The 288,358-nt window shown below is 42.4% G+C and overlaps 12 protein-coding genes, 2 long non-coding RNA genes and 1 other non-coding gene across 26 annotated transcripts; 7 read left to right on the top strand and 8 right to left on the bottom strand.

Moving 5' to 3' along the window:
• Window positions 1-2,667: 2,667 nt before the first annotated feature.
• Window positions 2,668-22,959, bottom strand: pola2 (DNA polymerase alpha 2, accessory subunit). The gene is made up of 18 exons (XM_062965310.1): window positions 22,800-22,959; window positions 21,942-22,066; window positions 20,904-20,989; window positions 20,440-20,497; window positions 20,189-20,295; window positions 19,143-19,336; window positions 17,542-17,630; window positions 15,188-15,343; window positions 13,519-13,581; window positions 10,721-10,763; window positions 10,482-10,606; window positions 9,202-9,240; window positions 8,844-8,917; window positions 7,654-7,762; window positions 5,027-5,133; window positions 4,227-4,286; window positions 3,810-3,936; window positions 2,668-2,954 (listed from the first exon to the last, which is right to left on the bottom strand). Exons 1-18 carry the CDS (start codon window positions 22,894-22,896, stop codon window positions 2,808-2,810), a joined length of 1,806 nt encoding a protein of 601 aa, XP_062821380.1. The 5' UTR covers window positions 22,897-22,959; the 3' UTR covers window positions 2,668-2,807.
• A 2,300-nt stretch (window positions 22,960-25,259) lies between these two features.
• capn1 (calpain 1) lies at window positions 25,260-69,638 on the bottom strand. The gene is made up of 22 exons (XM_003229570.4): window positions 69,104-69,638; window positions 55,829-56,117; window positions 52,736-52,805; window positions 49,785-49,903; window positions 37,071-37,204; window positions 36,745-36,913; window positions 35,591-35,674; window positions 35,426-35,511; window positions 35,266-35,340; window positions 34,876-35,036; window positions 34,296-34,471; window positions 34,159-34,170; window positions 32,799-33,010; window positions 32,511-32,550; window positions 32,292-32,357; window positions 31,463-31,520; window positions 31,263-31,327; window positions 30,604-30,672; window positions 28,775-28,853; window positions 28,508-28,624; window positions 27,837-27,895; window positions 25,260-26,919 (listed from the first exon to the last, which is right to left on the bottom strand). Exons 2-22 carry the CDS (start codon window positions 56,093-56,095, stop codon window positions 26,893-26,895), a joined length of 2,145 nt encoding a protein of 714 aa, XP_003229618.2. The 5' UTR covers window positions 56,096-56,117; window positions 69,104-69,638; the 3' UTR covers window positions 25,260-26,892.
• A 3,855-nt stretch (window positions 69,639-73,493) lies between these two features.
• On the bottom strand, window positions 73,494-85,256 carry LOC100560212 (speedy protein 1-B). Of its 4 annotated transcripts, none has more exons than XM_062965305.1 (7): window positions 85,166-85,256; window positions 83,311-83,564; window positions 79,153-79,211; window positions 77,176-77,261; window positions 75,983-76,154; window positions 74,577-74,853; window positions 73,494-73,773 (listed from the first exon to the last, which is right to left on the bottom strand). In XM_062965305.1, the coding sequence occupies exons 2-7, from the start codon at window positions 83,507-83,509 to the stop codon at window positions 73,727-73,729; spliced, it is 840 nt and encodes a 279-aa protein (XP_062821375.1). In that variant the 5' UTR covers window positions 83,510-83,564; window positions 85,166-85,256; the 3' UTR covers window positions 73,494-73,726. The 4 variants fall into 4 exon arrangements, with proteins under 4 accessions (XP_062821375.1, XP_062821377.1, XP_062821376.1 ...); XM_062965307.1 differs by having other exon boundaries at window positions 85,187-85,241; XM_062965306.1 differs by lacking the exon at window positions 85,166-85,256 and adding an exon at window positions 85,033-85,156.
• A 1,538-nt stretch (window positions 85,257-86,794) lies between these two features.
• pklr (pyruvate kinase L/R) lies at window positions 86,795-105,388 on the bottom strand. Of its 2 annotated transcripts, none has more exons than XM_062964887.1 (11): window positions 104,945-105,388; window positions 100,107-100,289; window positions 97,853-97,944; window positions 96,625-96,756; window positions 95,788-95,974; window positions 95,398-95,668; window positions 93,774-93,924; window positions 93,503-93,655; window positions 93,130-93,296; window positions 88,309-88,490; window positions 86,795-87,142 (listed from the first exon to the last, which is right to left on the bottom strand). In XM_062964887.1, exons 1-11 carry the CDS (start codon window positions 105,156-105,158, stop codon window positions 87,036-87,038), a joined length of 1,839 nt encoding a protein of 612 aa, XP_062820957.1. In that variant the 5' UTR covers window positions 105,159-105,388; the 3' UTR covers window positions 86,795-87,035. The 2 variants fall into 2 exon arrangements, with proteins under 2 accessions (XP_062820957.1, XP_062820958.1); XM_062964888.1 differs by lacking the exon at window positions 104,945-105,388 and adding an exon at window positions 100,387-100,567.
• A 13,551-nt stretch (window positions 105,389-118,939) lies between these two features.
• hcn3 (hyperpolarization activated cyclic nucleotide gated potassium channel 3) lies at window positions 118,940-146,369 on the bottom strand. 2 transcript variants are annotated; one of them, XM_062964886.1, is made up of 9 exons: window positions 145,867-145,929; window positions 137,702-137,742; window positions 134,395-134,824; window positions 132,007-132,168; window positions 131,528-131,746; window positions 130,378-130,524; window positions 130,023-130,263; window positions 129,746-129,910; window positions 118,940-126,314 (listed from the first exon to the last, which is right to left on the bottom strand). In XM_062964886.1, the coding sequence occupies exons 3-9, from the start codon at window positions 134,803-134,805 to the stop codon at window positions 125,245-125,247; spliced, it is 2,415 nt and encodes an 804-aa protein (XP_062820956.1). In that variant the 5' UTR covers window positions 134,806-134,824; window positions 137,702-137,742; window positions 145,867-145,929; the 3' UTR covers window positions 118,940-125,244. The 2 variants fall into 2 exon arrangements, with proteins under 2 accessions (XP_062820956.1, XP_062820954.1); XM_062964884.1 differs by lacking the exon at window positions 137,702-137,742 and having other exon boundaries at window positions 145,867-146,369.
• A 2,792-nt stretch (window positions 146,370-149,161) lies between these two features.
• clk2 (CDC like kinase 2) lies at window positions 149,162-172,971 on the top strand. Of its 4 annotated transcripts, none has more exons than XM_062964880.1 (13): window positions 149,162-149,391; window positions 150,772-150,935; window positions 153,014-153,242; window positions 155,826-155,916; window positions 156,274-156,340; window positions 157,136-157,252; window positions 164,726-164,892; window positions 167,180-167,274; window positions 167,526-167,655; window positions 167,783-167,865; window positions 169,478-169,557; window positions 170,803-170,893; window positions 172,355-172,971. In XM_062964880.1, exons 2-13 carry the CDS (start codon window positions 150,772-150,774, stop codon window positions 172,541-172,543), a joined length of 1,503 nt encoding a protein of 500 aa, XP_062820950.1. In that variant the 5' UTR covers window positions 149,162-149,391; the 3' UTR covers window positions 172,544-172,971. The 4 variants fall into 4 exon arrangements, with proteins under 4 accessions (XP_062820950.1, XP_062820949.1, XP_062820947.1 ...); XM_062964879.1 differs by having other exon boundaries at window positions 155,823-155,916; window positions 167,529-167,655; XM_062964877.1 differs by having other exon boundaries at window positions 155,823-155,916.
• LOC134294289 (uncharacterized) lies at window positions 157,259-164,257 on the top strand. Its single transcript, XM_062964875.1, has 2 exons — window positions 157,259-160,665; window positions 163,881-164,257. The coding sequence occupies exons 1-2, from the start codon at window positions 159,037-159,039 to the stop codon at window positions 163,986-163,988; spliced, it is 1,737 nt and encodes a 578-aa protein (XP_062820945.1). The 5' UTR covers window positions 157,259-159,036; the 3' UTR covers window positions 163,989-164,257.
• Window positions 172,972-178,865: 5,894 nt separating the features above from the next.
• LOC103280827 (complexin-3) lies at window positions 178,866-184,532 on the top strand. Its single transcript, XM_016997549.2, has 4 exons — window positions 178,866-179,838; window positions 180,008-180,160; window positions 181,882-181,969; window positions 183,841-184,532. The coding sequence occupies exons 2-4, from the start codon at window positions 180,021-180,023 to the stop codon at window positions 184,045-184,047; spliced, it is 435 nt and encodes a 144-aa protein (XP_016853038.1). The 5' UTR covers window positions 178,866-179,838; window positions 180,008-180,020; the 3' UTR covers window positions 184,048-184,532.
• Window positions 184,533-192,469: 7,937 nt separating this feature from the next.
• Window positions 192,470-211,770, top strand: scamp3 (secretory carrier membrane protein 3). 2 transcript variants are annotated; one of them, XM_062964883.1, is made up of 9 exons: window positions 192,470-192,623; window positions 196,256-196,333; window positions 199,819-199,950; window positions 200,674-200,794; window positions 205,123-205,251; window positions 205,378-205,537; window positions 208,367-208,468; window positions 209,688-209,805; window positions 211,490-211,770. In XM_062964883.1, exons 1-9 carry the CDS (start codon window positions 192,567-192,569, stop codon window positions 211,634-211,636), a joined length of 1,044 nt encoding a protein of 347 aa, XP_062820953.1. In that variant the 5' UTR covers window positions 192,470-192,566; the 3' UTR covers window positions 211,637-211,770. The 2 variants fall into 2 exon arrangements, with proteins under 2 accessions (XP_062820953.1, XP_016853037.2); XM_016997548.2 differs by having other exon boundaries at window positions 199,816-199,950.
• Window positions 211,771-216,615: 4,845 nt separating this feature from the next.
• khdc4 (KH domain containing 4, pre-mRNA splicing factor) lies at window positions 216,616-246,729 on the top strand. 2 transcript variants are annotated; one of them, XR_507500.3, is made up of 14 exons: window positions 216,616-216,777; window positions 219,695-219,935; window positions 220,035-220,163; window positions 220,325-220,404; window positions 221,504-221,556; window positions 221,646-221,809; window positions 229,917-230,128; window positions 231,737-231,797; window positions 232,659-232,716; window positions 232,844-233,094; window positions 234,890-235,042; window positions 236,784-236,868; window positions 240,250-240,332; window positions 245,468-245,534. XR_507500.3 is itself a non-coding variant. In XM_003227736.4 (14 exons), the coding sequence occupies exons 1-14, from the start codon at window positions 216,731-216,733 to the stop codon at window positions 245,665-245,667; spliced, it is 1,845 nt and encodes a 614-aa protein (XP_003227784.2). In that variant the 5' UTR covers window positions 216,616-216,730; the 3' UTR covers window positions 245,668-246,729. The 2 variants fall into 2 exon arrangements, 1 of the variants encoding a protein (XP_003227784.2); XM_003227736.4 differs by having other exon boundaries at window positions 236,756-236,868; window positions 245,468-246,729.
• On the top strand, window positions 221,918-222,045 carry LOC134294435 (small Cajal body-specific RNA 4). The gene has a single exon (XR_010001344.1). It is a non-coding gene; the product is annotated as a small Cajal body-specific RNA 4 (non-coding RNA).
• Window positions 227,763-228,559, bottom strand: LOC134294291 (uncharacterized). Its single transcript, XR_010001237.1, has 2 exons — window positions 228,028-228,559; window positions 227,763-227,944 (listed from the first exon to the last, which is right to left on the bottom strand). It is a non-coding gene; the product is annotated as an uncharacterized LOC134294291 (long non-coding RNA).
• Window positions 246,730-252,820: 6,091 nt separating the features above from the next.
• Window positions 252,821-256,948, bottom strand: LOC134294290 (uncharacterized). The gene is made up of 2 exons (XR_010001236.1): window positions 256,341-256,948; window positions 252,821-256,249 (listed from the first exon to the last, which is right to left on the bottom strand). It is a non-coding gene; the product is annotated as an uncharacterized LOC134294290 (long non-coding RNA).
• A 43-nt stretch (window positions 256,949-256,991) lies between these two features.
• Window positions 256,992-267,449, top strand: rit1 (Ras like without CAAX 1). The gene is made up of 5 exons (XM_003227735.4): window positions 256,992-257,203; window positions 260,031-260,087; window positions 261,702-261,775; window positions 263,051-263,242; window positions 264,235-267,449. The coding sequence occupies exons 1-5, from the start codon at window positions 257,083-257,085 to the stop codon at window positions 264,463-264,465; spliced, it is 675 nt and encodes a 224-aa protein (XP_003227783.1). The 5' UTR covers window positions 256,992-257,082; the 3' UTR covers window positions 264,466-267,449.
• Window positions 267,450-271,935: 4,486 nt separating this feature from the next.
• On the bottom strand, window positions 271,936-285,734 carry syt11 (synaptotagmin 11). 2 transcript variants are annotated; one of them, XM_062964881.1, is made up of 4 exons: window positions 285,564-285,734; window positions 278,955-279,778; window positions 276,482-276,605; window positions 271,936-274,801 (listed from the first exon to the last, which is right to left on the bottom strand). In XM_062964881.1, exons 1-4 carry the CDS (start codon window positions 285,598-285,600, stop codon window positions 274,491-274,493), a joined length of 1,296 nt encoding a protein of 431 aa, XP_062820951.1. In that variant the 5' UTR covers window positions 285,601-285,734; the 3' UTR covers window positions 271,936-274,490. The 2 variants fall into 2 exon arrangements, with proteins under 2 accessions (XP_062820951.1, XP_062820952.1); XM_062964882.1 differs by having other exon boundaries at window positions 276,485-276,605.
• Window positions 285,735-288,358: the final 2,624 nt, after the last annotated feature.

The raw sequence follows: 288,358 nt of genomic DNA, 5'->3' as shown, positions 1-288,358 counted from the left end.
GACATAAAAAAGGATTCGAATTAAGGAATCCCGAGCACCTTTCCTGCCTGCGGGCCTCCAACAAAGCGTCCTTTAACATAAATTCAGCTTTAACATGAGCAAGCGCAGGCTTGAATGCAAGCTTGGAAACGCGTTATGGCTTCCCTGCCATAAATACCAGAAACATTGGAAGAAGCAAGGTCCAAGGCTAATCTCTTGGGCCCCGGCTGAAGGCTACGGGCATGTAAACACACTAGGCTCCAGGGTGAAATTCCCTGCCATAGGTGCAGCAAAGGCTGCACATATGGCCATCTGTTGGGAAGGTTTAGACTGTGTCCTCCTGCCCAGCAGAAGGGGTTGAACTGGATGGCCTTTGGAGTCCCTTCCAAATATAGTATTCTATAATCATCATCATCATCATCTGATGACTGTATGGCTATCTGTCAGGAGGGCTTTGATTGTGTCTTCTTGCCTAGCAGAATGAGGTTGGAATGGATGGCCCTTGGAGTCCCTTCTAACTCTAATTCTATAATAATGATAATAATAATAATAATAATAATAATAATAATAATAATAATAATAATAATAAAGGGTCAGAAAAATCCTCAAAAGCAAGCTCAATGGAGGCAACACCATCAAGGCCATAAACACCTGGGCCATACCTGTCATAAGATATACTGCTGGCATCATAAACTAGACACAGATGGAACTGGACAATTTGGACAGAAAAACAAGAAAACTCATGACCATTCATCATTCACTGCACCCTCGCAGTGATGTTGACCGGCTATATCTGCCTAGAAGATCAGGGGGCAGAGGACTCTTACAAGTCAAACAAGCAGTCAAAGAAGAAGAACATGCCCTGGCAGAAGATGGAAAGTAAAGGGAAGAACCTGCTTTGATTGAAGTCCAAAATCAGAAACTCCTCAAAGCACAGCAGACAAAAAACCAGTACAAGAAAACCGCACTACAAACTAGAGCTGACAGCTGGCACAACAAAACATTGCATGGAAAGTTCCTTGACAAATGAATGGGACCCTGAAGAAGGAGACAGAAGGCCTGATCCTTGCAGCCCAGGAGCAAGCCATCAGAACAAAGGCCATTAAGGCCAAGATTGAAAAATCAGCTGATGACCCAAAATGCAGACTGTGCAAGGAAATTGACAAAACCATTGATCATATCCTCAGCTGCTATAAGGAAATCGCACAGACAGACTACAGAGGCACAAATATGTGGACCAAATGATTCATTGGAACGTATGCCTCAAGTACCATCTCCCAGCAGCAAAGAACTGGTGGGATCACAAACCTGCAAAAGTATTGGAAAATGAGCACGCAAAGATACTGTGGGACTTCCGAATCCAGACTGACAAAGTTCTGGAACACAACATACCAGACATCACAGTTGTGGAAAAGAAAAAGGTTTGGATCATTGAAGTCGCCATCCCAGGTGAGAGTCGCAGTGACGAAAAACAACAGGAAAAACTCAGCCGCTATCAGGACCTCAAGATTGAACTTCAAAGACTCTGGCAGAAACCAGTGCAGGTGGTCCCGGTGGTGATGGACACACTGGGTGCCGTGCCAAAAGATCTCAGCCGGCATTTGGAAACAATAGACATTGACAAAATTACGATCTGTCAACTGCAAAAGGCCACCTTGCTGGGATCTGCATGCATCATCCGAAAATACATCACACAGTCCTTGGGAAGTGTTTGACTTGTGATTTTGTGATATGAAATCCAGCATATCTATTTTGTTTGCTGTGTCATACAATACAATATATATATATATATATATATATATATATATATATATATATAAAAATATCATTATATTGTATTATTAGTATTATATTGTATTACAAAATAATACTATTAATATTAAATGCATTTAATATAACATTTTAATTAATTTAATTTAATTAAGTTTTATTAATTAAATTAATTACATTTAATTAATTTACTTAATTTTAAAAATTGACTTATTCAAACAACCCGGGCAACACCTTGTACCCAAGCTACCAATAATACTAGTAATAATAATCTTTTATAATAATGATGATATAATAATTGCTTCTCTGGAGTTTTTTAATCCGAGGCTGGGTGGCCATCGGATTTTATTGTGTGATGGTGTCTTTGTGCTTGGCAGAATGGGGTTGGAATGGATGGCCCTTGGAGTAGATTCTAACTCTAGGATTCTATAAAAATAATAATAATAATAATAATAATAATAATGATCATCTGATAGCTGGATGGCCATCTGTTGGGAGGGCTTTGATTGTGTCTTCTTGTCTAGCAGAATGGGGTTGGCCTGGATGGCCCTTGGGGTCTCTTCCAACTCTAGGATTCTATCATCATCATTATCAATAATAATAATGATCATGTGATGGCTGGATGGCCATCTGTTAGGAGGGCTTTGATTTTGTCCTCCTGCCCGGCAAATTGTGTTGGGACTGGATGGCCTTTGGGGGTCCCTTCCAACTCTAGGAGTCTATCACCATCGATAATAATAATAATGATCATGTGATGGCTGGATGGCCATCTGCCGGGAGGGCTTTGATTATGTCTTCCTGCCTCGCAGAATGGGGTTGGACTAGATGGCCATTGGGATCCCTTCTAACTTTATTAATCATCGTCACCACTATCATTAATAATAATAATAATAATAATAATAATAATAATAATAATAATAGGCTGAGAATAACAATTATAATGGCAGGGCTGAAATTAAGATCCCCAAACAATTGCAAAACCGAAAGTCCTTCCATCGCTTTTCATCTCGGCTCCGAGATGTATTTGGCTTGACCTCTCCGAAGGGCAACGGCCGTGGCTAGATCTTGACCACCTGAGCGGAGAGGCAGGGGCTCCGGGGCCCTTCCTGGGAGACCTTCCTCTGGACATACAAGCGCCCGTACGTGCCCCCAACGTGGCCTTTGGTCAGGCGGCCGGGATTCATGCAGACGCACCCGAGGACCTCCTGCCGGGGCACAAAACCAAGGGAAGCGCTGAACACAAACGCAGTGTTTACAACGGAAAAACTCTACCAAACATCACTTAGTCCAGTGGTTCCCTAACTTATTTGGCCTGCCGCCCCCTTTCCAGAAAAAATATCACACAGTGCCACCTGGAAAGGGGGGCGTGGCTTAGAGGGGTGGGCGTGGCTCCTGCTCAAGAGGGCGGGGCTGAGCCTCTCCCCTAGTCCAAGATGCAGGGCTGGGAGGGGGAGGTGGGCGGGGCCACAAAGGGGCAGCCAGGACTGGGATGGGCGGAGTTACCAGCTCTGAGGCAGGGCTGAGCTTCTATCCTTGTCCTGCGGCACCTGCCAGGACACAGGGGGCGGGGCTAGAGGAGGGGGCGGGGCCTCTTCCCAAGTGCCTGAATCTCTATACCCCGTCACCGTGTTCTTGGGCTCTTGGGAAGAGGCCACGCCCCCACCCCAGCCCCACCCTTTAGTCCTAAAAGGCCTCTCAGGAGAGGTATAGAGGCTCAGCCCTGTCTCAGGCTCTTGGGAGGAGGCCACACCCACTCCTCTAGCTCCACCCCGTGTGTTCTAACAGGCGACTCAGGTGCTCAGCCCTGTCTCCGGCACTTGGGAAGAGGCCCCGCCCCCGTGTCCTAATAGGTGCCACCACCGCCCCCCTGGATCGCTCCAGCACCCACTTTGGGAATCACTGCCCTACGGCATCATCTGGTCACAAAGGGGTTAAGGGCCAACAAATATTTTGGAACCGCTGCTCTAGGACTTATTTTGCTTTTTCCCAGTCCTTTCCAGTGATCGGACTGAGCAGAACGCCACTGATATCCCGACGGTCCCCAAAAAACAGAGCCACACCTTGATGAAAAACTTCAAGTCGGACGGGGTGATGAGGACGTCTGGCGAGACGGGCAGAGAGGCGTACGGGTAGAAATGCTCGTAGTCCACGTTCATCTCTTCCGCGGGAGGGTAGAGCGGATAGTAGCTACCCGGGATGGCAAGGGGGCGGGGGGGGGGGGAAGAGAGAGGATCCCGTTACTTCCACATGCGGAGACTCTCGTTGCAGCTGCCGCTTCTCCTCTCTCCCCCCGGGGACTAACCTGATGCCAAGCTGGGCTTCCAGGCGTGCCTGCGGTCTCGGCATTCAAGGCCAAAAAAAGGCACCATGCACGTTTCTGTCGCCGGAATATATCCAGAGAAGGGCAGCCAAAAATCCCTATCAAAGGCAGATTGGGGAACGGAGAGAGAGAGGCATGCTGTGGCCACAGATCTTACCTGCGCTGAGTCAGGATGTGCTTGAGAATGCGAGAGAAGCGATCCAACCCGCTGGAAGACCTGGGCAAGGAAACAGGAGGCAGAAAATATTGCGAAAGGTTGGAAAATCATGTTAGGTTTGCAACCAGCCAACACTGATGTCACCGGACTACAATTCCCATCATGTCCCCTACTGCATCCTTTGGCCTTAAGAGACCTGAATCCATTTAGAGTAGCCAGATATTCCTATACTACCTCTTTACCTTCATTGTGCTGCCTTTGTTAGTGTTTTTGTGATATGAAGTGAAATGTTTAATCTATTGTTTCTGTGGAATTGCGTGCACTCATTCCGGCAAACATTCCAGCAGTCAAGATGTTAATTGCAGCAAGCCCTGATCGATTGCTGGAAGGGCAAATGACAGACTTCCGTTTGTGCTACCTGACAGGAAGATGGCTGTGGAATGCAGTGGAGGTGCTTCAGTATACAGAGAACGAACTCTGAGACGAAAAAGTTGCCTTTTGATCTTGCAGAGGCAAGATGTGTCCTGACAGCTTTGGTCAATTAGCACTGTATATATTAGCATAAATAAAGCATCAGTGCCGCTGGGATCAGCAGATAAAATCAGTGAAGTTGTCGTTCTTTGTCGGTGCCACTTTCGCCCGTTTGCAAGGTGAACTGAGGTGGGACCTGGCTCATCAATCAGTCAGGGTGGCCAATTCCCTGACAGCCTTTTCCCTAGTGCATCCTCTGGCCTTAAGAGACTCGAATCCATTTCAAGAAGCCAGACATCCCAGTGCCTCCTCCAAATTACACCACGTACCTGCTAATCTCTTCGGAGCCCATATGGAACAGCAGGTCCACCGAGGTCAGGCCCACAACCACCCCATTGATTTCCAGCGTGCAGGGGTCCGAGACAAAGAGCACCCTCTGAACAGAGACAAAACAGGCAAGGGGAGAGAGTTTGCTTGTTTGTAAAACAGCGGAGCCTTCAAGGCAGACTTCTAATACAATCAGCTTTTAAAAGACATACAAGAGGAACACAAGCCAAGTGTCGCACCTCAGGTTAGCTTCACCTTGTTAAAGACACCAGGCTGTATACAGATCATAGTCTTTTGTGGTTTATTAGGAATTAGGGAAAAGATAGTTCATAAAAGGCAAAAGTTCAGTTACAAAAGATAGTTACAAAAGAAAGGCTATAGAATAAATCCATGGGAACATTAGGCATGAAACAAGGTCCTTAAAACGAATCCAAAATCCCAGAAATGAGAATACATCCAGGATACAAGATAATACAGGAGAGCAGACTTGGTTCTTGATTCAAGTGAGGAAATTGCTTTGACAAAGATTTCTCTCTTAGCAGACTGTTTTAATAGCATAACATGAAGGCATTTCTTTGCCCTTTGACCTCCCTTTTATTTGCTATTCTGAGACTTCTGCGCAACCCCCGAAATTCCAGACAACTAGCCCGATCTAGAGAAGCAGCCTCATCGTTTTTGCTTTCAAGGCCACAGAGCTCATTAGTGTTATCAAACTGAGGCTGGGAACCGCTCTCCCTTTCTGCTTCTTGCACCTGAAAACCATCATCATTAACAACATCATTTCTTCCCATGGGAAAGCCTCCCTGTTCCTCATCTCCCACAGCAGGAACACTCAGCATCTGAATCCCATAATTCCCATCAGAGTCATATTGAACCTGAATCCCATCATCCTGAAACTGCATCCCAGAATCCTCATCAGAGTCACACAAAGTCTGAGTCACAACACCAAGAGTGTGATGCAGCAACCAAAAAAGCCGATGCGATTCTAGGCCACATCATTAGAAGCCATATATCTCCCCATCAATGGAGACCTGTTCTCACATTGGTTATGGGCCCAGCTCCACAGCATCAATCCACATTATTTTCGGATAAGGGACAATGCAAACAGAAGTTAAGATCAAGCTTGGACTGTGCATCCCAGCATTCCTAATGCAAGACAGGGGATTATCTGGTGGGAAATTCAAGGGTCGGGTTGAGGTAAGGTTTCTCTTGAGGGAGTTGCCTGAAAACGAAGAGGAAAGGACTGGCTGAGATTATGCAAACCGAGCAAGGGAAGTCCCCGTTTCCTTTCTCAGGATGACACACGTTTCCTGGCAGATTGGAAATGCAATCTCCTCCACCCTCAGAAGGAACTTGGACAAGAACTTTTCAAAAATCCCCACCAAATTGTACTTTCGTTTCACTTTCCCCAATCCAGGCATGGGATATTAAGTATACATGTATGTTTGTTCTGCAAAACTTCTACATGGCTTGATAGATCGGGACCAAACATGGCACATAGATCCTTCATAGTGCAACTTAAAATACTGATGGGGTCCTTCCCCACTTTTAGGCTGCGAGCCTGGCTGGGAGGGTCTGGAAGTCGGGGTCCCCAGGAGGAATGTTGCCAAATGTTGCCCTTTGTTTACAGGCCGCCTCTCTTTAACCACCAGCACCACCTAGTGGTGGCTCAGTTATTAGCAATGCCTTAGGGCAAAGGGAAGCAAGTAAAGTCCGTTCATGTTTTCATCTCTTTCTCCCATGAGAAAGTCCTGGTTGGCTTATATTTAGGTCAGCTTATACTCAAGAATATATGGTACATTTATTATTTTTCTCTATTATTATTGGTATTATTACATTTATTATTTTTCTCTATTATTGTTGCTACTATTACAATTATTTTACTCTATTTTTATTATTATTAATAATACCTCTATTATTCCACTCTGATCTTATTATTATTGCATTTATTATTTTACTCTATTATTACATGTATTTTTCCTGTATTTATTATTATTATTACATGTACAGTAGAGTCTCACTTATCCAACACTCGCTTATCCAATGTTCTGGATTATCCAACGCATTTTTGTAGTCAAGGTTTTCAATATATCATGATATTTTGGTGCTAAATTCATAAATACAGTAATTACTACATAGCATTACTGTGTATTGAACTACTCTTACTGTCAAATTTGTTGTATAACATGATGTTTTGGTGCTTAATTTATAAAATCATAACTTAATTTGGTGTTTAATAGGCTTCTCCTTAATCTCTCCTTGTTATCCAACATATTCGCTTATCCAACGTTCTGCTGGCCCATTTATGTTGGATAAGTGAGACTCTACTGTATTATTTTACTCTATTATTATTATTAAAAGGATAATGAGCACATTTACATTGAAGAAGATAATAATGATTTGATCAGAGTTGGACAGTCTTCTCTTAAATTTGAGCTTCATGTAAATATTCAAAAACATTTAACCTACTGATGCCTCAATTAATGTAATTTTATTGGTATCTATTTTTATTTCTGAAATTTACCACCCTCGGCTTATACTGGTGTCAATGTTTTCCCAGTTTTTTTGTGGTAAAATTAGGTGCCTTGGCTTATATTCGGGTCGGCTTATACTCAAGTATACATGGTACCTTCTCGTCGTCTTTCGACAGATCGGAGCCGGAGAATGGAGGCTGGGGGTAAACATAGACATGGTGGACATCTCTCAGAGACGGGACGATGACCAGGCGTGATCCAGCACTACGGTTTGGGGGAGGAAAGAGAAATATATAAACACACACAATAATAATAATAATAATAATAATAATAACAATAATAACAACAACAATTCTGTGATGTGAAATCCAGCGTATATGTCTCGTCTACTGTGTCATGCTCTGTCTTGTGTCAATGGTAATAATAGATTTTGTTTTTCCTCCACCACAGACATCCCAGTGTTTCTTACTATAGCTCCCACTACTCAGGAGCCACCAATGGCCCTCCCTCCAATGACATTGCAGGTTATGGCGAGCGCCGTGAACATGTCCAAAAGCCCTGCCAAGATACTCCAAGCACACCATCCTGCCCACCACCTAAGGGAAGGCTTTCTTACAGGGACAATTTCACCTTAGATTTTCTGTTTTTCCTCCACTACAGACATCCCAGTTATAGAGTACATTGTACATGTCCAAGAGCCCTGCCAACGTCCTCCACAAACACCATCCTGCCCACCACTCAAGGGAAGGCTTTCCAACGGGGACAATTCATCCTAGATTTTATGTATTTCCTCCACCACAGACACCCCAGTTATAGAGTGTATCCAAGAGCCCTGCCAAGGTCTTCCATAAACACCATCCTCCTAGATTTTGTTTTTCCTCCACCACAGACATCCCAGTCTTCCTGACTCTCCATTGGTGTGGGATTTGCATGACCCCCCCCACTGCCTCTCCCTTAACCCGTTCCTCTTCTTTTCTATGCCACACAGCAAGCAGAGGAATTGATCAGCAACTGAACATACTGGAGAGAGAGGTTTGGGGAGAATTCACCATGACTTATAGGAGTTCTAGGTTCTGGGATGTATAGTTCACCTGCAATCTAAGAGCACTCTGAACTCCACTGAAGATGGAATTGAACCAAACTCAGCACGCAGAGCCCGCATGACCAGCACAAAATACTGGAGGTCTTTGGGGGAAATTCACCCTGATTTGTGGGAGTTGTAGTTCACCTCCATCCAGAGAGCACTGTGAGCCGAAATGCCACTCAAACTAGACCTGGCTTGCAGTGTTAGCAACAGAGAACGCAAAGAAATCCGATCAATGCAAGGGCCGGGCCGAGTCCTTACCTCCTCGTCCCTTCAATGATGGTTTTCAGGCAGACCTTGAAGACGTCCTCAAAGGAGCTGGTGAACTGACAAGCCTAAAAGTAACACGAGAGTCTTCAGCGGGAGGGAGCCCAGTGGCCCAACACATACAAGTTCAAAATGTTATGTCCCAAAAGGATCCAGGAGTCTTAGGAACATGGGCTAACAATGTGGTGCTGCAGCGAAAAAGCCCAATGCGATTCCAGACTGTATCAATAGGAGCCAAGGGAAATTGAGTATAATGCTAAGTTTTTAACTTTGTTTGTGGTTTTTTTATACACTATAGCCATATTCTCAATTCACTTCCGACACGGTAAATAAATAAACACCCCGAACTCACCTCCACTTGCTTGTGCTTTGCATCAAGGAAGGGCCCCAGCTGCAAACAATCGGAGGAAACCAAGTTATCCAAAGGGGGAAAAACAGAAGTTAAGCAACGCTATGCTTTTAAAAAAGGGGGTAAAGGATGTGCTTTGCTGCCAAGCTTGGAAAACACTGCAAAGCTTAGACAAAAATCCAAGTCTCTGCCAGGAAAGTGAAAAAATGTAGTGTAGGGGTAAGCAAAGTGACTTATAGATGTACTACAACTTCCATAATCCCCAGGCACTGGCCATGCTTTCGCCAACTCTGAGCTGTGAGGTTTACAAGCTGAGTCTGGATGGCCATCTGTCAGGAGGGTTTTGATTGTCTCACCCTGCATAGCAGAATAAGGTTGGGCTGGATGGCCTCTGGGGCTGCTTTCCAACTTTAATGTAATATCAATTGCCTGGGAGTCTCCTGGTGGTGCCTCCTTTTAATCAGAGTCTGGATGGCCATCTGTTGGGAGGGCTTTGATTGTGTCGCCCTGCATAGCAGAATAAGGTTGGGCTGGATGGCCTCTGGGGCTGCTTTCCAACTTTAATGTAATATCGATTGCCTGGGAGTCTCCTGATGGTGCCTCCTTTTAATCAGAGTCTGGATGGCCATCTGTTGGGAGGGCTTTGATTGTCTCGCCTTGCATAGCAGAATAAGGTTGGGCTGGATGGCCTCTGGGGCTGCTTTCCAACTTTAATGTAATATCGATTGCCTGGGAGTCTCCTGATGGTGCCTCCTTTTAATCAGAGTCTGGATGGCCATCTGTTGGGAGGGCTTTGATTGTCTCGCCTTGCATAGCAGAATAAGGTTGGGCTGGATGGCCTCTGGGGCTGCTTTCCAACTTTAATGTAATATCGATTGCCTGGGAGTCTCCTGGTGGTGCCTCCTTTTAATCAGAGTCTGAATGGCCATCTGTCGGGAGGGCTTTGATTGTGTCGCCCTGCATAGGAGAACAGGGTTGGGCTGGATGGCCTCTGGGGCTCCTTTCTAACTCTAATGTAATATCGATTGCCTGGGAGTCTCCAGGTGGCGTCTCCTTTTAATCAGAGTCTGGATGGCCATCTGTCAGGAGGGTTTTGATTGTGTCGCCCTACATAGCAGAACAGGGTTGGGCTGGATGGCCTCTGGGGGTCCTTTCTAACTCTAATGTAATATCGATTGCCTGGGAGTCTCCTGGTGATGCCTCCTTTTAAGCAGAGTCTGTTATAGAACTCCAATATGCCGATGATACTGTAACCAGTGCGCATTCGGAAGCTTCTGCCTTACCAGGATGCAAACATCAGGCTTGTCTTTATTGATAACGTCGATCAGGTCCAACAAAGGGTCGTAGGTGATGCTGTCGGACGTGGTGTAAGGGCCGCAGGCAACCAGGACCATCTGGGGCTCTACGCCTGAAAGCAAGGACAAGGCTGGAGAAATTCACAGCTGCAGGGCTTTGACGTGGGTCTGCGCCACCATATAACAAAGCCTAGACCCACAAGATGCGACCCCAGGATCCGACTCACCTTCAAGCAAATCCGTAGCTTTATGAAACGGAAGGGGAACTCCCTGGAGAGAGAAGGAATCCAAAGTATTTGTGGGATCAATATCTATTTATTTATTTACTACATTTATATCCCGCTTTTCTCACCCCGGAGGAGCGGCTTACAAATCAAATGAATATACAATATATTATTAGCATAGCACAATATAAGCATTAAATTACCATTTTGTACTATATCATTATATGGTAATATTACTAATAATATTACATTTAATATATATTACATAATTCATATTATTATATTGTATTATTATTATTATAATATTGCAAAATGGACTCGATGAAATCTGACATGATTACAGATGACATTCAAAAGACCAACATCTTGCAGTTTGCCTGGAAATTTATTGTCAGCCAGCGGAACAGTTTGAATATTAGTGTATTATTCACGTCATTGAACTTGGTACAGAGGTTGTCCAATGTATTATTAATATAAGTACAGTAGAGTCTCACTTATCCAACATAAACGGGCCAGCAGGACGTTGGATAAGCGAATATGTTGGATAATAAGGAGAGATTAAGGAAAAGCAAGGAGAAGATGGGGTGATGGCGACAGGAGATAGGGAAAAGGCAGAACTGCTTAATGCCTTCTTTGCCTCGGTCTTCTCACAAAAAGAAAGCCATCTTCAACCTCAGCAACATGGAATGGACGAAGGATTGGGGGAAATCCAACCCCAAATAGGGAAACAAGTTGTCCAGGAACACCTGGCCGCTCTAAACGAATTCAAGTCCCCAGGGCCAGATCAGCTACATCCAAGAGTATTGAAGGAACTAGCGGAAGTTATTTCAGAACCACTGGCAATTATCTTCGAGAGTTCTTGGAGAACGGGAGAAGTCCCAGCAGATTGGAGGAGGGCGAATGTGGTCCCTATCTTCAAGAAGGGAAAAAAGAACGACCCAAACAATCACCGTCCGGTCAGCCTCACATCGATACCAGGCAAAATTCTGGAAAAGATCATTAAGGAAGTGGTCTGCGAACACTTAGAAACAAATGCGGTCATTACTAATAGTCAACACGGATTTACCAAAAACAAGTCATGCCAGACTAATCTGATCTCTTTTTTCGATAGAGTTACGAGTTGGGTCAATACAGGGAATGCCGTGGATGTAGCGTACCTGGATTTCAGTAAGGCCTTCGACAAAGTCCCCCACGACCTTCTGGCAAACAAACTAGTAAAATGTGGGCTAGACAAAACTACGGTTAGGTGGATCTGCAATTGGCTAAGCGAACGAACCCAAAGGGTGCTCACCAATGCGTCGTCTTCATCATGGAAAGAAGTCACGAGTGGAGTGCCGCAGGGCTCCGTCCTGGGCCCGGTTCTGTTCAGAATCTTTATTAACGACTTAGACGAAGGGTTAGAAGGCACAATCATCAAGTTTGCAGACGACACAAAACTGGGAGGGATAGCTAACACTCCAGAAGACAGGAGCAGAATTCAAAACGATCTTGACAGACTAGAGAGATGGGCCAAAACTAACAAAATGAAGTCCAACAGGGACAAATGCAAGATACTTCACTTCGGCAGAAAAAAAGGAAATCAAAGATACAGAATGGGGGACTCCTGGCTAGACAGCAGTACATGTGAAAAAGATCTTGGAGTCCTTGTGGACAACAAGTTAAACATGAGCCAGCAATGTGATGCAGCTGCTAAGAAAGCCAATGGGATTTTGGCCTGCATCAATAGGGGAATAGCGTCTAGATCCAGGGAAGTCATGCTCCCCTCTATTCTGCCTTGGTCAGACCACACCTGGAATACTGTGTCTAATTTTGGGCACCGCAGTTGAAGGGAGATGTTGACAAGCTGGAAAGCGTCCAGAGGAGGGCGACTAAAATGATTAAGGGTCTGGAGAACAAGCCCTATGAGGAGCGGCTTAAAGAGCTGGGCATGTTTAGCCTGCAGAAGAGAAGGCTAAGAGGAGACATGATAGCCATGTACAAATATGTGAGGGGAAGTCATAGGGAGGAGGGAGCAAGCTTGTTTTCTGCTGCCCTGCAGACTAGGACGTGATGGAACAATGGCTTCAAACTACAGGAAAGGAGATTCCACCTGAACATCAGGAAGAACTTCCTCACCGTGAGAGCTGTTCAGCAGTGGAACTCTCTGCCCCGGACTGTGGTGGGGGCTCCTTCTTTGAAGGCTTTTAAGCAGAGGCTGGATGGCCATCTGTCGGGGGTGCTTTGAATGCGATTTCCTGCTTCTTGGCAGGGGGTTGGACTGGATGGCCCATGAGTTCTCTTCCAACTCTACTATTCTATGATTCTATGATTAAGCCTATTAAACATCAAATTGGGTTATGATTTTACAAATTAAGCACCAAAACATCATGTTATACAACAAATTTGACAGAAAAAATCATTCAATACGCAGTAATGCTATGTAGTAATTACTGTATTTACGAATTTAGCACCAAAATATCACAATATGTTGAAAACATTGACTACAAAAATGCATTGGATAATCCAGAACCTTGGATAAGCGAAGCTTGGATAAGTGAGACTCTATTGTATTTATATAAAACTGTAATTTAAGATGATAATGAGACTGTAATAAGATGAGACTGTCCAACTCTGATTACCTATCTATTTGAGTATAAGCTGACCCAAACATATGCCGGCCAGGGCCCTCACTCGAATATAAGCCGAGGGGAGCTTTTTCAGCCCTGAAAAAGGGCTCAAAAACTAGGCTTATACAGTAATATTTAAATTGGTAGCATAATATATTATTATTATTAGTAGCAGTACTACTTCAACTGTCTCACCTCATACAGCTTGGATGCAAAAAACTGCTTCCCGGTGCTGTTGATGCCTTCCATGACCACCACCTGAAAATAGGAAAAATGAGAGTTAATTCCAGAATTTCTAATTTTCCCGTCAAGCCTGAACTTTCCTAGAAGTCCAGGCGCGTAAATAAAGTCTCTTGCCCACATCGGAAGAAGAGATAACTCACTAGAAGGGTCAGTGATGCTTGGGGACTCAGAAAGAAATAGGAAAAGCGTACACACCAGCACATTTGCAAATACTGTAATGAAATTCACAAACAGAGGTTCTGCAAGGCAAGGAAGGCTTCCGAAACACTTCCAACCGCTCTGTCCCTCCAGAGCAGGGGTCCTCAAACTTTTTAAGCAGAGGGCTGTTCCACAATCCTTCAGACTGTTGAGGGGCTGAATTATTATTTGAAAAAAATATAAACAAATTCCTATGCACACTGCACATGTCTTATTTGTAGTGCAAAACATCAACAATTGAAAATTACCGTATTTAAAAATAAAAGCATTTTTAACCAACATAAATCTATCAGGATTTCAATAGGAATTATGGGCCAGCTTCTGGCCAATGAGATAGTCAAGTTAATTAGGATTGTTGTTGTTGTGTGCCTTCAAGTCATTTCAGACTTTGGGCAAGCCTAAGTCTAAAAATTATTTATTTATTATTTATTTATTTAATACATTTATTTACTACATTTATATCTCACCCTTCTCACCCCGAAGGGGACTCAGAGTGGCTTACAAATTATATGTACATACAATATACTATATTATTAACATAATAATAATAATAATAATAATAATAATTTTATTTTTATACCCCGCCCTATCTCCCCGAAAGGACTCGGGGCGGCTTACATGGGGCCAAGCCCAGGTCACAAACAATATAAAAACTTAACAATGAAACAGTCAATCAACAATAAAACAAGTCATGAAACAAATGAGGTCAACATACAATAAATATACTATGATGAAATTCTGGCATAGCATAATATTAGCATTATATATTACTACTAGCTGTGCCCAGCCATGCGTTGCTGTGGCGTTGTCTGGTGGTGTTGGTGAGAAATTGTTGAGGTGGTGGTGGTATTGAATGTCTGTTGTATGGTTGTCTTTATGTTTAGTATGCACACTGAAGTGGAGTATATGGCAGTGTGGAGTCAAGATAATCCAGTTCAAAGCAGATAATATAAGATTCTAAATGGGTTATATAGCTGTGTGGAAGGGCCTTGAGTCTACACTGCCATATAATCCAGTTAAAATCTGATAATCTGTGGAAGAGGCCTAAGTGAAGCCTAACTCTGCCTGTCCCCTGGGCTGAGTAGGTTGCTAGGAGACCAAGTGGGCGGAGCTTAGCTTTCAAACTAGCAGTAAATGGATAAAAAGTATTATTCCTCTCCCTGTAATTAGGATTTTATTTTTATTTTCTTTTTGTTGTATCAACCTAGAGCCGTGAATGATGGGTTGTGTTGTCAAATTTCGAGGTTGGGGGGGCTGTAGTTTTCTTGTTTTGTCCGCTGCCCTGATGCCATCACTCTTTTATATATATAGATATTAAAATATACCGCTATACTGTAATATTATTAGTAAAATTATATGTAATATATAATATATAATTAATGTTATTACATGGTATTATTAGTATAGACTGTATGTATCTCACCTGTCCGGGGAAGAGGGAATACTCCGGGAGCTCCGAGACGTCCACCGGGACGAGGCCGCCTGAGGAATGTTCCTGGTCGCCTTCCAGGACGACGGACTTGGCGTTGAGCTTGCCGTTGGCATCGCAGCCCACCTGGCCCACAACGATCACGCGGTCCTTAGAATCAGGAAATCGTAACATAGGGGTCATTGTTGACATTCAAGGTATGGTGCACAATGAGTTTTTCTTCCTCCCAGGACTAGGATTAACTTTAATACTGCGATTAAAGAAGGAATCAGACTTATCAATGTAACGGAACCAAATCTATACACACTTAAAATCTTAACAATCAAAACCTATAGCACATAAATATATTATCGTATAAACAGTAGTCTCACTTATCCAACATAAACGGGCCGGCAGAACGTTGGATAAGCAAATATGTTGGATAATAAGGAGGGATGAAGGAAAAGCCTATTAAACATCAAATTAGGTTATGATTTTACAAATTAAGCACCAAAACATGTTTTACAACAAATTTGACAGAGAATTAGTTCAATACGCAGTAATGCTATGTAGTAATAATTGTATTTACGAATTTAGCACCAAAATATCACGATATATTGAAAACATTGACTACAAAAATGTGTTGGATAATCCAGAACGTTGGATAAGCAAGTGTTGGATAAGTGAGACTCTACTGTACTTGAGTATAAGTCAACCCAAATATAAGCTGAGGCACCTAATTTTACCACAAAAAACTGGGAAAACATTGACTCCTGTATAAGCCGAGATACCAATAAAATTACATTAACCGAGGCCTCAGTAGTTTAAATGTTTTTGAATCTTTACATCAAACTGTAATTTATGACTGTTCAACTCTGATTAAATCATTATTTTCATCTTCAATGTAAATGTGCTTATGTATACTTTTAATAATAATAGTGAAATAATAAATGTAATAATAATAATAAATGCAGTAAAATAATAAATGTAATAATAGAGTGAAATAATAAATGTAATAATAATAAATGCAGTAAAATAATAAATGTAATAGTAGAGTAAAATAATTAATGTATTACTGTATATACTCGAGTATAAGCCTAGTTTTTCAGCCCTTTTTTAAAGACTGAGAAAGCCCCCCTCAGCTTATACTCAGGTGAGGGTCCTGGTTGGCTTATATTTGGGTCAGCTTCCCTGGGCAGGAAGGCAGGGAACTCCCCTGGGCAGGAGGCAGCCAGACTCTGAACCTGCAAGGCTATTCAATGCTAATCAAGGTGGCCAATTACAACATTCACAGAGAAGAGTTCTTTTATTCTCCCACTTTGGACATTATTCCACAGATATATAAACACCACTTGTCTAGTTTCCAACAAACCTCGCAACCTCTGAGGATGCCTGCCATAGATGTGAATGGTGGACACCGGCAAAACCCTCCCGACAGATGGCCATCCCCAGAGATGAATCTCCAAAATCATTACTATCAAATATTACTATAGTATTACTAAATAGAATCCTAGGGAAAGGAGGGAACCCAAAGGCCATCCAATGCAATCAAATTCAATGTAAAGGAAGGCTCCATCAAAACCCTCCTGACAGATGGCCATCCAGCCTCACAAAGAAACTCACAACCTCTGAGGATGCCTGCCATAGATGTGGGTGAAAAATCAGGAATAAATGCTTCTGGAACATGGCCAGGCAGCCTGGAAATACTCACAGCAACCCAGGAACAGACAATTTTTTAAAATTTTGTTCACATACTGATATAAGATGATATTTACAGGCAGCGTCTACATCTCATCTCAATAACGATATACCGTGTGTGTGTGTGTAATAATGTCCAGGATGGGAGAAAGAACTCTTTAGTATGTTTTTACTGCATTTTATATGCTTTTTTTTATATGCTTATATGTTTTAAATGCATTTTGCTGTTGTATTTTATGCTGTTTTTTGGGCTTGGTCCCCATATGATAAAAATAACAACTTATGTCCCTTCAAGATATAAGAATAAAGTTATTATTAACATTATTGTTATTATTACTGTCTGCTGGAGGCAGGTCTGAATGTTGCAAATGGCCAGCTTGATTGGCAGGAAGCAGTCAGGCTTTGAAGCTGCAAGGCCATTCAGTGCTAATCAAGGTAGCCAATTGCAACATTCACAGACAAGAGTTCTTTCTTCCACCCTAGACATTATTCCACAGATAGATAGATAGATAGATAGATAGATAGATAGATAGATAGATAGATAGATAGATAGATAAAAAACCCACTTGCCTAGTTTCCAACAGACCTCAAAGCGTCTGAGGCAGCCAGGCTTTGAAACTGCAAGGCCATTCACAACACAGTAACAATATAATCTTAGGCCCAGAGCTCACCTGCACAGGGATGATCAGGGAGGAAAATTCCTCAATGCCGTAATGGGCCTTTAGTGCCTCGCCTAATTCTTCAATTTTATACGAGAGGACTGTTGGGAAAACACATAAACAATAACAATATGGAAGATGGGAGCCAATATCAAAACACAGGAAGCAAGGAGAGAACAAAAACTATTTCGAAACCCTTCACAAAACACCCAACATGTCATCTTTCTCAAACACAGGCCCCTCTCTGAGCATGTACAAAGTACCTTCCTGATCACCAAGTGATCACAACCCATATAATAACGATAATACATAACACAGTCCAAAACACTTGGGAAGTGCTCGACTTGTGATTTCGTGATACAAAACCCAGCATATATGTGTCGTTGGCTGTGTCATACTGTGTCTTTGTGTCAATAATATTAATAATAATAATAAAACTTTATTTATATCCCGCCACCATCTCCCAGTGGGACTTGGGGCGGCTCACAACAACAATAATAAATTTATTTACATCCCACCACCATCTCCCAGAGGGACTTGGGATGGCCCACAACAACAACATTAATAATAAATTTATTTACATCCCGCCACCATCTCCCAGAGGGACTTGGGACGGCTCACAACAGCAACAACAATAAATTTATTTACATCTCGCCACCATCTCCCAGAGGGACTTGGGATGGCTCACAACAACAACAATACTAATAGATTTATTTACATCCCGCCACCATCTCCCAGAGGGACTTCGGATGGCCCACAACAACAACATTAATAATAAATTTATTTACATCCCGCCATCATCTCCCAGAGGGACTTGGGACGGCTCACAACAGCAACAACAACAATAAATTTATTTACATCTCGCCACCATCTCCCAGAGGGACATGGGATGGCTCACAACAACAACAACAATACTAATAGATTTATTTACATCCCGCCACCATCTCCCAGAGGGACTTGGGATGGCTCACAACAGCAACAATAATAATAATAAATTTATTTACATTCCGCCACCATCTCCCAGAGGGACTTGGGATGGCCCACAACAGCAACAATAATAATTTATTTACATCCCACCACCATCTCCCAGAGGGACTTGGGATGGCCCACAACAACAACATTAATAATAATAAATTTATTTACATCCCGCCACCATCTCCCAGAGGGACATGGGATGGCTCACAACAGCAACAAGAATAATAAATTTATTTACATCCCGCCACCATCTCCCAGAGGGACTTGGGATGGCTCACAACAACAACATTAATAATAATAAATTTATTTAAATCCCACCACCACCTCCCAGAGGGACTTGGGGTGGCTCACAACAGCAACAATAATAATAAATTTATTTACATCCCACCACCATCTTCCATAGGGACTCGGGGCGGCTCACAACAACAACAATAATAATAATACATTTATTTACATCCTGCCACCATCTCCCAGAGGAACTCGAGGCAGCTCACAAAACACTCGAGGTGTGACATACAAAATACAACAACTGCTAAACAAAACATAGGCAATAAACAGTCAACACATGCATAGGTATATGTATGCATGTAGTTCAGGTCAGAGCTACATACCTATATACATACATATGCACAAATTACCTTCTCGGTTTTCCCGTAGGTCCTGGAACATGTATTTATAGGGCTTGCGAAGGGAATCCTTGTCGGAACTGAACAGCTTCAGGGAAGTCTCCGAACCCCCGTTCCCGCTCCAGGATGCGCCCAAAACGGATCCGAACGAGGTGGCCACTTCGCCACGCTGGCTCCGAGAGGCGTATTTCTGGGACGGAGTAGCGCTTTGGAGGCAGGGAAAGAGAAATATAGAGTTTCATCTATGCTGACGATCGTGCCATCACCGCCCAAGCAGGGAGCTTTGGAAGGGCTGAACAAAAGCTCCCCGAAGCTTGAGGTGCTCTTACTGCCTATAACATCTACACAAATGACCTGTCTGTGTGAGTGGAGACCCATGCCACATACATACACTTTAATTATGTGTATAGACACTGTATATATTCGAGTATAAGACAAATTTTTTCAGCCCTTTTTTAAGACTGAAAAAGCCCCCCTCGGCTTATACTCAGGTGAGGGTCCTGGTTGGCTTATATTTGGGTCAGCTTATACTTGAGAATATATGGTACATTTATTATTTTCCTCTATTATTATTGGCATTATTACATTTATTATTTTTCTCTATTATTATTGGCATTACTACATTTATTATTTTACTCTATTTTTATTATTAATACATTTTATTTCACTCTGATCTTATTATTGCATTTACTATTTTACTCTATTACATGTATTATTTTTCTGTATTTATTATTACCTATATTATCTTACTCTATTATTATTAAAAGTATACATAAGCATATTTACATTGAAGATGAGAATAATGATTAGATCAGAGTTGGACAGTCTTATCTTAAATTTGAGCTTGATGTAAATATTTAAAAACAATTAACCTACTGATGCCTCAATTAATGTAATTTTATTGGTATCTATTTTTATTTCTGTAATTTATTGCCCTCGGCTTATACGGGAGTCAATGTTTTCCCAGTTTTTTGTGGTAAAAATTTGTGCCTTGGCTTATATTCAGGTTGGCTTATACTCGAGTATATAGGGTAGATATGCTGCTATGGGGTCCTGACCTGGGGGAGAAGCTATTGGGGGAAAAGGCCAAACGTGGGCTGCGCCCGGAGAGGGTCCGCTTCGGGTGTGGGTTCTCAGGCGTCGTGATCTCCCGCTTCTGGGAAGTCTGCAAGACAGTTCAAGATAGCAAAGCGTGAGGATCCAACCTAGGGCCAAAAGCTTTCACATCAAACATTACAGAAGCGGCAGAAAACAGTGCAATATTTCTCGGTAGGGAGTACTGTAGGTCTTTGTATCTAGGCAGACTTACTTTCGATGGTGAAGTGTAGGCATCCAAGAGGTCCTCGTCCTCTTCATCGAGGTCGGGACTGAGCAGAGCTAAGGATCAGGTTCAGGTGAACTATAAATCTCAGCAACTACAACTCCCAAATGCCAAGGTCTATTTCCCCCAACCACCACGCCGAAACCACTCAGGAAAGGGAATGGGAAGCAATACGCTTGGATCTAATTGCACAGCCAATTTAGAACCCAAAAATTCTGCCATTTATTTATTATTATTATTTATTTACTACATTTATATCCCGCTCTTCTCATCCCAAAGGGGACTCAGAGCGGCTTACAAATCAAATGAACGTGCAATATATTAGTAGCATAGCAAAATATAAGCATTACATTACTATATTGTACTATATTATTATATGGTAATATTATTAGTATAATAATGATACTCCATTGCCCCATTAGCCCTCTCCAATTGCATGTTATTGAAGATACGGCCCAGGAATGGCGTTGGTCTCTTCGGCAGCGGAAGGACGAGTCTCTTTCTTCGCCGGAGGTTTCGCAACTCGCTTATTAAGCACCTGGAAGATACAGACATATATATAATAAATACATAATAACAAATATAATATATATATATTATAATATATAATACTGTAACAAATATATAATAATAAATATTATATTATAGTACATAATAATAAAATATAATAATAAGCAGAATATATATAGAGTCTCACTTATCCAACATAAACAGGCCGGCAGAACGTTGGATAAGCGAAAATGTTGGATAATAAGGAGGGATTAAGGAAAAGCCTATTAAATGTCAAATTACATTATGGTTTTACAAATTAAGCATCAAAAACATCATGTTTTAAAACAAATCAACAGAAAAAGCAGTTCAATACACTGTAACGTTATGTAGCAATTACTGTATTTATGAATTTAGCACCAAAATATTGCAATGTATTGAAAACATTGACTACCAAACATTGACTACTAAAAGGCAAACTGCGTTGGATAATCCAGAACGTTGGATAAGCGAAGGTTGGATAAGCGAGACTCTATTATAATATACGGTAGAGTCTCACTTATCCAACATTCGCTTATCCAACATTCTGGATTATCCAACACATTTTTGTAGTCAATGTTTTCAATATATCATGATATTTTGGTGCTAAATTCGTAAATACAGTAATTACTATGTAGCATTACTGAGTAATGAACTACTTTTTCTGTCAAATTTGTTGTCTAACATGATGTTTTGGTGCTTCATTTGTAAAATCATAACCTAATTTAATGTTTAATAGGCTTCTCCTTAATCTCTCCGTATTATCCAACATATTCGCTTATCCAACGTTCTGCTGGCCCGTTTATGTTGGATAAGTGAGACTCTACTGTATTATAATTCATATAACAGCAATAATAAATATAATAACAATAAAATATATAATAATAATGAACACATAATAATAATAATGAACGAATAATAATAATAATAATATCTATATAATAATGCATTAAATCCCTTACGTTATGCTGAAAATCAAGCAGGACATTAACTGTAAGATGAAGGATTCCCTTTGTGGCAAAGAAGGCAACCAATTCCTCCGCCAATTCAGTTTCTTCCACCCGGTGCAGCAAGCAAAGTTCCTCCACTGTGACGGAAAGAGAGGAACACAACATAATTATTTTCTTACTATATATATAATATACAATTAAATTAGTGTGTTATTATATTGTATTACATTATAATATTATCATCAATATTATATTTAATATAATAGTACTGTACCTCCAATGTACCATAATATATTATATTATAAAATAGTTCCATCTTGTCTCCTGTGCCATCTTGTCTCCTCTGCTATGCTAATTTTACATACATAGATTATATATATATATAAATATATATAATATACAATAATTTATAAATATATAATATATTGTATATACTTATATTAATAACATTATAATGTAATACAATATTATACTAATAATATACTAATATTAATTATAAATTATATATTAAATTTAATATTACTAATAATATTACCATATAATGATATAGTACAATATAGTAATTTAATGCTTAAATTGTGCTATGCTAATAAACTGTATGCACATTTGATTTGTAAACTGCTCTGAGTCCCCTCCGGGGTCAGAAGAGCGGGATATAAATATAGTAAATAAATAAAATAAATATTTATATACAATATATTATATTATTAGTATAGCATCATTATTTGTATTATTTATATATATGTATATAGCGTCCAAAGGAAGTCATAGGCTAACGCTTGGGCCAGGCCTCAGCTGGAATACCAAACTACAACAATTAAAGCGGTATCAAAGTGCGGTAACTTCACAGTGTGGATGCCAGGCACTTACACTTCTGGGCCAAAGCGTCTTCGTCCTCGCCTTCAGCCACGTCCAGCCCGAAGAGCGTCAGCTCGGCCTCCACGGCTTCCAGGGCCGAAGACGCCATTGCTTCTGAGGGCCTTGTTTTTCCCGCCACAGACCGTAGGAAAGGAGGAACCGGAAAAGAAGGAAAACCCCGCCCCCTTTACGCCTTATATGGAAAAGGAGGCTTGTGATTGGCTGCCTGCGTCTTAAGTGGGCGTGCCAACGCTCCAATGGGAGGTCCTCTATCCAAAGTGTCTTCCGGGTTCTTTTTTGGACTTCAATTCCCAGAATTCCTAGCCATTGACAAGACTAACTGGGGCTTCTGGGCGTTGAAGTCCAAAAAAAGCTAGACGGCCAGTGTTTTTAGATACTGGGAATATAGCAGCTTGACACCACAGCCCAAGCCTATGGAGTGATGGGATTTGTAGTTTGGTTTGGCATTTATCCTTCTAAGGAGTCTACAAAGCTCAGAATGGAGCCAAGTGGTAGTTAAAAGTGGTCTCAAACTGCTATAATTCTTCAATGTGGATGATCTCTTAAGGCTGAATCTACTTTTTTGTCTTGGATTTCAGATCCCTATAACCCAATATCTGATCCCAGATGATCTGATTTAATTCTATGTTTTTAATAAGTGTTTATTAATTTTCTGGTTAATGTGTACATGCTACTACTGGTGCATGCTATTGTTTGTTGATGTATTGTACATTTTTTTTGTTTCGTATCTGATATTTCTGTGCGCCGCCCCGAGTCCCCTTTGGGGGAGATGGAGGCGGGATACAAATAAAATTATTATTATTATTATTATTATTATTATTATTATTATTATTATATTATTTTATTATGACACAGCAAACAAGATAGATATGCTGGATTTCGTATCACAAAATCACAAGTCGAACACTTCCCAAGGGTCTAGGACTGTGTGATGTATTTTCGGGTGATGCGCGCAGATCCCAGTAGGGTGGCCTTTTGCAGTTGGCAGATCGTAATTTTGTCAATGTCTATTGTTTCCAAATGCCGGCTAAGATCTTTTGGCACGGCACCCAATGTGCCCATCACCACCGGGACCACCTGCACTGGTTTCTGCCAGAGTCTTTGAAGTTCAATCTTGAGGTCCTGATAGCGGCTGAGTTTTCCCTGTTGTTTTTCGTCAATGTGATTGTCACCTGGGATGGCGACATCAATGATCCAAACCTTTTTCTTTTCCACAACTGTGATGTCTGGTGTGTTGTGTTCCAGAACTTTGTCAGTCTGGATCTGGAAGTCCCACAGTATCTTTGCGTGCTCATTTTCCAATACTTTTGCAGGTTTGTGATCCCACCAGTTCTTTGCTGCTGGGAGGTGGTACTTGAGGCATAAGTTCCAATGGATCATTTGGGCCACGTAGTTGTGCCTCTGTTTGTAGTCTGTCTGTGCGATTTTCTTACAGCAGCTGAGGAGATGATCCATGGTTTCGTCAGCTTCCTTGCAGTGTCTGCATTTTGGGTCATCAGCTGATTTTTCGATCTTGGCCTTAATGGCCTTTGTCCTGATGTCTTGCTCCTGGGCTGCAAGGATCAGGCCTTCTGTCTCCTTCTTCAGGGTCCCATTCGTGAGCCAGAGCCTGGTCTTCTCATCATTGGAGTGGTTAAGCCCCCCCACCACGTCAAGGTGGCACCTGCGGGGGGGATTATTATTATTATTATTATTATTATTATTATCTGCTTGGAACTGGATTATATGGACAGTGATGGATCTGGACCCAACTTGGAGTGAAGATCCGATATACCGAAATGTGGATACTGGTGCGTTTTGAGGGGAATTGGCCTAGATATTTGGGAGTTGTAGGTACCGGCATGTATAGTTCACCTGCAATCGGCGAGCAGTCTGAACTCCACCAAAGATGGAATTGGACCAAACTTGGCACACAGAGCCCCCATGACCAGCGGAATATACGAGTTGATCTTGAATATTAGGAGTTGTAGTTCACCTACATCCAGAAAGCACTGTGGGCCCAAACACTGAGGAATCTGGACCCAACTTAGTACACAGATCCGATAGGCTGAAATTTGACAACTGGAGGGGTCTGGGTTAGGGTTAGGGAACGTACCTTCCTTTCTGGGAGTTGTAGTTCACCCACAACCAGGGAAACTGTGACTTCCACCGATGTTGGACCTGGACCAAACTTGGCACAGAGATCCCCCATGACTTGCTCAACCTACTGGAGGGGTTTGAGGGGACTGACTTACCATAGTGGGAGTTGTAGTTCACCCGACAGCCAGAGAGCACACTGAACCCCACCCATGATGCCTCCAGAGCAAACTTGCCCAACATGATAAACTTTAAGGACTGATGGAGTTTCTGGGGGGTTAACCTGGCATGATGGGAGTTGTAGTTCACCCACAACCTCATGTATTTGGGACAATTTAAAATGCAAGTCATCAACACCAATAAGGATTCAAATCCTTTCACTTTTCGCCGTAGCAACTTTATTTTCTCTATTTACTTTGGCAATAAAATATGTTTGTTTACTATAATATATATAAAACGGAGGGGACAACCAAAAGGAAGGAGATAGAACAGTAGTACCCAGCGTGAGGATGTCCAAATGCATCTCAAGACAAAAAAGTGTCTCGTTTTGGCATCCTAAAACCAACCCATAACAAGCAGAGAGAGAGAGAGAGAGAGAGAGACGTAGTATGCTTTTAGGTTCCAGATTCCTCGGTCAGAAGAGGACACAAAGTATTAGCAAGCACTCAAATGCTTCCAGGGGGAAAAAATAAAGTGTATATTGATACATATTTGCACGCACACATATACAGGAAATGAGATATTTTTATATTTGCACCATTTACTTTTATAGTAATGGGAGGGTATAAGAGTCTCGATCAGGCATAAGCTTCGGTCCTCCGGGCGTTTTGGACTTCAACTCCCACAATTCCTAACAGCCTACCAACCACAACTTTAGCTCTCTTATCTGTCTCTCTTTGCTAGCCCTTTGATAGGCAAAACAAAAGCTTCTTATCTGTCTGTAAATGGCGCAAATATAAAAATAACGGGAGGGCATGGGTAAGCATGATCAGGCATGGGTAAGCTTCGGCCCTCCGGGCATTTTGGACTCCAACTCCCACAATTCCTAATTCGTCTTTGGAAGCGGAGGAGCCAGAGCGGTCAGGCTTTTGTTTTGCCTATCAAAGGGCTAGCAAAGACAGACAGATAAGAGAGCTAAAGTTGTGGTTGGTACGCTGTTAGGAATTGTGGGAGTTGGAGTCCAAAATGTCCAGAGGGCAAAAGTTTACCCAGGCCTGATTGAGACCAATTCGTTCCCGGGTTGAGCTCTGCATAAGACGGGAAGTATATCGCTCAAAGTTTGGAGGTAAGCGGTTACGAGCGACAGGAAAAATCCAAGACAATTGGGAAATTCCCTGCAATTTTGGCAAAGCATGAGAAAGGGTTTCGAGGGTCCGACTTGGCGTGGAATATTTTAAACTCATCTCGTGCTCAAAAGGAGACACAAATGGGTGAACCAATTGCAAAGTGGTCTTCCGAAATACGGAGTGGACCATGCCTTCGGTCCCAATATTGTGGCACACGGCGGACAATCGAGAAAAACGTTGACGTTGCGTGATTCCTGCAAGCTCATCTCGTGCTTAAGGGCAGGAGAAAGCCCCAAAACGAGACCCAAATTGACAAAACAATTGTAAATCTGTCTTTTCCGAAATACAAAATAGGAAATATCGTGGCACATGATGGTCAACGAAGACATCGACGTTGTGTGATTCCTTGGCGTCGGAGAGCGAGAAGCGGTTCCGTGAAGCAGGGTTCTGCAAACCCACGAGAGGCTCCCAAAGTCACGCGTGTTCAGGCACAGTGGTGGGCGTTGCGAAGGCGATGCGTGCGGCGTGTGTTTGCGTGTAAGCGAGGGCTCTCCCTCCTTTCCCAGAAGGAGCGGCAGCAAAATGGAGAGAGGAACAAAAGGCAACAAGCCATCCCGTTGTGACGCAAAGGCACTTGCAGGTACAAAAAACAAGAATAAGAAAAGGTGTCCGAAGAGAAGGGAGGCCAGGCAGCCATGCAGGGTCGGCTCCGTCCTCTTCTTTCAGGCAAACATGGTGAGCTGGATCCACTGGAGGAGACAAAACAAGGAGGAAAGACATGTCAATTCCCTTGAATGGTCAGATATTTCTCCAAAAAATTCCAACGATACTTAATTCTGTTTTTATTTATACCAGTGATTCCCAAAGTGGGCGCTGGAGCGATCCAGGGGGGCAGTGATGGCACCTATTAGGAAATGGGGGCGGGGCCAGAGGAGGGGCGGGGCCTCTTCCCAAGTGCCAGAGACAGGGCTGAGCACTTGAGGCGCCTGTTAGGACACAGAGGGTAGAGCTAGAGGAGTGGCCGCCACGTGGCTTCTTCCTAAGAACCCGAGACAGGGCTGAGAATCTATACCTTTCCTGAGGCACTTGTTGGGAGACAGAGGGCGGAGCTAGGGAAGGGGGCGGGACCTCCTTCCAAGAGCCCGAGACAGGGCTGAGCCTCTATACCTCTCCTGAGAGGCCTTTTAGGACTAAAGGGCTAGGCTCGGGGTGGGGGTGGGGCCTCTTCCCAAGAGTGTGAAGCCTCTGTATCTTCCCTGAGGCGCTTCTTAGAACACGGGGGCGAGGTATAGAGGCCCCGCCCCCTCCTCTAGCCCCACCTCCTGTGTCCTGGCAGGCGCCGAAGGACCGGGATAGAAGCTCAGCCCTGCCTCAGAGCTTGTAACTCCGCCCATCCCAGTCCTGGCCACCCATTTGTGGCCCCGCCCACCTCCCCCTCGCAGCCCTGCCTCTTGGACTAGGGGAGAGGCTCAGCCCCGCCCCCTTGAGCAGGAGCCACGCCCACCCCTCTAAGCCACACACCCCTTTCCAGGGGGCGCTGAGTCATATTTTTTCTGGAAAGGGGGCGGCAGGCCAAATAAGTTTGGGAACCATTGATTTATACAAATAATGATAGTGAAAATATTCACTCCGCCCCAGCAAGGCGTGATGGTTCCAGGGAGATTACCTTAACCAAGTCAAAGGTGACGATACCATCTTTGTCAGAGTCCAGGGCCTGGAAAAACCCTGGGGGGAAAAAGGAAGAAAAATAAGAGGATTTTTATATTCCATCCCCAACTGATGGACCCTTAAGAAAATGGATACAGCAAATAATAATAATAATAATAATAATAATAATAATAATAATAATAATAATAATATGAAATCCAGCATCTATATCTCGTTTGCTGCATCATACTCTGTCTTTGTGTCAATAATAATAATAACGGCAAAGACTCTGGCAGAAATCAGTGCAGGTGGTCCCGGTGGTGATGGGCACATTGGGTGCCGTGCCAAAAGATCTCAGCAGGCATTTGGAAACAATGGGCATTGACAAAATTACGATCTGCCAACTGCAAAAGGCCACCCTGCTGGGATCTGCACGCATCATCCGAAAATACATCACAGAGTCCTAGACACTTGGGAAGTGTTCGACTTGTGATTTTGTGATACGAAATCCAGCATCTCTATCTTGTTTGCTGTGTCATACAACGTCGTTGTGTCAATAATAATAATAAATAATTAAAATCCTGTGGAGGCCGGATAAATGGCTCCGATGGGCCAAATGTGGAATCGTAGTTTGGAGACCCCTGCTGTAGGCTTTGCTACCGAGCCCCCCATTAATGAAACAGCGCTTACGGAACATGGTTTCCAGTCGCACTAAACAGCAGACGAAGTTGTCAAAGTCGATCGCCAAGTCAGGCTCGGCGTAGCGGGTGATGATCAACTCGTAGAGCTTCTTGTTCAGCTTGAAACCTGCCAAGATAGTTCCCGTCATCCACTACTCACACAATCTAAATTTATTACAATTTACGCTTGCATTCGTTGGACTCATTCGCCAACGACTTTGGATCGGGAGCAGCCTCGGCTCCGTCCACACTGACTATTTAACGCAGTTTGCCTCACCTGCAGATTCCAGAGCCATCCGCATCTCATAGGCACTCATGGTTCCCGACTTGTCCAAATCGAACTTCCTAAAGACCGCCTTCAAATCAGAAGGGGGGGGGGGAAATGTGGGAGAGAGAAAAATATTTACCGTACATACTAGAGCAGGGGTCCTCAAACTTTTAAAGCAGAGGGCCGATCCACAATCCTTCAGACTGTGGAGGGGCCAAATTATAATTTGGAAAAAAAAACGAACAAATTCCTATGCACACTGCACATGTCTTATTTGTAGTGGAAAAGAACAACAATGAAAGAACAATACAATATTTAAACATGAAAACAATTGTAACCAACATAAACCTATCAGAAGTGTGGGCCTGCTTCTGGCCAATGAGATAGTCAAGTTAATTAGGATTGTTGTTGTGTGCCTTCAAGTCATTTCAGACTTTGGGTGAGCCTAAGTCTAAAATTATTTATTTATTCATTTACTACATTTATTTATTACATTTATATCCCTCCCTTCTCACCCCGAAGGGGACTCAGAGCAGCTGTATGTACATACAATATATTATATTATTAGCATAGCACAATATTAGCATTATATATTACTATATTGAACTATACCACTATACTGTAATATTATATGTAATATATAACATATAATTAATATTATTATATGGTATTATTATTAGTATTATATTGTATAACATTATAATATTATTATAAATATTATATGTATATACAATATATTATATTATTAAAATGATATAAAATATATTATAAAACTGAGGGCGGGGGCCAGGTAAATGACCTTGGAGGGCCGCATCCGGCCCCCGGGCCTTAGTTTGGGGACCCCTGTACTAGAGTATAAGCCGAGTTTTTCAGCCCGTCTTTAGAGCTGAAAAAGCCCCCCTCGAGTTATACCCGAGTGAGGGTCCTGGCCGGCTTATATTCGGGTCGGCTTATACTCGAGTATGTACGGGAAGTAAAATGCTGACAAAAGAACATACCGTATATACTCATATACGGTATGTTCTTTTGTCAGCATCTTACTTACCGTACATACTCGAGTATAAGCCGACCCGAATATAAGCCAGCCACCTAATTTTACAACAAAAAACCTGGGAAAACATTGACTCCAGTAGAAGCCGAGGGTGGTAAATTTCAGAAATAAAAATAGATACCAATAACATGACATTAATTGAGGCATTGGTAGGTTAAATGTTTTTGAATATTTACATAAAGCTCAAATTTAAGATAAAACTGTCCAACTCTGATCAAATAATTATTCTCATCTTCTTCAATATAAATGTGCTTATGTATCCTTTTAAGAATAATAGAGTAAAATAATACATGTAATAGTAATAATAATAAATACAGGAAAATAATACATGTAATAATAAATAGAGTAAAATAATAAATGCAATAATAATAATAAGATCAGAGTGAAATAATAAATGTATTAATAATAATAAAAATAGAGTAAAATAAATGTAATAGTAGCAACAATAAAAGAGAAAAATAGTAAATGTAATAATACCAATAATAATAGAGAAAAATAATAAATGTACCATATATTCTCGAGTATAAGCTGACCCAAATATAAGCCAACCAGGACCCTCACCCGAGTATAAACCGAGGGGGCTTTTTCAGTCTTAAAAAAAGGGCTGAAAAACTAGGCTTATACTCGAGTATATACAGTAAACCCAATGGATGAGCTCAAGGCATCGTAATAGGCAAAAATATCATATACAAATGTTGTCCTAATTATCACATTCTGCAGAGGCGCCAATCTTCCCGCTCCCATTATGGAATTCTTTTGTATACAAGGGGATGGGATGCAAACGTACCAAATAGCCTCTGATTTTGGTCCAAAGGATGTTGAACTCCACCAAACCGAGTTTCCCATTTCCATCCCTCTAAGCGAGGAGAGGGCGGTTAAGGAAACATTCGTACAGGGATATCACGCTGTGCTTTTCCAACATCACGACACTTCCCTGAATGTAGACACTGTGATTTAATCTGAGCATTGCATACATACCTACATGCCGGTAGCTAATCCTTTCTATCTATGTACTGCCCTCTTGTGGCTTTATATAAATACTGCATATATACATACCTAAAGGACAACAGCTAATCCTATCTGTATACTGCCCTCCTGTGGTTGCATCTGAGCACTGCGTACATACCTAAAGGCCAGTAGCTAATCCTTTCTATCTGTATACTGCCCTCCTGTGGTTGCATCTGAGCACTGCGTACATACCTAAAGGCCAGTAGCTAATCCTTTCTATCTGTATACTGCCCTCCTGTGGCTGCACCTAAGCATTGTGTATTTACCTAGAGCCAGCAGCTAATCCTTTCTATCCATGTACTGTCCTCTTGTGGCTGTATATGAATGCCACCTACATACATACATACATACATACATACCTAAAGGGCAGCAGCTAATCCTTTCTAGCTCTGTAGTGCTTAATTAATCTTTGACATGCCTTGATAATCATAAGGATACGTCCATGAGGTTCACCATGCTGCGGCAGGACTCCAAGCTGAAACCTTTGGTTCGGAGGTCTTTGTCTGTCGAACAGAGCCAAGAAAGGGAAGGTTAGGACTTCGTTTTGCCATGAATGAAAACATCACACAGGCAAAAAGGAGGGTTGTGCAGGGTGATCATTCCACACAAACACCAGCGGGAGGAATCTCGGTGCTTACGTTTTCCGATGATCCTGTTGAGGATTGTCTGCAGTTCGGTAACGCTGATCTCCATATCCTGGAAGGAAAAGGGAAAGAAAGCTCACTGTCTTGTCACTCAATTTTACTCGGTTTGCTTTTGACACGACAAATAAATAAATAGTTCAGTGAGTCCAACTGAATGCCTGTGTCGTGAAACGATGCCTTTCTTAAAAAGCGTGCCCCCAATGTGAAAGGTTTTCCAATTAGACTCAGACCCACCTAAGCTGCTCAAAAAACACTTGCATCTGTCAAGCAGAAAATTCTAGGTACTGTTTTATGTGGGGAGGCTAATTTAACTAATTTGCGACTCCACAAAAACTTCCACCAGCGTGCGAAAAGGAATGAGGAAGTCCTCCACCAAAAGGACTCAGTGTCACAGTAGACGATGAAGCAGCAGCTCCCCCTTGTGGCCAGAATCGAGCATAGCCTCCTGAAGCTGGAAAATGTTAAATTGCCTCTGTGTCTGTCATGTTCCACTGATAATGTAGTTTACTTAAAACAATGCCCCTGTGAACTGTTATATATTGGAATGACCACCAGACCCCTGAAAACCAGGATAAATAGACTTTTGTTACTCTGGAAGTAATTTCTTTATAAAAAATATAGTTTGAGATTACTTACTCTCAGGCAGAGATGTAGTAAAGAGATCAGTGTTACATTACTTGTAACTTTAACAAGAGTGTATATGCACATACATTGTTATTCTTTATAAAGTCCAAAGCGCCTGGAGGGAGGGCTGAAGTTGGCCCATGCCTTGGTTCCTGCCTTTGGACCTCATCCTTTATTACTGCTGCCATAATATACTCACCGCTCCAGCCAACTGCCTGAAGAGTTGCTTGAAGCCCTCGTCGATCTCGCCCTCGGAAAGCACTTTCTGGGGAGGAAGGAGAACGTCAAACCACGTTGGATTTCCTACTGTAGGCGTGCTTGATTCTCTCTCTCTTTATTGCCCTTAGCAAGGGCTATTTCCAACCGAAGCATAGGATATATATAATATAGATTTACACAAGGCAGATATATCACGTACCTCATCTGGGAGATTGGCCTGGATGTCGTCGTCCATCTCCCTGCAAAGGGAATCACAAAGGAAAAAGAGCGGAGTGCACGTTAGAAGTGGAGCAGCAGAAAGAAGAGGAAAGGCCTGGGCAAACGTTGACCCTCCCCTCCAGGTGTTTTGGACTTCAACTCCCGCAATTACTAACAGCCTACCAACCACAACTTTAGCTCTTATACGTATGTCTCTCGTTGCTAGCCTTTCGATAGGCAAAACAAAAGCCTGAGGGCTCCAGCTCCTCCATTTCCGAAAACAACTTACACGGTCCCTGCTTTGTTCTCAGAGAAGACCCTCAGCACAAAGTCCCCTTCCTTGTTGGGCTCAAAGGTGGAAGGCACCACGATATACTCTCCGGGAGGCAGCTTGAAGCGGGTGCTGACCTCGCGCAGGTTGATGAACTGCTCAGAACGGGCCCGCGAGGAGTTGGAGAGGAAGAAGTCGCGCTTCAGGTGGACCGAGGGTTGCCCTACGTACTGTCCGGCGGGGAGAGAGAGAGAGAGAGAAGGAGTTTTGGCTAAGAGCCGTGGTTCTCAACCTTCCTAATGGACCTTCCAGCCCAACCATATGTAAACTTGACTTGGAACTGGGCAGATCGATGGGGTAAGTTGCTCAGTGGTGGGTTAATAATATTGTAGCCAAGCTTGCTGGTAAAAACTGCAGGACAATAAGATGCAATACATACATTCAACGTCCTGGTTTTGCATTGTAAGTGTTGTGACTCAGCAGCAGAACCAGAGTGAAGATGAGGAAGGGGATTTTGGGTTTCAGATGCAGAGGAACCAGAGGATGGGATGTAAGATGAATTCCAGGATGATGTCATGGGGGTGAGAAATCATGGAGTTATACAGGCTGGTTCAGAAGGGTAAGAAGTGCAGCCTGTGAATGAACTCCTGAACCAGCCTGTCATAGATAGCAGCCAGGGAGACATTCCCACGGGAAATAATGAGCTGGATTTGTCTCAGGCTCCTATTCAGGTACAAGATAATGAATTGGTTGACCTTGACATTGCTATCTAGAGCAGATTGTTTGTAATGGAAAGGAATGCCTAGGTGCAACCTGAGATTACCTGGAAAACGGGAGGCTTCTGAAGGGAAGAGAAATGCATTTTTGGGTTGCTTTTTAAAGTGTGTGTTTAGAGACAATTCTTTGTCAAAGCAAATTCTCACTTCATCAGAGTGGATGTGTCTTCATGCCTCAAAAATTCTCCTGTTCTTGAATCCTTGCAACCAGTGGACTTATGTTTCTTTGGAAATTGACTCATGCTTTTTGACTAAAGACCCTTGGACTTACTGACTCTTTTTTGCAACTACTTTGGGATCTTTATTTCTGCCTGCTTTGATTATATATATATTCTGCTTTAGCTTAACAAAATTACAAAAGACTATCTTTGTGTGTGACTTGGTGTCAACAGCAAGGTGAACTATTCTGAGGTGCGACAGTAAGGGACTCTTTGGGATGGAACACATTGCAACTTGCCTTGGAGAATAGGCAGCGATATTTGGCCACAGCCAGGTGCTTAAGATCCTTGTCTTCATGAAAAGGCCCACCGTAATAATGTATGCTCAGGGCGCTCGGGGATCAAGAAACATATGAGCAAGAAACATAGGTTTGGGGTACATACCTCCGGTGGTACCTGTGGAGAGACAACAAAGGAGGGGTGTTAGGGCTTCCCCAAGGCGAGAGGGGCAGGATCAACCCAAAGCCAAGCACAACGGCCTGGGTCAGGGCAGGACGGACCCTCGGACCCCAAAGTGTCACCTCATAGACAGCAAAGCCAATGGTCTCCATGTCCTTGCCGAGGCGCCTCTCTCGGCGCCGGTGCTTCTGCATCAGCGCCATGACAAAACTGCAGCCAGGCTCCCGGCTGTCTTCCTCGTCATCGTGGTCGACCTCCTCGAGACGGACTTTGAATTGGGGATTGATCCAGAATGTGGCTGAAAAAGGAAAAATCATAAGGGCACAAGGATGCGGTGAGTGTTCCGGGATGCACGGCCATGCTCCAAAAGCATTCCCTCAGGGCCGGCCCAAGGTTATTTTCAAGTATAGGCAGCCCAGAGACCTGGCCTCGAGGAAGGGGTGAGAAGGAAGGGGTTCGCCGCTTTGGGGAGCAGGGAAGCGGAGTTTCTCTGCTCCGCAAAGCGGCGAACGGCTTCCTTGCGGAGGCAAGCGCGGTGGCAGAGGCAGGAGTTGCCTCAACGGCGCCCCCTACAGGATGGCGCCACAGACAACTGCCTAGTTTGCCTCGCGGTTGAACCGCCCCTGCATTCCTTCCTCACGTTTCGCCTACACCTATGGTGGGCATTCTCCACCTTCCCCTGGCGAAAGAGGCCTTTCCTACCTGGGTAGTTCCTGCAGCCGCCTGCCGTGCTCCCTCTCCGCCAGGTGCCGTCGTAAAGCGTCGTGTTCCACTTCCGGAACTTGCGCGACTTCAGCGCATCCGGCGTGAGGTTGCAGATCTCAAGGCGAGAGAACTCCCGGAGGAAGTCTTGGAAGGACATCCTGGAAGGGAAAGGGAGAGATGCAGCTCGCACTTGCCTTTGTGTCTAGGTCTGGAATCCGGTACTTTTCGGCGACTAATAACCCAACTCTGCCCTTCCCCTGGGTCCATTCTAGCTCAGATAAGACATTGGATTGCTGATCTGGAACATCTTGCTAAACATGTATTCCAAAATGCTTTGGGGGGGGGGGGGGGTTGATGGCACGATCGTCAGCATAGAATGAAACCTACCAGAATTCTCCATCTTCCATTTTAATCCTCAGTTGCTGCCCCACCGATGGGTCCACCGTGTTCCACTCCGCGGAACTGGAATAAATCAAGAAGTAGACAGATGGAACAGGAAATTCATGGAAATTTTAAGGAGAGTGGCCGAAAGATCGTGGTCGCTTACTTGTCGCTCCAAGCGCCGGTCCATTCCACTTCCCCCCAGGGGTTTCGTATCCGTATCAGGCTCACCCTCTGCCCGCGGTAGGTGATCTGATAAGAAAAGAGCCTGGTTCAGAAGAGATACTCAAGGTGGTGCTTATCACTGGCACCGAAGGCAGCGGAGAGTTACCTGCTCGCCGCCGGTGACCGAATACGCGTGGCCTTTCACCAGCTTCTTGAAAGTGACCGCTTCCATGTCGAAAGCGCTTGTGATCTGGAAGAGAAGAGGAAAATAATAAGGTTTCAAAGTGTTGGGAATCTATTGTGCTGTTAAGACTCAAAAATAACCTTCTCTTGGGGTGATTCCACCAAAAATATAGCAGAGCGCCAGGGGCGGTTCAACCATTAGGCGAGCTAGGTGGTTGCCTGAGGCGCCATCCTCTTGGGGGCGCCGTTGAGGCAACTCCGCCCAGGCGTGGCCTCCACCCAGGTCTCTGGGCTGCCTGGCCATGTTCCAGAAGCATTCTCTCCTGACGTTTCACCCACATCTATGGCAGGCAACCTCGAAGGTTCTGAGGTCTGTTAGAAGCTAAGTAAGTGGGGTTTATATATCTGTGGAAAGTCCAGGGTGAGAGAAAGAGCTCTTGTCTGTTTGAGGCTAGTGTGAATGTTGCAATTGGCCAGCTTGATTAGCATTTAATGGCCTTGCAGATTCAAAGCCTGGCTACTTCCTCCCTGGGGGCATCCTTGGTTGGGAGGTGTTAGCTGGCCCTGATTGTTTCCTGTCTGGATTTCCCCTGTTTTCAGAGTATTGTTCTTTATTTAGGCTTTTCCTTATTCCCTCCTTATTATCCAACATTTTCACTTATCCAACACTTTTATTTTTCAGTGATTGGTTTGGGGGCGCCAAAATTCTGTTCGCCTACACTTGAAAATTACCTTGGGCCGGCCCTGATCACAACCAGCTTAAACTTACCCATGGTGAACTGGGATAAGCCTCTGTTGCTTAGGACGGCACGGGTTTGCAGGGCCAAAATACATAAGTTCAAAAGTATTTATTGAAGTAAGTTCTTGGAGATAACTAACTTTCTAAATCTCAAAAAGTAAAGATATCAAAAAATATGCATGCAGCTACATCTTGCGATTCTCCAAGCAAGATGTAGCTGCACACACATTATTGGAGAATGGCAAGATACGTCCTCAAAGGAGGAGACAAAAGGCGGAAGAGAAGGCTCCCTCATTCCAATCCTGATTTCTTAGTCTATTTACTCATTGGGGACTGGAGACTTATGGAGTCCAAGATGACACCCAAGTATGGAGTCTCCAAACTATGGGGATACTCACGTCAATGGAGCAACCCATGAGAGATCCCCTCTCCAGGGCCTTCAGGATGATCTGGAAGAGGTCGCTGGGTGGCTTCCGGAGATCGTACCACTCCGTCACACCTCCAGTGAAGTCTTCAAAGCCTTCAGAGGTGCTTCCCCCGGAAAGAGCCTCGTAGCAGCCATTCAGCCTAAGGCAAGAGCAGAAGAGTGATTGGCACTTCCATCTAGGGAAAAGTGAGGACAGGGCTCCTCGTCGGTGTGGCAAACCCAAATCTTCCTGCAACCAGGGCCGACCACTATTATATCATCCACCCTATTGAAGAGAGATCACACCAAGACACTTACTTGGCATAGGCCTTCTCAAGCAGAGCGCTCCAAAACTCATTGCCTTCTGCGGAATGCACAAACACCAGCTTGCCGTCTTTTGTTGGCAGCAGGTCATCCACCACCACGTCCACCCACTCGCCGAACTGCCAGATCTGCGTTGAGAAACGTTCCGGTAGATCCATTAGAACAGTGATTCCCAAAGTGGGTGCTACCGCCCCCTGGTGGGCGCTGCAGCGATCCAGGGGGGCGGTGATGGCACCTATTAGGACACGGGGGCGGGACCAGGGGAGGGGCGGGGCCTCTTTCCAAATGCCGGAGACAGGGCTGAGCACCTGAGGTGCCTGTTAGGACACAGGGGGCGGAGCTAGAGGAGTGGGTGTGGCTACTTCCCAAGTGTCTGAGATAGGGCTGAACCTCTATACCTCTCCTGAGGTGCTTCTTGGGACACAGAGGGCGGAGCTAGGGAGGGGGGCGGGGCCTCCTTCCAAGAGCCTGAGACAGGGCTGAGCCTCTATACCTCTCTTGAGAGGCCTTTTAGGACTAAAGGGCGGGGCTAGGGAAGGGGGCGGGGCCTCTTCCCAAGAGCCCGAGACAGGGCTGAGCCTCTATATCTCTCCTGAGAGGCCTTTTAGAACTAAAGGGTGGAGCTAGGGGTGGGGGTGGGGCCTCTTCCCAAGAGCATATAGGGCTGAGCCTCTATATACCTCCCCTGAGGCGCTTGTTAGAACACGGGGGCGAGGTATAGAGGTTGAGCCCCGTCAGGCACTTGGGAAGAGGCCCCGCCCCCTCCTCTAGCCCTGCCCCCTGTGCACAGGACAGGGATAGAAGCTTAGCCCTACCTCAGAGCTCGTAACTCCGCCCATCCCAGTCCTGGCCGCCCATTTGTGGCCCCGCCCACCTCCCCACCCTGCATCTTGGACTAGGAGAGCCTCAGCCCCGCCCTCTTGAGCAGGAGCCACGCCCACCCCTCTAAGCCACACCCCCTTTTCCAGGGGGCGCTGAGTAATATTTTTTCTGGAAAGGGGTCGGCAGGCCAAATAAGTTTGGGAACCACTACATTAGAAACTTTGCATCTCACTTGGTCATCTAAAACTCTTGTTAGGATGACACAGTTACTGTCACATTTGTTGCCCGACCAAGAAGCCATGAGATCATGCCTCGTACACCTGGGTTTCAAAGACTTCCCTCACCTAATTCATCTCTCCTTTACTCCCTCCATGAGGAGACCTAATCTGATATCACGGGAAAACTCCCCATCAGCTGAAGGCCGGTTCCCAGACAAATTGACTTTTCCCCTCTTGCTAAGGAACGGACATTGGAATCCAAAACATCCTCGGTCTCATCTCCAACTTCCTGCACTTATCTCTGATCTAAGGCCTGTAATCCACCCTGATCACACACAGACTCCTCAGTTGGAAACCCATCATCCCCCTCATCCTCTGAGAAATCCCCAGCCTTATTCTGCATGGACTGGATGGACCAGCTCTAGGATTCTCACATCACCATCATCTTTGATAATAATTATGATAATGATCAATTTCTAAGCAGAGGTTGCATGACTATCTGTTGGGAGGGCTTTGAGAAGGTCTTGTTTTATGGCAGAATGGGGTCGGACTGGGTGGCCTTTGGGGCCTTTTCCAATAGGATCATAGAGTTTGGAAAGGGCCACAAGGGCCACTCTGATTCAAAATCACCAGAGATGATAACTCTACCAGGCTGTTGCTGTTGATGGAGCTGATAACTGCCTGATCAACTATCCGTTGATATGAATTCACGGCTGTGTCTTCAGAGCTTGGTGTTGTGACTCAGCCTTTGTGTGACTCTGATGAGGATTCTGGGATGCAGTTTCAGGATGATGGGATTCAGGTTCAGAATGAGTTTCAAGATGACTCTGATGGGAATTATGAGATTCAGGTGCAGAGTGCTGAGATGTGGAGGAGGGAGGCTTTCCCATGGAAAGAAATGATGTTGTTAATGATGATGGTTTTCAGGTGCAAGAAGCTGAAAGGGAGAGCGGTTCCCAGCCTCAGTTTGATACACTAAGGAGCCCTGTGGCCTTGAAAGCGAAAGCAATGAGACCGCTTCTCTAGATCAGGCTAGAATTCAGGGGGTTGCGCAAAAGTCTCAGCGAATAAAAGGGAGGTCAAAGGGCAAAGAAATGCCTTCATGTTATGCTATTAAAACAGTCTGCTGAGAGGAAAATCTTCGTCAATACAATTTCCTCGCTTGAATCAAGAACCAAGTCTGCTTTCCTGTATTATCTCGTAGCCTGGATGTTTCCTCGTTTCTGGGACTTTGGCTTCGTTTTAAGGACCTTGTTTCATGCCTAATGTTTCCATGGATTTATTCTTACAGCCTTGTTGTTGTAACTATTTTTTGGAACTAAACTTTTACCTTTTATGAACTATCTTTCCCCCTATTCCTTAATAAACTACCAAAAGACTACATCTGGTGTGCAGTCTGGTGTCTTTAGCAAGGTGAAGCTAGCCTGAGCACTTGGTTATGGGAGGGGTGACAAAGGTTACAATATATTTATTGCCATATTGCTGCTCAGGAACAACCTCAATTATCAGCCAAAGCTAGTAACTTTTTAATACAGGTTTCCTGGTCCCACCCAGCTCAGCGCTTCTTTGTCTTCGCATGCGAGACAAAGTCAACGAAAGGGTGTATTTTGCTTGGCAACCCTTGGTGGTTTCCCTGTGGTCACAAGCCAACAGGCACAGCGAGCAACAGGCGTTGTGCCAAGTGGGGAGGCTCTGGGTGGTTTCTTTCTCACCAGGTACCACACCTGCATCCCTGCTGCCCCTCCACCCCAAAGAAAGGTCAGATTCCAGAGTAGGGCGGAGGCTCAGCAGTTGGATTCGCACAGAAAGCAAGGCGGTCCCTGCTTGCCAAAAGGCATTGGGCTGGATGGGGGGGGTGATGCAAAAAAGGAGAGGAAAGACGTTAAACCCTGCTCAGGAATAGGCTTCGGGATAATCATTTGACTGAGAGCAACAGCTATGAAGACGGAAGCAATTTGTCCTGCAAACTGCTAGGGTGTCAGGACCCTGGCTGCAGAGCACCAATAACCTTACACAGAGGCCAGTCTCTATCTAATATCTTTATTAAAGAAATATATAAAATCAATAAAAACAAGTGAAGAATATAGTTCAGAAGGAGACCTTTCAGATAAGGTCAAATATAGTCCAGAAATGTATTGTCCAATATAAGATATTAGAGTTCAAAGTTTTAATCCACTTGACCGAAACACACACTTTGCCAAGCAATAGTGTGGGGAAATAACAGAGTCTTTAAAGTCCAATGAAGCTTGACAACAAGGCTGGAAATAAACTTGATTCTTGACTAGATCCGTGACTAGAGGCAAGACGAACATGAAGCATGAAACAGAGTCCGTGGTAAAACCATGAGACAAGGCAAGGCTTGAAGCTTGATCCAGGAAGCAAGGAACTGGGATTACGAAGTCCACACACGATCTCTCTCCTCAAGCTGATCAATTTGCAAAGAATCCCTCGCACCAACCACCTATATTGGGTCTCGTTTTCCCGCCAACAGAACTCTTTCCCTAGAGAACGAGAAGCGAAACCCAACTCTGTCCAGATGCATGACTCCTTAGAATTTCCCAAGGGAAGCAGACCTAATCAGCCATTTGTTTGGCAGCGATTCTCAGGCTTCTCCGATTAGCCTCCCTGACTCCCCTATCTTTAGAATAATTTTCCCTCCTGGAAAACGGGGGGGAGTTCTGCCCAAGGCCTGTTTGGCTGAATTCTTGAGGGCAAACATCAACATCCTGCAGGTGAAGAGACTCCGGCTCTTGCTGAACCGGCGAAAACCCCATGTTTTCCTCTTCGTCTGCCACAATAGTACTAGGAACAGGACTACAAGGCCCATGAGTCATCACACTATCCCCGCCCTCAAGGCCCCCCTCAAACAGGGCCCCTCTCCTCGAGTCGCGGGGCCGCGGCTTGATAGGGTAGGCCTGATGGAAGCGGCGGACTAAGTCGGGGGCATGGACTGTGGAAGCATCTTCCCAAGAGCGTTCTTCGGGGCCAAAACCCACCCAGTCAATGAGATACTGAAGGCGGCGGCGATGGAAGCGAGAATCCAAAATGTCCTGAACCTCGAACTTCTCCTCTCCATCCACTAGAACAGGGGCGGGGGGCGGCCGACTCGCGTCAGGGCGTACACCATCCGCCGGAAGGAGCAAGGAACGGTGGAACACCGGATGAATGTGCATGGAGCACGGGAGTTGGAGTTTGAAAGTCACGGGGTTAAGTTGCGCCACCACTGGGTAGGGACCAATGAAACGGGCATCTAACTTCCGGCAGGGACGGTGGGAGGGCAAAAAGCGAGTGGACAACAGAACCCGATCTCCTACCTTGATCTCGGGGCCCGGCTGGCGATGGCCGTCAGCATGGCGTTTGTAGTCCTCTTTGGCTTGATCCAGTTGTTGGTGTAAAAGTTCTTGTACTGCTGTGAGTTCCTGCAGCCAGTCCTCCGCTGCAGGGACTTCTGAGGTTTCAATGACAGAAGGAAAGAAACGTGGATGGAGACCGTAGTTTGCAAAGAACGGGGTTTCTTTAGTTGAAGCCTGGACACCATTGTTGTATGCAAACTCTGACAGAGGTAATAGGGAAGCCCAATTGTCCTGTTGGTAGTTTACATAACAGTGAAGGTATTGTTCCAAAGTGGCGTTGGTGCGCTCAGTTTGCCCATCCGTTTGGGGATGGTGAGCTGAAGATAAACGAGAGTCTATGCCCAATAGTTTTTGTAGTGCTTTCCAGAAATGAGAGGTGAATTGAGATCCACGATCAGTGACTAAACTCTTGGGCAATCCATGTAGTCGGAAGATATGTTGAAGGAATAAATCTGCAGTCTCTTTGGCCGTGGGAAGGCCATCGCAGGGGATGAAATGGGCCAACTTGGTAAAAAGGTCCACCACTACTAGAATCGTGGTGAATCCAAGGGAGAGTGGTAAGTCAGTGATAAAATCCGCGGAAATTATCTCCCATGGGCGAGAAGGAGTGGGAAGGGGATGTAGTAGCCCTGACGACTTCTCCCTTCGTGTCTTGGAACGCTGACATACAGGACAGGTATTGACATATTTCTCCACATCCTTGCGGATCTTGGGCCACCAGAAATCTCGTAGGATCAAGTGCATGGTTTTAAATAGCCCAAAATGTCCTGCTGGCTTGCTGTCATGACACAGATGAAGTGCTTTTTCTCTGCCGGGACCTGGAGGAATGTAAACATGATTCCTGTAGCATAGTAGCCCATCCTTAAGTGAGAATGGGAAACGTAGTCCTTGGCGAATCTGTTCTTGAGCCCAGGCATCTGTCTGTTGACTGGCTCTAATTTCTTGAGTGCAAAGGGATTCTGGGTTAGAGGGAGTTGGTTCAATTGGAGTGGATTTGGTGTTTCCCACTGTGAGCGTGGCAAAGTTTTCGGGTTGCAGCAATCGAGATTCTGAGGTCTCTCTGCGTCCTGCAGCATACTCTGGTTTCCGTGATAGAGCACCTGCTTGCTTGGTCTGAGCCGGGGTCACATAATGGATCTGGAAGTCAAAACGTTCAAAGAACAAAGCCCAGCGCTGCTGCCTTTGATTTAACTTTCGTGCGGTCCTTAGGTGCTCTAAATTTCGATGATCAGTATGAACTTCAATGGGAAATTTGGCCCCTTCCAACCAATGTCTCCAATTTTCAAAAGCTGCCTTTATGGCCAAAAGTTCTTTCTCCCAAATAGTGTAATTTCTCTCTGGGGCTGTTAGTTGACGGGAGTAATAGGCACAAGGATGAAGATGTTCTCCCACTGGTTGCATGAGTACAGCCCCAATTGCCACATCGGAGGCGTCAGCCTGCACAACAAAAGGGGTTTTAGGATCAGGGTGCTGTAGAATTGGCTGGGTCGTGAATAACTGCTTTAGCTGGTGGAACCCTTTCTCTGCTTGCTCCGTCCAGCGGAAGGGCTGTTTCCCTCGGATGCAGCTGGTGATTGGGTCAGACCAGCGAGCGAAGTCTGGGATGAATTTGCGGTAGTAGTTTGCAAACCCCAAGAAGCGCTGTACTTCCTTCTTGTTGGTTGGCGCCCGCCATTCCAATACTGCTGAAACCTTTGCCGGGTCCATGGAGAGCCCTAGTGGCGAGACGCGGTATCCCAGGAAGTCTACCTCTTGCAGATCAAAGGCGCATTTCTCTAACTTGGCATATAGTCCATGATCCCGCAATCGTTGTAGCACCATTCTGACGTGTTGCTCGTGTTCCGATTGTGATCTAGAATACACCAAAAAAATCGTCCAAATATATGATCAAGAACCGATCTAGATAATCCTGGAAGATATCGTTGACAAAATGCTGGAATGTTGCGGGAGCTCCGGATAATCCGTAATTCATGACTAGGGACTCAAATAATCCGAATTTGGTCTGGAAGGCGGTTTTCCATTCGTCCCCTTCTCTTATGCGAACTAGATTGTAAGCCTCGTGGAGATCCAGCTTGGTGTAAACCTTGGCCCCTCGGAGCCGGTCTAATAGGTCCGAGATCAGAGGCAGGGGGTAGCGATTCCGCTTCGTGATATTGTTCAATGCTCTATAGTCCACAACCAAGCGTAGGTCCCCTGACTTCTTTTTCACAAACATCACTGGGGAAGCTGCTGGGGATTGAGAGGGTCTGATGAACCCCTTGCGGAGGTTTGACTCTATGAACTCCCTGAGAGCTTCTTGCTCTGGTTCAGTCAGGGAGTAGAGGTGCCCTCGCGGAATTGGGGCCCCCTCCACCAGGTCAATGGCACAGTCGTAGGGTCTATGTGGGGGTAGTTTCTCGGCTTCCTTTTCATTGAAAACATCCCAAAAGTCCGAATATTTCTTGGGCAAGGTGATGATGGGCTCAGTGTCTGTGGCATGGCAGACCTTGGCTACTAGACAATGGTTTTGGCAATATCTTGAGGCGAACTGCAGTTCTCTGTTGGACCAGGAGATGTTTGGGTCGTGGAGTGTCAGCCATGGAATTCCCAAAATCACAGGGAAGTGGGGAACCTCGGTAACGAAGAAAGAAATTTCTTCCATGTGTTCCCTTATCCACATTCTGGTGGGTTCAGTCCATTGGCTTACTGGGCCCGTCTTTAGGGGACGGCCATCTATAGCCTGCACCACCCGGGCATTCTTGAAATCATGATATTGTAATCCCAGAGAGTCGGCATACTCTCTATCGATGAAATTGTTTGTGGCTCCTGAGTCTATCATGGCATGGATCATGACGGGTCCTTTTTTCACTGACCACAACGTGACCACTAGGAGAAATAGGACCCCGGTTTGCGGCTCTTGAGTGGGGTTTTTGACCGGGTTGGCGAGCCTCTCTACGCCCGGTCGCTGGCTTCCCCCGCCGGCTTTGCTCCAGCCGCCTCGGCCGCCTCCGGCTCCATGGAGGACGCCGCCGCCAGGCGGGCGGCGGGCTTCTTTTTGGCTGGACATTCTCTGGCGAAGTGGCCCCCATTCCCGCAGTACCAACACAGATTCAAACGTTGGCGGCAGGCCTTTTCGGCAACATCTAGTCGGGGGCGCACATTGCCCAACTGCATCGGCTCCTCCTCGCTTCCCATTGGGTTTGGGGCTGGCGGTGGGGATCTCCATACTGGACGTGGCTGAACACTGGCAGAAGCGGGAGGTTTCACTCCGGCTCTTCCACTCTGGCCTCGGAGCCACTGTTTTTTGTTGGCAAGCAGGGCTTCGGCTCGTAAACACTGGTTGATGAGTCTCTCAAGAGTCCCTGGGGGATCCACCTTAGAGATTTCTTCCTGCATCTCGATGTTGAGGCCCTCGCGAAACTGTCCTCTAAGGGCTATATCGTTCCAGCCGGTGCTCTGAGCCAGCACCCGGAACTCGGCTATGTACCGGGACAACGGCCTGTCCCCTTGGAAGAGACGCCGGAGTTTATGGCCAGCCGCCTCCTCGTCGTCCTCGATCCGCCAGGTCTTTCTAAGGTGGTTCAAGAAATTTTGCGAGGTGCTTAGATGCGTGGAACCCGCATCATATAGCGCCGTCGCCCAAGTGGCCACAGGCCCATCTAGGAGACTGTAGATCCACGCCACTTTGACATCTTCTTGGGGAAACTCGGCTTGGCGGGCTTCTATGTACGCCTGGCACTGGCGACGGAAAACATGAACCTTGGAGGCTTCTCCTGAAAACTTGGTTGGTAGCGCTAGGGCAGGGAGACGGGCTCCGCGTTCCTTCAAGCCCCGTATTTCTCCCTCCTGCGTACGGAGTGTGTCTCGGATCCTATTGAATTCTTCCTGGGAAATGGTGTAACTGGGTGGTTGAGCTTCCGCTCCGGTTCCTGTAGACATTCTGGCCTTAGGTTATTTGGTGCTTAGGGTAGCGGAGTCAAACTGTCAGGACCCTGGCTGCAGAGCACCAATAACCTTACATAGAGGCCAGTCTCTATCTTATATCTTTATTAAAGAAATATATAAAATCAATAAAAACAAGTGAAGAATATAGTTCAGAAGCAGACCTTTCAGATAAGGTCAAATATAGTCCAGAAATGTATTGTCCAATATAAGATATTAGAGTTCAAAGTTTTAATCCACTTGACCGAAACACACACTTTGCCAAGCAATAGTGTGGGGAAATAACAGAATCTTTAAAGTCCAATGAAGCTTGACAACAAGGCTGGAAATAAACTTGATTCTTGACTAGATCCGTGACTAGAGGCAAGACGAACATGAAGCATGAAACAGAGTCCGTGGTAAAACCGTGAGACAAGGCAAGGCTTGAAGCTTGATCCGGGAAGCAAGGAACTGGGATTACGAAGTCCACACACGATCTCTCTCCTCAAGCTGATCAATTGACTCCGCAAAGAATCCCTCGCACCAACCACCTATATTGGGTCTCGTTTTCCCGCCAACAGAACTCTTTCCCTAGAGAACGAGAAGCGAAACCCAACTCTGTCCAGATGCATGACTCCTTAGAATTTCCCAAGGGAAGCAGACCTAATCAGCCATTTGTTTGGCAGCGATTCTCAGGCTTCTCCGATTAGCCTCCCTGACTCCCCTATCTTTAGAATAATTTTCCCTCCTGGAAAACGGGGGGGGGGAGTTCTGCCCAAGGCCTGTTTGGCTGAATTCTTGAGGGCAAACATCAACAACCTGCAGGTGAAGAGACTCCGGCTCCCCATGTTTTCCTCTTCGTCTGCCACAATAGTACTAGGAACAGGACTACAAGGCCCATGAGTCATCACATAGGGTGATGCAAAGCAGGTCCTTGACTGTTAGCTAGGATACTTATGCTACAGGGCAAAGTTTGATAACAGGGGTCTATTGTGAGTGTTATAGCTCAGCCGTCAGGATCTGACCATCCACAGGAGACAGAGTTTGATTCAGATGCTGATTCGGATTTTGGGCCCCTCCAGGACTTGGATCAGAGCGCAATGGTTTTGCAGGTGCCCGAAGTTGTGATTCCAGAGGAACAGCTAATTGGGGAACATTCCGATGTTCACTCAAGGCTGGATTCGCCAGATTGGAGTTGTTGCAGGAGAGGATGTGTCTTTTAATCGGAGACAATCTATCTCACAGGATAGGAGTAGAAGGGAGGTTGTGAGACGAAGTAAACACTTGGCTCTCAAGCGCTCTAATGAATACTTTCCCATGTGAAGCTGTGAATGTCCTGACTCTCATTGCTCAGTAGTAACTAAACACTTAGAAACAAATGCGGTCATTGCTAATAGTCAACACGGATTTACCAAAAACAAGTCATGCCAGACTAATCTGATCTCTTTTTTCGATAGAGTTACGAGTTGGGTCGATACAGGGAATGCTGTGGATGTAGCGTACCTGGATTTCAGTAAGGCCTTCGACAAAGTCCCCCACAACCTTCTGGCAAACAAACTAGTAAAATGTGGGCTAGACAAAACTACGGTTAGGTGGATCTGTAATTGGCTAAGCGAACGAACCCAAAGGGTGCTCACCAATGCGTCGTCTTCATCATGGAAAGAAGTGACAAGTGGAGTGCCGCAGGGCTCCGTCCTGGGCCCGGTTCTGTTCAACATCTTTAGACGAAGGGTTAGAAGGCACGATCATCAAGTTTGCAGATGACACCAAACTTGGAGGGATAGCTAACACTCCAGAAGACAGGAGCAGAATTCAAAACGATCTTGACAGACTAGAGAGATGGGCCGAAACTAACAAAATGAAGTTCAACAGGAACAAATGCAAGATACTTCACTTCGGCAGAAAAAATGGAAATCAAAGATACAGAATGGGGGACGCCTGGCTTGACAGCAGTGTGTGCGAAAAAGACCTTGGAGTTCTCGTGGACAACAAGTTAAACATGAGCCTACAATGTGATGCGGCAGCTAAAAAAGCCAATGGGATTCTGGCCTGCATCAAGAGGGGAATAGCGTCTAGATCCAGGGAAGTTATGCTCCCCCTCTATTCTGCCTTGGTCAGACCACACCTGGAATCACACTGCGTCCAATTTTGGGCACCGCAGTTGAAGGGAGATGTTGACAAGCTGGAAAGCGTCCAGAGGAGGGCGACTAAAATGATTAAGGGTCTGGAGAACAAGCCCTATGAGGAGCGGCTTAAAGAGCTGGGCATGTTTAGCCTGCAGAAGAGAAGGCTGAGAGGAGACATGAGAGCCATGTACAAATACGTGAAGGGAAGTCATAGGGAGGAGGGAGCAAGCTTATTTTCTGCTGCCCTGCAGACTAGGACACGGAACAATGGCTTCAAACTACAGGAAAGGAGATTCCACCTGAACATTAGGAAGAACTTCCTCACTGTGAGAAGGGCTGTTCGGCAGTGGAACTCTCTCCCCCGGACTGTGGTGGAGGCTCCTTCTTTGGAAGCTTTTAAGCAGAGGCTGGATGGCCATCTGTCGGGGGTGCTTTGAATGCGATTTCCTGCTTCTTAGCGGGGGGTTGGACTAGATGGCCCATGAGGTCTCTTCCAACTCTACTATTCTATGATTCTATGATTCTATGATTCTAGATATCTATTCTAAAGAATATCTGAAAAATATGCAACCACGATAAAGGTTCAAATCATGAAACACAATAGGCGCCGGGCTGTGGCGCAGCTGGCTAGTAACCAGCTGCTATAAATCACTACTGACTGAGAGATCATGAGTTCGAAGCCCGGGTTGGGTTAAGCTTCCGACCATTAATAGCCCCGGCTTGCTGTTGACCTATGCAGCCCCGAAAGACAGTTCCATCTGTCAATTAGGGAAATTTAGGGACGCTTTATGTGGGGAGGCTAATTTACAACACCATAAAACTGCCAGCAAAACACGAGGAAAGGAATGAGGAAGCAGCTACTACTGGACGGTGAAGCAACAGCTCCCCCTGTGGCCGGAATCGTGAAGCTGGAAAAATGTTAAAAATGCCTCTGAGTCTGTCTAATGTATGTTGTTTGTCTGTTGGCACTGAATGTTTGCCATATATGTGTTCATTGTAATCCGCCCTGAATCCCCTTCGGGGTGAGAAGGGCGGAATATAAATACTGTAAATAAATAAATAAATAAATAAATACATTAGAGCATCATATACATAATAATGTTAACAATAATAATACAAATAATAATCAAATACAGTCAGCTGTAATGACACACAGTAGTAACTTACTGGGTAAAAGATTTAAATGCTACAAAGAGCAGTTTTCAGTGTAGAACAATATCTACAAGACTCCAACTAAATTTTGTTAACAACACAGTATGTGTACATTCAACCTCTCCAAAATGATATGTGATATTATGCTGTGAAACTAAATAAATCAGTAGACAATATGATTGACTGAGACCTGGTGTGGAGTCAAATCAAATCAAAGTCTCTGTAGTACTGGAGCAATTCTTTGGGACTCCTCAGGTTGTAATTGCAGTCAATTAGCAGTAGCTTCAGTTTGTTGAAAATAAATTCAGTTTGTCAGAGATAGGCTTCCAAGCTGGGGGAACAAATGTTGCTTAGATGCCAATTCTAAGTAGCTGGCTGTAGGTCAATAAGAGCCGTTTACAACTCCCCAGCCAGGAGATAAGCTTCCAAGTTGGGAGAAGCATCTCCGTTCCAGTCTCTTGATCCTTGCCTTGTTCCTGTGCTGTTTCCAGGATTCTCAGTTGAGGATCGTGCCTTGTGACTCTCAAGTATACCTTGCCTCGTTAATCTTTCATGTGGATTACAACTGATGGATTTTACTGCATCTTGTCTCTGATCCTCGCAACTCCTGGATACTAATTGATTTTGTCTCTTTGTTGTAATTATTCGAGTCCTGTTTGTAGATTACAACTTTATAAGACTTTGACGAACTATCTACTGAACTGTTGAGGACATTATATTATTGGACTATTAGTTCTATTGACTCTTTTCGTTATTTGCTTGCACTTTCATATATATATATATATATATATATATATATATATATATATATATATCAATAAACTGCTTTGCTTGTGAATCTGGCTCAAGTGTGCTTGAGAGTGCTCTCGTAGATTTGGGGTGCAACAGTGAGAGTCTGACCAGACCACAAGCTGGGCATGAGTCAACAGTGGGATGCCAATGCAATTCGAGGTTGCATCAATAAGAGGCTAGCATCTAGGTTCGAGGGAAGTCATAGTCCCACTCTCCTCGGCTTTGGTCAGACCTCACTCGGAATATCCCTGTGTCCGCTTGTGGTCACAATCCGAGGATACGGACAAGCCGAAAGGTGAAAGCACCCAAGGTGATCAAAGCACTCTGCATTATATTACGACTCACCTGGAAATGGAAGATCCCCGCATAGCCGTTTTGGAAGCTTTGCCCGTGAGGGACGACACGATGGAGAAGGGGGTCGTTCAGGGTGAGGGAGGCAATGGCGGCGAGGAGCCAGCAGTCGCCTGGAAGGAGAAAGAGAGAGACCAAGACTCAGAAGAGTCAGGAAATCCCAAGGAAGACTGTATTTCATACATAATGAATAATTGTTTTATGTAGTTACAAGGGTTATTCAGAAAGTAGATTATGTTTTGGAATTAAAAATGAACAAAGTATAGGAGAAAACATTTACCATATGCAGTTGAAAACTACACCCAAATACCACTTCTCAACATAGTCGCCATTCAAATCTAGGCACTTATCATAGCGATGAATGAGCTTGGCAACTCCTTCCCTACAAAACTCTGCCACTTGCGTCCCCAAAAAGTATAGGAGAAAACATTTACCATATGCAGTTGAAAGCCACACCCAAATACCACTTCTCAACATAGTCGCCACTCAAATCTAGGCACTTATCATAGCGATGAATGAGCTTGGCAACTCCTTCCCCACAAAACTCTGCCGCTTGCCTCCTTAATGCAGCGTTTTGGCGACGATGCGCAGCTGCGGGAACGGGTGACCGGCTGGTTGAGGATGCAAGCGGCAGAGTTTTGTGGGGAAGCTCATTCATCGCTATGATAAGTGCCTAGATTTGAATGGCGACTATGTTGAGAAGTGGTATTTGGGTATCCTGATTATAACGCTCTCTGGTCTGTAAGTAGTGCAACCAAGATACGTTGTTAAATTTTTGTTTCAATTCTTCATGAGATTTTATATCTGTAATATTCTTAATTAGAATATCTTTGTATGTTGGCCATCTGATCCAACCCAGAAGTCTCCTTTGATTCACTTCCATGGCTGATACCCACATCGCCGTTTTAGTATAGAAGTAATTTTTATATTTATTCCAGACTCTCAATAAGGAGGATTTATTTATTTAGCGTTTTCTAATCTTGATGGCATGAAGGTGTTAAGTCTGCCCGCAAGCAACATCAAGACCTGCAAGCAATAGCTTCAGTATGAGCAGACACCAACCCGGAGACTGACTTTGTTGCTGCTGCGTCACAGGGAGGGGCTCGCTGAAGACAGCACACAAGGCTGCCTTGGCAGAGCCCAGATTAGATAATTACCGTACCATGCGGAAAGGACGGAAGGAAGGAAGGAAGGAGAGAGAAAGAGAGAGGAGGGTGTGGTGGACTTCTGATAGCAGTCGGGTAGTTTTTCCACAGTTGTAGAATCAAAGATTGACAGTGCCAAGTGGTTCTAAGGCAGGGGTCCCCAAGGGGTCCCTCCGAGGTCATTTACCTGGCCCCCGCCCTCAGTTTTATAATATAATATATTGTATATACATATAATATTGATAATATAACACTAATACCATATAATAATATTAATTCTGTATTCTATATTATATATAATATTACATATAATATTACAGTATAGTGGTATAGTTCAGTATAGTAATATATAATGCTAATATTGTGCTATGCTAATAATATATTGTATGTACATATAATTTGTAAGCCACTCTGAGTCCCCTTTAGGGTGAGAAGGGTGTGATACAAATGTAGTAAATAAATGCAGTAAATAATAAATAAATAAATAAATTTTAGACTTAGGCTCACCCAAAGTCTGAAATGACTTGAAGGCACGCAACAACAACAACAACAACAACCCTAATTAACTTGAGAAGAGAAGCAGAAGAGAAGGCTGAGAGGAGACATGATAGCCATGTACAAATATGTGAAGGGAAGTCATAGGGAAGAGGGAGCAAGCTTGTTTTCTGCTGCCCTGCAGACTAGGACGCAAGGGAACAATGGCTTCAAACTACAGGAAAGGAGATTCCACCTGAACATCAGGAAGAACTTCCTCACTGTGAGAAGGGCTGTTCGGCAGTGGAACTCTCTCCCCGGGGCCGTGGTGGAGGCTCCTTCCTTGGAGGCTTTTAAGCAGAGGCTGGATGGCCATCTGTCGGGGGTGCTTTGAATGCGATTTCCTGCTTCTTAGCAGGGGGTTGGACTAGATGGCCCATGTGGTCTCTTCCAACTCTACTATTCTATGATTCTATGATTCTATGATTCTTGACTATCTCATTGGCCAGAAGCAGGAGCACACTTCCCATTGAAATCCTGATAAATGTATGTTGGTTAATATTGTTTTTATTTTTAAATAATGTATTGTTCTTTCATTGTTGTTGTTGTTGTTGTTGTTGTTGTTGTTGTTTTTGCACTACAAATAAGACATGTGCAGTGTGCATCAGAATTTGTTTATATTTTATTTTCAAACTAGCTCTGCCCGGCCATGCGTTGCTGTGGCGTTGTCTGGTGGTGTTGGTGAGAAATTGTTGAGGTAGTGGTGGTATTGAATGTCTGTTGTGTGGTTGTCTTTATGTTTAGTATGCATTTGGTTGTTTGCGTACTGTGAAAGTGGTGAGGGTAGAGGGGGTCTATGTCCCTGTGTAGTATTGTATAGTATTTATACGTTGTCCATGTGTTGTGAATGCTTGGATTGTGTCCTGCTGCATAGTAGAAAGGGTTGGGCTGGATGGCCCTTAGGGGTCTCTCCAAACTCTTGTGCCTGTCCCCTGGGCTGAGTGGGTTGCTAGGAGACCAAGTGGGCGGAACTTAGCCTTGTAACTGGCAGCAATTAGGACTTTATTTTTCTTTTCTTTTTGTTGTATCAACCTAGAGCCGTGGATGATGGGTTGTGTTGTCAAATTTCGAGGTTGGAGGGCCTGTAGTTTTGTTGTTTTGTCCGCTGCCCTGATGCCATCACTCTTTTATATATATAGATGATAATCCAGCCCCTCAACAGTCTGAAGGATTGTGGACCGGCCCTCGGCTTAAAAAGTTTGAGGACTCCTGTTCTAAGGTGTGAAGACATTTGTCACAACCCGGGACGAGTACAAACAACTTTACCCAGAGCTCCTTGGCAGACGTCCGTGCGGGTGGCTCCGTCGATAATGAAAAGCGGGTTGCGGCACAGTTCCTGAAACACACAACGCAGAATGTATTGTTCATAGGATCCTAGAGTTGGAAAAGATCCCAGCCCAGAGATACTATCAAAGCCCTCCTGGCAGAGGGCCATTCAGCTTCAGCTTAAAGACCCCCAGAGAAGGAGACTCCATCATTATTGCATTGTATGCTATGTTGTTGTCATATCCTCGTTGTAAGCTGCCCAGAGTGCTCACGGGGAGATGGTGGCGGGGTATAAATAAAGTTGTTGTTATTATTATTATTATTATTATTATTATTATTATTATTATTATTAAGAACATATAGTGTTATTATCGACTCCTATTATTTAATTAATTTATAATTTATCCAAGCAGTCTACAACTCCCAAATATTTATTTATTTATTTATTTACTACATTTATATCCCACTCTTCTCACCCCGAAGGGGACTCAGAGCGGCTTACAAATCAAATGTACATACAATATATTATTAGCAGAGCACAATATAAGCATTACATTACTATATTGTACTATATCATTATACGGTAATATTATTACTAATATTACATTTAATATTTAATATATAATTAATATTATTACAGTAGAGTCTCACTTATCCAACGTAAAAGGGCCAGCAGAATGTTGGATAAGCAAATATGTTGGATAATAAGAAGGGATTAAGGAAAACCCTATTAATCATCAAATTACATTATGATTTTACAAATTAAGCACTAAAACATCAAATTTGACAGAAGAAGTAGTTCAATACAGAGTAATGCTATGTAGTAATTACTGTATTTACGAATTTAGCACCAAAATATCACGATGTGTTGAAAACATTGACTACAAAAATGCGTTGGATAATCCAGAACATTGGATAAGCGAGTGTTGGATAAGTGAGACTCTACTGTATATTGTATTATTAGTAGTATAATATTGTATTACATTATAATAGTATTATCAAATGTCAAGGTCTATTTTCCTCAAACTCCACCAATGTTCAAATTTGGGTATATAGAGTATTGGCGACAAGTTTGGTCCAGATCCATCATTATTTGAGTCCACAGCATTCTCTGGATAGAGGTGAACTATAACTCCCAAACTCAAGTTCAATGCCAACCAAAACCTTCCAGTAGTTCTTGTTGGTCATGGGAGTTCTTTGTGCCAAGTTTGGTTCACTTCCATCATTGGTGGGGTTCAGAATGCTCCTTGAGCCTAGGTGAACTATAAATCCCAGAACTACAACTTCCAAATGACAAAATCATTTGAATCAGTATTCAAATTTGGGCATATCGGGCATTCGTGCCAAATGTGGCCAAGCGAATGAAAATACATCCTGCATATTGGATATTTACGATTTGCTATTCGGATATTTATCGGATATTTATGATTTGTGATTTGGATATTTATCGGATATTTACGATTTGCGATTCAGATATTTATCGGATATTTACGATTTACGATTCGGATATTTACAATTTGCGATTCGGATATTTATCGGATATTTACGTTTTGTGATTTGGATATTTATTGGATATTTATGATTTGCGATTCGGATATTTATCAGATACTTACAATTTGTGATTCATAACAGTAGCACAATGACAATTATGAAGTCGCAACAAAAATAATTTTATGGTTGGGGGGTCACCACAACATGAGAAACTGCATTAAGGGGTTGTGGCATCAGGAAGGTGCTACAAGTACTGTATATACTCGAGTATAAGCCTAGTTTTTCAGCCCTCTTTTTAAGACTGAAAAAGCCCCCCTCAGCTTATACTCGGGTGAGGGTCCTGGCTGTCTTATGTTTGGGTCAGCTTATACTCGAGAATATATGGTACATTTATTATTTTTCTCTATTATTATTGGTATTATTACATTTATTATTTTTCTAAATTATTGTTGCTACTATTACATTTATTTTACTCTATTTTTATTATTATTAATATATTTATTATTTCACTCTGATATTATTATTATATTTATTATTTTACTCTATTTATTACTATACGTATTATTTTCCTGTAATTATTATTATTATTATTATTATTATTATTATTATTACATGTATTATTTTACTCTATTATTATTAAAAGGATACACAAGCAAATTTACATTGAAGAAGATGAGAGTAATGATTTGATCAGAGCTGGACAGTCTTATCTTAAATTAGAGCTTTATGTAAATATTCAAAAACATTTAACCTACTGATGCCTCAATTAATGTAATTTTATTGGTATCTGTTTTTATTTCTGAAATTTCCCACCCTCGGCTTATACTGGAGTCAATGTTTTCCCAGTTTTTTTTTTTGTGATAAAATTAGGTGCCTTGGCTTATATTCGGGTCAGCTTATACTCAAGTATATACGGTAATGTAATTTTATTGGTATCTGTTTTTATTTCTGAAATTTACCACCCTCGGCTTATACTGGAGTCAATGTCTTCCCAGTTTTTTTGTGCTAAAATTAGGTGCCTCGGCTTATATTTGGGTCAGCTTATACTCACGTATATACGGTAATGGAATTTTATTGGTATCTGTTTTTATTTCTGAAATTTACCACCCTCGGCTTATACTGGAGTCAATGTCTTCCCAGTTTTTTTGTGCTAAAATTAGGTGCCTCGGCTTATATTCGGGTCAGCTTATACTCAAGTATATACAGTAATGTAATTTTATTGGTATCTGTTTTTATTTCTGAAATTTACCACCCTCAGCTTATACTGGAGTCAATGTCTTCCCAGTTGTTTTGTGCTAAAATTAGGTGCCTCGGCTTATATTCGGGTCAGCTTATACTCAAGTATATACAGTAATGTAATTTTATTGGTATCTGTTTTTATTTCTGAAATTTACCACCCTCAGCTTATACTGGAGTCAATGTCTTCCCAGTTGTTTTGTGCTAAAATTAGGTGCCTCGGCTTATATTCGGGTCGGCTTATACTCGGGTATATACGGTATATCGTCATAAATACCTTTAAAAACTAGAAATCAAAAATATAGATGGATTTTCAGGAAAAGGAACACGAAGCTCGAAAATAAAAGTGCCTTTCTGGGGCCTCACCGTGGGCCGTTTCCATTTGACGCCGTACGTCTTGGAGGAATTCGGCCCCAGCTCCTTAAATCCCAAGGAGGCGGCGGAGGCCGGGAAGGTCTCGTCTCGGAAGAGGCCTCCGCTCTGCAAGCACTCGTTCCGGAGCCTTTCGTAATCCTGGCCTAAGTACTTGACGGCGTTCTCGTGTTTCCCCAAACCCAGGTCTTTGGCTCGCTGCTTCTGGACTTGTGCCGAGACTCCGGTGCAGTAAACGGGCACAATGACCTCCTCCGACATCCTGGCCGATCACTGAGTCTTCCTGAAACAAAGAGAAGGCAAATAAAATAAAATAAAATAAAATGTATGCTGATCCTCGAAATCACTTTCTCCCCAATTTGCAATTCTTCATATAATTTCATAAATTTCTTAAAGAAGTACAGGAATTATTCCCGCAAATAACATGGCTCCATTACAGACAAATAAAGGAGCAATACAACAAGGACAAACAAATCGGATTTATGACAAAAGATACAGATTGGGGAAAAATTTTGGAGTCGGAAAACAAAATGGTCACAAAAATCTACAGAAAACTACTAGAATGGAACACGGAAACAGAATATGTAAAGGTATCCATGACTCGATGGGCTAGAGCAGGGGTCCCCAAACTTTTTAAACAGGGGGCCAGTCCACGATCCTTCGGACCATTGAAGGGACGGACTATAGTTGGCTACCGAGCAATAATAATAATAACAACAACAACAACAACAACAAAAAATAAGAGAGTTGGAAGAGACCCTTTGGGCCATTGAGTCCAATCCCCCTTTGCCTTTGTGCACCGAAAGCACAAGCAAAGCACCCCTGACAGATGGCCACCCAGAATCAATGTTAATAATAATAATAATAATAATAATAAGGGTTGGAAGAGACCTCTTGGGCCATTTAGTCCAACCCCCTTCTGCCTCTGTGCCCCATAAGCACAAGCAAAGCATCCCTGACAGATGGCCACCCAGCCTCAATGTTAATAATAATAATAATAATAATAATAATAATAATAATAATAATAATAATAATAAAGGTTGTAAGAGAAGAAGGGACCTCTTGGGTCATTTAGCCTAACCCCCCTTCTGCCCTTGTGCCATGGGGGCCAGATAAATGGCTTCGATGGGCCGCATCCGACCCCCGGGCCTTAGTTTGGGGACCCCTGGGCTAGAGATATTGGGAGAGAAATTATGTACGAAGAATGGGAATCGATTTGGAATAAAAACATAAAATCCACTTATGCCTCAGATCTAAAAGAAAATCAATACAAAATGCTGTACAGATGGTACATTACACCGAAGAAATTGGGACACTACAAGAAAGATATACGAACCAAATGTTGGAAAGGCCAGGAGCAAGAGGGAAATTTCTATCATATGTGGTGGACATGTACCAGATCTAAGAAATACTGGAAAGAAATACACAAAGAATGCGGAAAAATAATGAAAAAGAAGATCCAAATGAGCCCAGAGCTTTACCTACTAGGGCTGAAGAACCAAAAATTAGAAGCAAATGAGGAAAAGATCTTAAACTATTTAGTCATAGGCGCCAGAATCGTATTCGCCAGAGTATGGAGATCAAACCAAATACCAACTACGGATCAATGGTTACTGAAGATATGGGAAATAAAGAACATGGACAAACTGACTTTCTTAATGAAGAAACAACAAGGAAAACCAATGAAAGAAACGGACTGGTCAAACTTTGAGGAATATATAAGGTCAAGAAGGGAATAAACAGGGAATGACTCAAGGAACAGGAAAGTGGGCAACCGGCAGGAGGAACCATTCAAAGAAAAGAAGACCTTTTCACATCAGGGAAGCCGAAAATACCAGGCGACAAGCTCCAGAAAACATTAGGAGAAGAAACTGCTCCACAAATCAAACCACCCCATAAATCCTTTTACCCCTACTCTTCCCTCCCCCCTACCCTGCATGTAACTCCTTTTTTCCCAACTACCTCCCCAATCCATCCCTAACCCCCCCCCCCTCACACAAAGAGACTTTCCCTTCCCCCCTGGTTTTAAGCAATGTATTAAAAGTCACTAATAAAAAAATATTAAAAAAAATAAATTTGTTAAATTAGCCTCCCCTCATAAAGCGGTACCTAAATTTCCTACTTGACAGATACAACTGCCTTTTGGGCTGCTTAGGTCAACAGTGAGTTAGGCTATTAATGGTCAGGAGCTCAATCCGATCCCATGACCTCTCAGCCCCATCCCAAAACTCTAGATGTAAAAGGGTTTGGTGGGCATTGACCTTGGATGTTGGAGTTGTAGTTCACCTACATTCAGAGAGCACTGTGGACTCATACAATGATGGATCTGGACCAAACTTGGCACCAATACTCAGTATGTTCAAATGTGAACATTGGTGGAGTTTGGGGAAATGAGTCCTTGACATTTGGGAGTTGTAGTTGCTGGGATTTATAGTTCGCCTACGCTCAAAAGAGCATTCTGAACTCCACCAGCGATGGAATTTAACCAAACTTGGCACAAAGAACCAGGGCCGGCCCCACTATTGAGGCACCTGACGCCGCCGCCTCGGGCGCAGGCCCGGGGGGGCGCCGTCAGGCTGGGCGGGAGGCGGGGCACCGCCCTGACGGTGCCCCGCCTCCCGCCCAGTGCGCCCTGGCCCGTCTGGCCTGCTAGAAAAGGCCAGACGGGCGAGCGGGAGTAGCGTGGGAGGCGGGGCCAGCTCTGACGCCGCTCCCCCCCCCCCCGCCCAGCGTGCCTTGGCCCTGCCTCCCACGCAGCGTGGGAGGCGGGGCCAAGGCACGCTGGGCGGGGGGGGGGGGAGCGGCGTCAGAGCTGGCCCCGCCTCCCACGCTACCCCCGCTCGCCCGTCTGGCCTTTTCTAGCAGGCCAGAGTTCAGCAGAGGTCCCTCCAGGCCGCAATCGCGGCCTGGAGGGACCTCCGCTGAACTCTGGCCTGCTAGAAATGGCCAGACGGGCGAGCGGGGGTAGCGTGGGAGGCGGGGCCAGCTCTGGCCCCGCCCCCCCGCCCAGCGTGCCCTGGCCCCGCCTCCCACGCTGCGTGGGAGGCGGGGCCAGGGCACGCTGGGCGGGGGGGCGGGGCCAACTCTGGCCCCGCCCCCCTCACTATTCGCCCTGGCCCCGCCTCCCACGCAGCGTGGGAGGCGGGGCCAGGGCACGCTGGGCGGGGCCAGGGCGCCGGTGGCGGGGGCGCTTTTCAGCACCCCCGCTTCACATCAAAAAATATCTCCGGCCGGCCCTGCAAAGAACTCCCATGACTGATAGAAAATACTGGAGGGATTTGGGTTCCTAAGGTCATCAGAAATATGTATTTTCTGGTGGTCTTAGAAACAGGCATGGGCCAACTTTGGCCCTCCCTCCAGGAGTTTTGGACTTCAACGACATCCTTCACTATATGGATGATTGGCTCGTAGCAACAGGCATGGGCCAACTTCAGCCTTCCCTCCAGGTGTTTTGGACTTCAACTCCTTCAACTGAAGCCCTCAGGCTTTTGTTTTGCCTATCGAAAGGCTAGCAACGAGAGACATATGTACAAGAGAGCTAAAGTTGTGGTTGGTAGGCTGTTAGTAATTGGGGCCAACTTCGGCCCTTCCTACCAGCTGTTAGGAATTGTGGGAGTTGAAGTCCAAAACACCTGGAGGGAGGGCCGAAGTTGGTCCATGCCTGGGTAAGACACTTGCTTTGAAAGGAAGGAAAGCAAGAATCCAAGCAAACAAAGTTTCCTCGTCCAAATCTGGTCCCTGTGCCCCAGTGTGCATGTTTTTCTACATTCCTGTAGCTTCTGCTCACTTCCAGATGGCTAGAACAGGGAGGCGGGGGAGCAAAGGGATTGCAATGCAGTGGAGTTGTGCATGCAAGCATGAGTCTCTGCAGTTTTTGGTCTTTCCTTGCCCTCCGGAGAAATGCCAGAGACAGAACCAAGGCATGTGCTAAGGCTGAGGCTGAGCTGTTGTGGCTCTGAATAAACAAGGGTGTATGAAACATCCCAATGCCTGGCCCACAGCATTACATTCAAGGATTTCATGCAGGGATCTTTCTCCTCGGTTTGGCATCAGACCCGGGACTTTAGGCGTGCCAAAGCAGAGTTGCTCTCCCTGATGACTTATCAATGAGTCATCATTGTTGCCTTTTTCTTTCAGGGCAAAAATTCAATACAGTACTCAGAACAATAATGGTTCTCAACCTTCCTTTAATCCAGTTCCCCCCAATCATAATTATTATTTTCGTTGCAACTACATAACATAAATGTCCTTTGGCTATTGCTCTGAATCACAAATTGTATATATCTGGATAAATATCCGATTTGCAAATCATAACTTTCCAATAAATATCCGAATTGCAAATCGTAAATATCCGGATAAATATCTGAATCGCAAATTGTAAAAATCCGAATCACAAATCGTAAATATCCGGATAAATATCTGAATCGCAAATCGTAAATATCTGGATAAATATCCGAATTGCAAATCGTAAGTATCTGGATAAATATCCGAATCACAAATCGTAAATATCTGAATTGCAAATCGTAAATATCCAATAAATAACTGAATCGCAAGTCGTAAATATCTGGATAAATATCCGAATTGCAAATCGTAAGTATCTGGATAAATATCCGAATCACAAATCGTAAATATCTGAATCGCAAATCGTAAATATCCGAATCGCAAATCGTAAATATCCGGATAAATGTCTGAATCGCAAATTGTAAATATTCTATAAATATCTGAATCACAAATTGTAAATATCCAGATAAATATCCGAATCGCAAATCGTAAATATCCAAAAAATATCCAAATTGCAAATCGTAAATATCCAGATAAATATCCGAATCGCAAATCGTAAGTATCTGGATAAATATCCAAATCGCCAATCGTAAATATCCGGATAAATATCCAAATCGCCAATCGTAAATATCTGGATAAATATCCAAATCGCAAATCATAAATATCCAGATAAATATCCAAATCGCCAATTGTAAATATCCAGATAAATATCCAAATCGCAAATCGTAAATATCCAATATGCAGGATGTATTTTCATCCACTGGACCACATTTGGCACAAATACCCCATTTGCCCAAATTTGAATACTGGTGGGGTTGGTGTGGGGATTGATTTGGTCATTTGGGAGTTGTAGTTGCTGGGATTTATAGTTTACCTACAATCACAGAGCATTCAGAACTCCACCAACGATGGAATTGAACCCAAATTGGCGCAAAGAACTCCCATGACTGATAGAAAATACTGGAAGGGTTTGGTGGGCATTGACTTGAGGAGCGACTTTGTTCGTGTCAGGAACAACGTGAGAAACTGCAAGTCGCTTCCAATGTGAGAGAATTGGCTGCCTGCAAGGACGTTGCCCAGGGGACGACGCCCGGATGTTTTGATGTTTTTACCATCCTTGTGGGAGGCTTCTTGTCCCCCCATGTGGAGCTGGAGCTGACAGAGGGAGCTCATCCGCGCTATCCCCGGGTTGGATTCAAACTGGGAACCTTCAAGTCAGCAACCCAACCTTCAAATCAGCAGTCCTGCCGGCACAAGGGTTTAACCCGCTGTGCCACCGGAGGCTCCAGGAGAAACTGCAAGTCGCTTCTGGTGCGAGAGAATTGACCGTCTGCAAGGATGTTGCCCAGGGGACAATAGCTTGTTGCCCACCTAAGCAGCTCGAAAACAGCTTGGCTGTAAGTAGAGAATTCTAGGTACCGCTTAATGTGGCGAGGATAATTTAGTTCTCTTCCAGCTCTTATGTTTCTACAACCAGGGAAGAATTCGGATGGCAGGGACATGGAGGTTGGTTTCCAATCCCGCCAGGACTGCACGCGTGCAAGCGGGCCTTCTTGGCAAGGTTTCCAGAATGCCATCTGCTCTCCTTGTGTCATTCCGGCGCTCCGCTGTCAGTGCCCGGAATGGCCTCAGCCTCAACCTCGTTCCCGGGACACGCAGCTCCGGCTCCTGAATCACAACCAAGGCGGATCTGCTTCGCTCCAAGAAGTCTCACTTTCTGAATCCCAAGCACTGAATGTTAAGGCAAAACCGCACTCTGCTTATGCTCAGAGGGTCTCCCGAGGGCTGTTTCCTATATTTCAGCACTGCTGAAATGTATAACCGTGTTTTGGTACAGCCTCACAAACAGGTCTACCTCAGACTCCGTTTACACTGCCATATACCGCATATACTCGAAGATAAGCCAAGTTTTTAAATCTCTTTTTGGGGGCTAAAAAAGCCTCCCCGGCTTATAACTGGGTCAAGGTCAAGCCAGCAACGGAGCCTGGAGGCCACAGTATGTTTTCTTTTCCAAAACCTCCCTTCTCCGCTTCTCCTCCCAGGCTGGAGTTATCATATTTTTTAAGAGAGAGAGATACAAGGAGGGAATGTTTTTTAAAAGCGAAAGGAGAGTGAGTGACAGAACCTCTTGCAAGCCAGGAAGAAGAAAAAGATTGCATGGGTGGAAGGGGAAGAAAAAGAGAGACTCTTGCAAATTTGCAGGATTTATTATTATTATTACTATTATTGCAAGAATGTTTGAGTCAAAAGGGAGGGAAAGGAGAGCAACAGAAGGTGTGTATTTCTTTTTATTCCTAAGGAAACAAAAATGGGATGGGTTTTTTGGGAGAGGGAGGGAAGTTTCAAAAAAGCCTTTTCTGGCTACTTTTAGAGTTTGAAAAGAGGTGGGAAAGGGGAGGAGAAAAGAAGCCAAAGTTGTTTTTAGGAGGGCTTTGCTTGCATTTCTTCCTTGGGCAAATGCATGCCCCAAAGCTTGTAAATAATATATATAGATTTCCCCCTACAAATACATTAATTTAATATATGAATTTTCCCCTCATATGTTTGCAGGTCTTTGCAAATCCTATATACATAAATATCTAGAGATTTCCATGTACCTGTATATCTGTACCTATATGTATACATCTATATATATATAAAAGAGTGATGGCATCAGGGCAGCGGACAAAACAACAAAACTACAGGCCCCCCAACCTCGAAATTTGACAACACAACCCATCATCCACGCCTCTACGTTGATACAACAAAAAGAAAAGTAAAATAAAGGCCTAATTACAGGGAGAGGAATAATAGTTTTTATCCAATTGCTGCCAGTTTGAAGGCTAAGCTCCGCCCACTTGGTCTCCTAGCAACCTCCTCAGCCCAGGGGACAGGCAGAGTTAGGCCTCACTTAGGCCTCTTCCACAGATTATCTGATTTTCACTGGATTATATGGCAGTGTAGACCCAAGGCCCTTCCACACAGCTATATAACCCATTTAGAATCTTATATTATCTGCTTTGAAGTGGATTATCTTGACTCCACAGTGCCATATAATCCACTTCAGTGCACATACTAAACATAAAGACAACCATACAACAAACATTCAATACCACCACTACGTCAACAATTTCTCACCAACACCACCAGACAATAGCATAGCAACGCGTGGCTGGGCACAGCTAGTTAATTTTATATATGAATTTCCCCTCACATGTTTGCAAGTCTCTGCAAGTCCTATAAAAATATAATTCTCTATAGAGAGAGAAATGTCTAGATAGATAGATATTAATATAGATATAGGCCTTTTAATGAGACGATAGTTGTTGGAGTGGTCGAGCATTTCTGTATTCTCAACCAGAGAAATCAGCCATAGCAGAGCACTTGATGAACCAACCTGGACACAGTATATTATTTGAGAACACAGAAATGCTCGACCACTCCAACAACTATCATGTCAGACTACACAGAGAAGCCATTGAAATCCACAAGCATGTCGACAACTTCAACAGAAGGGAGGAAACCATGAAAATGAACACAATCTGGCTACCAGTATTAAAAAAAACTCAAAAATCAGAACAGTAAATAAGAAGCAACACTCTGAAAATAGAGGAATTCCAAACATGAATCAATCAGGAGCAGCTAACGACTCTGAACAAAGGATGCCCCCAGGCAGGAAGAAGCCAGGAGATGAAGCTATTCAATGCTAATCAAGGTGATTAACTACAACATTCACACTGGCCTCCAACTGACAAGAGTTCTTCTCTCACCCTGGACTTTCCACAGATATATAGATTAGAGTCTCACTTATCCAACATAAACGGGCTGGCAGAACGTTGGATAAGCGAATATGTTGGATAATAAGGAGGGATTAAGGAAAAGTCTATTACACATCAAATTAGGTTATGATTTTACAAATAAAGCACCAAAACATCATGTTATACAACACATTTGACCGAAAAAGTAGTTCAATACACAGTAATTCTATGTAATAATTACTGTATATACGAATTTAGCACCAAAATATCATGATGTATTGAAAACATTGACTACAAAAATGCGTTGGATAATCCAGAACGTTGGATAAGCGAGTGTTGGATAAGTGAGACTCTGCTGTAATTACTGTATTTATGAATTTAGCACCAAAATATCACAATGTATTGAAAACATTGTCTACAAAAATGTGTTGGATAATCTGGAACGTTGGATAAGCGAGTGTTGGATAAGTGAGACTGCTGTATATAAACTTTCCTTGCTTAGTTTCTCCATACCTCACAACCTCTGAGGATGCCTGCCATAGATGTGGGCAAAACGTCAGAAGAGAATGCTTCTGGAACATAGCCAGACAGCCCGGATTACATACAACAAAGGCTGGGCAGCATGTGTTGCAGGAGGCTGGCTGCATTTAGTAACATTTCTCGATCTTATTTTTGGGGCCATTGGAAATGCTGTTGCTGCTCTTCTGCTAGGAGTAAATATTATATCCTGTATCTCTTTGCAGGAAAGTTCCTGCTACTTTAATTCAGCAAACTTCCCTTTCAGTTGCAACAAACTAATCCAAAGTGATATAAGTGAACTCACCGTGAAAGCGAGAGACCAGGAAGTCAACTCCGAGGCTGATTCAGAGGCAAGGGCTCCGCCTTGGAAGCTGTTGTTTTGTGTTTCTAACCCAAACCCAAAAGTCGTGGAAAATCCAGAACAGCTGTGCCCCTCCAAGGCCTGCCACGTTTTAAAGCCAAAGGCTGCTGCTTTGAGAAAACAAAACCCTTCTCCATAATGCAATTCTTTTCTTTCCCGGAGGCCACGCCAAGCCCAGACCCAGCCCACGGCTTTGGATCTTGAACCGCACCGTGTTATGTCTTTCCTTCGCTATCTTGAGACAGAGACAGGCCTGTAAAGGTATTCATTTGCCCCTTAAAGGAAAGACAAAACAACCGCAATCTTCTTCCAGTTTTAAATATACTCCTAGAGTTGGGAGAGACTCCAAGGGCCATCCAGTCCAACCCCATTGTGCTATGTAGGAAGACACAATCAAAGCCCTCCCGACAAATGGCCATCTAGCCTCTGAATCATAGAATCCTAGAGTTGGGAGACACAATCAAAGCCCTCCCGACAAATGGCCATCTAGCCTCTGAATCATAGAATGCTGGAGTAGGGAGACACACTCAAAGCCCTCCCGACAGATGGCCATCCAGCCTCTGAATCATAGAATCCTAGAGTTGGGAGACACAATCAAAGCCCTCCCGACAGATGGCCATCTAGCCTCTGAATCATAGAATGCTAGAATTGGGAGACACAATCAAAGCCCTCCCGACAGATGGCCATCTAGCCTCTGAATCATAGAATGCTAGAATTGGGAGACACAATCAAAGCCCTCTCGACAGATGGCCATCCAGCCTCTGAATCATAGAATCCTAAAGTTGGGAGACACAATCAAAGCCTTCCCGACAGATGGCCATCCAGCCTCTGAATCATAGAATGCTAGAGTTGGGAGACACAATCAAAGCCCTCTTGACAGATGGCCATCCAGCCTCTGAATCATAGAATGCTGGAGTTGGGAGACACAATCAAAGCCCTCTTGACAGATGGCCATTCAGCCTCTGAATCATAGAATCCTAGAGTTGGGAGACACACTCAAAGCCCTCTTGACAGATGGCCATCCAGCCTCTGAATTATAGAATGCTAGAGTTGGGAGGCACACTCAAAGCCCTCTTGACAGATGGCCATCCAGCCTCTGAATCATAGAATCCTAGAGTTGGGAGACACAATCAAAGCCCTCTTGACAGATGGCCATCCAGCCTCTGAATTATAGAATGCTAGAGTTGGGAGGCACACTCAAAGCCCTCTTGACAGATGGCCATCCTGCCTCTGAATCATAGAATCCTAGAGTTGGGAGACACAATCCAAGCCTAGTTTTTCAGCCCTTCTTTTAAGACTGAACCCCCCCCCCCCTCGGCTTATACTCAGGTGGTTGACTTATATTTGGGTCAGCTTATACTTGAGAATATATGGTACATTTATTACTTTTCTCTATTATTATTGGTATTATTACATTTATTATTATTCTCTATTATTGTTGCTACTATTACATTTATTTTACTCTCTATTTATTTATATCACTCTGATCTTATTTTATTATTGCATTTATTATTTTACTCTACTTATTATTACATGTATTATTTTCCTGTATTTATTATTATTATTATTATTACATGTACTATTTTACTCTATTATTATTAAAAGGATACATAAGCACATTAACATTGAAAATAATGATTTGATCAGAGTTGGATAGTCTTATCTTAATGTAAATATTCAAAAACATTTAACCTACTGATGCCTCAATTAATGTAATTTTATTGGTATCTATTTTTATTTCTGAAATTTACCACTCTCGGCTTATACTGGAGTCAATGGTTTCCCAGGTTTTTTGGGGGTAAAATTAGGTGCCTCGGCTTATATTCGGGTCGGCTTATACTCGAGTATATACGGTATATATTATGTGTTGTTGAAGGCTTTCATGGCTGGAATCACGGGGTTGCTGTGAGTTTCCCGGGCAGTATGGCCATGTTCCAGAAGCAGCATTCTCTCCTGATGTTTCACCCACACCTATGGCAGGCATCCTCAGAGGTTGCATTGGAAACTAGGCAAGTGGGGTTTATGTATCTGTGGAATGATATCCAGGTTGGGAGAAAGAAAGAACTCTGTCATCCTGAGGCAAGTGTGAATGTTGACATTGGCACCATCAAAGCCCTCCTGACAGATGGCCATCCAAAAAAAAACCTCATCACCTCTGAGGATGCCTGCCATAGATGAGGCGAAACATCAGGAGAGAATGCTGCTTCTGGAACAATGGCTAGACAGCTTGGAAAACTCTCAGCAACTCAGTATATTATGTTACAGAAAGCAAGTGGCTTTTGCAAGATTCAGAAGGTAGATCCTGCAAATAGAGGCCTCAAACCGGGAAGCAGAGATCACAGTTAGCTGGCCTATTTGAATATTGGACATTTGCATCTAAGGTCTGGGAAAATAAAGTAATTTGCATGGCTCTCAATGAGAGAGGCAGAAGAGGAGCCAGAAGTTGGCAGAAGCTGGGGCTAACAGAGGGAGCTCACCCTGCTCCCCAGATTTGAACTGCCAACCTTTTGGTCAGCAAGTCCAGCAGGTCTGCGGTTTAATCGGTTGCGCCACTGGGGGTTCCAGGGTCCCCAAGCTAGCTATTATATTATTATTATTATTATTATTATTATTATTATTATTATTATTATTATATTGTATGACACAGCAAACAAGATAGATATGCTGGATTTCGTAACACAAAATCACAAGTTATTATTATTATTAATATTATTATTGTTTCATAAAGATCAAGTAGACATATTGTAAAGAACAAAAATAACTTTCTGGCCTTGCATCGCGCATTTTAGTGCAAATATTAAGACACCCAAAGTGTTCAGTTCAGCAAGTATTGGAGAATGTCATGCCACAGTCCACTTCAATAATAATAATACTGTAATAATAATAATAAGTTATTATAATATGGTTGCTGGCGGAGGTGCAAGGAACCAGTGAACCAACCTGGATCAATGGCACTCTCTCCCCAAGCTAATAATAATAATAATAATAATAATAATAATAATAATAATAATAATAATAATAATAATATAGTTATTATTATAAATAATAATAATATGTTATTATAATATGGTTGCTGGCAGAGGTGCAAGGAACCATTTAACCAACCTGAATCAATGGCACTCTTTCCCCAAGCTAATAATAATAATAAAATTATTATTATGAATAATAATAATAATAATAATAATAATGTGGTATTCTAATATGGTTGCTGGCGGAGGAACCAGTTAACCAACCTGAATAAATGGCACTCTCTCCCCAAGCTAATTATTAGTATTAATAATAATAATAATAATACTATTAATAATAATAATAATAATAATAATAATAATAATAATAATGTTATCATAATATGGTTGCTGGTGGTGATGCTAGGAACCAATTAACCAACCTGGATCAATGGCACTCTCTCCCCAAGCTATCATTATTATTATTATTATTATTATTATTATTATTATTATTATTATTATTATAAATAATAATAATATAATTAATAATAATAATAATAATAATAATAATAATAACAATAATGTTATCATAATATGGTTGCTGGTGGAGGTGCAAGGAACCAGTTAACCAACCTGGATCAGTGGCACTCTCTCCCCAAGCTAATAATAATAATAATACAATTATTATTATTATTATTATTATTATTATTATTAATAATATCATAATATGTTTGCTGGCGGAGGTGCAAGGAACCAGTGAACCAACCTGGCTCAGTGGCACTCTCTCCCCAAGCTAATAATAATAATAATACAATTATTATTATTATTATTATTAATAATAATAATAATACATTATTATTATTAATAATAATAACAATAATAATAATAATAATAATAATAATAATAATAATAATAATAATGTTATCATAATATGGTTGCTGGTGGAGGTGCAAGGAACCAGTGAACCAACCTGGCTCAGTGGCACTCTCTCCCCAAGTTAATAATAATAATAATACAATTATTATAATTATTAATAATAATAATGTTACTATAATATGTTTGCTGGTGGAAGTGCAAGGAACCCGTGAACCAACCTGGCTCGGTGGCGCTCTCCCTGTGCATTGAATGCCTTCTTTACGAAGCCAAGCCCTTGCACCCCCACCGCCTGCCTTTGGATCCAAATCCCGGCCCATTAAACCTGGGATCATTACTCAGCTACATGAGACACAGACCCAGAGAGAGAGAAAAATAAGCGCCAGTTAGAAACAGGAAGACGGGGAGGGGAGAAAAGAGAGGAAGGTTGTGTAATGAGGATATATATTTTTTTCTTTTGCCCCAAAGTGAAACTCCTTCCCTCGTCTTGCCCAAAAGCCTGGTCCCGGGGTTCCTGTTCCCCAAGGGAACCCTCCGAGGCGTGTTGACCTACCTGTCTCTGGGCCTGGTTGGGTGCAATCTTGGCGGAAGAGAAGCGGCGAATGACAGATAGCAGAGAAGGCGAGAGTGCCGAGCCCCCTCCTGCTGCTGCTGCTGCCGCTTTCTCTGGGCAGAGGCACCTCAGCTCCTCCCTTGGCAGCTCCTCCCTGGCCTTCCTGGGCCTGGGCCAAAGGGAGGGACGGGGAGGAGGAGGAGAAGGAGCCCAAAAGGCCACCCACACAGACCGCCTTCTTGCCTTCCTTCTTCCCGAGCGGGGCTTTCTCTCCGGCTGCGTCTGGCTCCTCTCCGCATTGGAACACAAAGAGGGAGATGCCCTGCAAAAGGAAAAGATCTTGCATGAGAAAACCAAATATTTTTCTCCTTTCCTCCCTCTTTTCCTCCCCTTTCCCTTTTTCTTCTTTCCCCACTTTTTCCCCTTCCCTCCTTTTCTTCCTTTTCTTTCTCTGCCTGCCTTCCTTCCCCCTTTTTTTAACAAGCCTGGCTTGTTAAAGGTACTTTGGAAAACTATGTCTCTCGTGTATATAATTGGCCCTAAACCAGTGATTCCCAAAGTGGGCGCTACCGCCCCCTGGTGGGCGCTGGAGTGATCCAGGGGGCAGTGATGGCACCTATTAGGGGGTGGAGCCAGAGGAGGGGCGGGGCCAGAGGAGGGGCGGGGCCTCTTCCCAAGTGCCGGAGACAAGGCTGAGCACCTGAGGCGCCTGTTAGGACACAGGGGGCGGAGCTAGAGGAGTGGGCGTGGCTGTTAATGTGGGATTTGTGTATAGATAGTGTTTAAATGAAATTTGTGTCTGGCATGTATTGCATCATCCAGGTAATGCTATAGTGTGTAAAGAGTTAATTTGGTAAGAAGCTGTATTGACCTTGGATATGTGGCTGGAGCCAGAGAGGAGTGTCCAGACTACAAGTGTGTTTGTATATACAGTAGAGTCTCACTTATCCAACATAAACGGGCCAGCAGAATGTTGGATAAGCGAATATGTTGGATAATAAGGAGGGATTAAGGAAAAGCCTATTAAACATCAAATTAGGTTATGATTTCACAAATTAAGCACCAAAACATCATGTAACACAACAAATCTGACAGAAAAAGTAGTTCAATACCCAGTAATGCTCTGTAGTAATTATTGTATTTACAAATTTAGCACCCAAACATCACAATATATTGAAAACATTGACTACAAAAATGCGTTGGATAATCCAGAACGTTGAATAAGCGAGTGTTGGATAAGTGAGACTCTACTGTAGCTGATTGCATCAGAGGAGTTCTGTTCTGCCTGCTGAGAAGATCTGTGCTGTTTGTCTAGATTGAAAGTCCTGTGTCTATCATCTACAAGTCTGTTTGTTTTGTTCAGTAAACTTTGTACATACTTTTTACATCGTCTCTGACGTTCCTTCATTCTGCGCTCCACTGATGTCATTCATCTGCTGCTACACTGTGCGCATTACTATGACAGTGGCTTCTTCCCAAGAGCCTGAGAGGGCTGAGCCTCTATATCTCTCCTGAGGCACTTGTTGGGACACAGAGGGCGGAGCTAGAGGCGTGGCTTCTTCCCAAGAGCCCGAGACAGGGCTGAGCATCTATACCTCTCCTGAGGGGCTTGTTGGGACAGAGGGCGGAGCTAGGGAAGGGGGCGGGGCCTCCTTCCATGAGCCCAAGACAGGGATGAGCCTTTATACTTCTCCTGAGAGGCCTTTTAGGACTAAAGGGCGGGCCTAGGGGTGGGGGCGGGGCCTCTTCCCAAGAGCACGAGACAGGGCTGAGCCTCTGTATCCCTCCCCTGAGGCGCTTGTTAGAACACGGAGGCGGGGTATAGAGGTTCAGCCCTATCAGGCACTTGGAAAGAGGCCCCGCCCCCTCCTCTAGCCCCACCCCCTGTGTCCTGGCAGACGCTGCAGGACAAGGATAGAAGCTCAGCCCTGCCTCAGAGCTCGTAACTCCGCCCATCCCAGTCCTGGCCGCCCATCTGTGGCCCCGCCCACCTCCACCTCCCCCTCCCAGCCCTGCATCTTGGACTAGGGGAGAGGCTCAGCCCCGCCCTCTTGAGCAGGAGCCACACCCACCCCTCCAAGCCACACCCACCCTTTCCAGGGGGCGCTGAGTAATATTTTTTCTGGAAAGGGGGCGGAAGGCCAAATAAGTTTGGGAACCACTGTGTTAACCTAATGTTTTATGCTCCTGAGATCCCCATTCCTTCACTTTGGGGGAAACCTTGTTCCTGAACCCAAAGATGTCTTGCATCCCACACAATTGCATAGCCTGACGGAAAGAAACCAAGCTGGGAATTTCCTCATCAATTTCCAGCCTCACCCATCCCTTGGACTTTACCTGGACATTGCAACACAATAGCTTACTCAGACAGGGCAATCACCTCTTCCTGCCCCCTTGGGGAAGAACCAATTTCACCCACCTACGCCTTTGATGAACGGGACCTCTCGCATAAGAAGGAAATCTGCATGTCTACAGCCAACCCATCCTCTGTCATTTTTGCATGATTGTAGTAATATATGATGTTTTGTTTCTCTGGGGTCTGGAATCGCCAGCCAGCCCTATTAAGGGGCCATGCCACGTTCATCTCATCAGACAATAGCATTCCTGGGTAGGGCCAGAAAATGCCCTTAATCACTTTGTTATTTTTCCTGTTCAGTAAAAGGAACCCCATTTATCGACACTTACCCTATATACTTGAAGATAAGCTGAGTTTTTCAGCCCTTTTTTTTTTTGAGCTGAAAAAGCCTCCCTCAGCTTATAATGGGGTCAAGGTCAAGGCTGGGCAACAGAACCTGGAGGCCATTGCTTGCAGTATAGGATATATTTCTCTCTTATCTTCCCTTATCAGTGTGTTTTCCAAAGCCTCCCTCGCTCTTAACCAAGGCAATGTTTTGAAAAGACGCCCTTGCAAATCAGGAAGAAGAAAAATATATAAAAAGCATTTTCCCCAGAAATATTTGTTAAACTCTCCTACAGATATATAGGCATTAACACCCTGCATGCATTTGCAATCCCTATGTACTTATATATCTCTATCTATCTATCTATCTATCTATCTATCTATCTATCTATCTAGCTGGGCTGTGGCGCAGCTGGCTGGTAACCAGCTGCAATAAATCACTACTGACCGAGAGGTCATGAGTTCGAAGCCCGGGTCGGGTTAAGCTCCCAACCATTAAATAGCCGGGCTTGCTGTTGACCTATGCAGCCTCGAAAGACAGTTGCATCTGTCAAGTAGGGAAAATTTAGGTACGCTTTATGCGGGAGGCTAATTTAACTAATTTACAACATCATAAAACTGCCAGCAAAACACAAGGAAAGGAATGAGGAAGTACAGCCACTAGTGGACAGTGAAGCAACAGCTCCCCCTGTGGCCGGAATCGTGAAGCTGGGGAAAAAAATGTTAAATGCCTCTGTGTCTGTCTATATATGTTGTTTGTCTGTTGGCATTGAATGTTTGCCGTATCTGTGTTCATTGTAATCCGCCCTGAGTCCCCTTTGGGGTGAGAAGGGCAGAATATAAATACTGTAAATAAATAAATAAATAAATAAATATCTACATTAATTTTATATATGAATTTCCCCCTTATATGTTTGCAGGTCTTTGCAAATCCTATAAACATCCTATATCCATGTACCTGTATATCTGTATCCATGTATATGCATTATTTAACCTACTGATGCCTCGATTAATGTACCGTATATATTTTATTTCCGATATTTCTACCCCACCCTTCTCCCCAAGGGGAAGTATAAGCCGACCCGAATATAAGCCGAGGCATCTAATTTTTACCACAAAAACCTGGGAAAACATTGACTGCAGTATAAGCCGAGAGTGGTAAATTTCAGAAATAAAAATAGATACCAATAAAATTACATTAATTGAGGCATCGGTAGGTTAAATATTTTTGAATATTTACACAAAACTGTAATTTAAGATAAGACAGTTCAACTCTGATTAAATCATTATTCTCATCTTCTTCAATGTAAATGTGCTTATGTATCCTTTTAATAATAATACAATAAAATTAATAAATGTAATAATAATAATAATAATAATAATAATAATAATAATAATAATAATAATAAATACAGTAATATAATAAATGTAATAACAGAGTAAAATAATAAATGTAATAATACCAATAATAATAGAGAAAAATAATAAATGTTCCATATATACTTGAGCATAAGCCGACCCAAATATAAGCCGACTAGGACCCTCACTCGAGTATAAGCCTGGGGGGCTTTTTCAGTCCTAAAAAAGGGCTGAAAAACTAGGCTTATATTCGAGTATATACAGTAATTTTATTGGGCTGGATGGTCCACGGGGTCTCTCCCAACTCCAGGAGTCTATGATTCTAGGATTACATATTCAGCCACGAGCCTCTTTATCTGAGACATCTTTATTAGGAGTTGGCTTGGCCAACCTATTTAACACTGTCCAATCTATACTACATACAGAAAATATTTTTTTTCTTAAATACAAACAATAGGGCTCATTAGATCCCTGCAAATGGAAATGAAGGCCACCCAACGAGCGCATGCCACTTCCGGGAAGGAATGAAACAACGATGCTCAGCCACCGGACTCTCTTCCCAGGAATAGGCCACCCGCACACGATCACTCCGTCTCCATATCCACTTCCGGCTGGACTGACGTTCGGAAACCTACGGTTGAAACCATCCGACGGAAGGAGTCGTGAACTTCAGTTATCAAGAACCACACTACAGTCAAATCATAGGTTTATGAGATTTTCGGTTTTCCTCCACCACAGGCACCCCAGTGTTTCTTACTATATCTCCCACTGCTCAGGAGACACTTCCATCCTAGATCTTCTGTTTCCCCTCCACCACGGGTACCCCAGTGTTTCTTACTATATCTCCCACTGCTCAGGAGACACTTCCATCCTAGATCTTCTGTTTTCCCTCCACCACAGGCACCCCAGTGTTTCTTACTATATCTCCCACTGCTCAGGAGACACTTCCATCCTAGATCTTGTTTTTCTTCCACCACGGGCACCCCAGTGTTTCTTACTATATCTCCCACTGCTCAGGAGACACTTCCATCCTAGATCTTCTGTTTTCCCTCCACCACGGGTACCCCAGTGTTTCTTACTATATCTCCCACTGCTCAGGAGACACTTCCATCCTAGATCTTGTTTTTCTTCCACCACGGGCACCCCAGTGTTTCTTACTATATCTCCCACTGCTCAGGAGACACTTCCATCCTAGATATTCTGTTTTCCCTCCACCACGGGCACCCCAGTGTTTCTTACTATATCTCCCACTGCTCAGGAGACACTTCCATCCTAGATTTTCTGTTTTTCTTCCACCACAGGCACCCTAGTGTTTCTTACTATATCTCCCACTGCTCAGGAGACACTTCCATCCTAGATTTTCTGTTTTTCTTCCACCACAGGCACCCCAGTGTTTCTTACTATATCTCCCACTACTCAAGAGTTGGGACTTACTCTGCTTGTCGCAGTCCTTCTTGAATTGCACCACCACGAGAGGAACGTCGCTGGGATCCGGGTTCGGGTCTCGGGAAGAAAGGTCTCCGCTTGCAGGAGTCGATTCAGGGTCTTCATGGAGATCGAACGAGCACAGAAGGCAGAGGGCGGGGGTGGCCCCGGGCCCCTTGGGAAACGGGTCTCTGCTCTCGTCCGCCAGGTAACTCCGCAGGGCCCCGCTGTGGTGGGCGGCTCGCTCCCGGGACCACACCCAATGGGAAGGCTTCTCCAACATGACCTAGAAAGCAGCATTCTCTCCTGACGTTTCACCCACATCTATGGCAAGTATCCCTCACAACGGATCTGGACCTGGGTCGGAAAGCAGCATTCTCTCCTGATGTTTCACCCACATCTATGGCAAGTATCCCTCACAACGGATCTGGACCTAGGTCAGAAAGCAGCATTCTCTCCTGATGTTTCACCCATATCTATGGCAAGTATCCCTCACAACGGATCTGGACCTAGGTCAGAAAGCAGCATTCTCTCCTGACGTTTCGCCCACATCTATGGCAAGTATCCCTCACAACGGATCTGGACCTGGGTCGGGAAGCAGCATTCTCTCCTGACGTTTCACCCACATCTATGGCAAGTATCCCTGACAACGGATCTGGACCTGGGTCGGGAAGCAGCATTCTCTCCTGACATTTCAGCCACATCTATGGCAGGTATCTCTCACAACAGATCTGGACCTGGGTCGGGAATCAGCATTCTCTCCTGACGTTTCACCCACATCTATGACAAGTATCCCTGACAACGGATCTGGGTCGGGAAGCAGCATGCTCTCCTGACGTTTCAGCCACATCTATGACAAGTATCCCTGACAACGGATCTGGGTCGGGAAGCAGCATGCTCACGATGGATCTGGACCAAACTTGGCGCACAGACCCAACATGGCCAGCTGTGAATCCTGGCAGGGTTTGGGGAGGATTGACCCACGGTTCTGGGAATTGTACCCAACATCCAAAATATTTTTTCAAATAACCCGGGCATTATTATATTTCTCATATCTCATATTATAATATATACATATATACAATATAATTTACAATAATATATAGTATTATAATGTATTGTATATGCATATAATATTAATAATATTGTTTTGTAATACAATATAATGCTAATAATACAAGATATTAATGTTAATTATATATTATATATTACATGTAATATCACTAATAATATTACAATATATTAATATAATACCATATAGTATTTTAATGCCAGTATTGTACTACGCCAATAATATAATATTGTATGTAAATATAATTTGTAAGCCACTCTGAGTCCCCTTCGGGGTGAGAAGAGCAGGATATAAATGTATTAAATAAATAAATAAATAATGAGTAATAAATATCTCCGCTCACCTCGTCGCAGCACCGCCGGCTCACGAAGGCCCTGAACTTCATTCTCGCCCAGAGGCCGTCCCGCATTTTCAAGAAGTCCGGGATGAGCTTCCTCCAGTCGACCCCAAGCGCCCAGAGGAAGATCTCGTATTTGTAGTCTTCCGCGTCTTCTTCCATGTCGTTTGCCAGGTACCTGCCACGAGGAGGTGATGATGGGGTGAACACGTCCCAAAGTCCCTCATCTAGGTACCACTTTATGCAGGGAGGCTAATTTAACTAGCCTAGCTCATTGTTGACCTAAGCAGCTCAAAAGGCAGTTACATCTCTCGAGTAGGAAATGTAGGTACCGCTTTATGCGGGGAGGCTAATTTAACCAGCCTAGCTCGTTTGTTGACCTAAGCAGCTCAAAAGGCAGTTGCATCTCTTGAGTAGGAAATTTAGGTACTCCTTTAATGTGGGGAGGCTAATTTAACTAGCCTAGCTCGTTGTTGACCTAAGCAGCTCAAAAGGCAGTTGCATCTCTCGAGTAGGAAATGTAGGTACTCCTTTAATGTGGGGAGGCTAATTTAACTAGCCTAGCTCGTTGTTGACCTAAGCAGCTCAAAAGGCAGTTGCATCTCTTGAGTAGGAAATTTAGGTACTCCTTTAATGTGGGGAGGCTAATTTAACCAGCCTAGCTCGTTGTTGACCTAAGCAGCTCAAAAGGCAGTTGCATCTCTCGAGTAGGAAATTTAGGTACTCCTTTAATGTGGGGAGGCTAATTTAACTAGTCTAGCTCATTGTTGACCTAAGCAGCTCAAAAGGCAGTTGCATCTCTCGAGTAGGAAATTTAGGTACCACTTCATGCAGGGAGGCTAATTTAACCAGCCTAGCTCGTTTGTTGACCTAAGCAGCTCAAAAGGCAGTTGCATCTCTTGAGTAGGAAATTTAGGTACTCCTTTAATGTGGGGAGGCTAATTTAACTAGCCTAGCTCGTTGTTGACCTAAGCAGCTCAAAAAGGCAGTTGCATCTCTCGAGTAGGAAATGTAGGTACCGCTTCATGCGGGGAGGCTAATTTAACTAATTTACGACACCTTAAAAAAACTTTCAGCAGTGTGCAGAAAGAATGAGGAAGTACTCCATCAAGGGCTCGGTGTTACAAGCAGATGGTGAAGAAAGAAGGGCGGGATATAAATACTGTAAATAAATAAGTAAACAAATAAATAAAACTTACAGAGCCAGGAAAAGATTAATCCGCGTGTACTCTCTCGTATTCAAGCCAGCACGTTTGAAGTACATCATGGTCATCGCGATAAGATACTGAACAAAAAAGGCAGCGTTAAGGAAAAACATCCTAGACCGCAATCAGAATTCTAACATGGTAAGGGAACATTTATTTACCGTATATACTCGAGTATAAGCCGACCTGAATATAAGCCGAGGCACCTAATTTTACCATAAAAAACTGGGAAAACATTGACTCAAGCATAAGCCAAAAGCGGTAGATTTCAGAAATAAAAATAGATACCAATAAAATTACGTTTTTTTATATTTACATAAAACTGTAATTTAAGATAAGACTGTCCAACTCTGATTAAATCATTATTCTCATCTTCTTCAATGTAAATGTGCTTATGTATCCTTTTAATAATAATAGAGTAAAATAATACATGTCATAATAATAATAAATACAGTAAAATAATAAATGTCATAATAGAGTAAATTAATCAATGTAATAACAATATCAGAACAAAATAAAAAATGTATTATTAATAATAATAAAAAATACTGTATATACTCGAGTATAAGCCTAGTTTTTCAGCCCTTTTTTATTTATTTATTTATTTATTTATTTACAACATTTATATCCCGCCCTTCTCACCCGAAGAGACTCAGGGCGGCTTACAAAAATTGGCAAAATTTAATGCCCTGAATACAATCATAAAAACAAAACAGTAACAGATATATTAATAACATCGTTAAAACACATTATAAAACCTTAAAAACGTATATATAATTAATTCCATTAATTTTTTAGAATTGAAAAAAACCCTCCTTGGCTTATACTCGGGTGAGGGTCCTGGTGGGCTTATATTCAGGTCGGCTTATACTCAAGTATATATGGTATATTTATTATTTTTCTCTATTATTATTGGTATTGTTACATTTATTATTTTACTCTTTTAATTATTATTATTACATTTATTATTTTACTCTATTATTGTTGTTACTTTTACATTTATTTTACTCTATTTTTATTATCATTAATACATTTATTATTTTACTCTATTTATTATTACATTTATTATTTTACTGTAGTTATTATTATTATTACATTTATTATTTCACTCTATTATTATTAAAAGGATACATAAGCACATTTACATTGAAGAAGATGAAAATAATGATTTAATCAGAGTTGGACAGCGTTATCTTAAATTACAGTTTGATATAAAGATTCAAAAACTTTTAAACTACTGAGGCCTCAATTTATGTAATTTTATTGGTATCTCGGCTTATACTGAAGTCAATGTTTTCCCAGTTGCCTCGGCTTATATTCGGGTCGGCTTATACTTGAGTGTATATGGATAGATATAGATTAAAATAAATGTAATAGTAGCAATAATAATAAGAGTGAAATGATAAATGTAATAATAATAATAACAATAAGTAGAGGAAAATAATAAATGTAATAATGCCAATAATAATAGAGGAAAATTTAATAAATGTACCATATATATTCGAGTATAAGCTGACCTGAATATAAGACAACCAGGACCCTCACCTGAGTATAAGCCGAGGGGGTCTTTTTCAGTTTGAAAAAAGGGCTGAAAAATCCGGCTTATACTCGAGTATATACGGTAATTGTTTACAGTATATATACTCCGCTTTTCCCACCCCGAAGGGGACTCAGGGTGGCTTACACAGTACATACATATGGCAAACATTCCATGTTGATAATACAATTAACAAGGACACACAACACTAAGGCCGGGCTGCTGACCAAAAGGTCATTGGTTCGAAGCTGGCCTGGGTCGGGGTTGAGTTCCCGATCCTTAATAGCTTAGCTTGCTCAAAAACAGTTGTGGCTATCAGTAAAGAAATCTAGGTACCGCCTAATGCGGGGAGGCTAATTTGACTTAATTTACGACACCATCAAACTCTCGGCGTGTGGAAGAGCAATGAGGAAGCACTAACATCAAAAACCTACCTTGTCCGAGATCCTGTAGCACGTGTCCATTGAGAGGAAGTCCTGTATTAAGCCATCCTCTGGAGAGAGGGAAAAGCAAAATATTACATTTACTATTACATTACATTATATTACATTTATTTTACTCTATTTTTTATTATTATAAATACATTTATTATTTCACTCTGATTTTATTATTATTGCATTTATTATTTTACTCTATTTACTATTACATGTATTATTTTCTTGTATTTATTATTATTATTATTATTACATGTATTATTTTACTCTATAATTATTAAAAGGATACATAAGCACATTTACATTGAAGAAGATGAGAATAATGATTTGATCAGAGCTGGACAGTCTTATATTAAATTTAAGCTTTAGGTAAATATTCAAAAACACTCAACCTACCAGTGCCTCAATTAATGTAATTTTATTGGTATCTATTTTTATTTCTGAAATTTACTACTCTCGGCTTATTCTGGAGTCAATGTTTTCCCAGGTTTTTTTGTGGTAAAATTAGGTGCATCGGCTTATATTCGGGTCGACTTATACTCGAGTATATATGGTAATGTAATTTTATTGGTATCTCGGCTTATACTGGAGTCAATGTTTTCCCAGTTTCCCAGTCAATTTTTTTATGGTAAAATTTTGTGCCTCGGCTTATATTCGGGTCAGCTTATACTCGAGTATATACGGTATATTATTAGCATAGCACAATATTAGCATTATATATTACCATATTGTACTATGCCATCATACAGTAATATTATTAGTTATATTATATGTAATATAAAATACATAATTAATATTATTATATTGTATTATTATTAGTATTACAGTAGAGTCTCACTTATCCAACACTTGCTTATCCAATGTTCTGGATTATCCAACGCATTTTTGTAGTCAATGTTTTCAATATATCGTGATATTTTGGTGCTAAATTCGTAAATACAGTAATTACAACATAACATGACTTCGTATTGAACTACTTTTTCTGTCAAATTTGTTGTATAACATGATGTTTTGGTGCTTAATTTGTAAAATCATAACCTAATTTGATGTTTAATAGGCTTTTCCTTAATCTCTTCTTATTATCCAACATATTCGCTTATCCAACTTTCTGCCGGCCCGTTTAGCTTGGATAAGCGAACCTCTACTGTACCCTATTGTACTATGCCATCATACTGTAATATTATTAGTAGTATTACATGTAATATAAAATACATAATTAATATTATTATATTGTATTATTATTAGTATTATATTGTATTACATACTATACTATATTATATTATATTATATTATACTAGCTGTGCCCGGCCACGCGTTGCTGTGGCGAAGTCTGGTGGTCTGGGAAATAAAGTATTGAGGAATTGGTGGTGGTTAAGGTCAAGGGTCAAGGTTTTCCCCAGACATTAAGTCCAGTCGTGTCTGACTCTGGAGGTTGGTGCTCATCTCCATTTCTAAGCCGAAGAGCCGGCGTTGTCCGTAGACTCCTCCAAGGTCATGTGGGATGACTGCATGGAGCGGCGTTACCTTCCCGCCGGAGCAGTACCTATTGATGCACTCACATTTGCATGTTTTCGAACTTCTGGGTTGGCAGAAGCTGGAGCTAACAGTGGGGGCTCTCTCCGCTCCCCCAATTCAAACCTGCGGCCTTTCAGTCCAGAAGTTCAGCAGCTCAGCGCTTTAACATGCTGCGCCATCAGGGGATATTATTTCCTAAAGGTTGTGAATAAACAATATTTCTGAAAGGTTTTTTTTGTTTGTTGGAGGCAAGTATAAATGCTGCAATTAGGAAAAATGATTAGGATGTAATGGCCGTGCAGCTTTAAAGCCTGGCTGTTTCCTCCCTGAGTGAATTTTTTGTTGGGAGGTGTTAGCTGGCCCTGATTGTTTCCTGTTTGGAATTCCCTTGTTTTCAGAGTGGTGTTGTTTGCGATATTTTAGTGTTTTAAATTCATTGTGATATTTTAGTGGTAAATTTGTAAATACAGTACAGTAGAGTCTCACTTATCCAACATAAACGGGCCGGCAGAATGTTGGATAAGCGAATATGTTGGATAATAAGGAGGGATTAAGGATAAGCCTATTAAACATCAAATTAAGTTATGATTTCAAAAATTAAGGACCAAAACATCATGTTAGACAACAAATTTGGAAGAAAAAGTAGTTCAATACACAGTAATTCTATGTAGAAATTACTGTATTTATGAATTTAGCACCAAAATATCACGATATATTGAAAGCATTGACTACAAAAATGCGTTGGATAATCCAGAACGTTGGATAAGCAAGTGTTGGATAAGTGAGACTCTACTGTAAATACTACATAGCATTACTGCGCATGGAACTACTTTTTCTGTCAAATTTGTTGTATAATATGATGTTTTGGTGCTTAATTTGTATAACGATTACCTAATTTGATGTTTAATTGGCTTTTCCTGAATCCCTTCTTATTATCCAACATATTCACTTATCCTGCCGGCCTGTTTACGTTGGATAAGTGAGACTCTACTCTATATTGATCATCTTATATTATCTGCTCAGAACTGGATTATCTGAGGCCCCTTCTTCACAGCTGTATAAAATGCACACTGAAGTGGATTATATGGCAGTGTGGAGTCAAGATAATCCAGTGCAAAGCAGATAATATAAGATTATAAATGGGTTATATAGCTGTGTGGAAGGGCCTTGAGTCTACACTGCCATATAATCCAGTGCAAATTAGATAATCTGTGGAAGAAATCTAAGTGAGGCCTAAATCTGCCTGTCCCCTAACTGAAGCCTGGCTGTCCCTTGGCTGGTTGCTAGGCAACGAAGTGGGCAGAGATTAGCCCTCTAAACTGGCAGCAATTGGATAAAAACAATTATTGCTCTCCCTCTAATTAGGACTTTATTTTTCTTTTCTTTTTGTTGTATCAACCTTGAGGCATGGATGATGGGTTGTGTTGTCAAATTTTAAGGTTGGGGGGCCTGTACTTTTGTTGTTTTGTGAATTGCCGTGATGCCATCACTCTTTTATATATATAGATGATATTTGGAGTGTTTATGGGCTTTAAATTGCCCATCGTATTGCTTTTTAGCACTGTTTGGTGCTTTGAGTCTCTTTTAGAAAAGGAAAAGCTACATATTAATAATAGAGTCTCACTTATCCAAGCTAAACGGGCCGGCAGAAGCTTGGATAAGCGAATATCTTGGATAATAAGGAGGGATTAAGGAAAAGCCTATTAAACATCAAATTAGGATATGATTTTACAAATTAAGCACCTAAACATCATGTTACAGAACAAATTTGACAGAAAAATTAGTTCAATACACAGTAATGCTACGTAGTAATTACTATATTTACGAATTTAGCACCAAAATATCACGATATATTGAAAACATTGACTACAAAAATGCGTTGGATAATCCAGAACGTTGGATAAGTGTGTGTTGGATAAGTAAGATTCAACTGTATTATATCATTATTAGTATTATATTGTATTACATACTATATTATATTATATTAGAGTATTTATTGGCTTTAAATTGTCCACTGTATTGCTTTTTAGCACTGTTTGGTGCTTTGAGTCTCTTTTAGAAAAGGAAAAGCTACATATTAATAATAGAGTCTCACTTATCCAACACTCGCTTATCCAATGTTCTGGATTATCCAACGCATTTTTGTAGTCAATGTTTTCAATATATCGTGACATTTTGGTGCTAAATTCATAAATACAGTAATTACTACATAGCATTACTGCATATTGAACTACTTTTTCTACCAAATTTGTTGTCTAACATGATGTTTTGTTGCTTAATTTGTAAAATCATAACCTAATTTGAAGTTTAATAGGCTTTTCCTTAATGCCTCCTTATTATCCAACATATTCGCTTATCCAACATTCTGCCGGCCCGTTTATGTTGGATAAGTGAGACTCTACTGTAATAATAACAACAACAAGAACAACAACTCTGTCCATGTTTAGCATTGACAGAAATGACCAGCCACTGCCAGAAAGGAAAAAGAGTTTCATCTATGCTGACGATTGTGCCATCACCGCCCAAGCAGAGAGCTTTGAAAGGGTTGAATAGAAGCTCTCTGAAGCTTTAGGTGCTCTTACTGCCTATTACAGGGAAAATCAGCTAATTCCTAATCCATCTAAAAACCAGACAAATAACTACCCAGGAGGTTGAAGAAGGCCTCTTGCTCTTCTGAGTCCGGGAGACAAAACGGACGGGGCGAAACCGTGTCGGAAGTCTCTTTCTCCGGCCCGGGCTTCCCGCTGGCGTCCGGCGCTGTGGGGCCCTTCCACCGGGTGCCCCCTGGCTTCACCCCTGTAGTGACCGCAGGCAGGACACAACTATTCTGGTGGTCTCGCATCTCTTTTCGTTCCTTTTCCAAATGGCGATAGAACGAAGCTTAAAAAATTACCTTTCTGGGGGGACGAAAAAAAAGATGCACATGCCAAAGTTTAGTATCAGCAATGAACTGTCAGAATTTTACATCTATTGTCCAAAGCCATATATATATATATATATATATATATATATATATATATATATATAACTTGGGGGGAGCTCCCACTGTTAGCCCCAGCTTCTGCCAACCTAGCAGTTCGAAAACAGGCCAATGTCAGTAGATCAATAGGTACTGCTCTGGCAGGAAGGTAAGGGCGCTCCATGCAGTCATGCCTATGGCCACATGACCTTAGAAGTGTTTACGGAGATGCAAAGGCGAGTAGATCAATAGGTACAGCTCCAGCGGGAAGGTAACATTGGCACTGCATGGAATCATGCCACATATAATTACATGTATATGTGTGTGTGTATATATACACACACACACAAAGGAATCTGGCTGTACCTTTTGAGATATACATATACATACATACAAAGATATTTAGTGGTATCTTTTGATTTATATATATATATATATATATAGGTATGTTTTGGGAAATATAAATATACTTAAATAGTGTCCACAAAGTCTCCATACATAGGAAAAACTATATATATATATATATACACACACACACACATATATATATATACATACATACATACATACACAAAGGTATTTAGTGGTATCTTTTACATATATATATTGATATTGATATTGATATATATAAGTATCCTTTGGGAAATATAAATATACAGTAGAGTCTCACTTATCCAACATAAACGGGCCGGCAGAATGTTGGATAAGCGAATATGTTGGATAATAAGGAGGCATTAAGGAAAAACCTATTAAACATCAAATTAGGTTATGATTTTACAAATTAAGCACCAAAACATCATGTTAGACAACAAATTTGGCAGAAAAAGTAGTTCAATAGGCAGTAATGCTATGTAGTAATTACTGTATTTATGAATTTAGCACCAAAATATCACGATATATTGAAAACATTGACTACAAAAATGCGTTGGATAATCCAGAACGTTGGATAAGTGAGTGTTGGATAAGTGAGACTCTACTGTACTTAAATAGTGTCCCAAAAGTCTCCATACATAGGAAAAATTATACACACACATACCTATACATACATACAAGGGTATTTAGTAGTATATATATATATATATCTCTTTTGGGACATATAAATATACTTAGTGTCCCAAAAGTCTCCATACATAGGGAAAAAAACTATATTTTGATATTTTGATATATTTATACTTTCAGATACACAATAGCTAGGGGATATTTGGTAAATAAAGGTGCATTTAGCTACATTGTTCCCTATGCATGGAGGCTTCTGGGACACTGGAATTATAATTATAAATTATATTTATATATTATAAAAACAATAATAGAAAGTAGTATAGTTTGGAGAAAGATAAGGCCCCTTGCAATAGAGTTTGGAGAAAGAGAAACCATAACAAGGAGCAACTTGGAACTAGAACATTTACCATATAAATAATATTTTACCCCCATTTTTCAACCAGCCAACCTCCCAAAATAGTGCAAATCTTAGAAAATATACTATTTTGTTCCAATTGCAAAGGCTGCAAAAGCTGCAAAAGTTGCAAAATCAAACCCAACCCAGAAAGCTGGAAGCGCCACCTAGCGGCAGAGCCGGGAACGCCACCTTGACCGCGCCCTGCGCCCAGCCTTGCTTCTTATAGGCTCCTTGGTCTCAACCAATGGCGTCTCCGAGGAGGAGGAAAGGGGCGGGATTAAAGGCATAGCCCCGCCCCTTCGCGCCTAGTGAGGGAGCGTGGTTGGTGAGCTGCTAATCAAAGCTTGTCCCGCCCTCTCGTGCCCTGGGAGGGCTGTCAATCAAAGCCTGCCTAGGGCAGAGGTGGTTTTGTGTGTTCCTTCCTATGGAAGCAACTATTGGCACAATGCTATACAATCTAGGGATTCCATAGGAATATTTATTAAACCCAATGTGCCCATCACCACCGGGACCACCTGCACTGGTTTCTGCCAGAGTCTTTGAAGTTCAATCTTGAGGTCCTGATAGCAGCTGAGTTTTTCCTGTTGTTTTTCGTCAATGCGACTGTCACCTGGGATGGCAACATCAATGATCCAAACCTTTTTCTTTTCCACAACTGTGATGTCTGGTGTGTTGTGTTCCAGAACTTTGTCAGTCTGGATTCGGAAATCCCACAGTATCTTTGCGTGCTCATTTTCCAATACTTTTGCAGGTTTGTGATCCCACAAACTTTGCTGCTGGGAGGTGGTACTTGAGGCATAAGTTCCAATGGATCCTTTGGGCCACATAGTTGTGCCTCTGTTTGTAGTCAGTCTGTGCAATTTTCTTACAGCAGCTGAGGAGATGATCAATGGTTTCGTCAGCTTCCTTGCACAGTCTGCATTTTGGGTCATCAGCTGATTTTTCGATCTTGGCCTGAATGGCCTTTGTCCTGATGGCTTGCTCCTGGGCTGCAAGGATCAGGCCTTCTGTCTCCTTCTTCAGGGTCCCATTCGTGAGCCACAGCCAGGTCTTCTCCTTATCAGCTTTTCCTTCAATTTTGTCAAGGAACTTTCCATGAAATGTTTTGTTGTGCCAGCTGTCAGCTCTAGTTTGTAGTGTGGTTTTCTTGAACTGGTTTTTTGTCTGCTGTGCTTTGAGGAGTTTCTGATTTTTGACTTCAATCAAAGCAGGTTCTTCACTTTGCTTTCCATTTTCTGCCAGGGCATGTTCTTCTTCTTTGACTGCTTGTTTGACTTGTAAGAGTCCTCTTCCCCCTGATCTTCTAGGCAGATATAGCCGGTCAACATCACTGCGAGGGTGCAGTGAGTGATGAATGGTCATGAGTTTTCTTGTTTTTCTGTCCAAATTGTCCAGTTCCATCTGTGTCCAGTTTATGATGCCAGCAGTATATCTTAGGACAGGTATGGCCCAGGTGTTTATGGCATTGATGGTGTTGCCTCCATTGAGCTTGCTTTTGAGAATTTTTCTGACCCTTTGTGTGTATTCTTTGCTGACCACAATCTTCACACGTTCATGCTTGATGTTGTCAGCTGTAATATGCCCAGATATTTATAGGCCTCTGGCTGGTGACACTTGATTGTTTGGCCATTAGGCATATTTATGCCCTCACTTTCAATGATTTTTCCCTTCTTCAATGCCACTGTCGAACATTTATTATTATTATTATTATTATTATTATTATTATTATTATTATTATTATGTATTGAACCAGAGACATCGAGAGACAGATATGTGGTTTCTCTGTCCACTTTATTTCAGTAAGTAAAGTAATACAAGGAAGCAGAGGCACAAGAGGCATAGCATCCTCCACCATTTGCACATAGACGGAAACAGCATGTGGTCAAGAGGTCACGCAATGGTCAACGTGAAAGGGGTTTGCTTTTGCCTGAGCCTCCTGGGAAGATTCGAAGCAGCGAAATTCTATGAAGGGATGCCTCTGGCCCACAAGAGGTCAGTCCTCTTCCGCTCCGTTCACGGCACTTGCTGGACCCTCATGATGTTGGTATAGCCGGCCCCCGGCCGCCACCCGGTCACCACGATGACCACGTCCTCCGAGCAGAGGAAGCCGCGCACCCGGCCTGCAAGGAGGGAGAAAAGGGACGGGAAGAGCGTCACCAAGGAAACAGAATTTTGGTGCCCCCCAGGCAGGGGCGGTTCACTGAAAATCACTGAAAAATAAAAGCGTTGGATAAGCCCAAATGTTGGATAATAAGGAAGGATTAAGAAAAAAGCCTATTAAACATCAAATTACATTATGATTTTACAAATTAAGCACCAAAACATCATGTTTTACAACAAATCGACAGAAAAAGCGTGATAATGTTATGTAGGAATTACTATACAGTAGAGACTCACTTATCCACCATAAACGGACCGGCAGAACATTGAATAAGTGAATATGTTGGATAATAAGGAGGGATTAAGGAAAAGCCTATTAAACAGGTTTAAATTAGGTTATGATTTTACAAATTAAGCAGCAAAACATCATGTTTAACAACAAATTTGACAGAAAAAGTAGTTCAAAACGCAGTAATGTTATGTTGTAATTACTGTATTTACAAATTTAGCACCAACATATCACGATATATTGAAAACATTGACTACAAAAATGCCTTGGATAATCCAGAACGTTGGATAAGCGAGTGTTGGATAAGTGAGACCCTACTGTATTTGCGAATTTAGCACCAAACATTGAACTGGGATATAGGGCAGAGTGGACTCAGATAAAAGTTTAAAGCAGATATTGTGGGTTATTCTGCTTTGATATTCTGGGCTATATGGTTGTGCGGAAGAGCACTGTGGTCCTTCTACACAGCCATATATCCCAGAATATCAAGGCAGATAATCCACAATTAAAAGGCCACCGAAAGGGATTGTTAAAAAAAACCCTCTAAAATCAAGACCAGTCAGAAAACAGAGGAATTCCAGACAGGAAACAATCAGGGCCAGCTAACACCTCCCAACAATGGATTCCCCCAGACAGGAAGCAGACAGGCTTTGAAGTTGCAAAGCCATTCAATGCTAATCAAGCTGGCCACTTACAACATTCACACTTGCCTCAAGGACTGACATTCCACATATATATATAAACCCAACTTGCCTAGTTTCCAAGCTGCTTCACCCCCCAAACGATGGTGCCCAAGGCAACCGCCTAATTTGCCTTCCGGGTGAACCGCCCCTGCCTGGCGGCCCTTTTGGGAAAATCCAAAGGGAAGCGAAGTCCCCAAGGGGCAGGAAGACTCACCGATCTCGATGCCGAACTGCACCCGGCGGTCCACGTCGTCGGCCCAGACCTCCTGCTTGGCCCCGCGCCACAGGACGGGGAAGATGCCGCGGCTGAGGTGCGCCTGGCGGGCCACCTGCTCGTTGCGGGTCACGGCGATGATCAGGGCCCGGGGACGGTACCGGGAGAGCAGCCGGGCGGACCTGAGTCGAGGCCACAAAAAAACAGTATGTGCAGATTCAATACATATGGATTTGGCATGTATAGGTTTGAATGGAACTGTATATGGAAGGGATGAAGGACTGAAAGCTAATAATATACAATATAATATGCAATCTATATATATAAAAGAGTGATGGAATTCGAGCACCGAGCAAAACAAGGAAAAGTAAAGGGCCCCCAACCTCGACAACACAACCCATCATCCACGCCTTAAGGTTGAAACAAAACAAACTCACTTCACGCAGCTCCACAAGGAGAAAACCCACAACGCCCCATCGGGAGCCATGCTCGGGAGGGAAAAGAGAAGCCCTCATGGCCGCCGGCAACAGGGAAGGCAGGCAATGGGAAAAAGCTGTCCCCTGGGTCCTAGCGCCCGCCCATCATCCAAATTTTTTCTCTCCATATACTCTCCCTTCTACAATATTTAACCCATTTTAACACTCAATATTTTAAATATATGCTATCAACCATGACAATCAACACAATCTGACTCCTAATATTTTAATAAGCTTAAACTCACAACACCAAATAAAAAACAACACTCTTAAAACACAAGAATGACAGACACTAAACAATCACGGCCAGCTAACACCTCCCACCATCTGCCATGCAGGACACAATCCAAGCACTCCCAACAGATGGCCACCCAGCCTCTCAATAATAATAATAATAATAATAATAATAATAATAATAATAATAATAACAACATCATCATACAATCCTAACGTTTCTAATATACCAATGATAACGTACTCTATACCCATTCAGAAAACCTACAACATCTCTCATACAACTCTAATATACCGATGATAATGTACTCTATCCCCATTCACAACACCGACAACATCTCTTATACATCTCTAATATACCGATAACGTACTCTATACCCATTCACAACACCTACAACATCTTATACAACTCTAATATACCGATGATAACGTACTCTATACCCATTCACAACACCTATAACATCTTATACAACTCTAATATACCGATGATAACGTACTCTATACCCATTCACAACACCTACAACATCTCTTATACAACTCTAATATACCGATGATAACGTACTCTATACCCATTCACAACACCGACAACATCTCTTATACAACTCTAATATACCGATGATAACGTACGCTATACCCATTCACAAGACCGACAACATCTCTCATACAACTCTAATATACCGATGATAACGTACTCTATACCCATTCACAACACCGACAACATCTCTTATACAACTCTAATATACCGATGATAACGTACTCTATCCCCATTCAAAACACCAACATCTCTCATACAACTCTAATATACCGATGATAATGTACTCTATCCCCATTCACAACACCTACATCTCTCATACAACTCTAATATACCGATGATAACGTACTCTATACCCATTCACAACACCGACAACATCTCTTATACAACTCTAATATACCGATGATAACGTACTCTATCTCCATTCACAACACCTACATCTCTCATACAACTCTAATATACCGATGATAACGTACTCTATACCCATTCACAACACCTACAACATCTCTTATACAACTCTAATATACCGATAATAACGTACTCTATCCCCATTCAAAACACCAACATCTCTCATACAACTCTAATATACCGATGATAATGTACTCTATCCCCATTCACAACACCTACATCTCTCATACAACTCTAATATACCGATGATAACGTACTCTATACCCATTCACAACACCGACAACATCTCTTATACAACTCTAATATACCGATGATAACGTACTCTATCTCCATTCAAAACACCAACATCTCTCATACAACTCTAATATACCGATGATAACGTACTCTATACCCATTCACAACACCGACAACATCTCTCATACAACTCTAATATACCGATGATAACGTACTCTATCCCCATTCAAAACACCAACATCTCTCATACAACTCTAATATACCGATAATAACCTACTCTATACCCATTCACAACACCTACAACATCTCTTATACAACTCTAATATACCGATGATAACGTACTCTATACCCATTCACAACACCTACAACATCTCTCATACAACTCTAATATACCGATGATAACGTACTCTATCCCCATTCAAAACACCAACATCTCTCATACAACTCTAATATACCGATGATAACGTACTCTATACCCATTCACAACACCTACAACATCTCTTATACAACTCTAATATACCGATGATAACGTACTCTATCCCCATTCAAAACACCTACATCTCTCATACAACTCTAATATACCGATAATAACGTACTCTATACCCATTCACAACACCTACAACATCTCTTATACAACTCTAATATACCGATGATAACATACTCTATCCCCATTCACAACACCTACAACATCTCTTATACAACTCTAATATACCGATGATAACGTACTCTATACCCATTCACAACACCTACAACATCTCTTATACAACTCTAATATACCGATGATAACGTACTCTATACCCATTCACAACACCTACAACATCTCTTAGACACCATTCATACTTACCTCCAACAGACAAAAACACCCAATAATCACAAATATTGTATATTCACAACCTTTAGGAAATAATATCCCCTAATGACGCAGCGTCTTCAACTGCTAACTTACTCAACTTCTCCAATGAAACGTCGCACGTTTGAATTCGAAAAACGGAGTCAACCCCCACTATTACCCCACCTTCTCCCAACCCAACACTTCCAAAACATCCAAATATCACTACATCCAATATCATCCAAATAAACAACCAAATATCAGTACTCCTCTGACACAAAACTAACAGCGCTCCATACAGTCATACCACCCACATGACCTCCAAGGACTCTACAAACAATGACACCTCTTCGACTTACAAATACACATGATCACCAACCCACACACTCACACCCCTGGACTTAATATCAGGAAAAACCCTTTACCCTTTACCTTAACTACCTCCAATTCCTCAATACTTTATTTCCCATACCACCAGACTTTGCCACAGCAACGCGTGGCCGGGCACAGCTAGTAATCTATATATATATAAATGTTCTGACCATTTCTAACAAACAGTGAAACTACACACCCAAAACCCATGAAACTTGGCCACAAAAGACATGGTCATCCCCGCTGAGTTTAGACATCAAAAAAACAAGAAAAATAAAGTCCTAATTAGCGGGAGAGGAATAATTGTTTTTTTTCCCCCATTGCTGCCAGTTAGAAGGCTAAGTTCCACCAACTTTGTCTCCTAGAACCCACTCAGCCATTTAATGTAGCCCAGGGCCGCTTCAATCAGGCCTCTTCCACACTGCCTATAAAATACAGATTATCTGATTTGCACTGGATTATATGGCAGTGTAGACTCATGGCCCTTCCACACAGCTATATTACCCATTGATAATCTTATCTTATCTGCTTTGAACTGGATTATTTTGAGATAATATAAATTATAAATATACAGTAGAGTCTCACTTATCCAACATAAACACCCCAGCAGAATGTTGGATAAGCGAATATCTTGGATAATAAGGAAGGATGAAGGAAAAGCCTATTAAACATCAAATTAGGTTATAATATATGATATATTACATGTAATATTACTAACAATATTGCAGCATAGTGGTATAGTACACTATAGTGATATATGATGCTAATATTGTGCTATGCTAATAATATAATACATTGTATGTACATATTATTTGTAAGCTGCTCTGAGTCCCCTTCGGGGTGAGAAGGGAAGAATATAAATGTTACTAATAAATAAATAAATTCTAAAGACACAATGGAATGACTAACTGCCTGCTTGCTGAACTGTCGTTAAAAGTTGCTAATGAAAACTGAAATAGTTAACTGTGAAAAGAACTGTGACAATGATAAGAGACATGTTTACATCAAGTTAAGGAAATGTTTACAACTGTTAAGAAGGAAGTCAACACAAGACCAACACCAATCAAGAAGGGTTAACATCTGGTCCTGGAAACTGAAATGGAGCCAAGATGGAAGGCGTCTATCATTTTACAACTTGTGGACAACACCAGCAAAATATTGCTATATAAGTGATGATCCAGAAAGTGTGACAGACAGAGGAATGGTGGGGGTTGGAGTCCAAACCACCTGGAGGGAGGGCCGAAGTTGGTCCATGCTTATTTCTCAAACTTTTGATATAAAACCATTCATACACCCTTCATTAAACATTAAGATTAATTTGAAAAACTACACAACATGCTCATCCGAAAATATCGTTTATGTCACATTGTGCCCCTGTAATCTATTATACATAGGGATGACCACTAGATCCTTGAGAATCAGAATGCAAGAACATCCCTCTAATTAGGATTTTATTTTTCTTGTTTTTTTTTTTTTAATGTCTAAACACAGCGAGGATGACCATGTCTTTTGTGGCCAAGTTTCGTGGATTTTGGGTGTTTAGTATCGCTGTTTACTTTAAGGCAGAAATGGTCAGAACATTTATATATATATAGATGATCCAGAAAGTGTGACAGACAGAGGAATGCTGGGAGTAGGAGTCCAAAACACCTGGAGGGAGGGCCGAAGTTGGCCCATGCTTATTTCCAATCAGATACTAGAAATGTGGCGATTACAAAACAACACTGTGTCCTTACCTGCCGGAGGTTGTGAGGACAATAATGGCAGCCGCGCAGCACTTGAAGGAGGCCTCCACGGCCCCGATGGCCGTCACCTCCGTGGGATCCTGGCTCAGCGGGGTCAGGCGGCGCAACTCTTGGAAGAGCTGGTGGTGGTACATGGCCGCCTCGGCCTCTCGGGCAATCTGGGCAGAGGGAGAGAGATCGGGAGGAGGGTTTGCCGGCAGTTAAGAAACCGGAGACAAAAGGTAAAGATGTCAATCATGTGCATGCAGCTGTATCTTGCCATTTCTCCAAGCAAGACATAGCTGCATGTACATTGTTGGCCATGGACGTTGGAACGTTCCGCATGCAAAATCACTTGGCCCATCTACCCGTCGTGAAGACCTACCGCATGTTGCATCCGCACCGCCTCCACCGGGTAGGCCCCCTTGGCGGTCTCCCCGGAGAGCATGATGCAGTCGGCACCGTCCAAGACCGCGTTGGCCACGTCGCTGCTCTCCGCTCTTGTGGGACGGGGCTTCTTCACCATGCTCTCCAGCATCTGTCAGAAGAAACACCGAGCAAGACCATCAGCGCTAGTCCTTCTCCTTCACCTGGAACTCCCATGAGGACCAACACAACGTTCTACCTACTCCACCGCGCTCCTTTCTGCTGCTTACCTGGGTGGCACATATAACCGGCTTGCCCGCACGGTTGCAGCGGCCGATCATCATCTTTTGAGCCAGGAAGACCTTTTCCGCTGGGATCTCAATGCCTAGGTCTCCTCGAGCCACCATGATGCCATCGCTGGCCTCAAGGATCTCATCAAACCTGGCAGAAGGAAGAAAGAGGGGCTGAAGTATTGACACCAAAGTCAAAGTATGGCTGGATTGTTATTTTTACAGGGGTTCATTGGGTTGAGTTGGTTGGGTTGAGGTTGGCTTTGTTGGATTGGGGTTGGCTTCATTGTGTTGTGCCGAGTTCATTGTGTTGAGTTGGGTTTGTTGCATTGGGTTGGGTTAATTGGATTGTGGTTGAGTTCATTGTGTCGAACTGAGTTCATTGGTTGGCGTTGGGTTCATTGCATTGCATTTGAGTTCCTCGTGTTGAGTTGGGTTCATTGGATTGTGGTTGAGTTTATTGTATTGAGTTGAGTTTGTTGGATTGGGATTGGGTTCAATGGATTGTGCTAGAGTTCATTGTGTTGGGTTGGGTTCATTGGATTGGGATTGGATTGATTGGATTGTGGTTGAGTTCATTGTGTTGAGTCGAGGTCATTGTGTTGGGTTGGGTTCATTGGATTGGGATTGGATTGATTGGACTGTGGTTGAGTTCATTGTGTTGGATTGAGTTCATTGTGTTGGGTTGGGTTCATTGGATTGGGATTGCATTGATTGGATTGTGGTTGAGTTCATTGTGTTGGGTTGGATTCGTTGGACTGGGATTGGGTTGATTGGATTGTGGTTGAGTTCATTGTGTTGAGTCGGGTTCATTGTGTTGGGTTGGGTTGATTGGAGTGGGGTTGAGTTCATTGTATTGGGTTGGATTCACTGGGTTGAGATTGGGTTTGTTGGACTGGAGTTATTGGGTTGGGATTGGAGTTGTTGGGTTCATTGCATTGGATTGAATTCATTGTGTTGGGTTCATAGGGTTGGGTTGAGTTAACTGTGATGAGTTGTGTCCATTGTGTTGGGTTCATTGGGTTGGTTTGAGTTGGATTGAGTTGTGTCCATTGGGTTGGGTTCATTGGGTTGGGTTGAGTTGTGTTGAGTTATGTCCATTGGGTTGGGTTCATTGGGTTGGATTGAGTTGTGTTATGTCCATTGTGTTGGGTTCATTGGGTTGTGTTGAGTTGTGTCCATTGGGTTGGGTTCATTGGGTTGTGTTGAGTTGTGTTGAGTTGTGTCCATTGGGTTGGGTTCATTGGGTTGGGTTGTGTTGTGTTGAGTTGTGTCCATTGTGTTGTGTTGGGTTGTGTTGAGTTGTGTCCAATGGGTTGGGTTGAGTTGTGTTGAGTTGTGTCCAATGGGTTGGGTTCATTGGGTTGGGTTGAGTTGTGTTGAGTTATGTTCATTGTGTTGGGTTGAGTTGTGTCCATTGTGTTGGGTTCATTGGGTTGGGTTGAGTTGTGTTGATTTATGTCCATTGGGTTGGGTTGAGTTTTGTTGAGTTGTGTTCCTTGGGTTGGGTTCATTGGGTCGGATTGAGTTTGTTGTATCGGATAAGAAAGAGTCAAGTGCAGTGATGGACAGTTCCTCCACTGAGGATGAAACGCATGCAGAGAAAGAAGTGGGCACCAGTTACTTTTTGACCCCCTCGTGGTTCTCGATCTTGCTGATGATCTTGATGTTCCGGCCACGTTCTCCCAGCACCTTCCGGATGGCCTCCACGTCGCTGGCCTTGCGGATGAAGGAGGCGAAGACGATGTCCACCCCTTGCTCCACACCAAACTGAAGGTCCTGGATGTCCCGCTTGGACACGGCTGGGAGGTCCACCTCGGCTCCCGGGAGGTTGACCCCTTTGCGGCTGCACAGCACCCCACCGTTCTCCACTTCCACCACAACGCTATCTGCGCCTGGAGGGTTCGGAAGGAGACAGACACACTGGTTCAGATCCCAGAACCCTCCAACCGTAGGATCCTGTGATGTGAGGGGCTACAAGGGGTGCCTATGCCAAGGAGAAGGAGGTACGTACGGATTTCCTTGACGAGTAAGGAGATGAGCCCGTCGTCAATGAAGATCCGCCCGCCCTCCTTGACCACTTTGGGTAGGTTGGCGTAATCCATCCAGATGGTCTTCTGGTCACACAGTTCCTTGAACGCCGGGTCGGTGGTCACAATCAGCCGTGATCCTTTCACCAGCTCCACTTCTTTATTCTCACCCTGTAGGATTAAAACCAGATTGTGTGTCATCTACAATCTGACTCAGTTCGGGAAAGATACAAGTCATAGCACAGGTAGCAGACATACATCCCTATAGACCAGTAGCTTACTATTCCAATCTCTATACCGCCCCCTTGTGGCTGCACATGAGCACTGCATACAAACATCCCTAGAGCTTATCATTCCGATTATTATACCGCCCTCTTCTGGCCATATCTCAGCACTGCATACCTACATCCCTAGAGGACATAGCTTATTCCAATCTCTATATCGCCCCCTTGTGGCTGCACCTGAGCACTGCATACATACATCCATATTGGTTAATAGCTTATTATTCTGATCATTATACAGCCCTCTTGTGGCTGTATCTAAGCACTGCATACCTACATCCCTAGAGGCCATAGCTTATTCTGATCTCTATATCGCCCCCTTGTGGCTGCACCTGAGCACTGCATACAAACATCCCTATTGGTTAATAGCTTATTATTCTGATCATTATACCGCCCTCTTGTGGCCGTATCTGAGCACTGCTTACATACATCCCTATAGGACAATAGCTTATCATTCCGATCTCTATACTGCCTCCTTGTGGCTGCCCCTGAGCACTGCATACATACATTCCTAGAGGCCGAGCTCCGTATCGATCTTACCCCTTTGACTAGGCCGGTGCGGATTTCAGGGCCTTTGGTGTCGAGCGCAATGGCGATCGGTCTATAGAAGAGCGGGTTGGAGGCAAAGCTTTCGGTGGCTTCTCGGATATTCACAATGGAGCTTGCGTGGTACTGAAAGTGAATCGAGGGGGCAAAAATATTACAATTTATTTATCATGTTGGAAGCTAATCGAGGATACAGTAAGATCTCTGTAGATATTAACAAGCTATTGGGCAGTGATGGCATGATCATCAGCATAGATGAAACTATTATTTTAACCTGCCATCTCGTGGTGCAAGAACGCAGTCTGTTCAGCGCCTTCCAATTCGCCCTGTCTTCTGTGTGCCCAGGAGGGAGCCTCTCATCTGGACTCAGCCACTGATTGAGGCTCTGGGTTTTAGCCTGCCACTTTTGGACTCTTGCTTGCTGGGGTGTTCCTGCAAGCGTCTCTGTAGATCAGTGATTCCCAAAGTGGGCGCTACCGCCCCCTGGTGGGCGCTGCAGCAATCTAGGGGGGCGGTGATCGGGTCAGGGGAGTGGTTGGGCCTTTTCCCCAAGTGCCGGAGACAGGGCTGAGCACCTGTGGCGCCTGTTAGGTCACAGGGGGCGGAGCTAGAGGAGTGGGCGTGGCCTCTTCCCAAGAGCCCGAGACAGGGCTGAGCCTCTATACCTCTCCTGAGATGCTTGTTGGGACACAGAAGGCGGAGCTAGGGAAGGGGGCGGGGCCTCTTCCCAAGAGCGCAAGACAGGGCTGAGCCTCTATATACCTCCCCTGAGGCGCTTGTTAAAACATGGGGACAGGGTATAGAGGTTCAGCCCCGTCAGGCACTTGGGAAGAAGCCCCACCCCCTCCTCTAGCCCCGCCCCCTGTGTCCTGGCAGGCGCCGCATGACAGGGATAGAAGCTCAGCCCTGCCTCAGATCTTGTAACTCCACCCATCCCAGTCCTGGCCGCCCATTTGTGGCCCCTCCCACCTCCCCTCACAGCCCTGCATCTTGGACTAGGGGAGAGGCTCAGCCCCGCCCTCTTGAGCAGGAGCCACGCCCACCCCTGTAAGCCACGCCCCCTTTCCAGGCCAAATAAGTTTGGGAACCACTGCTGTAGATCTTAGGAAGCTGTTTCTAATGTATGCCATGTATCCAGAGTGCCTTCTTCTTCGGGGAGGGAGCGAAGGGATGTGCATACATGAATAACTATGAGCAAGGTATGAACTACAAGGACACGCACCTCGTGGGAGCCATGGGAGAAGTTCAGCCGTGCAATGTTCATCCCAGCCTTGATCATCTCGCGCAGCATTTCCACCGAGTGGGAAGCCGGACCTGAAAGAAGAGGATTTTTTGTCCGGCAGTCCACTTAATCAATGATGGGGCACACACCATCAGACCGGAAGCAGAAATGCGAGTAGATAAATAGGTACTGCTTTTAGCAGGGAGGTAATAAAAGACATCGAACTCAGGATGGTGAGGCTCCTCGGAATTATTATTATTGTTATTACTATTCAACTATATATCCCATCGTCCTTTGCTACTATCCAGGCTAGGGAAGGGATGGGAAAGCCTTACAAGGAGTGGCTTTGGGAGCCGGGGATGTTTAGCATGGAGACGGGAAGGCTGGGAAATACATGCATAAGAGCCATGTTGACATATCTGAGTGGGCGAGCCTGTTTTCTGCTGCGTGTGAGACCGCTTAGGATGAGCTTCTGAATATGCTGCCTTGCAACCTGTAGGTTTGTGAGCCAAGGCTGGATGGCCATCTGTCAGGAGGGCTTTGATGGTGTCTTCTATGTGTGTATATACAGTAGTCTCACTTATCCAAGCTAAACGGGCCGGCAGAAGCTTGGATAAGCGAATATCTTGGATAATAAGGAGGGATTAAGGAAAAGCCTATTAAATATCAAATTAGGTTATGATTTTACAAATTAAGCACCAAAACATTTGTTATACAACAAATTGGACAGAAAAGTAGTTCAATACACAGTAATGCTATGTAGTAATTACTGTATTTACAAATTTAGCACCAAAATATATATTGAAAACATTGACTACAAAAATGCATTGGATAATCCAGAACGTTGGATAAGCGAGGCTTGGATAAATGAGACTCTACTGTATATGTTTGTGTGTGTATATGTATATATGTGTATGTGTATGTGTTTGTGTGTATATACATGTGTGGGTATATGTGTGTGTACATGTGTGTGTGTGTATTTGTATGTATATGTGTGTATATGTATATATAGGTGTATATTTGTATGCATATATGTGCATGTATATATGTGTGCATGTGTATTTGTATGTATATGTGTATATGTATATATATAGGCGAATGGGGTTGGATTGGATGACCCTTGGGGTCTCCTCCAAATCTAGGACTGCATCAAGGCTGGATGGCCATCTGTTGGGAGGGCTTTGGTGGAAGAATGGGGTTGGATTGGATGACCCATTGGGGTCTCCTCCAAATCTAGGACTGCATCAAGGCTGGATGGCCATCTGTTGGGAGGGCTTTGGTGGAAGAATGGGGTTGGATTGGATGACCCATTGGGGTCTCCTCCAAATCTAGGACTGCATCAAGGCTGGATGGCCATCTGTTGGGAGGGCTTTGGTGGAAGAATGGGGTTGGATTGGATGACCCATTGGGGTCTCCTCCAAATCTAGGACTGCATCAAGGCTGGATGGCCATCTGTTGGGAGGGCTTTGGTGGAAGAATGGGGTTGGATTGGATGACCCATTGGGGTCTCCTCCAAATCTAGGACTGCATCAAGGCTGGATGGCCATCTGTTGGGAGGGCTTTGGTGGAAGAATGGGGTTGGATTGGATGACCCTTGGGGTCTCCTCCAAATCTAGGACTGCATCAAGGCTGGATGGCCATCTGTTGGGAGGGCTTTGGTGGAAGAATGGGGTTGGATTGGATGACCCTTGGGGTCTCCTCCAGATCTAGGACTGCATCAAGGCTGGATGGCCATCTGTTGGGAGGGCTTTGGTGGAAGAATGGGGTTGGATTGGATGACCCATTGGGGTCTCCTCCAAATCTAGGACTGCATCAAGGCTGGATGGCCATCTGTTGGGAGGGCTTTGGTGGAAGAATGGGGTTGGATTGGATGACCCATTGGGGTCTCCTCCAAATCTAGGACTGCATCAAGGCTGGATGGCCATCTGTTGGGAGGGCTTTGGTGGAAGAATGGGGTTGGATTGGATGACCCTTGGGGTCTCCTCCAAATCTAGGACTGCATCAAGGCTGGATGGCCATCTGTTGGGAGGGCTTTGGTGGAAGAATGGGGTTGGATTGGATGACCCTTGGGGTCTCCTCCAGATCTAGGACTGCATCAAGGCTGGATGGCCATCTCTTGGGAGGGCTTTGGTGGTGTCTTCCGGTCTGGCAGAATGGGGTCAGACTGGATGCCTTTTGGGGGTCCCTTCTGGCTCACTGATTCTATACCAGGCTCTTGATGGAAAGAGAGGACCGGAGGGATACGGGAGCCTACCGATGGTGCAGACGATGCCGGTGGTCCGGGCGGCGATGGGCTGGGAGTCGATGTCCAGGAGGCAGAGGTGCTCCAGGAAGGTGTCGGCCATGGAGGCCGGGAACTGCTGCTTTTGGAAGAAGGCGGTGCCCAGCTCTTGGGTCAAGGAGGCCATGTCTTGCGGCAGGACGAAGGGGCTTCCGACTGCGGGGAGGAAACAGGCAACACAAGCATTACAATAGCAACACACCAGAGTCGTGGAAAGAGCTCTCAAAATCGTGTTCCCCGGCTTTGTCTGTACCTTTGAGTATTTCATCCTGGCCCGGCTCCCGATCCTCACGGCCCGAGCACGCGTGCATGGACACATGTCCTTCCGGCCCCTTCCAACCCAAACTAGGTCGTCTCAACCCGGGAAACGGATCGGAAAGACACGCACCGTCCATCTCTGGCCCTCTCTCCAGAGAGACTCTGCTCCCAACCCACCTTCTCCTTCCCGGGTTAAAGATTGACCAGCCGGTCTCTAAGTCCACATCATCCGGCACAAGGCCCGCTGCTTCTGCCTGGTTGAACTCACTAACTAGGGTCAAATAGGAACAGTGAACTCCCGGGAAGGAAAGAGTAACAGTAATGGCTAACAACCAGAATAGAAGTAGGAGGAATAATAGGAGTAATAAAAATTATTATTATTATTATTATTATTATTATTATTATTATTATTATTATTATTATTATTATTATACTAGCTGTGCCCGGCCACGCGTTGCTGTGGCAAAGTATGGTGGTATGGGAAATAAAGTATTGAGTTATTGGTGGTAGTTAAGGCAAAGGGTAAAGGTTTTCCCCTGACGGAGCTTAGCCTTGTAACTGGCAGCAATTGGATAAAAACAATTATTCCTCTCTCTCTAATTAGGACTTTATTTTTCTTTTCTTTTTGTTGTATGAACGTAGAGGCATGGATGAGGGGTTGTGCTGCCAAGTTTAGTGTTTCTGGGATGTGTAGTTTTGTTGTTTTGTCCTAGGCCGAAATTTCATTACCCTTTTATATATATAGACTAGCTGTGCCCGGCCACGCGTTGCTGTGGCTTAGTCTGGTGGTGTTGGTCAGTCTACATTAGGTTGTATTTATGCTGTGACCTCCACCTTCTTTATACTCATATTAGTCGTAGTATTTGAAGTCTGTTACCTTCTTCAATTTTTGTGTTGATTGATAATTGTTTGAGATCCCTGTTGTCTTTGGTTTGTTGTTAATTGTAATGTCTGATTCTGCTGAGTGCGGTTTATATTTTTATTGTGGTACAATAGTCTTTTTTTTGTTTTGCCTGTGTAGGTGTTTATTATTATTGTTGTTGTAGTGGTCATGAAGGTTGGATAAGTTAGATGCTACTGTATTGTTTTTTGGAGGCCCAGTGTAGCACTGACTGGCCTCTCAGCCTCAGTGCCTGGCTTTTTCTTGCCTGTGATGGTGTTGATTCTTATTGCTGTTGTTGTTGTCATTGTTATTATTGTAATTGTTTTTTTGGAGGCCAAGTGTGAATGTAGGGATTGGGGAGGTGGATGAGTTGTGTTGTCAAATTTTGTATTTGTTATAGTCACAATGCGTTGTTGTGAGTTTTGTGGGTCCGGATTGTGGTTTTGTGGTGTGGTTGTGTTGTTACAACCGGGAGGCAAGGTTTTTGCATTGTGTTGTCAAGTTTTATATTTCTGGGGTGTTTAGTTGTGTGCCAAGTTTCGTATTTCTGGGACGTTTAGTTGTGTTGTTATAGTCATGATGCATTGTTGTGAGTTTTGTGGGTCCGGATTGTGGTTTTGTGGTGTGGTTCTGTTGTTACAACCTGGAGGGAAGGCTTTTGCGTTGTGTTGCCAAGTTTCGTATTTCTGGGGCGTTTAGTTGTGTTGTTATAGTCACGATGCATTGTTGTGAGTTTTGTGGGTCCTGTGTGGTTTTGTGGTGTGGTTGTGTTGTTACAACTGGGAGGCAAGGCTTTTGCATTGTGTTGCCAAGTTTTGTATTTCTGGGGCGTTTAGTTGTGTTGTTATCACATGATGCGTTGTTGTGAGTGTTGTGGGTCCGGATTGTGGTTTTGTGGTGTGGTTGTGTTGTTGTAACCTGGAGGCAAGCCTTTTGCATTGTGTTGCCAAATTTCGTATTTCTGGGATGTTTAGTTTTGTTGTTATAGTCACTGCGCAAACAACTTTATCATTTTATATATATAGATTACATGATAATATTATAATGATATACAATATTATACTAATAACTAGCTGTGCCCGGCCACGCATTGCTGTGGCGTTGTCAGGTGGTGTCTGTACTTTATAGGCAGTGTGGAAGAGGCCTAAGTGAGGCCCCTGGGCTGAGTGGGTTGCTAGGAGACCAAGTGGGCAGAGCTTAGCCTTCTAACTGGCAGCAATTGGATAAAAACAATTATTCCTCTCTAATTAGGACTTTATTTTTCTTTTTGTTGTATCAACCTAGAGGCGTGGATGAGGGGTTGTGCTGTCAATTTTCAAGGTTAGGGAGCCTTTAGTTTTGTTGTTTTGTCGGTCGCCGGGATTCCATCACTCTTATATATATATAGATAATACAATATAATAACATTAATTATATATCATATATTAAATGTAATATTACTAATAATATTTCAATATAACAATATAGTACAATATAGTAATTTAATGCTTATATTGTGCTATGCTAATAATATATTGTATGTACATTTGATTTGTAAGCCGCTCTGAGTCCCCTTCGGAGTGGGAAGAGCAAGATATAAATGTAGTAAATAAATAATAAATAATTAAATATTATTATTATTATGTAGGAATAAATAGGAGTAATATAATAATAATAATAATAATAATAATAATAATAATAATATCTGTCAGGGGTGCTTTGAGTGAGATTTTCCTGCTTCTTGCAGGGGGTTGGACTGGATGGTCTGTGAGGTCTCTTCCAACTCTACGATTCTATATTATTATTATTATTATTATTATTATTATTATTATTATTATTATTATTATTATTTAGGAATAATAGAAGTAATTATTATTATTATTATTATTATTATTATTATTATGTAGGAATAATAGGAGTAATAGATTATTATTATTATGTAGGAATAATAGGAGTAATAGAATTATTATTATTATCATTTTATTATGACACAGCAAACAAGATAGATATGCTGGATTTCGTATCACAAAACCACAAGTCGAACACTTCCCAAGTGTCTAGGACTGTGTGATGTATTTTTCGATGATGCGTGCAGTTCCCAGTAGGGTGGCCTTTTGCAGTTGGCAGATCGTAATTTTGTCAATATCTATTGTTTCAAAATGCCAGCTGAGATCTTTTGGCACGGCACCCAGTGTGCCCATCACCACCGGGACCACCTGCACTGGTTTCTGCCTGAGTCTTTGCAGTTCAATCTTGAGGTCCTGATAGCGGCTGAATTTTTCCTGTTGTTTTTCGTCAATGCGACTGTCACCTGGGATGGCGACATCAATGATCCAAACCTTTTTCTTTTCCACAACTGGGATGTCTGGTGTGTTGTGTTCCAGAACTTTGTCAGTCTGGATTTGGAAGTCCCACAGTATCTTTGTGTGTTCATTTTCCACGACCTTTGCAGGTTTGTGATCCCACCAGTTCTTTGCTGCTGGGAGGTGGTACTTGAGGCATAAGTTCCAATGAATCCTTTGGGCCACATAGTTGTGCCTCTGTTTGTAGTCTGTCTGTGCGATTTTCTTACAGCAGCTGAGGATATGATCCATGGTTTCGTCAGTTTCCTTGCAGAGTCTGCATTTTGGGTCATCAGCTGATTTTTCAATCTTGGCCTGAATTGCCTTTGTTCTGATGTCTTGCTCCTGGGCTGCAAGGATCAGGCCTTCTGTCTCCTTCTTCAGGGTCCCATTCGTGAGCCAGAACCAGGTCTTCTCCTTATCAGCTTTTTCTTGAATTTTGTCAAGGAACTTTCCATGCCATGTTTTGTTGTGCCAGCTGTCAGCTCTAGTTTGTAGTGTGGTTTTCTTGTACTGGTTTTTTGTCTGCTGTGCTTTGATAATAATAATAATTATTGCTTGATCAGGCCTTCTGTCTCCTTCTTCAGGGTCCCATTCGTGAGCCAGAGCCAGGTCTTCTTCTTATCAGCTTTTCCTTCAATTTTGTCAAGGAACTTTCCATGCCATGTTTTGTTGTGCCAGATGTCAGGTCTAGTTTGTAGTGCGGTTTTCTTGTACTGGTTTTTTGTCTGCTGTGCTTTGAGGAGTTTATTATTATTATTATTATTATTATTTTGGAATAATAGTAGTAATAGAATTATTATTATTATCAACACAACGACGTTGTATGGCACAGCAAACAAGATAGATATGCTGGATTTCGTTTCACAAAATCACAAGTCGAACACTTCCCAAGCGTCTAGGACTGTGTGATGTATTTTCGGATGATGCGTGCAGATCCCAGTAGGGTGGCCTTTTGCAGTTGGCAGATCGTGATTTTTATTATTATTATTATTATTATTATTATTATTATTATTATTATATGGTGGGGGTCGCAGTGTCTCAGGAAGTGAATAAAGGTACTTCAAGCCCCATCATCCACAGTCCATCCTCCCCCAAACTGCAGCAGGATGTCAAGTGGGTGATGGGGGCTGAGTGTGCCAAGTGTGGTCCTGACCCGTCATTGTGGGCTTTGCTTCAGGCAACAATTCACTTGGGAGGCCCAGACTCCTTGGAAGCCTTTCCTTTGGTCCCCGGCCAGGAGGAAGGAAGGAAAGAAGGAAGGAAGCAAGAGGTGCCCCTTGGACCTGAAGCAGGGAAGAAGGGAACGAGGGAAGGAGGAAAAGGAGGAAAGAAGGCTGCAAACTCACCTTCTCTGTTTCCTTTTCTCTGCTCTTCTTTCTCCTCCTCTTGGGCTCGGCTCTGGCTTGGTGGAGCTGCAGGAAGGAGGAAGGAAGGCAGGCAGGCGGGCAGGGTTTCTTGGAGGGCCTGCCCCTTGCCGCCCACGGAAAACTTCCATCCCGGCGGCCAAAGCTGCCAGACACACCCAGGCCTTCCTCCCAGCCTCAAGTGGCCGGAAGACATGCAGGCAGTATTATACAGCAGGGAGAAAAACACAACGCCACACTTGGGCAAGAACCACAAAGCCTGGGAGGCATGAAGCTTGGAAACGGGGACTTAGGAATCTTAAAACACCCTGTGTCAACAATGTTATGCTGCAGCAAAAAAGGCCAATGTGATCCTGAGCCCCCAAGGACATCAACGTATCAAGGGAAAGTGTAGTCCCACCCTATTCAGCTTGGATCAACAATGGAATAGTAGCTTTAATTCTATGTGGAACTCCCTCCCCAGCGATATCCGGCAAACCCCATCCCTCCTGGGATTTAGAAGAAAACTAAAAACTTGGCTCTGCGCCCAGGCATTCAGCGAATAAGCTCATTGGCTGATGTAATCGGGTCGCAAATCTGTAATTGTAGCAGTAGTGAATGACTGAGGATGGTGCAACATCGCTGCCTTGCAGCGTTTTAATTTTTGTATACTTTTTATCATGTTTTAATTGTCTTGTTTTATAGTATACTAGCTGTGCCCGGCCACGCGTTGCTGTGGCTTTGTCTGGTGGTGTTGGTGAGAAATTGTTGAGGTAGTAGTGATATTGAATGTGTGTTGTATGGTTGTCTTTATGTTTAGTATGCACACTGAAGTGGATTATACGGCAATGTGGAGTCAAGATAATCCAGTTCAAAGCAGATAATATAAGATTCTAAATGGGTTATATAGCTGTGTGGAAGAGCCTTGAGTCTACACTGCCATATAATCCAGTTAAAATCTGATAACCTGTGGAAGAGGCCTAAATGAGGCCTAACTGTGCCTGTCCCCTGGGCTGAGGAGGTCGCTAGGAGACCAAGTGGGCGGAGCTTAGCCTTCAAACTGGCAGCAATTGGATAAAAACAATTATTCCTCTCCCTCTAATTAGGAATTTATTTTTCTTTTCTTTTTGTTGTATCAACCTAGAGGCATGGATGAGGGGTTGTGCTGTCAATTTTCGAGGTTGTGGGGTGTTTACTTTTGTTGTTTTGTCCGCTGCCGTGATACCATCACTCTTTTATATATATAGACTAGCTGTGCCCGGCCACGCGTTGCTGTGGCGAAGTCTGGTGGTCTGGGAAATAAAGTATTGAGGAATTGGTGGTAGTTAAGGTCAAGGGTAAAGGTTTTCCCCAGACATTAAGTCCAGTCGTGTCTGACTCTGGGGGTTGGTGCTCATCTCCATTTCTAAGCCGAAGAGCCGGCGTTGTCCGTAGACTCCTCCAAGGTCATGTGGGATGACTACATGGAGCGGCGTTACCTTCCCGCCGGAGCAGTACCTATTGATGCACTCACATTTGCATGTTTTCGAACTTCTGGGTTGGTAGAAGCTAGGGCTAACAGTGGGGGCTCTCTCCGCTCCCCCAATTCAAACCTGCGGCCTTTCGGTCCAGAAGTTCAGCAGCTCAGCGCTTTAACACGCTGCGCCATCAGGGGATATTATTTCCTAAAGGTTGTGAATATACAATATTTCTGATTGGGTTTTTTTTTGTTGGAGGCAAGTATAAATGCTGCAATTAGGAAAAATGATTAGGATGTAATGGCCTTGCAGCTTTAAAGCCTGGCTGTTTCCTCCCTGAGTGAATTTTTTGTGGGGAGGTGTTAGCTGGCCCTGATTGTTTCCTGTCTGGAATTCCCTTGTTTTCAGAGTGGTGTTGTTTGCGATATTTTATGTGCTTCTACTGTCTGTGGCCCTGAGAAAACAGAGGATTTTCCAGACTTTGATGATGGGAATACTTTGTTGGGAGGTGTTAGCTGGCCCTGATTGTTTCCTGTCTGGAATTCCCTTGTTTTCAGAGTGGTGTTGTTTGCGATATTTTATGTGCTTCTACTGTCTGTGGCCCTGAGAAAACAGGATTTGCCAGACTTTGATGATGGGAATACTTTGTTGGGAGGTGTTAGCTGGCCCCGATTGTTTCCTGTGTGGAATTCCCCGGTTTATTTACTGTCCTGGTTTTAGAGATTATATTGTTCTGCATTATTCTATCCCAGTAATTATTTCATATTAAAGAAGAATCTCACTTATCCAACATTCGCTTATACAATGTTCTGGACTATCCAACGCAGTCTGCCTTTTCATAATCAATGCTTTTGTAGTCAGTGTTTTAAATTCATTGTGATATTTTAGTGGTAAATTTGTAAATACAGTACAGTAGAGTCTCACTTATCCAACATAAACGGGCCGGCAGAATGTTGGATAAGCGAATATGTTGGATAATGAGGAATTAAGGATAACCCTATTAAACATCAAATTAAGTTATGATTTTACAAATTAAGCACAAAACATCATGTTAGACAACAAATTTGGCAGAAAAAGTAGTTCAATACACAGTAATGCTATGTAGTAATTACTGTATTTATGAATTTAGCACCAAAATATCAATGAAAGCATTGACTACAAAAATGCGTTGGATAATCCAGATAGTTGGATAAGCGAGTGTTGGATAAGTGAGACTCTACTGTAATTACTACATAGCATTACTGCGCATGGAACTACTTTTTCTGTCAAATTTGTTGTATAATATGATGTTTTGGTGCTTAATTTGTTTAATTGGCTTTTCCTGGATCCCTTCTTTTTATCCAACATATTCACTTATCCTGCCGGCCTGTTTATGTTGGATAAGTGAGTCTACTGTATATTGATAATCTTATATTATCTGTTTAAAAGTGGATTATATGAGGCTCCTTCTTCACAGCTGTATAAAATGCACACTGAAGTGGATTATATGGCAGTGTGGAGTCAAGATAATCCAGTGCAAAGTAGATAATATAAGATTATAAATGGGTAATATAGCTGTGTGGAAGGGCCTTGAGTCTACACTGCCATATAATCCAGTGCAAATTAGATAATCTGTGGAAGAAGCCTAAGTGAGGCCTAAATCTGCCTCCCCTAACTGAAACCTGGCTGTCCCTTGGTTGCTAGGCGACCAAGTGGGCAGAGATTAGCCCTCTAAACTGGCAGCAATTGGATAAAAAACAATTATTGCTCTCCCTCTAATTAGGACTTTATTTTTCTTTTCTTTTTGTTGTATCAACCTTGAGGCATGGTTGATGGGTTGTGTTGTCAAATTTTGAGGTTGGGGGCCTGTACTTTTGTTGTTTTGTGAATTGCCGTGATGCCATCACTCTTTTATATATATAGAAGATTTGTTGCTGGCCCTCGTGGCAGAATGTAAGCCGCTCTGAGTCCCCTCGGGGAGAAGGGCGGGGTATAAATGCAGGTAATAAATAAATAATAAATAAATATGTGTGTATATATATATATATTTGTGTGTGTATATGTATATATGTGTATGTATTTGTGTGTATATACATGTGTGTACGTATATGCATGTGCATATATGTGTATGCATGTGTGTATATGTATATATATGTATGTATTTGTGTATATATATGTGTGTGTATTTGAATGTATATACAGTAGAGTCTCACTTATCCAAGACTCACTTATCCAATGTTCTGGACTATCCAACGCATTTTTGTAGTCAATATTTTCAATATATCGTGATATTTTGGTGCTAAATTCGTAAATACAGTACTTACAACATGACATTACTGCGTATTGAACTACTTTTTCTGTCAAATTTGTTGTATAACATGGAGTTTTGGTGCTTAATTTATAAAATCATAACCTAATTTAATGTTTAATAGGCTTTTCCTTAATCTCTCCTTATTATCCAACATATTTGCTTATCCAACATTCTGCCGGCCCGTTTACGTTGGATAAGCGAGACTCTACTGTATACATATATGTATGTGAATGTGTATGTATATGTGTGTATATATGTGTGTGTGTGTATGTATGTGTGTATACATGTGTATGTATATGTATGTATATGTATGTTTATGTATGTGTATATGTATGTGTGTATTTATATGTATATATGTGTATGCATGTATGTGTGTATTTGTATGTATATATGTGTGTATATGTATGTGCATACATGTGTAGGTATGTATATATATATACATGTGTATACATATTTATATACATGTGTATATGTATATATGTGTGTGTGTACATTTATGTGTATATATGTGTGTATGCATCTATATATGTATATATATATGTGTATATGTTTCCTTAGTTTCCAACAGACCTCTCAACCTCTGAGGATGCCTGCCACAGATGTGGATAAAATGTCAGGAGAGAATGCTTCCGGAACATGGCCAGTCTGCCCAGGAATGTTGCAGCAATCCAGAAACGTTGCTTTTGTGGCTTCCACAAATGAGGGTGAATTGGTTGAGACTCGATGAGATCTTCATTGAAAAGCACAATATGCTGCAGGATGTCCTGCGGAAAACAAGGGTTTTTTCAGTTTGATATACTTTTATGATTGAACCAATTGGAAAGTGATACAAATAATAAAAACCCAGGAGGAAATAAATGTTATTATATGCATAGTGTTCTTTGCTGCTTGGATCTGGCCTGTACACGGCTCGGCCACCAGAGGGCACTCTTGTCAAGCACTTAGATGCCTCCAATCTTCACATTATTTTCGTTGCTACTTCCTGTTAATTTTGCTACTGTGATGAATCCTAATGTATCCTAATGTAAATATCTGATGATGCAGGAAGTATTTTCATTCATTCGACCAAATTTGGTACAAATACCCAATATGCTCAGATTTGATTACTGGTGGAGGTGGGAGGGGGTTTGATTTTGCCATTTGGGAGTTGTAGTTGCAGGGATTTATAGTTCGTCTACAATCAAAGAGCATTCTCGACCCCACCAGCAATAGAACCGAACCACAGAATTGGCACACTGAACTCCCACGACCAACAAAAAATACTGTAAGCGTTACGATTTTACTAGTGGATAGACCCAAATTTGAGGGTTGAGAGAGGATTGATTTTGTCATTTGGGAGTTGTAGTTGCTGGGATTTATAGTTTGTCTACAATCAAACAGCATTCTTAACCCCACCAATGATGGAATTGAACCAGTCTTGGCACACAGAGAATACTGGAAGGGTTTGGTGGGCACTGACCTTAGTTTGGGAGTTGTAGTTCACCTCCATCCAGAGAGCACTGTGTGGATTCCAAACAATGATAGATCTGGACCAAACTTGGCACCAATACTCAATCGGCGCAAATGTGAACACTGGTGGAGTTTGGGGGAAATAGACCTTGACATTTGGGAGTTGTAGTGTTTTCTGTTGGTTTTTGGTGACCCCTCTGACCCGCTCCTCACAACCCACCCAAGGATGAGAAATGTGGCTATATTTATACAAACATACGATAGTCTATGTACAAAGAAAATGTGTCCAAATCTATATATATAAAAGAGTGATGGCATCACGGCGACCCACAAAACAACAAAACTACAGGCCCCCCAACCTCGAAATTTGACAACACAACCCATCATCCATGCCTCTAGGTTGATACAACAAAAAGAAAGGAAAAATAAAGTCCTAATTAGAGAGAGAGGAATAATTGCTTTTATCCAATTGCTGCCAGTTAGAGGGCTAAGCTCCTCCAACTTGGTCTCCTAGCAACCCAATAAAAAATAATAAAAAACACTAAAAAATTAATACAATAAAATACTATAACAGAAAATAACTAAAAATAATACAAGAAAATAATAAAATATAATAAATAAAAATATCACTTACAATAAAATTAATTTAAAAAATGCAAATAACGTCAAATAAAAATTACACAACAATTTTTAACCAATACTACCACCACTTTGCCACAGCAACGCGTGGCCGGGCACAGCTAGTAACATATATTATTAAAGTTCCCCGTACAAAGCTCAATTTGGCCGTACCCAACAAAATGAAAAGGAGCAACAGCTCTAACACAAAAGTTATCCAAGTCTGGTATTGGTTCCAATATATATAGGCTTCAGGGATACATAGTCAATGAAAATATCTTCCAAACAATTTAAACAGATGGTTGGTCGTGTTGCTGTATACTGGAATGAAGAAAATAATGATGGAGCACCACTCTCAAAAAAGTCTTCGAAAGTAAAGTCCAAATAAAGTCCCAAGTCTACAGGGGTCCCGGGTATTTTTGTACCCTGTTTCAGGGAGAAAATCCCCTTCTTCAGGAGTTGTTATACTCAGCAACAATGAATTTCTATCTAAAACAAAACATAGAGTAACAAGTATTTTACCAGCAGTATTAACAGAAGTAAAGGTAACCCATATAACAGTATTGTACTTACATTGTGCCTAATTGCTTTCACTGAGTGACTGCTTGTGGTGATTTCAACTGCGAGTAAAATACTTGTTACTCTATGTTTTGTTTTAGATAGAAATTCATTGTTGCTGAGTATAACAACTCCTGAAGAAGGGGATTTTCTCCCTGAAACAGGGTACAAAAATACCCGGGACCCCTGTAGACTTGGGACTTTATTTGGACTTTACTTTCGAAGACTTTTTTGAGAGTGGTGCTCCATCATTATTTCCTTCATTCCAGTATACAGCAACATGACCAACCATCTGTTTAAATTGTTTGGAAGATATTTTCATTGACTATGTATCCCTGAAGCCTATATATATTGGAACTGTAAGGATGTTATGAGTTAATGGGAATTATTGATATGATTTTATTTGTTTATTAAAAGGAAAAAGGGAGTTATGTATTGATGAAGACAGGTCTCATATAGAAGCCTGTGGAAGCAGTGTACAGCAGGTTGCCATAGCAACGTAGCCTCTCCTTGGAGAAGAAAGGGGCGTGGCTTAGTTGGCAGTTAAAGCTGAGCCTTTTGGGAAAAAAAGGTTGCTGTTAGACTTCTGAAGAAGTAGGAGCTGTTGGAGTTAGCTCTCTTTTAAAGCTTGGAAAATTAGGAAATTAAGGCTTGTTTACACAGGCAGAGACGGCAGCTTGGTGTCATTCAGGGAAAGGCTGAAGATATAAGCTGACCAGGAGTTTAATCTATTGCATTCTGAGAGAAGTTGTTTAAGAAATATTCATTCAAACAAGACTGCACTGTAACTTAAGATCCTGAAATATCTATATATTGGAACCATACGCTTATGTACAAATAAACTTGAATTTTGTTGTTTATAAAGATCAGTCTCCTTGCCTCACTCTGAGCCTGAGGGAAAGCCATTACCATTGACTATTCATCACCTACTTTAAAAGACATTACCTCACGTTGGTGGCAGTTACCGTACTTTCCTATATAAGTTACCATATTTACTCATAGAAGTTCATCAGTTTTGTTATCCTTCCTTAACCTCCAAATCCTCCTGATATATATATACTCCAACCATATCTTCCCTCCATATTTGAAAGTCGGTTTACAGAACCAATACCAGACTTGAATAACTTTTGTGTTAGAGCTGTTGCTCCTTTTCATTTTGTCGGGTACGGTCAAATTGAGCTTTGTACGGGGAACTTTAATAATATATGTTATTTGGACACATTTTCTTTGTACATAGACTATCATATGTTTGTATAGATACTTTACAAGTATTTTGGGATTTTGTATAGTAGTATAGCCAAATGCGGCTATATTCCCATTGATGCCGTTTGATGGGCGTCTCCTAGTTCTGTAGCTGCAGCTCACGGCACCATCGCCCCCCTGCCCCCGATCCCTCTCCAGCAAGCCAACTGTGTGCGCACACACGCCCACATGCGCCCCTCCCTGGCTTGATTGCCAATCTGTTCCCGATCCGCCATGATCCCTTAATCCCATCTAAACCTCCTTTAATCAGTTCCAGAAGTGCAGCCATTAATCCGTCTTTGCAACTAGCGAGGAAGGAGGGCCTTGCTGCATCCAGCCGGCAGTGACGCTGGGCTCGGGTGCAGAAGAGCCGTGCGCTTCCCACTGGTGTCACTGGATTGGGTGTTGCGAGGTGGAGTGGCCCTCTGCAATGTCACTGGATTGGGTGTGCCAGGTGGAGTGACTCTCTGTAATGTCAACACGCGTTGTCGAAGGCTTTCATGGCCAGAATCACTGGGTTGCTGTGAGTTTTCTGGGCTGCCTAGCCATGCTCCAGAAGCAGCATTCTCTCCTGACATTTCATCCGCATCTATGGCAGGCATCCTCAGGGGTTGAGAGGTCTGTTGGAAACTAAGGAAATGGGGTAAACACATATACACGTGTGTGTGTATGTGTGTGTGTGTGTGTATATATATATATATATATATATATATATATATATATGCACATACACATACACACACATATATGCACACATACATACATACACACACATATATACACACATACATACACATACTGGTATATATACATACATATATACATACATATACACATGTATATATATATATATACACATACATACACACATATACATACACATACATATATACATACATATACACATGTATATATGCACATATGTATTCACACATACACATACAAATACACACGCACACAAACACACACATATACATACACATACATGCAAACACATATACACACACACACATATATATAGTATATGCATACAAATACACACACACATATATATATACATACACACACACACACACACACACATATATATATACTCATGAATTCGAGGCCAACCCAGGTCGGAGTAAGCATTAATAGCCTAGCTTGCTGTTGACCATCGAGTAGGAAATTAAGGTACAGCTTTATGCAAGGGGGGCTAATTTAACTAATTTACGACACCACAAAACGCCCAACAACGTGTGGAAGAATGAGGAAGTACTCCATCAAGGACTAGGTGTCACAGTGGATGATGAAGCGGCAAGCGCCCCCTTGTGGCTGGACTCAAGTATACCATCATGAAGCTGGAAAATCCGAAACTATCTGAACTTATCTCCTTCTATGAGCCTTCAAGAACTCTTAGATCATCGGGGGAGGCCCTGCTCTTGGTCCCGCCAGCCTCGCAGATATGGCTAGTGGGAATGAGGGACGGGGCCTTCTCGGTGGTGGCTTCTCGGCTATGGAACACCCTCCCCAGCAACATAAGGCAGATACCAACTCTCCTAGGCTTCAGGAAAGCCTTAAAGACATGGTTGTGCACGCAAGCTTTTAATGAATGAGAACAAGGACTTTACATGACTTGTACGAAGACTTATTGAGGATTCTGGATGAATGGATTTTAATCTTGGACATGCTTAAAATTTTATATAATGTGATTTTATTTTGTAATGGTATCTGTTTTATATGAATTGTTGTTTTTACATTGTTTTTAGGCATTGAATTTTTTGCCTATTTGCTGTAAGCCGCTTTGAGTCCCCTCGGAGAGAAAGGCAGGGTAAAAGTGATGTAAATAAATAAATAAATAAATGTTAAATTGCCTCTGTGTCTGTCTATATATGTCGTCTGTCTAATAACGGCATTGAATGTTTGCCATGTCTATGTGCATTGTGATCCGCCCTGAGTCCCTTTCGGGGTGAGAAGGAAGGGCGGAATATAAATACTGTAAAAAAATAAATAATATGCTTTTTAAAAAACAAATTATCCTACCACTTGGGGCGGCAGCGGCTGGTTCAGGTCCAGGAATGTACTTTTGGAAGGGCTGGATTTGTGGAAGGATCCCAGATGTTTGATCCTTTCCGAGATCGGGCAGCTCGTGTTTCACTTTGGGACAGCTTTGGAATAATAATAATAATAATAATAATAATAATAATAATAATAATAATAATAATAATAATAATAATAACAAAAACAACAACAACATGCACTGGCAGAATATGTAAAGCAAAGTGAAGAACCTGCTTTGACTGAAGTCAAAAATCAGAAACTCCTCAAAGCTCAGCAGACAAAAAACCAGTACAAGAAAACCGCACTACAAACTAGAGCTGACAGCTGGCACAACAAAACATTGCATGGGAAGTTCCTTGACAAAATTGAAGGAAAATCTGACAAGGAGAAGACCTGGCTCTGGCTCACAAATGGGACCCTGAAGAAGGAGACAGAAGGCCTGATCCCTGCAGCCCAGGAGCAAGCCATCAGGACAAATGCAATTCAGGCCAAGATCGAAAAATCAGCTGATGATCCAAAATGCAGACTGTGTAAGGAAGCTGATGAAACAATTGATCACATCCTCAGCTGCTGTAAGAAAATCGCACAGACTGACTACAAACAGAGACACAACTATGTGGCCCAAATGATTCATTGGAATTTATGCCTCAAGTACCACCTCCCAGCAGCAAAGAACTGGTGGGATCACAAACCTGCAAAAGTATTGGAGAATGACCATGGAAAGATACTGTGGGACTTCCGAATCCAGACTGACAAAGTTCTGGAACACAACACACCAGACATCACAGCTGTGGAAAAGACAAAGGTTTGGATCATTGATGTCGCCATCCCAGGTGACAGTCGCATTGAGGAAAAACAACAGGAAAAACTCAGGATGTCAAGATTGAACTTCAAAGACTCTGGCAGAAACCAGTGCAGGTGGTCCTGGTGGTGATCGGCACTTTGGGTGCCGTGCCAAAAGATCTCAGCCAGCATTTGGAAACAATAGACATTGACAAAATCATGATCTGCCAACTGCAAAAGGCCACCCGACTGGGATCTGCGCGCATCATCCGAAAATACATCACACAGTCGTAGACACTTGGGAAGGGTTCGACTTGTGATTTTGTGATATGAAATCCAGCACATCTATCTTGTTTGCTGTGTCATAATAAAATAATAATAATAATAATAATAATAATAATAATAATAATAATAATAATAATATAGTGTATCCCAAAGATGTAAACGTGGCAAGGCTTTGGTCGAAACCGAACCCATCCATTTTCTGCCCTCTCACTTCCCAACAAGGTAATCAGATCAGTTTCCCTGTTAATCCTATTTAGACAAATTAAACCAAAACCTGTTAATCGCCTCTGATCCCTGCACCAATTAATAGCGAGGCACAGAATGCCGGGCCGCTGGGAACTAACCAGCCCATTCCTAGAAGCCTGCTCCTTCCTCAATGTGACCACCTTTCGAAAATTTCAATATGGTTCTCAAGGAAGGTTTACCGTATATACTCGAGTATAAGCCGACCCTAATATAAGCCTAGGCACTTAATTTGAGCACAAAAAAGTGGGGAAACTTATTGACTCGAGTATAAGCCGAGGGTGGGAAATGCAGCAGCTATGGGTAAATTAAAAAAAAATAGATACCAATAAAATTTCATTAATCGAGGCATCAGGTTAAATGTTTTTGATTATTTACCGTATTTCAAAGAAAAGCAATAAACTAGCTCTATAAGTGGAAAAGTAGGGGCAACAAAACCAATATGGTATCAACAATAACCTAATAATAATAATAATAATAATAATAATAATAATAATAATAATAATAATAATAATAATTAAAAAAAACTTCATTTGTACCCTGCCCTATTTCCCATGGGGACTCAGGCCGGCTTCCAACATAGTAACAGGCAAACATTCAATGCTTATATAAACAATGCAGAGCTAGATATAGATCTATCATTATAGATACTAATTTCACATATGCATTTCCCCCTGAAACGTTTGCAAATCCCTCTGTGTGTGTGTGCATTTCTCCTACAATATTTGCAGGCCCTATATACATATACAGTAGAGTCTCACTTATCCAAGCTGAACAGGCCGGCAGAAGCTTGGATAAGCGAATATCTTGGATAATAAGGAGGGATTAAGGAAAAGCCTATTAAACATCAAATTAGGTTATGATTTTACAAATTAGACACCAAAACTTCATGTTATACAACAAATTTGACAGAAAAAGTAGTTCAATACGCAGTAATGTTATGTTGTAATTACTGTATTTACAAATTTAGCACCAAAATATCACGATATATTGAAAACATTGACTACAAAAATGGCTTGGATTATCAAGAGGCTTGGATAAGTGAGGCTTGGATTCGTGATATATTAGTGATATATATATTCATATCTATCTAGACATGTCTATATATATTTGTGTGTTCATTTCCCCCCTGTAATATTTGCAAGCCCTATATATAGGTAGGTAAGAATATATTCATATCTATCCAGATATCTCTCTTTATATAGATATTTGCAGAGACTTGCAAACATATGAGGGTAAATTCATATATAAAAATAATGTATATGTATGGCTACAGATACACAGGTACATGGATCTATATGTATAAAGAATTTGCAAAGACCTATGAGGAGAAATTCATGTATAAAATTAATGTATATAGATAGATACACATATAAAGCTACATAGAGATGGCAAAAGCTTGCAAGGGGTTAATGCCTATATATCTGTAAGAGAGTTTAACAAATATTTCAGGGGGAAATGCTTTCATAAGATTAATGTATATATTTTTCTTCTTCCTGACTTGCAAGGGTGTCTTTCTCTTTTCAAAACATTCCCTTGATTAAGAGCAAGGGAGGTTTTGCAAAAGAAAACACACTGATAAGGGAGGGTAAGAGAGGAATAGATCACATATTGCAAGCAACAGCCTTCAGGCTCTGTTGACCTTGACCCGATTATAAGCTGGGGGAGGCTTTTTCAGCTCATAAATAAGGATGGAAGAACTCGGCTCATCTTCGAGTATATACACGGTATATACCTCATTTTCCCAGTTCCCAACATACCTCACATCCTCTGAGAGTTCCTGCCATAGATGTGGGTAAAACGTCAGGAGAATGCTGCTTCTGGGACATGGCCAGACAGCCTGAAAAACACACAACAACCCTGTGATTCTGGCCATGAAAACCTTCAACAACACAAATATCACACTGCCGACAATGCCAGGTAAGGGCCGTAGCAAATGCTAAGCTTTGGCACCAATGATGTTTGAAAACAAGGCCTCGCGCTCACTTAAGGGAAATCGGGTCCCCGTGCGCTCTGTCCATGGCCTGACCTTGATTCAATCCCTTAATGCCCGACGTCCGAACCTTGGCCAGAGTTCGGTGCCGCTGCCCATCTTTCCTGATTTAGAAAGAGAAGGCAAACAAGAGTGATTAAAAGATAATCCAGTACGAAGGAAATGTTTTGTTTGGGCCAAGCTCATTCATGGCGACAATGTGCAGCTGTGGAAAGGGGTGACCGGCTGGTTGAGGATGCAAGCGGCAGAGTTTTGTGGGGAAGGAGTTTCCATGCTCATTCATCGCTATGATAAGTGCCTAGATTCGAATGGCAACTGTATTGAGAAGTGGTATTTGGGTGTGGCTTTCACCTGCATATGGTAAATGTTTTCTCTATACTTTGTTCATTTTTAATTCCAAAACGTAATCTACTTTCTGGATAACCCTCGTAGAATAGAGTGGTGCTGATGCTGAGGCCGGGATAAGGAGTGCTGGGTTGTCTATGGGGCAGAATTGTTGCTGTCTGCTAAAATACACGTTCCTGTTCCAGCTGGTTGAGGACGCAAGCTGCAGAGCTTTGTGGGGAAGGAGTTGCCAAGCTCATTCATCGCTATGATAAGTGCCTAGATTTGAATGGCGACTATGTTGAGAAGTGGTATTTGGGTGTGACTTTCACCTGCATATGGTAAATGTTTTCTCCTATACTTTTTGAGGACGCAAGCGGCAGAGTTTTGTGGGGAAGAAGTTGCCAAGCTCATTCATCGCTATGATAAGTGCCTAGATTTGAATGGCGACTATGATGAGAAGTGGTATTTAGGTGTGGCTTTCAACTGCATATGGTAAATGTTTTCTCCTATACTTTTTGAAAAGTGCTTTTCTGTCTTTTCATTTGAAGTTTGATAACCTCTCCCTGCATTCCATCTCTCCCAGTGGAGCCTGGATGGTCATCTGTCGGGAGGGCTTTGATGGTGTCTTGGCAGAAGGGGGTTGGACTGAATGGCCCTTGGGGATCTCGTTGCCAAGCACCGTCGTGAAAGTAACACAACCACAGACCTCCAGGCACATCTCTAAGTCTCTCTTTATTATCGAAACCCGTCAGGTACAACGACCAAAATAAAATGAGATCCTTTTAAAAAAACTTCCTTGTGATATGAAATCTACAAGCTCCGTACACTGAGCGACGGCTGAGTGCAAAGGTGATGAATCATGGTCTTTGGTGACTAGATCGCACGCTCGCAGGCACGCACACCGGCACGCACACTGGCGCCCACCTCTCGCACGACGGAGACACGCAAACGCACACATACAAATCCTACTCGCTGCGGCAGACCCTCGAGGTTTCCCTGCAGAGAGGCTAAAGCGCAAACAGACTGATCCTCTCTTGATATGTGAGTGCAGGTCCCCTAGACACCAGCACAGATTGGGGAGGGGGAGAGGAAGGATGGACCCGTGCCTCCGGCAACCAGGAAACATTGCTTTTTGTGACAGGGAGGTTGGCCACAGTAGGAGAAATGGCCATAGTTTGGAGACATTGCTTTTGGAGGCACCAACGCCCATAATCCCCTGATCCAGGCTGCATCTACGCTGCCATAACAATGCATTATACCACTGGTTCCCAAACTTAGTTGGCCTACCGCCCCCTTCCCAGAAAAAATGACACAGCGCCCCCTGGAAAAGGGGCGTGGCTCCTGCTCAAGAGGGCAGGGCTGAGCCTCTCCCCCAGTCCAAGATGCAGGGCTAGGAGGGGAGGTGGGCGGGGCCACAAATGGGCGGCCAGGACTGGGATGGGCGGAGTTACGAGCTCTGAGGCAGGGCTGAGCTTCTATCCCTTTCCTGGACACAGGAGGTGGGGCTAGAGGAGGGGGCGGGGCCTCTTCCCAAATGCCTGACGGGGCTGGACCTCTATACCCTGCCCCCGTATTCTAACAAGCACCTCAGGGGAGGTATAGAGGCTCAGCCCTGTCTCGTGCTCTTTGGAGGAGGCCCCGCCCCCTCCAGAGCCCCGCCCTTTCGTCCTAAAAGGCCTCTCAGGAGAGGTATAGAGGCTCAGCCCTGTCTCGCGCCCTTGGGAAGAGGCCCCGCCCCCTTCCCAGCCCCGCCCTTTAGTCCTAAAAGGCCTCTCAGGAGAGGTATAGATCCTCAGCCCTGTCTCGGGCTCTTGGGAAGAGGCCCCGCCCCCACCCCTAGCCCCGCCCTTTAGTCCTAAAAGGCCTCTCAGGAGAGGTATAGATCCTCAGCCCTGTCTCGGGCTCTTGGGAAGAGGCCCCGCCCCTCCCCAGCCCCGCCCTTTAGTCCTAAAAGGCCTCTCAGGAGAGGTATAGGCTCAGCCCTGTCTCAGGCTCTTGGAAGGAGGCCCTGCCTTGTTCCCTAGCTCCACCCTCTGTGTCCCAACAAGAGCCTCAGGAGAGGTATAGATGCTCAGCCCTGTCTCAGGCTCTTGGGAAGAAGCCACGCCCACTCCTCTAGCTCCGCCCCCTGTGTCCTAACAGGCGCCTCTGGTGCTCAGCCGTCTCCGGCACTTGGGAAGAGGCCCCGCCCCTCCCCTGACCCCGCCCTGTGTCCTAATAGGTGCCATCACTGCCCCCCTGGATCGCTCCAGCGCCCACCAGGGGGTGGTAGCGCCCACTTTGGGAATCACTGCATTATACGGTTGGGGTAGACCAGAGCTTTCCAAACTGTGTCAGCGTGTTGCATGAGCGTAAGGAGAAACCTCTGCAACTATGTGAAATAAGCAATAAATGGAGCCCCCGGTGGAGTAGTGGATTAAAGCCTTGTGACTTGAAGGTTGGGTTGCTGACCTGAACGCTGCCAGGTTCGAATCCCACCCGGGGAGAGCGCGGATGAGCTCCCTCTATCAGCTCCAGCTCCATGCGGGGACATGAGAGAAGCCTCCCACAAGGATGGTAAAAACATCAAAACATCCGGGCATCCCCTGGGCAACGTCCTTGCAGATGGCTTATTTTCTCACTCCAGAAGCAACTTGCAGTTTCTCAAGTCGCTCCTGACATGAAAAAAAGCAATAAATTATATATATTATGATTAATTTATAATATCACAAAGGACTGCCACCTCACCCGCTTCATAGGAAACCTGCTACAAAACAGGAGCTTTTTTTGGTGACTTTTGGCAGAACAGCCTGCCACAGGGGAGCATGCTTGCTCCATCCATGTTCAGTGTTTACACCAATGACGGCCCACTGCCAGAAAGGACAGAGTTTCATCTATGCTGATGATCGTGGCATCACCACCCAAACTGAGAGCTTTGAAATGGTTGAACAGAAGCTCTCCGAAGCTTGAGGTGTTCTTACTGCCTATAACAGGGAAAACCAACCGATTCCTCATCCATCCAAAACGCAGGCCTGTGCTTTTCACCTTATGAACGGACAAGCATTTTGAGCTCTGAGGATGACCTGGGAAGGAATCTGATTGGAGCATTGCAGCACACCAATATATCTGGGAGTCAGTCTGGACCGTGCTTTGACTTGTCGCGAAATGACGCATGTCCAAAATAGCACGACAGGTTTGGAAAGCTCTGGTGTAGACCCACAGAGAACCAGCCTGTGTGAGGCCGCACACAGTTTTTGCAATGCAAACCTACAAGAGAAATCTAACACAACAAAATGAACCGCAAGCACAACTCTGGATTGAAGACAGGCCTTCTGCACCCGGCAAAGAAGACACTGGTCTAGGAGTCCCCCAAGACTATGTTCCCAAATATCTTCCAACTGCATGTCTATATGGGAGTGACAGCTATGGATGCCTCTACCTGACTGACGTTTTGGAATGTTTTTGAACCTGTGTGAATGACAGAACAAGGAGGCGCTCCTGCTGGGGGAGCTCAAAGAAAGGTCCAGGAAAGAGAGGGAAGCATCAAGGCAGAGCTGGCTGTTCTCTTTCCACTGCATCTCACCGGGATGCCTTGGCCGGTCAGCATGAGCTACCACAGGCTCGCTTGACCTTAAAGATGTCCCAACGCCAGCAAGCAACACAATGTGACAAATAGATGGCCTACCTCTACGTCAGGGAATCGAGCCTAGCCACAACTCAAGAGGAAGGGGAGGTTGGTCCTATTGCCGGCTGCGACAGGAATCAACCCATCTTTCAGGGTTATTCTGAGTTTTCCAGGCTGTATGGCCTTGTCCCAGAAGCATTCTCTCCTGACGTTTCGCCCACATCTATGGCAGGCATCCTCAGAGGTTGTGAGGTACCATGAAAATGTACAAAATCTGGTTCCCAGTATTAAAAAACTCTAAAATCAGGACAGTAAATAAGGAACAACACTTTGAAAACAGAGGAATTCCAGACATGAACCAATCAGGGGCAGCTAACACCTCCCAACAAAGGATTCCCCCAGGCAGGAAGAAGCCATTGATGCTAATTAAGGTGATTAATTACAACATTCACACTGGCTTCCAACAGACAAGAGTTCTTTAGTTCTCCCACCTTGGACATCATTCTAAAAGGTAAAGGTTTCCCCTGAAGTTAAGTCCAGTCATGTCTGACTCTAGGGTTGGTGCTCATCTCCATTTTTAAGCCAAAGAGCTGGCGTTGCCCAAGTTCAGGTGGCCAGCATGACTGCATGGAACGCTGTTACCTTCCCGCAGGAGCGGTACCTATTGATCTACTCACATTTGCATGTTTTTGAACTGCTAGGTTGGCAGAAGCTGGAGCTAACAGTGGGCGCTCACGCCGCTCCTCGGGTTTGAACCTGGGACCTTTTGGTCTGCAAGTTCAGCAGCTCAGCGCTTTAACACACTGAGCCACCGGAGGCTACAAATATATAAAACCCACCCAACAAAGGATTCCCCCAGGCAGGAAGCAGTCAGGCTTTGAAGCTGCAAGGCTATTTGATGCTAATCAAGGTGGCCAATGGCAATGTTTACACTTGCCTCAAGCAGACACAGGCTCTTTCATTCTCCCACCCTGGGCATATATAACCCCCTCCCAAAAATGGATCCCCCAGGCAGGAAGCAGCCAGGCTTTGAAGCTGCAAGGCCCCCTTGTTAAATTTTCCAACAGACCTCATGACCTCTGAGGATGCGTGGCATAGATGTGGGTGAAACGTCAGGAGAGAATGCTGCTTAATTACCAGACAGCCCGGAAAACTCACAACCACTCTGCGATTCCGGCCACGAAAGCCTTTGACAACACAACCCTTGCTTCCCCCTCCCGAAAAGGCTCTCAAAGTGGGGACACAAGCATTGTACAGTGCGGTGGCAGAGGCATTGGAAGGGAGGAAAAGAGAGTCCGGGGAGGGAGAAGGCGGCAGCTAATCCGCCCTAACATGGCTAAAACAGAAAGCGACACCTTTTTGTCACACGAAATTTGGCCACACCGAACGCACGTCGCAAACTATGGGTTCCTGGAGAAGACGAGCAGGGCGCTGGGTCTCCCATAAGGGGGGAAAGGGGTGCTGGCTTTTCCTGGAGAGACCCCAAAAGACACCCCTTGACCAACATGGCAGTGTTTAGGCACAAGGAGGGGAGTGGGCGGCTACCCTGTTACAACCCTTCGTTGCTGGTGATGGGCATTGGATTGGCAGTAAGGACAGGGGCAGAGTCCAGACCAGTGGTTCCCAAACTTATTTGGCCTGCCGCCCCCTTCCCAGAAAAAATATGACTCAGCACCCCCTGGAAGGGGTGGGCATGGCTTAGTGGGGTGGGTGTGGATCCTGCTCAAGAGGGCGGGGCTGAGCCTCTCCCCTAGTCCAAGATGTACGGCTGCGAGGGGGAGGTGGGCATGGCCAGAAATGGGCAGCCAGGACTGGGATGGGCGGAGTTACGAGCTCTGAGGCAGGGCTGAGCTTCTATCCGTGTCCTGCGACGCCTGCCAGGACACAGGAGGCAGGGCTAGAGGAGGGGGCGGGGCCTCTTCCCAAGTGCCTGACGAGGCTGAACCTCAATACCCCGCCCCTGTGTTCTAACAAGCACCTCAGGGGAGGTATAGAGGCTCAGCCCTGCCTCAGGCTGTTGGAAGGAGGCCCCGCCCCCTTCCCTAGCTCCGCCCTCTGTGTCGCAACAAGCGTCTCAGGGCAGGTATAGAGGCTCAGCCCTGTCTCAGGCTCTTAGAAGGAGGCCCCGCCCCCTTATCTAGCTCTGCCCTGTGTCCCAACAAGCGTCTCAGGAGAGGTATAGAGGCTCAGCCCTGTCTCGGGCTCTTGGGAAGAAGCCATGCCCACTCCTCTAGCTCCGCCCTCTGTGTGTTCTAACAGGCGCCTCAGGTGCTCAGCCCTGTCTCTGGCACTTGGGAAGAGGCTCTGGCCCCACCCGTGTCCTAATAGGTGTCATCACCACCCACCTGGATCGCTCCAGCGCCCACGGGGGGGGGGGGGGGGCAGTAGTGCCCACTTTGCGAATCACTGGTCTAGACTAATGTCCCCTCTTCCAACCGGTTATGGGACTTCCCATTCAGAAAAACTGGAAAAGGGACCCTTAGCAGATACAAAAATAATCCAAAGATATAGCCTTTTTGTACTGCTTGGCTTCATCCATCCAAGGGCAATCGCCACCCTTTGCTGACGGACCCTTTACAATTGCACAATGCCCATAAACACGTAATTAGGATCCATCTTGGGGAGTCTGCAGAAGAAATATTCCCCAAGACGGATGGGGGAATATTTCCGAGCAGAGAAGCTTAACCTATGGCAGTAGCAGCAAGATCAAGTCGGCCTGATTGACCCAAATTCTCTGGGCAGAAGAGACATCATATAAATAAATATATCTATCTATCTTTTCGGGGGGGGGGGGTGAACATGTGCTCTCTTCCTTCCCCCAGGGTTTCTACTGTTACACACATTCACACAAGACATCTGGAGATGCGTATTGCACAAATTCCGGGTCAAGAAAGGGAGAGAAGTATCTCTAAACGATATTTCTCAATTCAAAATATTCCTAAAAGGGAGATGGCAGGAGCACTTGTCCAGGAGTGTCCTCCAAGTCATTTGCCGGAGATCATGGCACACTTTCTGTGGTGGGCTCCTTGGATCGCACAGATGGCAGGTTCCGGGCTGGTTTGTCAACAGCGGCTCTTCCGAAGGGGAGAGATTCTAGAGCAGCTTGATTTTGGAAATCTATCCCTTTGCCATTGCCTTCTTGTTGCAGGATGCCCCAGGGGAACTACAAAGCCCACAATCTGCCTTTGGAAGCAGAGGTCACTCCCATCAGGATGATGGAGGGGATGGTAGCCTGGTTCCCCTCCAGGAAGGGGCGTTGGGCGCTCTCTGTAGGGAGATGGCTTTTGCCCCCTTTCCACTGGAGACCCGTCCTCTCCCTTCATGCCGCAGTCCTCACCGCCCCCAAGGCTTGTTCCGACCGGTTGGCATTCCTCCTTCCGACACGAGGAGCTGCAGGCCTGCCTGGCAGCGGCCTCACATGTTGGACGGGAGCTTCGGCTTCCCAAGGTCTACGTCGGGGCTGAACGCCACGGAGCCCTTGCGGGAAGGGGCGGTGGGGTGCCGGGGAGTGGAGGCCGGGGACTGCGGGGTGCTGGCTCCGCTCATGGAGCGGCTGGAGCCCTGCGGCGGAGCGGGAGTGCCGGAGGGTGGCCTGGCCAGGAGCCCCGGGACCGAAGGGGAGGAGCGGTGCGTCAGGTTCCCGGCGGACTTCCTGGCCGGCGGCGGGCAGCCCATGTCCGCCTGCTGCGTGAGCCGGTTGGGCAAAGAGGGCTGAGAGGCCGAGAGCACCCGTAGGTCTTGGGTGAGGCAGCCCACCGGAAGGCCTTGCGTGCTCCGGTGCCTCACCAGCTGCTGGGGCTGCAAAAACAAGGAGATGTGGGACCCGGTGGCCCGGGAGAGGCTGTAGTGGAGAGTCCGCCCGGGTGGGACCGAGGAGGCGCCAGTGGCCGCCTGCTGTAGCAGCGAAGTGGAGACCGAAGTGCCGCGGGACTTGGAGAGCTGAGCCTGAGCCTGGTCTCCCTTCTGGACCGGCCGAGGGATGGCCGCTCCCAAAGGGCCTCCCCGGGGTCCGGCGCTTTCCAAGGGCGACCCGGACTGGACCATGGGAGAGGACGGGGAGTCGGCCGCAGGCGTCTGTAAATGGGACGGGGCCCCCGAGGCAGGAGAGCTCACTGAGGAGGGCCGGGAGCCGCCCAGGCTGGGCTGGGAGCGCCGCGGGTGGCGAGGGATGAGGACGCCGTCCGGCGAGAGAGGGCTGGAGACGGAGGACGGGGGCAGGAAGATGTGAGCCGCGAGGCTCTGCTGGTGCGTCAAGGCAATGGCCACATTGGTGGTGGCGGCGGCCGTCTGGAGCGGGGCATGGACCAGGGGCTCCCAGATCACGGGCTTCCCGCTGAGCTCGCGCCCCGTCATCACCGGCGGGAGGTCCTGGATGTTGTGGGCCGTGTCCTGGTCATGCTTGACAATCTGCTGGATGATCTCATTGTTGATGGTGCTGGAGCTGTGCTCGGCACGCTTGCGCAGCAGGATCGAGTTCTTCTTACCTGTGGGAAGGTGGAAAGAGAATCAAAAAGGAAGAAAGGGCTCTTCCCAGACATCAAGGGAACCCCTGACCGCACAGGGAAGCTGATGGCGGGACACAACCTGCAAACTATCTACAGACCCACTAAAATAATAATAATGATAATAATGATGATAATGATAATAATGATAATAATAACCTGCTTTTATTGAAATCAAAAATCAGAAACCCCTCAAAGCACAACAAAGAATCAGTACAAGAAAACCGCACTACAAACTAGAGCTGACAGCTGGCACAACAAAACATTGAATGAAAAGTTCCTTGACATATCTATCTTGCATATCTATCTTGCTTGCATATCTATCTTGCTTGCAGTGTCATACTATGTCTTTGTGTCAATAATAGTAATAATAATAACTTTATTTTTGTACCCCGCCTCTATCTCCCCGAAGGGACTCGGGGCAGCTAACATGGGGCCAATAATCTATATATATAAAATGATAAAGTTGTTTGCGCAGTGACTATAACAACAAAACTAAACATCCCAGAAATACGAAATTTGGCAACACAATGCAAAAGGCTTGCCACCAGGTTACAACAACACAACCACACCACAAAACCACAATCCAGACCCACAAAACTCACAACAACGCATCATGCGATAACAACACAACTAAACGCCCCAGAAATACAAAACTTGGCAACACAATGCAAAAGCCTTGCCTCCCAGTTGTAACAACACAACCACACCACAAAACCACACAGGACCCACAAAACTCACAACAACGCATCGTGACTATAACAACACAACTAAACGCCCCAGAAATACGAAACTTGGCAACACAACGCAAAAGCCTTTCCTCCAGGTTGTAACAACACAACCACACCACAAAACCACAATCCGGATCCATAAAACTCACAACAACGCATCGTGACTATAACAACACAACTAAACGCCCCAGAAATACGAAACTTGGCACACAACTAAACGCACCAGAAATATAAAACTTAACAACACAACGCAAAAGCCTTGCCTCCCGGTTGTAACAACACAACCACACCACAAAACCACAATCCGGACCCACAAAACTCACAACAATGCATCGTGACTATAACAACACAACTAAACGTCCTAGAAATACGAAACTTGGCACACAACTAAACGCCCCAGAAATATAAAACTTGACAACACAACGCAAAAACCTTGCCTCCCGGTTGTAACAACACAACCACACCACAAAACCACAATCCGGATCCACAAAACTCACAACAATGCATCGTGACTATAACAACACAACTAATCGCCCCAGAAATACGAAACTTGGCACACAACTAAACGCCCCAGAAATACAAAACTTGACAACACAACACAAAAGCCTTTTCTCCCGGTTGTAACAACACAACTACACCACAAAACCACAATCCGGACCCACAAAACTCACAACAACGCATCGTGACTATAACACAACTAAACGCCCCAGAAATACAAAATTTGAACACAAAACGCAAAAGCCTTGCCTCCCAGTTGTAAGAACACAACCACAACACAAAACCACAATCCAGACCCACAAAACTCACAACAACGCATCATGACTATAACAACACAACTGAATGCCCCAGAAATACAAAACTTGGCAACACAACACAAAAGCATTCCCTCCCGATTGTAACAACACAACCACACCACAAAACCACAATCCGGACCCACAAAACTCACAACAATACATCGTGACTATAACAACACAACTAAACGCCCCAGAAATACAAAACCTGGCACACAACTAAACGCCCCACAAATACAAAATTTGGCAACACAACACAAAAGCCTTGCCTCTCAGTTGTAACAACACAACCACACCACAAAACCACAATCCGGACCCACAAAACTCACAACAACGCATTGTGACTATAAAAAATACAAAATTTGACAACACAACTCATCCACCTCCCCAATCCCTTCATTCACACTTGGCCTCCAAAAAAACAATTACAATAATAACAATGACAACAACAACAACAATAAGAATCAACACCATCACAGGCAAGAAACAGCCAGGCACTGAGGCTGAGAAGCCAGTCAGTGCTACAGTGGGTCTCCAAAAAACAATACAGTAGCATTTAACTTATCCAACCTTCATGACCACTACAACAACAACAATAATAAACACCTACACAGGCAAAACAAAAAAAAGAATATTGTACCACAATAAAAATATAAACCGCACTCAGCAGAATCAGACATTACAATTAACAACAAACCAAAGACAACAGGGATCTCAAGCAATTATCAATCAACACAAAAACTGAAGAAGGTAACAGACTTCAAATACTACTACAGTAGAGTCTCCCTTATCCAAGCCTCGCTTATCCAAGCTTCTGCATTATCCAAGCCATTTTTGTAGTCAATGTTTTCAATACATCGTGATATTTTGGTGCTAAATTCGTAAATACAGTAATTACTACATAGCATTACTGTGTAATGAACTACATTTTCTGTAAAATTTGTTTTATAACATGATGTTTTGGTGCTTAATTTGTAAAATCATAACCTAATTTGATGTTTAATAGGCTTCTCCTTAATCCCTCCTTATTATCCAAGATATTCGCTTATCCAACCTTCTGCTGACCTGTTTAGCTTGGATAAATGAGACTCTACTGTACTAATGTGAGTATAAAGAAAGGTGGAGGTCACAGCATAAATACAACCTAATGTAGACTGACCAACACCACCAGACTAAGCCACAGCAACGCGTGGCTGGGCACAGCTAGTAAATCAATAAAACAAAATAAAATACAGCAAAGGACAAGAGGGATCCTCTCACCTCTGCAGGAGTCTACCATATACCATGTAGATGTGGACAAGTCTAACACAGGGATCACCAAACGCAGCAGCATTGCCCAAGCATGGATCAAGGAACACAAAAGGCACTACAAACTAATTCAACCAAAGAAGTCAATCATAGCAGAGCACTTGATGAACCAACCTGGACTCAGCATATTATTTGAGAACACTGAAAGGGTGGATCACTCTAACAACCACCATGTTGGACAACACAGGGAAGCCACTGAAATCCACAAGAGGTATGTGGACGATCTTAACAGAAAGGAGGAAACCATGAAAACAAACAAAATCTGGCTCCCAGGATTTAAAAACTCCAAAATCAGGACCATAAATAAAGAACAACACTCAGAAGAATTCCAGACAGGAAACAATCAGGGGCAGCTAATACCTCCCAACAAAGGATCCCCCCAAGCAGGAAGCAGCCAGGCATTGAAGCTGCAAGACTATGCAATTCTAATCTAGGTGGCCAATGGCAACATTCACACAGACAAGAGTTCTTTCTCCCACCCTGGACAGTCCACAGATATATCAATTCACTATTTTCATCCATGCAACCCGTGCTATCTCCACCCGATGCCACATTTCCCGCTTGCTCTCACTCCGCTCCTCACCTATGCGGTCAAGTCGGTCCATGGCCACAGTTTCAAACGCCCGGCGCATCATGGGGTACTCCTCCAAGACTTCGTTGAAGTTGTCCACCGAAAGCGAATAGAGGCGGCAGTAGGTGTCGGCACGCACGCTGGCAGTGCGCCGTCCGCGGGTCAAGAGGCAGATCTCTGTGGGAGCAAATGGGGAGAAGAGAATCAGGCTTGTTCTGGAGAGGGCTGCTGATGGAATTCATAAACCTTGAAATGCCACCCAAGGGTTCTTTGTGTTCTCAAAACCTACCCCCAAAGTAGGAGCCGTCGGAGAGCTTCATCTCCTTGGAGCCGCGGGTGAGAATGCTGACCACGCCGTGCTGGATGAAGAACATCTTCTTGCCCACGGTGCCCTCCCGGATGATGAAGTCCCCCGGCTGGAAGACCTCGAAGCGCAGCTTGGTCAGCATGGCCGTCACAAAGTTGGGGTCCGCGTTGGCGAAAAGGGGCATGTTGGCCACCAGGTTGCGGCAGTTGAAGTTGATGATCTCCTACGGGGATAGGACGGGGAAGGGAACCAGAAAACCCTCCGTCAGTCAATATAAGCAGCCATGGTTTGTATGAGTGTATTTGTGCAAAAATGGGGCTCTTTCCCAGACTCGTACCTCTTTGAGGGGCTCACTCAACTCCCCCAGGATGTTCTCCTCGTCAAACATCTTCCCCTGGTACCGGTGTTCATAGTACTCATGGATCCGTTGGCGAGTGTCTCCGGGTAATTTGTGGAAGGACATGTATTGCTCCACTTGTTTGTACTACAAAAGGGGACAAAGAAGGAGCAATTAATGAATGGCACAGTGTTGGCGGCTCAACTGTACTCTTTCTTGATTATACATTTTCAGAACTTGGAAATTTTACCTACATCTCCCAGGATCCCTCACCCAGCCTTCCAAGCTCATACACAACAGATATACAACTAAGTGACACATTTCTCATATTTGATTGTTTTTTTTAAAAAAAATGGTTTTGGTTATTATAAATCACCTGTGCAGGCAGAAACATTAGAAAGCAATATGTTAAGTAACTAAAATGTGGGTACGTCATACATTCTAGCCCAAGGAAATGTCCTCAAAGTGGCTCTCAACAAAGTTAAGTCATTAGAGCATTAATAATTTTTTTTTGAAACCAGGGTTAAAGATCCAGGAAACAGTCTCAAATTTTTTTTAGGATAATAATAATAATAATAATAATAATAATAATAATAATAATAATAATAATAATAATATACATTCTAGTCCAAGGAAATGTCCTCAAAGTGGCTCTCAACCAAGTTAAGTCATTAGAGCATTACTATTTTTTGATAACAAAGTTAAAAATCTTGGAAACAATCTCCACCTCAAACTATAACTCAGGATTCTTTAGGTTAATAATAACAACAACAACAACAACAACACGTTATACATTCTAGCCTAAGGAAATGTCCTCAAAGTGGCTCTCAACAAAGTTAATTCATTAGAGCATTAATATTTTGTTGATACTATGGTTAAAAACCCAGACAACAGTCTCCACTTCCAATTATTATCATCATCATCATCATCATCATCATCATTTCTCAGGATTCTTTATGATAATAATAATATAACAACAATAACAACTTGTGGTCTTGCATGGCAATTCTTCCATTTTAATGTGCATATACGTGCATAAAAACTGACCACTGCTGCAGGCCTAACAAAAGCTGGACTTGCTCTGCCAAAGCACAGTTCTTAACAAGGCAGTTGCTGCTCTGCACTGAGAACTGGGCCGCCCCATGCTCACCTTCTCCTGGTACTGCCGCCGAGAGGAGTCCAGCGATTGGATGAGCGCTGTGGCATGGCCAATGAACATGGCGTAGCAAGTGGCGCCCACAATCATGCTCAACATGGTCAGCCAGACATCGGTCATGCCCTCCGGTGCCTGCTGGCCATATCCAATGCACAGCATGTGGCTCATGGCCTTGAACAAGGCGTGGGAGTACTGCTTACCCCAAGAGTCATTCTATAGGGAAGAGAAAAGATCGGATTCGGCTCAGAACAATCATGTGAACAGAATATTGGTTACTGATACTTATCTTCAGACAAGTGTTTTGGATTTCAGATCCTGGAATGGATTTGTGTCAATATACATTATGAAGATTGGGCCCTAGCCCAAGGATATTTATGTTTTGTATATCTTATATGAAATGAAGGCCATTTATACACAATTATGTACACTAACCCATCGAGAAGCAAAGGGATCACTCTCCCATCCGCACTCACCACCATGTGGTTGATGGAGACCCAGCAGTCCTCAGGAAAGTCCTGCAACATGGGCACCAGGAACTGCAAGCAGCCATCCCAGTGGCACAGCAGAAGCATCATCCCAATGAGGTTGAAGATTCGCACCACGGCGCTGGCTAGGTCATAAGTCATGTGGAAAATCTGGATCAATGGGGTGCAAGATGAGGCAGTTAGTGGTAGAATGGCACCTGCCCCAAAAATATCCTACTTCTCCCCATATGGTGGTGGTTGTTAAAATTAATCAAAGGCATGGTGGAACATCCATGTTTTGGGATCTTTACAAAAAGTGGGCAGGGTGGGTGCAATCTATATATATAAAAGAGTGATGGAATTCGAGCACCGAGCAAAACAACAAAAGTAAAGGGCCCCCAACCTCGAAATTTGACAACACAACCCATCATCCACGCCTTAAGGTTGAAACAACACAAATTCACTTCACGCAGCTCCACATGGAGAGAACCCACAACGCACCATCGGTAGCCATGCCCGGGAGGGAAACAGAAAGTATAATGGCCGCCGGCAACAGGGAAGGCAGGCAATGGGAAAAAGCTGTCCCCTGGGTCCTAGCGCCTGCCCATCATCCGAATTATTTCTCTCCATATACTCTCCCTTCTACAATATCCAACCCATTTTAATACTCAATATTTTAAATATATGCTATCAACCATGACAATCAACACAATCTGACTCCTAATATTTTAATAAGCTTAAACTCACAACACCAAATAAAAAACAACACTCATAAAACACAAGAATGCCAGACACTAAACAATCACGGCCAGCTAACACCTCCCACCATCTGCCATGCAGGACACAATCCAAGCACTCCCAACAGATGGCCACTCAGCCTCTCAATAATAATAATAATAATAACAACAACAACATCATACAATCCTAACGTTTCTAATATACCGATGATAAAGTACTCTATACCCATTCAGAAAACCTACAACATCTCTTATACAACTCTTAATATACCGATGATAATGTACTCTATACCCATTCACAACACCTACAACATCTCTTATACAACTCTAATATACCGATGATAACGTACTCTATCCCCATTCAAAACACCAACATCTCTCATACAACTCTAATATACCGATAATAACGTACTCTATACCCATTCACAACACCTACAACATCTCTTATACAACTCTAATATACCGATGATAACGTACTCTATACCCATTCACAACACCTACAACATCTCTTATACAACTCTAATATATCGATGATAACGTACTCTATACCCATTCACAACACCTACAACATCTCTTATACAACTCTAATATATCGATGATAACGTACTCTATACCCATTCACAACACCTACAACATCTCTTATACAACTCTAATATACCGATGATAATGTACTCTATACCCATTCACAAAACCTACAACATCTCTTATACAACTCTAATATACCGATGATAACGTACTCTATACCTATTCACAACACCTACAACATCTCTTATACAACTCTAATATACCGATGATAACGTACTCTATACCCATTCACAACACCTAGAACATCTCTTATACAACTCTAATATACCGATGATAACGTACTCTATCCCCATTCAAAACACCAACATCTCTCATACAACTCTAATATACCGATGATAACGTACTCTATACCCATTCACAACACCTACAACATCTCTTATACAACTCTAATATACCGATGATAACGTACTCTATCCCCATTCAAAACACCAACATCTCTCATACAACTCTAATATACCGATGATAACGTACTCTATACCCATTCACAACACCTACAACATCTCTTAGACACCATTCATACTTACCTCCAACAGACAAAAACACCCAATAATCACAAATATTGTATATTCACAACCTTTAGGAAATAATATCCCCTAATGACGCAGCGTCTTCAACTGCTAACTTACTCAACTTCTCCAATGAAACGTCGCACGTTTGAATTCGAAAAACGGAGTCAACCCCCACTATTACCCCACCTTCTCCCAACCCAACACTTCCAAAACATCCAAATATCACTACATCCAATATCATCCAAATAAACAACCAAATATCAGTACTCCTCTGACACAAAACTAACAGCGCTCCATACAGTCATACCACCCACATGACCTCCAAGGACTCTACAAACAATGACACCTCTTCGACTTACAAATACACATGATCACCAACCCACACACTCACACACGACTGGACTTAATATCAGGAAAAACCCTTTACCCTTTACCTTAACTACCTCCAATTCCTCAATACTTTATTTCCCATACCACCAGACTTTGCCACAGCAACGCGTGGTCGGGCACAGCTAGTGGTAACTAAAAAAGTAACTTTTCCAAGATGGGGCTGGTACCAGACCCACCTCTTCCCACTGATGGATGTAGCGGATGAGACGGGATAGCCGGAGGAGGCGCAGCAGGCTGAGGATCTTGGTGAAGCGGACGATGCGCAGGGCCCGCGCGGTTTTATAGACGTCCGAATCCACCTGGGTCTCCAGGTCTACAACGAGGAAGATGTAGTCCACCGGGATGGAGGAAACAAAGTCCACCAGGAACCAGGTCTTGAGGTACTTCATCTTGATGGTGTGCGGGTCCAAGATGATCTCAGTGTTGTCTTCCACCACAATGCCGGTGCGGAAATTCAGGACCAGGTCGGCCAGGAAGAAGGTGTCGGAGAGGACGTTGAAGACGATCCACGGCGGGGTGTTCTCGTCTTTGAAAAAGGTGATGCCGACCGGCAGGATGATCAGATTCCCCACCATCAGCAGCAACATGATCAAGTCCCAGTAGAACCTGCAAAAGAAGCAAAAGGGGATGGTGAACACCGGACCCAGGCATGTTTAATTTTTTTTCTTTTTTTGGGAAACTGGAGAAAGACATCTGTTTATCACAGCATAATGCATTTCCTCAACATCGTATCTTGCATTACCATGCTTTGTTTTCTGACTGGTCACTGCAGAGTTTAATTTGCAAAGTCTGATTTCTGAGGCACAGATCTGAGGAAATCCCGTTGTGGGAGGAAAAACAGAGAATACACATTTTGTATTTACTTTGACACTCAGCTTCTTCCTACTTGTATTTTCTTTACCAATGTTCACTGCTTTGAGTCTCTTTAAGAGAAAAAAGCAATATAATAATAATAATAATAATTTTTATCATGTCAGAACTGACTTGTAAGTCATTTCTCACGTGAGAGAATTGCCGTCTACAGAGATATTGCCCAGGGGACATTGCCCAGATGTGTTACCATCCTGCTGGGAGGCTTCTCTCATGTCCCTGCAAGCTAGAGCTGACAGATGGTAGCTCACCCCATCTCGCAGATTTGAACCAGCAACCTTCAAATAGCAACCCAACCCTCAGGTCAGCAGTTCAGCCAAAACAAGGGTTTAACCCACTGCGCCATCGTGGGTTAATAATAATAATAATAATACCATATTTAATTTTTTTAAAACTACCAAGTCTTTCCCACGTAGGAAGAAATGTGAGATTTGGTCAACTCTTTAAAAATCAACTGGAAAAAAAGAATCACCCCCATTTGCAACAGCTACATTTAGTAGGTACGTATAATTATTCCCAGTATGGAGAGGACCATTGCATTGTCTCTAATTGTTATATAGGTGTCAAATATGAGGAGCCTCTTGAGGGGAAAAAAGATTTTTGAAAAAGGAGGGGAAAAAAGATAGGTGGCAATGTAATTCAGCAACACAAACAGAAAACGCACAAAGCCGGGTTTTGTGAGATGTGCCATTCAAATTCTAGAACATATACACACATATCCGTTCATTTCAATTTCTCCACTTTCTGACCCCCACCCTGCAAAAATCTCAAATTCTTTCCATCCTCGCTATGAAAAATATATCTTTTTTAAATTTTTTGTAATTTTTTCCTAAAAGATAACCTAAAGTAAAAAAATCTGCTTCATTCTTAAAAGTAAGAATGATCATAGTAATGGGCAGAAATCACTTTAGCTATCATGGCTCAATGCTACGGAATAATAATAATAAACAACTTTATTTATAACCCACTTCCATCTCCCCGAGGGGACTTGGAGTGGTTCACATTGGGACCAAGCCCAATCAACAGATAAAACAGTACGACGACAGCATATATAATTAAAACAATAATAGTAAAATAACATTCATAAAATAAATAGCGAATCGTGAATAAATAGGAATCATGAGAGCTGTTGCTTTTTGAGGTCTTCACCTTCCCTGCCAAATCATGCTGGTGCCTCACCAAATTACAACTCCCAGGATAACAAAGCCTGGCAATTAAAGTGCTATCAAGCTTCATTAATTGCAGATGCACTTTAGGTCAGTGCTATTCAAAGGAGTCATCCCTGGACTGCTGAGAGTTTCTAAGAAAGTGGAAGTCAGCGAGCACAAATTTAGTGCTGATCCCTGGAGAAAAAAATCTGATAGTCCTAACACATTAACTGGATTAAAAATACCACTCTAGGGCACTGTCCAATTACCGTATTTCTTTAATTCTAAGATGCACTCCCCCCTCCATATAAACACCACGTGTCTTAGAATCCCGGATGCTTTTTTATATATAGTGGTACTGAAATCAGTGTGTGTCTAATACTCGATGGTGTCTTAGAATTGAAGAAATACGGATATTTCTGAGAATAAAATAGCAATACATTAACATATAGGCAGCGAGTTAAAAATGCAACAATTCAAAAAACAATCCAATGAAGAAACAGGTGCAAATAAGAAGTCGGCATTAAGGGGTATGATATAGTAAAAGAGATGTGCAACGTAAGCAAATCCCAACCAAAGAGAGTAATAAAAAAGAAGAAAGCAAATGAGCACATGGGACAATCTGGAAAATAAATCCTAGAGAGAGTTCTGAGACTGGCTGAGATCCCATTCCAGGGGTATGTAGAGTAAGAGCTCATCCAGACTGGCCTGATATGTTATTTTTTTGTCCGTAATTAGGACATCTGTTTCCAAAATCCAAAGACTGTACTGATAATTCCAGAACCTTTCAGGCTTTCCCCCATGTCCTTTTGTTCCTATCAGCAGTACGGATTTTTAAAAAGCAATATAATAATAATAATAATAATAATAATAATAATAATAATAATAATAGTAGTATGTTGGCAGATTCCAACATACTATGACAAACATTCAATACTTTCTGGTTTGCCTTTCTGTTTCCTTTACCACCCTTCTGCATGTTTTAATAATGATTTATACCCTCTCTCCTTCCACTATTTTGGAAAGTTGTTCTGTCGGGAGAGAAGAAGCAGAAAGAAGAAAATAGGGTAAGGGATTGAGATTGCTCAAGTCCCTGCTCAATTTGAGATGCCAGAAGAGTCTCTTGTGTGTGTTTAGTGTCGACATACGGGGCGATCCCGTTCAGGGCAACAATTAATGAGAAAAAGATTATGCATTTTATTTTTTTGAAAAAATGGTAAGAAGCAGTGAACTAACTGGTTGCATTATTCCTTCTTGCCAGTCTGGACGAGCTCTTCAATATCCGCATGCAGAGAAGTGCATGCACACTCATGCACATCTCATGCACAAAATGCAACACAACCCATGGGCCGTGCGCAATGGCACCCATGCGCAATCAGCACCCCATGCGCCACTCCATTTCGGGAACCTGGAGCTGAGTGCCACGCTTTCAAACATATCCATTCGCTTCCGGAGGGGGACTTACGCCTGCGTAAGATACCAACACGATCCCGGTCATTATTTAGTCTGGAGGAAAGATGGTTAAGATGTGCTGTGAACGCCCATTTGAGATACCTTGTACCTGTTTGAATGATTTTTAAATATAGAAAGTACAACCTGGACTGAGAGTTTAAAAAAAATAAGGAGTTTGGAGACTGCTGATTAGTCATAGAATCATAGAATCGTAGAGTTGAAAGAGACCTCAAGGGTCATCTAGTCCAACTGGAAAGGCACTCAGCCTTCACTGTAGCTTCCTATACGATTCCACAGCTCTCATTGCTTTAGTCAAAGTCGCTCCAAATACTTTCTCTTTCTTTTTAAAAACCTTTACTGTTATCTCCTTTGAGCCACAGACATTGGACATGATTAAAAACTAAGATAATCCAAGAAACAAGATAACCCTACCCTGTGAGGGTTGACCAAACCACTTGGCCCGTTACAAAACGGAGAGAAAGTCTGTCATTATCACCAAAATGCATCTCAAAGAAATTTCCTTGTGAATGGCATCACAATCCATGTGCGAGTCGCTTGTTTTGTCCCAGGGTGGGTCAGAGCTCAAAGAATTAATACGCGGCAAATCTGTTTGTTTATTGACTCAAGATCGTTATGCGATCAACAATGCTTAATCGTATTTTACATCTGAACCTAAAGAGAAGGTCAAAAGCCAGTGCGGCGTAACATGCCATCTGTCAGGGATCAATGGACGAGTCCCAAAGGAAAAAGGAAAAGTCAGAGACACACAGAGCAGGAGGAGCAAAGGATTCCAAGAGTCGGGCCAAACAGTTCCTTCCCAACACTATATTTGCCTTATTCTCCCAAAAGGAGATAATAACAAGAACAGATGATGCAGTAGAGGAAATGTAGCATACAAAAGGTAAAGAGGCTATTGTAAATGAATTAACATCTCTAGGGCATGTGAACTACGTATATCCAAAGGTATTAAAACAACTGGCAGACATAAGCTTTGCTGTGATCCAACACTACAGCCCTGTGAGATAGGTTTACGGTAAAGGCAAAAGTTTTCCCCTGACAATAAGTTGAGTCACGTCTGACTCTGGGGCTGGGTGGACATCTCCATTTCTAAGCCGAAGAGCCGAGCCGGCGTTGTGCGTAGACACCTCCTAGGTCATGTGGCTGGCATGACAGCATGGAGCGCCGTTACCTTCCCACCGGAGCGGTACCTATTGATCTACTCACATTTGCATGTTTTCAAACTGTTAGGTTAGCAGAAGCTGGGGCTAACAGCGGGCACTCACTCCACTCACTCTGGATTCGAACCTGCAACCTTTCAGTCCACAAGTTCAGCAGCTCAACTTTTAACACCAGGTGTAGATTGAATAAAATCATTCAGTAAGTCTTGAGCCTGGATCGCCCTGCTTTAAAATTCAACACCGAAACAGCTACTCCACACCAATTCTCCATATTCACCAGGTTGCGCCGAATGCATCTTTTCTTCTCCAAGGTGCAGCCAAACCAAGGAATCAATGACACAATTGCCTCTGATTATCCAAGACATTCAAATGGTTTCCTTAAACAGTTTTTATGGTCCCAAGACTTTGGCTCTAGGCTTCCTGCTCAATCAGATAGATAGAGTCATAGAATCATAGCATTGGAAGGGGCTTCATGAGTCACTGAGTCCGACCCCTTGCTCAATGCAGGAAATCCAGCTAAACCAGGGGTCCCCAAACTAAGTCCCGTGGGCCAGATGCGGCCCTCCAAAGTCATTGACCTGGCCCCTGTCCTAAAATTTAGACTTAGAGATGACCTAAGTCTCAAACGACTTGAAGGCACACAACAACAACAATCCTAATTTTGGACTATTTCATCAGTCAGGCCCCCCAACAATCTGAGGGACCGTGAAGGGACCACTTAAAAAGGTTCAAACATATAGCCAACACCTGTAGGGAAAAGGTTCGCAAGGCTAAAGCGCAAAATGAGCTCAGGCTTGCCAGGGACATAAAAAACAACAAAAAAGGCTTTTTTGCTTACGTTGGTAGAAAAAGGAAGAAAAAGGAGGCGATAGGGCCATTGCAAGGAGAAGATGGGGTGATGGCGACAGGGGACAGGGAAAAGGCAGAACTGCTCAATGCCTTCTTTGCTTCGGTCTTCTCACAAAAAGAAAGCCATCTTCAACCTCAGCAACATGGAATGGACGAAGGATTGGGGGAAATCCAACCCCAAATAGGGAAACAAGTTGTCCAGGAACACCTGGCCACTCTAAACGAATTCAAGTCCCCAGGGCCAGATCAGCTACATCCAAGAGTACTGAAGGAACTAGCGGAAGTTATTTCAGAACCACTGGCAATTATCTTCGAGAGTTCTTGGAGAACGGGAGAAGTCCCAGCAGATTGGAGGAGGGCGAATGTGGTCCCTATCTTCAAGAAGGGAAAAAAGAACGACCCAAACAATTACCGTCCGGTCAGCCTCACATCAATACCAGGCAAAATTCTGGAAAAGATCATTAAGGAAGTGGTCTGCGAACACTTAGAAACAAATGCGGTCATTGCTAATAGTCAACACGGATTTACCAAAAACAAGTCATGCCAGACTAATCTGATCTCTTTTTTCGATAGAGTTACGAGTTGGGTCGATACAGGGAATGCTGTGGATGTAGCGTACCTGGATTTCAGTAAGGCCTTCGACAAAGTCCCCCACGACCTTCTGGCAAATAAACTAGTAAAATGTGGGCTAGACAAAACTACGGTTAGGTGGATCTGTAATTGGCTAAGCGAACGAACCCAAAGGGTGCTCACCAATGCGTCGTCTTCATCATGGAAAGAAGTGACAAGTGGAGTGCCGCAGCGCTCTGTCCTGGGCCCGGTTCTGTTCAACATCTTTATTAACGACTTAGACGAAGGGTTAGAAGGCACGATCATCAAGTTTGCAGACGACACAAAACTGGGAGGGATAGCTAACACTCCAGAAGACAGGAGCAGAATTCAAAACGATCTTGACAGACTAGAGAGATGGGCCGAAACTAACAAAATGAAGTTCAACAGGGACAAATGCAAGATACTTCACTTCGGCAGAAAAAATGGAAATCAAAGATACAGAATGGGGGACGCCTGGCTTGACAGCAATGTGTGCGAAAAAGACCTTGGAGTCCTTGTGGACAACAAGTTAAACATGAGCCAACAATGTGATGCGGCTGCTAAAAAAGCCAATGGGATTCTGGCCTGCATCAATAGGGGAATAGCGTCTAGATCCAGGGAAGTCATGGTACCCCTCTATTCTGCCTTGGTCAGACCACACCTGGAATACTGTGTCCAATTTTGGGCACCACAGTTGAAGGGAGATGTTGACAAGCTGGAAAACGTCCAGAGGAGGGCGACTAAAATGATTAAGGGTCTGGAGAACAAGCCCTATGAGGAGCAGCTTAAAGAGCTGGGCATGTTTAGCCTGCAGAAGAGAAGGCTGAGAGGAGACATGATAGCCATGTACAAATACGTGAAGGGAAGTCATAGGGAGGAGGGAGCAAGCTTGTTTTCTGCTGCCCTGCAGACTAGGACAGGGAACAATGGCTTCAAACTACAGGAAAGGAGATTCCACCTGAACATCAGGAAGAACTTCCTCACTGTGAGGGCTGTTCGACAGTGGAACTCTCTCCCCGGGGCCGTGGTGGAGGCTCCTTCTTTGGAGGCTTTTAAGCAGAGGCTGGATGGCCATCTGTCGGGGGTGCTTTGAATGCGATTTCCTGCTTCTTAGCAGGGGGTTGGACTGGATGGCCCATGTGGTCTCTTCCAACTCTACTATTCTCTGATTCTATCATTCTATGAGGACCCCTGAGCTAAACTGTCCCTAGCCTTCAACCACCTCTCTAGGCAGAACGGTAATATATGTATAGTTGCTCCTAATATGCTTGAAGTTAATGTACTTTTAAGAGCAAATCAGGGAGCCTCTTTACACAATTAGGAACTGTACTGTGTAAATTGAGATCTTCACCCTCATGGGGATACAAGCAGCATATGTTGCTCAGGAAGTGAACTGCAATGGAAACCTCCAGCTATTTGAGATAACAAGAACAGCAACAAACCCATAAGGAAGTGTGCCATGTTGAATATGTCCCCAGATTTGTTACGCCAACACAAGATGGCAATTCATTCTGCTTCAAAATCTGGTGAGATTTATTTCGACAATTTCTCTTTTTAAAAGAACAACAGTCACTTTCTAAACTTTATACTTCTAGAGCCAGATTCCAAAGTATTTTTTCAAAAAATGATTTTGCCTTCTTCCTTCCTTGTTTGACACAGCCTCTTGGCCAAATGAGCATCCCAGAACCAGAACGCATGAAACTTTGGTCATAACAGAGCAAGTTGGAAGCTGGAAAAGGGTTGTCCTACCCAGGACAAAGGCAACAAGGAAATCTTTACTAATTCAGTCTCCTCCTTCATCTGGTGCAGTTATAATAATAATAATAAAACTTTATTTATATACCGCCTTATCTCCCTGATGGGACTCAGGGCGGTTTCCAATCATAAAAACAACACATACATTACATAGCAACACAATAACACATTATTAAGCAAGGTAAAACAATACAATTATATAGCAATAAATAACACTTACACAACCTGATCAAGGGGACGGGAACCATAAACCCAATTATATTAAAGTGTATCATTTTAGGCTAGACAAATCTTGTGCAATATATCCAGGCCTAGAGATCAGCGGTATTCCAATGTAATTACTCAAAAACCTGCCGACACCACCAGGTCTTCAGTTCCTTAGGGAAATTGAATAATGTAGGGGATTGCCTAATCTCTTTTGGCAGTGCATTCCAGAGCCGGTGGGCCACTGCCGAGAAGGCTCATTCTCTCGTCCCCACCAGCCACACTTGAGACGGTGGTGGGAGCGCAAGGAGAGCCTCCCCGGATGATCTCAAGGTCCGCACTGGCTCATAGGAGGAGATGTGATCACGGAGATAGGTCACGAGCCCTCTCTCTAGCCCAGTTGTGATTACTGAGAACATTTTGAACCAGGATCTTGGGCAAAAAGGGGAGGAAGTCTTCTCAATCACCGTCTGCCTTTTGGAAGAGAAAATCCTAAGGACTGTCCCATCCCAAGATCCTGGTGGGATGCTTCTGCTGAACACGATCCTGCTGCCGTCTTCCTCCCAACTCCATTGATGTCCTTCTTGGGCCGGGGGAGTCCACAATCTGCACTTGCAACCTCCCAACCTGTCCGGTCCCTGCGCTGGGGCAACCTCCAAAGCAGCAAAAGGAATAGATTGCACCGGCAGGCCTGGAAGCACTGAAATCTCACAGCAGATGGCATTCAGGACCAGAGACAGCGCCAGAGGCCCAGAAGCCCAGCAGAGAGGACAGGAGTGAAGTTGAGAGGAAGGCGGTGGCCGGTAGATACATGGATAGACTACTGATAGTGAGCTATAGATATATGTATAGAGAGGATTATAATAAAGAGATATAGCTATAGAGAGATGAAAATAAATGTAGATAGATGAATGGATAGATTACAGATAGAAGGCAATAGAGAGATGTATGCGTAGATATATGATATAGAGATGAGGATAGATATAGCTATAGAGAGTGATGGTAATAGATATAGATAGACGTATGGCTAGATAACAGATAGAAGGCTAAAGACATAGAGATACAGCAGAGTCTCATTTATCCAACCTTTGCTTATCCAGCGTTCTGTATTATCCAACGCAGTCTGACTTTTAGTAGTCAATGTTTTTAATACATTGTAATGTTTTGGTGCTAAATTCATAAATACAGTAATTACTACATAACATTACCAAGTATTGAACTGCTTTTTCTGTCAATTTGTTGTAAAGCATGGTGTTTTGGTGCTTAATTTGTAAAATCATAACATAACTTGACATTTAATAGGCTTTTCCTTAATCCCTCATTATCCAACATTTTCACTTATCCAACGTTCTGCCAGCCTGTTTATGCTGGATAAGCAAGACTCTACTGTATGTATAAATAGATATGAGATAGGGATGATATTAGATATAGCTATCAACAGAGATGATAGTACAGATAGACACATGGATAGATTGCAGATAGAAGGTAATAGATATATTTATAAAACTAGATGTGCCCGGCCACGCGTTGCTGTTGCGTTGTCTGGTAGTGTTGGTGAGAACTTGTTGAGGTAGTGGTGGTATTGAATGTCTGTTGTATGGTTGTCTTTATGTTTAGTATGCATTTGGTTATTTGTGTACTGTGAAAGTGGTGAGGGTAGAGGGGGTCTATGTCCCTGTGTAGTATTGTATAGTATTTATACGTTGTCCATGTGTTGTGAATGCTTGGATTGTGTCCTGCTGCATAGTAGAAAGGGTTGGGCTAGATGGCCCTTAGGGGTCTCTCCAAACTCTTGGATTCTATGCTTTATTATTATTAATCTTTATCATCATTATTATGTAGAGGCTGGATGGCCATCTGTCAGGAGTGCTTGAATTGTGTCCTCCTGCATGGTAGAAGGAAGTTGATCTGGATGATCCTTAGGGGTCACTCCAAACCTTAGGATTGTATGATGATGTTGTTGTTATTATTATTAGTAGTAGTAGTATTAGTATTGAGGCTGGATGGCCATCTGTTGGGAGTGCTTGGATTGTGTCCTGCATGGCAGAATTGGGTTGGACTGGATGGCCTTTAGGGGTGTCTCCTAACTGTCTGGTGCTATGATTCGATGTGTATTATTATTGTGCAGATATTGGATGGCCATCTGTCGTTCGTAAATACAGTTAATTACTACATAGCATTAATGTGTAATAAACTACTTTTCTGTCAAATTTGTTGTATAACATGATGTTTTGGTGCTTCATTTGTAAAATCATAACCTATTTTGATGTTTAATAGGCTTTTTCTTAATCCCTCCTTATTATCCAACATATTCGCTTATCCAACATTCTGCCGGCCCATTTATGTTAGATAAGTGAGACTCTACTGTAGATAGATATAGCTATAGAGACCGATGATAACAGACATAGATAAGGGCATGGCTAGATTAGGGGTGGAAGGCAATACATAGTTGTATATAGCAGGCCTCCTGGGCCATCTTGGGCCTTCTTTCCAGGCGTTTTGGACTCCAGCTCCCAGAATGCCTTATGGCCTCAGGCCCCTTCCTTTTCCCCCTCAGCCGCTTAAGCGTTAGACTACAACTCCCATCCTATGTGGCGTCGTGGGAGTGGTGGTTCCTAAATATTTTTATTGAAGTTTTACTTTATAAGATAGAGTAAATTAACATCAAAAGGGTGAGAACATTTGATTGTATAGAAAGTAGGAAAACTGAGATTAAAAACGGATCAAACATGGGAGAGAAAGAGAAAAAAACCCAAAAGCCAAAAACAAAGCTAAAGTGGGTTATTGTATATATTCCAGGCTGAAGCTAAGACTAAAGCTAAAGTGTCCATATTTATATAAAAAAGAAAAAAAAATCTGAACAAATGGTGATATAAAAATGCAAAAGTACTTGGCAAAGAAACACACCAAAAAGCAAAAGTAAAAAACATTGGCATTAAACACTTCAAATAAAATCGCTAGGTTAGAAGCAGCTGACATTGGAAATGCTCTAACAAAGAACTGCCAAAAACTGTTAAAGTTAAACTAAACAATCATTGTTGTTCCAGTACGACAGTTGGAAAATAAAATAATAGTAATAATTAATCTTTTCCTTAATCTCTCCTTATTATCCAACATATTCGCTTATCCAATGTTCTGCCGGCCCGTTTACGTTGGATAAGCGAGACTCTACTGTAGTAATAATAATAGGATTTCCAAGCAGTATGTTATCATTTGGTTAACAGAGAGATATAGAAGAAGAATATAACGTGCATTTATGATAAGTCTATATTTCATTAAGGCTAGTAATAAATCATGTTCTTACTCCTAGAATAGTATATTTTTGCTTTTTAGTACATTAAAAATACTTTGTAATGTAATTTCTTAGATGGTAGAATATAAATGCCTGCATTTCAGGCAGAATTATCCTATGGTCTGTTGTATCACTTTTTTATTTCAAGAACATAATAAAGCATAATAAATTATAATAAGCGGCTGAGGGGGGAAAAGCAGGGGCCTGAGGCCGTGAGTCATTCTGGGAGTTGGAGTCCGAAACACTTGAGGGGAAGGCCCAAGTGGGCCCAGGCCTGATCTAGATTTAGAGAGAAGGTTCGAGGCCCACCGGAAGTCGCTGTAGGGGTGTATGATCCAGGTGCCGGCGGACTTGACGCGCTGCTGCTCGATCTCGACGGCCTTGTGGCTCCCGAACATCCGGAGCGAGAACTTGTTGACGGCGGGCTGGAGCAGGGCCCCGAGCTGCCGCTGGACGAAGGTGCCCCCCGGGGGGAGAGGTTCGGCGGCGGCCGCGGCGGCCGAGGCTAGGTCGGCGGCCACGATTTGCTCGGCCACGCTGGCCCCGCTTCCTCCGCCAGGCCGCCCCGGGGCCTCGCCGTCCAGGGCCGCCTTCCCGCTGAGGGGATCCATGGCGGCGGGCTCCCTTTTCTTCTCCTCCTTCTCCTCAACCAGCGGCCCTCAGCATCCCCTCAGGAGACACAGAGAGAGATGGAGAGCCGCGTCGTGGGCAGGGCACAGGCCCCACGCGCGCCGCCTCACGCGGGGCCGCGCATGCGCTCTAGACCCAACCGGCGCGAGGCGGGCAAAAAAGGAGGAGAGAGGGAGTCAGCGCCTGAGTGCGTGTATAGGTGTTTCTCATACGCATGCGCGGAAGACCCGATAAGAATGCAGGGAGGGAGCGCCACCTAGCTACTGATGGAGGATCGACACCGCCCTTATTTATTTACAGTACAGCAGAGCAGAGGTCCCCAAACTAAGGCCCGGGGGCCGGATGCGGCCCTCCAAGGTCATTTACCTGGCCCCCGCCCTCAGTTTTATAATATAATATTTTATATCAGTTTTAATAATATAATATATTGTATATACATATAATATTGATAATAATATTATGTTATACAATATAATACTAATCATAATACCATGTAATAATATTAATTATATGTTATATATTACATATTATATAATAGTATAATTAATGGTATAGTTCAATATAGTAATATATAATGCTAATATTGTGCTATACTAATAATATAATATCTTGTATTATACAGGTGCTCTGAGTCCCCTTCGGGGTGAGAAAGGTGAGATATAAATGTAGTAAATAAATGCAGTAAATAAATAATTAATTTTAGACTTAGGCTTGGCCAAAGTCTGAAATGACTTGAAGGCACGCAACAACAACAATCCTAATTAACTTGACTATCTCATTGGTCAGTAGCAGGCCCACACTTTCAATTGAAATCCTGATTGGTTTATGTTGGTTAAAATTGTTTTCATTTTTAAATATTGTATTGTTCTTTCGTTGTTGTTGTTGCACTACAAATAAGACATATGCAGTGTGCACAGGAATTTGTTCATTTTTTTTCTTCAAATGATCATTCGGCCCCTCAACAGTCTAAAGGATTGTGGACTGGCCCTCTGCTTTAAAAGTTTGAGGACCCCTGCAGTAGAGTCTCAAAACCAAGTAGCCACAGTAAGAACAGACCACGGAACAACAGACTGGTTCAAGATTGGGAAAGGAGTGCGGCAGGCGTGCATACTATCACCCTCCCTATTCAACTTGTACGCAGAACACATCATGTGACGTGCGGGGCTTGAGGAATCCAAGGTCGGAGTTAAAATTGCTGGAAGAAACATTAACAACCTTAGGTATGCAGATGATACCACTCTGATGGCTGAAAGTGAGGAGGAGCTGAGGAGCCTTATCACCAAGGTGGAAGAAGAAAGTGCAAAAGCTGGATTGCAGTTAAACGTCAAGAAAACCAAGATCATGGCAACCAGACCGATTGACAACTGGCAAATAGAGGGAGAAAACGTGGAGGCAGTGACAGACTTTATATTTCTAGGCGCGAAGATCACTGCAGATGCAGACTGCAGCCAGGAAATCAGAAGACGTTTCCTTCTTGGGAGGAGAGCAATGGTCAACCTTGACAAAATACTGAAAAGCAGAGACATCACACTGGCAACGAAGGTCCGCATAGTCAAAGCAATGGTATTCCCCATAGTCACCTATGGATGCGAGAGCTGGACCATAAGGAAGGCTGAGCAAAGGAAGAGAGACGCTTTTGAACTCTGGTGCTGGAGGAAAATCCTGAGAGTGCCTTGGACCTTGGCAAGAAGATCCAACCAGTCCATCCTCCAGGAAATAATGCCCAATGGCTGCTCACTGGAGGGAAGGATATTAGAGGCAAAGTTAAAGTATTTTGGCCACATCATGAGGATACAGGAAAGCTTGGAAACGATCACGATGCTGAGGAAAATGGAAGGAAAAAGGAAGAGATGATGATGATTATTGTTATTATTATTACTGTTATTATAATTATTATATTTATACCCCGCTTTATCTCTACAAAGGGGAATTGTAATGTAAATCTCTGATATGCAGGATGTATTGTTGTGAGCCGCTTTGGGTCCCCTGAGGGGGAAGGCTGGTTAGCAGCCAGCTGCAATAAATCACTCTGACCATGAGGTCATGAGTTCAAGGCCAGCCAGTGTCGGAGTGAGCACCCGACAATTAAAAATAAAATATAGCCCCTGCTCGTTGCTGACCTATGCAACCCGAAAGATAGTTGCATCTATCAAGTAGGAAATTTAGGTACCACTTATATGTGGGGAGGCTAATTTAAGACACCATAAATATTATCCAGCCGCCGTTGAAATGAGGAAGTGCCGTCGCAGTGGATGATGAAACAGCTGCTCCCCCTTGGCCAAAATCTGGAGGCTGGAAGCTGGAGAAGGTTTAAATTGCCTCTGCGTCTGTCTCTGTTCTACGTTATATGGCATTGAATGTTTGCCTTATATGTGTACAATGTGATCCGCCCTGTGTCCCCTTCGGGGTGAGAAAGGCGGAATATAAATACTGTAAATAAACAAACAAATAAATAAATAAAAACTATTACAGTAGAGTCTCACTTATCCAAGCTAAACGGGCCAGCAGAAGCTTGGATAAGTGAATATCTTGGATAATAAGGAGGGATTAAGGAAAAGCCTATTAAACATCAAATTAGGTTATGATTTTACAAATTAAGCACCAAAACTTCATGTTATACAACAAATTTGACTGAAAACGTAGTTCAATACGCAGTAATGTTGTGTTGTAATTACTGTATTTACGAATTTAGCACCAAAATATCATGATATATTGAAAACATTGACTACAAAAATGGCTTGGATAATCCAGAAACTTGGATAAGCGAGTCTTGGATAAGTGAGACTCTACTGTACTCGTATTATGATTATTCTTGTTATTAAATAGTCCCGCAAGCTCGCCTGGGAGTACCCTCTTTAATCTCATTGCTCTATGTCCTCACGACCAATATCCTCCTCTATCTATCTCTCCTCCCGTGACGTCATGACGCATTCTTACGCCGGCCCACCTACGTGGCGTCGCTCTCCCCGTGCGTGAGCCTTTGGCTGCGCATGCGCGTTGCCTCTTTGGCCTATCCTTTTAACCCCCTCCTTCAGAGTAGACGCTCCGTCCGTGTCTGGGTTTGAGGACGGGGCGAGAAAAGGAAAGAGACGGTGGCGGAGGAGGAGCGGAGGAGAGGTGGTCGCCGTGACCTCAGCTGCCGCCGCCGCCGCCGCCAAGACGGACTTCTTGTGGGACAAGCGGACGGGGCTGGCGGCCAAGAGGGTGCGGGAGTGCGCATGCGCGGTGGGAAAGACTGGGCCTTGATATTATTTCTGTGAGGAAGGAAAGGCCCTGAGGGATTGTTGTGGCGGGTTAGTCTCCTTTAGGCTTGGAGGCCTGGGCAAACCTCAGCCCACCAAGTGTTATGGACTCCAACTCCCAGCATTCCTCACAGCCTCAGGCCCCTTCCTTTTCCCCCTCAGCCGCTTAAGCGGCTGAGGGGGAAAAGGAAGGGGCCTGAGGCTGTGAGGAATGCTGGGAGTTGGAGTCCATAACACCTGGAAGGAAGGCCCAAGTCGGCCCAGGCTTCTCTATACATTGAGCCTGTATAATATTATATATGTATAATATATATAGATATATATTGCACTATGATCCGACTCATTGTTCTGATATGTTGTTTTATGCTGTTAGATGGTTTTATTGTTTATATTGGTTTTATTGTGTGACTGTTTATTATATGTGACATTGGGTTTGCTCCCCATGTGAGCCGCCCTGAGTCCCCCTGGGGGAGATGGGAGCGGGATATAAAAATAAAGTATTACAGTAGAGTCTCACTTATCCAAGCCTCTGGATTATCCAAGCCATTTTTGTAGTCAATGTTTTCAATATATCGTGATACTTTGGTGCTAAATTCGTAAATACAGTAATTACAACATAATATTGAACTACTTTTTCTGTCAAATTTGTTGTATAACATGATGTTTTGGTGCTTAATTTGTAAAATCATAACCTAATTTGATGTTCAATAGGCTTTTCCTTAATCCCTCTTTATTATCCAAGATATTCACTTATCCAAGCTTCTGGCGGCCCGTTTAGCTTGGATAAGTGAGACTCTACTGTATTATTATATTATTATTACATCTCTCTATCTATTGCCTTCCATGCCCAATCTAGCCATGCCTCTATCTATATTATCATCTCTGTGTTTTATATTGTATGTCTTATATCTGGGACCCCTGGTGGCGCAGTGAGTTAAAGCGCTGAGCTGCTGAACTTGTAGACCAAAAGGTCCTAGGCTCAAATCCCGGGAGCGGAATGAGCGCCCGCTGTTAGTCCCACCTCCTGCCAACCTAGCAGTTCGAAAACATGCAAATGTGAGTAGAACAATAAGTACCGCTCCAGCGGGAAGGTAACGGCGCACCTATGGCCACATGACCTTGGAGATGTCTATGGACAACACCAGCTCTTCGGTTTAGAAATGCAGATTAGCCCCAACCCCCAGAGTCGGTCACAACTGGACTTAACGTTAGGGGAAACCTTTACCTTTTACCTATGTTTTATATCTACTTAACCTCGGTGGCGCAGCGGATTAAACTGCTGAATTTGCAGTTGAAAAATAAGACCTTCCCTACGAACCGAGACTCATCTCCATGTTTGCAGATGCCTCATTCCAGAAGGTTCCGCTCGTCGGAACGTAGCAGCCGAGGAAGCTACTACGAGCGTTACAGAAGTCGCAAACACAAGCGGAGGCGGAGCCGCTCTCGGTCGAGCAGCAGCGAGCGCCGACATCGCAGGGAAGACAGCTACCACGTCCGATCGCGAAGGTGAGTCAGAACTGTATTTATTTATTTATTTATTTATTAGCGACATTTATATCCCACCCTTGTCACCACGAAGGGGACTCAGGGTGGCTTACAAACCATATGTACGTACAATATAGGTTAGGTTCCAGGACCACCTGCAATAAGTGAAAATCCACAAAGTTGGGATGCTATATTTATTTTAATATTTATACATTATTTTAGTAGTTATACACTATTTTAAGTCTTTATAAGTGGCTGAAAGACAACAAAATTAAATGGACTGCTTGAAGAAGTAAAAAAACAGTACAAATAGTTAAGTTTAAAATCAAACAGGACTGAATAAATCACTACTGCTATAGGTTAAAGAAAGACTAAACATATTAGGTAAGGAAAGAGGAGAGAAAATATGACTACCATGAAGAATGGAAGGACATATATAACCTCTTTTCTCTCTCTCTCCCTCTCTCTCTCTCTCTCCGCTGTTATTTTTTTCTTTACTTTCCCACTTTCCTATATCCTTAATGTTCCCCCACTTTTTATGGAAAAGAGACCATATTTTATCCTTAATAAAAATTATTTAAAAAAAAAGTCTTTATCAACCAATTGTGTGTTGATAAATCGCCTCCTTCTCCTCCCGTTGTCACTTGGGCTCCTTTTCTCTCCCTTTGGCTTCTCCTTCCTCCCTTCCTTAGTCTGTAAATTGTAATTTTTTATGATTTATAATAGTCTTTTAGAGTTTATTGAAAAACCGCGAAACAGCGAATCTGCGAAAAGTGAACCGCGAAGTAGTGAGGGAACACTGTATATAGATTTGTCTTCCTAATGAGTTCCAGGTTAGAATCCAAACTTGGCTTGACTACAGATCCTGGAATTCCTGATCATCTGGGAGCTGAAGTCCAACCATATTTGTTGTAATATTGCTTGATCCATCAGGTGTGCAAGGAACTATCTTCAGCAGCCTATAGATAACAATCTCATGGTCCAGAGAAAAGTTGTAACTGGTTGGTGTCTATGAAAGAAGAATAGTCTTTACAGAAGGATGAAAGCATTGCAAGCTGTGTCATTAGGCCTTGGGATTTAGAAGGTCCAACAGACTATAACCACAAATCAACAGGGTGAATTCAGCTGATGATTGGAATGGCTCCTGGGCTTTGACTTTGTGTGGTATTTAATCCTTGCTTTTAATGCATAGATGTTTTTTCTTAATTTTTAATGGTTTAATGTACCGTATATACTTGAGTATAAGCCGACCTGGATATAAGCCAAGGCACCTAATTTTACCACAAAAAAACTGGGAAAAACACTGACCCAAATATAATCTGAGAGCAGTAAATTTCAGAAATAAAAATAAATACCAATAGAATTACATTAATTGAGGCATCAGTAGGCTAAATGTTTTTGAATATTTACATAAAACTCTAATTTAGGATAAGACTGTCCAACTCTGATTAAATCGTTATTCTCATATTCTTGAATGTAAATGGGCTTATGTAATCTTTTAACAGTAATAGAGTAAAATAATAAATGTAATAATAATAATACAGTAAACCAATAAATGTAATAATAAGTGGAGTAAAATAATAAATGTAGTAATAATATCAGTGAAATAAGAAATGTATTAATAATAAAAGTAGAGTAAATTAAATTAAACAATAATAATAGCATAAAATAATACATGTAATAATAAAAATAAATAGAATAAAATAATAAATGTAATAATACTACTAATAATAGAGAAAAATAATAAATGTAATAATACTAATAATAATAGAGAAAAATAATAAATGTACCATGTATACTTGAGTATAAGCCGACTCGAATATAAGCCAACCAGGACCCTCACCTGAGTATAAGCTGAGGAGGGCTTTTTCAGTCCTAACAAAGGGCTGAAAAACTCAGCTTATACTTGAGTATATATGGTATAAACTTATTGTTTTTATATGTTTGTTTATACTGCGTTGAATTGTTGCCAATTTGTAAGCCACTCTGAGTCCCCTTCGGGGTGAGAAGGGTGGGGTGTAAATATAGTAATTAAAATAAAATTACCTCCGTTCTTGGATCTGATTATATTTCTTCTCCACTCCCTGGGCTTCGCTCAGTTACGATGACCACTCATCTGATCGACGGGCTTATGACCGACGATACTGTGATGGCTACCGGCGAGAGGGCTACAGCCGCGACCGAGGCGACGCCTACTATGAGGCCGAGTACCACCACTCCTATGAGTACCAGCGCTCCCACGACGACAGCTACCGCAGCTGCAAGAGCAGTCGGCGAAAGCGGCGGCGGAGACGCCGTCACAGCCGCTCCTTTAGCCAGTCTTCATCGGTGAGTACTTCCTGGCTGCAACAACCTTGTGTCAGGTGCATCTGCCAAGCCCCTAAAGACCACCTTACGTTGACATGTGGAAATACGACTGTAGTTTGGATGTTTGGATGACCACTAATGTCATCTTTGGACCAGCTTCTGTTCTGCTGATCCTCGTGGTCTTTTTGTGTTGGACAGAAATCCCTTTTTGATGAATTGTCCACAACAAGCCTTCGACCATACTCAGATGCCTTCATATTAATAATAATAATAAAACTTTATACCCCGCCACCATCTCCCCGTGGGGACTCAGGGCGGCTCACATTGTTACAAAAGTAACAACACAAATACATTAGCACAATATACACAGGTTAAAACACAATAAGGTAATAAAAGTTAAAACAAAAATAATAATGTCAAACAACCACCAATACAATTCAGTCAAACTTCATAGGTGGAGGAACTGCAGAAGCAATATAAAGATAGAATCATTAGATTAAAATACCCAAATAAGAGGGACATAGTAAATTTCAGAATAGAATTGTAATGAGGCTGGTTATCCAATGGCTGTCTCTCATGAATATATGTGAGGACCCATAGATTTCACCAAGCAACTTTACATGAGTGAGATTGACAGTTGTTGTTTTATACCATCAGCTATTTCTGTATTTTACTGATTTTAAGTGGGGGGGGGGGAGTTGTGAAGTGATACTTTTGCTGGCTGTTCTTGTTTACGATATTGTTCCTGCTATTTTAGTATTTTGTGTGTTGCACCTTGGAGTGCTTTGTAAGCTGCCCTGAGTCGCTTTGGGAGATGGAGGTGGGGTATAAATAAATGATTATTATTATTATTATTATTATTATTATTTTGGATCAACCCCTTTTTAGTGGCCCTGTTTTGCTTAGAACATAAGCAGAGCCCTTTCTGGTCTGGGCCAGAAGCCCATTAAGTCCTGTTTCAGATTCAACTGGATCCCTTAGTAGAAAGCCCATGTGGCTTTGATCTGGTAGCTCATGTATTGCTATCGTGGCTAATTTCTCCTTTAGCCAATCTCTGAATATGGCAAAGTGACTCCATTCTGGGAGATATCGCTCAAATTGTGCTGAGGTTCTTAAGATCTGATCGTATCCCTTTTGCAAAAGCTACTTGAACTGTTGTCAGGGGCTCAAGCAAAATGGTGCTGAAGTGATCATCACCTGGGTGGTTTTTAGACAAGCTGATGTTATAATTTCACGACTGAAACCAAGAGGGTGCTTTCTTTGAAGGATATAACACCTATGTTGCGCCCCTGTATCCCAGTTGCAGCATCCCATGTCCTCTTTGATTTGCTCCTAGATGTCTTGTCCTCTTCTCTGGTTTTTTTGTGAGGGATAAATAGTTTCACTGGGTGTCCTGCTGGCTTCAGGATAAATCTCAATGTCTGGCTGGCTGGCAACAAGGAAACACACTCTCAGATTATTTGCCCAACTAGGTCTTCAGTTGTGCTGATTTAGGTGTCGAATCTCTTCCAGCAGCTCATTCTACAGTTTTATTGAGGAGTGGGTTGAAAGCTGGTGCGTGTTTCAGGTGGTCCTCCCCTTTTCTGTGGTTTATAAGCTAGTTCTAGTGGTGTGACCCAGTCAGGGCCGGCTCTAGGTAATTGTCAAGTGTAAGTAAACAGCATTGTTGCTTACTCAGTTGCTTACCCAGCTTAGAGCTTCAGCCGCCCCTGGACCCAGTTTCTATATCCTTGGAGCATTTGTATCCTAGGACGTGAGACCCATGTTTCCTCTGCCCTGTTCTTTTTTGGTGCTGACTTGGGTGGGTTTGCTTGTTTGCAGGATGTTTTCTCGCATGACCGTTTCCTTCTTGGATATCTACCGTGTTTCCCCAAAAATAAGACAGTGTCTTATATTAATTTTTGCTCCCTAAGATGCGCTAGGCCTTATTTTCAGGGGGTGTCTTATTTTTCCATGAAGAAGAATTCACATTTAAAAACAAAAAAAATGAACATTTATTATATAGTGTACAGTAGTTGTCATCCCAAACCAGCATAACCAGACAAACTGTGAGTCCTATCAAGAATTTCTTGTAATTGCCATTATTTCCATGTACAACACTCTATTTACCGATCCTGCATGCTCTGGTGTTCTGTTCGGCAGGCATGCTTCCAAACAAAAACTTTGTTAGATCTTACTTTCGGGGGAGGCCTTATATTTAGTAATTCAGCAAAACCTCTACTAGGTCTTATTTTCTGGGGATGTCTTATTTTAGGGGAAACAGGGTATATATATTTAGTGATTTTTTTATACATACATAAATATATAACTATAAAGAAAGCCTGAGCTAGTGTGTGTTATCTTGACTTTTTTTCTCCCTTGCAATATCCCTTATCGTTTTTATACATATATATGCGCCTCTGTGCCGTATGAATTGGCCTGGGAATCGTCCCTCTTCCTCCTTCCTCCTCCATCACCACCACCAAACCCGCCACGGGCTGACCTTGTCCTTGGGCGACGCGTGGCTGCGGGTGAAATGAATGAATGAAAACATGAAACGAAAACCCTCCTCCCCACCACCCTCCGCCACCCGGGCCTGCGCTTTTGGGGGGCTCCCCGCAGCAGAGTCAACCGAGCGGCCGGAGAGCCAAGAGCGTGGAAGACGACGACGAAGGCCACCTCATCTATCGCATCGGCGACTGGCTCCAAGAAAGATGTACAGCCAAATCGTAACATAATCTAGTCTCTAGTTAAGCTCCCCCTCGCAGTCACACCGTTTTTCTCTTAGCTTTCCCCTCCTGTTCCCTTGTTATGTTTTTTTAAAGAAGCAGCCCCCTTTTTTTTTCTTAAACATGCTCCTTTTGATTCCCCTTCCTCCGTTTTTATTTTCTTATGCCGATACGTTAGGGAGGGATTTTTCTTAGCTTGCTCAGAGGCCGGCTCCTTGAGCTGGCAAAGGAAGTCTTTGTGGTGATGTGTTTACATGCTTCGTTTGGAGACTCTTCGCTATCTCATACTCCCTTCTTTCTTTCCCCTTCCTTCTCTCTTTCTCTTTCTTTCTCTCTCTTCTTAGATGAGATTATTAGTACTCTTGGAGAAGGCACTTTCGGACGGGTCGTTCAGTGCGTGGATCACCGCAGGTAAGAGACTCCCGGTTTGATTACGAGGCAGAACTTGATCCTTGGGTCCTTGAAATAATAATAATAGTAATAATAATAATAATAATAATAATAATGATGTAAAGGTTAAAGATTTTCCCCTGACATTAAGTCCAGTCGTGTCCGACTCTGGGGGTTGGTGCTCATCTCTATTTCTAAGCTGAAGAGCCTGTGTTTTCCGTAGACACCTCCAAGGTCATGTGGCATGACTGCATGGAGCGCCATTACCTTCTCTCCAATAGGAGCAGTACCTATTGATCTACTCACATTTGCATGTTTTCGAACTGCTAGGGTGGCAGAAGCTGGGGCTAACAGTGGGCACTCACTCCGCTCCCCGGATTTGAACCTGCGACCTTTCGGTCCACAAGTTCAGCAGCTCAGCGCTTTAACACACTGCGCCATTGGGGGCTCCTATTATTATTATTATTATTATTATTATTATTATTATTATTATATACTTTATTTATATTTCGCTTTATCTCCCCGAGGGTACTGAGAATGGATTACAGGTACATATATGGCAAACACTCAATGCTGATATACCATTGACAAAGATAGACAGTACATAAACACAGGCAAGGCTTCCCTCTTTTATTCATCTCTGGCATCTGGAGGCTATTCCTGACTCAGCCATAGGGAGGTGCTGTTGTTTCATTTTTCCAAGCCAAGGAGCCTCTTGCCATGCAGGTTTTTCTCCTCATCTTGTTAAAAAAACATTACCATATAATACAAAATATACATACTCAAATTGCTTCCTCCTGCTGCTTCACTCTGCAGGGGCAACACACGCGTGGCTCTCAAAATAATCAAGAACGTGGAAAAGTACAAAGAAGCCGCTCGCCTGGAGATCAACGTCCTCGAGAAGATTAACGAGAAAGATCCAGAAAACAAAAAGTGAGTATGTGTGTGTTGTCAAAGGAAGGCTTTCATGGCCAGAATCACTGGGTTGCTGTGAGTTTTACAGGCTGTATGGTCATGTTCCAGAAGCATTCTCTTCTGACATTTTGCTCACATCTGTGTGGTTGTGAGGTCTGTTGGAAACTAAGCAAGTGGGGTGTATATATCTATGGAATTATGTCCAGGATGGTAGAAAGAACTCTTGTCTGTTGGAGGCAAGTGTGAATGTTGCAGTTGATCACCTTGATTAGCATTGAATTGTCTTGCAGGTTCAAAGCCTGGCTGCTTTCTACCTGGGAGAATCCTTTATTGGGCTGTGTTACCTGGCCCTGATTGTTTCCTGTTTGTCTTCTGAGTGTTGTTCTTTATTTACTGTCCTGATTTAAGAGTTTTTAAATACTGAGAGCCAGATTGTGTTCATTTTCATGGTTTCTTCCTTTCTGTTGACATTGTCCACATGCTTCTTGTGGATTTCAATGGCTTCTCTGTGTCGTCTGAGTAGTTCTGCCAGCCGGGGTCTTGGGGTAATTATCGTATATACTCAAGTATACGCCGACCCGAATATAAGCCGAGGCACCTAATTTTACCACAAAAAACTGGGAATACATTAACTGTTCAACTCTGATTAAGTCATTTTCATCTTCTTCAATGTAAATGTGCTTGTGTGTCCTTTTAATAATAATAGACTGAAATAATAAATGTAATAATAATAAATGCAGTAAAATAATACATGTAGTAATAAATAGAGTAAAATAATAAATGTATTAATAATAATAAAAATAGAGTAAAATTAATGTAAAAGTAACAACGATAATAGAGAAAAATAATAAATGTAATAATAATAATAAAAATAATAAATGTACAGTAGAGTCTCACTTATCCAACACTCGCTTATCCAACGTTCTGGATTATCCAACGCATTTTTGTAGTCAATGTTTTCAATACATCATGATATTTTGGTGCTAAATTCGTAAATACAGTAATTACTACATAGCATTACTGTGTATTGAACTACTTTTCTGTCAAATTTGTTGTATAACATGATGTTTTGGTGCTTAATTTATAAAATCATAACCTAATTTGATGTTTAATAGGCTTTTCCTTAATCCCTCCTTATTATCCAACATATTCGCTTATCCAACATTCTGCCGGCCAGTTTATGTTGGATAAGTGAGACACCCTACTGTAACAATACCAATAATAGAGAAAAATAATAAATATACCATATATACTTGAGTATAAGCCGACCTGAATATAAGCCCATCAGGACCCTCACCCGAGTATAAGCCGAGGAGGTTTTTTTTTTCAGTACTAAAAAAAGGCTGAAAAACTAGGCTTATACTCGAGTATATACAGTATTGTCATGCAGCCAGATCCCAGGGCTGAATTTCCAAGCCCTGAATCTGACTTCATAACATAAACATGCGAGCACCTGGCGGGAGAAGATAAAATGAGCCTGGGAACTCAGGGGTGAAAGTATAAACAATTATAATTGCTGTAGTGTGGGGGGATAGAAACCTTGGTGGAAATGTGATCCAGAAGGTGGGGTTTGATGATGATATTTGCGTGTGATATTACGTTGCATCAGAAGTGATAAAATTAGATGTATGTAAACATTAGGTCATTCTCGACTTTTCCAAAGTCATGTATTCTTCAATAAAGATTGTGTTTGAGAGCAGCTGTCTTTGATCTGCGTTCAGACTGGTCCTTTGAAGTAAGCCTGACATTAAAGTCGAGAATCCCATTTCTCACCCTCCTGCGGAATTCGCAGTGAAGTGATAATGAGCGAGGAAGAAGATCAAAGCCCAAATGAGGCAGAGAGGCCTTTGCAAGGGGCCCGGCCGAAGAGAGAAGAGACGCTGCAAGCCATAGCTTCCTCTACGGGGTACCCCAAGCCGAACGGCGTGACCCAGAGAATTCCCAGGCTCGGAAGAGGCGTCTCTGCAGCTGCAGAAACCAGTTGGGGATCTGGAGGAAGTATGCCGGAGACCGTGGCCCTGCGGTTATCCATCCTGGAAACTAATTTATCCAGGCTGTCGGAAACCGTGGGGAGATTGGTGCCATTATTGGAAGAAAATCTCCAGAAGGAGGCCAGCCGATATGGCGCCGAGAGAGAACCAAGCAAAGAAGGAGATTGGAGCCAGAGGGGCCAGCGGGCGTCAACGCAGAGCCCCGTGGCGGCAAGGGACGAGGGAGATGAGGAATACTGGCAGGAGCTGCAGTTCCGGGGCAGCATGGCGCGAGAAGTGGAGCGTCAGCGAGCCCTGGGGACCCTGAGGCCGCCGTCTCCAACAGAGCTCCCAACCCCCCGAATGGGCGTCGGGGTGGAAAGGCCACTGGGGCCAGGGATCGGGTCCAGTGGATTCGCAGACGAAGGCGGAGAGGAGCGGGGGGTCCAGGAAGAGGAGGAGGATGTGCCGTACGACGAGGAAAGGCGAGATGAGGAGGCTACAGCTAGGCCAGTATGCGGATGGGCGGAAGAGCCAACAGCGGCGGCAGACTTCCAGGAGCCGCGCAGAATGACCACCGGAGTGGGGCGCGGCGTGTTCCAAGGAGCCACCCGAGGAAACCTGATGCAACCCTTCCCCATGCCGCCCAGACAATATCAAAGGGCTGCAGAATGGATGCCTAGAAGGGAAGATCTCAAGCTGGAATACGGAGGGGAATCAGAGGAACTGAACTTTTTTCTAATTAGCATTAGAGGATACATGGAAGACAACGCACACACATTTCCCTCCGAAGCAAGCAGGGTTCGAGCCATCGGCAACACACTAAAGCGAGGAGCAGCCAGCTGGTATGTGCAATTGCATGCCAGACGCGACCCATGCCTGAGGTCAGTGCCCCGCTTCCTCGCCGCACTGGAGAACCGGTTCAGAGACCGGCTAGAGCAATTGAGGGCTCGAGACCAGCTGAAAGGAATAAAACAGAGGGACAAAACGGTGCCCGAGTACGCAGAGGAATTCCTCCACCTCGCGGAAAGGGTACCGGAGTGGTCTGAAGTAACCAAAGTGGAACTATTTAAAGAGGGACTACGCCCCGAGATTTTCAGCTGGGCAGCGCACAGAGACGACCCCGAGACGCTCCAGGGATGGATTCAACTAGCGGGGCGCGTCGAATCTACCCTGGCACAAGTAAAGCGCTTCAGGAGCAGCAGCGGCCAGCAAAGACCGGTGGCGAGAGGTCGAGGAGAAACGAGGAAGCAAGAAAGACCCGGAGGGAGGCCGGGGATTCCCTCCAGAGGAGACGACAACAAACCTAAACCGGGATGCTTTGTATGTGGGAAGACGGGCCACCGAGCAGCGGAATGCTGGGCCCGGAAGGGGGAGCCGCCAAAAGCCCCAAAGCCCAAGCCAGCAACCGGGAGGCGTGCGGAGGAGGAGGTGCAGGCCCCAGAATCTTCGGAAAGATTGGTGAGTCGGGACAAACGCATGATAGTAGTACCAATTTGCCTCTCGGGGCTAGAAAATCGGGCCACCTGCAAGGCGTTTGTAGACTGCGGGTGTTCTAGGAACATTATAACCCCAGAATTAGCAGGAGCGCTGAAATGCCAGCAGATGGCACTTGACTCCCCAATTGCATTTTCGCAGCTAGATGGATCAGTCGCTGCTGGGGAAGTATCTACAAAGGAATTACGGGGAGTTCCATGCAAAATAGGCAAATGGGGAGGAAGAATATCCTTTGTGATAGCCCCTATTGCCACATACCATGTAATATTGGGGATACCATGGCTCGAACAAGCAAATCCTGAAGTAGATTGGAGAGGAAAAAGCTTAGCATTTAAAGAACAGCAGATGCAATGGGAGATAAGCAAAATTGCAGAAGAGGAGGACGAGGAAGACGAAGCAGGGGAAATAGACCCACAGCTATTGCCACCTGAATACAGAGACTTTGCGGATGTTTTCAATCAGAAAGAGGCCAGTAAATTGCCTCCCAAAAGAAATATAGAAGTAGGGATTGAAATAACCCCAGGAGCAGACTTACCAAAACCAAAAGTGTATCCCATGTCTGTGCAAGAGAAGGAGGAATTGAGAAAATACATTGATAAAAACCTGGCTCGAGGCTTCATTAAGCCATCTAATTCTCCTCTCGGGGCTCCAGTGTTATTTAGGAGAAAGAAAGACAATTCCCTAAGATTGTGCATTGATTATCGAAATTTAAACGCAATTACCAAGGACAATAAATACCCTATGCCCTTAGTCAAGGATTTAATTACCGTATTGAAGAAAGGGAGCATATTTACTAAACTGGATTTAATTGAAGCGTATCATAAATTAAGGATCAAACCGGAGGATACTTGGAAAACCGCATTTTCCTGCGCATTCGGCCATTTTGAATACGAAATTTTGCCTTTCGGGTTAAAAAATGGAAGCGGCTGCTTTATGCAGCTTATAAATGAAATACTACACCCGTTATTGTACAGAGGGGTGTTCATATTCCTTGATGATATCTTGATCATTTCTGAAGATAAGGAAAAGCACGTAAAATTGGTCCGGGAAGTTTTGCAGAGACTAAGAGAAGCAAAGCTGTACGCAAAACTGTCCAAATGTGAATTTAATAAAACTCAAATTGACTTTCTGGGATATCGGATGTCTCCAGAAGGGTTAGCTATGGATCCAGCTAAAGTAGCAGATGTGAAAGAATGGGGAGTGCCTCAAACAAGGAGGCAATTACAATCATTTCTGGGGTTTGCAAATTTTTACAGACCCTTCATAAAAGGCTTTGCACAAATAACCGCACCCCTTACAGAACTTTTAAAAACAAAAGGGAAAGGGGAGACAGCAAAAGTGAAAGCTCCCGGCGCCAAACTGAGTTGGACGCCAGAATGCCAAAAGGCATTCGAGGCCTTAAAAGAATGCTTCACTGAAGGACCCATCCTAAAACACCCTGATATCAGGAGCCCTTTCATAATCCATTGCGATGCCTCAGACTGTGCGTACGGGGCAGTGCTATTGCAAAAGGATCAAAATGGGAACTTAAAACCCTGTGGATATTTGTCACGGAAGTTCAGCGAAACTGAAAAAAGTTGGCCAATATGGGAAAAAGAGGCATTAGCCATATTAAAAGCCTTAGAATGCTGGCGACACTTCCTCGAAGGAAGCGGAATCCCATTCGAAATTTGGTCTGACCATAAGAATCTCCAGTATTTAAAGTCTCCTAGAAAATTGTCCCCCAAACAAATCAGATGGGCGCAATACTTCAGCAGATTCGATTTCCAATTAAAGTTTTTTCAAGGGAAACAGAATGTCTTGGCAGATGCTCTTTCACGCATGCCTCAACACGAAGGCCTAACCACAGCAAAGGAGGGGACAATATTCTCTGACAAACAATGGGGCTTAGCTGTCAGGACAAGAGCACAAACCCAAAAGGAGGACACGGCTTTTGTCGAACTCGGCGGGGAAGATAACTGGGGAAATGAACTAAAACAGTCTTATAAAGGAGATCAATGGATCGCGTCCAACGCGGAAAAGGGGGACCAGAAGGGGGGATTTTGGTTTGTAAACAAGAAACTGTATATCCCAGCAATATTAAGGATTAAGATTCTGCATCGTTTTCACAACAACCAGAGCGCTGGTCATACAGGAATTACCAAAACAACAAAGGCAATAGCAAAACATTGTTGGTGGCCAGGAATGAGGAAGGACATAAAAAATCATGTTGTCCAATGTGATGATTGTGCCAGAAATAAATCAGGAGGAGGGAAGCCTATGGGATTGTTACAGACAGTAGCGGAACCTACCAGGCCTTGGGAATGTGTAGCTATGGACTTTGTGGGAGAACTGCCAGTCAGCAAAGGACATCGTTATATTTGGACAGTATTAGACCTGTTTTCTAAACAGGCCCACTTTATAGCACTGACGAAGCTACCATCGGCTGAGAAACTAGCTGAATTGTACATAAACCATATTTACAAATTACATGGATGTCCAAGTAGAGTAGTCAGTGACAGAGGAGTACAATTCACAGCAAAATTTTGGGAAAAATTCTTGGAAATGCTAGGAGCAGAAAGGAGTTTAAGTTCTGCTTTTCACCCCATGACAAACGGGGCGGTAGAACGTACTCAGCAAACGCTTGGGCAGTTCCTTCGAATGTACTCTAACATGAGACAAAATGACTGGTCTAGGTGGTTGGCGTTTGCGGAACTAGCCTTTAATTCAACTATACATTCAGCAACAAACAAAACCCCCTTTGAAGTAGTTTACGGGTATGAAATACAACCTTTACCCCAATTGCCGAGGTGGACAGAAAATGAAGGAACAGAGGCAGGGAAATGGAAAACGCAAATGATGGAATGTTGGAATCAAGTGACTGCTTCGTTAAAAGAAGCACACAAAAAGTATAAAACGTTCGCAGACAGAAAGAGGGTGGAAGGCGATAAATTAGATAAAGGAGATCTAGTGTGGTTAAGTACCCAAAACATCAAATTGGGGTTACCTTCAAGAAAACTGGGCCCCAAATATATTGGACCATTCAGAATACAGGGTGTTATCAATGAAGTGACTTTCCAATTGGCATTGCCAAAAAGTTTAGGGAAAATACACCCAGTCTTCCATCGCAGCTTGCTGAAAAAATATATGGGGACTTTAGACAAAATGGACCCATAGAGTTATTGTTTGATTTGTTTCAGGACTATGGTGAAAGAAGAACCGAAGAGGAGGACGAAGAAAACGGGGGCGCCATGTCATGCAGCCAGATCCCAGGGCTGAATTTCCAAGCCCTGAATCTGACTTCATAACATAAACATGCGAGCACCTGGCGGGAGAAGATAAAATGAGCCTGGGAACTCAGGGGTGAAAGTATAAACAATTATAATTGCTGTAGTGTGGGGGGGATAGAAACCTTGGTGGAAATGTGATCCAGAAGGTGGGGTTTGATGATGATATTTGCGTGTGATATTACGTTGCATCAGAAGTGATAAAATTAGATGTATGTAAACATTAGGTCATTCTCGACTTTTCCAAAGTCATGTATTCTTCAATAAAGATTGTGTTTGAGAGCAGCTGTCTTTGATCTGCGTTCAGACTGGTCCTTTGAAGTAAGCCTGACACAGTATGTGGGGTTTGCATCATATAATAATAATAAATAAAATTTATTTATATACCACTCTATCTCCCCAAGGGACTCAGAGCGGTTTCCAGCACAGCAGGAAACATACAACAAGTTAAAACATGCAGCAATTAAAACATTATAAGCATCAGAGTGTGCCTCCTTCTTTGGAGGCTTTTAAACAGGCTGCGTGGCTATCTTTCAGGGCTGCTTTCATTGTGCTTTTCCCACCTGTCATAAGGCGGTTGGACTAGATGGCCCATGCAACTAATGTTTCACATGAAATACCAAAATCCATGCACATACTTATTACTGTATTTTCAGTTTCTCGTCCTATCTCTCCCTGAATGTCTTCAGTCAAAGGCGGTGTGCATCCGCTTTCCTTTTTTCACCCACTTGCGTCTTGCTTTCCGTTTCCCGCTCCAGCCTGTGTGTCCAGATGTACGACTGGTTTGACTACCACGGCCACATGTGCATTTCCTTTGAGCTCCTGGGGCTCAGCACCTTTGACTTCCTGAAGGACAACAACTACCTCCCTTACCCGCTCCACCAGATCAGGCACATGGCCTACCAAGTGTGCCAGGCTGTCAAGTGTGAGTATTCGGAGTGGGCAAGACCGGGTGCGTTCATGGGGGCCAAGAAGAGGTGCATCAATGGCAAATGATGGGTTGAATAGAATATTGAATATTATGCTATGCTAATAATATAAATATAAATTACTATTAATATTGTTGTTGTTATCGTTATTATTAGATGTGTTCATCAACTTCCGTATAAATATAAATAAATATGAGTAAATAAATAAATAAATATAAATATAAGTAAAAATAAGTAAATTATAAATAAATATAAGTATAAATAAGGCTATTATTATTATTATTAGATGTGTTCTCAAATGTAAATAAAAGGTAAGGTTTCCCCTGATGTTAAGTCCAGTCGTGACCGACTCTGGGTTGGTGCTCATCTCCATTTCTGAGCTGAAGAGCCGGCGTTGTCCACAGGCATCTCCAGGTCATGTGGCCAGCATGACTGCATGGAGCGCCATTACCTTCCTATTGGTCTACTCACATTGGCATGTTTTCGAACTGCTAGGTTGGCAGGAACTGGGGCTAACAGTGGGTGCTCATTCGGCTCCCGGGATTTGAACCTGGGACCTTTTAGTCCGCAAGTTCAGCAGCTCAGCGCTTTAACACACTGTGCCACCAGGGGCCCCATAAATATAAATACATAAAAGTACATAATAAATGAATATACCGTATATACTCAAGTATAAGCCGACCGGAATATAAGCCGAGGCACCTAATTTTAACACAAAAAACTGGGAAAACATTGACTCCAGTATAAGCCGAGGGTAATAAATTTCAGAAATAAAAATAGATACCAATAAAATTACATTAATTGAGGCATCAGTAGGTTAAATGTTTTTGAATATTTACATCAAGCTCAAATTTAAGATAAGATTGTCCAACTCTGATCAAATCATTATTCTCATCTTCTTCAATGTAAATTTGCTTATGCATCTTTTTAATAATAATAGAGTAAAATAATAAATGTAATAATAATAAATAATAATACAGGAAAATAATACATGTAATATTAGAGTAAAGTAATAAATGCAATAATAATAATAAGATCAGATTGAAATAATAAATGTATTAATAATAATAATAATAATAATAATAATAATAATAAAAATTGAGTAAAATAAATGTAAAAGTACCAACAATAATAGAGAAAAATAATAAATGTAATAATGCCAATAATAATAGAGAAAAAAATAAATGTACCATATATTCTCGAGTATAAGCTGACCCGAATATAAGCCAACCAGGATCCTCACCCAAGTATAAGCCGGGGGGGGGGGGGGGGGGGCTTTTTCAGTCTTAAAAAAAGGGCTGAAAAACTAGACTTATAATCGGGTATATACAGTAAGTAAAAATAAATACATTATAAATAAGTATAAGTATAAATAAGGCTATCTTTATTATTATTATTATTAGATGTGTTCTCAACTTCCATATAAATACATAAAAGTAAGTAAATAAATAATAGATGAATATAAATATAAATAAAGTATAAATACTGTAGAGATGTGGGGTAGAGAAGGAATCTTTTTATTAATTATTTTATTATATATATATATAACTATAACCGCTGCCACCAATTGTGGAGATGTCAGGCAGAGAGGAATTTATCTTTTTTTCTTTATTCTCTTATTTTTTCTTATTCTTATTCACATTAGATGGTAGCATTACTTAATTTTGAAAATAGGTGATAGAGACTTGGATATTGAAGAACAAAAAAAATAAGTTTATTTCAGGCACAGAGCTTAGTGGTTACAGTAACTTCTTTATAAGCACTTAGATAATGGTTGCAAAGCTATTAACTGATCACTTTGGATCTAACTGGGACTTCTTCCCCCTACTACTCAGACTCTACAAATAAACTCAAACAAGTCACCCAACTTGCTTAATTTAACACCACCAGAGATCTGAGTTCCCCTAGTTTCCCTAACTTGGAACCAGTGTCTTCCCTGTGACTAAAAATCACAGACTAAACTGTTTTTTAAAATATTCCCTCCTTTTTCTTCAAACGGCGGTTGGCTCCGCCCTCGTTACAATGGTAACCTGCCTCAGAATGCTGAGCTGGTTACCATCCCCCACGCACTGGTAACTAATACTTACCCTTTTAAACATAGCTAAACATGACTTTTAAAACGAAATTAAACAAACATGACATCTATAAATCAAAATAAAACACACTTCTTTACAAATACAAATAAGGCCATTATTATTATTATTAGATGTGTTCATCAACTTCCGTTCAATTCTAAATTCTAAAAGCGAACTAATAGTTTCCCCCTCTTCTGTATCTTTGCAGTTTTGCATGAAAACAAGCTCACTCATACAGACCTCAAGCCGGAAAACATCCTCTTTGTCAATTCGGATTACGAAATGACGTACAACCTGGAAAAGGTGAGCCCGTGGTTTGGGGAAAATCAGTTCCGCCTTGTCCCAGGGCATGGGCAAACCTACCGGCTGTTAGGAATTGTGGGAGTTGAAGTCCAAAACACCCGGAGGGCCCAGGTTTGCCCATGCCCTGCTATCCGAAGACAAGATGGAATGGGAGCCAAGCAGGGGAAGCTAAAGATGTCTCTGTTCTGTACCCTTAACCGCTGCTTCCTCCCCCCCTTCCCCGCCCTGCTTTCGCCCCCGTTTCCCACAAGAAGCGAGACGAGCGAAGTGTCAAGAACACCGCAGTCCGGGTGGTTGATTTCGGCAGTGCCACCTTCGACCACGAGCATCACAGCACCATTGTCTCTACGCGGCACTACCGGGCGCCAGAGGTCATTCTAGGTCAGCACAAAGGGGCCATTGGGGTCTTGAGTGGGTGTTTGCTGTGGGATTCGACCTGCTTTGGTTTGACCAGCTGCTCAGTGAGATCCCATGGTCAGTGAGATCCCATTTTCCTTCATTTCCTCAGAGCTTGGCTGGGCCCAGCCCTGTGATGTCTGGAGCACCGGATGCATTCTCTTTGAATACTATATGGGCTTCACCTTATTCCAGGTGAGTGTACCATGTTTAGATTTTGTAATTGGTGCATGTTTTTTGTCTATTGATTTATTGTATACTGTTATTGTTTTTACTGTATTTGATATTTCTGTGAGCCGCCCCGAGTCCCCTTCAGGGGAGATGGAGGCGGGATATAAATGAAATTATTATTATTATTATTATTATTATTATTATTATTATTATTACAGTAGAGTCTCACTTATCTAACATAAAGAGGCCAGCAGAACATTGGATAAGCGAATATGTTGGATAATAAGGAGAGATTAAGGAAAAGCCTATTAAACATCAAATTAGGTTATGATTTTACAAATTAAGCACCAAAACATCATGTTATACAACAAATTTGACAGAAAAAGTAGTTCAATACACAGTAATGCTATGTAGTAATTACTGTATTTATAAATTTAGTACCAAAATATCACAATGTATTGAAAACATTGACTACAAAAATGCGTTGGATAATCCAGAACGTTGGATAAGTGGGACTCTACTGTACCAAGCACCATGTCTTAATGGGATGGGCAACCTAATGCCCCTTGAACTATTTTTGGGATTGGACTTCTGTCAGCCCTGCAATTACTGGGAATAACAGAATAATAATAATAATGACAACAACTTTATTTGTGTATCCCGCCTTCATCTCCTCGAAGGGACTCGGGGCGGCTCACATGGGGACAAGCCCAACAGCACAGGTTAAAGCACAAAACAAGCAATTAAAAACATAACTATATAAAGCAATAAAACACATCAACGGAATTAAAACCAGGACAATAATAATAACTGAACAGTTCAAAAAAGACTTGGAACCTTGAGTGTTTTGTGAGCTGCCCCGAGTCCCTCTGGGAGATGGTGGCAGGATATAAATAAAGTTGTAATAATAATAATAGGAGCCTCTGGTGGCTCAGAGTGTTAAAGTGCTGAGCTGCTGAACTTGCAGACCGAAAGGTCCCAGGTTCAAATCTGGGGAGCGGAATGAGCTCCCGCTGTTAGCTCTAGCTTCTGCCAACCTAGCAGTTCAAAAACATGCCAATGTGAGTAGATCAATAGGTACTGCTCCGGCGGGAAGATAACAGCACTCCATGCAGTCATGCCCGTAGCCACATGACCTTGGAGGTGTCTACGGACAACGCCGGCTCTTTGGCTTAGAAATGGAGATGAGCTTCAACCCCCAGAGTTGGACACGACTGGACTTAACATCAGGGGAAAACCTTTACCTAATAATAATAATAATAATAATATCATCTATCTCACAACTGGATTGTAATATAACCAGTTTCTTCCAGTCTCCTTAGTATAGTTTCTGGGATTCTTGCAAAGAGTGCTTGGACCAGAGTTGAAATAAGGAAGAGAGAGCAGGCTTGTTTTCTGCTGCTCTGGAGATTAGAACTCAATGGAACCATGAGTTCAAAAGGCAGGAAAAGAGTTTCTCAATCTGGGGGGAGGTCGTGAGTGGGTTTCAGAGGAGTTGCCAAAGACCACCAGAAAACGCATATTTCTGAGGGGTCTGAACCAAAACTGGCACAGAAATGCAACATGGCCAACTGGAACCTTTGAAGCCTGTGGATAGCATCCTTCTTCCCCACCCCTTCTCAATGTGTTCATTCAGACCCATGACAACCGAGAGCATCTGGCCATGATGGAGCGGATCCTGGGCCCCATCCCATCCCGGATGACCCGGAAGACCCGGTGAGTGACACCCGTTGCTTTTAGGATTGGGGGAGATGGCACTGTATATCAAGGAAATACTGTATATAGAACTGGGCATGAACTGGTCTTTTCCAACTCTATGATTCTACTCGAGTATAAGCCTAGTTTTTCAGCCCTTTTTTTAAGACTGAAAAAGCCCCCATCGGCTTATACTCGGGTGAGGGTCCTGGTTGGCTTATATTTGGGTCAGCTTATACTCAAGAATATATGGTAAGTCATTTATGTTTTTTAATGTACCATTTTTTTGCATTCTTTGGGCTCAAAGAGAAGGATAATCTTCGTCTTCTCTTTCCTCCCTTTGCGCGAGCTCCCTCCTTCCTCTCTTTCCAAGCCATCGGAAGCCCCAGCAACCTTTTTAATGTACCGTATATACTCGAGTATAAGCCAGCCCGAAAATAAGCTGAGGCACCTAATTTTACCACAAAAAAACTGGGAAAACATTGACTCCAGTATAAGCCGAGATTGGTAAATTTCAGAAATAATAAAATAGATACCAATAAAATTACATTAATTGAGGCATCGGTAGGTTAAATGTTTTTGAATATTTACATCAAGCTCAAATTTAAGATAAGTCTCTCCAACTCTGATCAAATCATTATTCTCATCTTATTCAATGTAAATCTGCTCATTTATCCTTTTAATAATAATAGAGTAAAATAATAAATGCAATAATAATAAGATCAGAGTGAAATAATAAATGTATTCATAATAATAAAAATAGAGTAAAATAAATGTAATAGTAGCAACAATAACAGAGAAAAATAATACATGTAATAATATCAATAATAGAGTAAAATAATACATGTAATAATAATAATACAGGAAAAGAATACAAGTAATAATAGAGTAAAATTATAAATGCAATAATAATAACAAGATCAGAGTGAAATAATAAATTTATTATTAATAATAATAAAAATAGAGTAAAATAATAGCAACAATAATAGAGAAAAATAATAACTGTAACAATACCAATAATAATAGAGAAAAATAATAAATGTACCATACGTTCTCGAGCATAAGCTGACCCAAATATAAGCCAACCAGGACCCTCACCCGAGTATAAGCCGAGGGCGGCTTTTTCAGTCTTAAAAAAGGGCTGAAAAACTAGGCTTATACTCGAGTATATACAGTATGTGTTTGACTGTATTTTCCCCAAACCCTTTATGCCAGAGTGACTTTTGAGTAACTGACCCTCCTTGGCAATGTCTTGTTCCTCCGCAGGAAGCAGAAATACTTCTATCACGGCCGCCTAGACTGGGACGAAAACACTTCCGCAGGGCGCTACGTACGGGAGAACTGCAAGCCACTGCAGGTAAGATGCTACTAGTGCTTTGTACGAAAAGAAAGATTGATCTCAAAGCTGTTTAGGTTCCGGGAAGAAAGATACGCAGGGCAGCTTGATGTCACCCAAACGATGTTGTAGACTGGGGGAGGTCAAAGAGATAGAGAGGAACATAAAAATGTGAAAGGAATAACCAGTAAAAAATATAAGATATTAAATGAAATCAATGAATATATACATACATAACTTTATTACGGTCCATGGACCCACAGCTGTTAAGTGAATAATATACAAGAGTTTACAGAACAGTCAAACCGGGGGAATTGCTTAACAAACTACACAAAGTCAGGTAAAACCCTGATCAGAGACTAGGTTTTTTTCTCAGCCTTGCTGCCACTGCAAGGAACTTTGCCACCGTGAGGGTCACCGCATGGTGCTTATCCTCCACCAGATATCTGACCTTCCCTTGCGGGCTATGGTCAGACAATTGAGTCATGATTGGGTGAATGAGTTGACCTCATTGGGCTGAGTAACTGCAACAGGATGTGTTCTAATGATTCTATTTCATTTCTACCACATGGGCATAATCTTTGGGAGTAGGGGATACCAGATAGTCTGCCATTTAGCAGCTATGATGGAAGTACAGTAGAGTCTCACTTATCCAAGCCTTGCTTATCCATGCCTCTGGATTATCCAAGCCATTTTTGTAGTCAATGTTTTCAATATATCGTGATATTTTGGTGCTAAATTCGTAAATACAGTAATTACAACATAACATTACTGCGTATTGAACTACTTTTTGTTGTATAACATGATGTTTTGGTGCTTAATTTTTGTTGTATAACATGATGTTTTGGTGCTTAATTTGTAAAATCATAACCTAATGTGATGTTTAATAGGCTTTTCCTTAATCCCTCCTTATTATCCAAGGTATTCGCTTATCCAAGCTTCTGCCGGCCCGTTTAGCTTGGATAAGTGAGACTCTACTGTACATTTAGTCTCGCTTTTGTGAATAGTCTTCGGTAATTAGACACTGTGAGACTCTCAAGATAATTACATGACTTAAATGGCTCGGTGTATGGTAAATTCAAGGCCCTAGGGTCGGGACTAAATCAATGAAGGAGAAATAAAAAATCACTGGGAGGCGGATTTAGGGACAAAATAAATGAATGGCGTGGTCACAGTTATGGAGACAGAGACATTTGGAAAATTTATCGATATGGGTTAAAGAAAATTATTATAAATTGACTAGTGGTATGTCTCCACATGTTCATGGAGATTCATATTTGCCAAATGGATATGGCATCAAGGTTGTGATTGCCATTTATTTCCAAAAGGATATATGTGTCAAGAGACTGGGTGCAGTTATTTCCAATAGGTTATGTCCAATAGAATATTCCACTGCTGAGCAGCTCTTATCATTAGATCCTCCTTCTTTGGCATAACGGGACTCAGATAAATAAAACAAAAATATGTTCCTTTCCTTTGCAGAGATACCTGGCGTCGGAAGCAGAGGAGCACCACCAGCTCTTCGACCTGATTGAGGGAATGCTGGAGTACGAGCCCTCCAAGCGCCTGACCCTGGCCGAGGCCTTGAAGCACCCCTTCTTTGACCCCCTCAAGCCCCCGCACCCCCCGGGACCCAAGCCCTGGGACGCCAGCCGGGACATCAGCCGGTGACGGGCGCGGCGTCCCGAACCCCCTCCTTCCCCTTCGCATGCAAGGCGCTCCTCCTCCGCACACTTGGCCCCTGTGGAGGCCGGCACGGGGGGGGGGGGTGTGTGCACGGGTCCATTTTGGTGCTTTTCAAAGAGACAATGCGGACGAAACCCTGATCCCACCCTCGCTCCCCCGACCCTCCGGGTTTCCTTTTTTTAAAATCATGTAAAGCTTGTCTATATGTGAGATAGTGTATATATAATAACCCAATGGCAATCCACTCCATGTAAATAAAACCGTGCCTCCCTCCATTCCCCTTGCAGATATCTCCATTCCCTTCCCCTTTGGGAGTTATTTTTGGATAATAATAACCATAACCCCCTTGCGATGACAGAGTTTTATATGGGTTTTGTACAGGCTTTGTGTAAAAATAAATACATGAATTGATACCACGGGTCTGCCCCTTGAATTGCTCTTGTCTTGTCTCATGGGATCCCGGCCGTAAAGTTCCTCCTCCTCAAGACGTTTGCATTTCTCAGCCCAACCCCATTCTGCCAGGCAGGAAAACACCACCAAAGCCCTCCCGACAGATGGCCAGCCAGCTTCTGCTTAAAAGCCTCCAGAGACTCTTATCAACATTATTATCTAATAATGTAATCATTATTTTTATAGAATCATAGATTTGGATGAGACCTCAACGGCCGAACCCCATTCTGCCAGGCAGGAATAATAATAATAATAATAATAATAATAATAATAATAATAATAATAATAATAATGGCATGTGATCCAGTACAACAGCCAGCAGAGTGTCTGCTGTGGACTTACCTTGTTGTGTTTCTGTTGTTATTATTATTATTATTATTATTATTATTATTATATGAAACACAACAAGATGAGTTTAATAATAATAATAGTGGAACCCCCGATGGTGTAGTGGACTAAGTGACTTGAAGGTTGGGTTGCTGACCTGAAAGCTGCCAGGTTCGAATCCCACCCAGGGAGAGTGCGGATGAGCTCCCTCTATCAGCTCCAGCTCCATCCGGGGACAAGAGAGAAATCTCCCACAAGGATGGTAAAAACATCAAAAACATCCGGGCGTCCTCTGGGCAACATCCTTGCAGACAGCCAATTCTCTCACTCCAGAAGCGACTCAAGTTGCTCCTGACATGAAATTATTATTATTATTATTATTATTATTATTATTATTATTATTATTATTATTATTATTATGATCTGCCAACTGCAAAAGGCCACCCTGCTGGGATCTGCGTGCATCATCCGAAAATACATCACACAGTCCTAGACACTTGGGAAGTGTTCGACTTGTGATTTTGTGATATGAAATCCAGCATGTTTATCTTGTTTGCTGTGTCATAATAAAATAAAATAATAATAACACTATCAGGACCTCAAGATTGAACTGCAAAGACTCTGGCAGAAACCAGTGCAGGTGGTCCTGGTGGTGATGGGCACACTGGGTGCTTTGCCAAAAGATCTCAGTCGGCATTTGGAAACAATAGACATTGACAAAATCACAATCTGCCAACTGCAAAAGGCCACCCGACTGGGATCTACACACATCATCTGAAAATTTATTTTAATTTATTTATTTATTATTTAAACTTCTATGCCGCCACTCCCCTAGGGCTCGGGGCGGCTTACAAGAAAGGCTAAAATCTAACAAATACATCACACAGTCCTAGACACTTGGGAAGTGTTCGACTTGTGATTTGGTGATACGAAATCCAGCATGTCTATCTTGTTTGCTGTGACATACAATAAAATAATAATCACTTTATATACCAACCTATCTCCTCATGGGACTCTGGGCAGTTTCCAATACAACAGAACAACACCACCAGAGCCCTCCTGACAGATGGCCAGCCAGCCTCTGTTTCTGGGCTTTCCTTGTGAGTCATCCGGTTCCAAGTACCGCATAGGGGAAGGTCCTGTGAATGTTGCCATTGGTCACCTTGATTAGCATTGAATGGTCTGGCAGTTTCAAAGCCCAGCTGCTTCCTTCCTGGGGGAATCCTTTGTCGGGAGGTGTTAGCTGGCCCTGATTGTTTCCTGCCTGGAATTCTCCTGTTTTTGTGTGTTGTTCTTTATTTACTCTCCTGATTTTAGAGTATTTTTAATACTGGGATCCAGATTGTGTTCATTTTCACGGTTTCCTCCTTTCTGCTGAAACTGTCCACGGGCTTCATGAGTGTTGCTGTGATGGTGTGTTTCTTGTCCGTGCCCGTCCCCTACTTTTGCTGTAAGGAGCTTAAGGTGGAAGCCCAGTGACCACCTGTTCTCGTTTGCCCTTGGCCTGAGAGTCCCTCACGCTTACGGCCGCCTAAGCCCTGCCTAAGCCCCTCCGGAGCACTCCTCTGACCGATTGCTTTGGACAGCAAAATCCTCAGCAAATGCTCCAATTCGTGGGAGATGGCACTCGACGTGGCCTATATACAGTAGAGTCTCACTTATCCAACATAAACGGGCCGGCAGAATGTTGGATAAGTGAATATCTTGGATAATAAGGAGGCATTAAGGAAAAGCCTATTAAACATCAAATTAGGTTTTACAAATTAAGCACCAAAACATGTTATACAACAGATTTGACAGAAAAAGTAGTTCAATACGCAGTAATGTTATGTTGTAATTACTATATTTACGAATTTATCACCAAAATATCACGATGTATTGAAAACATTGACTACAAAAATGCGTTGGATAATCCAGAATGTTGGATAAGCGTGTGTTGGATAAGTGAGACTCTATTTCTTATGCTCTTAGGAACCCAAATCTCTCCATATTTTCTATCATTCATGGGAGTTCTGTGTCAAGTTTGGCCCAATTCTATCATTGCTGGGGCTCAGAATGCTCTTTGATTGTAGGCGAACTATACATCCGAGCAACTACAACTCCCAAATGCCAAGGTTGATTTCCCCCAAACTCCACCAGTGTTCACATTTGGGCCTACTGAGTATTGGTGCCAAGTTTGGTCCTGATCCATCATTGTTTGAGTCCACAGTGCTCTCTGGATGTAGGTGAACTACAACTCCCAAACTCAAGGTCAGTGCCCACCAAATCCTTCCAGTATTCTCTGTTGGGAGTTCTGTGTGCCAAGACTGGTTCAATTCCATCATTGGTGGGATTCAGAATGCTGTTTGTGTTGAAAGTATTAGAATGTTTGCAAAATTATATAGTTCATGTTCATGTACCTTTAACTGGTAGTATGCTTGTACCTTGAGCTTTATCAATTAGATACAGGTGGAGCTATGTTTGTCATTTATATATTTTTTGCACTCTGCCTGTATTCTCTCTCTCTGAGTTTTTTGTTCCTGCATTATGCTTCTTTTACAGCATTAAAGTAAGTTTACCACATTACTTCGGGGCTTTGTTTCTGCTGACTCTGCAACTTAAGGTTTTTACCTTTGCGAACAGTTTGATTGTCGGTGAACTATAAATCCCAGCAACTACAACTCCCAAATGACAAAATCAATCCACTCTCAAATTTGGGTCTATACGCTAGTAAAATCGTAACGCTAACCATGAATATGCCCAACACGGGCAACACATGAATTTGGAATCAATTCAGAGGACAAAGGGCTTGCTACAGTAGAGTCTCACTTATCCAAGCTAAACTGGCCGGCAGAACCTTGGATAAGCGAATATCTTGGATAATAAGGAGGAATTAAGGAAAAGTCTAGGTTATGATTTTACAAATTAAGCACCAAGACATGTTATACAACAGATTTGAGAGAAAAAGTAGTTCAATACGCAGTCATGTTGTAATTACTGTGTTTACGAATTTAGCACCAAAATATATTGAAAACATTGATGACAAAAATGGCTTGAATAATCCAGAACCTTGGATAAGCGAGTCTTGGATAAGTGAGACTCTACTGTATTTTGGTCCCGAGAGCCTCTAGTTCAGTGATGACCAACCTATGACACGCGTGTCAGCACTGACACACCTAGCCATTTTTGCTGACACGCTGCTGCATGCAGATTGATTGGATGACAATGTCTTTTGTGGCCAAATTTGGTGTGTTTGGTCCAGTGGTTTTGTTGTTTACTCCATGGGAATTATGCACATTGCATCTATATATATAAAAGGGTAATGAAATTTCGGCCTAGGACAAAACAACAAAACTACACATCCCAGAAACACTAAACTTGGCAGCACAACCCCTCATCCATGCCTCTACGTTCATACAACAAAAAGAAAAGAAAAATAAAGTCCTAATTAGAGGGAGAGGAATAATTGTTTTTAGCCAATTGCTGCCAGTTAGAAGGCTAAGCTCCGTCCACTTGGTCTCCTAGCAACCCACTCAGCCCAGGGGACAGGCAGAGTTAGGCCTCACTTAGGCCTCTTCCGCACTGCCTATAAAATACAGATTATCTGATTTTAACTGGATTATATGGCAGTGTAGACTCAAGGCCCTTCCACACAGCTATATAACCCATTTATAATCTTACATTATCTGCTTTGAACTGGATTATCTTGACTCCACACTGCCATATAATCCACTTCAGTGTGCATTTTATACAGCTGTGTAGAAGAGGCCTCATATAATCCAGTTCTAAGCAGATAATATAAGATACTTTATTTCCCATCCCACCATACTTTGCCACAGCAACGCGTGGCTGGGCACAGCTAGTATATCTATATATATAAAAGACAAATGGTGTCCTCCCCTCCCACTAAACAACAAAAGTACAAGCCCCAGAACCTAGAAATTTGGCAGCACAATCCACCATCCTTGCCCCTAGGTTCCGACAACAAAAAGAAAAGAAAAATAAAGTCCTAATTAGAGGGAGAGGAATAATTGTCTTTAGCCAATTGCTGCCAGTTAGAAGACTAAGCTCCGCCCACTTGGTCGCCTAGCAACCCACTCAGCCCACACTGCCTATAAAATACAGATTATCTGATTTGCACTGGATTATATGGCATTGTAGACTCAAGGCCCTTCCACACAGCTATGTAACCCATTTATAATCTTATATTATCTGCTTTGAACTGGATTATCTTGAGTCCACACTGCCATATAATCCACTTCAGTGTGCATTTTATTCAACTCTGTAGAAGAAGCCTCATATAGTCCAGTTCTAAGCAGATAATATAAGATATATAGTAGAGTCTCGCTTATCCAACATAAACACCCTGGCAGAACATTGGATAACTGAATATGTTGGATAATAAGAAGGGATTCAGGAAAAGCCGATTAAACCTCCCATTCCCTCTCGACCCTCTCTGCTGCCAAACGGCCATCCATGTCTATGCCAGGCATCCTCAGAGACTATGAGATCTGTTTGAAAACAGGCAAGTGGGATGTTTATTTCTATCTCAGCAATGATATCCAGGATGGGACAACTCTGATCTGTCTGAGGCGACTGTGAATGTCCCACTTGGCCACCTTGATTGCCATTGAATGCCCTTCCACCTTCAAGGCCCGGCTGCTTCCTGCTTCAGAGAGGAATCCTTTGTTGGGAGATGTTAGCTGGCCCTCAGGACATCATGTCTGGAATTCCCTGATTGCTCAGTGCTGTTCTTTAGTTAGCTGTCCTGATTTCACAGATTTTTTTCATACTGGGAGCCACATTTTGTTCATTCCAGGCAGGCAGGAACCATCCAGGCTTTCAAGCTACAAGGCTATTTAGTGCCAATTCCAACATTCACACTTGCCTAAAGCAGACAACAGTTCTTTCTTCCACCCTGGTCATTCCACAGATATATAAACCCCACTTGCTTTCGTTACAACACATTTCACAACCTCTGAGGATGTCTGCCATACATGCAGGCGAAACATCAGGAGAGAATACATTTGGAACATGACCAGGCAGACCACAGAACTCAGAGCAACCCAATACAAAGAGAAACAAAAATAATAAAATAAATACAAAAAACAAATAAAAAAACAAGATAAAATAATACAATTAAAAAAACATAAATAAAAATAATATAATCATATAATAAAATATAATACATACAAATAATATAATAAAATAATAAAAACACAAATAATAATGAAAGAATAAAAATAAAATAAATACAAATAATACAATAAAAATAATAAAAAACACTAAAAAATAATAAAAAACACTAAAAATTAATACAATAACATACTATAATAACACAAAATAACTAACAATAATACAAGAAAATAATAAAATATATTAAATAAAAAAAGATAAGTTACAATAAAATTAATTAAAAAATACAAATAACATCAAATAAAAATTCCACAACAATTTTTAACCAATACCACCACCACTTTGCCACAGCAACGCGTGGCTGGGCACAGCTAGTATATATATATAGAGAGAGAGAGAGAGATAGAGAGAGAGAGAGAGAGAGAGAGAGAGAGATCATTCTATTATTATTCTATTATTATTGTAGTATATTATCATATTATTACTATTATATTATTCATTATTCATGACTACATTGAAACTAGAATAGAGAGAAATCAGCGTGGAAACTGCAAGAGGTACCATAGATTGTTGTACATGGAAATAATGGTAGTAAATAGTTTTTGATTTATTAAATACAGTTATATATTACAATTATACATTTTTGTTATTTAAACTATACATATTGCAAAATTATGGGTTTTTTCTCAAAGTGACACACCACTCTGTCAGAGTAATTCGCAGCGTAGCAGCAGTTGTATGTTGTCAATGGAGCGCAGAACGAAGAGACGTCAGAAACGATGTTAAAAAGTATATACAAAGCTTTACTTTACAAGACAAACAGAATTGCAGACGAACGCAGGCTTGGCCTTCACTCTAGGCAGACACAAACTAGAACAGAGTAAGATCTCAACTGACGCAATCAGTAATGTACAAACACACTTCTACTCCCCAGGTTCCAGCCACTCATCAAGGTCAACACAGCTTCTCAGTCATTAACTCTTTACAGACTATAGCATACTCTGGATGATGCAACCTGTATGCAATACATGCCAGACAAAAATTTCATTTAAACACTACTAATACACAAATCCCACATTAACACACTCTAGTCATGCCAGGTTTTTTGGTGAATGTTGACACACCAAGCTCAAAAGCTCGCCCATCGCTGCTCTAGTTCCAAGTGGGGCAGTGTGTCTCAGGTGATCGGCACGTCCCGATGACGGACAGGTGGCCATCATCCCTGTCATGAGACACCACCCACCCAGCTGTCACCCGTCGGGATCAAGGAAAGCCTGAGACTGCGCTGCTCCAGATCTTTCTTTAAAGACCTTGAGACAACTAGAGCTCTCATCCTTCCGGGACATTCGAAGGGAGCCGAGGCCGAAAACACAAAGGTTCCCACACAGGTGAGTTCGCGGGAAGGAAAACAGTCCCAGTCTTGTGCCACGGGCTCCGGTTGTGGCTGATTCCTCGGGGGAAAAGCCTGACAAGTCAAGTATTTCAAATCATTTTGGAGGGATGCTATTATATTTTTGTTCTGTTGCCTTTCGTATCCTTGCACGTTGTGTGTTCCAGCCTTCTTCCAGTCATGGGATCTGCAGTTAAACTGGGCGCTCCTGCCAGGCAACTGATGTGCTGCATCTCAAAGGACGTCCCCAAGGAGAGGGAGACCGACGCTCCGGGATTCTTGAGCCGCAACCGAACGTCCCAGGGATCCCAGAAGCAACAGTAAGAAAGTGTCGGTTTTTGGTTTTGAACATGCCGATCAGAGGATCACAACATACTAAGATGAGGGGTCCCAGAAGCAGTCGTATGAGACCCTTGATTTTGGTTTTGAAAATGTGGGTCAGAGGCTATTAAGATGAGGGTGAGCAAAACACTTCTTTACAGGGTTGCTGTGAGTTTTCCGGGCTGTCTGGCCATGTTCCAGAAGCATTCTCTCCTGATGTTTTGCCCACATCTATGGCAGGCATCCTCAGAGGTTGTGAGGTCTGTTGAAAACTGGGCAAGGAGTGTGTGTGTGTGTGTATATCTATATATATAAAAGAGTGATGGCATCACGGCAACCCACAAAACAACAAAACTACAGGCCCCCCAACCTCGAAATTTGACAACACAACCCATCATCCATGCCTCTAGGTTGATACAACAAAAAGAAAACAAAAATAAAGTCCTAATTAGAGAGAGAGGAATAATTGCTTTTATCCAATTGCTGCCAGATAGAAGGCTAAGCTCCTCCAACTTGGTCTCCTAGCAACCCAATAAAAAATAATAAAAAACTCTAAAAAATTAATACAATAAAATGCTATAATAACAGAAAATAACTAAAAGAAAATAATAAAATATAATAAATAAAAATATAACTTACAATAAAATTAATTTAAAAATGCAAATAACGTCAAATAAAAAATATACAACAATTTTTAACCAATACCACCACCACTTTGCCACAGCAACGCGTGGCCGGGCACAGCTAGTATATATATATATATATATATATATATATATATATATATATATATAAAAGAGTGATGGCATCAGGGCAGCAGACAAAACAACAAAACTACAGGCCCTCCAACCTCAAAATTTGACAACACAACCCATCATCCACACCTCTAGGTTGATACAACAAAAAGGAAAAGAAAAATCAAGTCCTAATTACAGGGAGAGGAATAATTGTTTTTATCCAATTGCTGCCAGTTAGAAGGCTAAGCTCCGCCCACTTGGTCTCCTAGCAACCCACTCAGCCCAGGGGACAGACAGAGTTAGGCCTCACTTAGGCCTCTTCCACAGATTATCTAATTTGCACTGGATTATATGGCAGTATAGACTCAAGGCCCTTCCACACAGCTATGTAACCCATTTATAATGGACTTAATGTCAGGGGAAAACCTTTACCCTTGACCTTAATTACCACCAATTCCTCAATACTTTTATTTCCCATACCACCAGACTTCGCCACAGCAACGCATGGCCGGGCACAGCTAGTATATATATATATATATATATATATATATATATATATATATATAGACACACACACACACACACACATACACACAGTAGAGTCTCACTTATCCCAGCTTCACTTATCCAAGGTTTTGTATTATCCAAGGCAGTCTGCCTTTTAGTAATCATTGTTTTTGTAGTAAATGTTGCAATGTTTTCATGCTAAATTCATAAATACATTGCCATTGGCCACCTTGATTAGCATGGAATAGCCTTGCAGCTGCAAAGCCTGGCTGCTTCCTGCCTGGGGGAATCCTTTGTTGGGAGGAGTTAGCTGGCCCTGATTGTTTCCTGCCTGGAAACATTTGGCTATAGCTTTTCAATGAATATCTCATCGTACGATGATTACATCCTGGCCCCATCATGGCTTGATGGGTTGGAACATGTATATCCCAGACGTGTCTCATGTCCAACACACGGTTCTTACCTCCGGATTGCAGGACCAAACGGGAGTCGGCCTTTGCGCAACGGAAAGCGGAGCGTGCCTCCATGAGGGCTCACCTCCGGGAGAAATATCAGCTGCCCAAGGTGGGACTCCCTTCTCCCCATGGACGATAGATATAAAATCAAAAGATAATTGTTTGTTGGTTGGTTGGTTTGTTTGGTTTGTAAAACGACAATATATAAGTAGGGTTAGCGATTGGTGTATAGGTATGCAGTACTCAGAAGCCACCACAAGAGGGCAGCATAAAGATATTGGTCTATATAGGTATGTCTGTATGCAGTGCTCAGATATAAACACAAGAGGGCAGTGCATGGCTAGAAAGGATTAGTTACGGGCCTATTAGTATGTATGCATGCAGCGCTCATAAACAGCCACAAGAGGGCATTATATACATATATAGGTTTAGCTGCTGGTCTCTAGTTATGTATGCATTGTTCAGATGCAACCACAAGAGGGCAGCATGGAGATAGAAAGGATTAGCTACTTAGCTATAGGGATGTATGTACGCAGTGTACAGATGCAACCACAAGAGGTGAGTATGCAGATAGAAAGGATTAGCTACTGACCTATAGAGATGTATGTACGCAGTGTACAGATGCAACCACAAGAAGGCAGCATGGAGATAGAAAGGATTAGCTACTGACCTATAGGGATGTATGTATGCAGTGTATAGATGCAACCACAAGACGGGAGTATGCAGATAGAAAGGATTAGCTACTGACCTATAGGGATGTATGTACGCAGTGTACAGATGCAACCACAAGAGGGCAGCATGAAGATAGAAAGGATTAGCTACTGACCTATAGGGATGTATGTATGCAGTGTACAGATGCAACCACAAGAAGGCAGCATGGAGATAGAAAGGATTAGACACTGACCTATAGGGATGTATGTACGCAGTGTACAGATGCAACCACAAGAAGGCAACATGGAGATAGAAAGGATTAGGTACTGACCTATAGGGATGTATGTACGCAGTGTACAGATGCAACCACAAGAGGGCAGCATGTAGATAGAAAGGATTAGCTACTGACCTATAGGGATGTATGTACGCAGTGTACAGATGCAACCACAAGAGGGCAGCATGTAGATAGAAAGGATTAGCTACTGACCTATATGGATGTATGTACGCAGTGTACAGATGCAACCACAAGAGGGCAGCAAGAAGATAGAAAGGATTAGCTACTGACCTATAGGGATGTATGTACGCAGTGTACAGATGCAACCACAAGAGGGGAGTATGTAGACAGAAAGAATTCGCTACTGCTTTATATTGGTATAGGCATGTATGTATGCAGTGCTCAGATGCAAACTCAGGAGGGCAGTGTATTGATAGAAAGGATTAGCTACTGGCCTGTCGGTATTTAAGTATGCAGCACTGCAATACAGCCACAAGAGGGCATTATATACATAGATAGGTTTAGTTGCTGGCCTATAATAATAATAATAATAACTTTATTTTTATACCCCGCCCCATCTCCCCGAAGGGACTTGGGGCGGCTTACATGGGGCCAGGCCCGATAAAACAAACAAATAACAGTAACAAAGCAATAAAACAATTATCCCAGTAAAAAAAATCAACATCAATAAAAACAATCATTAAAATCAACAAGCAGGATACAGTGTTAAAAACAGGAGACTAATTCGTAGATCCCAGGCGAAATGCAGAGTGTTACGAAATGGGAAAAGGAAATCTCAAGTTGAATGGACCTATAGCTACTGACCTATAGGGATGTATGTATGCAGTGCCCAGATGTGACCACAAGAGGGCAGTATATAAATAGAAAGGATTAGCTACTGGTCTTTAGGGATGTATATATGCAATGCTCAAACACAACCACAAGACTGATGTATATAGATAGAAAGGATTAGCTGCTGACTTATAGGGATGTATTGTGAGACCAAATGACACAACGTTAATTCCGTCCTGCTTCCTCTTGCTTTCCCTGCACAGAACCGGACGGACAGGAAGCAACTGGAAGCGGCCGGAGGAAAGGCCAAACTCCCCCGGGACCTCCTGGCAATCGTGAAGCCGAAGGACCCCTCGGAGGGCGGCTCCATCTTCTCCGCCTGGTCCGGCCTAGATTTCAGTTCCTTGAGGGTCACGGCCGAGAGCGCGGTGGAGTCCCTCAAGCGGCCGGTGCAATGCCCCGTCATGTGAAAGATCCACCATCAGATACAAACGTCTCTAATCGCGGAACAAAACAACAATTTTCCGGTGTAGTGATGGTCAAGTTCAACTGGCCAAGCGGTCACCGATGACCTTCAGCCGGCCTTGGTTGTGAAAGGGATTTAGAAGTCTTAGTGGACCACAAACCAAACGTGAGCTAACACTGTGATGCTGCAGCTCAAAAGGCCAATGCGATTCTAGGCTGCATCAATAGGAATATAGTATCTAGAGACGGAAGGGAATTGCAGTCCCACTCTTTGGAGAGACCTCACCTGGAATAATAACCTTGTGTCCACTTCTGGGCAGCAAAATACAACACAAGAGATGGACAAGATGGAAAGTGTCCGGCAAAACGGCCAAAAGTCTGGAAGCCAAAGACCTAGACAAGGAGCTGGGGATGGGGTAGAAAATCCCAGAACTAATCCTGCATCCGCAAAGCTGGTTTTATAATACATACTAAAGGCGTGCTACATAAAGTTTGTGTTTCTTTTGTCTTTAATGACTGCACTTCATTATGAATCATTACGGACACCCATGACACGTACACACAGATGGCTTTAGATGTGTATAGATAAATTATTAAAGGCTTCTCTTTTAATTCGCTTGGGACACCTCCCTAATTTTGAAAGGACTTGGCAACTCATAGCTCCAAAAACCATGTGCCACATACACACATACAAATTTTTCATTATTATTATTATTATTATTATTATTATTATTATTATTATTATTATTATTATATATTATTATTATTATATATTATGAATATTATATTATCATTATAATTATTATTGTTATTAATTAATATTATTATTTTTATTACATTATTATATATGATATTATGTGTATTATATTATTATATCATGTTTATTATTTTATATTACTATTATTCTGTATTATTGTATTATAATATAGCAACATGCTATGCTAATTTTATATACATATATATAATATATACACAATAATTTATAAATATATAATATATTGCATATACTTATAATATTGATAATAATATTATAATGTAATGCAATATTATACTACTAATAATAATACAATATATTAATATTAATTATATATTATATATTAAATGTAATATTACTAATAATATTACTATATAATGATATAGTACAATATAGTAATTTAATGCTTATATTGTGCTATGCTAATAACATATTTATTTATTTATTTATTTATTTATTTTTCAAACTTATATGCCGCCACTCCCCTAGGGCTCGGAGCGGTTTACAAGAACCGGCTAAAATCAACAATTTAAAGAACATCTTAAAAACATCTTTAAAAACATCTTTAAAAACATCCTAAAAGCACCTTTTAAAACATCAACAACAGAACTCAAAAGCCTGTTGAAACAGATGTGTCTTACATGCCCTGCGGAAGGCCAACAAGTCCCGCAAGGCACGGACTTCAGGTGGCAAGGTGTTCCAGAGCGATGGTGCCACTACTGAAAAGGCTCTGCGTCTGGTTGCAGTTAGATGCAAGGTCTTAAAACTGGGGACTTCCAACAGGTCTTGGTCCTCAGAACGGAGGGATCTCTGGGGTTTGTAGGGAGTGAGGCGGTCCCTCAGGTACATCGGCCCTAGACCATGTAAGGCCTTAAAGGTAAGTACCATCACTTTGAAAGTGATCCGGTGCTCAATTGGTAACCAGTGCAGCTGCTGTAAGATTGGTGTTATGTGGCATCTCATCGGGACTCCCGCAAGGAGCCGGACAGCTGCATTTTGCACCAATTTGAGCTTCCGGATCACCGACACAGGAAGGCCAATGTAAAGGGCGTTACAGTAGTCCAGTCTCGAGATGACCGTAGCCTGGATCACCGTAGCCAGGTTGTCCCTAGACAGATAGGGGGCTAGCCGTCTAGCCTGCCGAAGATGAAAAAAGGCAGTTTTGGTAACGGCGGAGACCTGGGCCTCCATCATCAGTGAAGGGTCCAAGAGGACTCCCAGACTCTTTACTAGTGAAGACGGGCATAGCGCTTCACCATCCAGGATTGGCAACTGGATATCCCCACTGCCCGGTCGGCCCAGCCATAGGATCTCCGTCTTTGCTGGATTCACCCTCAAACTACTGGAACGTAACCATCCAATAATGGCCTTGAGGCACTGATGAAAATTGTCGGGTACAGAATCCGGTCGGCCTTCCATCTTTAACACAAGCTGAGTGTCGTCAGCATATTGATAACACTCGAGCCCGAAATCTCGGACCAGCTGAGCAAGTGGTCGCATATAGATGTTAAACAACAGAGGGGAGAGAATGGCCCCCTGAGGCACCCCATAAAGAAGAGGGGACCTTTCAGAGACCAGGCCTCCCCTCTCCACTCGCTGTCCACGGTTGTGAAGAAAGGAGGCCAGCCAATTTAAAGCTGTCCCCCTAACTCCAGTAATGGCAAGGTGATGGGTCAGAAGATTGTGATCGACTGTGTCAAATGCTGCTGTGAGATCCAATAACACAAGCAGCACCGACCCGCCCTGGTCAAGCTGGCATCGGAGATGATCCGTGATGGAAACCAATACAGTCTCTGTCCCATGCCCCGCACGGAAGCCGGACTGGAAAGGATCCAGTCCGGCTGTATCGTCTAGGAACTGCTGCAGCTGCACCGCTACTGCCCTCTCAATCACCTTGCCCAGAAATGAAAGATTTGAAACTGGGCAATAACTGGAGGGAACCGAACAATCTAAATCTGGTTTTTTCAGCAGAGGAGAGACCACTGCCTCTTTTAATCCCTCTGGAAAGACTCCTTGCTCCAGGGAGCTGTTTATTATCTTCAGCAGTGGGTCACGTAATCCCTCCAAGCAGGATTTAACCAACCAAGAGGGACACGGGTCGAGGGAGCAAGTGGTCGGTCTAGCTGCAGCTATGAGCCTATCGAGAGCCTCTGCGTCCAGTGGGATGAACTGGTCGAGGGTAGGCCCAGCAAGTGGCCATGGAGTCTCAAGTTCTCTCCTTGTATCAATTGTGGCAGGGAGGTCCCGGCGTAGTAGTGAGATCTTGTCAACAAAATAGCTCTGAAAAGCCTCGGCTGAAGGGGTCTGATCATCACTTTTTGGGTTGGTAGGAACCGTCGTTAGAGATCTAATTATTTTGAACAATTTTGCCGGTCGTGAGCTGGCGGATGCTATCAAAGAGGCATAATATACTCGCTTTGCTTCGATGATAGCATGCTCATAGGACTCCATAAATGCCCTATAAGCTGATCTCAAAGCTCTGTCATGAAGTTCTCGCCACACGCTCTCTAGCCGTCTCTTTTCCCGCTTCATCGATCGAAGTTCCTCGGTGAACCAAGGAGACCGATTTCGGCGGGGTTGGAGAGGGCGTCTAGGGGCGATCTCGTCGAGTGCATTGGATAGCCTGATGTTCCATGTGTCCACCTGCACATCGATCGAGTCGCTGACAGGCTCCAGATCCTTCAGAGCATTCTGGAACCTACTAGGTTTCATAAGTCTTCTTGGGCGAGCCCAAATTGGCTTGGTGCCCTTGTCAGGTGGGTAGGCATGCTCCAGCCTGACCCTCAGGGCACAGTGATCCGACCATGGAACCTCTATAATAGAGGCTTGGGTCACTTGAATTCCTACGCTGAAGATCAAATCTAACGTGTGTCCTGCCTGATGCGTGGGCCCAGTACTGCAGAGCAAGAGTCCTAGAGTCAAATTGTATGCACATTTGATTTGTAAGCTGCTCTGATTCCCTTTTGGGGTGAGAAGAGCGGGATATAAATGTAGTAAATATGTATTACTATTTATAGGGGGTAATATACCACCTGTATTGCATTTTTAGCCAGTTCTCTCGCTGTGGGCCGGGCTGTGGCGCAGCTAGCTAGTAACCAGCTGCTATAAATCACTACTGACCAAGAGGTCATGAGTTCGAAGCCCGGGTCGGGCTAAGCCTCCGACCATAAAAAAAAAAAAAATAGCCCCGGCTTGCTGTTGACCTAGCAGCCCTGAAAGACAGTTGAATCTGTCAATTAGGGAAATTTAGGGACGCTTTATGCGGGAGGCTAATTTAACTAATCTACAACACCATAAAACTGCTCACGAGGAAAAGAAGAGGAAGAACAGCCACCAATGGACGGTGAAGCAACAGCTCCCCCTGTGGCCAGAAATCATGAAGCTGGAAGATGTTAAAAAAAATGCCTCTGTGTCTGTCTAAAACTGAATGTTGTTTGTCTATTGGCATTGAATCTTTGCCATATATGTGTTCATTGTAATCCGCCCTGAGTCCCCTTCGGGGTGAGAAGGGCGGAATATAAATACTGTAAATAAATAAATAAATAAATATTATTGTATTTTTATATTATATTTTATATTATTTATTTATTCATTTGCTACAAATTAAATTTACATACAATATTATATTATTAGCATAGTACAATACTGGTAATAATACTTGTACTGTACTGTATCAATATATCGTAATATTATTAGTAATATTACATGTAAAATATAATATATAATTAATATTATTACATTGCATTATTAGTATTATATTGTTTTACAATACAATATTATGAATATTATAAGTATATACAATATGTTATAATTATTATATATTATTGTAAATTATATTGTGTGTATGTATATATATATATATACACACACACACACACACACACACACACACACATACACACACACACACTAGCTGTGCCCGACCACGCATTGCTGTGGCGAACTATGGTGGGATGGGAAATAAAGTATTGAGGAATTGTGGTAGATAAGGTAAAGGGTAAAGGTTTTCTCCTGACATTAAGTCCAGTTGTGTCTGACTGCACACTGAAGTGGATTATCTGGCAGTGTGGAGTCAAGATAATCCAGTTCAAAGCAGATAATATAAAATTATAAATGGGTTATATAGCTGTGTGGAAGGGCCTTGAGTCTAGACTGCCATATAATCCAGTGCAAATTAGATTGTGGAAGAGGCCTAAGTGAGGCCTAACTCTGCCTGTCCCCTGGGCTGAGTGGGTTGCTAGGAGACCAAGTGGGCGGAACTTAGCCTTGTAAGTGGCAGCAATTGGATAAAAACAATTATTCATCTCCCTCTAATTAGAACTTTATTTTCTTTTCTTTTTGTTGTATCAACCTAGAGGTGTGGATGATGGGTTGTGTTGTCAAATTTCGAGGTTGGGGGGCCTGTAGTTTTGTTGTTTTGTTGGTCGCCGTGATGCCATCACTCATTTATATATATAGATATAATATATACACATGTATATACACACATATACATATGTGTATTTATTATTATTATTATCATTATTATTATTATTATTATTATTATGTATATAGATAGAAGATATCAATATGCATAGATATAGAAGATATGTCTATAGATTATGTGCAAAGATAGAGATAGAGATATGGTACCAATCCCCATGGGTGCCAGTTCACAAAGGCCACACAATCCAGATTCAGAATGCAGGTTAAATGCTTTGATTCCATGAGTCTACACTGGCAGCTCGCCTGCACTCCGAAACCAGAGAAGACATGAGAGCTATTGGGCTTCAAACAGAGGTAAACACAGCCCAGGGCCTCAGATACACATATTCATACGATTTGCGAGAGAACTGGCTAAAAATGCAATACACGTGGTATATTACCTCCGAGTGTACAGCGGAATCAGCAGCGTCCAGTTAACACCATGTGCAAAAGACTCAGACCAGGCAGAGGAATTGAAAGAACAAAAGGAAACTTTACTTGTTGAGTTGAAGTTAAATAAACAGTTCAGCAATCATACAATGTCCTTGTAGTTGCATAGGATCAATAACTAATCAATCAGCATTCAAAATATATCCAGCATAGCATATTTAAACTGCTACTTGACCGTAACTATTAGAGAGCCTGTCTTTTCTGTGCTCTCCCTCCAAGCTCAAATTCCAACTGACAAAACCAGCCATCTGCCAGCAAACAGATACATTGTTGTTTTAGGCGTGGCTTATCTCTCTGCAAAGCTGAGCTCTTTTGCAGAGATCTCCTGCAAACATCTTTGCAAGGATTTCTTTACACACACACATATAGCAATTTGGCGCAATAATATTTATACAATTTGCGAGAGAACTGGCTAAAAATGCAATACAGGTGGTATATTACCCCCTATAAAATTTCTCAATGTTACAAAAATTCTTCTAATAAATGTTGGAAGTGCGAATACCAGACGGGGAATTTCTGCCATATGTGGTGGACTTGCTCAAACGCCCAGTCATTCTGGAACAACAAAAATGAAGCTATACACTCAATTCTTAAGATAAAGATTCACAGGGAACCTGAATACTTTTTATTGATGACGACAAGAATAAAGAGATTCTGTTCAATTCTTTGATTACAGCCGCAAGGATAACATATGCTAGGATTTGGAGACAAAAGGAGATTCCAAAAAAGGAGGATTGGCTAAACAGAGTCATAGAGATAATGAATATGGATAGCCTTACTTATTGGTTATCCCCGAATCAAGGTTTACCAAAGAAAGAAATGAACTGGGACCGGGTAAAGGAATATTTAAAACAGAAGTTTGATCTTATCTGCTGAACCGACACAACCTTGGAGATTAAGGAGGACGAAGGGACATGGCGTTTTACCAATAAGTATGATTTTTCTTGGAAAAGATTATGAAGAACCAGTAAAAGACAGATGGAAGTCTACAATCTATTTTTTCCTTTTTTCCCCATTAATTTTATTATTATTATTAGTAGTAGTATTTTTCCTCTTTTGTTTTTAATTTTTTTAATCCTTTTCTTTTTTGGATTTACATATAGGTTTAGATGGGTATGGGTATGTACGTGTATACATATATATTTCTTTTCTCTTTCTTCTTGCTTCCTACTTTCTACCTATAAAGAAGTGTTCCCCCACTTTCGCTGCGAAATATGGTGATTTGCATTTCTTTTTTATTTTTATTTTATTTTTTATAATGTAAAATCCTTAATAAAGATATACAGTAGAGTCTCACTTATCCAACATAAATGGGCCGGCAGAACATTGGATAAGCGAATATGTTGGATAATAAGGAGGCATTAAGGAAAAGCCTATTAAACATCAAATTAGGTTATGATTTTTACAAATTAAGCACCAAAACATTATGTTAGACAACAAATTTGGTAGAAAAAGTAGTTCAATACGCAGTAATGCTATGTAGCAATTACTGTATTTATGAATTTAGCACCAAAATATCATGATATATTGAATACATTGACTACAAAAATGTGTTGGATAATCCAGAATGTTGGATAAGCGAGGCTTGGATAAGTGAGACTCTACTGTATATAAGTAATATTATTACATTGTGTTATTAGTATTATTATGAATATTATATGTATATACAATATAATCTATATTGGGTATATAAAAGGGTAATGAAATTTTGGCCTAGGACAAAACAACAAAACTGCACACCCCAGAAACACTAAACTTGGCAGCACAACCCCTCATCCATGCCTCTGCGTTCATACAACAAAAAGAAAAGAAAAAAGTCCTAATTAGAGGGAGAGGAATAATTGTTTTTATCCAATCGCTGCCAGTTAAAAGGCTAAGCTCCACCCACTTGGGTCTCCTAGCAACCCACTCAGCCCAGGGGACAGGCAGAGTTAGGCCTCACTTAGGCCTCTTCCCCACTGCCTATAAAATACAGATTATCAGATTTGAACTGGATTATATGGCAGTGTAGACTCAAGGCCCTTCCACACAGCTATATAACCCATTTATAATCTTATATTATCTGCTTTGAACTGGATTATCTTGACTCCACACTACCAAATAATCCACTTCTGTGTGCTGTCGGACACAATTGGACTTAATGTCATGAGAAAACGTTTATCCTTGACCTTAACTACCATCAATTCCTCAATACTTTATTTCTCATACCACCAGACTTCGCCACAGCAACGCGTGGCCGGGCACAGCTAGTTATTATATATTATTGTAAATTATATTGTGTGTATATACACATGTATATGCACACATATACATATGTGTATTTATTATTATTATTATTATTATTATTATATATTATTATGTGTATAGATAGAAGATATCGATATGCATAGATATAGAAGATATGTCTATAGATTATGTGCAAAGATAGAGATAGAGATATGTTACCAATCCCCATGGGTGCCAGTTCACAAAGGCCACACAATCCAGATTCAGAATGCAGGTTAAGTGCTCCATGAGTCTACACTGGCAGCTCGCCTGCACTCCGAAACCAGAGAAGACATGAGAGCTATTGGGCTTCAAACAGAGGTAAACACAGCCCAGCTCAAGCTGGGGAAAAAGGGAGGGAGTACAAGAGACTACAATTCCCAGCATGCACAGAGAGATCCCCTCCCCTTTCCGATGGCCTTGGGGACTCCAATTCCCGTCGGCCAGCGCGGGGAAGGCAAAGCCCCGCCCCCTGGGAATCCCCACCCCATCCTCTGATGACGCGCAGGGCCCCGGCAGCCAATCAGAGGCGAGGATCCCAGCAGCCGTAGAGGCAGCAGAAGCCAGCGAGAGGAGTGGGCGCAGGCTGGCATGGCCCGGAGCGGAGAGGGAAACCCCTTCGAGGGAGACCCCGGAAACCCCTTCCAGGTCAGAACCGCATTAGACATCTATCTGGCAGTGTAGATGGGGCCCGGGACTCTTGCGAACTCACTTCCTGCCGAGTGAGTCTGTGATTCCACGGGATTCTGGGAGTTGTAGTCCAAGGGAGGCCTAGAAGTGCCTGGCTCAGGAGGCCCCGGGCCCCGCCCTGGACTCCAAATCCCAGGGTTCCCAGCGGGGAGAATAATAATAATAATAATAATAATAATAATAATAATAATAACAGCACTAGAGAGGCACAACAACAAGAGGGTTCCAATGGAAATGCATATGAAAGATGGATGGGTGAGGCCTAGCTTGGAAACAGGGATTTAAGAGCCTTAGCAGAACCACAAGCTGAAGTACACTGAACTACATTATATAAACAATCAGGGCCAGCTAACACCTCCCAATTTATTTATTTATTTATTTATTTACATCACTTTTACCCCACCTTTCTCCCCGAGGGGACTCGAAGCGGCTTACAATAAATAGGCAAAAATTCAATGCCTAAAAACACTGTAAAAACAACAATTCATATAAAAAAATCTACAAAACAACAATTCATATCAAACAGATACCATTGCAAAATAAAATCACATTATATAAAATTTTAAGTATGTCCAAGATTAGAATCCATTCATCCAGAATCCCAATAAAGGATTCCCCACAGGCAGGAGCTGCAAGGCTATTCAATGCTAATCAATATAAAATAGCATAATATAAAAATAGCAAAAATATAAAATAACATAATAATAATAATATTGTAAATACAGTAGAGTCTCGCTTATCCAACGTAAACGGGCTGGCAGAATGTTGGATAAGCAAATATGTTGGATAATAAGGAGAGATTAAGGAAAGGCCTATTAAACATCAAATTAGATTATGATTTTACAAATTAAACACCAAAACATCATGTTATACAACAAATTTGACAGAAAAAGTAGTTCAATACACAGTAATGCTATGTAGTAATTACTCTATTTATGAATTTAGCACCAAAATATCACGATGTATTGAAAACGTTGACTACAAAAAGGGCGGAATATAAATACTGTAAATACTGAGAAGGGCGGAATATAAATACTGTAAATAAATAAATACAAAAATGCGTTGGATAATCCAGAACGTTGGATAAGCGAGTGTTGGATAAGTGAGACCCTACTGTATAAACAATAACGGCCAGCTAACACCTCCCAATAAAGGATTCCCCACAGGCAGGAGCTGCAAGGCTATTCAATGCTAATCAATATAAAATAGTATAATAATAATAATAGTATAATAACACTATAATAATAATATTGTAAATATAATAATATTGTAATAATCATAAGATAATATATAAGAATATAGAAACATATTATGAATAACGTTATATTATTATCTTATTACTACATTATATTATTATAACTATATTAAATAATAATATAGTATAATAATATAATAATGTAATAATCATAATACAGTAGAGTCTCACTTATCCAAGATGCGCTTATCTAAGGTTCTGGATTATCCAAACCACCTGCACTGGTTTCTGCCAGAGTCTTTGCAGTTCAATCTTGAGGTCATGATAGCGGCTGAGTTTTTCCTGCTGTTTTTCGTCAATGCGACTGTCACCTGGGATGGCAACATCAATGATCCAAACCTTGTTCTTTTCCACAACTGTGATGTCTGGTGTGTTGTGTTCCAGAACTTTGTCAGTCTGGATTCGGAAGTCCCACAGTATCTTTGCGTGCTCATTCTCCAATACTTTTGCAGGTTTGTGATCCCACCAGTTCTTTGCTGCTGGGAGGTGGTACATGAGGCATAAGTTCCAATGAATCATTTGGGCCACGTAGTTGTGCCTCTGTTTGTAGTCTGTCTGTGTGATTTTCTTACAGCAGCTGAAGAGATGATAAATGGTTTCGTCGGTTTCCTTGCACAGTTTGCATTTTGGGTCATCAGCTGATTTTTCGATCTTGGCCTGAATGGCCTTTGTCCTGATGTCTTGCTCCTGGGCTGCAAGGATCAGGCCTTCTGTCTCCTTCTTCAGGGTCCCATTCGTGAGCCAGAGCCAGGTCTTCTCTTTATCAGCTTTTCCTTCAATTTTGTCAAGGAACTTTCCATGCAATGTTTTGTTGTGCCAGCTGTCAGCTCTAGTTTGTAGTGCGGTTTTCTTGTACTGATTCTTTGTCTGCTGTGCTTTGAGGAGTTTCTGATTTCTGACTTCAATCAAAGCAGGTTCTTCACTTTGCTTTCCATATTCTGCCAGGGCATGTTCTTCTTCTTTGACTGCTTGTTTGACTTGTAAGAGTCCTCTGCCCCCTGATCTTCTAGGCAGATATAGCCGGTCAACATCACTGCGAGGGTGCAGTGAATGATGAATGGTCATGAGTTTTCTTGTTTTTCTGTCCAGTTCCATCTGTGTCCAGTTTATGATGCCAGCAGTATATCTTATGACAGGTACGGCCCAGGTGTTTATGGACTTGATGGTGTTGCCTCCATTGAGCTTGCTTTTGAGAATTTTTCTGACCCTATTATTTGAAACACAACAAGATGAGTCCACAACAGACACTCTGCTGGCTGTTGTATTGGATCACACATCGGACACTTCCCAAGTGTCTAGGACTGTGTGATGTATCAGCTATTATTATTATTATTATTATTATTATTATTATTATTATTATTATTATTATTATATTATGACAGAGCAAACAAGATACACTTCCCAAGTGTCTAGGACTGTGTGATGTATTTTTGGATGATGCGCGCAGATCCCAGTCGGGTGGCCTTTTGCAGTTGGCAGATCGTAATTTTGTCAATGCCTATTGTTTCCAAATGCCGGCTGAGATCTTTTGGCACGGCACCCAATGTGCTGATCACCACCGGGACCACGTGCACTGGTTTCTGCCAGAGGCTTTGAAGTTCAATCTTGAGGTCCTGAGTTTTTCCTGTTGTTTTTCGTCACATGCGACTGTCACCTGGGATGGCGACATCAATGATCCAAACCTTTTTCTATTCCACAACTGTGATGTCTGTTGTGTTGTATTATTATTATTATTATTATTATTATTATTATTATTATTATTAAATCACCCAATACGGTTGAGGGAAATAATAACAGAAGATATGATGACACTGGGTTTGGCACCCGTCCATGCAAAGGAAGAACCATGAAGCTTTAAAGCAGAGGTTGTATGGCCATCTGTTGGGAGGGCTTTGATGGTGGCAAAAGGTGGTTGGACTAGACGGACACTACAATTTCTGTATTTCCTAAATTAGCCTTCTGGGCATATTATCTGCTCTCCTTCCCCCTTTGGAGCCGTGCCCAGTGTTTGGAGAACGGCTGTCCAATGCAATGTTTACTCCCCTCTCCTTGCTCTCAACCGGCCTTTGCGTAATGTTTGCCCTCCGGGGCTGCGTTATCTTCCTAGGAGATAAAGGGAAACCTCTCTGTTGCGGTCTGCTATTGTCTGCCCACACATATCATGCAACTACATGCCAAAATATCTGTGTCTTGGGAGTATTAGAAACCCAGCCTTGGCTGAGTAATGGCCACTTTCTTTCCTTCGGCACGGATAATTTTTCGGAGAGCGATGACTTAGCGCTTGGAGCCTGGCTTCCTGCGATGATTCTCAAGTTTCGATTCCTTTTTTCGTTAGGACCCTGCCGTCATCCAGCACAGGCCCACTTCGGAATATGCCACGCTGGACGTCTACAATCCGTTCGACAAACCCGGGGTAAGTGTGTTCTGGGAGTTGTAGGCCAAAACACCTGAGGACCCACAGGTTGAGAACCACTGCTCTCGAGCAACAGACAACAATCCTGCTTCCTATTGATGCACCCTAGAATCGCATTGGTCTACTTCGCTGCCACATCACACAGTTGGCTCATGTTCAACCTGTGGTCCACAACATCCCCATATAATTCTCTGGGATATTGGCTGTCCTTCCCAGTTTGGGATCTGCTGCAAATGTGATTTGCCCACATTGCTCCTTGAAAAATAATACAGTAGAGTCTCACTTATCCAAGCTAAATGGGCCAGCAGAACCTTGGATAAGCAAATATATTGCATAATAAGGAGGGATTAAGGAAAAGCCTATTAAACCTCAAATTAGGTTATGATTTTACAAATTAAACACCAAAACATCATGTTATACAACAAATTTGACAGAAAAAGCAGTTCAATATTTATTTATTTATTTATTTGCAGCATTTATATTCCGCCCTTCTCACCCCGAAGGGGATTCAGGGCGGATCACATTATAGGCAAACATTCAATGCCTTTTAACATAGAACAAAGACAAACAAACATAGGCTCCGAGCGGCTTCGAACTCATGACCTCCCGGTCAGAGTGATTCATTGCAGTTAATTGCAGCTGGCTTGCTCTCCCGCCTGCGCCACAGCCCGGGCCGCAGTAATGTTATGTTGTAATTACTGTATTGACTAATTTAGCACCAAAATATCACGATGTATTGAAAACATTGACTACAAAAATGGCTTGGATAATCCAGAACCTTGGATAAGCGAGGCTTGGATAAGTGAGACTCTACTGTAATAATAATAATAATAATAATAATAATAATAATAATAATTTAATAATTTAATAATTTTATTTTGTTATTTTATTTTTTTATTTTTGTTATTTTGTATCCATCTCCCCAATGGGTTCTCGGAGCGGCTCACACGGGGGCAAGCCCAATACAATCATATAATATCATAAAATCAACAGTTGAGACATCAAAGAATGCATTTAAAAACAAATTAAACGAGTCATGATTTAAAATAGACATAATTAAAATATTAAACAATCATCCAAGGCGTTAAAAGGTCCAATATAGGACAACAGTCTGGGCGACAGTCAAAATTGATGAAGGGAGTGTCTATTACAGAATAGAACAATACATCAAATAGACACAACAAGCAGGGAAGATAACTGTAAAGTGACAGGGCAATGTGGATATGGGCCAGGTTATAACAGACTTGTCTACTCAAAAGCACAATGGAACAGCCATGTTTTTAATTGCTTTTTTAATTGCTTTAATTGCAAATAAGTTGTTTACCAGGCTGTGGCGGAGCTGGTTAACCGCCAGCAGCAATAGATCACTGCCGACCTCAAGGTGGCAAGTTCGAAGCCTGCATCGGATTGAGCTCCCGACTGTTTAATAACCTAGCTTACTGTCCACCTAAGCAGTTCGAAAACAGCCGCAGCTGTGAATAGAGAAATTAGGGACTGCTTAATGCGGGAGAGGTTAATTTAATTTACAACACCGTAAAAATGTCAGCGATCAAAGAGCAAGGAGGAAGTACTACAATCATAGTGGATGAAGCAACAGCTCCCCTTGTGGCCGGAATCGAGCATAATCTCTGGAAGTTGGAAAATGTTGAATTACTGTATATACTCGAGTATAAGCCTAGTTTTTCAGCCCTTTTTTTAAGACTGAAAAAGCCCCCCTCAGCTTATACTCGAGTGAGGGTCCTGGTTGGCTTATATTTGGGTCAGTTTATACTCAAGAATATATGGTACATTTATTATTTTTCTCTATTATTATTGGTATGATTACATTTATTATTTTTCTCTGTTATTGTTGCTACTATTACATTTATTTTACTCTATTTTTATTATTATTAATAATACATTTATTATTTCACTCTGATCTTATTGTTATTATTATTGCATTTATTATTTTACTCTATTATTATTACTGTATTGAAAACATTGACTACCAAAATGCGTTGGTGCATGGCGAAAGTCAGAAAATTTTAAAGATGAACTACTTAATGAAACCAGAGACTTACCTTTTGGGCATTCTGGACAAAGACATTTTTCAGGATATTAATAAAGAAAAATTAATCATATTTCTGTCAACGGCAGCAAGGATGTGGAAGTTGGAGAAGATACCAGATAGAGAAGACTGGTTAAAAAAAAGTATGGGAGATAAAAGATATGGACCAGCTAACATACTATTTGAAAAAAAAACACTGGCAAAGGGTGTAAAGAAGACTGATTGGTCGGTATTCGAAGAGTATATGAATTTAAAGTACAATCCTTGAAGAACAGATCGGCAAAAAGATTTTTTTAAACGGGAGAGAATATAAAAGAAGCAGATCAAAAGAAACTTGAACAGGAACAAGGGCTGAATGGAAGTTCAAAAATGTATTTATATTATATATAATATGTTTTGATATGGTCAAAACTGACTAATCAATAAAGAGTTGTTGTTGTATACTAGCTGTGCCCGGTCACGCATTTCTGTGGCGTTGTCTGGTGGTGTTGGTGAGAAATGGTTGATGTAGTGGTGGTATTGAATGTCTGTTGTATGGTTGTCTTTATGTTTAGTATGCACACTGAAGTGGATTATATGGCAGTGTGGAGTCAAGATAATCCAGTTCAAAGCAGATAATATAAGATTCTAAATGGGTTATATAGCTGTGTGGAAGGGCCTTGAGTCTACACTGCCATATAATCCAGTTAAAATCTGATAATCTGTGGAAGAGGCCTAAGTGAGGCCTAACTGTGCCTGTCCCCTGGGCTGAGGAGGTTGCTAGGAGACCAAGTGGGCAGAGCTTAGTCATAGAATCATAGAATCATAGAATCATAAAATAGTAGAGTTGGAAGAGACCTCATGGGCCATCCAGTCCAACCCCCTGCCAAGAAGCAGGAAATCGCATTCAAAGCACCCCCGACAGATGGCCATCCAGCCTCTGCTTAAAAGCCTCCAAGGAAGGAGCCTCCACCACAGCCCGGGGGAGAGAGTTCCACTGGGAGAGTCTTCAAACTGGCAGCAATTGGATAAAAACAATTATTCCTCTCCCTGTAATTAGGACTTTATTTTTCTTTTCTTTTTTGTTGTATCAACCTAGAGCCGTGAAAGATGGGTTGTGTTGTCAAATTTTGAGTTTGGGGGCCCTGTAGTTTTGTGGTTTTGTCCGCTGCCCTGATGCTATCACTCTTTTATATATATAGATAGATAATATTTTTTTTCTTTCTCTCTCTTTCCTTCTTTCTCTCCTCTTTTTTATCTTTTTCATTTTTCTTTGGATTTTCACTTATTTTTTCCAAACTTTCCTATAAATATTGTTCCCCCTCTTTCAATGTACAAGTAGTTTGAAAACCTCTAATAAATTTATTTTTTAAAAAAATGTGTTGGATAATCTAGAACGGTGGATAAGTGGGACTCTACTGTAATGGTAAAGATGTCTCCTCCAATCCCTTTGCAGCAGCCCGCCCCTCCGTACGAGCCCCCGGCCTCGGCTCCAACAGTTCTTCCCGTGACGCCAGCAGCCCCTGCGTTGCCACCAGCCAAGAAGCTGAGCCCCACGGAGCCCAGAAACTATGGCTCTTACGGCACTCAGGTAACAGGAGTAATACAAAATCATAGAGTTGGAGGGCACCCCAAGGGCCATCCAGTCAAACCCCCTGTCATGTGGGAATACACCATCAAAGCCCTCCCAACAAATGGCCATCCAGACAGAGAAGGACTCTGTAAGGTTCTCGTCTCCAGTTGTGCTGTGGATTAATCTTCTCCGGAAGAATACACCAAGACACACAATGAGGTAGATTGCCATACAGCTTTTATTGTTCGGAATACCAAAGCCTACTCTATAGCCCATCTATATAGGGGCTCGTTACAATGTTATACAAGGGCTATCCAGAAAGTAGGCTACGTTTTGGATTTTAAAAAGAACAAAGAATAGGATAAATCATTTACCATATGCAGCTGAAAGACACATTCCAAAACTACAATCTCATGTAATCCCCATTTAAATTTAGCCACATTTCTTATAGATAAATGAGTTTGAAAAGTACTGCACCAGTAAATTTGCCGCCTCTCTCCTCTGTTTTCAACAATGGGGGCGTGGCTGGCAGCGCAGTGTTATGGCTATGCTGCAGGAAGGGAGAAGGGGGAAGAGCTGAGGGCACAAGCGGGGAATTTACTGGTCCAATTTATGATGCCAGCAGTATACCTTAGAACAGGTATGGCCCAGGTGTTTATGATATTATTATTATTATTATTATTATTATTACTCTTTCACCTGTATTGCCTTTGGTTGCTCCTGCCCTCTGTCTCCTATCAGGACTCGGCCGCGGCCGCCACGGCCGAACTCTTGAAGCGTCAGGAAGAGCTGAACCGCAAAGCGGAGGAGTTGGACCGCCGGGAGCGAGAACTCCAGAATGCCGCTTTGGCCGGCGGAGCAGGTACAGCAGCCAAGGCCACATCTATTGCTCCCAGGGTTTATTGCGTGGCTTTACAGAGACCTTAAAAACACAACGAAAAGGACAAAAAGTGTCTGTAATCGTGCATCTTCGAACTAAAGAAATAGAATTGCTCCATGAAAATTACAAAGAAACACAAGCCCTACAGCAGCTTTCCCCGGGGGGGGGGTCAGAAGGGGGGTGTCAAAGGGGTCGCCAAAGACCAGTATTTTCTGTTGGCCATGTGACTTCTTCGTGCCAAATTTGGTTCAATTCCATCATTGGTGAGAGTTCAGAATGCTCTTTGATTGTAGGTGAACTATAAATCCCAGCAACGACAACTCCCAAATGTCAAGGTCTATTTTCCCCAAACTCCATCAGTGCTCACATTTGGGCAGATTGAGTTTTGGTGTCAAGTGTGATCCAGATCCATCATTCTTTGGAGTTCACGGTGCTCTCTGGATCTAGGTGAACTACAATTCCCAAACTCAAATTTCAATGCCCACCAAACTCTTTCCATATTTTCTGTTGGTCATGTGACTTCTTCGTGCCACGTTTGGTTCAATTGTGAGAATAATTAATGCCTCTTTGGAGCAGGGTAGATTTCCATCTAATCTAAAACAGGCGGTGGTGAGACCTATCTTAAAGAAGGCCTCCCTAGATTCGACCAACTTGCATAACTACAGACCAATCTCCAACCTTCCATTTTTGGGCAAGGTCTTGGAGCGGGTGGTTGTCTCTCAGCTCCAGGGATTCTTGGATGATACGGATTTTCTGGACCAATCACAGTCTGGCTTCAGGCCTGGGTTCAGTACCGAGACGGCTTTGGTCGCCTTGGTGGATGACCTCTGCAGAGAGCTGGACAGGGGGAGTGTGACCCTGCTGGTTCTCTTGGATATCTCAGCGGCTTTCGATACCATTGACCATGGTATCCTTCTGGGACGTCTCTCTGGGATGGGCCTTGGGGGTGCTGTTTTGCAGTGGCTTCAGTCCTTCCTGGAGGGGCGTTCCCAGATGGTGAAGCTGGGGGACACCTGCTCGGACCCCTGGCCATTGTCCTGTGGGGTCCTGCAAGGTTCTATTCTGTCCCCCATGCTTTTCAATATCTACATGAAACCACTGGGCGAGGTCATCCGGGGTTTTGGAGTTCGGTGCCATCTCTACGCGGATGACACCCAACTTTACTACTCTTTTCCACCTAAATCCAAGGAAGCCCCTCGGATACTGGATCAGTGTCTGGCCGCTGTGTTGGCCTGGATGAGGGCGAACAAGCTGAGACTTAATCCTGACAAGACAGAGGTCCTCCAAGTCAGTCGAAAGTCCGATCGGGGTATTGGGTGGCAACCTGTGCTTGACGGGGTCGCACTCCCCCTGAAGGCGCAGGTCCGCAGCTTGGGGGTCCTCCTGGATTCGGGGCTGACGCTTGAAGCTCAGGTGTCGGCCGTGGCCGGGAGGGCCTTTGCACAATTAAAACTTGTGCACCAGCTGCGACCATACCTCGAGAAGTCTGATCTGACCATGGTGGTCCATGCCTTAGTTACCTCTAGACTGGACTATTGCATTGCGCTCTACGTGGGGCTGCCTTTGAAGACAGTCCGGAAACTGCAATTAGTTCAACGCACGGCAGCCAGGTTTCTAACTGGAGCAAATTACAGGGCACGTTCAATGCCTCTGTTTAAGGAGCTCCACTGGCTGCCGCTTACTTTCCGAGCCCAATTCAAGGTGCAGGTTCTTACCTACAAAGCCCTAAACGGTTTGGGACCCGCCTACCTTAGAGACCGCATTTCCCCCTATGAACCCGCACGATCTCTTCGCTCGTCGGGGGAGGCCCTCCTCTCGCTCCCACCACCCTCGCAGGCGCGGTTGGTGGGGACGAGGGAGAGGGCCTTCTCTGTCGTGGCCCCCCAGCTTTGGAACCTGCTCCCTAGGGAGATTAGGCTGGCCCCCACCCTCCTCTCCTTCCGGAAGAATCTGAAAACCTGGCTTTTCCGGAAAGCCTTTGATGAGTGACTTTTGTTGGTTTAAGATGCCTGCCTACGTAATAATAGACCCACTGATCTGCCCTCTTATTGTCACTATTGTCATTTATAGTACTTCATTGACTATGTCAATTATGTAACTATCTCCCCCCGATTTGACACATTTACCTTTCGGCCCAGACTTGTGTTTGATATACCTGTTTTAACATTCTATCTTGTAAGATTGTCCTTTTCGATTGTTTTACTGATATTGTTGATTTATTGTTGTAAATTTGTGTTTTTGTTTTGATTTTATATTGTGATGTTGGGCAAGACCCCATGTGAGCCGCCCTGAGTCCCTTCGGGGAGATGGGGCGGGGTACAAGAATAAATTATTATTATTATTATTATTATTATTATTATTATTATTATTATTATTAATTCGATCGTCGATGGAGTTCAGAATGCTCTTTGAGCGTAGGAGAACTATAAATCCCAGGAACTACAATTCCCAAATGGCAAAATCAATCCCCTTCCAAAATCCCACCAGTATTCAAATTTGGGCGTATCGAGTATTTGTGCCAAATTTGGTCCAGTGAATGAAAATACATTTTGCATATCAGATATTGACATTATGATTCATAACCAGAGCAAAATGACAGGAAGGAGCAACGAAAATAATGTGATGGTTGGGGGTCGCCACAACACGAGGAACCAGATTAAAAGGTTGCGGCTTTAGGAAGGTTGTGAATCACTGCCCTACATGGACTTTGCAATAGAGAAAATTACCGTATATACTTGAGTATAAGCCGACCCAAATATAAGCCGAGGCACCTAATTTTGCCACAAGAAAATTGGGAAAACATTGACTCAAGTATAAGCCTAGAGCACTAAATTTCAGAAATAAAAATAGATACCAATAAAATTACATTAATCGAGGCATCAGTAGGTTAAATGTTTTTGAATATTTACATAAAACTCTAATTTAAGATAAGACTGTCCAACTCTGATTAAATGATTACAGTAGAGTCTCACGTATCTAAGCCTCACTTATCCAAGCTTCTGGATTATCCAAGCCATTTTTGTAGTCAATGTTTTCAATATATCATGATATTTTGGTGCTAAATTCTAAATACAGTAATTACAACATAACATTACTGCGTATTGAACTACTTTTTCTGTCAAATTTGTTGTATAACATGATGTTTTGGTGCTTAATTTGTAAAATCATAACCTAATTTGATGTTTAATAGGCTTTTCCTTAATCCCTCCTTATTATCCAAGTTATTCGCTTATCTAAGCTTCTGCTGGCCCGTTTACCTTGGATAAGTGAGACTCTACTGTATTCTCATTTTCTTCAATGTAAATGCCCTTATGTATCCTTTTAATAATAATAAATAGAGTACAATAATAAATGTAATAACAATAATAATATCAGAGTGAAATAATAAATGTATTAATAATAATAAAAACAGAGTAAAATAAATGTAATAGTAACAATAATAATAGAGTAAAACTAGCTGTGCCCGGCCACGCGTTGCTGTGGCGTTTTCTGGTGGTGGTGTTGAGAAATTGTTGAGATAGTGGTGGTATTCCTTCTACCATGCAGGAGGACACAATCCAAGCACTCCTGACAGATGGCCATCCAGCCTCTACATAATAATGATGATGAAGATAATAATAATAATAATAATAATAATAATAATAATAATAATAATAATAATAATAGAAGCATAGAGCAATGCGTGGCCGGGCACGGCTAGTAAGATTATAAATGGGTAATATAGTTGTGTGGAAGGGCCTTGAATCTACACTGCCATATAATCTATTAAAATCAGATAATATGTATCTTATAGGCAGTGTGGAAGAGGCCTGAGGCCTAACTTTGCCTGTCCCCTGGGCTGAGTAGGTTGCTAGGAGACCAAGTGGGCGGAGCTTAGCCCTCTAACTGGCAGCAATTGGATAAAAACAATTATTCCTTTCCCTCTAATTAGGACTTCATTTTTTCTTTTCTTTTTGTTGTATCAACCTAGAGCCGTGGATGATGGGTTGTGTTGTCAAATTTCGAGATTGGGGGGCCTGTAGTTTTGTTGTTTTGTCTGCTGCCCTGATTCCATCACTCTTTTATTTGTATAGATAATAAATGTAATAATATCAATAAAATATAAAAAATAATAAATGTACCATATATACTTGAGTATAAGCTGACCAGGACCCTCACTCGAGTATAAGCCGAGGGAGGCTTTTTCAGTCCTAAAAAAGGGCTTATACTCGAGTATATACAGTACTCACCGCTTGTCCGAGAGTTCAACATAAAACGCTCTCCTTGTTGTCGCCTGTTTACTTGACTTTGTCTCTGTTTTCGTCTCGCAGCCAGGCCGAACAATTGGCCACCCCTGCCTTCCTTCTGCCCGGTGAAGCCGTGCTTCTATCAGGACATCCCGGTGGAGATCCCGGTGGAATCGCAGAAAACCGTCACCACGATGTACTACCTCTGGATGGGTAAGCACAGACAAATAGGCACTGATTCCTACCCTAAAGCTCCTGCAATACTTATAAGTATTATAAGAATTATAAATGCTTCCATAATATAACGCAACCCTCCTGGTGTCTCTATGTGCGTTGCAGCCAGCATCGTGACCCTCTTCTTCAACTTCCTGGCCTCGCTGGCCTTGTTCTGTGTGGACACTTCTGGCGGCTCCGGGTTCGGCCTCTCCATCCTCTGGGCCTTGATCTTCACCCCTTGCTCCTTCCTGTGCTGGTACCGGCCCATGTACAAGGCCTTCAAGTACGTCGGTTAAAAGCACGCTGGGAGTTGTAGTCCAACAGATTGAGAGGAGTTTCAGATGCGGGGGGCGGGGAAGGGCATCGTGTTGTGGATTGTAGCAGAGGCAGATTGTGAGGATTTGGGGTTACCGTATATCAGAGGTCCCCAAACTAAGGCCCGGGGGCCGGATGTGGCCCCCCAAGGTCATTTACCTGGCCCCCACCCTCAGTTTTATAATACATTTTTATATCAGTTTTAACAATATAATATATTGTATATACATATAATATTGATAAAAATATTATAATGTTATACAATATAATACTAATAATAATACCATATAATAATATTAATTATATGTTATATATTACATATAGTATTACAGTATAGTGGTATAGTTCAATATAGTAATGTACAATGCTAATATTGTGCTATGCTAATAATATAATATATTGTATGTGCATACAGCTGCTCTGAGTCCCCTTCAGGGTAAGAAAGGTGGGATATAAATGTAGTAAATAAATGTAGTAAGTAAATAAATAATTAATTTTAGACTTAGGCTGACCCAAATTCTGAAATGACTTGAAGGCACACAACAACAACAAACAACAATCCGAATTAACTTGAATATCTCATTGGCCAGTAGCAAGCCCATACTTTCCATTGAAATCGTGATAGGTTTATGTTGGTTAAGATTGTTTTCATTTTTAAATATTGTATTGTTCTCTCATTGTTGTTGTTGTTTTGCACTACAAATAAGACATGTGCAGTGTGCATAGGAATTGGTTCGTATTTCTTTTTCAAATGATAATTCGGCCCCTCAACAGTCTGAAGGATTTGCTTTGCTTAAAAAGTTTGAGGACCCCTGCCCTATATACTCGAATATAAACCGACCCAAATATAAGCCAAGGCACCTAATTTTACCCAAAAAACTGGGGAAACTTATTGACTCGAGTATAAGCCGAGGGTGGAAAATGCAGCAGCTACTGGTAAATTTCAAAATGAAAATAGATCCCAATGAAATTATTTTGAGGCATCAGTAGGTTAAAGGTTTTTTAATATTTACCGTATGTCAAAGAAAAACAGTAAACTAGTAAACTAGTAGGGTCAACAAAAACAATATGGTATTAACAATAACTTAATAATGATCTATATATATAAAAGAGTGATGGCATCAGGGCAGCGGACAAAACAACAAAACTACAGGCCCCCCAACTTCGAAATTTGACAACACAACCCATCATTCACGGCTCTAGGTTGATACAACAAAAAGAAAAGAAAAATAAAGTCCTAATTAGAGGGAGAGGAATAATTGTTTTTATCCAATTGCTGCCAGTTAGAAGGCTAAGCTCCGCCCACTTGGTCTCCTAGCAACCTCCTCAGCCCAGGGGACAGGCAGAGTTAGGCTTCACTTAGGCGCCTTCCACAGATTATCTAATTTGTACTGGATTATATGGCAATGTAGACTCAAGGCCCTTCCACACAGCTATATAACCCATTTAGAATCTTATATTATCTGCTTTGAACTGGATTATCTTGACTCCACAATGCCATATAATGCAGTCATGTCGGCCACATGACCTTGGAGGAGTCTACGGACAACGCCGGCTCTTTGGCTTAGAAATGGAGATGAGCACCAACCCCCAGAGTCAGATAGGACTGGACTTAATGTCAGGGGAAAACGTTTACCCTTTACCTTAACTACCACCAATTCCTCAATACTTTATTTCCCATACCACCATACTTCGCCACAGCAACGCGTGGCCGGGCACAGCTAATAATAATAATAATAATAATAATAATAATAATAATAATAACAATAAACACTTCATTTGTATCCTGCCCTATCTCCCCATGGGGATTCAGGCCGGCTTCCAACATTCAATGCCTATATCAATTCAGAGCTAGATATAGATCTATAATTATATATACAGTAGAGTCTTACTTATCCAAGCTAAACGGGCCAGCAGAGGCTTGGATAAGTGAATATCTTGGATAATAAGGAGGGATTAAGGAAAAGCCTCTTAAACATCAAATTAGGTTATGATTTTACAAATTAAGCTCCAAAACATCATGTTATACAACAAATTTGACAGAAAAAGTAGTTCAATACGCAGTAATTTTATGTTTTAATTACTGTATTTACGAATTTAGCAACAAAATATCACAATATATTGAAAACATTGACTACACAAATGCCTTGGATAATCCAGAGCCTTGGATAAGCGAGTGTTGGATAAGTGAGACTCTACTGTAATTACTGTATTTACGAATTTAGCACCAAAATATCACAATATATTGAAAACATTGACTACAAAAATGCCTTGGATAATCCAGAGCGTTGGGTAAGAGAGTCTTGGATAAGTGAGACTCTACTGTATCTTCATTTTGGCTGAAGTAAAGCCTTTTTGATTTGCTTTCCCTTGTGTCCAAGGCTGTTTCTGGCGTAGGATTGGATAAGTTGAAGAGATGTAGATGTTTGAGCAGCTTTACCCCAATTTTCCATCCAGATAGTATGGCAGCATATAAGTTGAATCCTTAGTTGGACCTAGTGTTGTCGCATCCATCCTAAGTTCAGTTGCTAGTCTTAGAATCAGAGACTCCTAGAGTTGGAAGAGGTCCCAAGACCTATCCAGGCCAATCGCATTCTGCTAGGCAGGAAAGCATTATCGAAGACCTCCCGACAGATGGCCATCTCTCGTAATGAAGCTGCATTTAGGCTTAAACCAGGGACAGAAAACCTCTCAAGACTGATTTTACAGCCTCAAACTGCACCCAAAGTTTCCTGATGCATAGAGCTCATAGAACAAGGTGTGCTAACTGGCTCCTCGCTCCCTTCCTCTCTTCCAGGAGCGACAGCTCTTTCAACTTCTTCGTCTTCTTCTTCATCTTCTTCGTGCAGGACGTGGTTTTTGTCCTGCAGGCCATCGGCATCCCCGGCTGGGGCTTCAGGTGGGGCAGGATCCTTGCATCCCTGCATTGTTTACCTTATGTAGGATTAGAGGAGGGCAGGGTTTGTAAGTGGTCGCTATACCCTGCTGTATTTGTTTGTTTTCTGGGCGTAAACAGAAGCAGAATGTAAATGCGATGTGATCCTTCAGTCTGGGATATGGATGCATTCTGTTGGATTTTGCAGATGTGAATAAACAGAAGCTTTACCACGGCTTCTGAACCAAAGTTCACCTTGCAGTGTAATAACGTGCCACTCAGGTCTGCGAAACAGTAACTTCAGTTCAATAGGTCGAACAGAGCAACAATATATACAGTAGTCTCTCTTGGCTTCTTAAAGAGAACAGAGGAAATAAACAGTCTTTAAATATGCCTCATCTATATATATAAAAGGGTAGTGACGTTTCGGCCTAGGACAAAACAACAAAACTACACATCCCAGAAACACTAAACTTGGCAGCACAACCCCTTATCCATGCCTCTACGTTCATACAACAAACAGCTCCAGCCACTCCAGAGAACGGCCAGTCTTTGAGGCTGCAACGCTATTCACTGCTATTCCACCTAACAATACACAACAATATAATCTCTAAAATCACGACACTAAATAAACAACAACACTCAAAACACAGGGGAATCCCACACAGGAAACAACCAGGCCCAGCTAACACCTCCCAACAAAAGATTCCCTCATGCAGGAAGCAGCCAGGCTTGGAAGCTACAAGACCATTCAATGCTAAACAACTTAAATAATCACACCCAGCTAACACGTCCCAGTAAAGGATTCTTCCAAGTACTAACCAGGCAGACCTTGAAGCTGCAGGCCTATTCAATACTAATCAAGGAGATCCATGGCAACACCTGCCTCAACCAGACAGCAGTTCTTTCTACCACACTGCACGTTATTCCACACATATATCAACCCCTTTGTGGCCCACCTTGATTAACACTGAACAGCCTTTCAGCTTCAAAGTCAGACTTTGGAAACCACGAGGCTACTCCATCTCATTCAACCTGGCCTAGCAAGGATACCCTTTGTAGAAAACGGCCAGGCTTTGAAGCAGCGAGGCTATTCACTGCAATTCCAATTGGCCACAGCAACGTGTGGCAGGGCACAGCTAGTAGCCTTATAAATGATCAGAGTTGCAAGACCAGCCTGTAGGGACATGGGCTGTGGGCACTCAAGAGTGTCCTGTTTTCTTCTTTTCTCGTCTGCTTGCAGCGGTTGGATCGTGAGCCTCTCGGCCCTGAAGCTGAACACTGCCGTGGCCGTCCTCATGATGCTGGTTGCGATCCAGTTCACAGCTGTGGCTGGACTGGGCATCATCATGCTAAAACGGGTGAGTGCCGAGGCTGCAGTCTGGACCTCTTCCAGGCTTTCTATAAAAGCCAAAGCTTGTATTCACGTTGCTTGGTTTGCACCACAAAGTGTGATAGGTCTGGACCAAGATAGCACACATACTCTTCATTTCCCAACTTAAAAATCATTCAGAGGTTTCAATTACAAAATCTACTGCATTTTGTGATAAATTAGCAGATGGACTAGCTACTGGTATTTATGTATGCAATGTGCAGATGCAACGACGAGGGGATTAGGTACTGGCCTATTGATATGCATGCAATGCTCAGATGCAGCCACAAGAGGGCAGAATATAGATAGAAAGGATTAGCTACCACCTTATTGATATATGCATTGTTTAGATGCAACCACAAGAGGGCAGTATATAGATAGAAAGGATTAGGTACCACCTTATTGATATATATGCAGTGTTTAGATGCAACCACAAGAGGTCAGTATATAGATAGAAAGGATTAGCTACCAACTTATTGATATATGCAGTGTTTAGATGCAACCACAAGAGGGCAGTATATAGATAGAAAGGATTAGCTACCACTTTATTGATCTATGCAGTGTTTAGATGCAACCACAAGAGGGCAGTATATAGATAGAAAGGATTAGCTACCAGTTTATTGATCTATGCAGTGTTTAGATGCAACCACAAGAAGACAGTATATAGATAGAAAGGATTAGTTACCACCTTATTGATATATGCATTGTTTAGATGCAACCACAAGAGGGCAGTATATAGATAGAAAGGATTAGGTACCACCTAATTGATATATATGCAGTGTTTAGATGCAACCACAAGAGGTCAGTATATAGATAGAAAAGATTAGCTACCAACTTATTGATATATGCAGTGTTTAGATGCAACCACAAGAGGGCAGTATATAGATAGAAAGGATTAGCTACCACTTTATTGATCTATGCAGTGTTTAGATGCAACCACAAGAGGGCAGTATATAGATAGAAAGGATTAGCTACCACTTTATTGATCTATGCAGTGTTTAGATGCAAGCACAAGAAGACAGTATATAGATAGAAAGGATTAGCTACCACCTTATTGATATATGCAGTTTTTAGATACAACCACAAGAAGGCAGTATATAGATAGAAAGGATTAGCTACCACCTTATTGATATATGCAGTGTTTAGATGCAACTACAAGAGGGCAGTATATAGATAGAAAGGATTAGCTACCACCTTATTGATATATGCAGTGTTTAGATGCAACTACAAGAGGGCAGTATATAGATAGAAAGGATTAGCTACCACCTTATTGATATATGCAGTGTTTAGATGCAACTACAAGAGGGCAGTATATAGATAGAAAGGATTAGCTACCACCTTATTGATATATGCAATGTTTAGATGCAACCATAAGAAGGCAGTATATAGATAGAAAGGATTAGCTACCACCTTATTGATATATGCAATGTTTAGATGCAACCACAAGAGGGCAGTATATAGATAAAAAGGATTAGCTACCACCTTATTGATATATGCAGTGCTCTCAGATGCAATCACAAGAGGGCAGAGTATAGCTAGAAAGGCTTAGCCACAACATGAGATGGAAAGCCGCTGTGAAGTCCCTGTCTCCAGGCAGATTGGGGTGGGCTGGATGGCCTTTGTGCTCTCTCCCCAGCCCACGATTCCATCTTCTTTTTCCCCCTCTCCTTCAGATCCACTCTCTTTACCGTCGCACCGGCGCCAGCTTCCAGAAAGCTCAGGAGGAGTTTGCGGCCGGCGTCTTCTCCAACCAAGCGGTGCGCACCGCCGCGGCCAATGCGGCCGCCGGGGCAGCAACCAGCACCTTCCGGGCCGCGTAAGAAAGCCAAGTCTCATGTGTCGGGAAACCAGCCTCTTGTTTCCACGGGGGGAAATGAAGATGACAACAAAGAAAAAGAAGAAGAACTCAGTTGCACTCCTGCTCTTGAATTGCGGAGGTCCTTTGTGTGTGCCGTTTTTCAAGAAGGCTTTCCTCGCTCCTGTGTAAACTCAACCCGGTTCCGCATGGGATTCCGCACTGCTGTCTCATCCCATTTCATACCACTTTCCTTCGGCGCTTTTTCGAGTCCAAAAGGGAGGCAGCGCGAGAACGGAGCGGCACAAAACATGTTGCTGTAGACTCTTTCCATTTCTAGGTCCACTTCCTCATTGCTCTCCTTTGTCTGCCCCACTTTCCGCTCTTCTGCCCAAACGGGGACTTGATTGTCCTTCCCGTTGCTTCTGCGTTCTTTCCGTCTCCCAGGTTTGCTCCAGAAGCTTCGGAAAGCCGTTGGGCTTCTTTGCTTCCTCCCACGATCTTCTCTTCTTGGCTGATACTACTGCTATTAACCAGCTAAGGCTCTTAACACCCAACAGACTGTTTCTCATTTTGCAAATTGCAGTGGCTTGATAGGGAAAGTTTTTCCTTGCACCGCCATTCCGAGGGATGTTTCCTTCTGTTCCAGCAGCAGCCGCAGCATCACTTAAAGAGCGTCCAATGTTTCCTGCACTTTCGGCTGTTAGAAAATCCCTTTGGCTCCCCATTTATTCCACTCGGTCAGGCTTTTGATGCCAATGCTGGCTCACAAAGCCAGTGGTCAAATGGCTAGTAAGTACTTTCATGTTAAGGTGCTTTGTTTACAACACCAAGATCCATTTCTTTTAGGTGCTGCTTCTGTATTTTCCTCCCAAATTGCATTAGGTATTCGGTGGGGGTGTATCGCAGCCTCTTGAATCCCCCACTTTGCATACATTTTACCCACAATGTCCTTTATTTTGACTACTATGTGGCACATTTTTCCCATTTTTAAGCTGGCTGGAGACTTACGATTTTTGCTCGTCGTTTTCCCATGATTGGAGGATATTTTCTCCATCCCTTGCGCTCGAGTGTTTTCTTTTAAATGGTAATAATTATGGCTTTTATATCCCAGGTTTTTTTTTCTGTGGCCTATATCATAGTTTTTCCCTCCTGAAATAGACTAGATAGAGCTTCATGGTTATTGGTTTGCTGTGGGTTTTCCGGGCTGTATGGCCATGTTCAAGAAGCTTTGAGTCCCCTTAAGGGTGAGAAAAGCAGGATAGAAAGTGAATAAATAAATAAAAAATAATTATCTCCTGATGTTTCGCCCACATCTATGGCAGGCATCCTCAGAGGTTGTGAGGTATAACGGGAATTTCAGACAGGAAACAATGTGGCATAAAGGATTCACGCAGGCAGGAGGCAGCCAGGCTTTGAAGCTGCAAGGCTATTCAATATTAATCAAGGTAGAAACCTGACTCGCCTAGTTTACAACACACCTCACACCCTCTGAGGATAGATACGGGTGAAACGTCAGGAAAGAATGCTTCTGGAACATGGCCAGACAGCCCAGAAAATTCTCAGCAACCCAAAGGTCAGAAATATATATACCCCACTGCCTCGTTTCCAACGGACCTCACAACCTCTGAGGATGTCTGCCATAGATGTGGGTGAAATGTCAGGAGAGAATGCTTCTGGAACATGGCCAGACAGCCCGGAAAATGCACAGCAACCCTTCTGGGTTGGTCTAAATTTCACATAGTTGCTAGCCATATGCATTTCACACTCAAGACTCCCTCTTTCCTATAGGAAGATGGTGAGATCTGAATCCCTATTGTTTACTTTGTGTTGGAAGCCTGCTTCATGGCCTAGGAACCATAATAATAATAATAATAATAATAATAATAATAATAATAATAACAACAACCACCCACCACAACAAATTATTATTATGATCATTACCAACTAGTTCTATCTCACCTTTCTCCCCAAAGGGACTCAAGAAGGGATACTCAAGCTAAATAATCAGTAAATAATGGTGTGTGTGTATATACACACACACACATCATTATTTACTGATTATATATAATGTGATACATAAATCCACCCATTTAGAGCTAATGCTGTTTTTGTCTGCTTGGTCACTGTGAAAGAAAGAATGCGCATCACACTATTAGGGCCACGTCAGTTGTCATGGTTGCATCCTATGGAATCCCGAGGTTTGTAGTTTGATGTGGCACTAAGGTTCTCTGGCTGAGAATTGTTCACGTCCCTTCTTAAACTGCAAATCCCAGAATAATTACAGCCCTTTTAATTGATCCCTGCTCCTTGATCGTTTCCGTATATATGTCCCTGACGATACTGGATCTTGCGCTGCGTATCAGATATTGTCCTGAATCACTGGAGGCTCTTCCTGTTCTGTCCCTTTGCGTGTATGGCGTCCGTCTCTGCCTCCTTTTCCCTCCCTCGTTTTTCGGTTTCGTTTCCGCTGTGCCAAACGCGAGATGACGTATGGAACGTTTATTTAAGGAATCAATAAATTGCGTTTTAACTCACTGGCCTTCTGTGCGGATGTACAATATGAATGGGTTCCTGAGTTGTAAGCTCAACACAAATAGCCCACTTATATACAAAATAGAAAATAAATAAGTACAGTAAATAATTTTAATGTTAAACTTGTTATACCGTTCGAATTCACAGTAATCACAAACAATATTGTGTGGGTTTTGTACAATCACTCTGAAATAGTATCAATGACTCAGCCGCCCATGACCGGTTTCAGCCATAGTGGGATGGGATACTCTGCTGTGTGTTTGATTCCAATTAGAATTTTAACCGCCCTGAGTCCCTCTGGGGTGAGAGGGTGGTCTAGAAATAAAGTATTATTATTATTATTATTGACACAACGACATTGTATGACACAGCAAACAAGACAGATAAGCTGGATTTCGTATCACAAAATCACAAGTCGAACACTTCCCAAGTGTCTAGGACTGTGTGATGTATTTTTGGATGATGTGCGCAGATCCCAATCGGGTGGCCTTTTGCAGTTGGCAGATTGTAATTTTGTCAATGTCTGTTGTTTCCAAATGCCAGCTGAGATCTTTTGGCACGGCACCCAATGTGCCGATCACCACCGGGACCACCTGCACTGGTTTTTGCCAGAGTCTTAGCAGTTCGATCTTGAGGTCCTGATAGCGGCTGAGTTTTTCCTGTTGTTTTTCATCAATGCGACTGTCACCTGGAATGGCAACATCAATGATCCAAACCTTTTTCTTTTCCACAACTGTGAGGTCTGGTGTGTTATGTTCCAGAACTTTGTCAGTCTGGATTCGGAAGTCCCACAGTATCTTTGGGTGTTTATTTTCCGTTACCTTTGCAGGTTTGTGATCCCACCAGTTTTTTACTGCTGGGAGGTGGTACTTATTTATTTTATTTTATTTAATACATTTATATCCCGCCCTTCTCACCCCAACGGGGACTCAGAGCGGCTTACAAATTATATTTACATACAATATTATTAGCATAGCACAATGCTGGCAATAAATTACTATATTGTACTATATCAATATATTGTAATATTATTATTAATATTACATGTAATACATAATATACAAGTAATATATAATTACTTGAGGCATAAGTTCAAATGAATCATTTGGGCCACATAGTTGTGCCTCTGTTTGTAGTCTGTCTGTGCGATTTTCTTACAGCAGCTGAGGATATGATCAATGGTTTCGTCAGCTTCCTTGCACAGTCTGCATTTTGGGTCGTCAGTTGATTTTTTGATCTTGGCCTTAATTGCATTTGTTCTAATGGCTTGCTCCTGGGCTGCAAGCATCAGGCCTTCTGTCTCCTTCTTCAGTGTCCCAGGTATTATTATTATTATTATTATTATTATTATTATTATTATATCCCACCCCACTATGTATAAAAACCTGTATCTTTAAGGAGAACAAGTGTCAAGTTTATAATTTTACCACCTGGGGAAAGGTTTCTGGGGGGTCACCTGACAGGATGGGAGTTGTAGTTCACTCACAACCTTATGCATTTGGTACCATTAAAACATTGACCTTTTTCAAACAACCCGGGCAAAACCAGGTATCCAAGATTGTAGGTATATATATATTTATATACAGTATAGAGTCTCACTTATCCAAGCTAAACGGGCCAGCAGAGGCTTGGATAAGTGAATATCTTGGATAATAAGGAGGCATTAAGGAAAAGCCTATTAAACATCAAATTAGGTTATAATTTTACAAATTAAGTACCAAAACATCATGTTCTACAACAAATTTGACTGAAAAAGTAGTTAAATACGCAGTAATGTTATGTTGTAATTACTGTATTTACGAATTTAGCACCAAACATCACGATATATTGAAAACATTGACTACAAAAATGCCTTGGATAATCCAGAACCTTGGATAAGTGAGTCTTGGATAAGTGAGACTCTACTGCAGGGGTCCCCAAACTTTTAAAACAGGGGGCCAGTTCACGATCCTTCAGATCGTTGGAGGACCGGACTATAGTTGGCCACCAAGCAATAATAATTAATAATAATAATTACAACAACAACAATAACAAAGAGAGTTGGAAGAGACCCCTTGGGCCACTGAGTCCAACCCCCTTCTGCCTTTGTGCACCAAAAGCACAAGCAAAGCATCCCTGACAGATGGCCACCCAGCCTCAATGTTAATAATAATAATAATAATAATAATAATAATAATAATAATAAGGGTTGTAAGAGAAGAAGAGACCCCTTGGGTCATTTAGCCCACCCGCTTCTGCCCTTGTGCCGTGGGGGCGGGATAAATAGCTTCGATGGGTCACATCCGTCCCCCAGGCCTTAGTTTGGGGACCCCTGCTCTACTGTATATATCTCTCTATCTATATATACAATGTCTACCTTGCCGCCTTTGCTTCAGTGGATTTCCCTTTAAGTATGGGAGCAAAGCGCCACAGAACCCGGAAGACCCGCGTCACTCGGCGTCGCTATGCCAACCGCCGGAAGTTGCGTCCCGGAAGATGCCTGCAAGGAGGCGGAAGTGACGTAGGAGGGGATTTTTTTTTCCCTCTGTCCCTCAGCGCTGGCGACGGTGGTGGCGGCGGCGGCCTAGTCGGGGCTGCGAGAGCCATGTCAGCGGGCAGCGCGGGGCAGCGCGAACCCGGGACTTCGGGAGGGTGAGGAGAGCGAGGCGGAAGCGGAGGGGGTGGGACCTCGGGCCTAGTTGAGAGGAGTGCTGAAGGCCTAGACCGGCCTTGGCTGATGTAGGCCTCGCGCCCTCAGCCGAAAGGGCCTTTGAAGGATCAAGGCCCAAGTGGAGGCTTGGGAGAGGCAAGAAGGCCCTCTATAGACTCGAGAGCAGGCCTATGGCTCTCCAGGCGTTTTGGACTCTTAACTCCCATCATTCCTAACAGCCTCAGGCCCCTTCCTCCCCCCCCCCTTAAAATGTGGAGCTGGATATCGGTTTCCCAGTGAGGTCTGAGCAAAGCAGAACAGAGTGCAACTATCATTTCCCTTGATCTAGGCCAGTGGTTCCCAACCATTTTTTTTTGGTCCAGGGCCCACTTTGACCAGATACCTCATCACACTAGAGCAGGGGTCCCCAAACTTTTTAAACAGGGGGCTAGTTCACGGTCCCTCAGACCATTGGAGGGCCGGACTATAGTTTTTAAAAAATCTATGAACAAGTTCCCATGCACACTGCACATATCTCATTTTGAAATAAAAAAACAAAAAAACCAAAATTGGAACAAATACAGCCTCAATGTTAATAATAATCATAATAAAAATAATAAAGAGGGTTGGAAGAGACCCCTTGAGCCATTTCGTCCAACCCGCTTCTGCCTTTGTGCACCAAAAGCACAAGCAAAGCACCCTGACAGATGGCCACCCAGCCTCAATGTTGTTAATAATAATAATAATAAATCACACAGTCCTAAATGCTTGGGAAGTGTGATTTTGTAATACAGTAGACTCTCACTTATCCAACACTCGCTTATCCAACATTCTGGATTATCCAACGCATTTTTGTAGTCATTGTTTTCAAGACATCGTGATATTTTGGTGCTAAATTTGTAAATACAGTAATTACTATGTAGCATTACTGTGTATTGAACTACCTTTTCTGTCAAATTTGTTGTATAACATGATGTTTTGGTGCTTAATTTGTAAAATCATAACCTAATTTAATGTTTAATAGGCTTTTCCTTAATCTCTCCTTATTATCCAACATATTCGCTTATCCAACGTTCTGCTGGCCCGTTTACGTTGGATAAGCAAGACTCTACTGTATCTCATTTTGAAGTAAAAAACAAAACAAAATGGGAACAAATACAGCCTCAATGTTAACAATAATCATAATAAAAATAATAGAGGGTTGGAAGAGACCCCTTGAGCCATTTAGTCCAACCTCCTTCTGCCTTTGTGCACTAAAAGCACAAGCAAAGCACCCCCGACAGATGGCCACCCAGCCTCAATGTTGTTAATAATAATAATAATAATAATAATAAATCACACAGTCCTAAATGCTTGGGAAGTGTGTTTTTGTAATACGAAATCCAGCATATAAATCTCATTTGCTGTGTTATACTGTGTCCTTCTGTCAATAATAATAATAATAATAAAGATGGTTGGAAGAGACCCCTTGGGCCTTTTAGTCCAACCCCTTTCTGCCTCTGCACCAAAAACACTAGCAAAGCACCCCTTAATAATTAATAATTAATAAAATAATAATTAAAATACCATTATAAACAAGCAAAGCTTTGGAAGGCGCGCACCAGGTGAGGGAGGAGGTGGGAAAGGTGCACGCATTTCCCTCCTCCCTTGCATTGCATGCGCCTTCCTCGGTGGATAAATGGCTTTGATGGGCCGCATGTGGCCCCCGGACCTTAGTTTGGGGACCTCTGATCTAGACGGTCTCATAGGACCATAAGTAAGGAAAATGACCTCCAAAAGCTATCTAGATGGTCTCATAAGGCCGTAGCTAAGCAAAGAGACCTTCAAAGACCATATAGACCAGGGGTCCTCAAACTTTTAAAGCAGAGGGCCGGTCCACAATCCTTCGGACTGTTGAGGGACCAAATTATTCTTTTGGGGGGGGGGGGGAACCGAACAAATTCCTATGCACACTGCACATATCTTATTTATAGTGCAAAACAATAACAATGAAAGAACAATACAATATTTAAAAATGAAAATAATTTTAACCAACATAAACCTATCAGGATTTCAATAGGAAGTGTGGGCCTGCTTCTGGCCAATGAGATAGTCAGGTTAATTAGGATTGTTGTTGTTGTTGTGTGTCTTCAAGTCATTTCAGACTTTGGGCGAGCCTAAGTCCAGAATTATTTATTTAAGTCCAAAATCATTTACTACATTTTATTTACTACATTTATATCCCACCCTTCTCACCCCGAAGGGAACTCAGAGCAGCTGTATGTACATACAATATATTATATTATTAGCATAGCACAATATTAGCATTATACTATATTGAACTATACCACTATACCGTAATATTATATGTAATATATAACATATAATTAATATTATTATATGATATTATTGTTAGTATTGTATTGTATAAAATGATAATATTATCAATATTATATGTATATACAATATATTATATTATTAAAACTGATATAAAAATATTATATTATAAATGAGGGTGAGGGCCAGGTAAATTACCTTGGAGGGCCGCATCCGGCCCCCGGGCCTTAGTTTGGGGACCCCTGATCTAGACGATCTCATAAGACCATAGGTAAACAAAGAGACCTCCAAAGACCAGGTAGACTTAGGTCAACCCTAAGTCTAAAGTTTAGGAGAGGGGCCAGGTCAATGACCTTGGAGGGCCGCCTCCGGCCCAGGGGCTTTAGTTTTGGGACCCTTGATCTAGGCACTGTATTCCTATTAATGCAGCCTAGAATCTCATTGGCCTTTTGAGCTGCTGCATCACACTGTTCACTCATGTTCAGCTTGTGGTCTCCTCAGTCTTCTAGATTCCTTATTTTTCAAACCAGGTGGGTAAGCAGGTTGCCCTAAGGTGGGTAATCAGTGGGAGAGGGACGGCAAAGCCTTCCTTGAATCTTTCAGGCGTCGCAGCAAATGGGACCAGCCCGGTCCGTCTCCCGCTCTCTTTCTGCTCCCCGCCACCACCCCTGTTGCTGGCCGTCCCATCCAGGGCAGCGGAGACGGCGTGTCTGGGATGTCGGGCTCTGAGGGTTCAGCTGCCCCGCTGGGCGCTCTCGATGCCGCTGCTGCGGTGGCCGCCAAAATCAATGCCATGTTAATGGCCAAAGGGAAGCTGAAGCCATCTGCGAATTCAACCGACAAGGTCAGTGGCCAGTTGGGATGCGGCTGAAGAGACTGAATTGGTGGTTGCAAGAGAAAGGGCCTCTTTCTGGAAAGGGACTTACCTAATGCTTCTCTCCAGCTTCAGGCTCCTGGAAAAGGCTCAGCAGGCAGCAAAAGCAAGGATGACCTGGTAGTAGCAGAAGTAGAAATCAATGATGTGCCCCTCACATGCCGAAACCTGTTGACCAGAGGACAAACACAGGATGAGGTCTGACATGTTTGTATTCACTCATTGTTTGCATCTTGAAATAACTTCTCAAAGACCTCTTTGGATCAGTCAAAGCAAGGCGCCTGCTGTCATCTCGAGCCTCTCTCCTTTTCCTTATCATTCCTAACCAGTTCAGTTTCTGTCCCCCTCTGTGTCTGCAGATCAGCAAGCTGAGTGGTGCAGCTGTCTCAACCCGAGGGAGGTACATGACTGCGGAAGAGAAAGCCAAAGTTGGACCCGGGTTTGTATCTCTTGCTGTTTTGCCACATCCTCAGTCATTCTCCAGAACTGTGCAATTTTCTGAATGTCCTTGCACCCTTTTGTCCTGCTTTCAAGTTACAGTACAACAAAAATACGCTTAAAGATGTTTTTGATTTTTCTTTACTGTCGGATTGTATACAATATGATATGTCTAAGATATTGTAAAATGAGGAAAGAATGTATACTTCTACACTTTGATTGATAAATTGATAATTTAAATAATAATAATAAAATAAAACATGTATAAGTAGATAACAGGTGTGTACAGTGTTCCCTCACTACTTCGCAGTTCACTTTTCGCGGATTCGCTGTTTTGCGGTTTTTCAATAAACTCCAAAAGACTATTATAAATCATAAAAAATTGCAATTTACAGCCTAAGGAAGGGAGGAAGGAGAAAAGGAGCCCAAGAGGCAACGGGAGAAAAAGCAGGCGATTTATCAAGAAAAGATTGGTTGATAAAGACTTAAATAGTGTATAACTACTAAAATAATGTATAAATATTAAAATAAATATAGTGTCCCTTCTTTGCGGATTTTCACTTATTGCGGGTGGTTCTGGAACCTAATCCCAGCAATAAATGAGGGAACACTGTAGTAGAAAGATATGTAGTAAAGTTGTAATGGAAAAGTTAAAAACTGATAAGAAATATGGTTAAAGATGTTATTGATTTTTTTTACTGTCAGATTGTATACAATATATGTCTAAGATATTATAAAATGAGGAAAGAATGTATACTTCTACATTTTGATTGATAAATTGATAATTTAAATAATAATAATAAATTAAAACATGTATAAGTAGATAAAAGGTGTGTAGTAGAGAGATATGTAGGAAAGTTGTAATGGAAAAGTTATAAACCGATAAATATGGTTAAAGATGTTATTGATTTTTTTTTTACTGTCGGATTGTATACAATATGATATGTCTAAGATATTATAAAATGAGGAAAGAATGTATACATATGCATTTTGTATACTTATAGAACTTTACTATTCTATGATTCTACGATTCTATTTTCATTGATAAATTAATAAAAATTAAAAATATAACAAAATGTTTTATTTTTATTTTTTTACAGAGATCGGCCATTGTACTTGCATGTCCAGGGACAGACTCGAGAACTGGTGGACAGTAAGTATCTTACTCCTAATGTTCGTCGCAGAAATGGGGTCCCTCCTCATGTGTGTCCACAAGTGCCTTTTGATTCCCCCCCTTTGCAGGAGCTGTAAACCGAATCAAAGAAATCATTACTAACGGCGTTGTGAAAGCTGCTACCGGGTCCAGTCCAACGTTTAATGGAGCGACAGTGACTGTTTACCACCAGCCTGCTCCTGTCACTCAGCTGCCAAGTGTTGGCCACAAGCCTCCGTTCCAGTCCGGAGGAGTACGTATTGGGGAAGCAGGGAATATAGCCTTAATATTGTCTTTTTATGGAGCTGTACCCGGAATATTTAAGATCATAGGACTTGAATTGCTCCGTTTGGCCCATGGACATAGAGGATTAAGAAGGCAGAGCCTGTTGAGCAGGGCTCTGCTGATACCATCCTCTTAGAGAAATGGGGTGGAGAGAGGGGTCCCACTTGCAGAGATGCAAAGACCTCACTGTTCTATCCAACAAAATTGATGCTGGCCTTTCTGAATTTTGTGTTGTGGATTGTAGTTCCCATTAATCCCAACTAACATGGGTATTGGTGATGAATAGATCTGGGAAAAGTAGCGTTGGGAAAAGCAGGCTTGTAATAACAGCAATAATTAATTTTTTATATATATATGTATATATATATATAATATTATGCTAGTTATGTCAAAGACAGAACGCCACAAGATAAAAGATAACAAAGTTTATTGGAGTTACAGAACTAAAAATGCCCGTAAAAGACAAGGGCTAGGCAAACACTGGCCTTAAAAGTAAAAAGAGACAAGAAAAACGTTCAAAAGATAACCCGGATTAAACCGGAGTTTAATCCGGGTTAAATCAAAACAGCTTGCTTCAGCCTGGGAGTAAACAAACATCAGCTGGTGAACAAAAAGTTCAAAGGAATGCAACTAATTGGCAGCAGATGCTTCTCTGCTGCCAAGAGCTATGTTTGAGTAACTTAGAGGTTACTCCTCCACACAGCAGGCAAATTCCCGATACAAACACAGCAGACGAGGGCAGAAGCAGTCAGCGAAGTCCCAATCCGTTCCGAAGGTCGTAAGGCCGATGCAGACGTTTGTAGTTCACCAGTTCCAACGATAGACACAGGTAGGAGAATCCGAGGCCGTAGTCAGTCAGTCCAGAGTAAGCAGATGGCGTCCGTCAAGAAGACGACGGAAGGTCAAAGCTATTAAGATTAAGCAGAGGTTGCACAACAAAACCCCACACAATTCCTCCCGCCGTCTGAGCCCAATGTCCAGGATAACTTACGTAGTCAGCAAACGAATCACACCCGTCTTCAGGAAAACTTCCCACACAGATCCCAAGCGTTCGTCCAGATTACCTTGCCCAACGCAATTTGCTATTGCTCCCAAACCCCATTTTATGCCAGTTACAAGTCCTCATCGCTATCAGCTGTTCTCCTTAGCCCGGGCGTTTCCTCATCACTTTCCTCATCAGAACTGGAACACCTTTGACTACGCCCCGCAGCATCCCCAGCTGTGGATCCTGTCCCATCCCTCCAGCTTGTCCACGGGTCTAATCCTGAAGGTCCCCAATCGCCTTCCATACTATCATTGCCAGTGGCACCCAAATCCTCCCTTACACGAGTCCATTCCATGTCATCCTCTTCTGAGCTAACCATCTCTTCCTCCATTCTCTCAGTAAACCCCTCAAAAGAATCCTCGTCAGATGGTTCTGCAAAGATATCTCGCAGCCGCTTCCTTTCTCGCTCCTCGAGAGTATCTGACTCTCGAGGAGTCTTACGCCCACGTCTCCCAGTAGTAGAGCCATGAGGCTCAACCATAACACTATCCCCTCTCACAAAGGCCTCCTCCTCCGAAGGCGGAGAGACGGCAGTGATGTCCTCAGCTACAGCACCACGACGACTGGAGGTATCTAACTTTAACAGAGAACGATGGAAAACTGGATGGATTTTAAAAGTAGAAGGTAAACGCAAACGAAATGCTACGGAAGAAATCTTTTTAACAATAGGAAAGGGTCCCAAATACCGTGGCGCAAACATTCCCCCAGCCTGTTTAATGTACTTAGAAGATAACCACACTAAATCTCCTTCCAACTCTTCCCCTGCCTGCCTATGACGGTCGGCCTGAGTCTTTTGCGTTGCCTTGGCTTCCAATAGTAAACGACGGGCAACATCATGCAACACAGCCATTTCAGAGGAACGGTACACCGGGTCAGAGGAAACCACATTGGTTGACGGCGCCACACCTCCCCGCGGGTGAAAACCATAAGTCAGTTCAAATGGAGTATGCTGACTAGACGTGTGCACAGCGTTGTTGTAGGCGAACTCAGCCACCGGTCGCCATTTTACCCAAGCAGTGGGTTGATCTAAACAAAAACAACGTAAATATTGCTCCAACAACCCATTAACCCTTTCCGATTGACCATCCGTTTGTGGATGAAACGCTGAGGAGACGTTCAATTTAGTACCTAAACACTCATGGAAGTGTCTCCAAAAGCGTGACACAAATTGTGGAGCCCTATCAGAAATAATCACCTCAGGAGCTCCGTGCAAACGATAAATGTGTTTGGTAAACAATAAAGCCAATGTAGGGGCCGCCGGAATGGTCGAACAAGGAATAAAATGAGCCAGTTTAGAAAATAAATCCACCACCACCCAAATACATGTGTAACCCCCAGACTTAGGCAAATCAGAAATGAAATCCATGGATATAATTTGCCATGGTCTCTCAGGAACAGGCAGAGATGACAACAACCCTCTAGGGCGCCCAACAGGCGTCTTACTCTGCTGGCAAACAGCGCAGCTATCACAAAAGCGAAGAATGTCTTGCCGCATCTTTGGCCACCAGTAGTTCCTGGTGATGAGCTGCACGGTCTTAAATCTGCCAAAATGCCCAGCCATGGGTTCGTCATGGTGGGCTCTAATAACCTCCAACCTGAGTGCCCCCACCGGTACATAGACCTGTCCCCTGCGTACCAATACTCCATTCTGATCTTGCAAGTGAGGCAGTATTGTACGATTCCCTGCTGACAACAGCATGAGTTGCTCTTGAGTCCAAACATCTTCTTTCTGAGCCTCTATGATTTGATCATGTAACCCGATCTCATTTTCCACAACACATAAAGAGGCAGTAGGCAAAATGGTCTGGCACACTACCTGCTCATTAGTCTTAAACTCAGGCTTGCGGGACAATGCATCGGCCCGCAAGTTTGCCTTTCCTTCCACGAATTGAACTTTGAAATTAAACCTGGAGAAAAACAAAGCCCATCGGATTTGACGTTGGTTTAACTTCTTGGCCGTTTGCAAATGTTCCAAATTCTTGTGATCAGACCTGACCACGATTTGGTGCCGCGCCCCCTCTAGCCAGTGCCGCCACACCTCAAACGCCACCTTGATCGCCAATAATTCTTTCTCCCATATGGTATAGTTTTGCTCAAATGGTGTTAGTTGCCGAGAGTAAAATCCACAGGGACGCAAAGTCCCTGATGAATCTCTTTGAGACAATACAGCCCCCAACGCGTAGCTAGAAGCGTCTGCTTCTACTACGAACGGTTTGTCCACATCTGGATGTATTAGTATGTTGTCTGCCTGAAAGCTAGACTTTAATTGTAAAAACGCATCGTGAGCTTCCCGCCCCCACACAAATGGCTGTTTCTTACGCAGGAGCTGCGTTAAAGGTACCGTGAGTTTGGCAAAGTTTGGGATAAACTCCCGGTAGTAATTAGCGAATCCTAAGAACCTCTGAACATCTTTCTTAGTCTTGAGCTCTTGCCATGAGTTGACTGCGTCAACTTTATGTGGATCCATTTTGAGTTCCCTTCCTGAAACTATATGACCCAGGAACTCAACTTCAGGTATATGAAAAACGCATTTAGAAGCCTTAGCGAAAAGCCCATTAGCCCGTAGACGATGTAGTACCTGCTTAACATGCTGACGATGTTCTCTTTCATCCTTAGAAAAAATTAAGATATCATCCAAATAAATCACCACAAATTGGTCAATTAAGTCTCTAAATACATCGTTTATGAACCTCTGGAAGACCGCAGGCGCATTGCAAAGTCCGAAAGGCATTACACGGAACTCGTGGCATCCGAAACACGTGTTAAATGCCGTCTTCCATTCATCACCTTCCCGTATTCTAATCAAGTTATACGCCCCCCGCAGGTCAAGCTTGGTAAAGACCTTAGCCCCTTGCACCCTTGATAATAATTCCGAGATTAAAGGTAGCGGGTACCTATCCCGAATGGTGTGTTTGTTAAGGACCCGGTAATCACAAACCAACCTGAGGTCCCCTGTCTTTTTGGCAACAAAGAACACAGGAGCAGCAGTTGGAGAGCTAGATGGGCGAATAAACCCCTTAGCTAAGTTCTCATCGAGGAACTCTCTTAAAGCTTGCCTTTCTGGTACTGTCAAGGCGTACAACCTTCCTGCTGGCAATTTTGCACCTTCCGCTAGTCTAATGGCGCAATCGTATGGTCTATGCGGCGGTAACTTATCCGCTTCCTTCTTACAGAATACGTCTGAGAATTCCCCATACTCAGCAGGCACTCCCTCCATATCAGGCTGAGTAGGGTTTAGAGTAAAACATTCCTGCCTCCTAAAAGTTATCTTACGCGTCACCCAGTCCACTTGTGGATTTACTAAAGCTAGCCAATCCATTCCCAGGATCACATCGTATCTGGGTAAGCTCGTAATATCCCAAACAAACGTTCCCGTTACTCCCTGTACTTCCCACATTATTTCTGAGGTCTCATGGTTAACCACCCCAGTCTCCAATAGTCTCCCATCCGCTCCTTCCACCCATACGTCGCATGCTTTACGCACTATAGGAATGCCATGCTTCCTAGCAAATTCAATATCCACATATGAGACCGTAGCCCCTGAGTCCAGCAGTGCCAAAGTAGAAACAAGTTCTGTTCCCCCAACAGATAATGAAATGGGTACAAAAACATGTTTCTTCCCCTCAGTGGACTGCTTTAAAAGCCCTAATGCGTTGGACTCACGTCGCACTAGGGCTGGCCTTTTCCCGAAAGCTGGGAAGGTTTTACATTACAATTTCTGGCGAAATGCCCAGCATTTCCACAATACAAACAAAACCCCAGTTGTCTCCTACGGTTCTTTTCTGCTATAGACAGTTTTTTAAACACCCCGAGTTCCATAGGCTCGTCCCCCTTTACCACAGGTGCCTTAGATTCAAACATAGGTGGCGCACACATTGCTCTAGATTGTTTACAGGACTCGAACCTGGCGCCCAAACGCAACACTTTAGATATTAAGGCATCCCAATTTTCTGCCGGCTCCAAGCGTGCCAATTCGTCCTGGAGGTAATCATTTAAACCAGCAGTAAACAAAAGCATAAATGCATTTTCCCCCCAGTCTAACTGATGACGGTACGAATTAAACTTATTTAAATAATCCAAAACAGTCCCCTTTCCCTGTTTCAACCGATACAGAGCCCAACTAGCATTCTCCGTACGGAGGGGATCCCCAAAAGTGTCAGTTAGTAGTTTTTTGAAATCAATCAAATTGTCCTTGACTGGGTCATTTCCCAAAATCAAATTAGTGGCCCATTGTCCTGCAGGACCAGTCAACAAACTCAAAATAAATGCCACCTTGCTAGTGTCCGTAGGAAAAGCTTGTGCACTAAGCTGGGAAAAATAAAGTTCAATTTGTGCCAAAAAAGTTGGCAGTTTGCTCCTAGACCCATCAAAGCGTTCGGGAGTCATAACATGTCCTTTAGCTGGCTGTGCTGCTTGCGCAGCGTAAAAAGCAGCCTGTAATTGATCAAAACGAGCCTTTAACTCCTCCATCGTCTTCTTGACGTAATTAACTTCTACAGAAAAACTTTTTTTATGGCGTTGGGCAATCTGTCAAAGACAGAACGCCACAAGATAAAAGATAACAAAGTTTATTGGAGTTACAGAACTGAAAATGCCCGTAAAAGACAAGGGCTAGGCAAACACTGGCCTTAAAAGTAAAAAGAGACAAGAAAAACGTTCAAAAGATAACCCGGATTAAACCGGAGTTTAATCCGGGTTAAATCAAAACAGCTTGCTTCAGCCTGGGAGTAAACAAACATCAGCTGGTGAACAAAAAGTTCAAAGGAATGCAACTAATTGGCAGCAGATGCTTCTCTGCTGCCAAGAGCTATGTTTGAGTAACTTAGAGGTTACTCCTCCACACAGCAGGCAAATTCCCGATACAAACACAGCAGACGAGGGCAGAAGCAGTCAGCGAAGTCCCAATCCGTTCCGAAGGTCGTAAGGCCGATGCAGACGTTTGTAGTTCACCAGTTCCAACGATAGACACAGGTAGGAGAATCCGAGGCCGTAGTCAGTCAGTCCGTAAGTCCAGAGTAAGCAGATGGCGTCCGTCAAGAAGACGACGGAAGGTCAAAGCTATTAAGATTAAGCAGAGGTTGCACAACAAAACCCCACACAATTCCTCCCGCCGTCTGAGCCCAATGTCCAGGATAACTTACGTAGTCAGCAAACGAATCACACCCGTCTTCAGGAAAACTTCCCACACAGATCCCAAGCGTTCGTCCAGATTACCTTGCCCAACGCAATTTGCTATTGCTCCCAAACCCCATTTTATGCCAGTTACAAGTCCTCATCGCTATCAGCTGTTCTCCTTAGCCCGGGCGTTTCCTCATCACTTTCCTCATCAGAACTGGAACACCTTTGACTACGCCCCGCAGCATCCCCAGCTGTGGATCCCGTCCCATCCCTCCAGCTTGTCCACGGGTCTAATCCTGAAGGTCCCCAATCGCCTTCCATACTATCATTGCCAGTGGCACCCAAATCCTCCCTTACACGAGTCCATTCCATGTCATCCTCTTCCGAGCTAACCATCTCTTCCTCCATTCTCTCAGTAAACCCCTCAAAAGAATCCTCGTCAGATGGTTCTGCAAAGATATCTCGCAGCCGCTTCCTTTCTCGCTCCTCGAGAGTATCTGACTCTCGAGGAGTCTTACGCCCACGTCGCCCAGTAGTAGAGCCATGAGGCTCAACCATAACAAATTATATATGTATATATATATATGTGTGTGTGTGTGTGTGTGTGTATATATATGTATATATACACATATACATATATACATGAATACATATATACATATGTACAATATAATTTACAATAATATATAATATTATAATATATTGTATATACATATAATATTAGTAATATTATTTTGTAATACAATATAATACTAATAATACAATATATTAATATTAATTATATATTACATATTACATATTACATGTAATATTATTAATAATATTACAATATATTGATATAGTACAATATAGAAATTTATTGCCAGTTTGTGCTATGCTAATAATATAATATTGTATGTAAATTTAATTTATAAGCCGCTCTTGAGTCCCCTTCGGGGTGAGAAGGGTGGGATCGAAATGGACTAACAAAATAAAAAAATAAATAAATAATAACTACTACTACTACTGCTACTACTTTATTTATAACCCGCTTCTGTCTCCGCGAGGGGACTCAGAGCGGTTCACATAAAACAATACAACAGCATATATAATTAAAACAATAACAGTAAAATAATAATACTTATTGATAATATTATAATTATAATCCAATATAATACCAATAATATTTATTTATTTATTTGCGACATTTATATCCCGCCCTTCCCACCACGGAGGGTGAGAATAATAACAAAATAATGTTGCTCTGAGAGTAAAGAACATACTTCTAATTTACCATCCTCTTTACCTATCCCAGTGGACTAGAAAACTAGAGCAGGAGAAACAGCTCTGTCTTGCGCATTCCAGTACACAAAAAATGGGTCCTGAATCATTGTAATACCTACATCTAAAACACACAGTGAAACAGAATAATGTCTTATTTAAAGCACCAAACAATGGTAGCAAACCTATGTGCGCTTACATGGAAGTAAGCCCCACTGAACTTTAAAATCTATGTCAGGTTGAACGAGCACATAATACAAGTGTTGTATTATGTAGACACTACCAATATAGCATTTATTACAGTATAATAATACATAATAATACAGTATAATAAAATTAATTATATATAATATGTGTAATATTACTAATAACATCACAGCATAGTGGTGTAGTGCAATATACTAATATATGGTGCTAATATTGTACTATACTAATAATATATTGTATGTACATACTATTTTTAAGCCGCTCTGAGTCCCCTTTGGGGCGAGAAGGGCAGGATATAAATGTAGTAAATAAACAAATGAGGTATGTAGCGGCAGGAGCATAGAAGCAACTGAGCGTGGAGATGGGGCAGACCTCTGCTCCTCCTTTTTTGCCCTTTTGGTGACAAATGCAAAGCCTGAAACTGCCTGCCTGCCTTTGTACACAGATGCATTACGTCCAAGACAAGTTGTTTGTTGGCTTGGAACATGCCGTACCGACCTTCAACGTGAAGGAGAAAGTGGAAGGCCCAGGCTGCTCTTACCTGCAGCACATTCAGATCGAGACGGGCGCCAAGGTGTTCCTCCGAGGGAAAGGCTCCGGCTGCATCGAACCCGCCTCCGGCCGAGAAGCCTTTGAGCCGATGTACATTTACATAAGGTAAGGGATCGTCTTGCTTGGGATAGTCGCTCTATGCTGCTCTAAATTTGGACTTGTGATAAGGTGGTGGCTTAGTTCAGTTTTTTTAAAAAGCAGGTATTTCCTATAAATTGGGAAGCAATGTTTTTAAATTAGATTTTTTCACAAGACAGCACCTAGCTTCATTTTTATATGCCTTCTTTATTTTGCGTTGCTGATTAAAAAAGGTGGATTACTCTTGTAAGAATAATCAGTTTTGTAATTGAGGGTCGGATTTCATTACATAGGGGCCGCTCATTTATAGTTTGACATCATAATAATAATAATAATAATAATAATAATAATAATGATGATGATAATAATAACGATCTGCCAACTGCAAAAGGCCACCCTGCTGGGATCTGCACGCATCATCCGAAAATACATCACACAGTCCTAGACACTTGGGAAGTGTTCGACTTGTGATTTTGTGATACGAAATCCAGCATATCTATCTTGTTTGCTGTGTCATACAATGTTGTTGTGTCAATAATAATAATAACTACCGTATATACTCGAGTATAAGCCGATCCGAATATAAGCCGAGGCACCTAATTTTACCACAAAAAACTGGGAAAACATTGACTCCATATAAGCCGAGGGTGGTAAATTTCAGAAATAAAAATAGATACAGTAGAATCTCACTTATCCAAGCTAAATGGGCCGGCAGAAGCTTGGATAAGCGAATATCTTGGATAATGAGGGATTAAGGAAAAACATCAAATTAGGTTATGATTTTACAAATTACGCACCAAAACATCATGTTAGACAACAAAATTGACAGAAAAAGTAGTTCAATACACAGTAATGTTATGTTGTAATTACTGTATTTACGAATTTAGCACCAAAATATGATATATTGAAAACATTGACTACAAAAATGGCTTGGATTATCCAGAAGCTTGGATAAGCGAGTGTTGGATAAGTGAGACTCTACTGTACCAATAAAATTACATTAATCGAGGCATCAGTAGGTTCAATGTTTTTGAATATTTACATAAAGCTCAAATTTAAGATAAGACTGTCCAACTCTGATCAGTCATTATTCTCATCTTCTTCAATGTAAACGTTCTTATGTATCCTTTTAGTAATAGTAGAGTAAAATAATACATGTAATAATAATAATAATAAATACAGGAAAATAATACAAGTAATAATAAATACAGGAAAATAATAAATGCAATAATAAAAGTAATACGATCAGAGTGAAATAATAAATGTATTAATAATAATAAAAATAGAGTAAAATAAATGTAATAGTAGCAACAATAATAGAGAAAAATAATAAATGTAATAATACTAATAATAATAGAGAAAAATAATAAATGTACCATATATTCTCAAGTATAAGCTGACCCAAATATAAGCCAACCAGGACCCACCCGAGTATAAGCCGAGGGGGGCATTTTCAGTCTTAAGAAAACGGCTGAAAAACTAGGCTTATGCTTGAGTATATACAGTACTTTATTTTTCTATCCTGCCTCCATCTCCCCAAGGGGACTCAGAGTGGCTTACGTGGGGATGAGCCCGTTCAACAATGGCCTCTTCGTGTACCATCCACAAACCGAGATATTGCTTTTTCTTTTACAGCCACCCCAAACCAGAAGGCCTCGCAGCTGCCAAAAAACTCTGTGAGAACTTACTGCAAACTGTAAGTAAAACATCTTTATTTTGGCCCAAATCACATGAGACTTGCACCCTTTTCTAATTCTGGAAAATATTTAGTTCTCCCTCCATAGTTTTATATTGTGACTTTTAATAATAATAATAATAAAAATAATCACACAGTCTTAAGCACTTGGGAAGTGTTCAATTTGTGATTTTGTGATACAAAATCCAGCAACTATATCTCGTTTGCTGTGTCATACTCTGTCTTTGTGTCAATAATAATAATAATAATAATAATAATAATAATAATAATAATAATAATAATTGTATTACCCGCCTCTCCTTGTGAGTGGAGGCTGGGTACAACATAATTAAACAAGCGATAAAACACTATTTAAACACATACAAGATACAGAGTTAAAATGCAAGTTAAAATCCACTGATGAAACATAATAATAATAATAATAATAATATCACACAGTCCTAAGCACTTGGGAAGTGTTCGATTTGTGATTTTGTAATACGAAATCCAACATATAGATCTCGCTTGCTGTGTCATACTCTGCCTTTGTGTCAATAGTAATAATAATAATAATAATAGTATTACCCGCCTCTCGTTGTGAGTGGAGGCTGGGTACAACATCATTAAAGCAAGCGATAAAACACTATTAAAACACATACAAGATACAGAGTTAAAATGCAAGTTAAAATCCACTGATGAAACATAATAATAATAATTATTATTATTGTAACAGTCCTAGACACTTGGGAAGTGTCCGACGTGTGATCCAATACTACAGCCAACAGAGTGTCTGCTGTGGACTCATCTTGTTGTGTTAATAATAATAATAATAATAATAATAATAATAATAATAATAATAATAATAATACAATTTCTTCAAAGGTTCATGCTGAATACTCGCGGTTTGTGAACCAGATAACCACGGCGGTGCCCTTAGCAGGTGCGTATTGTCAGAATGAGTATTCAGTGTTAAAGTGTGGAAAGGAGAGGGGGTCTTGCATTAGAATTACAACCAAAGAGTAAGCACTGCTTCCACATGCCCTTCCTTTCCTGTTTTTCCCAACTAGGGTTCGCTCAGCCTGCGACGGTGGCCACAGTCCCCCCGCAGCCGCCTTATTACCCGCCCAACGGCTTCCAGGCTGGCTATCCGGTGGTCCCTCCACCTCAGCAACCAGTGCAGCCTCCTTACGGCGTGCCAGGCATTGTGCCTCCTGCCGTCCCATTGGCGCCGGGAGTCTTGACCCTTCCCACGGGGGTCCCTCCCGTGCCCACCCAGTACCCGATTCCTCAAGTGCAGCCTCCTGCTAGCACTGGCCAGGTAAGGTAACAGGTTGCTGACCTGACAGTGGGTGAAATAGCCTATTTCTGAATGTATTTACCTGTGCAACCGGTAGTCTGTTGCCACGTGCCTTCGGACATTTCAAAACCCTTTCTTTTTTTTTTCCTTCCTTGATGCAGCCAAGAGACTGGCTCTTAGCTGGCACACTCCCAATCTTGCTCGATCAAAACTAGGGCACGTTCCAACACACTGGCAAGACTGCTAACCCACAGATATTATGGCCCTTTATCTAAATCTAATCTAATCTATCTAATCTATCCATAATAAAAGCGAAAACCCGTATGTGTGTATGTGGCACGGATGTCTGCTCACACAGACAGCCTCCGGCCTCCACAAACAAGCTATACTTCCCATGGTTAAGAATCTAGCAAGTCACTCTTTTCCACTGACATTGTGGTTACAGCGAGCGCCATGAACATGCAGCCCAGCCCCTGCCAATGTCCTTCCCAAACACTACGGCCCACCACCCAAGGAAGGCTTTTGTTTGGGGACTATTTCGTCCTAGATTTTGCTTTTTCTTCCACCACAGGCAGGCATCCCAGGGTTCTCCATTGCTGTGGAATTTGCATGGCCCTGCCCACTGCTCTTTCCTTTCCAATTTCTCTGCATAACAAACAGAGCAGAACTGAGTTGCAACTAAACTTACTGGAGGAGTTTTGGGATTGACTCCACATGGTGGAAGTTGTAGTTCACCCTGCATCAAGTCACAGCACGGTCACTCCTACTGGGGAATGTAGAGGAGTTGAAGTTCACCTATAACCAGAATGCTATGGACCCAGACAATGATGGCTCTGGGCCAAACTTGCCATGCATCCCCGATATGCCCAGATTTGACTACTGTTGGGTTTGGAGGGGAATTGGCCTGGACATTTGGGAGTAGTAGGTACTGGGATTTATAGTTCACCTGCAATGAATGAGTATCAAACTTGGCACACAGAGCCCCCATAACCAATACAACATATTGGACAAGTTTGGGAAAAAGGGAGTTATAGTTCACCTACACCCAGATAAACACTGACCCCCACCAACGATGGAGCAGGACCACACTTCACACAGAGAAGCCTCATGACCTACTGAACATACTGCAGATATTTGTGGGAAGGGGCCTTGATTTTGGAAGCTGTAGTTCACTTCCATCCAAAGACCACTAAACTCAGCCAATAACGAATCTTTCCACACAGACTGAATATTGCCTGCTGTGGATACTGATAGATATTTCGGGCCAATTGCCCCGGGAATCTGGAAGTTGTAGTAGTTGACCCCCAGCTAGAGTACTGCAACACACCTGGTACACACGCCCAAAATGCCCAACTTATCATACTGGCAGGGTTTGGGGAGGATTCAGCCATGATTCTGGGATTCTGGGAACTCCAAATGGAATACATAACATTAAACACAAATAATACCATTCTCAAATGACCCGGGCATCGCCGGGTCCCCAAGCTAGTTTGTAATTAAAAAAAAGCTGGGTTATTGAGGCCAAAACTTCATTTTTATTGGCCGGTTATAACCCCATTCTGACAACAAAAGTGGCCCTGTATTTAAAGCTCCTAAAAGGAGATCGGAGTACATAGATCACATTGGGGAGACGAGGATAGTTGATGCCTAGATTTATAGTTAAGCTACATTGGCACCAAACAGGCAAATACCTGTATTTGTGTATTTTATTTTAAGTGTACTAGATGTATGTTGTATGTTGTATTTATACTGTCTGTTCTTGATAAGGCCAACTGGCTAATCAATAAATTGTTGTTGTTGTTGCTGTGCTTTCCAGGCGCCTCTGGGCCCTTCTCTTCTTCCCGCCGCCCCTGGAAAGACCGCCTTGCCGGCCAATACGCAGCTGCCAGGCCAGCCCCAGCTGGGCCAGAAGAGGCGCTTCACAGAGGAGCTGCCGGATGAGCATGAGTCCGGGCTGCTGGGATACCAGGTGATACACAGTCGTTTTGTGGCCTGTTTCCCAAACCCCCTTTCTGTTGTCAAGTGGCTGATTCCATGCTCTGACTTCTGATTCAGAGCCGTATTATTTTACAAAAGTAATGTCAGTTTGGAGGTGTATGTGTAGGAGGGAATAGTCTTTCTCTTGGAGGAGAGCCAGTGTCGGTATTAGGATGGTCAGTATGTTGGTATTGGGATCTGAAGGCAGGTTAACGACTCTGTAGAACATTATTTGTATCTTGGAATGAGAAGTGTCCCTTTTAAAGGAGTCCCAGGCTTTGGAGGGAGTTCTTGCTTGGCTTCTGTTGTTGGATTTTGATCTTTGAAAGGCGCAGACACTTTGCTCCCCTGGGGATTAATACAAAAAAACATTCTTCCCAAATAGGGAACCACTCCAGACATTGGAAATAATAATAGTAACAATAATAATAATAATACATCATACTTTATTCCCCTGGGGATTAAGACAAAAAAGCATCCTTCCCAAATAGGGAGCCACTACAGACATTGGATATAACAACAACAACAACAACAACACATCACACAGTCCTAAAAACTTGAGAAGTGTTCAACTTGTGATTCTGTGATACGAAATCCATTATATATATCTCATTTGCTGTGTCATACTCTCTTTGTGTCAATAATAATAATAATAACTTTATTTGTATTCCTCCCTAGCTCCCCAAGGGGACACAGGGCGGATTCCAACACACAATGGCAAACATTGTAAACAAATACTGACAGAAAAATCCTGCATATGAAAATAATATTAAAACCTAACATCAGTAAATTAAACCTAACATCAATAAATTAAACTACACGTAGTCAGACAAAATTATATAATAACATAAAATCCAAACAAGCATCCACATTAATTCACAACAGCCAACTAGAGTTGGATAAATAGCACCAATAATAATAATAATAATAATAATACATTAATAAATTGTTTGAATAATAATAATATTTTTTCCATGTCAGGAGTGACTTGCACCAAGTCGCTTCTGGTGTGAGAGAATTGGCCGTCTGCAAGGACGTTGCCCAGGGGACATCCGGATGGTTTTGATGTTTTTACCATCCTTGTGGGAGGCTTCTCTCATGTCCCCACATAGAGCTGGAGCTGATAGAGGGAGCTCATCCGCGCTCTCCCCCGGTGGGATTCGACCCTGGCAGCCTTCAGGTCAGCAACCCAACCTTCAAGTCACAAGGCTTTAATCCACTGTGCCACCGGAGGCTCCTATAATAATAATGATAGTTGCATGAAAATCAACTTCCAGGTTTGTGCCTTCACAATCAAGAGCAAGCATGGGATAATCGGGGCGAGCTAATTACCTCCCACCAAAGGATTCTCCCCAGGCAGGAAGCAGCCAAGCTTTGAAGCTGCAAGGCTATTCATTGCTAATCAAGGTGATCCGTTGCAACATTCACACTTGCCTCAAACAGACAAAAGAGTTCTATCTCCCACCCTGGACATTATTACCATAAATATTTTGAGTTTCACGTGCTCACTAGTATGTAACAGGCCATTGCCCATCAATGTTCCCACTCTGTTTGTGGATCAAGAAAAAGGAAGCGTAGGGGTGTGTGGTATGTAGGAAAAAAAAGGAAGAGAGGTTGGGCTCGCCTACAGATTTTTCATTAAGGAGCTAATAGCTGGTGTGATAGTTTTAGATTTGCTAATGCCACTGTGTTTTTCTGCTCATAGCATGGACCCATTCATATGACTAATTTAGGTGCAGGCTTCTCCAGTCAGAGCGAGATGGACGCAGCCGGCTCGAAACCAGCAAGTTCCTCAGGAAAGGAGAGAGAGAGGGACAGGTGGGTTGTGGATCGGAACAAAATATTATAATATATTGTATATACATGTAATATTAATAATAATATTATGATGTAATACAATGTAATAATAATTATAATTCACTATTGTAATTGTATATTTATATTACATGCAATATTACTAATAATATTGCAATATAGTCGTATAATATAATATACTAGCTGTGCCCAGCCACGCGTTGCTGTGGTGTTGTCTGGTGGTGTTGGTGAGAAATTGTTGAGGTAATGGTGGTATTGAATGTCTGTTGTATGGTTGTCTTTATGTTTAGTATGCACACTGAAGTGGATTATATGGCAGTGTGGAGTCAAGATAATCCAGTTCAAAGCAGATAATATAAGATTATAAATTGGTTATATAGCTGTGTGGAAGGGCCTTGAGTCTATATTGCCATATAATCCAGTTAAAATCTGATAATCTGTGGAAGAGGCCTAAGTGAGGCCTAACTGTGCCTGTCCCTTGGGCTGAGTAGGTTGCTAGGAGACAAAGTGGGTGGAACTTAGCCTTCTAACTGGCAGCAATTGGATAAAAACTATTATTCCTCTCCCTGTAATTAGGATTTTCTTTTTCTTTTTGTTGTATCAACCTAGAGCCGTGAATGATGGGTTGTGTTGTCAAATTTCGAGGTTGGGGAGCCTGTAGTTTTGTTGTTTTGTCCGCTGCCCTGATGCCATCACTCTTTTATATATATAGACTAGCTGTGCCCGGCCACGCGTTGCTGTGGCGAAGTCTGGTGGTCTGGGAAATAAAGTATTGAGGAATTGGTGGTAGTTAAGGTCAAGGGTAAAGGTTTTCCCCTGACGTTAAGTCCAGTCGTGTCTGACTCTGGAGGTTGGTGCTCATCTCCTTTTCTAAGCTGAAGAGCCGGCGTTGTCCGTAGACTCCTCCAAGGTCATGTGGGATGACTACATGGAGCGGCGTTACCTTCCCTCCGGAGCAGTACCTATTGATGCACTCACATTTGCATGTTTTCGAACTTCTGGGTTGGCAGAAGCTGGGGCTAACAGTGGGGGCTCTCTCCGCTCCCCCAATTCAAACCTTTCGGTCCAGAAGTTCAGCAGCTCAGCGCTTTAACACACTGCGCCATCAGGGGATATTATTTCCTAAAGGTTGTGAATATACAATATTTCTGATTGGTTTTTTTTTGTTTGTTGGAGGCAAGTATGAATGCTGCAATTAGGAAAAATGATTAGGATGTAATGGCCTTGCAGCTTTAAAGCCTGGCTGTTTCCTCCCTGAGTGAATTTTTTGTTGGGAGGTGTTAGCTGGCCCTGATTGTTTCCTGTCTGGAATTCCCTTGTTTTCAGAGTGGTGTTGTTTGCGATATTTTATGTGCTTCTACTGTCTGTGGCCCTGAGAAAACAGAGGATTTTCCAGACTTTGATGATGGGAATACTTTGTTGGGAGGTGTTAGCTGGCCCTGATTGTTTCCTGTCTGGAATTCCCTTGTTTTCAGAGTGGTGTTGTTTGCGATATTTTATGTGCTTCTACTGGCTGTGGCCCTGAGAAAACAGGATTTGCCAGACTTTGATGATGGGAATACTTTGTTGGGAGGTGTTAGCTGGCCCCGATTGTTTCCTGTGTGGAATTCCCCTGTTTATTTACTGTCCTGGTTTTAGAGATTATATTGTTCTGCATTATTCTATCCCAGTAATTATTTCATATTAAAGAAGAATCTCACTTATCCAACATTCGCTTATACAATGTTCTGGATTATCCAACGCAGTCTGCCTTTTCATAATCAATGTTTTTGTAGTCAGTGTTTTAAATTCATTGTGATATTTTAGTGGTAAATTTGTAAATACAGTACAGTAGATTCTCACTTATCCAACATAAACGGGCCGGCAGAACGTTGGATAAGCGAATATGTTGGATAATGAGGAATTAAGGATAACCCTATTAAACATCAAATTAAGTTATGATTTTACAAATTAAGCACCAAAACATCACGTTAGACAACAAATTTGTCAGAAAAGTAGTTCAGTACACAGTAATGCTATATAGTAATTACTGTATTTATGAATTTAGCACCAAAATATCACGATATATTGAAAGCATTGACTACAAAAATGCGTTGGATAATCCAGAACGTTGGATAAGTGAGACTCTACTGTAAATACTACATATTGATAATCTTAAATTATCTGCTTAGAACTGGATTATATGAGGCCCCTTCTTCACAGCTGTATAAAATGCACACTGAAGTGGATTATATGGCAGTGTGGAGTCAAGATAATCCAGTGCAAAGCAGATAATATAAGATTATAAATGGGTTATATAGCTGTGTGGAAGGGCCTTGAGTCTACACTGCCATATAATCCAGTGCAAATTAGATAATCTGTGGAAGAAGTCTAAGTGAGGCCTAAATCTGCCTGTCCCCTTACTGAAACCTGGCTGTCCCTTGGTTGCTAGGCAACCAAGTGGGCAGAGATTAGCCCTCTAAACTGGCAGCCATTGGATAAAAAAAATTATTGCTCTCCCTCTAATTAGGACTTTATTTTTCTTTTCTTTTTGTTGTATCAACCTTGACGCGTGGATGATGGGTTGTGTTGTCAAATTTTGAGGTTGGGGGGCCTGTATTTTTGTTGTTTTGTGAATTGCCGTGATGCCATCACTCTTTTATATATATAGATTGTATGTATATATACAGTAGAGTCTCACTTATCCAACATTCTGGATTATCCCAACGCATTTTTGTAGTCAATGTTTTCAATACATTGTGATATTTTGGTGCTAAATTCGTAAATACAGTGATTACTACATAGCATTACTGCGTATTTTATTTACATCATTTATATTCCACCCTTCTCACCCCAAAGGGGACTCAGGGCGGATCACATTACACATATAGGCAAACATTCAGTGCCTTTTAACATAGAACAAAGACAAGACAAACATGGCTCCGAGCGGGCCTCGAACTCATGACCTCCTGGTCAGAGTGATTCATTGCAGTGATTCATTGCAGCTGCTCTCCAGCCTGCGCCACAGCCCGAGCCATTGAACTACTTTTTCTGTCAAATTTGTTGTATAACATGATGTTTTGGTGCTTAATTTTTACAAATCATAACTTAATTTGATGTTTAATAGGCTTTTCCTTAATCCCTCCTTATTATCCACCATATTCACTTATCCAACATTCTGCCAGCCCCGTTTATGTTGGATAAGTGAGACTCTACTGTACTTGTAAACCGCCCTGAGTCCCCTTCGGGGTGAGAAGGGTGGGATATAAATGTTGCTAATAAATAATAAATAAATAAATAAAATAAAGCATGGCTCTGCTCTGGAGCACGGCTTAGGATGTTCATTACCTTTGGAGCCTTTGAAATGCCAGCTCGTAACTGTTGCCTTCCTTTGTTACTGAACAGGCAGCTGATGCCTCCGCCATCTTTACCAGTAACCGGAATGAAAACCGAGCCTGACGATCGGAATGGGTCCCTGGGCGGCAATGGTGAGCGTGTGCGTGTGAGAGGTGGGCCTTGTGCCTTCGCTGGCCCTGCAGGGTTAGGCCGTGAGCAGCTGGCGTCTCCTCTCCATCCTTCCCTCTGGCACATCTCTCAGTCCCAGTTCTTGTTCCCTTGTGATCTCAGGTTACAATAGAAAGGACACACACAGCTAAAGGGAAGGTCCAGTTTGTCTCCTGACACTTGCTTTTGGGGAAGCAAGTTTACCAGCCCTTCCTAATCAACCAATCAAGAGGAATCCCCCATTAAAGTTGGGAGGAAAACTGTAACTTCTCCCATTTCATGCTTCAATCTTTGGTCCTTAAATTTCCCTTTAATTAGCTGAATTTGAGCCAAAAAAGGCCCCTTTTATCTATATCTATATCCATAATAAAAGTGAAAACCTATATGTGTGTATGTGGCACGGGTGTCTGCTCACACAGCCTCCGACCTCCACAAACAGGCTCCAGTTCCCAGTGCTGAGGAGCCAGCAAGTCATAGAATCATAGAACAGTAGAGTTGGAAGAGACCTCATGGGCCATCTAGTCCAACCCCCCGCTAAGAAGCAGGAAATCTCATTCAAAGCACCCCCGACATATGGCCATCCAGCCTCTGCTTAAAAGCCTCCAAGGAAGGAGCCTCCATCACAGTCCGGGGGAGAGAGTTCCACTGCCAAACAGCCCTCACAGTGAGGAAGTTCTTCCTGATGTTCAGGTGGAATCTCCTTTCCTGTAGTTTGAAGCCATTGTTCTGTGTCCTAGTCTGCAGGGCAGCAGAAAACAAGCTCCCTCCCTATGACTTCCCCTCACATATTTGTACATGGCTATCATGTCTCCTCTCAGCCTTCTCTTTTGCAGGCTAAACATGCCCAGCTCTTTAAGCCGCTCCTCATAGGGCTTGTTCTCCAGATCATAGTCACTCTTTTCCACTGACATTGCGGTTACAGCGAGCGCCATGAACATGTAGCCCAACCCCTGCCAATGTCCAAACACTACGGCCCACCACCCAAGGAATGCTTTCATTTGGGGACCGTTTCATTCTAGATTTTGCTTTATTTATTTATTTATTACATCACTTCTACCCTGCCCTTCTCACCCATCAGGGGACTCAGGGCGGCTTACAATATAAACATACACATTAAAAACAGTTGTCATCAAATTTAAAAATCCATCAAGATTAAAAATTACAATAAAATTAAGAATATCCATTAAAATATACATAATTATACATTTAAATATACATTTAAGGCGCTTTCCATGTTCATGTGGGGTCTGTCAGTAGGTCATGTGTTCTTATCTCATTTTTGCTGTTACTCATGCTCAAATGCCACAGGCAGGCATCCCAGGGTTCTCCATTGGTGTGGAATTTGCATGACTCCGCCCACTGCCCTTCCCTTTCAAATCTGTCTGCATAACAAACAGAGCAGAACTGAGCTGCAGCTAACCTTACTGGAGGAGTTTAGGGATTGACTGCACATGGTGGAAGTTGTAGTTCACCCTGCTGGGGAATATAGGGGAGTTGTAGTTCACCTACACACAGAACACTATGGACCCAAACAATGATGGCTCTGGATCAGACTTGCCATGCATCCCCGATATGCCCAGATTTGAATACTGGTGGGTTTGGAGGGGAATTGGCCTGGGCATTTGGGAGTAGTAGGTACTGGGATTTATAGTTCACCTGCAATCAAACCCCACCGATGATGGACCAGGATCAAACTTGGCGCAAAAAGCCCCCATAACCAATACAACATATTGGACAAGTTTGGGGAAAAGGGAGTTATAGTTCACCTGCATCCAGAGAAATAGTTACCCCCACCGACAATGGACCGGGATCAGACTTAGCACAAAGAAGCCTCTGACCAACTGAACATACTGCAGGGGTTTGTGGGAATGGGCCTTGAATCCGGGAGTTGTAGTTCACCTGCATCCAAAGAGCACTGAACTCAGCCAACGACAGATCTGGACCACATTTGGTATACAGACCCAAAATGGCCAACTTTCAATACTGACAGGATTTGGGGAGGATTGACCCACGATTCTGGGAATTGTAGTTCACCCACTCCAAACTGAGAATATCTAACATTCAAAGACAAACAGTGCCTTTCTCAAATGACCCGGGCACCGCCGGGTCCCCAAACTAGTACAGAACTAAACGCGACATGTTGTCATGTTTAATGCAAGGCCCCTGGCTTTGTAATAATAATAATAACAATAATAATAATAACTTTATTTTTCTACCCCGTCTCCCTCTCCCGGAAGGGACTCAGGGCAGCTCACATGGGGTCAAGCCCAAACAATTACAATAAAACAAATAAAATACATACATGGCAAGTGTGATCAGCAGATAAAAATGCTTACATAGTAACATCGTAAGGCTTTCCTTCTTATCCATTCCCCTTTCTCTTCCTTCTCTGCCCTGACACTATAATATAATAATAATAATAATAAAACTTTATTTATACCCTGCTGTTGTCTATTATGTGTCCCAGAAGCGCAGGCACAGAAGTACAGTTCAGGCACGGTGGAATGGATGTGTGTGTTTAGTTGCATTTTTCTACTTCATGAGTTGTGAAGTTTGCCTTTTCGGCGAGCCTGCAATTTTGACACTTCTCAAGCTTCTGGAGAACCCGGTTAGGAATCCTTTCTTAGTCGCGAATCCTTTAAAAGTCCAAACAAACCTTCCAAAACGCCATTACCTGTACCGTGTTTCCCTAAAAATAAGACAGTGTCTTATCAAAGGCTTTCATGGCCAGGATCACAGGGTTGTATGTTTTCCGGGCTGTATGGCCATGTTCCAGAAGCATTCTCTCCCACATCTATGGCAGGCATCCTCAGAGATTGTGAGGTTTCTCCATACCTCCCAACCTCTGAGGATGCCTGCCATAGATGTGGGCGAAACGTCAGGAGAGAATGCTTCTGGAACATGGCCATACAGCCTGGAAAACATACAACAACCCAGACAGTGTCTTACATTAATTTTAGTTCTCAAAGACATGCTAGGTCTTATTTTCAGGGGATGTCTTATTTTCCCTCCTTGTCCTTTGCCTTCCCTAGAGGAGGGGGGAGCCGCTGCCCCCGAGGAAGGCAAAGGACAAGGAGGAAGATATAGTTGCTTACCTGTAACTGTGTTTCTTCGAGTGGTGTTCTGTGGAATTCGCACATATGGGATTATCTGCGCCTGCGCAGCCCTTTCGGAACTTTCTAGAATTCTCTGCTTGAAACATTTTGGCGGAGGCCCCGCCCATACTCCCCAGATAGCATATAAAGCCCAGTGGGCAGAGCTAGCATCAGTTCATTTTTTCGGCCGCTCAGTCAGCATAGGAACCTCTAGTTTTCTTAGTCTCTATTTCATATTACAGTAGAGTCTCACTTATCCAACATAAACGGGCCGTCAGAACGTTGGCTAAGCGAATATGTTGGATAATATGCTTTGTATCTATACATGGTTTTATTGGATGTATGGGTAAGTGTGTACGTTTTGTATGTTTCACATGTTTTGATATGGTCAAAATTGACTAATCAATAAAGAGTTGTTATTGTTGGATAATAAGGAGGGATTAAGGAAAAGCCTATTGAACATTAAATTAGGTTATGATTTTACAAATTAAGCACCAAAACATCATGTTATACAACAAATTTGACGGAAAAAGTAGTTCATTACGCAGTAATGTTATGTTGTAATTACAGTATTTACGAATTTAGCACCAAAATATCATGATATATTGAAAACATTGACTACAAAAATGGCTTGGATAAAATCAGAACCTTGGATAAGCAAGGCTTGGATAAGTGAGACTCTTCTGTATTAATAATACACTTATTATTTCACTCTGATGTTGTTGTTGTTATTATTATTATTATTATTATTATTGCATTTATTAATTTACTCTATTATTACATGCATTATTTTCCTGTATGAATTATTATTATTATTACATGTATTATTTTACTCTATTATTATTATTAAAAGGATACATAAGCACATTTACATTGAAGAAGATGAGAATCATGATTTGATCAGAGTTGGACAGTCTTACCTTAAATTTGAGCTTTATGTAAATATTCAAAAACATTTAACCTACTGATGCCTCAATTAATGTAATGTTATTGGTATCTATTTTTATTTCTGAAATTTACCACTCTCGGCTTATACAGGAGTCAATGTTTTCCCAGTTTTTTTTGTGGTAAAAGTAGGTGCCTCGGCTTATATTTGGGTCAGCTTATACTCGAGTATATATGGTAGTTTTTCTGTCAAATTTGTTGTATAACATGATGTTTTGGTGCTTAATTTGTAAAATCATAACCTAATTTGATGTTTAATAGGCTTTTCTTTAATCCCTTCTTATTATCCAACATACAGTAGAGTCTCACTTATCCAACACTCGCTTATCCAACGTTCTGGATTATCCAACACATTTTTGGAGTCAATGTTTTCAATATATCATGATATTTTGGTGCTAAATTCATAAATACAGTAATTACAACATAGCATTACTGCGTATTGAACTATTTCTGTCAAATTTGTTATATAACATGATGTTTTGGTGCTTAATTTGTAAAATCATAACCTAATTTGATTGTTACTAGGCTTTTCCTTAATCTCTCCTTATTATCCAACATATTCGCTTATCCAGCATTCTGCCAGCCCGGTTACGTTGGATAAGTGAGACTCTACTGTATATTCACTTATCCAAGCTTCTGCCGGCCCGTTTATGTTGGATAAGTGAGACTCTACTGTATTTGGCAATTCCCCCAAACCGCTACTAGGTCTTATTTTCTGGGAAACACGGTAGTTTAAAAACGTGTGTTCTGTAACGGACAACGTCTTGTAGTCCTACTGTGCTAACTTTAATTTTTCTTTCTTTTTTGTGTCTTTCTTTTCTCTCTCTCTCTCTCTCTCTCTCTCTCTCTCTTCTCTGTTCTCTTCCATGGTTCTGACGGATCACGCTTGTGCCGATGCCGATGCCGCGTGGCGTGGCCTCCCTCCCCGGCGTGACTCTCGGCTCTGACCTCCACATGGTGTCCGACTAACGATATCTTTACAAATGCCTCTCGTTTTGAATTAACGCGTTTGGGGGATTTTTTTTTTAATCTTTTGGGGCGGGATGTGTTTTTTCTTTCTCTCTCGTTGTCCCTTTTAGATCACCCGGCGAAGAAGATGAAACCCAACGAGAAGGGTTTCGGGCTGGTCGCCTACGCCGGCGACTCCTCGGACGAAGAGGAAGACCACGGCGGCCACAAAAACGCAAGTAGCTACTCGCAGACGTGGAGCTTAGGATACCAGTACCCTTCCTCACAGCAGCGGGCGAAGCAACAGATGCCCTTCTGGATGGCCCCTTAGCCGCCCACCACAGGCGCCTCCACCTTTCGTCTCTCTCTCCAAGCAATAATGCATGTATAGCATCAGAAAAAAACAATCTGCAAAACGTATGTCATCCCTGACATCTTGCTTTTGAGATGCAGAATGCCCTTTCCGCGGCTGTTTTTTTTTTCCCTTTGGGTTTTTTTACCCCTCGCTATTTCTGCAATGGACTTGTCTGTCAAAATCGGCTTCCAAATCACAGCACAGTTGCAGAGAACTTGGAAATGACTTCTTTGTTTTCTTTTTCCGACTCTTCCCCCCTTTGACCGTGACCCTCTTCCCTCGCTTTGAAAGAGGAGACGGCCCGTCGGACTTGTGACTTTATTCCGCTCGTATTTCTGTTTACGTGTGACGCTTGGATTCTGACCTAGGATGGAAAAGGTGCCGGGAATCTTGTCCTGAGAACCACCTTGAAAAGTAAACATTTATTTCTGTTACTAGCCCTTTCTTTCCCCCACTTTGAAAATTTCAGTTTCCATCGCTCCTTGGCTCTCTCTAGAGTCTATGACAGGTAAACGTTGGTGGGTTGTTTTTCTGCCCCTTTCCCTTCCGTTTTGCCAATATCGCTTCCATGTGGGGTATTTAGGGGATTAGGGACCCATCCCGAATCGTTGCCCTTCTTTGACATCGTGATGTGCTCGCATCTCCGACCCGTTGGTGCGCAATCGCTTTGGCAGCGACCACAACATTACAGTCTGTGCCCCACTCGCAAATCTGGCTCCAAAGAGACTTTGTTTTGGAGAAGCTCTGTCACAGCAGAAGAGAGAGAGAAACAAGACTTTTGGGGTTGTTTTATAGTGACTCGGAATTGTGGCTGGCTCTTCTGGCAACCATTTCAATCTGCAGCAGTGGTAAGCGACACCCAGGGTTGATGCTCCTTGTATTAAACCCGCAAGTAAAGGTTTGACAAGTATTGGAATATATGTCAAGGTTTTTCCCCCCCTCCTGCAGGAATGTCCCTTTCTCTAAAGAGCCCCCCCCCCCCCCCAACTCACTTGTTCTCTGGTTTTCTACATGTAAATAAATGGATCCATAGTTTCATGATCTGTCTACCAATCCTCTGCTTCCTTCTCTCTTGTGTCTGCTTTCGCTCCGTCTTTCCAAGGGAACTAGGACTTACCAGTATACATTTTTAACTTTATTTATTTATTGTTTATTATTATTAATTATGGAGCCCCCAGATGGCGTAGTGGACTAAGTGACTTGAAGGTTGGGTTGCTGACCTGAAAGCTGCCAGGTTCGAATCCCACCTGGGGAGAGTGTGGATGAGCTCCCTCTATCAGCTCCAGCTCCATGCGGGGACATGAGAGAAGCCTCCCACAAGGATGGTAAAAACATCAAAACATCCGGGCGTCCCCTGGGCAACGTCCTTGCAGACGGCCAATTCTCTCACTCCAGAAGCAACTCCGGTTGCTCCTGACACGAAAAAATAAATAAATTATTAATTACTGTATATACTCGAGTATAAGCCTAGTTTTTCAGCCCTTTTTTAGGACTGAAAAAAAACCTCCTCGGCTTATACTCGGGTGAGGGTCCTGGTGGGCTTATATTCAGGTCGGCTTATACTCAAGTATATATGGCATATTTATTATTTTTCTCTATTATTATTGGTATTGTTACATTTATTATTTTACTCTATTCTTATTATTACATTTATTGTTTTACTCTATTATTGTTGTTACTTTTACATTTATTTTACTCTATTTTTATTATTATTAATACATTTATTATTTTACTCTATTATTACATTTATTTTACTCTATTATTATTATTACATTTATTATTTTACTCTATTGTTGTTACTTTTACATTTATTTTACTCTATTTTTATTATTAATACATTTATTATTTTACTCTATTATTACATTTACAGTAGAGTCTTACTTATCCAATACTTGCTTATCCAAGCCTCTGGATTATCCAACGCATTTTTGTAGTCAATGTTTTCAATACATTGTGATATTTTGGTGCTAAATTCGCAAATACAGTGATTACAACATAATATTACTGTGTACTGAACTGCTTTTTCTGTCAAATTTGTTGTAAAACACGATGTTTTGGTCCTTAATTTGTAAAATCATAACCTAATTTGATGTTTAATAGGCTTTTCCTTAATCCCTCCTTATTATCCGAGATATTCGCTTATCCAAACTTCTGCCGGCCCGTTTAGCTTGGATAAGTGAGACTCTACTGTATTTTACTCTATTATTATTATTATTATTATTATTATTATTACATTTATTATTTTACTCTGTTTATTATTACATTTATTTTACTCTATTATTAATAATACATTTATTATTTTACTCTATTATTACATTTATTTTACTGCATTTATTATTATTACATTTATTATTTCACTATTATTAATAGGATACATTTATTAATAGGATACATAAGCAGATTTACATTGAAGAAGATGAAAATAATGATTGGACAGTCATATCTTCAATTATAGTTTGAAGTAAATATTCAAAAACATTTAACCTACTGATGCCTCAATTAATGTAATTTTATTGGTGTCTCGGCTTATACTGGAGTCAATGTTTTCCCAGTTTTTTTGTGATAAAATTAGGTGCCTCGGCTTATATTCGGGTCAGCTTATACTTGAGTATATATGGTATATATTATATATTAAATGTAATATTACTAATAATATTACCATATAATGATATAGTACAATATAGTAATTTAATGCTTATATTGTGCTGTGGTAATAATATATTGTATGTTCATTTGTTTTGTAAGCCGCTCTGAGTCCCCTTCGGGGTGAGAAGAGCGGGGTATAAATGTAGTAAATAAATAAATAAATATTTTATTTTATTTTATTTATTTGTTTACCTCATTTGTAACCCCGGAGGGTACTCAAGGCGGTTTACACAGGTACAGTAGAGTCTCACTTATCCAAGATAAACGGGCCGGCAGAATCTTGGATAAGCGAAAATCTTGGATAATAAGGAGGGATTAAGAAAAAAGCTTACTAAACATAAAATTACTCTATGATTTTACAAATTAAGCACCAAACCATCATAGTTTTACAAGAAATTGACAGAAAAAGCAGTTCAATGCGCAGTAATATTATGTAGTAATTACTGTATTTACGAATTTAGCACCAAAACATTGCTACATTGACTACAAAAACCTTTTAATAATACTAATAATAATGATAATTTTATTTTTATATGCCTCCATCTCCCTAGAGGGACTTGGGGTGGCTTACAGATATAAAACAAGCATACAATGATAACAAATACAGAAAAACACACAAATAAAATTAAAATGCATAAAATAAAATCACAATCATTGTAAAACACATGTTAAAACACAGCGATGAAATCATAAGATGAACTGGGCAAAGTGCACTGAGTGAAACTTGTAAACATGAAGGAAGTTAAGGTGCATTGACTACTAAAAGGCAGACTGCCTTGGATAATACAGAACGTTTGATAAGTGAAGCTTGGATAAGTGAGACTCTACTGTACTTGTTCAATGGGGGTCCCTATTATTATTATTATTATTGTGTTATTATTATTATTGGAGCCCGCGGTGGCACAGCATGTTAAAGCGCTGAGTTGCCGAACATGAGGACCAAAAGGTTGCAGGTTCGAATCCAAGGAGCGGAGTGAGCACCCGCTGTTAGTCCCAACTACTGCCAACCTGCAAATGCGAGTAGATCAATAGGTACTGCTCCAGTAGGAAGGTAACATTGGTGTTCCATGCAGTCATGTCTATGGCCACATGGCCTTGGAGGTGTCTATGGACAACTCCGGCTCTTCAGCTTAGAAATGGAGATGACCACCAACCCCCAGAATGGGATACGACTGGACTTAATATCGGGAAATTACCTTATTATTTTTATTTTGATGTTGTTGTTGTTATTATTGATGGTTCCTGGGGTTACTCTTATCATTCAGGTCTAAACAAATCTGCAGCAGTGTCAAAAACTCCCAGGCTTAACCAGCTCTCTGGATGTGGCTCAACCAATCAACTTCATGCGTCTTATTTTGCATTTGACACACACACACACATTAACTGATTTCTTACATATTGCAACACTCATGGGGTCCCTATTGTTGTCGTATTATTATTATTATTGTGGATGGTTCCTGGGGTTGCTGTTATCATTCAGGTCTGAACAAAATGGCAACAATGTCAAAAATTCCCAGGCTTAACCAGCTCGCCAGACATTCAGCTTTGTGCATCTTATTTTGCAGTTGACACACACATTACGTGATTTCTTACATATCACAACACTCATGGGGATACCTATTATTATTATTATTATTAATAATAATAATAATAATAATAATAATAATAATAATAATAATGGTTCCTGGGGTTGCTCTTCTTATTATTCAGACCTGAACAAAATGTCAACAGTGTCAAAAGCTTCCAGGCTTAACCAGATCTCCAGACGTGACTCAACCCATCAGCTTCATAATCTATATATATAAACGAGTGATGGCATCACGGCAATTCACAAAACAACAAAAGTACAGGCCCCCCAACCTCAAAATTTGACAACACAACCCATCATCCACGCCTCAAGGTTGATACAACAAAAAGAAAAGAAAAATAAAGTCCTAATTAGAGGGAGAGCAATAATTTTTTTATCCAATTGCTGCCAGTTTAGAGGGCTAATCTCTGCCTACTTGGTTGCCTAGCAACCAAGGGACAGCCAGGTTTCAGTTAGGGGACAGGCAGATTTAGGCCTCACTTAGACTTCTTCCACGGATTATCTAATTTGCACTGGATTATATGGCAGTGTAGACTCAAGGCCCTTCAACACAGCTATATAACCCATTTATAATCTTATATTATCTGCTTTGCACTGGATTATCTTGACTCCACACTGCCATATAATCCACTTCAGTGTGCATTTTATACAGCTGTGAAGAAGGGGCCTCATATAATCCAGTTATAAGCAGATAATTTAAGATTATCAATATACAGTAGAGTCTCACTTATCCAACGTAAACAGGCCGGCAGGATAAGTGAATATGTTGGATAATAAGAAGGGATTCAGGAAAAGCCAATTAAACATCAAATTAGGTAATCGTTATACAAATTAAGCACCAAAACATCATATTATACAACAAATTTGACAGAAAAAGTAGTTCCATGCGCAGTAATGCTATGTAGTATTTACAGTAGAGTCTCACTTATCCAACACTCGCTTATCCAACGTTCTGGATTATTCAACGCATTTTTGTAGTCAATGCTTTCAATATATTGTGATATTTTGGTGCTAAATTCATAAATACAGTAATTACTATATAGCATTACTGTGTACTGAACTACTTTTTCTGACAAATTTGTTGTCTAACATGATGTTTTGGTGCTTAATTTGTAAAATCATAACTTAATTTGATGTTTAATAGGGTTATCCTTAATTCCTCATTATCCAACATATTCGCTTATCCAATGTTCTGCCGGCCCGTTTATGTTGGATAAGTGAGACTCTACTGTACTGTATTTACAAATTTACCACTAAAATATCACAATGAGTTTAAAACACTGACTACAAAAACATTGATTATGAAAAGGCAGACTGCGTTGGATAATCCAGAACATTGTATAAGCGAATGTTGGATAAGTGAGATTCTTCTTTAATATGAAATAATTACTGGGATAGAATAATGCAGAACAATATAATCTCTAAAACCAGGACAGTAAATAAACAGGGGAATTCCACACAGGAAACAATCAGGGCCAGCTAACACCTCCCAACAAAGTATTCCCATCATCAAAGTCTGGCAAATCCTGTTTTCTCAGGGCCACAGACAGTAGAAGCACATAAAATATCACAAACAACATCACTCTGAAAACAAGGGAATTCCAGACGTGAAACAATCAGGGCCAGCTAACACCTCCCAACAAAAAATTCACTCAGGGAGGAAACAGCCAGGCTTTAAAGCTGCAAGGCCATTACATCCTAATCATTTTTCCTAATTGCAGCATTCATACTTGCCTCCAACAAACAAAAAAAAACCAATCAGAAATATTGTATATTCACAACCTTTAGGAAATAATATCCCCTGATGGCGCAGTGTGTTAAAGCGCTGAGCTGCTGAACTTCTGGACTGAAAGGCCACAGGTTTGAATTGGGGGAGCGGAGAGAGCCCCCACTGTTAGCCCTAGCTTCTGCCAACCCAGAAGTTCGAAAACATGCAAATGTGAGTGCATCAATAGGTACTGCTCCGGAGGGAAGGTAACGCCGCTCCATGTAGTCATCCCACATGACCTTGGAGGAGTCTACGGACAACGCCAGCTCTTCGGCTTAGAAAAGGAGATGAGCACCAACCTCCAGCGTCAGACACGACTGGACTTAACGTCAGGGGAAAACCTTTACCCTTGACCTTAACTACCACCAATTCCTCAATACTTTATTTCCCATACCACCATACTTCGCCACAGCAACGCGTGGCCGGGCACAGCTAGTCTATATATATAAAAGAGTGATGGCATCAGGGCAGCGGACAAAACAACAAAACTACAGGCTCCCCAACCTCGAAATTTGACAACACAACCCATCATTCACGGCTCTAGGTTGATACAACAAAAAGAAAAAGAAAATCCTAATTACAGGGAGAGGAATAATAGTTTTTATCCAATTGCTGCCAGTTAGAAGGCTAAGTTCCACCCACTTTGTCTCCTAGCAACCTACTCAGCCCAAGGGACAGGCACAGTTAGGCCTCACTTAGGCCTCTTCCACAGATTATCAGATTTTAACTGGATTATATGGCAATATAGACTCAAGGCTCACAGCTAGTCTATATATATAAAAGGGTAATGAAATTTCGGCCTAGGACAAAACAACAAAACTACACGTCCCAGAAACACTAAACTTAGCAGCACAACCCCTCATCCATGCCTCTAGGTTCATACAACAAAAAGAAAATAAAGTCCTAATTAGAGGGAGAGGAATAATTGTTTTTATCCAATTGCCGCCAGTTAGAAGGCTAAGCTCCGCCCACTTGGTCTCCTAGCAACCCACTCAGTCCAGGGGACAGGCAGTTAGGCCTCACTTAGGCCTATAAAATACAGATTATCAGATTTGAACTGTCATTCACAAAAAGCTCTTGAATTCCCTATTTCTTAATAATAATAATAATAATAATAATAATAATAATAATAATAATAATAATTTATTTGTTTGACCAGTCATATGACCATTTCAAAGTGCAACATAAATAAAAACAAGGCAAAAAGGATGGGAGAAAGGTTGTCCTGTTACACACAGTATATAATAGAAACGAAGTAGCAAACGTATAATCACCAAGGCACATATATAAACTATTTTACAGCATTATATAAACTATTTCACAGCATTATAGCAAACATAGCATTCATGTTTATATATTGCCAAAATAAAGGAGTTCATAAACTGAGGTTAAAACTCAGTATTCAGTGTTGTCTTGAAGCTTGGTAGAAAAAGCATCTCAATTGATGATCTTTATAAATGAGGGTTGTACCCTTTAAACAAATTATCAAAGTCCCAAGCAAGAAAGAGTCTTCAGAATGTATATTCAAAGAAAGCAACAGCAAAAAACAACAAGGGTTCCCGGGGTATTCTATGTCCTTGTTTCAGGATGGGTGTCCCTTCTTCAGGTTTAGTTGCTTCTTGTATAGTCTTCTGAAGATTATTACAAACTGTATTATAAGGAGACAATATAATAGATTTGCTGTTACCAGCACCCAGTAGCATGAAACAAAATTTAAGGATATTTGCAAAAAAACTTACTTTCACTTTTCTAGGTAGTGGCTCTGCTGTAATTCCAGCTCAGGATAGCAACTTTTTTTTTTTTGGATGGGAGGGACAGGCAGCTGACCATCAGTTTCAGATTTGAACTGGATTATATGGCAGTGTAGAATCAAGGCCCTTCCACACAGCTATATAACCCATTTATAATCTTATATTATCTGCTTTGCACTGGATTATCTTGACTCCACACTGCCATATAATCCACTTCAGTGTGCATTTTATACAGCTGTGAAGAAGGGGCCTCATATAATACAGTTCTGAGCAGATAATATAAGATTAGAAATATACAGTAGAGTCTCACTTATCCAACATAAACAGGCCGGCAGGATAAGTGAATATGTTGGATAATAAGAAGGGATTCAGGAAAAGCCAATTAAACATCAAATTAGGTAATCGTTATACAAATTAAGCACCAAAACATCATATTATGCAACACATTTGACAGAAAAAGTAGTTCCATGCGCAGTAATGCTATGTAGTATTTACAGTAGAGTCTCACTTATCCAACACTCGCTTATCCAACGTTCTGGATTATTCAACGCATTTTTGTAGTCAATGCTTTCAATATATTGTGATATTTTGGTGCTAAATTCATAAATACAGTAATTACTATATAGCATTACTGTGTACTGAACTACTTTTTCTGCCAAATTTGTTGTCTAACATGATGTTTTGGTGCTTAATTTGTAAAATCATAACTTAATTTGATGTTTAATAGGGTTATCCTTAATTCCTCATTATCCAACATATTCGCTTATCCAATGTTCTGCCGGCCCGTTTATGTTGGATAAGTGAGACTCTACTGTACTGTATTTACAAATTTACCACTAAAATATCACAATGAGTTTAAAACACTGACTACAAAAACATTGATTATGAAAAGGCAGACTGCGTTGGATAATCCAGAACATTGTATAAGCGAATGTTGGATAAGTGAGATTCTTCTTTAATATGAAATAATTACTGGGATAGAATAATGCAGAACAATATAATCTCTAAAACCAGGACAGTAAATAAACAGGGGAATTCCACACAGGAAACAATCAGGGCCAGCTAACACCTCCCAACAAAGTATTCCCATCATCAAAGTCTGGCAAATCCTGTTTTCTCAGGGCCACAGCCAGTAGAAGCACATAAAATATCACAAACAACATCACTCTGAAAACAAGGGAATTCCAGACATGAAACAATCAGGGCCAGCTAACACCTCCCAACAAAGTATTCCCATCATCAAAGTCTGGAAAATCCTCTGTTTTCTCAGGGCCACAGACAGTAGAAGCACATAAAATATCGCAAACAACACCACTCTGAAAACAAGGGAATTCCAGACAGGAAACAATCAGGGCCAGCTAACACCTCCCAACAAAAAATTCACTCAGGGAGGAAACAGCCAGGCTTTAAAGCTGCAAGGCCATTACATCCTAATCATTTTTCCTAATTGCAGCATTCATACTTGCCTCCAACAAACAAAAAAAAACCAATCAGAAATATTGTATATTCACAACCTTTAGGAAATAATATCCCCTGATGGCGCAGCGTGTTAAAGCGCTGAGCTGCTGAACTTCTGGACTGAAAGGCCACAGGTTTGAATTGGGGGAGCGGAGAGAGCCCCCACTGTTAGCCCCAGCTTCTGCCAACCCAGAAGTTCGAAAACATGCAAATGTGAGTGCATCAATAGGTACTGCTCCGGCGGGAAGGTAGCGCTGCTCCATGTAGTCATCCCACATGACCTTGGAGGAGTCTACGGACAACGCCGGCTCTTCGGCTTAGAAATGGAGATGAGCACCAACCCCCAGAGTCAGACACGACTGGACTTAATGTCTGGGGAAAACCTTTACCCTTGACCTTAACTACCACCAATTCCTCAATACTTTATTTCCCATACCACCAGACTTCGCCACAGCAACGCGTGGCCGGGCACAGCTAGTCTATATATATAAAAGGGTAATGAAATTTCGGCCTAGGACAAAACAACAAAACTACACGTCCCAGAAACACTAAACTTAGCAGCACAACCCCTCATCCATGCCTCTACGTTCATACAACAAAAAGAAAATAAAGTCCTAATTAGAGGGAGAGGAATAATTGTTTTTATCCAATTGCTGCCAGTTAGAAGGCTAAGCTCCGCCCACTTGGTCTCCTAGCAACCCACTCAGTCCAGGGGACAGGCAGTTAGGCCTCACTTAGGCCTATAAAATACAGATTATCAGATTTGAACTGTCATTCACAAAAAGCTCTTGAATTCCCTATTTCTTAATAATAATAATAATAATAATAATAATAATAATAATTTATTTGTTTGACCAGTCATATGACCATTTCAAAGTGCAACATAAATAAAAACAAGGCAAAAAGGATGGGAGAAAGGTTGTCCTGTTACACACAGTATATAATAGAAACGAAGTAGGAAACGTATAATCACCAAGGCACATATATAAACTATTTTACAGCATTATATAAACTATTTCACAGCATTATAGCAAACATAGCATTCATGTTTATATATTGCCAAAATAAAGGAGTTCATAAACTGAGGTTAAAACTCAGTATTCAGTGTTGTCTTGAAGCTTGGTAGAAAAAGCATCTCAATTGATGATCTTTATAAATGAGGGTTGTACCCTTTAAACAAATTATCAAAGTCCCAAGCAAGAAAGAGTCTTCAGAATGTATATTCAAAGAAAGCAACAGCAAAAAACAACAAGGGTTCCCGGGGTATTCTATGTCCTTGTTTCAGGATGGGTGTCCCTTCTTCAGGTTTAGTTGCTTCTTGTATAGTCTTCTGAAGATTATTACAAACTGTATTATAAGGAGACAATATAATAGATTTGCTGTTACCAGCACCCAGTAGCATGAAACAAAATTTAAGGATATTTGCAAAAAAACTTACTTTCACTTTTCTAGGTAGTGGCTCTGCTGTAATTCCAGCTCAGGATAGCAACTTTTTTTTTTTTGGATGGGAGGGACAGGCAGCTGACCATCAGTTTCAGATTTGAACTGGATTATATGGCAGTGTAGAATCAAGGCCCTTCCACACAGCTATATAACCCATTTATAATCTTATATTATCAGCTTTGAACTGAATTATCTTGACTCCACACTGCCATATGATTCAATTCAGTGTGCAGTCGGACACAACTGGACTTAATGCCAGGGGAAAACCTTGACCCTTTACCTCAACTACCACCAATTCAATACTTTATTTCCCATACCACCAGACTTTGCCACAGCAACGCGTGGCCGGGCACAGCTAGTAATAATAATAATAGTTCCTGGGGTAACACAAGGAGACGACTAAACGACTGAGCAGCAGCAACAAGCACCGATGCGTCGAAATCGAGAGACAGATACATCCATCAATCAAGACAGATTGATTGATTGAGACATCATGGAAAGAAGCCTGCTGTTGGCATTGGTTTCTTTTCCAACCGGAAGTGCGGGCCGAATTCCCGAAGGCTGGTCCTGAGCCTCTTTGGGCGGAGGATGGAGGGGGCGTGGCCACTGCGGCTGGCTCCTCCCCCCTCGGGGCGGCTGGAGAACTTTGTCACGCCGGCGCCATTTTGTTAGCGGTGGGCGGGAAGATGAGGAAGCGTCGGAGGCGGAGGCGGCGGGAGTGAGCCGGGCCGGGCGCGATGGAGGCGGCGGCGGGGCCGAAGGGGGTCTCCGCTGGCGCGGCCTGCGGCGGGACTGCCCCTCCTCCGCCTCGCGAGTACAAGCTGGTGATGCTGGGCGCCGGCGGCGTCGGGAAGAGTGGTACGTCGGCCCTTGGCTCCCTCAGCAACTCGAGGCCTGTTGCTGAGGCCTTCCTCTTTCGACCTCCAGGGGGCGGCGGCGGCTTGAGAGGGAGTGTTTGTTTTATTTCATTTTTTAATTAATTTATTTATTTTTTATTTGTTTTCTTAAAATACATCAATCATCAGTACCTTCCATACTCTTATATTTCACACTTAATTCATTGCATCAACTATACCAATGATGGGCAACCTTTTGCGCTTGGTGTGTCAAAATTCACCAAAAAAATAATTGTAATATATAACTGTATTTAATTAATCAACAACTATTTACTACCATTATTTCCATGTACAACGACCTATGGTACCTCTTGCAGCTTCCACACTGATTTCTCTCTATCCTAGTTTCAATGTAGTCATGAATAATAAATAATATAATAATAATATAATAGTAATAATATGATAATATATTACAATAATAATAGAATAATAATAGAATGATATAATTATACACACACGCACGCACATATATAAATGTAATGTGCATAATTCCCATGGAGTAAACAACAAAACCACTGGACCAAATCACACCAAATTTGGCCACAAAATACATAGTCACCCAATCAATCTGCATGTGGCAGCCTGTCAGGAAAAATGGCTAGGCGTGTTAATGCTGACACGCGTGTCATAGGTTGGCCATCACTGAACTATACAGTATATGTACAGTAGAGTCTTGCTTATCCAACGTAAACAGGCCGGCAGAACGTTGGATAAGCGAATATGTTGGATAATAAGGAGAGGTTAAGGAAAAGCCTATTAAACATCAAATTACGTTATGATTTTACAAATTAAGCTCCAAACCATCATGTTGTACAACAAATTTGAAAGAAAAAGTAGTTCAATACACAGTAATGCTATGTAGTAATTGCTGTATTTACGAATTTAGCACCAAAATATCACGATGTATTGAAAACATTGACTACAAAAGTGCGTTGGATAATCCAGAACATTGGATAAGCGAGTGTTGGATAAGTGAGACTCTACTGTATATATATCTTGTATGTGGTTTTATTCACTTTTGTACCCCTGCCCCCGAACCACTTCAATTTACATTCTCTTTCCAAAATACCATTTCTTCTTGTGGAGGCAATTTCCCATCTATTTTTTTAAACCATTCTCAACGAATTTTCTTTATACCATTCTTCGATTTGTATATTAATTTTACCTTTCCAGTTCCTTGCTATCAACAACCTTGCTGCAGTTAGCATGTCATTTATTGCGTCCTTGTTTTTTTCAGATTCTTAACATTATATAATGACAACAAAGCAATACAGTAGAGTCTCGCTTATCCAACGTAAACGGGCCGGCAGAACATTGGATAAACCAATATGTTGGATAATAAGGAGAGATTAAGGAAAAGCCTATTAAACATCAAATTAGGTTATGATTTTACAAATTAAGCACCAAAACATCATGTTATACAACAAATTTGACAGAAAAAGTAGTTCAATACGCAGTAATGCTATGTAGTAATTACTGTATTTATGAATTTAGCTCCAAAATATCATGATTATTGAAAACATTAACTACAAAAATGCATTGGATAATCCAGAACATTGGATAAGCGAGTGTTGGATAAGTGAGACTCTACTGTACTTGCACTATTTCCTATCTTCATATCCATTATAGCTTCTATTTCTCTATATACCTTCCCCCAAAATTCATTTACACATTTACATTGCCACCACATATGTATATATGTGCCCACCTCCTGGCAACCTCTCCCAACAGTTTTTTGTGGCATTTTTATTGATGTTTGCTACCTTTACTGGTGTTAAATTTCCAAACCAGTTTAATAATTTTCTTTAACCCGTATCAATAAGTACCTTAAATGTCTTGGATCCCATAACTGTATCCAATGTGTTTTGGACCATCTCCCAGAATTCCCAGCTGTTGGTCAAGCCCGCTGGGGCTTGTGGGAGTTGTAGTCTCGAACCCAGCCTCTTTATTAGTGACTTGAGGGAGGGAATAGAGCAAGCCTGGCCCAACTTGGGGCCCTGCAGGTGTTTTGGCCTTCAACTCCCACCATTCCTCACAGCCTCAGGCCCCTTCCTTTACCCCCTCAGTCGCTTAAGTGAAAGCTTTTAAACAGAGGATAGATGGCCACTGATCTATAGTTTCTGGTCCAGCTGTCATATACAGATATGGTACTATCCATGTGTCTGAAGGCTTTATAACATCACGATATTGTAGAGAACAGTAAATCAGAGGGTTTGTGTTCTATTAGATGCATGTTTGTTGGAAATGAGTTATTCCTATTGTTATATTGATAGTCTACATAGACTATGAGGTGGTATCTTGCCTAAACAGGGAAGATTTTAGAAGAATCTTTCACACAAGGTCCCCTCCCCTTTTTTCTGGTAGCTTTAATAAGAAACTTTCTGTTTTCTGGAAATTCTCTAAATTGAAAGCTGCTCCCCCCTGTGGCCGGAATCGAGCATACCCCAAGGAAGCTGGAAGCTGGAGAAGATTAAATTGCCTCTATGTCTGTCTCTGTTCTATGTGTATATGGCATTGAACATTTGCCAATTATGTGTATATTGTGATCCGCCCTGAGTCCCCTTCGGGGTGAGAAGGACGGAATATAAATACTGTAAATAAACCTGTCGGGTACTTCGATTGTGCTTTTCCTGAATTGCTGATTGGGGTTGGACTAGATGGCCCACGTGGGCACTTCCAACTCTATTTTATGATTCTATGACTTTGTGGAGTGTTGGGTCGGGTTCTCCATGGCATCCCTCTTCTCTTCTTTGGAGCCATATATTAAAATACATCTGTTTTCTTGATAGCTATGACCATGCAGTTCATTAGTCATCGCTTCCCAGAAGACCATGACCCCACCATTGGTGAGTGTGCCTCCTGCCACTGAGTGCATAGCATATGGATATTCATATAAGCTAACAGTGTTTATATAATAATAATAAAACTTTATACCCCACTACCATCTCCCCACGGGGACCCGGGGCGGCTCACATGGGGCAAGGCCCAACCAGCATAATTTACAAAAACAACAGCATAAATATATTGCACAATATACAAAAAATAAAACACAGCAAGGCAATAAAACAGGAGTTAATACAGCGGTAATAATATCAATCAACCACCAACTACAATTTGGTCGACTTCATTGGTGGGGGGGGGGGGGGACGGGACTGCAGCAGCAATATAAAAATATCATCAGTTAAAATACCCAAATAAAAGGGACCTAATAAAATTCAGGATAGAATTATACATATACTTATCTGTATCCATACATACAAACAGGCAGTCCCCAAGTTAAGAACAAGATCTAGGGCCAAATTAATATCTTGAAATACTTCTAAACAAAAGACACTTTTAAAGAAGAAGGTTTTTAAGATTGTCAGGGGCTGCTGTGGTCTTATATGCTTTTAATGATGTTCAATACTGTTTTAAATACTTGTATATTTTTATATTTGAAGTTGTATTTCAGTGCTTTTAATTGTGAGTCACTTTGAGTCTCCTTATGGAGAGAGAAAATAAACATATAATACAACCCACCTCATGTGTCACAACAAAGCACTTGGAAAAGAAAAATGAGAAATAAGGGACAACAAATAAAAGAGATTTTGGGATTGGTGAGTGTGCCTCCTCTTTCCTCCTTCTGCCACTTGGGTGCATAGGATATGAATATTAATACAAGATAACAGCCATATATACATACACCCTGGTATATTTTTTTCCTTGAAGTTGGCCTGTATTAAATACACACTCCTATGTATCTAGAATAGAAAGAGCTAGTAAGCCTTGATGGATGGCTGATGGGTGTTCATCTTTCCAATCCCAAAGCATCAGTCCTGTAGAACCGTAAAAGTATATAGGCCCCAGCCATATTGATCTTCACTTGCTGTTTTATTCTGTCTTATTCTATTTTATTTTTATTGTCTTCGGGCTTTTGCCCTGTGTTAGCTGCCCTGAGTCCCTGTGCGGAGATGGAAGCAGGATAGAAAAATAAAGTTGTTGTTGTTGTTATTATTATTATTATTGTGAGGTTTACAAGAACATACATTAAAGCAATCAATGCATTTTAAAAATTGTCCTAGTACAAAAATAATATGTGGAAATACCGCTAAAGAAAACCGGCATCATTATTAATAATATTACAATATATAGATATAGTACAATATGGTAATTTATTGCCAGTATTGTGTTATGCTAATAATATAAATTGTATGTAAATTTAATTTGTAAGCCGCTCTGAGTCTTCGGGGTGAGAAGGGTGGAATATAAATGTATTAAATAAATAAATAATAAATAAGCTTATTACAGAAAGCAGACATTGCTCTAGTCTGTAAATACCTCAGTTCTCTTCTTCTCGAGGTGTCTGTGAGTCATGGGTGGAAGTCCCCAAATTCATATGTTTGTATTTGGATGGTTGTCCTTTGCATATGTTGTTGCTAATGGATATACTGAGTGCTTCACCCATTTTTTTTTTTCTATAGAGGATGCTTACAAAATGCGGATAAGAATTGATGATGAGCCTGCTAACCTTGATATTTTGGACACAGCAGGCCAGGTATGTACTCATCACTTTGAATTTTCTGCATTCAGTGCACTTTGATACATTATCTTGCTGTCCTCTTGAAAGAAGCCTGCTCTAAGGTCACTGTTTTCTCTGTGGGTTTTAAAATCTTTATTGGTATACGAACAGCGTAGTGAGACGTGATAACAAATTATACAACATGCTAAGAATACAAGAAATCTACAAATAATGCATCTCACCCCAACATACAAGAGATTAAAGATGTATTTTCCATCATCCTGACCAAAGACAATAGCATTAATATTAATAATAATAATAATAATATAATAATAATAAAACTTTATTTATAACCTGCTTCCATCTCCCTGAGGGGACTCGGAGTGGTTCACATAGGGACCAAGCCCAATTAACAGATAAAACAATACAACAGCATATATACTGTATATACTCGAGTATAAGCCTAGTTTTTATAGACTGAAAAAGCCCCCCTCGGCTTATACTCGGGTGAGGGTCCTGGTTGGCTTATATTTGGGTCAGCTTATACTCGAGAATGTATGGTACATTTATTATTTTTCTCTATTATTGTTGCTACTATTACATTTATTATTTTTCTCTATTATTGTTGCTACTATTACATTTATTTTACTCCATTTTTTATTATTAATACATTTATTGTTTCACACAGATATTATTATTATTGTTATTATTATTATTATTATTATTGCATATATTATTTTACTCTATTTATTATAACTTGTATTTCCCTGTATTTATTATTATTATTACATGTATTATTTTACTCTATTATTACTATTAAAAGGATACGTAAGCACATTTACATTGAAGAAGATGAGAATAATAATTTGATCAGAGTTGGACAGTCTTATCTTAGATTAGAGTGTGATGTAAATATTCAAAAACATTTAACCTACTGATGCCTCAATTAATGTAATTTTATTAGTATCTATTTTTATTTCTGATATGTACCACTCTCGGCTTATACTCGAGTCAATGTTTTCCCAGGGTTTTTTTTGTGGTAAAATGAGGTGCCTCGGCTTATATTCGGGTTGGCTTATACTCGAGTATATACGGTAATTAAAACAATAACAGTAAAATAACATTCATAAAATACATCAGTGAGCATCAGGACTAAATGGTGGAGCTATTAAGAAATTGCATGTCAGACTTATTTCTAATCCCAAACTAAAGTTATATTTTTGATGTGCTGCAAAAATAACAGTGTTGAGAATAGGAGATTCTGACTTGATGTTGTTCTAACTCTCGATTCTCTCCGTTCTCCCTTCTCAGGCGGAATTTACTGCTATGAGAGACCAGTACATGAGGGCAGGCGAAGGATTCATCCTGTGCTACTCAATCACTGACTGGCGGAGCTTCCACGAGGTGCGCGAGTTCAAGCAACTCATTTACCGTGTCCGGCGTACGGATGAGACTCCAGTGGTCCTCGTGGGCAACAAATCTGATCTAACCCAGTTGAGACAGGTGAGAAATGCTTTTAACCCTTATTATAATATTCTTTTTAATTTGCAAAGGGAGAGTGTTGGTTGGCTTTTTTTAAAAAAAGAGAGGCCAATACAGACTGTTCCATGTTCCAGAAGCATTCTATTCTGACGTTTTGCCCACATCTATGGCAGACATCCTCAGAAAATCAGGGGAAGGATGGAGGTTGAGGATGAGCTCAGGAACTCATGTGCTGGAGCAAAGTACTATCTTTCCAGCATTGTGAGACTGCATGAATCTCAAGAATTTAGAAGTAGATGTGCTATTGTACAAGAACTTCCCATTTCTCTATTGCTCTGACCAGTTTTATTTTGATATTTTTAAGCATTTTATTGGATGTTGCCGTGTGTCTTATATGTATTTTATTTCGTTTTATTGTGATTGTTTGGGCTTGGCCCCGTGTTAGCTGCCCTGAGTCTCTTCAGGGAGATGGTGGCGGGATACAAAAATAAAATTATTATTATTATTATTATTATTATTATTATTATTATTATTATTATTATTATTATTATTATGTGGAATTCACTGCCCATTGAGATTTGGCAGGCCCCCACTGTACTAGCCTTTAAGAAAGACTTAAAAACATGGCTCTTCCGGTGTGCCTTTGGAGAGTAACTGTCATATCTTTCTTCAGTTATTCCCCTTGGATATCTATCCTTTAGACTGTTCCACTATTTTATGTCCCTGTTCCCCGTGGTTTTATTCATATGCCTTTCTCACCCGAGTTTTAACTTAGTGTTCATGTGGCCCTCCCTGGTTTTTATTGCTTTTTCTGAATTTTGGGTTGTAATGTATGTTATTATTTATTGTATTGTTAAATTGTTATGATGTGTTGTTTTATATTTTGTTATATTGTATGGTTCTGGGCATGGCCCCATGTAAGCCGCCCCGAGTCCCCGTTGGGGAGATGGTGGCGGGGTATAAATAAAGTTTTATTATGATTATGATTATTATTATTAATTTCCTGTGGCCAGGTCTCCAAGGAAGATGGCTCAGCCTTGGCGCAAGAGTTTGGTTGCCCGTTCTTTGAAACTTCCGCGGCCTTTCGCTACTATATCGACGACGTCTTCCATACGCTGGTCCGGGAAATCCGGAGGAAGGAGAAGGAAGCGGTGGTGGCACTGGAGAAGCGGTCCAAGCCACGAAGGAGTGTCTGGAAAACACTGAGATCTCTGTTTTGGAAGAAGAAGAATTCGATCACATGAATCGGTGTCATCCTCCCATCACAGAACTCCGGGGGCCGACAAGAGTGCCAAAACAGTGCGGAAGCCTTGCAGCCTTGTGTGTTGGTTTCTTCTGCTCACTGTATTCATTGAGATATTATTTTGTGTTTAAAATTGTGAAGGCTGTTCTGCCATGGAATAATTTCATTCTGGTGCTGAGAACTGTTGCACTGCAGGGTGTTCTGAATTTCAGTCAGTCTTTCTCTCCCTCTCCCTGATCAGAATTGGCAGGAAGTCCGTTCATCCAAACGCCTCTACAGACGTGTTTTGCCGATCAGGACAAAACGTGCCACCGACTTGCCTGCCACATTGGTGGCATCACTTACTGGCCTTGCTAATGCTAAGGTTTGATTTTAAATGTGTCTTGGTATTTCAGGGGATTATAATCTGGCTTTTGGTTATGAGGAAGATGCAGAGGAAAACACAGCTGGCAAAGTCTTTATCCTCTTGTATTTTATTTTGGCGAAGTGGAATGTGCAAAAATTTAACCCTCACAGGGATGCAACTGATCATGATGCAAGTTTCTTCGCACCTGCAAGTGTAATACGTTCCAGATACGTTAGAATTTTGCTGTTTTGAAACTTTCCAGTTCCGACAGAAAATGTGATGTTTTTAACCTTTTAAGTCTGCCACTGCTGTGTAGTTCTGCAACTTAAAAGAAGCCTTCTTTTTCTGTTGGGTGTTGGTATGTGGTCAGCAAAGGTGTTCATAGGAGGCCGTTGAGTTGAGCTAGGAAGGGTACCGTGAAGTGTGAGAGCGGTAGAGTCGAGTGGCTAAAGCATGGCCAGTGAAGGACAGATGTGGGTGGTAAATGAAGTAAATGAAGTGTGGACAGTGCGGGATTGCGGTTGGTGGCTGGTTCTGTAACTTTAGGAGCAATGTCAGTGCCTTACGTTGAAATAGCCAGGCTCTGGAATCTCCTTTATTGTGTTGTTGAAGGCATTCATGGCCAGAATCACAGAGTTGCTGTGTGTTTTCTGGGCTGTATGGCTATGTTCCAGAAGTATTCTCTCCTGACGTTTCACCCACATCTATGGCAGGCATCCTCACAGGTTGTGAGGTATATCTCCTTGATTGCCTGTTCTGATCAGGTAAGGCTTGAACCCTGGGAATGTTGTTGCTGTTAGGAGCAGAGAGTCCTGGGTTCGAAATGCGCACGGCCTTGATTCAGAACAAGGCCGCTACAGATATCTTAGTGTTTGGGGCACTTGGCGTCCCAGCTGTACACAATTGGATTGGTGCCAGTAGCAAGTGAAACATGTACTGTGACTTTTTGGAAGGAGTAGGGAAGATGGGAGAAGCACATAACCTCTAATACCTAATACCTGGAATCTAACAAGCGATGGGCAAGCCCTGTGGATTTATCGTGGTTTCCCTACATTATTTCAGTGCAGAAGGAGAGAGTGTGTGCCTTGAACATTACCTAGCTTTGATAGATGGCTGCAGTTTTTAAAATTTGGTATTAAAATTCAGCCAATCCAGCTTGATTTGACATTGAAAGCAAATGTAGTAGTAGTAGTAGTAGTAGTAGTAGTAGTAGTAATAATAATAATAATAAATTTTATTTCTACCCTGCCATCATCTCCCTGAAGGGACTCGGGGCGGCCAACAAAATATAGCAAAGTGCCACATATAGATAAAATATGTATAAAAACCACAGAATTTACAGCCACAAACATTAAAATTCATAAGATGCAGTCATAGCTGTGGATAAAAACAAGTTGTTTGAATTGACATAGTCCAGTGCCAGAATACATGACAGAGTCCAGAATACACAGCATAGTCATAGTCACGTATTCTGACTGTTAGAAAGCTTTCTATTGCCTGGAATGACTCCCTTCTATTGGGAACATAATTCAGGATAGTTGTGTTGGCCAAATCCACAACACAGCCTTACCTTTATTGTCTGAAAGGTACAAAATATCAGCCTGCATCTCTTCCAGTGTCATTTTTTCTGTCATGAACTGAAGAAGCCAGTGATGCTTGGAAAGCTTGCACGATGCATTTTCTGCATTTTGCTTGGTCGGTAAAAGCATCGTTTTGTGGATTTTGTTGTATTTACTTTCAAGCGAGCGTTGGGCCTGGATCCTCCCTTCCTGTCATGATGCCATTGTATGCTCATATTTGCAAAGGAACAAAACAAAAAAGATCTTCTGCCAAACAACTTTGCATCACGTCCTGTTTTAAAAAGAGTTTAGGAAGAAATCGGTCTAACTTTTCAGTTACTTTGTAGGAAACTAAAACAAGAGATGATCCCATTTAGCTCTATAGTGGATTTTTCTATCTTAATATTTCGATTGGCTTTGGATTGCTGATGTTACTTGATGTAGCCTTTTAAAAATATATCTATGTGTTGTCGAAGGCTTTCATGGCTGGGATCACTGTGTTGCTGTGAGTTTTCTGGACTGTCTGGCCATGTTCCAGAAGCATCCCCTCTTGACGTTTCACCCACACCTATGGCATCCTCAGAGGTTGTGAGGTCTGTTGGAAACTAGGAAAGTGGCGTTTATATCTCTGTGGAATAATGTCAAGTTGGAGAAATAACTCCTTATCTGTTGGAGGCAAGTGTAAATGTTTCAATGGGCCAGCTTGATTAACATTGAATAGCTTTGCAGCTTCAAAGCCTGGCTGTTGTGCCTGGGGGCAAGTGGGGTTTATATCCCTGTGGAATGATGTCCAGGGTGGGAGAAAGAACTCTTGTCTGTTGGAGGCAAGTGGGAATGTTGCCATTGGCCAGCTTGATGAGCATTGAATGGCCTTGCAGCATCAAAGCCTGGCTGCTTCCTGCCAGAGGGAATCTTACTGAGAAGTTGGAAGGGGAGAAACCATGCATTCCATTTAATGAAATGTTTGAATGTAGCGATATCAGGTGAATTTATATTGGCCAATTTAACTTTTATGAATAATGCTGGATTCTCACCGTAATTATTAATTTTAGTACGGATTAAAAACTGTATTTGAATACATTTTTCTTAGTGCTGAATTTGTGACTACCTTGTGGATTTATTTTTATGAAGCTGTGTCACTCATATAACCCAACATTTGAAGGTGGGTGCACCATTTGTTTTAATTGTCCAGCTCCATTTGAAAAGAGATGTTTATTTGAGGTGTTTATTGTCAATTCAAAATTTGGTGTGAAGCATAAGCACCAATGGCCCTCCTTCCAATGACATGGCAGGTTATGGCGAGCGCCGTGAACATGTCCAAGAGCCCTGCCAATGTCCTCCACAAACACCATCCAGCCCACCACCCAAGTGAAGGCTTTCATATGGGGACCATTTCATCCTAGATGTTCTGTTTTTCCTCCACCACAGGCATCCCAGTGTTTCTTACTCTCAGTTGCTGTGGAATTTGCAATGCTTCTCCCATAACCTATTCCTATTCTTTTCAGTGGCACACAGCAAACAGAGGAATTGATCAACAACTGAACATACTAGAGAGAGAGGTTTGGGGAGAATAAACCATGATTTATAGGAGTTGTAGATACTGGGATGTATAGTTCACCTGCAATCAGTTAGCACTCTTAACTCCACCCGAGATGGAATTGGACCTTATTTGGCACACAGAGCCCCCATGACCAGCAAAAAAAATACTGGCGGTCTTTAGGGGGAATTCACCTTGATTTGGGGGAGTTGTAGTTCACCTACATCCAGAGCACTGTGAACCCAAACACTGATGGATCTGGACCACAACTGGCACACATATCTGACATGCCGAAATTGGATGACTGAGGGGGTTTGGGGGAACACTTACCTTCCTTTCTGGGAGTTGTAGTTCACCCACAACCAGAGAAACTGGCCTCCACCGATGATGGGCATGGACCAAACTTGGCACACAGAACTCCCTGGACCAGGGGTCCCCAAACTAAGGCCTGGGGGCCACATGCGGCCCATCGAAGCCATTTATCCGGCCCCCACGGCACAAAAGAAGGGGGTTGGGCTAAATGACCCAAGGGTTCTTCTCTTCCTATTATTATTATTATTTTATTGTATGACACAGCAAACAAGATAAACATGCTGGATTTCGTATCACAAAATCACATGAACACTTCCCAAGTGTCTAGGACTGTGTGATGTATTTTTGGGTGATGCGTGCAGATTTATTATTATTATTATTATTATTATTATTATTATTATTATTATTATCTTTGAGGCTAGGATGCCATCTGTCAGGGGTGCTTTGCTTGTGCTTTTGGTGCCCAAAGGCAGAAGGGGATTGGACTCAATGGCCCAAAGGGTCTCTTCCAACCCTCTTTATTATTTTTATTATTTTATTATGACACAGCAAACAAGATCGATATGCTGGATTTCGTATCACAAAATCACAAGTTGAACACTTCCCAAGTGTCTAGGACTGTGTGATGTATTTTCGGATGATGCGTGCAGATCCCAGTCGGGTGGCCTTTTGCAGTTGGCAGATGGTGATTTTGTCAATGTCTATTGTTTCCAAATGCCGGTTGAGATCTTTTGGCACGGCACCCAATGTGCCCATCACCACCGGGACCACCTGCACTGGTTTCTGCCAGAGTCTTTGAAGTTCAATCTTGAGGTCCTGATTGCGGCTGAGTTTTTCCTGTTGTTTTTCGTCAATGCGACTGTCACCTGGAATGGCGACATCAATGATCCAAACCTTTTTCTTTTCCACAACTGTGATGTCTGGTGTGTTGTGTTCCAGAACTTTGTCAGTCTGGATTCGGAAGTCCCACAGTATCTTTGCGTGCTTATTTTCCAATTATTATTATTATTATTATTATTATTATTATTATTATTATTATTATTATTATTATTATTATTAACTTTGAGGCTGGGATGCCATCTGTCAGGGGTGCTTTGCTTGTGCTTTTGGTGCCCAAAGGCAGAAGGGGATTGGACTCAATGGCCCAAAGGGTCTCTTCCAACCCTCTTTATTATTATTATTATTATTATTATTATTATTGTTGTTGTTGTTGTTGTTGTTATTATTGCTTGGTGCCCAACTATAGTCCGGCCCTCCAATGATCCGAAGGATCGTGAACTGGCCCCCTGTTTAAAAAGTTTGGGGACCCCTGCCCTGGACTCACTCAACCTACTGGAGGGGTTTGGGGGACTGACTCACCGTAGTGGGAGTTGTAGTTCACCCTACAGCCAGAGCACACTGAACCCCACCCATGATGCATCCAGAGCAAACCTGAATATAACAAACTTCAAGTACAAATGGAGTTTTTTGGGGTTAACCTGGCATGGTGTGAGTTGTAGTTCACCCACAACTTTATGCATTTGGTACAACTAAAACACTGATTTTGAAATAACCTGGGCAATGCCAGGGACACAAGCTGGCGTAGAAAGAGTCTGGCATTCATGAATCCTATTTCAAACAAGCATCCTTGATTTTTTTTGCCGTTGCAAACAATGCCAACGACTGTTTTTCCTTGCAGGGCATCTTGGAAACTGATCATAAAAGAGAAGGGCTCGCCTAGCAGTTCCCACCCGACCGTGGTGGGGAAAAGGTTGCCGTCCTTCCCTTGGGAGCGTTTGGTGCCTCTTGTCAAGGAAGGCAAACACAACGGAGGAGAAGGATGAGGTAATGCCTTTGCAATGAGGCTGCGCAGCCGTTGCGTGGGGACGGCAGGAGAGAAAGCGGGGATGTTGCTGCCGCTAGAGGGAAAGCACGGCATGGCTTTCCCTGGAGGAGAAAGGGAGATTGTTCCTCACCATGAGACTGGGCAAATGCTACCCAGTCATATTCCCCATATAAGAAACTCCCATGCGCTGCAAAGCCCTTTCCATTTGAGAATGTCTGACTGGTGGAATTGTTCCAGGAGTTGAGTGTCACGTCGCTAGATGGTCCACATTTCACAGCCATAGAACGGTTGGGAAGGGAATTTATATTTTTATATGAATTGTTGTTTTTACATTGTTTTTAGGCATTGAATTTTTGCCTATTTACGGTAAGCTGCTTTGAGTCTCCTCGGAGAGAGAGGCGGGGTAAAAGTGATGTAAATAATAAATTTATTATTTGATACTTATATCCCGCCCTTCTCACCCCAGAGGGGACTCAGAGCGGCTTACAAATTAAATTTACACACAATACTGTATTATTAGCATAGCACAATACTGGCAATAAATTACTATAGGTAAAGGTTTTCACCTGACGTTAAGTCCAGTCATGTCTGACTCTGGGTTTGGTGCTCATCTCCATTTCTAAGCCGAAGAGCCGGCGTTGTCCATAGACACCTCCTAGATTATGTGGCCAGCATGACTGCATGGAGCGCTGTTACCTTCCCGCCGGAGCGGTACCTATTAATCTACTCACATTTGAGTAAAATTTTATCAATATTTGTATATATGTATTTTTATCCTTTACAATTTTATCTTGTAAATTGCCTAGAGCATCTTGGATGGAGGGCGATTAATAAGTAATTAAATGATGATGATGATGATGATGATGATGATGATTTGCATATTTTCGAACTGCTAGGTTGGCAGAAGCTGGGGCTAACAGCGGGTGCTCATTCCGCTCCCCAGATTTGAAACTGCGACCTTTTGGTCCGCAAGTTCAGCAGCTCAGCGCTTTAACACACTGTGCCACCGGGCCCCTCATAAATTACTATATTGTACTATATAAATATATTGTAATATTATTAGTAATATTACATGTAATATATAATATATAATTAATATTATTATATTGTATTATTAGTATTATATTGTATTACAATAGCACCTTGGTGTCCCTACAGATGTCCCAATCCTCAGATATACACATGTCCAGTGTAGAATACATCTCAACACGCTAAAACAGTGGATGTGGCTCTTAATGAGACATGCTGCCATTATCACAGGATGTCTACGCCCTACAATGGATAGGGAAATTATACTGTTTAGCTGGTATTGCACCACCTGACATCGGCCGGGAAATAGCAGTCTGTAATGAAAGAACCTCTGTTCGAGTATCTGCCAGGACGCCAATGCCTTAAATGAAGAAACAGCTTCCTAAGATCTACAGAGATAATCGCAGGAACACCTCAGCAAGCAAGAGTCCAAAAGAGGCAGGTTAAAACTCAGAACCTCATCAGTGGCAGAGACTGGATGAGAGACTCCCTCCTGGGCACACGGAAGACTGGGCAACTTGGAAAGTGCTAAACAGACTGCATTCTGGCACCATGAGATGCAGAGCCAACCTTACGAAATAGGGCCACAAAGTGGAGTCCACGACATGTGAGTGGGGAGAAGAGCAAACCACAGACCATTGACTACAATGTGGTCTGACCCCTACCACATGCACAACAGAGGACCTTCTCACAGCCACACCAGAGGCACTCTTAAGTGGTCAAAGGAAATCTAGTATCATGCCAAATTTTGAACTTTGTGGTTTTTTAAATACATTATACATAAAATACATAAAAGGGAGGCCACCGATTTCGCCAACCTCACTCCCACCCGACCAACTTGAAATCAAACCCTGCAACTCGTATGAAATTTAAAGTGACTCCATCTTTATTGGAACGCCCCGTGTGCGTTAAAACAATGTTATAACATTACAGATAGCATTACATATTGGTTAGGTTAGCATTACAGCGTTATGCAGTTGTACACAGTCCGAGTTATTATTTTTTTCTGACTTTTTAGCTTTTGTTTTGACACCAAGTTGTAACTTTTCCAAGGTTTAGGGTTATTTTTTTTTTGTTTTTAAGGAAGAAAGAGAAAGAAACCAATTACAAATTAAAAAATAATGATCCACGTCTGGCAGATTTCACTGTGAGGCAGCTATCATGGATGATCATTTCACACACACTATCTATGTATGTATCTTTTTTTAAAAAATGTTACCTGGCCCTCTTTATTTACCCATTATTCCGAACAAACCTTTTCAAGATAGGTCAAGGACAAAGAACTCGTGGTTCTCGAGGCATTGCTTCACTATGGCTCCCTTCAATCCACTGGGCACAGCTAGCCAAGGATGATGGGAACTGGAGTCAAACAAAAACCCAAAAGCCACTGCCCCCCCCAGCAAAAAGTTTATTTTTACCCTGAGCACATTTCCTTGACAACTTCCTATTTTTTTATTATGACTTGCAGAGAGAGATTGTAAATGTGTGTGGTTTTATTTTAAAGTGAATAATTAAGAAACCTCTGGGTTGCTGTGAGTTTTCCGGGCTTTATGACCATGTTTTCAAGAAACATTCTTTCCTGACATTTTGCCCACACCTCTGGCAGGCATCCTCAGAGGTTGTGAGGTCTGTTGGAAGCTAGCTAAGTAGGGTTTATATACAGTAGAATCTCATTTAACCAAGATAAACGGGCCGGCAGAACACTGGATAAGCGAAAATCTTGAATAATAAGGAGGGATTCAGAAAAAAGCCTATTAAACATAAAATTACATTATGATTTCACAAATTAAGCACCAAAACATCATGTTTTACAAGAAATTGACAGAAAAAGCAGTTCAATACACAGTAATATTATGTAGTAATTACTGTATTTACGAATTTAGCACCAAAACATTGCAACATTTACTACAAAAACATTGACTACTAAAAGGCAGCCTGCCTTGGATAATACAGAACCTTGGATAAGTGAAGCTTGGATAAGTGAGACTCTACTGTATATCCCCGTGGAATGATGTCCAGGGTGGGAGAAAAACTCTGATCTGTTGGAGGCAAGTGTGAATCTTGCTATTGGCCACCATGATTAGGATTGAATGTCCTTGTAGCTGCTTCCTGCCTGGGGGAATCCTTTGTTGGGAGGTGTTAGCTGGCCCTGATTGATTCCTGTCTGGAATTCCCGTTTTCTGAGTGTTCTTTATTTACAATCCTGATTTTAGAATTTTTTTTAAATACTGGGAGCCAGTATTTGTTATTTTCATGGTTCCCTCCTTTCTGTTGAAATTGTCCACATGCTTGTGGATTTCAGTGGTTTCACCATTCACACTTGCCTCCAACAGACAAAAGGTATTTCTCCATGGACTTTCCAGATATATAAACCCACTTGCTTAGTTTTCCAAAAGACCTCATAACCTCTAAGGATGCCTGCCATAGATATGGGTGAAACATCAGGAGAGAATGCTTCTGGGACATAGCCAGACAGCCTGGAAAACTGACAGTAACCCAAGTTTCAGAAATATATACACCCGTTGTCTAGTTTCCAGCAGACCTCACAACCTCTTACAATGTGTGCTATAGATGTGGGCAAGACGTCAGGAGAGAATCCTTTTGGAACAAGGCCAGACAGCCCAGAAAACTCACAACAACCCAGTGATTCCGGCCATGAAAGCCTTCGACAACACAATGTGATTATACTTGTTTTCGGTTGCTGCAGCACCAGTAAGAGGCATTTCAAAACTATTAGTCTCAGGTCCTTGTTTCCAGCCCTGGTTCCCATAAATGCCTTTTCTTCCCAAATATCTGTCTGCCCCAGGTGCATCAAAAACATTGCCAAATGTACCAAGGAAATGCATTCACTGAAGTCACAAAACCGGCAAGGGAGAGAGTTGGGGAAGTTGAACAAGGAACCAGCGAACTGACACCAGAATGTTCTCGTTTTGTATTTTGAAAGAAAAGGGGAAAAGTTGGAAGAGAAGCTGAAGAAGCCAGTTGTGGTGAAGACCGACACAGACAGTTCAGCACAAAACACAACTTCCATCGTGACAAGAGAAAATCATATTCAAAACGGTACCTCGATATTGGTAAGTTAGACTACATTTTTTTCTGCTTTTCTTTTTAAAAAAATGTTTGTATTCGGCATGCAAATAGTGCAGTTACACTGTTTTGATAACATACGTATTTTGTGATATTATTAAAATTAATGCTTTTTTTCCTTGTAGGATTATTTTATTTTTTTGAACTTTATTATAGTGTTATTTATGTGCCCTGCAAAAGTTAACGTCACTAGAGAAAACGGATTGGCGGCTCCTTACAGAAACTTTTAACTCTATGACTAAAACTGGAGGGGATTGGGGTCAAGGGGGGGGGGGTCAAGAGTCTGTACGTACGCCAAGGGGCCCCTCGGGCGGGCCCTCAGCTTACCCTGCTAATACTCGCTCAAGCTGTGCCACTTGGCGACCTGCTTCCGGGGGCTCTCGCACACTTCCCGCCAGTGTTCCGCACCGCCTGCCGTGACGCTGTGCGCGCCCAGGATCAGCCGCCCCACCACTTCGTTCTTGGTGGTCCGGTCAAAGTCGATGACCAGGAACTCGATGCTGATGTCGGGGAGTAGCTCGGTGGGGATGTCGTAAATGAAGGACTCGTTGAAGACGGGGTTCAAAGTGCACTTCTTGACGTGGGTCTTCTTCTTCGCGATCCGCTTCCTACCGTAGTAGACGTTCACCTTGACGTAGGGATCTGAGGAGGGAGGGGACAAAGGCAGGCCAATAATGCTGTCCTAGAACAAGGCTGCCCCCAGCCATCACAGAACCAAGGTTGTCTCCTATGTCAGGAGAAGCATGCTTGGGATGGGAGCCCTTTCCCCGCCAAAGACTGCCACTCTGGGGCCAGAGTGAAGAAGGGGGGGCCAGGAAGACATCATTTCACCATGGCTCCTATGTCATTAGATGGGAGCCCCCCCCCCCCAAGGACTGCCATTCTGGGGCCAGAGTGAAGAAGGGGGGCCAAGAAGACACCATTCCATCCTGTCTCCTGGGTCAATATAACAATATACAGTAGAGTCCCACTTATCCAACATAAATGGGCCAGCAGAATGTTGGATAAGCGAATATGTTGGATAATAAGGAGGGTTAAAGAAAAGGCCTATTAAATGTCAAATTAGGTTAAAGGTAAAGGTGAAGGGTTCCCTGATGTTAAGTCCAGTCATGTCTGACTCTGGGGGTTGGTGCTCATCTCCATTTCTAAGACGAAGAGCCGGCATTGTCTGTAGAAACCTCCAAGGTCATGTGGCCACTGGCATGACTGCATGGAGCGCCGTTACCTTCCCGCTGGAGCGGTACCTATTGATCTACTCACATTTGCATGTTTTCGAACTGCTAGGTTGGCAGAAGCTGGAGCTAACAGCAGGCGCTCACTCCGCTCCTGGGATTTGAACCTGCGACCTTTCGGTCTGCAAGATCAGCAGCTCAGTGCTTTAACATACTTTGCCACCGGGGCTCCAAATTAGGTTATTTTACAAATTAAGCACCAAAACATCATGTTATACAACAAATTTGACAGAAAAAGTAGTTCAATACTCAGTAATGCTATGTAGTAATTACTGTATTTACGAATTTAGAACCAAAATATCATGATGTTTTGAAAACATTGACTACAAAAATGCGTTGGATAATCCAGAACACTGGATAAGTGAGACTCTACTGTAATAATATATAATACTAATATTATGCTATACAGTGTTCCCTCACTACTTCGCAGTTAGTTTTTCGCAGACTTGCTGTTCTGTGGGAAAACTCAGGTATGGACTAGTTGGATCTTCTTACAGGTGTTGTTGCTGCTGCTTCTCCTCCTCAGGGCTACTCCTGCAGCCAGGGAAGAAGGAACGCCGCTCCAGGCCATGCTGGGAAATGTGGAGGACCCCCTCTTCCGAGTCCTCCATGTTTCCCTGCGTGGCCCGGCTGGAGCGGTGTACCTTCTTCCCTGGCTGCAGGAGCAGAGGCAGCCAGAGCAACATGGCAGGCAGAGAGCAGTGCTGATAGGGAAAGCTTCACTGGCTCCCCGGGACGGGCGAGTTAATGCCAGAGCCCAAGGCTTCGGAATCCTAGAATTTGCTGGTTTGCAACAAACAGTGCAAAACAGCCTGTGAGCCTCTCTGGGACTTGCAAGGGGAAGAAAGGCCACCTAACTATTAAAATACTGTATAAATATTAAAATAAATATAGTGTCCCTACTTCGTGGATTTTCACTTTTCGGTTTCCCACCCCTATTGTAAAACAATCCAAAGGGAGGGAGGGAGGGATAAAAGACTGTTTGCGCAGGCGCTCCTTTTAGCACTGGGCAGAATCACCAAAACATGAGACCAATTGGGTCTCCAATGGAAAAAGAAGGCCTGCCCCATGAGTTGAAGTAAATAGCTTCTACCTGAGAGGCCAGTGATGTCCATCTTGGGCAGATGCTTTGCCTTCAACACCACCACCGTCATCCTCTGGGCCACCGGCTGGTAGGACAAGGACACCTGCAGCTCCCCTCGGCTGACACATTTCTGCAAAGAGAGGACAATGTTGGATTTCGTCAGAGCTGCAGTTGCACCTTTAATAGTACCCCAGTTGGGTTGTGACCATGCTGTGACCATGCTGCCCACCAGGGCTAGTGACTGGGATTATGGATCGCTTGCTTTTGAAGCAACTTCATCAGCAACCGTTCCATTTCTGGGCAAAGATCAGAGTGCTGATTCTCACCTTAAAATGCTACAAGGCTTGGATCCAGGCTGCCTAAAAGACTGGGTCTTCCTATAGGAGCCAACCCAAGTCTAAAGATCTCTTCCATTTCCATCCTCTGCTGCAGAATGATCTTTCAAACAATCTTCCTACCACAACGCCATGAGCTCTTGAGCACCACATTTTATAAGTGAACTGTTTCCGGTCTGATAGTTTGGAGTTTGGAGTTAAGAGTGAGAAGAAGAGCTAGTGGCCTTCCAGAAATGTACTGCAATTCCCATCAGCTCTTGCTAAGGTCCCTAACAATGGTGGGTGATGGAAGTTTCAACCCCGCAGCCTCCACCACCACATAATCCCTCTTTCACAACAACAACAACACCAACAAGATAGGGCTGATCATCCTATTTCCAAGTTGAAAAGCACAATCCTGCAAGGTGTCTAAAAACTGTATATAGAATTGAAACCATGCATATAGTTTTTGAACACCCTGTATATTATTGAAAGACTCCACATTGGAATGAACACGTCGAACCTTGGAAACATTTTTTTTGGACAACAGTTTCCAGAATCCCCAGCCAGTGTGGCCTTAAATGCTTCAGGGCTGCGGCTTGACTTGTTTGTAGGGTTTTGAGGACGAAGAAATGCTCATGTTTTTTCAAAGGGAGTTAATCTGGTGGAAATAAACCCGGAGTGTTGCCAAGTGTTACAAAGCCACCGTTAAGTGGAGTGAATGCCAGCCAGGGTTGCCATGGCCGTCGTGCCCTAGATTCCAGCACTTTCGGATGGCCTCGGCTTGCCTTCATAATGGTCCAGAGTAAGGCCTGTCCAGACTTGCAAGTGGGAAGAGGGAATTACAAAGGAGTCTCTGCCTTTGTTTTCTTCATCCTCCAATTCATGGCTTGGATTCAGGATTTGCCCTTTGAGCAGTTCACCTCTACCTCTGAATCTCTGGGCAGGAGAAGACTACACAGCACCAGGAAAATATTAAAAGTGAATAATTGGTGGCACAGAAGGAGTGGTTTGGCTCTGGGACCACGACCTTCACTTCTTAGAGGACAACTGGCTACACATGGGCTGCACCTCTTGAAGACTTTGGAAAATGTATTTAGTCGTAGGGCTTTAAACTAACTTCTGGGATGGAATTGGGATCAGAGATTAATATCTCAAGCAACAGCCCAAAGGCAAGCCCTAAACATAAGGATGTGAATTCTAGAGGAGATGAAAAGGGAGAGGATGAGAGCTAATCTCGTTAAATAAAAGGGGAGAACAAACACGGCTTCAGATGTCTACCCTGTTTCCCCGAAAATAAGACATCCCCAAAAAATAAGACCTAGTAGAAGTTTTGCTGAATTGATAAATATAAGGCCTCCCCCGAAAGTAAGACCTAGCAAAGTTTTTGTTTGGAAGAATGCCCAGCGCCTGCCAAACAGAACACCAGAAAATGCAGGATTGGTAAATGTACATACCAGTTGTACATGGAAATAATGGTAGTAACAAGAAATTCTTGATAAGATTCAGTTTGTCTGGTTATACTGGTTTGTGATGACAACTACTGTACAGTATATAATAAATGTTTATATTTTGTTCAACAATAAATGTGAATTCTTCTTCATGGAAAAATAAGACATCCCCTGAAAATAAGACCTAGCACATCTTTGGGAGCAAAAATTAATATAAGACACTGTCTTATTTTCGGGGAAACACGGTATACAGCATGATACAGAGCTTGGAAACAAACAAGATGAGCTTAAAGTCCTAGCACAGGAAGATAAATAAACTGCATAGTATAATGGAAACCTGATGAAATGACTGGAATATAATCATTATCATCATCATTATGGGTCACGAAGGCAACTCCTTGTTTTGCTGCCTTGTGTATTCTCTTTTTAGAGGTATTGCAGAGGTAAACAGAGGTATTTGAGTAGTTCAGGATCCCCTTCAAAATGTCAGTAAGAAGTCACTGAATATAATTTCCTACTGCCGTATGGATATATCTCACTAAAGGCCCTTACACACAGCCATATAACCCAGAATATCAAGGCAGAAAATCCCACAATATCTGTTTTGAACTGGCTGAGTCCACACTGCCATATATTCCAGTTCAACGCAGATAACGGGATTTTCAACTTGTGCAGGGGGCTTTTGAGAAAGCAAAATTGAAAGGTTTTTCTTACCTGTATGTTCCTTTTGATGATCTCCCGGGTCAAGTGGACCTTCCCGGTGCTGGGGTCCACCCCAGCCAGCGGCACCATCACCTCCCCGATGACGTCGTCTCGGGAAAAGCGGTCGAAGCTCAGCACGAGGAAGTGCAGCACCAGGTCCTGGAGCTGGCTGTAGGGAATGCCATAGAAGGTAAAGGTCTCGTCAAAGACAGGGTCCAGGGTCTTGCGGAGGACGCGGGTCTTCACCCGGTGCCTCTTGTCTGGCAGGATTGTCATCTTAATGTAGGGGTCCGACCCCTGGTTCTGCTCGTCCATGACGGGCAAGCCGTGGGCTTCCTGGATGGTCACCACCAAGGCCTTCTTTGGGAAGTTGTAGTCCACCGAGAAAGTCAATACCCCGAGCATGACCTCCTCTTCGGGGGAAGATGGAGAGGGTGTTTTGCTCCCTGCCGGGGTCAAGCTTTGGGCCGGGCTCAGCCCTTCTCCATAATCAACTTTGATGGGAAGCTGTTTGACGCAGGGAGGCGCGCTGAAACCTCCTGAGAGTTTTTCTGCACCCGCCAGCCCAGCTTCAGCCTCATCCCCCGAAAGGCTGCCGCTTCCATCTTTCCTGGCGGCACCCGTCTTGTCTCGCCTGATCCGTATGATTTTCTTTTTGTTGCTCAGGGTCTCCGGGTAGATGCTGATGCCCTTAAGCATATGGATGAACTTGTAGGGGGGCGTCTTGTGCTTCTTCTCGGCTTGCTGGTGGCAACACGTCCACACAAACACGGTCACTGAGACCGAGACGACCAAGACAGTGGCCCCAATGAGGCCAGCCACAATTGGAGAAACATCTGGAAAGGGAAGGAGAAGGTGGGATCAGAAAAACAACTACTTTCAAAGACACACAAAGGTATGTCTCTAGTAATTGCTGGAAATGTGGGGAAAACATTGATACATGTAATAATATCTGTTGAATGCCTCCTTAAAGGAGGGATAAAGCAGCAAGCCTGAAAGAGGCGGTAGTCAAACCATTATTTAAAAAGCCACCACTGGATTCCACCCAACTGAACCATTATCAGCCAGTATCAAATCTCTCATTCCTGGGCAAGGTTCTGGAGTGTGTGGTGGCCTCACAGCTTAAGGGATTCTTGGAAGAAACAAATGATTTAGATTTGTACTAGTCCAGCTTCAGGACTGGCTATGGGATGGAAATGGCTTTGGTCACCTTGGTGGATGATCTAGGCAGAGAGCTTGACAGGGGGAATGCGTCCCTATTTGCTCTCTTGGACATCTCAGTGGCTTTTGATACCATTGACCATGATATCCTTCTGGGCTGGCTTGCTATTTATTACGTTTCTTCAGCAAAGATGAAGGCAAACTTCCATGCATGCAAACCCAGGGAAATTAGACAGGCATCCACCCTTATGACATTTAGGAGGGATTTGAGGACATGGCTATTTAAACAGACTTTTGGAAATAATTACTCAATCTCTGTGGTATGGATATACCTTGACTGGGGTATCAGACCCTATACAGCTCATAGGAACTACTGTGTTTTGGGTTGCTGTGACTTTTCCAGGCTGTATGGCCATGTTCCAGAAGCATTCTCTCCTGATAATTTTTATTGTTAACTTTGTTTACTTGTTTGTGTCGTGTCTTGTGTTTTATACTGATTGGATGTGTTATTGTTTATTCCATTCTATGTATTTTATTGTATTGTATTATATTTTATTATTTATATTGTGAGCCGGCCCGAGTCTCTTGGGGTGATGGGTTGGGATATGATGATGATTATTATTATTGGGTTTTTTTTAAAGAATGTCCTCTTAGGGAGAAAATATTCCTTTTACCAATGGGGAGAAAATAAGTGTGAAAGTGTCTAGAAAGGCGCAAAATTAGGTGATGTCTGACCAAAGCAGAATAGAGTGGGACTATGATTTTCCCCAATATATACATTATAGGCTTTCTGTCGTCTCCTTTTAGGATCCCTCCTCCTTAACACCATATTTTTACAGACCCAGCATCTTAAACAAACTTGTTGACACCTTCTTCACGTATCTATGTGTGGGAGGAGGTGGATCTGTTTTGGTCACACAGCTGAGCCACAGAAATGAAAGGCATAAGGATACATCAAGCAGCTCCCTTAAGATTAATCAGGCTATATCTCCCATCACTCCCAACCACACTAGTTGGGGATGATGGAGGCTGTGGTTGGGAAAGTCTGGTTCACACCGCTGGACAGCCACTGTGACCCATCCTCTAAGGCTTAATGGGTGAAAAACAGAGAAGCCGTTATGCCTGCCACCCACCCCATGAGCTCCAGCACTGCTTGACACAATTCTCCACATGTCTTCTAATCCCTCTTCTGCCATAATATGTTACTTAAAACAATAACAACAATGTAAGAATGCTCTGACAGAATCTGTGATCCGATGCACAATGGGCTCAGTTGTGCCGCTTAGAGCAGGTGCAGCTGAAACACATACAGCCCCATTGACTCTCTGGTGGAAACAGAATAGATCTTCCCCACTGGTGCCTGCCACAGGATTCCCAAGTCAAAGATCTGATGCCTAGCAAACAAGTATTTCCCTAGCAGAGAAAAACAGAAGTTTTAAAAGCATGTATTCCAAAAATAACCAAACCCCAAGCCTAATGTGTACTGTCCCTGGAATACAGGAAAAGTCCCCGTTGGGGAGATGGTGGCGGGGTATAAATAAAGTTTTATTATTATTATTATTATTATTATTAAAAGTCAGCATATACACTCCTTGCTCTGGCAATAAACTTTCATCAAAATCTGAGCTCCTTTTTGGGGCTCTTGCCTGCCCTTTCCCTTCAGAATGGATTCAGGGACTGAGCTGGATAAGATAACATTTGTGCATGTTTTCTGGGTATTTATTGGGCTTTAATGGAGGATCTAATGACACTATTACACCAGCAGAGAATGTAATTCCATCCATTTGGTTTGGATTGTTTTGAGTCTGCCTCAATGCAGCTCATCCACCCACTCCTTAGCTTCAGGCTGCCTCACGTATGGCATTCAAAAATATGATTTTTTCTTCTCATGGTTATGGGGTAAACATATGAAGTGTGCAGCATGTGTATAGGATTATAATCCCACCGGAATATGATAGTTGTTTTAATAGAAGGGGATAGTTAGTGTTTCTAGTCCTCATATTTATGGGATAAACATTTGAAATGTGGAGCTTGGATAAGATACATTTGTGTAAAATTATAATCCCACAATCATGGTTTTCAGGACATCACTGGCCATTAATTCCTTCCTTGGGAATTGTGATGGAGAGTAAGATACACTGAACACAAAGAGGAAAGCTCTTAAGGGTCTTCGTAGCTAGTGTTTTAATTATATTGGGTGGGCACTTGCTTTTTCCATTCAGTAACTACAAAACAGACAAAATTAGTAACAACCAGTCCCTGCTGCATGGAGTTGAATAGTTGTCCATTTAAGTCCATGTACTTCTCTGGTTATAAAAATATAAGAATCCGTTAAATAATAGACAATTTGCAGTCCTGCTGCTTAAGGCACCTGCCTTATTTGGGTGAAAGGTACAGCCAACCCCTCCTTTTGCTATTCAGTTATATTTCCATGATGAAAACAGCAGCTTTCAGCCTCCTCTCCATATTCTCCTAACCCCCTTCGTAATCCCCTATCCTCATTTGAAAATCACTCAAACATCCTCAATGGATTTATACACAATGTCATTGGGACTGTGTGCCGGAGTCTTTCTAATCCAGATTGCTTCTCTTTCAATCCACTTAAAACCATCTGATCATAAACAAACATGGAGTGGGGGGATGACACTGTCTTCTTCCATTTTCTCTTAATACAGGCAGTAGGGAATCTGCTGACAAGACCAGAACCAACTTTTCTTGCGGGTAAATCAAAATTCAGAATTAAAAATGGTGTGATTGTTCCTTCCCAAACCCAGTGGATAGAACGCTGCGATCATATTTGGCTCGTGGGCCACAGCGCAACAACAGGGCTTCTCCCCAGGGGCTATAAACGACTGTGCTTTGGTGATAAAAATAAATAAATTCAGAGAGCTTTAATTAATGTAAAAAAACAGACTGCATCTGTTCCCCGATGTAACGATCCCCTTGCCATTGTGTGCCTTGCCATCTGTACGGCATGACATTTTGATACAGGGGAGATTAAGGCGTTAAATAAATGGATGGCGGAGGTCCATTTCTAAAACACACACACACAGGAGAGGCCTACAAACAGAAGAGAAAATCCTTTCTGCTTGTTGTTTCCCTTCCTGCGTTTACAGTCATATCCTCGCCAGAAACTTTGCGACAGAACAGCGAAATTATACCAAGTTATTATATACAGATATTGGATGGTTTAAAGGCCAACTGCAGATCCAAATACATTGCATCACCAAGACTATAAGGCCTCAACGTATCCCAGAGGTAAGGCACCAAGGGGACAGTGAATGATGGGTCTCGGAGTTCATTGTATAGGGTGAAACTAGGGGAGATGACAAAAAAATGGGTCTGAATTGCATGCAGGCAGTCCCTCTCCCTTACTTCCTCTCTCCTCAGAATCTGGAGACTTATGTGGTTTGACTCCCTTCCTCCAAATCCATCATGTCCCACAAAAAAGAGGTTGCATCAAACAAAGGCAGTGTTCCTGTTCTCGGCTCCCCCTCCCCAGCTAATAGGGGGCAGGGGCGCTGCCTGGCCTGGAAGAGACATCACGTCATTCCACCCTCCGCTCAACCACTGTCTGCACCTGCTCTCCTTCCTCCCATTCCCCCAAAGGAAGGAAAGAAGGAAGGAAGGAAGGAAGGAAGGCAGGCAGGCAGGCAGGCAGGCGGGTTTGGGAGGGCAAAGGGTGGCCCCCATCCCTCCCTCTTGGGCAAATGGCTGGCATCTATCCCTTGGCATTAGCCCAGCCGGACTGGGCGGGGTGGGGACTTGGAGGTAGAGGTTCTAATAATAATAATAATAATAATAATAATTATTATTATTATTATTGGCCGCCTTAAGGCAGGACACAACAGGGGAAAGTCGAGCTTGAGAATGATCCATAGGGGTAAGTGGAGCTATGAAGTAGCAACGAAAATAATGTTATGGTTGGGGGTTATGGTCCACAACATGAGGAACTGCTACATGTTTTACTACCCAGGAGCCCTATTCAGAGTTCTGCACAATTTTACCCTCAGTTATTAATATTCAGTTATTAATATTGCCCAGGTTTTAAATTCTGTTGATGTATTTTATGTTGTTTTATATGGTTTACATTGTTTTAATTTTAAGGATTTGTCTTTTTAACCTATGTTGTTGTTGGGCTTATCCCCATGTGAGCTGCCCTGAGTCCCTTCGGGGAGATGGAGGCGGGGTACAAAAACAAAGTTATTATTATGATTATGATTATGATTAACTGGATTAAGGGGTCGCAGCATAAGAAAAGTTGAGAACCACTGTCCTAAAACATTGAGGGGGGATTCCTTTCCTCTCTTATCTTGCAACCCATCTCAGTACAGCAGGCTCTCAGTTATCCAGAACTCTCAAGCAACCAGCACACACACAGCAAAGAAAAACCACCCCAACGAAATAATATTGCATTCACATAAGAACATTATGACTGTAATTCCATATTAATATTATCAAGTCAACACAGAGTTGATGGAATAGGAAGGGTTAGGCCTAAGAGGTCTTAATTAGGCCTCTTGTTATAATAGTGGCTGACTGTCAATGGAGATGAGGCCTTCCAAGGCCTGCAGGTGACTGTATTTCCTTATGAATATTATCAAGTCAGCACAGAGTTGATAGAATAGGAAGGGTTAGGCCTAAGAGGTCTTAGTTAGGCCTCTTGTTATAATAGGGACTCTCACTGAGGGTCAACTATCAATGGAGGCAAGGCCTTCCAAGGCCTGCAAGTGACCGTATTTCCATATAAATATTATCAAATCAATACAGAGTTGATGGAATAGGATGGGTTAGGCCTTGGTTAGGCCTATGAGGTCTTAGTTAGGCCTCTTGTTATAATAGTGGCTCTCACTGAGGGTCGAGTATCAATGGAGGCAAGGCCTTCCAAGGCCTGCAAGTGACCGTATTTCCATATAAATATTATCAAATCAACACAGAGTTGATGGAAAAGGATGAGTTAGGCATTAGCTCGGCCTAAGAAGTCTTAGTTAGGCCTCTTGTTATAATAGTGGCTGACTGTCAATGGAGGCAAGGCCTTCCAAGGCCTGCAGGTGACTGTATTTCCATATGAATATTATCAAGTCAGCACAGAATTGATGGAATAAGATGGGTTAGGCCTAAGAGATCTTAGTTAGGCCTCTTGTTATAAGTCACTCGCACTGTCAATAGGGGCCTGAAGAGAAAGGTAGGCCTTGAAGCCTCAGTCACTCTCACTGAGGGTCGACGGTCAATAGAGGCTTGAGGAGAAAGGTAGGCTTCGACGCCTCAGTCCAGTTACTCTCACTGTCAACAGAGGCCTGAGGGGAAAGGTAGGCCTCGACGCCTCAGTCATTCTCACTGAGGGTCGACTGTCAATAAAGGTCTGAGGGGAAAGGTAGGCCGCGACGCCTCAGCCAAGGCCAGGCCTTGCGTGGCGCAGCAGCCGCCTCAGCCTCCCGAGCGGGGGGAGATCAGACTCACCGAAGCCGCCGTGCTGGATGCTGGCGATCTCGGCCATGGCGGGCGGCGGAGGAGGCCCCGAGGCCTGCCTGGGATGCTCCGCCGAGGAAGGAGGAAGGATGCTGCGCGTCCCTCCGAGGATGCAGCCGACGAGGACTGGTCCAAAGGCAGCGCACGCTCCGCCCACCCCGAGGCCACGCCCCTCCCCAGTCGCGTCACCGGGGAAGGAAGCCACGCCTCCTCCCTCCTTTTAGTGACTCGGCAGTGCCTTGGACAGAAAATCCTAGAGTGGGAAGGAGTGCCCCGAAGGCTATCCAGTCTGACCCCCATTCTGTCAGGTGGGAAGACACCATCAAAGCTTTCCCGAGAGATGGCCAGCCAACCTCTGCTTCAAAGCCTCCAGGGAAGAAGACTCCCACATCATCATCACCATCATCATCATTATTATACACATTTATTTATTTATGACATTGATATCCCGCCCTTCTCACCCCAAAGGGTACTCAGAGCGGCTTGCAAGTTATATGTATACAGACAATATATTATACTATTAGTCTAGCACAATATTAGCATTATATATTACTATATTGTACTATACCACTCCATGCAGTCATGCCGGCCACATGACCTTGGAGGTGTCTACGGACAACACCGGCTCTTCGGCTTAGAAATGGAGTTGAGCACCAACCCCCAGAGTCAGACATGACTGGACTTAACATCAGGGGAAAACCTTTACCTCACCTATTATACCACTAAACGGCAATATCATATGTAATAAATAATATGTAATTAATATTATATTGTATTATTATTAGTATGATATTATATTACATTATTATAAATATTAAATGTATATACTAAAGGTAAAGGTTTTCCCCTGACGTTAAGACCAGTCATGTCTAACTCTGGGGGTTGGTGCTCATCTCCATTTCTAAGCCGAAGAGCCGGCGTTGTCCGTAGACACCTCCAAGGTCATGTGGCCGGCATGACTGCATGGAGCGTTGTTACCTTCCCGCAGGAGCGTACCTATTGATCTACTCACATTTGCATGTTTTCGAACTGCTAGGTTGGCTCTCCGGGTTTGAACCTGGGACCTTTCGGTCTGCAAGTTCAGCAGCTCAGTGCTTTAACACACTGAGCCACGGGAGGCTCCCATTATATGTATATACAATATATTATATCTATATATATAAAAGAGTGATGGCATCATGGCGACCCACAAAACAACAAAACTACAGGCCCCCCAACCTCGAAATTTGACAACACAACCCATCATCCACGCCTCTAGGTTGATACAACAAAAAGAAAAGAAAAATAAAGTCCTAATTAGAGAGAGAGGAATAATTGCTTTTATCCAATTGCTGCCAGTTAGAAGGCTAAGCTCCTCCAACTTGGTCTCCTAGCAACCCAATAGAAAATAATAAAAAACACTAAAATGAATACAATAAAATACTATAATAACATAAAATAACTAAAAATAATACAAGAAAATAATAAAATATAATAAATAAAAATATAACTTACAATAAAATTAATAAAAAATTGCAAATAACGTCAAATAAAAATTACACAACAATTTTTAACCAATACCACCACCACTTTGCCACAGCAACGCGTGGCTGGGCACAGCTAGTTATTATATATAATTAATATTATATTGTATTATTATTAGTATGATATTGTATTACATTATAATATTGTTATCAATATTTATGTATATACAATATATTATATATAAAATTAATATTATATTGTATTATTATTAATATATTGGATTACATTATATTATATCAATATATGTATATACAATATATTATTTAATTAATATTATATTATATTAGTATTATATTGGATTACATTTTTTTCATGTCAGGAGCGACCTGAGAAACTGCAAGTAGCTTCTGGTGTGAGAGAATTGGCTGTCTGCAAGGACGTTGCCCAGGGAGCGCCCGGATGTTTTGATGTTTTTATCATCCTTGTGGGAGGCTTCTCTCATGTCCCCGCATGGAGCTAGAGCTAATAGAGGGAGCTCATCCACGCTCTCCCCGGGTGGGATTTGAACCTGGCAGTTTTCAGATGAGCAACCCAACCTTCAAGTCACGAGGCTTTAATCCACTACACCAGGGGTCCTCAAACTTTTAAAGCAGAGGGCCGGTCCACAATCCTTCAGACTGTTGAGGGGCCGAATTATCATTTGAAAAAGAAATACGAACAAATCCCTATGCACACTGCACATGTCTTATTTGTAGTGCAAAACAACAACAATGAAAGAACAATAAAATATTTAAAAATGAAAACAATTTTAACCAACATAAACCTACCAGGATTTCAATAGGAAGTGTGGGCCTGCTTCTGGCCAATGAGATAGTCAAGGTAATTAGGATTGTTGTTGTTGTTGTGTGCCTTCAAGTCATTTTAGACTTTGGGCGAGCCTAAAATTATTTATTTATTCATTTACTACATTTATTTACATTTATATCCTGCCCTTTTCACCCCGAAAGGGACTCAGAGCAGCTGTATGTACATACAATATATTATATTATTAACATAGCACAATATTAGTATTATATATTACTATATTGAACTATACCACTATACTGTAATATTATATGTAATATATATCATATAATTAATATTATTATATGGTATTATTAGTATTATATCATATAACATTATAATATTATTATCAATATTATATGTATATACAATATATTATATTATTTAAAATGATATAAAATATTATATTATAAAACTGAGTGCGGGGGCCAGGTAAATGACCTTGGAGGGCCGCATTGGGGACCCCTGCACTACGCCAT

Source organism: Anolis carolinensis, unplaced genomic scaffold (assembly GCF_035594765.1).
Source record: "Anolis carolinensis isolate JA03-04 unplaced genomic scaffold, rAnoCar3.1.pri scaffold_14, whole genome shotgun sequence".
Lineage (NCBI taxonomy): Eukaryota > Metazoa > Chordata > Lepidosauria > Squamata > Dactyloidae > Anolis > Anolis carolinensis.
Note: the sequence above shows the minus strand (reverse complement) of the source record. Positions and strands in the feature narration are given on the sequence as shown.

Coding starts and splice junctions, on each gene's coding strand:
- pola2 (XM_062965310.1), bottom strand. CDS start 22,896: ATGGCGTCTTCGGCCCTGGAAGCCGTGGAGGCCGAGCTGACGCTCTTC. Junction 20,990..21,941: donor TGCTTGATTTTCAGCATAAC/GTAAGGGATTTA, acceptor TGTATCTTCCAG/GTGCTTAATAAGCGAGTTGC. Junction 4,287..5,026: donor GGCTCCGAAGAGATTAGCAG/GTACGTGGTGTA, acceptor TTCCTTGCCCAG/GTCTTCCAGCGGGTTGGATC.
- capn1 (XM_003229570.4), bottom strand. CDS start 56,095: ATGTCGGAGGAGGTCATTGTGCCCGTTTACTGCACCGGAGTCTCGGCA. Junction 35,341..35,425: donor ACCGGCGCTTGGAGCGACAA/GTAAGCGACCAC, acceptor GATTTATTCCAG/TTCCGCGGAGTGGAACACGG. Junction 28,625..28,774: donor GATGGCTCTGGAATCTGCAG/GTGAGGCAAACT, acceptor CTATCTTGGCAG/GTTTCAAGCTGAACAAGAAG.
- LOC100560212 (XM_062965305.1), bottom strand. CDS start 83,509: ATGCGAGACCACCAGAATAGTTGTGTCCTGCCTGCGGTCACTACAGGG. Junction 76,155..77,175: donor ATTAATCTTTTCCTGGCTCT/GTAAGTTTTATT, acceptor TCCTCGTGGCAG/GTACCTGGCAAACGACATGG. Junction 74,854..75,982: donor GCCGGCGGTGCTGCGACGAG/GTGAGCGGAGAT, acceptor GCTGCTTTCTAG/GTCATGTTGGAGAAGCCTTC.
- pklr (XM_062964887.1), bottom strand. CDS start 105,158: ATGTCTTCCGGCCACTTGAGGCTGGGAGGAAGGCCTGGGTGTGTCTGG. Junction 100,290..104,944: donor GAGAAAAGGAAACAGAGAAG/GTGAGTTTGCAG, acceptor TCCTCCCCGCAG/TCGGAAGCCCCTTCGTCCTG. Junction 97,945..100,106: donor CGGCATCGTCTGCACCATCG/GTAGGCTCCCGT, acceptor CTCTTCTTTCAG/GTCCGGCTTCCCACTCGGTG.
- hcn3 (XM_062964884.1), bottom strand. CDS start 146,168: ATGGATCCCCTCAGCGGGAAGGCGGCCCTGGACGGCGAGGCCCCGGGG. Junction 132,169..134,394: donor ACATCCATCAGTGGGAAGAG/GTGGGTCTGGTA, acceptor CCATTGATCCAG/ATTTTCCACATGACTTATGA. Junction 131,747..132,006: donor TCTCCATCAACCACATGGTG/GTGAGTGCGGAT, acceptor TCTTCCCTATAG/AATGACTCTTGGGGTAAGCA.
- clk2 (XM_062964877.1), top strand. CDS start 150,772: ATGCCTCATTCCAGAAGGTTCCGCTCGTCGGAACGTAGCAGCCGAGGA. Junction 164,893..167,179: donor AGTGTGCCAGGCTGTCAAGT/GTGAGTATTCGG, acceptor GTATCTTTGCAG/TTTTGCATGAAAACAAGCTC. Junction 167,275..167,525: donor TGACGTACAACCTGGAAAAG/GTGAGCCCGTGG, acceptor GTTTCCCACAAG/AAGCGAGACGAGCGAAGTGT.
- LOC134294289 (XM_062964875.1), top strand. CDS start 159,037: ATGAGCGAGGAAGAAGATCAAAGCCCAAATGAGGCAGAGAGGCCTTTG. Junction 160,666..163,880: donor CAGAATCTTCGGAAAGATTG/GTGAGTCGGGAC, acceptor GATTTGTTTCAG/GACTATGGTGAAAGAAGAAC.
- LOC103280827 (XM_016997549.2), top strand. CDS start 180,021: ATGGGATCTGCAGTTAAACTGGGCGCTCCTGCCAGGCAACTGATGTGC. Junction 180,161..181,881: donor CAGGGATCCCAGAAGCAACA/GTAAGAAAGTGT, acceptor TCCGGATTGCAG/GACCAAACGGGAGTCGGCCT. Junction 181,970..183,840: donor AGAAATATCAGCTGCCCAAG/GTGGGACTCCCT, acceptor TTCCCTGCACAG/AACCGGACGGACAGGAAGCA.
- scamp3 (XM_016997548.2), top strand. CDS start 192,567: ATGGCCCGGAGCGGAGAGGGAAACCCCTTCGAGGGAGACCCCGGAAAC. Junction 192,624..196,255: donor ACCCCGGAAACCCCTTCCAG/GTCAGAACCGCA, acceptor TTTTTTCGTTAG/GACCCTGCCGTCATCCAGCA. Junction 205,252..205,377: donor GATGTACTACCTCTGGATGG/GTAAGCACAGAC, acceptor TGTGCGTTGCAG/CCAGCATCGTGACCCTCTTC.
- khdc4 (XM_003227736.4), top strand. CDS start 216,731: ATGTCAGCGGGCAGCGCGGGGCAGCGCGAACCCGGGACTTCGGGAGG. Junction 219,936..220,034: donor CTGCGAATTCAACCGACAAG/GTCAGTGGCCAG, acceptor GCTTCTCTCCAG/CTTCAGGCTCCTGGAAAAGG. Junction 232,717..232,843: donor CACGGCGGTGCCCTTAGCAG/GTGCGTATTGTC, acceptor TTTCCCAACTAG/GGTTCGCTCAGCCTGCGACG.
- rit1 (XM_003227735.4), top strand. CDS start 257,083: ATGGAGGCGGCGGCGGGGCCGAAGGGGGTCTCCGCTGGCGCGGCCTGC. Junction 257,204..260,030: donor CGGCGGCGTCGGGAAGAGTG/GTACGTCGGCCC, acceptor TTTTCTTGATAG/CTATGACCATGCAGTTCATT. Junction 260,088..261,701: donor AGACCATGACCCCACCATTG/GTGAGTGTGCCT, acceptor TTTTTTCTATAG/AGGATGCTTACAAAATGCGG.
- syt11 (XM_062964881.1), bottom strand. CDS start 285,600: ATGGCCGAGATCGCCAGCATCCAGCACGGCGGCTTCG. Junction 279,779..285,563: donor CATCCAGCACGGCGGCTTCG/GTGAGTCTGATC, acceptor TTCCCTTTCCAG/ATGTTTCTCCAATTGTGGCT. Junction 276,606..278,954: donor TCATCAAAAGGAACATACAG/GTAAGAAAAACC, acceptor CTCTCTTTGCAG/AAATGTGTCAGCCGAGGGGA.